Source organism: Lathamus discolor, chromosome 24 (genome assembly GCF_037157495.1).
Source record: "Lathamus discolor isolate bLatDis1 chromosome 24, bLatDis1.hap1, whole genome shotgun sequence".
Taxonomy (NCBI): Eukaryota; Metazoa; Chordata; class Aves; order Psittaciformes; family Psittacidae; genus Lathamus; species Lathamus discolor.
Genome location: NC_088907.1, coordinates 944,964 through 1,152,109, shown reverse-complemented (window position 1 = coordinate 1,152,109; position 207,146 = coordinate 944,964). Strand labels below are relative to the sequence as shown.

General features: G+C 57.3%; 18 protein-coding genes across 43 annotated transcripts in view; 7 read left to right on the top strand and 11 right to left on the bottom strand.

The window, feature by feature from the left end:
* Nucleotides 1-2,270: 2,270 nt before the first annotated feature.
* SEMA6C (semaphorin 6C) lies at nucleotides 2,271-11,041 on the bottom strand. The gene is made up of 18 exons (XM_065660422.1): nucleotides 10,973-11,041; nucleotides 10,403-10,535; nucleotides 10,200-10,314; nucleotides 8,725-8,782; nucleotides 8,588-8,644; nucleotides 8,190-8,291; nucleotides 8,007-8,097; nucleotides 7,803-7,925; nucleotides 6,863-6,951; nucleotides 6,567-6,784; nucleotides 5,635-5,766; nucleotides 5,389-5,544; nucleotides 4,808-5,014; nucleotides 3,835-3,972; nucleotides 3,686-3,763; nucleotides 3,506-3,564; nucleotides 3,380-3,421; nucleotides 2,271-3,212 (listed from the first exon to the last, which is right to left on the bottom strand). The coding sequence occupies exons 2-18, from the start codon at nucleotides 10,521-10,523 to the stop codon at nucleotides 2,536-2,538; spliced, it is 2,463 nt and encodes an 820-aa protein (XP_065516494.1). The 5' UTR covers nucleotides 10,524-10,535; nucleotides 10,973-11,041; the 3' UTR covers nucleotides 2,271-2,535.
* A 1,328-nt stretch (nucleotides 11,042-12,369) lies between these two features.
* Nucleotides 12,370-13,254, bottom strand: LYSMD1 (LysM domain containing 1). The gene is made up of 3 exons (XM_065659826.1): nucleotides 13,156-13,254; nucleotides 12,627-12,889; nucleotides 12,370-12,514 (listed from the first exon to the last, which is right to left on the bottom strand). Exons 1-3 carry the CDS (start codon nucleotides 13,252-13,254, stop codon nucleotides 12,370-12,372), a joined length of 507 nt encoding a protein of 168 aa, XP_065515898.1.
* Nucleotides 13,150-16,695, top strand: SCNM1 (sodium channel modifier 1). 2 transcript variants are annotated; one of them, XM_065660413.1, is made up of 8 exons: nucleotides 13,150-13,812; nucleotides 14,028-14,198; nucleotides 14,281-14,369; nucleotides 14,456-14,538; nucleotides 14,618-14,712; nucleotides 15,530-15,663; nucleotides 15,754-15,883; nucleotides 15,952-16,695. In XM_065660413.1, exons 1-8 carry the CDS (start codon nucleotides 13,253-13,255, stop codon nucleotides 16,049-16,051), a joined length of 1,362 nt encoding a protein of 453 aa, XP_065516485.1. In that variant the 5' UTR covers nucleotides 13,150-13,252; the 3' UTR covers nucleotides 16,052-16,695. The 2 variants fall into 2 exon arrangements, with proteins under 2 accessions (XP_065516485.1, XP_065516486.1); XM_065660414.1 differs by having other exon boundaries at nucleotides 13,689-13,812; nucleotides 14,128-14,198.
* Nucleotides 16,696-17,020: 325 nt separating this feature from the next.
* Nucleotides 17,021-21,270, bottom strand: TMOD4 (tropomodulin 4). Of its 4 annotated transcripts, none has more exons than XM_065660408.1 (9): nucleotides 20,746-21,270; nucleotides 20,000-20,141; nucleotides 19,766-19,922; nucleotides 19,246-19,368; nucleotides 18,463-18,552; nucleotides 18,207-18,337; nucleotides 17,785-17,892; nucleotides 17,437-17,580; nucleotides 17,021-17,347 (listed from the first exon to the last, which is right to left on the bottom strand). In XM_065660408.1, the coding sequence occupies exons 2-9, from the start codon at nucleotides 20,120-20,122 to the stop codon at nucleotides 17,084-17,086; spliced, it is 1,140 nt and encodes a 379-aa protein (XP_065516480.1). In that variant the 5' UTR covers nucleotides 20,123-20,141; nucleotides 20,746-21,270; the 3' UTR covers nucleotides 17,021-17,083. The 4 variants fall into 4 exon arrangements, with proteins under 4 accessions (XP_065516480.1, XP_065516478.1, XP_065516477.1 ...); XM_065660406.1 differs by lacking the exon at nucleotides 20,746-21,270 and having other exon boundaries at nucleotides 17,021-17,106; nucleotides 17,203-17,347; nucleotides 20,000-20,457; XM_065660405.1 differs by lacking the exon at nucleotides 20,746-21,270 and having other exon boundaries at nucleotides 20,000-20,464.
* Nucleotides 21,271-21,466: 196 nt separating this feature from the next.
* On the bottom strand, nucleotides 21,467-23,591 carry VPS72 (vacuolar protein sorting 72 homolog). The gene is made up of 6 exons (XM_065660416.1): nucleotides 23,163-23,591; nucleotides 22,901-23,053; nucleotides 22,700-22,811; nucleotides 22,432-22,611; nucleotides 22,208-22,349; nucleotides 21,467-21,993 (listed from the first exon to the last, which is right to left on the bottom strand). Exons 1-6 carry the CDS (start codon nucleotides 23,277-23,279, stop codon nucleotides 21,600-21,602), a joined length of 1,098 nt encoding a protein of 365 aa, XP_065516488.1. The 5' UTR covers nucleotides 23,280-23,591; the 3' UTR covers nucleotides 21,467-21,599.
* Nucleotides 23,592-23,879: 288 nt separating this feature from the next.
* On the top strand, nucleotides 23,880-44,484 carry PIP5K1A (phosphatidylinositol-4-phosphate 5-kinase type 1 alpha). 4 transcript variants are annotated; one of them, XM_065660385.1, is made up of 16 exons: nucleotides 23,880-23,982; nucleotides 33,388-33,422; nucleotides 33,902-33,991; nucleotides 36,010-36,140; nucleotides 36,526-36,643; nucleotides 36,850-37,002; nucleotides 37,417-37,716; nucleotides 38,272-38,477; nucleotides 38,840-38,923; nucleotides 39,572-39,620; nucleotides 40,026-40,110; nucleotides 40,405-40,542; nucleotides 41,191-41,320; nucleotides 42,236-42,316; nucleotides 43,395-43,479; nucleotides 43,961-44,484. In XM_065660385.1, the coding sequence occupies exons 1-16, from the start codon at nucleotides 23,919-23,921 to the stop codon at nucleotides 43,961-43,963; spliced, it is 1,752 nt and encodes a 583-aa protein (XP_065516457.1). In that variant the 5' UTR covers nucleotides 23,880-23,918; the 3' UTR covers nucleotides 43,964-44,484. The 4 variants fall into 4 exon arrangements, with proteins under 4 accessions (XP_065516457.1, XP_065516459.1, XP_065516458.1 ...); XM_065660386.1 differs by lacking the exon at nucleotides 23,880-23,982 and adding an exon at nucleotides 28,935-29,610; XM_065660388.1 differs by lacking the exon at nucleotides 23,880-23,982 and adding an exon at nucleotides 32,978-33,283.
* Nucleotides 44,485-46,693: 2,209 nt separating this feature from the next.
* Nucleotides 46,694-52,652, top strand: PSMD4 (proteasome 26S subunit ubiquitin receptor, non-ATPase 4). Its single transcript, XM_065660415.1, has 10 exons — nucleotides 46,694-46,803; nucleotides 47,921-48,061; nucleotides 48,543-48,657; nucleotides 49,195-49,281; nucleotides 50,821-50,889; nucleotides 51,078-51,293; nucleotides 51,373-51,481; nucleotides 51,879-52,010; nucleotides 52,244-52,311; nucleotides 52,417-52,652. Exons 1-10 carry the CDS (start codon nucleotides 46,778-46,780, stop codon nucleotides 52,582-52,584), a joined length of 1,131 nt encoding a protein of 376 aa, XP_065516487.1. The 5' UTR covers nucleotides 46,694-46,777; the 3' UTR covers nucleotides 52,585-52,652.
* An 813-nt stretch (nucleotides 52,653-53,465) lies between these two features.
* ZNF687 (zinc finger protein 687) lies at nucleotides 53,466-73,986 on the top strand. 3 transcript variants are annotated; one of them, XM_065660369.1, is made up of 9 exons: nucleotides 53,466-53,603; nucleotides 64,132-66,398; nucleotides 68,262-68,440; nucleotides 69,081-69,257; nucleotides 69,906-70,068; nucleotides 70,325-70,621; nucleotides 70,968-71,080; nucleotides 71,326-71,467; nucleotides 71,928-73,986. In XM_065660369.1, the coding sequence occupies exons 2-9, from the start codon at nucleotides 64,152-64,154 to the stop codon at nucleotides 72,399-72,401; spliced, it is 3,792 nt and encodes a 1,263-aa protein (XP_065516441.1). In that variant the 5' UTR covers nucleotides 53,466-53,603; nucleotides 64,132-64,151; the 3' UTR covers nucleotides 72,402-73,986. The 3 variants fall into 3 exon arrangements, with proteins under 3 accessions (XP_065516441.1, XP_065516443.1, XP_065516444.1); XM_065660371.1 differs by lacking the exon at nucleotides 53,466-53,603 and adding an exon at nucleotides 55,855-56,019; XM_065660372.1 differs by lacking the exon at nucleotides 53,466-53,603 and adding an exon at nucleotides 63,725-63,748.
* An 80-nt stretch (nucleotides 73,987-74,066) lies between these two features.
* On the bottom strand, nucleotides 74,067-95,115 carry PI4KB (phosphatidylinositol 4-kinase beta). Of its 4 annotated transcripts, none has more exons than XM_065660383.1 (12): nucleotides 94,834-95,115; nucleotides 88,385-89,342; nucleotides 83,263-83,307; nucleotides 79,343-79,570; nucleotides 78,773-79,000; nucleotides 78,487-78,596; nucleotides 77,464-77,568; nucleotides 76,846-76,969; nucleotides 76,494-76,759; nucleotides 76,242-76,374; nucleotides 75,874-75,994; nucleotides 74,067-75,614 (listed from the first exon to the last, which is right to left on the bottom strand). In XM_065660383.1, exons 2-12 carry the CDS (start codon nucleotides 89,312-89,314, stop codon nucleotides 75,433-75,435), a joined length of 2,472 nt encoding a protein of 823 aa, XP_065516455.1. In that variant the 5' UTR covers nucleotides 89,315-89,342; nucleotides 94,834-95,115; the 3' UTR covers nucleotides 74,067-75,432. The 4 variants fall into 4 exon arrangements, with proteins under 4 accessions (XP_065516455.1, XP_065516453.1, XP_065516456.1 ...); XM_065660381.1 differs by lacking the exon at nucleotides 94,834-95,115 and adding an exon at nucleotides 91,941-92,342; XM_065660384.1 differs by lacking the exon at nucleotides 94,834-95,115 and adding an exon at nucleotides 89,475-89,682.
* Nucleotides 95,116-95,490: 375 nt separating this feature from the next.
* RFX5 (regulatory factor X5) lies at nucleotides 95,491-100,211 on the bottom strand. Of its 5 annotated transcripts, none has more exons than XM_065660389.1 (10): nucleotides 100,092-100,211; nucleotides 99,288-99,418; nucleotides 98,668-98,701; nucleotides 98,189-98,271; nucleotides 97,745-97,870; nucleotides 97,493-97,609; nucleotides 97,036-97,117; nucleotides 96,603-96,804; nucleotides 96,340-96,437; nucleotides 95,491-96,264 (listed from the first exon to the last, which is right to left on the bottom strand). In XM_065660389.1, the coding sequence occupies exons 2-10, from the start codon at nucleotides 99,404-99,406 to the stop codon at nucleotides 95,506-95,508; spliced, it is 1,620 nt and encodes a 539-aa protein (XP_065516461.1). In that variant the 5' UTR covers nucleotides 99,407-99,418; nucleotides 100,092-100,211; the 3' UTR covers nucleotides 95,491-95,505. The 5 variants fall into 5 exon arrangements, with proteins under 5 accessions (XP_065516461.1, XP_065516466.1, XP_065516463.1 ...); XM_065660394.1 differs by having other exon boundaries at nucleotides 99,288-99,421; nucleotides 100,092-100,210; XM_065660391.1 differs by lacking the exon at nucleotides 100,092-100,211 and having other exon boundaries at nucleotides 98,637-98,701; nucleotides 99,227-99,317.
* Nucleotides 100,212-101,723: 1,512 nt separating this feature from the next.
* LOC136004163 (methanethiol oxidase-like) lies at nucleotides 101,724-107,689 on the bottom strand. Its single transcript, XM_065660425.1, has 12 exons — nucleotides 107,616-107,689; nucleotides 106,239-106,292; nucleotides 105,221-105,333; nucleotides 104,774-104,959; nucleotides 104,383-104,503; nucleotides 104,002-104,184; nucleotides 103,395-103,573; nucleotides 102,754-102,832; nucleotides 102,532-102,653; nucleotides 102,334-102,426; nucleotides 102,057-102,175; nucleotides 101,724-101,945 (listed from the first exon to the last, which is right to left on the bottom strand). The coding sequence occupies exons 1-12, from the start codon at nucleotides 107,674-107,676 to the stop codon at nucleotides 101,783-101,785; spliced, it is 1,473 nt and encodes a 490-aa protein (XP_065516497.1). The 5' UTR covers nucleotides 107,677-107,689; the 3' UTR covers nucleotides 101,724-101,782.
* A 2,104-nt stretch (nucleotides 107,690-109,793) lies between these two features.
* Nucleotides 109,794-116,304, bottom strand: LOC136004161 (methanethiol oxidase-like). Its single transcript, XM_065660423.1, has 12 exons — nucleotides 115,674-116,304; nucleotides 114,955-115,008; nucleotides 114,439-114,551; nucleotides 113,182-113,367; nucleotides 112,586-112,706; nucleotides 112,312-112,494; nucleotides 111,816-111,994; nucleotides 111,634-111,712; nucleotides 111,411-111,532; nucleotides 111,222-111,314; nucleotides 110,956-111,074; nucleotides 109,794-110,645 (listed from the first exon to the last, which is right to left on the bottom strand). Exons 1-12 carry the CDS (start codon nucleotides 115,675-115,677, stop codon nucleotides 110,483-110,485), a joined length of 1,416 nt encoding a protein of 471 aa, XP_065516495.1. The 5' UTR covers nucleotides 115,678-116,304; the 3' UTR covers nucleotides 109,794-110,482.
* Nucleotides 116,305-122,125: 5,821 nt separating this feature from the next.
* On the bottom strand, nucleotides 122,126-128,124 carry LOC136004162 (methanethiol oxidase-like). The gene is made up of 12 exons (XM_065660424.1): nucleotides 127,669-128,124; nucleotides 126,950-127,003; nucleotides 126,490-126,602; nucleotides 125,525-125,710; nucleotides 124,929-125,049; nucleotides 124,654-124,836; nucleotides 124,148-124,326; nucleotides 123,966-124,044; nucleotides 123,743-123,864; nucleotides 123,554-123,646; nucleotides 123,288-123,406; nucleotides 122,126-122,977 (listed from the first exon to the last, which is right to left on the bottom strand). The coding sequence occupies exons 1-12, from the start codon at nucleotides 127,670-127,672 to the stop codon at nucleotides 122,815-122,817; spliced, it is 1,416 nt and encodes a 471-aa protein (XP_065516496.1). The 5' UTR covers nucleotides 127,673-128,124; the 3' UTR covers nucleotides 122,126-122,814.
* Nucleotides 128,125-134,043: 5,919 nt separating this feature from the next.
* On the bottom strand, nucleotides 134,044-151,356 carry LOC136004153 (methanethiol oxidase-like). 3 transcript variants are annotated; one of them, XM_065660410.1, is made up of 13 exons: nucleotides 151,026-151,356; nucleotides 149,505-149,577; nucleotides 142,151-142,204; nucleotides 141,336-141,448; nucleotides 140,806-140,991; nucleotides 140,045-140,165; nucleotides 138,944-139,126; nucleotides 138,670-138,848; nucleotides 137,445-137,523; nucleotides 136,845-136,966; nucleotides 136,591-136,683; nucleotides 135,469-135,587; nucleotides 134,044-134,823 (listed from the first exon to the last, which is right to left on the bottom strand). In XM_065660410.1, the coding sequence occupies exons 3-13, from the start codon at nucleotides 142,155-142,157 to the stop codon at nucleotides 134,661-134,663; spliced, it is 1,365 nt and encodes a 454-aa protein (XP_065516482.1). In that variant the 5' UTR covers nucleotides 142,158-142,204; nucleotides 149,505-149,577; nucleotides 151,026-151,356; the 3' UTR covers nucleotides 134,044-134,660. The 3 variants fall into 3 exon arrangements, with proteins under 3 accessions (XP_065516482.1, XP_065516481.1, XP_065516484.1); XM_065660409.1 differs by lacking the exons at nucleotides 149,505-149,577; nucleotides 151,026-151,356 and adding an exon at nucleotides 145,593-145,701; XM_065660412.1 differs by lacking the exons at nucleotides 142,151-142,204; nucleotides 149,505-149,577; nucleotides 151,026-151,356 and having other exon boundaries at nucleotides 140,806-141,039; nucleotides 141,336-141,417.
* Nucleotides 151,357-152,323: 967 nt separating this feature from the next.
* POGZ (pogo transposable element derived with ZNF domain) lies at nucleotides 152,324-179,758 on the top strand. Of its 5 annotated transcripts, none has more exons than XM_065660374.1 (18): nucleotides 152,324-152,618; nucleotides 159,989-160,113; nucleotides 166,236-166,411; nucleotides 167,156-167,264; nucleotides 167,439-167,732; nucleotides 168,179-168,382; nucleotides 169,144-169,253; nucleotides 169,580-169,914; nucleotides 170,644-170,798; nucleotides 171,280-171,380; nucleotides 172,281-172,427; nucleotides 173,247-173,378; nucleotides 173,877-174,049; nucleotides 174,569-174,709; nucleotides 175,304-175,363; nucleotides 175,678-175,790; nucleotides 176,527-176,551; nucleotides 176,695-179,758. In XM_065660374.1, the coding sequence occupies exons 2-18, from the start codon at nucleotides 159,990-159,992 to the stop codon at nucleotides 178,241-178,243; spliced, it is 3,948 nt and encodes a 1,315-aa protein (XP_065516446.1). In that variant the 5' UTR covers nucleotides 152,324-152,618; nucleotide 159,989; the 3' UTR covers nucleotides 178,244-179,758. The 5 variants fall into 5 exon arrangements, with proteins under 5 accessions (XP_065516446.1, XP_065516445.1, XP_065516448.1 ...); XM_065660373.1 differs by having other exon boundaries at nucleotides 173,244-173,378; XM_065660376.1 differs by having other exon boundaries at nucleotides 152,325-152,618; nucleotides 167,439-167,618; nucleotides 168,284-168,382; nucleotides 173,244-173,378.
* A 548-nt stretch (nucleotides 179,759-180,306) lies between these two features.
* On the bottom strand, nucleotides 180,307-182,154 carry PSMB4 (proteasome 20S subunit beta 4). The gene is made up of 7 exons (XM_065660417.1): nucleotides 182,000-182,154; nucleotides 181,692-181,898; nucleotides 181,238-181,384; nucleotides 181,060-181,141; nucleotides 180,859-180,975; nucleotides 180,688-180,776; nucleotides 180,307-180,444 (listed from the first exon to the last, which is right to left on the bottom strand). The coding sequence occupies exons 1-7, from the start codon at nucleotides 182,128-182,130 to the stop codon at nucleotides 180,432-180,434; spliced, it is 786 nt and encodes a 261-aa protein (XP_065516489.1). The 5' UTR covers nucleotides 182,131-182,154; the 3' UTR covers nucleotides 180,307-180,431.
* CGN (cingulin) lies at nucleotides 181,999-196,246 on the top strand. Of its 2 annotated transcripts, none has more exons than XM_065660378.1 (21): nucleotides 181,999-182,621; nucleotides 187,343-188,391; nucleotides 188,572-188,672; nucleotides 188,881-188,950; nucleotides 189,164-189,259; nucleotides 189,522-189,658; nucleotides 189,898-190,039; nucleotides 190,123-190,335; nucleotides 190,560-190,708; nucleotides 190,980-191,121; nucleotides 191,198-191,398; nucleotides 191,622-191,828; nucleotides 191,911-192,168; nucleotides 192,659-192,829; nucleotides 192,932-193,093; nucleotides 193,597-193,686; nucleotides 194,757-194,840; nucleotides 195,084-195,202; nucleotides 195,283-195,391; nucleotides 195,502-195,665; nucleotides 195,741-196,246. In XM_065660378.1, exons 2-21 carry the CDS (start codon nucleotides 187,366-187,368, stop codon nucleotides 195,880-195,882), a joined length of 3,783 nt encoding a protein of 1,260 aa, XP_065516450.1. In that variant the 5' UTR covers nucleotides 181,999-182,621; nucleotides 187,343-187,365; the 3' UTR covers nucleotides 195,883-196,246. The 2 variants fall into 2 exon arrangements, with proteins under 2 accessions (XP_065516450.1, XP_065516451.1); XM_065660379.1 differs by lacking the exon at nucleotides 181,999-182,621 and adding an exon at nucleotides 186,137-187,093.
* A 1,482-nt stretch (nucleotides 196,247-197,728) lies between these two features.
* The window catches only part of TUFT1 (tuftelin 1), a 12,566-nt gene continuing 3,148 nt past the window's right edge, over nucleotides 197,729-207,146 (top strand). The window contains exons 1-8 of one of the 3 annotated variants that reach the window (XM_065660184.1): nucleotides 197,729-197,814; nucleotides 201,763-201,840; nucleotides 202,061-202,165; nucleotides 202,365-202,451; nucleotides 204,230-204,310; nucleotides 204,632-204,700; nucleotides 205,300-205,416; nucleotides 206,583-206,711. In XM_065660184.1, the coding sequence (XP_065516256.1) occupies nucleotides 197,755-197,814; nucleotides 201,763-201,840; nucleotides 202,061-202,165; nucleotides 202,365-202,451; nucleotides 204,230-204,310; nucleotides 204,632-204,700; nucleotides 205,300-205,416; nucleotides 206,583-206,711 (726 nt within the window). In that variant the 5' untranslated portion in view covers nucleotides 197,729-197,754. Of the gene's footprint in view, nucleotides 197,815-200,233; nucleotides 200,977-201,762; nucleotides 201,841-202,060; nucleotides 202,166-202,364; nucleotides 202,452-204,229; nucleotides 204,311-204,631; nucleotides 204,701-205,299; nucleotides 205,417-206,582; nucleotides 206,712-207,146 lie in introns of those variants that run through there. The other 2 variants (XM_065660182.1, XM_065660183.1) reach the window with 2 other exon arrangements.

Sequence of the window (207,146 nt, the reverse complement as noted above, 5' to 3'; positions counted from 1 at the left end):
GTCCCTTGAGCTGAGAACCAGCCTTGCCCTTCAGAGGAGGAGAGAAAAACCCAACCCAACCCCAACAGAAAACCCCAGTGGCATTTCCAGTAACAGGATTTGGTTTATAGAGGTGGGACGCATAAAGCTGGCAGTGTTCTTACTGCTTCTCCTTGCTGGGGGGAATCCCACGTTTGGTTCGTGTTTAGCACTGGTCGCATGCGGGTTCTGGACAAAGATGAGGAGAATCTGTTCTCCACCCAGCACTGAGAAAGAATTTAAACCTGGCTGTGTCCTCTGCTCCTCCACAGAAAGGATTTGGAGCTTTTTAAGCCAAGCCCAGCAGTTTTGGGGTTAGGTGCATGGTCAGCCAGGGCTGCTGTGAGCGGGTAAACAGCCTCCCACCAGAGTGCGGGCCACATTCTGCTGTGTCAGGGGTTTTCTGGCCCACGCCTCCTCCATCCTTGCACTGCGAGCACAGGGTTTGAGGAGGTTAAAGGCTAAAACCTCCCTTGGCTCTCAAAGGCAGCTCTTACTGAGGCAAAGCAGCCCAGCTGCCCTCTGCCCACACATCCAGCCCTGCCTCCTCTCCGCTGCAAGCCTGGCATCACATCCCCTGCTCGCTCGCATGCTTCTGCGGGTGGGAGAATCCCAGCGCGTGTCCCGGGGATGGTGATGCAGGAGTCGTGCTCTTCAGATGAATGCACGTTGGTTCTCCTTGGTGGAGGAGGTGGCGTGGCGCTGGTTGGACCAGTTTGGGTTTGATTGGACATGTATGGAATCACAGAGTGGTTTGGGTTGGGAGGGACCTTAAAGCTCCTCCAGCTCCAGCCCCTGCCACGGACAGGGACCCCTTCCACTGGAGCAGCTTGCTCCAAGCCCCTGTGTCCAACCTGGCCTTGAGCACTGCCAGGGATGGGGCAGCCACAGCTTCTCTGGGCACCCTGTGCCAGCGCCTCGGCACCCTCACAGGGAATAGCTTCTGCCTAAGAGCTCATCTCAGTCTCCTCTCGGGCAGTTTCAAGCCATTCTCCTTGGCCTGGCCCTACAGGTCCTTGGCCAAAGTCCCTCTCCAGGTTTGTCAGGCCCTTTAGATATTGGAAGGTCTCCCCTGAGCATTTCCCTCTTGTTCACATTCACCAGCTCTAAACCGTTCCCATTACCCTAAATGAGAAGCAAGGTGTTGTAAACGTGATGGGGACGAGCAGGGGAGGTCATGGAAGCAGGAACTGAAGGACCACGAAGGGCAGTGACAAACCCTGGGTGTTCAGCTGAGTGTGGCACGGGTCCCTGGAGCTTTCCCCATCCCAGCTCCCACCCATCCCAGTGCCCACAGGGCCCTTTTGGTGCCAAATCGGATTATTTCTTTAATCCTGCCTTGATCAGCTTGGCTCCCCCGTGCCAGGCGCGGTGCTGGGGCTTTAGCACAGCAGAAAGCGCTGCTTCACAGCAGCCCCCAACAGCACTGTGGCGAGGAGCCCCCACGCTGGGAGCCCCTTTCCTACTGAGGGAAAGTGTTTGGAAATGCAGAGATTTCAACATTTATACTATTTTGGGGGGTTTTCTACTGTGTTTCATAATAAAAGAAAGAGGTGATCCTGCCCCTCTGCTCTGCTCTGGTGAGACCTCACCTGCAGCACTGTGTGCAGTTCTGGTGTCCTCAACATAGAAAGGACATGGAACTGCTGGAACAAGTCCAGAGGAGGGCATGAGGATGATCAGGGGCTGGAGCACCTCCCGTATGAAGACAGGCTGAGGAAGTTGGGGCTGTTCAGCCTGGAGAAGAGAAGGCTGCGTGGGGACCTCAGAGCAGCTTCCAGTACCTGAAGGGGGCCTATAGGGATGCTGGGGAGGGACTCTTCATCAGGGACTGCAGTGACAGGACAAGGGGTAACGGGTTCAAACTGAAACAGGGGAGGTTTAGATTGGATCTAAGGAGGAAATTCTTTCCTGTGAGGGTGCTGAGGCACTGGAATCGGTTGCCCATCCCTGGCAGTGTTCAAGGCCAGATTGGATGAAGCCTTGGGTGGGATGGTTTAGTGTGAGGTGTCCCTGCCCATGGCAGGGGGTTGGAACTGGATGATTCCAAGCTCCTTTCCAACCCAACCCATTCTATGATTCTAAACCAGCACCACCTCAGTGAGCAGCTTCCCTTTACCCCTGGTGTCAGCCCCTTCGCGTGCCATCACTGCACCAGCACCAGCCTGGACCCCCAGTGCGGGCCCAGGGGCCTGGTGGCACCTTCCCCCCCCCCCATCCCATCCCATCCCAGAGCCAGGCGGGCACCAGCATGGGAGCGACGCGGCTTTAATGAGCATGAATGAATGAGCAGCGCAGGGCCGGGCCCCGCTCCTACACAGTAGGATGCGCCAAGCTCTGGCATGGAGGGGGGGGGTGCACGGTAGCGGCTCCCCCCCCCCCCCATCCAAAGCAGCAAATAAATTAGAAAGGACCAAACCCCCCAAAACCAGGCAAGGAAAAGCCCCTGGGGTGCGGAGCTGGGGACGGGGTCAGCGCAGGGCGCACACGGGGACCCCTCCTCACCCTGGGGCGGGGTCAGGGCCACCCGGGGGCTGCCGGCGCCTGCAGGGGCTTGGGCAGCAGCGGGGGCTTCGTGGAGCAGGAGCGCTCCAGGGCTCGGGGCCGGGCCCCGCCGGGCCCCCCCAGCGAGTGCATGCGGGTGAGGCCCCGGGGCAGGCCGGGGGCCCCGAGCGGCGGCCCCGCCTCCAGCGAGTGCCGCTGCGCCAGGGCCCGGCGCGGCGGGGGGGGGCTGTCGGGGGGCACATCCAGGCGCTGCGGGCCGGGCCCGGCGGCTCGGGGCTGGACCCGGTTGAAGGAGCCGGGGCCGGGGCCGGGGCCGGGGCCGGGGCCGGGGCCGGGGGGGGGCAGCGGCCGCGGCTCCCCCAGCGCGCGCGTGCGCGGGGGCCCGGGCCCCGCGGGCTCCAGGCACCCGTGGGGGCCGCGCCGCGGCTCCGGTGCCCGCTCCGGGGGGGCCTCGGGGGGCGCCTGCAGCGAGGCCTCGGCGCGGGGCGGCTCCGGCGGGGGCCCGAGCACGGGGTAGAGGCGCGGGGCGGGCGGCGGGGCCGGCTCCGGGGGGGCCTTGGGCGCAGCGGGGCGGCGGCAGGAGGCCGAGAGCAGCCCCGCGGCCAGGGCGCCCAGCGCGAAGGCGCCCAGCACGGAGCCCACCAGCACCGGCACCGGCACCGCGGCGCCCGGGCCCGGGCCCCGAACCCCTGCGGGAGCAGCCGTCAGGGCGCGGGGCACGCACGGGGCCCGGCCCCCCCCCCAGCCCCGCTCCCGGTGGTCCCGCCCCCCTCAGGCTCCGCCCCTGCTCCGTGGGGCCCCTCCCACCCCGGTCCCTCCCATTCCGTGCCGGGGGGGGGGGGGGGCTCTCACTGACCGTGGGCTCTGTCCCCGCCGCCGTCCCCCGCAGCCGCGGGCTCTGTGGGAGCAGCCCGGGGTCAGCCCAGGACACCCCCCCCCACCCCGGTGCCCCCCGCACCGCGCCCGCGGGGCCCCCTCTCACCCCCGGCCTCACCCGCGCAGCTCCCGGGGGCTCCGTCCGTGCCCGGCGCGGGGCCGATCCTGGGTCACGGGGGACAGGGACGGGTCAGGGCCGGGGCGGCCTCAGCGCCCCCGAAGGGAAGGGAAGGGAAGGGAAGGGAAGGGAAGGGAAGGGACCCCCGGGGAAAGGGGGGGCACTCACGGGAGGTGCTCGGGGACCGGGACGCAGCCGGCGGGAGGCAGCCACACGCAGTAGGGGTCCCGGGCGGCCAAGCAGCTCCTGTGCGGGGGGACCCAGGTGCTGGAGCCGCCCGCGCCTGCCCCGTGTCCCCCCCGTGGGCCCCGGCTCACCTGCGGCAGGCCCCGTGCTGGGCGCAGCGGCCCAGGGGCAGGCGCACCAAGCACCCCGCGAAGGCCACGAAGAGCTCCTGGCCCGGCCCGTGCAGCTCCAGCCCCAGCACCCGGCTGGCACCGCGCGGGCCCCGGCACCTGCAGCCCCACGGCACCCAGCGTGACTGCCCCATAGCACCCAGTGTGACTGCACCCATAGCCCCATAGCCCCCATCATGACTGCACCCGTAGCACCCATCGTGACTGCCCCATAGCCCCATAGCCCCCATCATGACTGCACCCATAGCACCCATCGTGACTGCCCCATAGCCCCATAGCACCCATCGTGACTGCACCCATAGCGCCCATCGTGACTGCCCCATAGCCCCATAGCACCCATCGTGACTGCACCCATAGCGCCCATCGTGGCTGCCCCATAGCCCCATAGCCCCCATCATGACTGCACCCTTAGCACCCATCGTGACTGCCCCATAGCACCCAGCGTGACTGCCCCATAGCCCCATAGCCCCCATCATGACTGCACCCATAGCACCCATCATGACTGCCCCATAGCACCCATCGTGACTGCACCCATAGCACCCATCGTGACTGCACCCATAGCACCCATCGTGACTGTACCCATAGCACCCATCGTGACTGCACCCATAGCACCCATCGTGACTGGACACATGGCACCCATCATGACTGCACCCATAGCGCAATGGCACCCATAGCCCCATGACACCCATCGTGACTGCACCCACAGCCCTGTAGCACCCATTGTGACTGCCCCGTGGCACCCATCGTGACTGCACTCAGTGCCCCATGGCACCTACATGACCCCGCAGCACCTGTACAGCACCCGCACCCCTGCTGCACCCATCAACACTGTCCGCCTCTTAGCACCTACGATGCCCATGAGCCCTGCAGCACCACCAGTACCCCCAGCCCCATGGTACCTAAGACCCCCCCGCACCCATTGCCCGGCCCTCACCGCCCGGGGTCATAGAGGCTGATGTCCTCCAGCAGCAGCGCCTCCGAGCCGGTGTCCCCGTCACCGTCACCGGGCGCTGGGGTGCCCGCGGGGGGCTGCTGCGTCCCCATCAGCACCTTCAGCACCCGCCCGTCCTCCGCACCCAGGAAGAGCACGGTCTGGTTCCTCCACGGCCCCGCGCCCGTGTCCGCCGCCAGCCGCGTCAGCCTGCGCAGCACCCGTGCAGCTGCGCACCCCTCGCACCGGGACGCTCCTGCATCATCTGCACCCCTCGCACAGGGATGCTCCTGCATCACCCGCACCCCTCACACAAGGACGCTCCTGCATCACCCGCACCCCTCTCACAGGGATGCTCCTGCATCACCCGCACCCCTCACACAAGGACGCTCCTGCATCACCCGCACCCCTCACACAAGGACGCTCCTGCATCCTCTGCACCCCTCACACAAGGACGCTCCTGCATCACCCGCACCCCTCGCACCAGGATGCTCCCGCAGCTCCCGCAGCTCCCGCACCGCTCGCACAGGGACGCTCCCGCAGCTCCCGCACCCAAACCAGCGCCCCCGGCCCCCATCGCGCACCTGGTGCCGGTGCGGGTGAACAGGGGCCGCCCCCCCGCGGGTGCCACGGCCCCGTGCAGCAGGGGATGCTCCTTGGCGAAGGACAAGGTCTCATCCGGGAAGTCCGCGGAGGTGCTGATGCCCGCGGCCGGTCCCATCCCCGCGCAGCAGCCGGGCCTGCGGCACAGCGGGGGCACCGTGGGGCAGGCGCCGCCGCAGCAGCGGAGGGGGGGGGGGCCGGGAGGTCCGGAGCGGGGCTGGGGGTACCTGGGCTGGGGCACCCGCTCCTCGGGCACCGGGGTCCAGGCGCCGGCAGCGCCGCGGGGCTCAGCGAAGGGGCCCTCAAACGCCCGCTCCACGTCCGCCAGGTAGAAGGCGCAGACGGCGGAGCCGGGGATGCTGCAGCGGGGCCGGGGGGGGCTGGGGTTGCCCAGGGACCCTCCACGTCCCTGTTGGTCCCTTCCTGCTGTTCCCCGAGGTCTTTGTCCCTGGGTCCTGCCCCACTGGGGCTCCGGCCCAGTGGCCCCATCTCCCATGGGCGCACCCCGAGTCACCATCGCCCTCATGTCTCTATGTCCCCCCATGCCCGCTCCCCATCTCCCCTTGGCTAACCCCATGTCCTCCACAAGACCACGTCCCTGTGTCCCCATCCCCTTCCTCCCATCTGCATATCCCCATCCCCATGTTCCCATCCCCGTGTCCCCATCCCCTTGCCCCCATCCCCATCCCCATATCCCCATTCCCATGTCCCCATCCCCATATCCCCATCCCCATAGCCCCAGTCCCATAGCCCCATCCCCATGTCCCATCCCCATGTCCCATCCCCATCCCCATATCCCCATCCCCGTGTCCCCATCCCCATATCGCCAGCCCCATGTCCCCATCCCCATGTCCCCATCCCCATATCCCCATTCCCATATCCCCAGCCCCATGTCCCCATCCCCATGTCCCCATCCCCATATCCCCATTCCCATATCCCCATCCCCATATCCCCATTCCCATGTCCCCCTCCCCATAGCCCCATCCCGATGTCCCCATCCCCATATCCCCATCCCCGTGTCCCCATCCCCATATCCCCATCCCCGTGTCCCCATCCCCATATCCCCATCCCCATATCCCCATCCCCGTGTCCCCATCCCCATGTCCCCATCCCCATGTCCCCATCCCCTTGCCCCCATCCCATAACCCCCTCCCCGTGCCTGTTGGGTTGGGTGCCGAAGAGGGCAAGGACCGCGGCTCGGCCGTGCAGGGCCCGGGGTGGGGTCACGGCCTCCAGGACATCGAAGGCGAAGACGGAGTCCCCGGGGAGGGCGCAGAGCAGCCGCACCTTGAGGAACGAGGTCCAGCGCCGCTCCAGCACCCGCGCCGAGCCCCCGCCGTCGTTGCGGCAGACGCGCGCCACCCGCGCCACCAGCACCTGCACCAGCACCACCGGGCGTCAGCCCCGGCACCGCGCCCCGAGCCCGCACCGCGGCCCCGCTGCCCCCGTGCCCACCTTGCCCATGGCGCGGAGCTCCACCGACACCTCCCGGAAGAAGAAGTAGACGAAGGGGCCGTAGGGCAGCACCTGGACAAAGTGGGGCTCTGGGGGGGGGGGGTGGGAGGGACGTCAGCCCCCATCACCTCCCATCCTTGGCCCGCGTAGAACCATGGAATGGGTTGGGTTGGAAAGGAGCTTGGGATCATCCAGTTCCAACCCCCCTGCCATGGGCAGGGACACCTCACACTGAACCATGGCACCCAAGGCTTCATCCAACCTGGCCTTGAACACTGCCAGGGATGGAGCACTCACAACCTCCCTGGGCAACCCATTCCAGTGCCTCAGCACCCTCACAGGAAAGAATTTCCTCCTTAGATCCAACCTAAACTTCCCCTGTTTCAGTTTGAACCCGTTACCCCTTGTCCTGTCACTGCAGTCCCTGATGAAGAGTCCCCCCCCAGCATCCCTATAGGCCCCCTTCAGGTACTGGAAGCTGCTCTGAGGTCCCCACGCAGCCTTCTCTTCTCCAGGCTGAACAGCCCCAACTTCCTCAGCCTGTCTTCATACGGGAGGTGCTCCAGCCCCTGATCATCCTCGTGGCCTCCTCTGGACTTGTTCCAGCAGTTCCATGCCCTTTCTATGTTGAGGACACCAGAACTGCACACAGTGCTGCAGGTGAGGTCCCACCAGAGCAGAGCAGAGGGGCAGGATCAGCTCCATGCCTGCTGCTCACGGTGCTTTGATGCAGCCCCGGGTACGGTTGGTTTCTGGGCTGCGAGCGCACACTGCAGCCGGCTCATGTTCGGTTCCTCATGGACCGGCACCCCCAAGCCCTCCTCAGGGCTGCTCTGAATCCCTGTGCTCACCCCCTCCCCTTCACCCCCATTCCCCCACATCCCCGCTGTGCCCCCATCACCCCCTGCCCCTCAACCTCCCCCCGGACCCCTCCGGGTACCCTGCAGCCAGCGGGAGCTGTACTTGAGGGTGCGCAGGGGCGGGCGGCCGGGGCTGAGGCTGCGGTAAATGACGGCATCGCTCGCCTGGAAGTCGGCCACGGTGGCAGAGTAGAGGCTGCCGTCTGCAAGGGGAGACCCCGGCATCACCCCCGGGCCCCCCCCCGGGGCAGCCCCGGGCCCCCCAACCCGAGTCCAGCACCCACCAACAAAGAGGGCGACGATGCTCTGCTGGGCGTCAAAGGGGCACCGGGCCTGGCCACTCACGTCCTCCCCCTCCTGCTCCAGGCTGCTCACCTGGGGGGGGGGCGGGGCACGGCGGTCACAGCCCCCCCCCCCATCACCCCCAGAGCTGAGACCCCCCCAGCTCATGACCCCCGGACCCCCACCTGGTAGGTGCGGCAGAGGGGGCTGAAGGCGTTGGTGCCGCAGGCCAGGAGGGTGCGGGCGTCGCGGGGCACCAGCACCCTGATGTAGTTGTGGCACTCATCCTGCGCAGGGGCCGCGGCGTCACCACCTTCCCCCGCCCTGGCCCCATCCCTCGTGTCCCCCATATTCTGCACCCCCACAGCACGCGCCCTTGCGCGCCTTTACCCCATGCCCCTGTACCACGTACCCCATTGCACCGCCATACCCTGTACCCCCATCCCATGCACTACCGCACCCCCACATGCTGTACCCCCACCATGTGCACCCCATGAACCCCCATCTCTGTACCCCTGTACCTCCACACCCCCCTGCTTCTGCCCCCCCTCCACCTGTACCCCCGAACCCCAACCCCCCGTACCTGCAGCCGGCCCCGCATGGCGCAGTTGGCCCTGTCCCGCGTCTCCCAGGTCAGGTGCTGCGGGGCCAGATTTGGGGGTGGGCTCGGGGACCCCAATTCCCCTGCACCCCGGGGGGGGGGGTCCCCAGCCCCCTTACCCGCTCAGGGTACAGCGTCCCCTTGTCCTGCCCCAGGTCGAAGGCGTAGATGTGGTCCCTGGGGGGGGAGGCGTGAGCGTGCGAGGGGCACGGGGGCTTGTGCCATGCACAAGGTGGGGACGGGAATGGAACGGGGCCATGGGAAGGGACGGGGGGCACAAGCACGCACGAGTGTGCAGGAGCACGCGGCGGCAGCACAAGTGTGCCCGGGGGGGCGAGCTCGCAGAAGTGGGGCAAGCGCTTGCAGGGGGGCCCAGGCGGCCAAGCACACCCGGTTTGCACGGTCCCCAGCAGCAGAACCAGGCCTGAACGAGCACACGCGGCACAGGCGTGCGCAAACGTGTGGAAGTGTGCAGGAGCCGGGGCAAGCACACACAGGCATGGGCGAGCACGCACAGAACATGAGCGTGTACAAAGCGTGTGCTCGCACAAGGATGTACAAGCGCACACAGGCACGGATGAGCACACAAAAGGATGTACGAGCACACACATGCACAAGCATGTGTAAGTATGCATCAGCTGGTGCAAGCACACACAAGCACAGATGAGCACACACAAGCATGCACAAGCACACACAAAAGGATGCCCAAGGATGCCCAAGCACACACAAGGGTGCCAAAGCACGCACGAGGATGCCCAAGCACACACAAGGATGCACAAGGGTGCCCGAGCACACACGAGGGTTCACAAGCACACACAGGTACAGACAAGGATGCCCAAGGATGCCCAAGCACACACGAGGGTACCCAAGCACACACAAGGATGCCCAAGCACACACAAGCACACACAAGGGTACACAAGCACACACAAGGATGCCCAAGGATGCCCAAGCACACACAAGGGTGCCCAAGCACACACAAGGATGCCCAAGCACACACAAGCACACACGAGGGTGCCCAAGCACACACAAGGATGCCCAAGCACACACAAGGGTGCCCAAGCACACACAGGGATGCCCAAGGATGCACAAGCACACACGAGGGTACCCAAGCACACACAGGGATGTCCAAGGATGCCCAAGCACACACAAGGATGCCCAAGCACACACAGGGATGCCCAAGCACACACAAGGGTTCAGAAGCACACACAGGGATGCCCAAGGATGCCCAAGCACACACGAGGGTGCCCAAGCACACACAAGGATGCCCAAGCACACACGAGGGGTGCCCAAGCACACACGAGGGTGCCCAAGCACACACAAGGATGCCCAAGCACACACGAGGGTGCCCAAGCACACACAAGGATGCCCAAGCACACACGAGGGGTGCCCAAGCACACACAAGGATGCCCAAGCACACACAAGGGTTCACAAGCACACACAAGGATGCCCAAGGATGCACAAGCACACACGAGGGTGCCCAAGCACACACGAGGGTGCCCAAGCGCGCACCAGCCGCGGACGAGCCCAGAGACGGGAGCGGAGCGCGCACCCGCCCGGCCGGCACAAGCGGCCCCGAGCGTGCGGCCGCGCTCACCGGGCAGCCACGAAGAGGGTTCCGTTGAGCCGCAGCATGCGCTGGAAGTCGAGGCCGAGCTGCGCTGTGACGTTGTCCCCCCGGAGGCCCCCGAACCGGGGGTAGGCGGCGGTGGCTGCGGGGCAGAGGGGTTCGTGACCCCCCCCCCCCCCAACCCCCCCCCCCCCCGGCCCCGGTACCCTCACCCCGCCCCCGCCGCTCACCTGCGAGCCCCACGGTGCTGCGGGCAACCAGGTCCTGCGGGAAGGGCTGCGCCGCGCCCCGGGGGGGGCCGGGGGTGAGGAGGAGGAGGAGGAGGAGGGAGGGCAGCGGGAGCGCCGGCATCGCCGCGCAGGGCTGAGGGGGGCTGATCTCAGCGGGGGAAACTGAGGCACGGGGGGGGGGGGCACAGGGCAGCGCTGGGGAGGGAGGGATGCGGGGATCCCCCAGCGCGGGGGTGGGATCTCCGGTGCCTGCTCCCAGCGCCCTCCCCGCGGTGGTCCCAGTGCCCCCGTTTCAGTGCCCCCGTATCCCCATCCTGGTGCCCCCTCCCAGTGCTCCCAGTGCCCCCGTTTCAGTGCCTCTGTGCCCCCGTCCCAGCGCTCCCAGTGCCCCAAGCACCCCCCGCACCCCCGCGTCCCGCACAGCGCCCCAAGCACCCCCCGAAACACCCCACGCACCCCCCACATGACCCCAACACCCGCAGGACCCCCCCCTTCCACACCCCAATACCCCCCCCCCCCCCCCCCCCGCGACACGAGCCCCTCCCGCCCCGACCCCTCCGCGCTCGGTACCGGCTCCGCGCCCCGAGCGGTCCCGAGCGGAGCCGAGCAGCCCCGAGCGGCTCCGCCCCGGAACGGGCCGGGACGGGACCGGGGACCGGGGCCGGGGCCGGGGGCGGGACCGGGGACCTCCGTGGGCCGCTTGTCCCGGCCCCCTGCCAGCGGAGGCCACCCTATAGATAGGCGTTAATCCCCGTTAATGACATGATCCTCATTAGCGGCTGAGCGCGGCTTGCACACGCGTGTGCGTGCACATGTGATGCACATCCATGCACATGTGATGCACACCCATGCGTACCCATGAACATGCAATGCACATCCATGCACATGTGCAGAGACCCTTGCACCAGAGCTTGCAGTGGGGCTGTCACCTCCGTGACCCCCCCCTCCCCGAGTGGGGAACCTGTCCCCTCTCCCGCACCAGCCCGTGGCTCTTTGCACACCCGTGTGCACTTGGCCCAGTGGGGACTGGGAGCTACTGGGAGCTACTGGGAACACTGAGCTCCCCCATGGGGCACTGACCCTTCTGTCCTCAACTGCCACCGGCATCCCCCACGGGGGACAGAGGGACCCTGGGGACATCCGGGGGGGTTTAGGTGGCCCTGGGGACACCCCTGAGGCTCCAGTGGGTCCCTGGGGGGGGGGCCAGGGCTGCGGGCCCAGGGTGACACCTGGTGGCACTGCGCGGTGTGGCACCCAGGTCCCGCGGGTGCCCTGGGGGGGGGGATAATGCCCCGAGTGGGTGCCACAGCCCCGGGGGCATGACCGGGGCCCCAGATCGTTTCCCTGGGGGGTGCCAGCACCCTCAGGGGGTGACCAAATCCCCTGCAAGGTGCCCTTGTCCTCAGGGTGGTGCCCATGTCCCCAATGGGGTAACCACAGTCCCAAGGGGACAACCGTGTCCCCATCCCTCTGGCAGGGGGGGCAATCATGTCCCGAGGGGGGTGACCACGTCCCCAGGGGGTTGTGGTGGTGTCCCCGGGTGTGAGGAACAGGCAGAGCCAGGTAACAGTGCTCCAGTTTATTTCCAGGCTCTGGGGCGGGAGGTGCCTGTCCCCCTCCCCATGTGGGTCCAGGCACTGGCACCGGGGTCCCCCCCCGGCGAGCAAAGACGTACAAATAAATACGACCAAAAGGAAAGTGTCCGCTGGTAAATCTTGTCCAGTAGCTCCCAGTAGCTCCGGGTGCCATCCCCCAGTACTCCCGCAAGGAGGCTGGCTCTGCCATTAGGCGCTGGGTGTCCCTGCAGCAGGAAAGGTCCCTTGAAAGAGAGAAGGAAAGGACACCACGTCCCAGCCCTCCCCACGTCCCTGGGTCCCCACCCCTATGTGCAGCAGGGGCTGGGTGCCGGGGTGTCCCGGGATCCCCGTCACCGTCATCACGACGTCACAGCCTCGGCGGCCCCAGCATCACAACGTGAAGATCTCATCCTCTGCATCGCGGAGCGCAGCGGCCCGGGGGGTCCTGGTGAGGGGCCGGGGGCCGAGGCGGGGGCCCCGGGGGGCGGTTGGGGCCCTGGCATCCAGGCTCCGAGCGCCTTCAACCTGCGCTGCGCTGCAGGGGTGCAGGGGGTGGCACTGAGGGGGTGGCCCCCTGCCCACCCCCTGCGGGCAAAACCCCTCCTACAAGACCCCGGTTACCCCGCACGGGGGTCGGGGGGGCTCACCCGGTGCTGCCGCTGCGGAGCCGCTGCGCTGCCACCGCCTTGGAGCGCCCGATCTCGGCATCGAGCTGGTGCAGGAAATCGGTGGCCGAGAGGTCGTGGCGGGACACGGCGGGGGCGGCCGGGGCAGCCCCCGAAGGGGCGGGCGCGGCCTTGTCCTCGGGGCTGGGGCCCCTGGGCTGCCCCGGCACGGGGATGAGCAGGGTGGGCTTGAGGAAGATGGTGTCCGAGGTGTAGAGGCGGTTGGCGCGCTTGATCTGCTCCATCTGCCGGGGCGGGATGGGGACAGGAACGGGGACAGGGTAAGGGTGGGGACGGGAGCGAGGATGAGGATGGGATGGGGACAAGAACAAGGATGGGATGGGGACAAGGACGAGGATGGGATGGGGACAGAGGTAAGGGCAGGATGGGGACGGGGGTGACGATGGGATGGGGACGGGGGTAAGGGCAGGAAGGGGACAAGGACGGGGGGAGGCGGGGATGGCCCCGTGGGGACAAGGCCCCCTCTGCCCCCCTTGCCCCCGGCGCTCACCGTCACCCCGTAGCGCAGCGCCAGCCCCGGCAGCGTGTCCCCGGGCTGCAGGCGGTGCTCCCGGGCGGAGGCTCCCGGGGCCCCGCTCCCCGCCGCCATGTCCGGACGGCGAGGCGAGGGGGGCTCATGGAACAGCCCCGGCCCGGGCCGGGTCGTGCCCAGGGCCCGGCGCTGCTGCGGCCGCCGCTCACGGGGGCAGGCCCGGACCCGCCGCTGCCACCGGGAGCCCCCGGGGGAGGCGGAGACGCCATGGCCCGGCCCAGCCGCTCTCGCGGAGGCCTCTGGGAGTCGTAGTTCGGGGCGAAGCGGGGGACTCCGGCGCGCCGCGGGCAGGGGCGCCGCTGCCCTCACCCCCTCCCCGGGGCCCTCCCGCACCCCCGGCCCTGAGCCTCGCCGGTCCCTGGCCCCGGCGGGGGGGGGGGGCTGTAACCCCAGACCCCCGCGGGGGAGGCACGGCGGAACTACAACTCCCATCATGCCTCGGGGCCGAGGCCGCCCGTCCCACGCTCTCATTGGTGGCCGCGCCCGCGCGGAGCCCGCCGGGAGGAGACCCCCGGAAGCGGGGCGAGGGGAGCGCGGTTCCCATAGCAACCCGCGGCCGCCGCCATGTCCTTCAAGCGGGATGGGGACGACCCGGCGCAGCTCGGGGTGCTGCAGGTGAGGCCCGGGCACCCCCGGGGCCCCCAACCCCTTCCGTAGCCCCCCTCCGGCCCCAGCCCTTCCTCTGCCCCCCCGCTGCTCCCTCAGCCCCGGCCCGGCCTTGCCCTCCCGGCGCAGGCCGCAGAAGCCGCTCCCCGGCATTGCCCCGTCCCCGTCCCCGTCCCCAAGCTCCCCGCTGCCGACCCCCGGTTCTCCCCTTCCGCCCCCTTCAGAGCGGGGTGCGGGGGCCCGAGGGGCTCCCTGCGGGCCGGGCCGGGCCGGGGCAGAGTCCCTGCCGCAGCAGCTCAGCCCGTGCCCCGCGGCCGCCCGCAGAAGAGGCGCGTTGCGGAGCTCTTGGCCAGCTGCATCCCCGAGGAGGAGGCGCTGCTGCTGCGGAGCGGGAGGTGAGTGCCCCCCCCCCATCATAACCCCCCCCCGGTGCTGTGTGGTGCTGATGGCAGCCCCCCCCCCCCTTCCCCGGCACAGGTACGCCTGCACCGTGTGCGCCCACCGCCCCGTCTTCGACACGCTCGACGTGCTGAGCGTCCACAGGGCTGGCAAGAAGCACAGGAGCAGTAAGTGGGGGCCTGCGGTGGGGGGGTGGGGAGGGGCTGAGCAAACACATCTCCCCCCGCACCCCCTCCTCTTTGCTCTCTTTCAGGCCTGCAGCGCTTCTATGGCAGGAAGTGCTCGGTCCAGGACACGGCGCAGAAGCTGCAGCCCAAGGAAGAGGTGCAGGCAGAGGTTGGTGGGGGTGACTCTTATATAGACCCCCCCCCCCACCCAAGCCAGCCCCTTCCTGAGCTCTGCCTCCTCTCCCCAGGGCTCCCCGGCCCCTCTTCTGGCACGGACGAGGAGGATTGCCCAGAGTGCTCTGCTGAAAGCAGCTCCCTACAGCAGCTGCTGCCGGAGGACGGGGTGAGCTTTCACTGCTGGAGATGGAGAAGAGATTCAGAGCAGCCCTGAGGAGGGCTTGGGGGTGCCGGTCCATGAGAAACTGAACATGGGCCGGCTGCAGTGTGCGCTCGCAGCCCAGAAACCAACCGTACCCTGGGCTGCATCAAAGCACCGTGAGCAGCAGGCATGGAGCTGATCCTGCCCCTCTGCTCTGCTCTGGTGAGACCTCACCTGCAGCACTGTGTGCAGTTCTGGTGTCCTCAACATAGAAAGGACATGGAACTGCTGGAACAAGTCCAGAGGAGGCCACGAGGATGATCAGGGGCTGGAGCACCTCCTGTATGAAGACAGGCTGAGGAAGTTGGGGCTGTTCAGTCCGGGGAAGAGAAGCTGCGTGGAGACCTCACAGCAGCCTTCCACTACCTGAAGGGGGCCTATAGGGATGCTGGGGAGGGACTCTTCATCAGGGACTGCAGTGACAGGACAAGGGGTAACGGGTTCAAACTTAAACAGGGGTAGTTCAGATTGGATATAAGGAGGAAATTCTTTCCTGTGAGGGTGCTGAGGCACTGGAATGGGTTGCCCAGGGAGGTTGTGAGTGCTCCATCCCTGGCAGTGTTCAAGGCCAGGTTGCACAGAGCCTTGGGTGCCATGGTTCAGTGTGAGGTGTCCCTGCCCATGGCAGGGGGGTTGGAACTGGATGATCCCAAGCTCCATTCCAGCCCTGACTATTCCATGGTTCTATGGGGGAAAGCTCTGAGCTTCCTGTGAGGGGACTGTGGCCTCGCTGCTGTTGGGCGCTTGTGGGACAAGGCCCTGACTCCTTCTCCCATCACAGGGTGGAGGGAAGCAGCTCACGAGCTTGGACGGGGCCGAGTGCTGCTCCGGTGCTGCCTGAGCCATCACAGAAGGAGGGAGAAGCTGTCACCAGCACTGCAGCTCTGCTGCTGGGGCATCGTGGTGGGCAAGCAGGTAAGAGCCAGGCAGCAGCTCTGGGGCTGCACAGGCAGGGGCATGGCCCCGGGCTCTGTGGCTCCCCACAGCCCCTCTCTGCCCTCCCAGACCCCACGGAGGTGACGCCAGCCCGGCCGCAGCCAAGCCGCAAAAGCAAAGCTTCATCAGGCCTGGGGCAGCCCAGAGCCCTCAGCCCCGAGAGGCGCCAGGCCCTGGAGCAGTACCTGAGGCTGCGGAGGTGGGTCCCGGCCCCCCGGCCCTGCGCTCCTGGCAGCGAGGAGCTGCTCTCACTGTGTCCATCCCCAGCGCCGGCTGGATCCGGGACCGCTCGGGCAAGTGGGTGAAGGATGAGAACGCTGAATTCGACTCTGACGAGGAGGAGCCACCCCTGCTGCTGCCGGTGTGAGCCCCCCCCGCTGCCCCAGCGCTCCCCACGGGCAGGGCCCCCCCACGCTGTCCCCAGCTGGGGAGCACGGAGGGGGCTGAGCCTCTGGGGCAGGTCCTGGCAGTCCAAGGGCTTTGCGGTCACTTGAGCTCAACCTGGTGCCCTTTCCGGGTGTCCGCACCCTGGCCAGAGCCCTGCAGGCGCCACCAGCCCAGCAGTGGGCTTTGGCCTGGCCCTGCCCCATCCCCTCCCGGCCCTGGCACAAGTCCCGCTCATTTTCTCACACATTGGCAGCTGCCTGCGGGTCGTGGCCTTTCGGGGCGGCAGCGCTGGGTTCACCCCGTCCCCAGCCCCAGCAGCTGTCCCGGTGCTTCGGGAAGTGCCAGCGCACGCTGCCCTCCCCCTTTCCTGCTCGGGTTTGGGTCTCTGCTGGGCCTCCCGCATCAGGGTGCACCTATGGGACCGTCCTGCACGGGGCTGTGCCCGGAGCTGGCGTCCACGTCCCTGGGGCAGCAGGCACCACCCACCCAAGGGTCCCTGTGGGGATGGGCCCTGTTCCTGGGGGGTTTCCCTGCCAGCGCTACCCAGGGTGATGTTAGCTCCAGGCACCGGGATTTACCCGCTCGCTCAGCTCCTGGCTATAAATAGGTGGTGGAACCTATAAATAGGCCCTGTGTTTTGTGTCCCCCCACCCCCAGCACCTCACCAGGCCGTGGGTGCTCGGCTCTGTGCCAGGGGGGTACCTCTTGCCCGCCCAGGGAGTTGCCCTGATCCCTGCACCCCTCCTGGCCTCAGTCCTCCAGGTATGAGTGCCCTGACCTGAAGGGATCCAGGATCCCCTGTGGATTAACAGCCAGAGGCTAACAAGGGCCTCGAGCCCTGCAAAAGAGGGGGTGCCCCTGCTGCCCCCCGGCTGCATTGCCCTCCCTCAGCCCATCCCAGCCCTACGCACAAATCCTGCCCTGGGATGCATCCGAGTGGATCCCAAGGCCGTGTGTCTCCATCCTCTTTATTTACAGCAGGCAGCAGGAGCTGAAGCCCATTCCTGCCGCCTTAGGTTTTCTTCTGCTTGCGCCCTGGGGGCAGAGGAAAGAAGGAGGGGTCAGGACCATGCTCCCCCCATCCCTGCCCCACTGCCGTTGCTGCCCCGGGGGCAGGCAGGGGACACTCACGGAGCTCATTGTTGTTGGTGATGGCGATGGCAGCACGGGCACGGGGACCTTGCTGGGTGAAGTGGTAGCCAAAGCGCACGACGGAGGGGCACTGCTCCAGCATGGTGGCCATCTCCATCTCCACTGTGTCACCCAGCCGCTGGCACTGTGGGGCCAGAGTGACGCCAGGCACACCGAGACGCTGGGGACACCCCCGTCCCCTCCCTAGGCCACCCCATGGGTGCCTGTTCCTACCTGGTTGTCCACCTTGAGCTCACTAAGGGTGGTGTTGTGGTACATGGCCTTGATGATGCTCATCATGCCAGCACTGGTGATGAAGTTGGATTCGATGTTGAGGCTCTGGAGGGTCTTGTTCTCCATCAGCATCTCAGCCACGGCCTGTGTGTCACCTCAGGGTGTCACCTCGGGGTGGCACCCACGGCTGGCACCCCCCATCTGGCATGTCCTGGGCCACCGATGCCCCAGGTGACGGTGGAAAAGCCGCCGTTACCTGGCCTCGTTGGTGCCCAGGATGGAAACCAGGGCAGGGGACCGCATCCCCTCCCTGTCTGGGGCCATGGGGGACGCGGGGCTGGGACTCACGCTGGCCACGGGGTCGTTGCTGCGGGTGGCTACGAGGCTGAGCTTCTTGACATGGGTGTTGGTTTTCATGGCCTCACAGATGGCTTTCAGCGTGGCGATAGGAATGTCCTGCAGCGAGGGGGTGTGGGTGTCCCCGAGGGGATGGGGACATCCCCAAGGATGCAGGATGTCACCGAGGGGATGTCAGTGGTATTGAGGGGGTATTGATGTCTCTGAGGGTACAGGGGCATCCCCAGGAAGGTGCTGGATGTCACCCAAGGGATGTAAGTGGCACAGAGGGGATGTGGGATGTCACCAAAGGGACATGGATGCCCCTGGATGAGGACCGGTGCCCTGGGATAGGGACCAGCCCCATGAGGACACCCCAAGCCCAGGACTAGCGCACTGGGGACAGCTCGGGGACGCTGCCCCACGTCCCTCACCTTGATGTTGTTGAGGTTGACATCCTCCAGCGCCCCGTCGTTGGCCTGGATCTGCCGCAGCGTCTCCTCCACGTTGGTGGGATTCGGGGGCTCGTCTGGCACTGGCTTGTACGTGTCAGGCTTCACCACGCCTGGGGCACGCGTGTGCGCATGGGGTCAGCGCAGGGGATCCCGGAGGGGTTCTGGTCCCCGCATGCCCCCCTGAGCAGCCCCATGGACCCTCTGCCCCCCGTCCCCATGTCCCCAGCGCACTCACTGTTGATGCCCTCCGTGTTGGAGATGGTCCCGCTGCAGATCGCGTCGTAGTACTGCTTGTTGCTCATCAGCGTGTACATGCCCAGGATGGCTGCGGGGCCGGGGGGGTGTCAGTGGGTGCCTCAGAGCCCCTGTCCCCTTGCGGGTGGCCACAGCCCCCCCTCAGTGTGCCTGCAGGGGCCCGGGGGCCCGGCTGTGACACGGGGCCAGGGCACCGCTGCTCACGGGGCAGTGTGCAAGGCTGCCTTGGGCCCTGCTGGGGGGGACAGTGCCCCTGGCTGAGGGTGAGGTGCAAGGGGCAGCCTCGTGTGAGGCTGCAGGGTGATGAGGCAGCCCCATGCAAGGTTATGGTGTCATGCAGCAGCCCCATGCAAGGTTATGGTGCCATGCAGCGGCCCCATGCAAGGTTATGGTGCCATGCAGCGGCCCCATGCAAGGCAATGGTGCGATGGGGCGGCCCCATGCAAGGCAATGGTGCGATGGGGCAGCCCCATGCAAGGCAATGGTGTGATGGGGCAGCCCCATGCAAGGCAATGGTGTGATGGGGCAGCCCCATGCAAGGCAATGGTGCCATGCGGCAGCCCCATGCAAGGCAATGGTGCAATGGGGCAGCCCCATGCAAGGCAGTGGTGCCACGCAGCAGCCCCATGCAAGGCAATGGTGTGATGGGGCAGCCCCATGCAAGGCAATGGTGCCATGCAGCAGCCCCATGCAAGGCAATGGTGCAATGGGGCAGCCCCATGCAAGGCAATGGTGCCACGCAGCAGCCCCGTTCAAGACCCACCGGCGATGTCGCACATCTCGGCCTCGGTGGCGTTGGCCAGGGCCTCCTCCAGCTCGGGCTCCAGCGTGATCTGCTCCTCCCGCGGGATCTCCCGCGTTGGGTTCTTGGGCACAAAGGGCTTCCCTGCGTGCGGGCACGCGTCACTCCCTGCCCAGCCTCGCAGTGGCCGGGACAACGCTCGCAGGGCCCGGGGACGGGGCTGGCAGGGCCATGGCAGCACAGGGCCCCTGCCGGTGGGTGCCCGGCCCAGGGCTGATGCTCCGTGGGGTTCGGGTGCCTGCACCGGAGGGGTGACGTTGCCGGGGTGTCACTGCCAGGGGTGGCTGTGCTGGGTGGGGGGCATTGCAAGGGGTGGCCATAGTGGGGGGGTGACATTGCCTGTGCCCGGGGCTGGCGGGGGCCCAGCTCGCCCAAGACACCCGAGCTGCTGGCGAGGACGGTTGTGCCAAGCTAAATATACCCAGTGCTGCGGGGCCCTGTCCCCCCCATCCCCGCCAGGGTCCCCACCGTGTCCCTGCACCTTTCTTCTCGCCGGTGAAGGGCACCAGGTCCTGGCGCTCGCCAGCCTCCAGCGCCTGCTTCTCGAGGTGCTGCAGCAGAGCCTCCCGGTCCAGGGGCCCCGTTGGGCTCTTCTGCGTCTGGTCCCGCTGCCGCAGCCCCGCCGGCAGCAGCACGTTCTGGGGACGCAGCGTGTCAGCCCCGGGGGGGTCCCCGCAGCCGGGTGGCACCCACCCTGCTCAGCCCCGGGACGCACCTCGGGGTCCATCTCCATCAGCTCCGTGTCCAGCTGCGCCAGCTCCTCGGCCGACAGCTCCTGCAGGATCTTGTCCTCATCGATGTCCCGGTACTTCTCCAGCTCCTGCCGGTAGGACGTCATGGCGGGGGCTGTGGGCGGCCTGCGGGGGGGACACGGCAGGGGCCTGGGTTCCTGGTGCGAGGCTCCTGGCGTGGTGCTGGGGATGCCCTGCGCTGCCAGGGGACCCCACAGATCACAGCATCCCCTTCCATGCCACAGCCTGCAGGGAGCCTTCATGCCATGGGGTGGTATTGGCTTCCCATTGCTGGGGGGGGTCCAGGGTGGTGGCTTGGGGAGCTCATGGGGAAACCGAGTCACAGCTCCAAGGTGCTTCCCAAGACCAGGACCCGGCGTTCCCCCCCCCAGCCTCCAGCACTGCATGGGGGGGGTCGATCAGCAGCCCCGGTGCCCCCTGCCCCTCCCCTCCAGTGCCCCTTTGCCCCCGGGGGGGGGGGGCAGCAGGGGCACACACTGAGGACACGAATCCCCTCCAGCCCCGGGGGCAGGTTTCCCAAAAGGAGCCTCATTGGGATTCCCCACCCGACACCGGGGACACGAACACGCACCCGGTGCCCCGGGGAGGGACCGCACGGGGATCCCTTGCAGCAGGGATCCCCAGCAGCCCATGGGACCCCCGAGGCGCTGGCACTGGGGGGGTGATGACCCTGACCCCCCCCCCCCCCAAAGGAGCCCAGTGCCTTTACCTGGAGTCTGGTGGGGCGGCAGCGCCTGCCTGGGTGCGAGCCCCTGTGCTGAGTGCAGGGCTCCGGCCGCGCAGGGCATGAGATCAGCGTTTTCTTGGGCCGGCGGCAGCGGGAGGGGCGGATCACGTATCCCCAGAGCCCCGGGCGCTATCGAGCCCTGCCAGCCCCGCGGCTCCACCCCGGAGCCCCGCCGCCACCGGGGCGGGGGTGCCCTGGGCACGGTGACCGGGAACACCATGCATGGGGCCCCGCAGGCCCCTGGAGACCCCCGAGCCCCCTGGCCTCACCCGGGGCATTTTCTACCTCTTCACCCCAAGAGCATGGGGGTGACTTGGCCCTTGCACACCCCCAGGCCCCTGAATCACAGCCCCACCGTCACTGGGGCTTCCCATGGCAGTGCTGCACTGGAACACGCTGCTTGTTTATTGTAGGGTCTCTCCGAAAACAAGCGGTTGTAGGCACCCCGTGTTTCTTGTAGGGTCTCTCAGGTAACAAGGGGTTGAGCGCACCCCGTGTTTATTGTAGGGTCTCTCAGGTAACAAGGGGCTGAGCGCACCCCGTGTTTCTTGTAGGGCCTCTCAGGTAACAAGGGGCTGAGTGCACCCCGTGTTTATTGTAGGGTCTCTCAGGTAACAAGGGGCTGAGCGCACCCCGTGTTTACTGTAGGGTCTCCTGGTGTTGCAGATGCTGCGAGTGAAATGGAAACGAGTCCCCACCTTCGTTGGATGCGGCTTACTTGGATTTATTTCTTTTCCATATCAAAAAAGGGAGGAAGGAGATAAATAGAGCACGGAGCCACTGCCCATGGAGGTGAGGACGAGGAGAGGCCTCGAGGCGCAGCCCCCGCGGAGCGCTCAGGCCATGGGGACGCTCTGCTTGATGACGATCTTCTGCCGGGTGGGCCGGGCGCTGGGGTCCGGGCCGGGGGCAGCCGCGGCCCCCAGGGCGGCGGAGGCAGCGGCGCTGGGCAGCCCGTGCGCCGTGATGTACTTCTTGTAGGCCTCCCGGATGATTTTGAAGGCACGGATGTTGGAGTAGGGGATGTCGGTGATGGGGTCCCGGTACACGGCCGGTTTGTGGGTCACGGGGCAGATCTCCCGCACCGGCAGCCGCGGCGCCTTCGCCTTGGGGAAGAACCGCTCGAAGGTTTCGTCGTCGCTGAAGGAGATGAAGGTGCGGGAGCACTTCCCGGCGGAAGCGGGAGCCGGGGCTGGCGCTGCTTCCGTCTGCTGGGGGTCTTGGTCCAGCCTGGGGAAAGCCACAGGGAGAGCCCTGGGATGAGGGGAAGCCAAGAGCAGGCAGAGCCACCAAATGCACCCAAGTCCCCCCCAGGACTGTGGCTGTGGGGAGGTTCCAAGGCACTGCCCAGGACCTGCTTATCCCTCAGCACACCGGAGAGTTGGGAGCCAGGGCAGAAGGAGCCGCGCTGGGTGAAGACCCCATCCGGGTGAGCCCAACTCACCCCTCCACGTCCACGTTCTCCTCCTTGCCCGGCTCTGGGACCAGGGGCATGGTGACGGACCAGTACCGGATAACGGGCCCCACGCACTTCCGCTTCTTCTGAACCTGCTTCTTCTTGTCAGCCTCCAGGCGCTCGTAGTTCTCTGTGCAAGCGGCGACCGAGAGAAGGGCAGGCTCAGCCCCCGGCCCCTCTCCCCGCAGCAGCGCCGGGGCCGCGCGGCTCACCCAGCGAGCGGAGGTTGATCTCCTCCGTGATCTTGGCCTCCTCCAGCAGCTCCTCCTGCGTCAGCGGCCGCTCGTAGTTGGGGCCTCCCTTCTTGCGCTTGGACTGGACCTGCCGCTCCTGGATGCGCAGGAACGTTTGGCGCGTGTGCTCCGTCGTCGACTGCCGCATGTGCTTCCGGCCTGCGGCACCGCACCGGGGCTCGCCGATGGCCGCACCGGGGACCCCCCCCCGTCACCCCCGGTTCCAGCCCACCCTGCGCGCACTCACTGTCTCCCAGCTCCTCCTGCAGCTCCAAGGGCACGGACTTCACCTCTCGGGGCTTCTGGGAGCTGCCGCTGGGGACGTCGAGCTTCTTGGGGCGAAGGCTCTTGAGGGGCTCCTGTGGGGCGGAGCAGAGGACGTGAGGAGGGGGAACCCCCCGCGATGGCTGCGGCTTGGGGCTCCCTTAAGCCCCGGAGCCCCCCGCACCCGGTAGGCCTTGGTGACGACGCGGCGGCGGCGCTTGGGCTCGCTCTCATCCTGGTCGCTCGTGGGCTCCTCGCCCTCGTCGATGTCGAAGTCGGAGTCCACCTCGTCATCGCTGTCGGACTGGTCCCCCCGGTACTCGTCGTCCCCGGACTCCTGCGGGGACAGAGCGGCCGCGTCACGGCCCCATCGCCGCGGGGCTCGGGCAGCGCCTCCAATGGTCCCCGTCCCCCCCCCCCCCCTCCGGGGGTCTCCCCCCGCGCACCTCGGTGAAGCCGCCGTACGTGGTCTGGTAGAACTCGTCCTCCTCCTCGGCCTCCAGCAGCCCCGATAACCGGTTACCGGCCGTGCGCCGCGGGGCGCGGCCCTCCGCCAGGCTCATCGCGCCGCCGCCGCGATCGGCGCTCCCCTGCGCGCCCTGCACGGCCCGGCGGGATGGAGCGAGCGCCGAGCGGCCGATGGCGGAGGGCGCCCCCCTGCGGGCCGGAGGCTCCTGTGAGGGGTGGGGGGAGAACAACCGGCGGCGGGGCCGCACCGGCACCGGCGTGACGTCACGGGGCTCTGACGTCACGGGATCCCCCGCACCCGCCGGTGCTGCCACGTGGAGCCCCCGGGGGGCGAAGGGGGGGGAGATGACGTCACCACGTGACGCAGCGACACCCCCGCCGTGCCCACGTGCACCCCGCGCTTTGTTTGGGTCGCGCTGGGCCCGCGGCAGCCGGCGGCGCTGTGCGCATGCGCGCTGAGCGCTCCCTCGTCCACGCCCCCCGCGGTCGCGCTCTCAGGGGCGAATCCAAGTGTTGGCGGTGGGGGGGGGGAGGTGTGTGTTTGTGTCAGCAAACAGGGAGCGCGCATGCGCTTCTCAGGCCGGTGCCGCGCGTTCCCCCCTCCCCATCCGCGGCCGGATGGTGCGGTCCGGGCGCTGCGGGGCGGGGCCTGGCGAGGGTGGGCGGGGCCTGGCGGGGAGGGGCGCGGGCGCCGCGCGCGGGCCGGCGGTGGCGGCGGCGGGGAGCGCTCCAAGATGGCGGCGGCGGCGGCGGGGCCCGAGTCGGGCGGCAGCAGCGGCAGCAGCGGCGGCCTGGGCGGTACGGGCCGGGGCCGGGGGTGTGCGGGGGGGCCGCGGGCAGCGCCGTGGGGAGGCCTCCGCGGGGGAGCGGTGAGGCCGAGCTGCGGCGGGCGGGGGGCGGTGAGCGCTGGAGGGGCCGGAGCCGAGCCCCGGGCGGGCCCCGCGGTTGAGCTGTCCCCGGGGCTGAGCCCGCTGGGCACACGCGGAGCTGCGGGGGGCTCCCCGCGGGGGCCGAGGCCGCTGCGGGGTGCGGGTGGGACTGCGTTCGAGGGGCGGGGGGCAGCCGGGGCCCGCTCCCGTGTCCTTAGGGCCCGAGGCAGGGCGCCCGCTCCGGGGGTGGCAGCGGGGCCTGCGCCCGGCCTCGGCCGCGGGGGCACGGAGGGATGGGGGCGGCCGAGCGGCCTCCTTTAGGCGTCTGCCGGGGGAGGAGCCGTGCCCCGTGCCCGGGCAGAGCCGTTCGGTGAGGGTGCGAGGCGAGGTCGTGGCGATGCGAACCGCTCCGGGGGGTCCGCGCTGAGGATGGGGCTGAGGCCGGGAAGGGCCAAGGGAAGGGCCTTGGAGCGCACGGGGCCGGGGCCGGGCGCTGCGCTCCCCCCTGCAGGGCGATGGTGGCGGGGGGTGGATCAAAGGGGGCACTTCCGGGCCTTAAACCCGCGGCTGCCCCCTCGCAGCTCTTCCGAGCGTTCCGGGGGGCTCCGGAGCCGTTTTCCCTTTTCCGGCCGGCCCCAGAGCGGTTTCCTCCCGCTGCTTTGTGGCCGGGACCCAAACCGACGCTGTCAGAGCCTCGGCGTTCGCATTTGGCCAAACCCAGGTATTCCTGAGCTGGAAGGAGGAAAGCCCGGCCTTTCACTGCCGTGCAGCGCACGGAGGCTGCCCCGGCACAGCAGGGAGAGGAGAAACCGGGGGGATGAAGGCTGCGTCCTTCGGGCTGGAGCTGCTTTACCTTTGCTTACGTGTGCGGGAGGCCGGACCTGTTGGTCCGACACAGCCGGTTTGAAGAGGAGCGTTGGCTTCATCGGCTGCAGAGCCCAGGGCTGTGTCCAGGGGCAAGACCCCCGGGGCTTTTCCTCCTGCTTTGGGCCTTCCTTAAGGATCTGCCCCCGTGTTCCCTCTCCTGTGAGCTGAGGAGGAGGAGGTGGCTTCAAAGGGCTTGAAGGGCTTCAAGAGCCGTGCTTAAGAGCAAGCATGCGACAGGAGGGATCCTGGAGGGGCCCCGGTGCCGGAGCGGCAGCTCTGCGGGTCAGGAGGAGCCTGCTTGGTGTTTGGGATGTGAGGTTTTGCTTTGTTCTATAGGAAACTGAATCGCTTGAGGTGACAGGGCAAGGGGTAACGGGTTCAGACTGGGACAGGGGAGGTTTAGGTTGGATCTAAGGAGGAAATTCTTTACTGTGAGGGTGCTGAGGCACTGGAATCGGTTGCCCAGGGAGGTTGTGAGTGCTCCATCCCTGGCGGTGTTCAAGGCCAGGTTGGACAGAGCCTTGGGTGCCGTGGTTTAGTGTGAGGTGTCCCTGCCCATGGCAGGGGGGTTGGATCTGGATGATCCCAAGCTCATTTCCAACCCAAACTATTCCGTGATTCTACCTCGAGTCCTGCCATGGCTTTTTGGAGCGCTGTCGCCCTCTGATCCAGGGTGCAGCTTGCCCCAGGAGGCTGGCACTGGTGCCTCCAGCCTGGATGAAGGGAATGTGGATGCTCTGCCTGCTTCCATGTGTATTTAATGCCTTGGGGAGGCAACCAGCGAGGTTTTAGTTTGCTGCTTTTGCTTGGAAGCAGCCATGTGCCAAAACCTGCAAGTACGGGATTTCAGTCCTTTGGTGCTTTGGGTGCTGCAGCTGCTTTATCCTGATGGGGCTGAGGGGGTTGGGAGTTCCTTGTCATTGTCACCCCATTGTTATCACCCCATCACCCCCGTTGTCGTTGTCACCCCATCACCCCGTTGTCCTTGTCACCCCATCACTCCCGTTGTCACCTCCCCGGGGTCCACAGACCAAAGAATTGCCCTCAGAATGCATCAGTCACTTCTGGGCACAGGAAAATCATCCCGGGAGTGAGGTGAGAGCAGGCCCTGAGCTGCTGAGCCCCCACTGCTGGTGCACATCACCCGGAAAGGCTCGACCGTGAGCTTTGAACCATCCCAATGGCTCTTCCTCCCCAGCCACCGGTGTCCCAGGTCAGCGTCCTCCCCTGGCTCCTGGCTCAGGCTCTCACTGTCCCTTGTGGTGCCTTGGGAGCTGGGCTGAGCTCTCCATCACTTTGGAGCACGATGCTCACCCCGGCGCGGGGCAAAGCTCCTTTGCTTTCAGATGGAGACGAAAGGTTCCTGTGGAAGGGCAGGGGCAGGAGCCAGCTCCTGTGAACAGCTGCCGGGTGCCTCGAGCGAGCACCGGGAGGTTTTGGGGAGGCACCAGTGACCTGCAGAGCCGTTTCCTGCCTTACAGCCGAGTTTCCCTTTGGGAAGTACAAGCTGCTCCTCCCTCCCCCTGCCTCTGCCTTGTGTTGTTGCAAGGGGCTGCTCCGGGGTTTATTCCAAGCCCTGCAGGGTGGGGAAGCTGCTTCCCTCTGCTCCCGTTTGAGCTTCCTGCTCCAGGACCACGTCCTCGTCTTCCCCCAGCAGCGGTGTTGTGCTGAGGTTTGCCCTTTGATTACTGAGTAACGGCAGTGATTAAATGTGTCCTCTCACCGTATCCCTGTGGATTCTGCCTTGTTTAAAAAGCAGAGCATTCCCAAGGCAGGAAGGTGTCTTACATCTGACCTGAATCTCACTCCTCTGGGAAGGGAGTGTTGGTCTTCCCCCTGGCAAAGGAGCTGCAGCGGGCGGGATGCTGATCCTGCTGTCCCTGTTGCCAGCTTCCGCTGCGGTGGGTTTTGGGCTCATCCGGCAGAGGGGCTGCTGCCACCCCAGGGCTTGGGGCTGTGTGCAGGCTGGGGAAGGACTGCTTGGAGCAGTTAGCGTTGGGGTTTGCGTACCCGGAGCAGCTCCCGACAGCTCTAAAGCTGCACTCTCCATTCATTGGAAAGGTGTTGCTGTCTGGGTCTGCTGAAACTTTAACTCATCCAAGTGCTTTGGTGCAATCAGGAGCGAGGCAGAGATGTGGAATCCATCGTCTCCAGCCAATGGGAGGGCTCATTTCCAAACGGCACAAGGTTGTGCAGCGCTCGTGTGCCAGGAGATGCTGCTGTGGGGACGGAGGGTTCAGCCTTCGGCAGGTTCAGGGGCAGGAGCTGCCATCAGCTATTCCAGAAGGTGCTCTTGTCCAGAAATGCCTTCAGCAGGATTTAGTCTGCCCCCTCTTCTGCTGGAAAATCTGGGATAAGCTGGTTCCTCCTCCCCCTAAGATAGTTTTGCCGTGAACCACATGGAAAAGCAATAACAGGGATACTTGTGGCCAGCATCCTGCCTGCCTCGGCCGTGCCTCATTCCCAGCCTCTGCCCTGGGGCTGGAGGTGCTTGTGCTGCTCCTGCTCCCTGATGTCGTTCCTTTTCCCTGTGGGTTTGCACTTGTGGGGTGCTCTCACTCTCCCCAGCAGCTCCATAACGAGGACCAGAGCGTTCCTGTGGCTGCTCTGTCTCGAGCTGGTGTTGCTGGGCTCTAGGCACAGGGTCCCTGCTGCTCCCCGGAGAGGGATGGTGGGGCTGGAGTCAGGAGCGGATGCTGCAGACCTCTTGCTCCGTGGCCTTTTGTGTGCAGGTTCCACCCTTTGGTCCTGCCATCTGCTCTCCATCCCTGGTGCTGAAGGCATCCTGCGCCTCAGGCTCATTTAATTCCCTCCGAGGGGGTTTCCCTGCCTTTAACGGGGTTTATTTTCAGTAGCGGCTGTAGCTCGGGAGTCAGATGTGCTCGTGTGTCTGTGCGCGTCCAGACACGGGCGCTGCTGGTGCTCTTGTGACTGCCGTTCCTCGGTCAGGGCCTGCTGTGCTGTGAAGGAGAACGTTCCTTTCGCCAGCCCTGGTGAGTTGCGTTGGGGTAGGAGGAAAGTGCTCAAGGACCGTGAAGCGTTCCCTGGGATTGCTGGGATAAGCCCCAAACAGTGGGGCCGTGGTTTCAGGGGGGCAGTGCATGACCTGTGCTCACCAACCTTGGCCATGGAGGGGAAACCCAAACCCCTCCGGGGGTCATTCTCAGCTCTGTGGAAGGCAAAGCTGCTTGGTTTGGTTTTTAACTGGATTTGGGGGTCGTGCCTGGCTGCAGACCTCTCCTGGGGACACAGGGAATGCTGCTGACCTTGTGCACGGAAACCTGCTCCTCGCTGCAGGCTGCCTTCGTCGCGTGCCTGGGGGTGCTGCCCTCCTCCCGCAGCGCTTGGCACTTTGCTGGTGAGGAGAGATTGAGGAAGGGTTTCCTCTTGCTGCAGGGAGGCCAGAAGTGTCCCGATAACGTGACAGAGATTGGGTCTCCCCTGGCCCTTTGCCCAGCGTGCCACCCGCTGCCTGGCACCAGCACCGCAGCAGCAGCCGCTGAGCGCCCCATCCTGCGCCTCCATCGCCAGGCTCCTGAACCCGAGCGCAGGGCAGCGGGAGGGAGATGTGCTGATGCGGGGCAGTGGATTCAGTGGTGTGGGCATCAGCTGCAGGCCTCTAACGGCCCCGGACTGGAACCTGCACCGGGCAAGGGCTCTTCGTCTGCCAGCCGAGCCCACAGGCTCTCTTAGGGCAGCTTTGAGGCCGTTGGTTCAATGTCCTTAACATAATGTACTGGAACAGATCTATCGATGCAGGGAATTTCACCATTGTTCCTCACTGCTTGGCCTTCCAGCCAGGATCAAGTGTTTGTGAGTGCTTTATCTTGCTCTGGAGGGCCGTGTTCTGGGCTGGCAGGGGCAGGCTGCCTCATCTCGTGGGCTCTCGTCCATCTCCAGCTGCTGCGATGAACAGCATCGGCTTCGACTTTGCACAGGCCACGCTTCCGCAGTTTTCCATAAGGAAAGCCAATTCAATGTTTAGGCCTTCATCTTCCAGCGCCCTGGAAGAGGGTTTTGCTGTGCGCGATGAAGGTGCCCTGCTCAGAAGTGTTTTGCTTGCAAAGTCTGGGCCTTTGTTTCCTTAACTTGTGGAAACAGGATTTGTGTCAATGTTTCTTCAGCTTCCTTGGGGGAAACCTCTCCTGTTTCCTCAAGCAGCTGAACTCTCCGTCCACCACGACACCTCTGTAACCTTCTTGTTTCTCCTTGTGTAGATCTCAGCTTTCTGTGCTGCTCAGTGAAGTCCTTTCGAAGAGGTAGATGTATTGCATCTGTGTGCTTCCGAAAAGCATGCCATGTTCCTCCTCGCCAGTAACCAGACTGCAGTTTTACTGCCTTAGCTTTTGAGGATTGACAACACTTGGTGTGTTTCGGGGTTGTTTCCCACTAAATAAGCTGCTGCCCTGCTCAACAAAAGCTGCTGTTCCATTGAAGTGTGTTGTGTAAGCGCTCTCCTGACCTCTAAACGGCTCTGCACAGCCCTGTGTGCCCCAGCAGGATTGTTCCAGACGGGCTTTTCTGCTTTGCTTTCTGCCTGGTTTGCACTTTGAAGGGAAGAAACCTCGCTGCTATTCCCATTCGGAGCCATGGCCTTGGATTAGGGAAGGCAACTGATGCCAGCTGGCACCTGCGAGGGGGGAGTTTGTGTGGCCAGCGAGGTGGATGCGTCCATGGAGGCTCCAGCCAGGTAGAGTTTGGTGGGTCTAAGGCACGGGCTCGCACTGACTCCTGTGTGCTTGGGAGTGCTCTCACCAACGGGGCCACCACCTGCGGGCAGAATGCAGGTGGGGAAGCAGAATATCCCCGGCTTTGAGCATGAAGGGGACCTGCTGGGGAAAGCCTTGCTCTGGCCGCTTGTTCCCTTTGGTGGGCAGCGGGGCCGGGAGGCAGGGCAGGGCGTGCTGGTGCTGGGGTGACGTGGCCTGGGGCTCAGCCTGCCCCGCTCCAGCTGCGCAGTTGAGCTTCGTGGTGTGGTTGGGGCTGTGAACGTTTTCACTTTGTATTTTGGTCCAAACCGTGAGGAGCAGCTGAAATCCGAGCACCTCTGCTTAGGAGCAGAGGGAAGTGGGTATTGTGCTGCCCCTGCCGAATCAGCATCCTCCTTTGCTATGGGATGGGTGAGGAGCTCACCCAAATGCCTTGTTCCACGCTCCTGCCGGGAAATCCTTGTCCAAACCATCTGACCAGGTGCCATTGCCACAACTTCTTAGCTTGTTTTCCAGGCTCTGCGGTCATGCTTGGTAAGCCTATACTGTCTGCTGCTGGCTCAAAATAATCCCGAGAGTCAAGGGCAGCAGCAAGCAGGAGCTATTTATTCAGGTTGATTCAGCTTCCAGTAAACAGCTCTGAGGAATGCCCCAAAACTGCCCGTAGGGATTGCTCCCAGAATTGCATCCCAGGCAGCAAGCTTCTGGGATGGCACGAGTTCAGTGTTGGACAGGGCTGAGGGGTTTCTGTTGGCCAGAATGGGCTGTTCAGGGGTGTCGGGCCGTTTTGTCAGTTGTCAGTCAGGATGGGAATTGTGTCCCATGAATTCTTCCATTTGGAAGAGGCATTTAAATGGATCCCAAAATAGCTTCGACATGATTTCATGTTGTTACGTGTGCGCCATCGGTTTTAACACCTTCGCTTCCCCACGCAGCGCGTGCGTGGGGCCGCACCACACAAAGCTGCCGTTCCGGAGCGAGCAGAAGAGCTGGAGGTAACTGTAATGATTCCAGATGGAAAGCTCTGAGGTTTGTTCTCTCTGACCTCAGCTGTTGGCGATGGGGAGGACTTGGTTTTGCAGGACGGGAGGATGCTCTCCGGAGCCCTGCACTGGGAGCTGAGCAGATCCCATCAGCCGCAGGCCACCCCCCCCCGTGCACTGGGGCGTGAAGAAGCGTTTGTAGCGTGGTCAAACAGGAATTGCCCATTTCCCAATGGGCAGCAAACGGCTTTGGAAAGCAGCGGGAGGGAGGGGAGCTTCCTGCTGCGGAAACCGGGTGTGCTGGGGCCGCTCCAGTGCTCTGACACAGCCGGGCTCTGGGCGCAGGCTGCGCTTTCCCTCCTTGACTCACCCTTCCTTGTCCCCAGCCTCACCCGAGGGAGCTTGTTGACACTGCCCAGAGCCCCACGTGAAGGGGTGCACCAGGACACTGCGGGTTTGGGGTGATGAGGAACGGGAAGGTGAAGCTGATGCTCTGGTTTCTGCTGAGAGCATAGAATCATAGAACAGTTAGGGCTGGAAAGGACCTCAAGATCATCCAGGTCCAACCCCCCTGCCGTAGGCAGGGACACCTCACACTAAACCATCCCACCCAAGGCTTCATCCAACCTGGCCTTGAACACTGCCAGGGACGGAGCACTCACAACCTCCCTGGGCAACCCATTCCAGTGCCTCAGCACCCTCACAGGAAAGAATTTCCTCCTTATATCCAACCTAAACTTCCCCTGTTTCAGTTTGAACCCGCTACCCCTTGTCCTGTCACTGCAGTCCCTGATGAAGAGTCCCTCCCCAGCATCCCTATAGGCCCCCTTCAGGTACTGGAAGCTGCTCTGAGGTCTCCACGCAGCCTTCTCTTCTCCAGGCTGAACAGCCCCAACTTCCTCAGCCTAAATACTTGCATCTTCCTCAGGCCTCGCTTTGGGATGCTCTTCCCACCAAGCTGCTTGCGTGTTCTTGCTTTTAATGCGTGTGGCGTGTGATTAAGGCAACAGAGACGGTTTGCTGCTGGCTCCTCTGGCAAGAGAGCTTTGGTTGAATCCTAGTGCGATATGTTTTTGCACGGATGATTAAATATCAGCATAGTGAATCTCCAAGGCTACGAGGCTGGTAGTGCTGCTTCAGGACTGCGTAAGTCATGGGGCTTCATAGAGGTTTCTGTTTTCATAATGACACATAATTGCTTAAAACAAAGGCATAATTGCTATTGTACACGTCTGTTGTGATGCCGGAGATGTTTCCTCCATCCCTGTGTCCAGATGGATCAGAAGCCTTGTGTCACGGTGATGGAGTCCAGTTTTAGTGGTTTCATCATAGCACATTAAGTGACAGAAGCCTCCTTTTAGCTGGAGATGCTCCCAAACCCAGGCCAGTGTCCAGGGGTGTCAGAGATGAAGGGGGGCAGCCCTGAGCATGCCGAGGAGGAAGAGAGCTGCCTGTGGGCGACTTCCAATGCGAAGATCAGTTTGTCCGGAGGAACTTTCCTGTCTTTAACGGAGCCGGGGGCTGGAAGGTGCCCGGAGCAGCCGCCCGGGGCCGGCTTTGTTCAGCACAAGGTGTTTGTCGCAGGTTTCCTTCCTGCGTGCATTGAAATGAGGGCTGGGTACGGGAAGGCCGCCGGGGCCGGGGTTGCTGTCGGGTTCCTCCGGTCCTTTGGCTGAACCGCGATGACTGGTGATGAAATCACAGCGTGAGTCTTCCATTGCCAGGCAGCGAAAGGGGCTCCTGTGCTGAGGGAGCAAGGGGTGGGCCCAGAACCGCTCCAGGGTTCTGTGTTGTCATGCTCAAGCCGGTAAAACCATCGGTGGAGGCGGGGGGAAGCAGCCCTTTGCCTGCTCTGTGTGAGGGATGAGTGCTTGCTTTGGCTGCAGGCGGGGTTGTGGCTGGGGCTGGCGGGGGGGCTCTCCTGTTAAAAGCAGCATCAGTTGCTGTGGCTGAAACAGAGCTGAAAATCAACTGAAAAACCTCATGTGCTCTTGTGGGCTGGAGGCAGAAAGCACAGGACTGGTCCATGGGAGTGCTGGTGGGGCAGGGTCCTAGAACCATAGAATAGGGTTGGAACGGAGCTTGGGATCATCCAGATCCAACCCCGCTGCCATGGGCAGGGACACCTCACACTAAACCATCCCACCCAAGGCTTCATCCAACCTGGCCTTGAACACTGCCAGGGATGGAGCACTCACAACCTCCCTGGGCAACCCATTCCAGTGCCTCAGCACCCTCACAGGAAAGAATTTCCTCCTTAGATCCAACCTAAACTTCCCCTGTTTCAGTTTGAACCCGTTACCCCTTGTCCTGTCACTACAAGGTCCCTGCATGGCAGCTCTTGGCCTCCCTGGGCTCAGTGTGCCTGGTGCCTGCATTTGTGGTGCAGACACACTGCAGAGGGCAGGGTCTGTACCGAAAACCCCTGGTAGGAATCAAGGCCTAAGAGACAGAACCTGGTCCATCACCTCCCAGTGCTGCTTAATGGATGGCAGTCACCCTGCAAAGCCACCCAAGCCCACTGAAGGCAGGGAAGTTGCTGGTACCCCTCTGAAGGCACCAACCCACAAGTGAGCTTGGCGGCAGGCAGTCGACAGAGCAGCGTTTCCTTGGGGCTCTCTGCTGTAAGAGGAGAAGCTGGGAAGAAGTGAGCCGTGATTCAGTGCTGTTTGTGAGTCAGTGCTTTTTGGATGCAAAGCAGGCCTTGCGAGAGGCCTTTTTGTGCTGCATAATCATGATGAACCCCTTCTAATTGTGCCTTTATTCTTTTCGCAGGATCATCTACTTTCAAGAAGTCCCTCACCCCTGAGGTAAGGCTCTGACCAAGACGCTTTGTTCCCTAACTGAGGCAATGTAATCCTGGAGCCGCCTGCTATTTTCCCAACCCCATTCCAGTTAGGAGCAAGCCAGGCTCCAAGCTGTGAGTACTGCAGGTGCTCACTGGAGAAATCAGAGCATTTCTCCTTCCCAGGGGAATCTCTGCTTAAAACCCCAGCTTCTCCTGGGACCGAGCAGTTCTTGTGCCACCAAAACGCCGCAGGGATCTGCTGTGAGCAGGACCTTTTGACTGAGAAACAAACCCTTCCACGGGCGTGCACGGGGGGGTTTCTCTCTGATGAGATGGCCAGCCTCAAGCACATAGGATTCACTCAGTCCTTTGAAGGCGACTCAGTGCTGTTGTGGTCCTGGAGGCCAGCTCCTGTCATGTCCTTGGGTCTGAGCAGGGGACACTTCACAGGCTCCGTCTGGGTTTTACATCCTTGGTTCTTACCTCTTCCTCCATTCCTAGATGCCAGGTGCTTCTGGGCAGCCAGGCTCACAGACCATAAAGAAAGGGCATAGAGGAGTGGACTCCACGGGCGAGACTACCTATAAAAAGGTGAGTTACCTCTTGCACTCATTTACCTGCTGTTCTCAGCAGGGTGTCCCATGAGGTTCGTGTTGGATGGTGGCTGACGTCTGGGACAGTCACTGAAGACAATCCCAGAGGAAAGCAGCCAGAAGAGTGGAGCTGCCCTGCTCAGCTTCCCTTCTGCAGCCTCCTAAAGAGGGGATTGCTTTTAAACTCTACCCATCAGCAACACTTCCGAGGCCTCTTCTGGCTTTGGGGTGCTTTCTGTGCTCTGTGGGCACAAGGGTTTCTATAGATCTTGCGGTATTGCTGGAATTTGCTTTACAAAGGGGAGATTGAGCATTTCTAAAGAGCCTCTTAACATGTGTGGATTGGGGATGCTGCTTCCTGTCTGGGGGACTTCAGTGCATTGTGGAAGCAAAGCTTCTGGCCTGAAATCTTGAATCCGGATGTGTCTCCATGTGTCCATTGGGAGTCAGTGGAAGGAGCTGGAATAGTGCTTCTTATCCTGCCCTTTCTCCATCCCTGCCTTCGCCAGGGCTGGTAAGTTGTTTGTTAAAATACCTTGCCCTGTGAAGGTGACGGTGAACACGCTGTTGTGTGGCTAATAGAAAAGGGAGAGGAGAATACCTGTGCCTTGGCAACCTGACCCTGTGGCTCTGTGTTCCCAAACAAGGCAGCATTGCTGAGCCGCGTTCTTTCTCAACAGTGAGGCTGTCGTGGGAGTTCTAAGCAGGGCAAGGTGAGCTCAGACCTGTTTTCAAGCAACTTGAGCCTTTAGAGGGTAGGGAATGAAAGCGGAATCAAGTTCTTCCTCCTGCCCCATCTAATACTGAAGTAAACACCGGGTACAGCTGAAGTAGAAGAGGACATTAGCAACAAGGTGGAGTTACTGCCGCTTCTTGTTGCTTTCTCTGCAGGGAGCTGGGAGCAGGGCTCTTGCTGCTGTGCTAACAAAGCCAGTGAAGTGGGACAGATGTTCCCGTTTGTTTTACAAGGTTGCATGGAGGATGTGTCTGGGGAAAGCACTTGGGATGTTTGTCCCCTGGATACTGCAGTGGTCTCTGTTGCCAGATACTTTGATGTCTCGCATCTGGCAGGGCGCTGGCCTTTGTTTAGCTTGAGGAAACAAACAGTAACGAGTTGGCTCCTGCACCCTGGATCTCGCTGTGGGTCTCATTGCTTTATGTACAAGCCAAGTGAAACGTCCGTGAGCTGCAGTGCACAAATCCGGGCTGCACCTGCTCTGCAGAGCTCCTATCTCCCTGCTTCAGGACCTGCCAGGCCATATAACACCAGGGTGTTGAGCACATCCCTGGGCTGCTGTGCTGCTGGTCAGAGCCTGGAGCACGAACTGGGCTGGAGCACGTCTCAGTGCTCTGAGATGAGATCATGTGCTTCGCAGGCAGAAGAGGACTCGATGCGAGTAGCTGTTGCAGGAACACAGTCCTGCATTGTTCTTGGGCAGTTTGGGTTCATGGCTTTGCTCCTTATTTAAGAATGACAATGAACTCCTCAGGGTTAAAGAGCCCCGACCCAGCAAGGGAGGCAGAGGCAAGAATGTGGCAGCACCAAACAGAAGCGTGCCTTGTGTGCTGGCTGTGCCTGCCCTGTCCTGTAGAAGACCTGAGTCTGTGCCCAAGCTGGGGAAGAGCAAGCTTCCAAGTGTATAGTTCCAGGATCAAGGTGGCAAAAAGTGGCAGAAGATAATCTGTCCCTGGAGGTCTTCCCCCTCTGACTGCAGGACACGTAGGTGGGGGCTATGAAATTCAGTCCTTTTTAGGGTGTTAAGGTTTCAGTTCAAGTCCTTTATGGCTCGACCACCCAGAGCACAGGGATCAAGCAGGATGCTGTCAGGGATGTAGGGGTGTGATGCCAAAGTGATGTTAGTCAATGAGAGAGAAATGACAGAAGCTGGAAGCAGTAGGTGTAAAATACCCCAGCTATAGCACTGGTTTAGAATGGGGGCTCTCTTTTGGCTCCTTTCCTTCCCATTTCCAGTTCGCTGCTCCACATTGTCTAACTCCTTCTCTCTGCCCATCCAGACAACATCATCTGCCTTGAAGGGTGCCATTCAGCTGGGCATTACACACACCGTTGGAAGCTTGAGCACCAAACCCGAAAGAGATGTTCTCATGCAAGATTTCTACGTAGTAGAAAGTATTTTCTTCCCCAGGTTGGTGCTTGCTCTCTTCTCTTTTCAGTGCTCTGGGAGTGAATAGCAGCTTTAGTTCCTAACCCTGCTTGCACACAAGGAAGCCCCACCAAACCAGGGCAGTTGAGCGCAGGAGTGAGCACAGGACTCCTGTTTACAGACCAAGGCTGGCCCCTGCTTGGTTTTGTCTGAAGAGCCCTGGTTCTTCCCTCTATGTGTCCATCACTGATGCTGTGAACCAAGGCAGGCTTGCTGCTGGGTTTGCCTACGTGTGTCCCTTCCGGGTGGGTGCTTTCCAGCCCTTGAGTGTGTTCGAAGCAGCTCCCCTGGAGGTGTTTGCATTGAGGATGCTTCCTTAAGCAGTGTTCCAAATGGCAATGCTTGTGTGTGCTTCTCCCCTGCCCAGTGAAGGGAGTAACCTGACCCCAGCTCACCATTACAACGACTTCCGATTCAAAACCTACGCTCCAGTGGCCTTCCGCTATTTCCGGGAGTTGTTTGGGATCCGACCGGATGACTACCTGGTAAGCTGGTGCTCACAGCAGGCTCCTGTTTGTGGCATGCTGTGTGATGGGTGTCCTCTTCCCCCTGCCTGAGTGGGGAAGTGCTGTGAGGCCCCATGGCAGGCTCTGTGAGCACAGCAGTGGATGCTGTTTGTGCCCCTGGTAACGTTTGAAAGGAAGAGCCTTCACGCCGGTGTTCCCTGTGCGTCTCCCCTTGTCCTCCTCAGTACTCGCTCTGCAGTGAGCCACTCATTGAACTTTCGAACTCCGGGGCCAGTGGATCCCTCTTCTACGTGTCCAGCGACGATGAGTTCATCATCAAAACGGTTCAGCACAAAGAGGCTGAGTTCTTGCAGAAGCTGCTGCCTGGCTACTACATGGTGAGTCACTTGGGTGAGGCTGTCCCTGCAGGCTAGGGAAGGGTCCTTCAGGTGCACCAGTGTGACACATCCACCTGCCTACCGCCTGGTAGATGCTTTATGTGTGCCCCGGCTGAGTGGCAGCTTCTCACTCAGCTGGCTGAGGCTAAGCACAATGTCTTCCTTTGCTCAAGCCTCCCCAGCTTAGCTTCTGTGTGAGTAAGCAGCAAACTCCTTCCTGCAATTTGTCTGTGACCCATTCAGCTTTGCAGAGAGGTTGTTAACAAGGGGAGGCATCACCCATGTGTGCCCTGTGTTCACCTGCCCTTGGTGGCAGTGGCTTTGAACCACTGCCAGCTCCGTTGCCATCTAGAAGCACGGGAATTCTGCAGAACCAGGATGGCTTTGAGGGTATTTCTCTCTTGGGTCTTTCAGAATTTGAACCAGAACCCAAGGACGCTGCTGCCAAAGTTTTACGGCCTCTACTGTGTCCAGGCTGGGGGCAAGAACATTCGCATTGTTGTGATGAACAACCTGCTGCCACGCTCTGTCAAAATGCACCTGAAGTACGACCTCAAGGGCTCCACCTACAAGCGCCGAGCATCCCAGAAGGAGAGGGAGAAAGTCTTCCCGACGTACAAGGACTTGGATTTTATGCAGGACATCCCTGACGGCCTCTTCTTAGACTCCGACATGTATAATGCTCTGTGCAAAACGTTGCAAAGAGACTGTTTGGTAAGTGAAGGGTGAGGGGTGGTGTGGAGAGTCCTTTCGCATGAAAGGAGGTGGCAGCTCCACCCTTGGAGCCTCTGCCTGTTCACTTGGAGAAGCCGTGTTGTGTAGGGGTCATGGCATGGACCCGAAGCAGAACCTGGGCTCTGGTTTTGTTCAATACCCAACCTGAATTAGACCCAGCACTGCCTCTAGAGGTAGAGGAAGCATCTTCTGCCGAGGTTGAGCTCTGGAGCAGGGCAGGCTCTGGGCAGCAGGATGCTTGACAGAGCCCGGTCTCAAGTTGGGCAGCTGCACAGAAGCTGCTGTTCTCCCCTGGTCTGAGTCCCTGTCTGCACAGGACCACGACCCATGGCTTTCCCCTAACTCCCTTTGGCGACTGTGGATGCATTAACGTAGATGGATTAGATGTAGGTGGATTAGAGCGGAGATGGACTGGATTAAAAGGCATCACTTCAGGGCTCTAAACAAAACTGCTGACTATGCTTCTGAAACTGTCTGCTCTGACAGTGTCACTGCTTGTGCTGCTGACTGAGCTTGTGCTGCCTTCCTGCCCAGGTCCTGCAGAGCTTTAAAATCATGGATTACAGTTTGCTTGTTGCAATCCATAACATCGACCTGGCACAGAGGGAGCACGCCATGGCAGATGGGACGTTGCAGGCTGACATGCGGCGACCCGCTGCCCAGAAGGCCCTTTACTCCACGGCCATGGAATCCATCCAGGGAGAGGCCCGGCGAGGTGGCACCATAGAAACAGATGACCAGTAAGTCTGGGTTGGGACTGCTCTTCCCAGTGAAACCCAAGCTTGGCTAATGGAGGCGTAATTTAGGTGCAGACTGGGCTGTACGGGATTGCTGTCACGCTGGGCAGAGAGGTCTTGGTACCAGATGTGCCTTTGATTTCCCTTCCTTAATGTATAAAAGATTTTGTTTGTGCCTTCCAGGTTGTATTAAAGACTTGGGATTAACCTTCAATAACAATTGTCACAGAGGGGAAAGGGGGTCAGTTCTCAGGAGATGCAGCAGCTTAACTAGGGAAGCATTTTGCTCTGACTGCTAGGGTGCATGAGGGAGGCAGTGGGCTTGAAAACTCCCTGCTTCATGTATGTGCCCTGTCTTCTTCTAGGATGGGAGGAATTCCAGCCCGCAACGCCAAGGGGGAGAGGCTCCTCCTGTACATCGGCATCATTGACGTGTTGCAGTCCTACAGGTAAGAAGCCTTAAGAGCAGCTGTATCACCTGGTGAAGACCATTTCACAGCACAGGTTGCCCCTGCTTGGTTGTCACAATTGGCTTCCAAGAAGTGGTTAAGACACAGACTTTTTTACTGCTTTCTATTTTCCTGACATTGGGCATTTTAGGATCAGTTTCTGGGTCTTGTTTACTGGATTTGCTTCAAGCTCCTGGCATAGATTTCCTCTTGGGAAGTTGGTTTTGTGTGCGTGGTGGTTGGACACAGGTGCTGTGCAGGAAGTGGCACGTTACAAAACAAGTGGTGGCTTAAAATGGCCATGACCACTTCTTGCTATAAAATGAAAGCTAGCTGTAAGGTTTACCTTTTCCTCTGTTTATATCAAAATGCAGTGTGCAGGGATTACATGTATAAAGCCTCTGCTAAATGTCACTGCAAGTCAATTGTCCTTGATAATTATGCCTGTGAAACTCTGCCTCTGGGAGACTGAACTGTGCAGTCAGCCCTGGTATGTGTGGAACAGTCTTGGAAGCATGGGACAATGAAGAGGATCCCAAGCCAAAGCAGTCAGGGTTTGCAGTGTGTCAGGAGCCAGGGTCAGTACTGAGCGAGCACAAAATGACGCAGAGAGTGGGGACTTAGTGCAAAAATCCTTTCCTTTGTCAGACTTGTCAAGAAGCTGGAGCACTCCTGGAAGGCCCTCGTGCACGATGGGGTGAGTGGAAAACCAGCCCTTTGAACTTGCTTAGCAGTCATGCCAGTGTCGTCGTTAAACCGTGCCTGCTGTCCGTGCTCCTTCTGGGCATAAGATCCTGAGTTCCCAAGGGCGGTGGGTGTGTTTGCCCTCTTTCTATGTAAGGTTATGTTCTAGGTGCTGCCACAAGTGTTGCTTTTGTTGATGCTGGTCATCTACTGACTCATTAACAAGTATTAATTGCTTTGGAGTCAATGCCCGCTGCTTGTAGCTACTGCGCTTCTCACAGCTGGTAGTGAGAGCGCCTGAGAACCCCTGACTGGTCCCAGTCCAGCACAGTGGTGTGTTTCAAGGCTGACAGCCTGAGGTGCTCATCTTAACCTTAGTCACTCATTAAATCAGGTTCTTTGCCTCTTGGCCTTCCAGGACACTGTATCCGTGCACAGACCCAGCTTCTATGCCGAGAGGTTCCAGCGGTTCATGTGCAACACAGCGTTCAAGAAAATACCCTGTAAGTACCCGGGCACAGCTGAACTCTTGGCCATTGCCATGGTCTCTGGCTTCTCCCTGCTCCGCAGCTGTAGTGTGGGAAGGTGGATGCCAGCTGTAGGAATTCTGTTGTGCTGTGTGGCGTCTTCCTGGCTCCCGGATTGTTCTTGCCTCAAAGATGTGACCTTACAGGAGCTGTTTTCATCCCTCAGCTTGTTCCTTTGGGGCACAGCTCTGGTGCCAGGCTCTCACTGGAAAGTCTTTTCCTCCTTCCTGAAGCTGTTTGAAAAGGGCTCTCCTGGCTTTTGTCTTTAAGTAAAGCCATCCCCGTCTAAGAAGAGCCGGTCTGGCGCAGCCGTTCCGCGGCGGAGCTGTCAAGGAGCAGTGCCTTCCCTGTCACACATGTCCTGCGAGACAAAAGCACAAGTGACGACAGAGGCGGATGTGGAGCAAGGTTGGTGCCTGGGTTAAAAACCTGGAGAGCTCTTTTCCAGCTTGGATTTGTCTGCTGGAAGCTGTGTGAGACACTTCCATGTTGGGCTGTGCTCTTGCTGGGGGGGGGATTGTGGGTGTAGGAAACCAAATGGCCTTTGGCAGCCTGACACTATAAGAAAGGCCCTGGAGGAGCAGCCAGCCCTGCTGTTTCCAGGTGTTCTGTTGCAGCAAACGCAGGGCAGGATGATAACCCTTATCAGGATGATAACCCTTATCAGGATGATAACCCTTATCAGGATGAGACGATATTGCAGAGGGTGGAATTGTTAGCTCATGTGTCCTCATGGAATCTTTCATGGCAAGCATCAAGTTGCCCCTTGCTCCCGCTGGGAAAGGGGCAGAGGTGGTGTGGCAGTCCTGTGTGCCTCCTCTCTTCCCAACAGTTTCTGCCCATGGGGTTTGTGCCGGGGGAGAAGCGGGGTTAAGCAGTTGTGTGGAGGCTTGGACTTGGAACAGCGAACTGCCTGCAGGGCTGGTTCTGCAGTGCCTGGGTGCCTCAGGCGTACTGGGTGCGATGCAGCACAGACCCCAAGCTCTGCGTAGTGTGGGAGCTTGTGCCGTACGATCCTGCTTGCGCTGGTGATGGAACAGTCTGTGTTCAACTCAGGTTCCCACCTTGGTCGCCCAGATCTCCTGCCCAGGACCCTGCCAGTGGATGAAGCCAACAGCGATTCCATCGCGACGACCCTGTCCACATCCTCCTTGGGCAGTGGAGGCCTCAACTCGCCCGCAAACAGGTGAGGCTCTTGTGGCTCGGGCCCGTGGCAGGCTGGTGGCTCCTGCAAGGCAGATCCAAGCCATGGGAGGACTTTGTGCTGCTCTGTGGATGTTCCTGGGGTTTGGCATGCTCGTGGAAATACCCACTGGAGAGCTCTTTGTCTTGTGGAGCAAGTTCAGTGCTGTCGGTTCAAGCACGTGCAAGGGGGAAGCATCGTGTGTCTGTTACAGGTGATGTGATCTTGCATCTTCTGCTTTTGAGCTGTGTGAGGGTCTCAGTGGCTCTTAGTTCCTTGTGTGTTCTGTATTTAATGGCTTTATTCCGGAGTCGAGGTAATTGTGTTAATGCAAGTGAGTTGGTGAAAGTGTCACGGCTAAAATGTACGTGAAGAGCATTGACGTGGTGATGGGTGATGCTGCCGTTGGCCTTCCTGCTGCTCTCTGCAGAGAGTTGGGCTTTCCTGCAACTTGTGGTTGGCATTGAGCCCTACAATCCCTTGGGAAAGGAGGCTGCAGGATGTGTGCAGCGTGGTTCTATGTGTCTCAGAAGCTGCAGTGCATGGAGAGCCCTGTGGGAGCCGGGGCTGCTGTTGAATGTTTGATCTCTTGCTGGAGTGGTAAGGACGAGGAGGAGCTGTGGTCAGAGGATGATCCCTTTCATACAAGTTAACTTTTCTTCCTGGAAGCAATCAGAAAGAGTCTTCCCCAGTCCTGAGCTGGTGCCTGCACCGTGGCACAGCTGGAAGTGCCTGCTCTCCTCTGAGCTGCAGGAGAATAAGATGCAATTGTAATCAAGACCTCTTACTCCCTGTGTAAAACATGGAAACTTCTTGGTAGGGATCCGAAACCAGAGCTGCTCCTTTCCAGTAGGTCAGCATGCCTGAGATGCTCCTTTGAACGTAACTGCGGGTCTCTCTCCTTCAATCCCTGCGTAGGTCAGTGGGCGTGCAAGTGCATAAAGCTGACAGCTCAGCAAAGGATTTGACTAGGACAGCTCCTGGCATCTTCCTGTCTAGGTGAGGGGAGGAACCAGACTTTGCCTGCGACCTTCTCCTGTCCAGAGGCTGTCCTCAGTGAGGCTTTACACTGGGGTTTGGCCTCGTGCTTGCTGCTGGCCAGTGGTTCCAGAGGCTCTGTGCAGTCGGTGCTGTAACGCAGCGTGTCCCTGTGTCAGGGCTCAGCCCTCCTTAGTGCATCTCTCTGTGTGGTGAAACCTCTCAGGATGGTGCCCTCCCCACTCTGCCCGGTGCTGAGCCCCCTTCTTGGGCAAAGCACAGCTTCTGGTGGGTGAGATCAAACCCGCTGCGCTTCTGTAACCTTGGTCGGTCCGTAAAGCTCCGCCAGCCCTGAGGAAGGGTGAAAGCAGCTTGTGGGTTGTTGATGGAGAGCAGCGTGCCTGCACTGGGATCTCACAGGTTGGGCACGGGTTCTTTGCTTGCCTTTTTTCTCTCTCCAGAATTGGCTGCTCTGGTGGGGTCTTCACCACCCTTGGAGGAGGTGACCTCTTAAATCTCTGTAGCCCTGTACAAAGGGGAGTGATCTCCCCAAAATCTCCAGCTTCTGCCCTTCTGAGGGTGCACGCAGGGGGAAGGCAGGATGTGGCTCGCTCCAGTGCATCAGGTGCTCAGTGTACCCGTGTTGCATATCCTTTTGTGAAGCTGCAGCTTGAATTCAGAGCATAAGAGGTTTGCCAGGGGCACTTTCAAACACAGGTTCCTCTGTCTGGAAAGGCTGAGACTTGCTGAGCTCCGTGCTTTGTCCTTCCTTTGTCCCTGGCCTGTTTTCACCCAGGACCATTCCTGTGTTGATGAGGTGCTCGAAGACTTCTCTAAAGAGGTGCTCGTGCTTTGCTGGACAAAAGATCCTTGTTCCTAACAGCTGAAGTCAGGCCAGGAGGGCTGATCTATGTGGTGTTCTGGGTGCCTGCCCTAGCAGGGATCGTGTTGCCTTGTGTTAAACCTGCCTTACAAGTGCCTTTGTGCTGTGCTGGGACATCTCCTTGGCTGGGTACAGGAGAGCAGGCCAGGGAACGTGACTGACTGAGAGCTCGCTTTGAACAAGTGCTTTACAGGTCTCTCCCTTCTGTTTCCCCAGTGGCTCCCCAGGGCCTTCCATACCCGAGCCCTCTGCAGAGCTGAGAGAGCAGCTCGAAGACCTGCAGGAGACTGAGATAAGCTTTGTGAGTACTTCCCTGTCTAGGAGGAAAAGAAGCAGCCTGGGAGGTGGATGGAGAACTGGGGGAGGTGACGTGGGCCCGGGTTGTGCTGGGCAGATGGACACAGAGCGGGATGTGCCAGTTGACCAGAGCGGGAGCTCTTCATCCCTCTCTGGATTGTGACCAGTGCCAGGCACAAGTTCGTGTTAATCTGCTGCCCCAACTGCCTTAGGTAAGCAAGAGGCAAAGCAGAGACATTGCTCTTTCCTGAGGGCTCAGAGTGGGTCTGGTGACAGATAAAAGGAGTGAAGCTGCTCATCTTGCTGTCCCTGCAGCACAGACCTTCCTGTTGTAATGTAGGAGGGGGGCTGGTTTAAACCTGAACTCAACATCCCCCTCTCCTCTGCCTCTGCTGGGGTGGAGAAGGTTGAGGGGAAGATGAAGCAGGAGACCTCAGAGGAAGGCTGAGCCCTCCCTGGCATCTCCCCCTCTTTTCTCTTCACAGTGAAGCAACACGGGATTGCTGCGATGGAAGCAGATGGTTCTGTTCTCTGCGTGGTCCGTGGAGTCTGACAAAGAATTCAGCCCCTGTTGCTGATTTATGTTTTCCTTCTTTTTCCTAAGTAATCTTACCTGGACAGAAACCCAAAGGCTGAAGGTTGGGCCACACTTAGCGGGATAGCATTAACAAAGAACCGAGCCAGCGCAGCTGAGCCTCGGACACCTGAAGGTCTCCTTAGAGCAGAGCCCACCGCTGCATCCCTGCTGTCCTCCTTTCTATGGAGCCTGGGGAGAGCCAGGGCGGCTGCCAGGAGGAGGAGGAGGAGGAGGAACCGCTCTGCCGAAGGGACCTGACGTTCAGGAGGCGGCCGCTTCCGCTGCGGCCCCCCAGAGCCGGCGAGGACAGGAGACTCTGGAGTGCCTGGGGTGGGAAGCGGGCATTGGAGCCTCGTTGGGGCCGTTTGCCCTGGAGCAACACGGTTTGATTTTGTACTTGAGACACGTTTTTAATTTAAATGTTTCTCTGAATTCGGTCACTGCCCTCCTTCCTGCTCCCGCAATGTGGTCTTGCTATTTTTATTGGGGTTTTTTTACTAAATAGGGTTTTTTTCACCAGAAAGCACCCGCTGTGATTGAGGCAGAAAGGGGCAGCAGACGCTTCACTGCCTGTGGACGAGCTCCTCTCTGCCGGCTGCTGTCCCCTCCTCTGCAGCCTTGCATCGCCCCAGGACAGCGCCGCGTCGCTCACGGGCCTTTGAATGTACGAAGCTTTTTGGGAGGTTTTGGATTCCTTTGTGCCCTGGTTTTTAAACGAGGCCCCTTTGGCCCTCCCCTGCCCGCAGCGGGGGGAGCTGCAGCGAAGGGAGAGCTCTGCGAGGGGCAGACTTTTATAGGAGTATTTCTTAAGCAACCGGACCAAACCCAACCTGCTGCGTTCCCTTCCCCTGCCCTCGGCCCCTCATGCGGATCCCAGCCTGGTTTTTACGGCTTGGCTCCCTTTTGGTACCTTGCCTGTGCTGTAGCTGGGGTGCTCCTGGCAGCTTGGGGCAGAGATTGCAGCTCCGGTGGCACAGCCTCGTGTGCTTCCCCACAAGTGATGAGCGTGCAGAGTCTGGTTTCTTCTTAAGTGAAAGGCTGGAAGAAGGGGGGGATTGTGCCGGGATGCTCGGCGCGGATGTGGGACTGAGCTTTAGTGTCACAGAATGCTTTTCTAAGAGGGCTGAAGTGACTCTTCCCCGCGTTCCTGATGGCTCGGGATCCGCAGGGGGGGTTCTGTACGTTAAAGAAGTCATTTCAAGCTTACCCTTATGGTAGCGCAAGGGGTTTCTCTATGAGCTCACAGCGATGGCTATGGAAGCACGGAATGTAGTGCTGTGCACAGGGAGGGTTTAGGTGATGGTCCAGAGCCCAGGTCTCTTCCCACCTTCCACCGGAGCCTCTCAGCGCGGAGGGGACACAAGCTGGTATTTTCTTTAGGAAGCGTTTTCATTCTTTGCTGTTTTCCTTGCTTGTCCCTGGGTGTCCGGATGCCCAGGGCTGGAATTGCCGGTGCCTGCGCGCCCGGATCCGCAGGGTGCTGGGATGCCGAGGCCGGGCGCTGGCCCTAAACCGGGTCTCAAGGGCTCTTTGAACCTTTCGATGCCAATTGAACGTCAGGACGAGAGCCGGGAGCGGGAGGAAGCTCAGCTGGGGGCTGCCTGTGCCTGGATCTTCCCTTCTCCCTCCTGGGAGCTCCGGTCCCCCGTTACGGCCCAGGTAACTGTCTATATTAGACGCTTGTTTCTTATCTTCCCTCCTAACCCCTTTCTGTTTGTTTTTAACCAGGTGGGAAGGAAGAACCCCAAATCTCAGCTGTTTTTCATGATGGAATATTTATGAAGTTGTATTTAAGTGTTTGTTTTCCTTTCCCTGGGGATCGTTATTCCTATAGCGGGGGGGTGGGGGGGGGTGTGTTTCTATATTGACCTCTGCTTTGTAATGGGTTTCCAGAACTGCTTTTTCTTCTTTGTGCGTGTTTCCAAGAGCTGGGGCTTGGGGGTTGTGGCTCTTTAACTGCCCCCCCCCCGCCCCCCCCCCCCCCCCAGTGCAAGGAGGGGGCTTTGCTTCTCCAGCCCCACCACTGTGGGGGTGGGGAGCCTCTGGATCAGGGCAAGGTGATGGATCAGGGATGGACATGGATGGATCATGGTCGGACATGGATGAAGCATGGATGGATATGGATGGATCATGGTCGGACATGGACGGATCATGGTCAGACATGGATGGATCATGGTCGGACATGGTTGGACATGGATGGACATGGATGGATCATGGTCGGACATGGATGGATCATGGTCAGACATGGATGTATATGGATGGATCATGGTCGGACATGGATGAAGCATGGATGGACATGGATGGATGGGGATGGATCATGGTCCTTCGTCACCGCTGGGACCGCAGCAGGGCCCGGCCTGGCCCCAGGAGCAGCCCGCGCCGTGCGTGACCGTGGTTGTCCTTTCGGCTCTGTAGCGCTTGTGGCCTCGTCCGACCCGCGCAATACAAACCCGTGCTGCTGCGCCCGCTGGTCCTGCGCCTCTGGGCGGGGGGGACGGGCCGGGCCGGGCCCCGGTGCGGTGTCCGGTGGGGGTGGACGGGGCGGGCCCTACCGCGGCTCGGTCGTCACTGCCTTTCCGGGACTACAACTCCCAGCATGCCCCTCTCCTCCCTTGGACCACTCACCTCGCAAGACGGGAAGCGGGGATTGGCCAGTAGCGTGGAGCCAATCGGCGGGCGCCTTGTTGGTTCGGCTCCGTGCCGGTGCCGAGGAGCGGGCGGCAGGATGGTTCTGGAGAGCACCATGGTCTGGTGAGCGCGGACCCCCCCGGCCCCCCCCCGGCCCCCCCCGGCCCCGGCTGCCCCCGGGGCCCGACACCGCCCGCCCCGAGCCCCCGCGGCCGGCCCGGGCCCCGGCGCCTTTCCCTGAGTCATCCCGGGCCGCGGCGGGGCCTGGCCGGGCCTGGGGGAGGCAGGGCCGGGGATGGGGGGGGGCAGCGGGGCCCTTGTGGGGAGAGCTCCGGGGGGGGGGGGGGGGGGGCTGTGGGGCGCCGCTGGCCACAAACTCGGGGCACTTCCCAGGGAGCAGCCCCAGGGCCTCTCCCGGCCCCTCCGCAGCGGGCGCCGCCGAGCGAAGCGGCCCCCGGCCCTGTTGTGGGTGCTCGGGCTCGGTGTGGGGGGAGATGGGGCTTCGGGTGGCCTCAGCCGGGTCCTTGTGCCCTCCTCTGCCTCCTCCCTCCCTGCCCTGCGGGGGGGACGGCGCTCACGGGTTGGGGTTGGGGCTCTTTTGTTGCAGGAGAAACCTTTCCCTTGGCGTTAAACCCGAGGAGCTCAGCGGGAGCTCCACGGGGAGCCCTTAACCTGGGCGTAAAACGAGCTCCCAAACCCGCACCGCCTTCCCGGGTCGCTTTCCCCAAGGCTCCATAGGAGGAAGGCTCTCCCTGCCCGCCCAGGGCTGCGTTTGGTGTCGGATGGAGCGCTGGGGAGGGCTCGTGGTGCGGCTGCTGCCCGTGGGCGCTGAGGGGCACTGCTGCTGTGCTGGCCCCGGCCCCCGCCTCGGGAGGCCTGGAAACCGGGGCTTGTGGCTGCGGCCCTTGGAGGGGGGCACGGGGAAAGCTGCGTTTTGTGCCGCTGGAGGCCCCGCGGCAGCGACGAGCACGGAGCTTTGTGCTGCGCATGGGAGGTGCTGAGGGAGCGGGGCTCTGAGGTGGGGTCTGCCCGCAGGCCCCTCTGCCTTCAGCAGGGAATGGGGGCTGCCAGCGCCAGGCGTTCGCCCGGCGAGGCAGAGCGCTGGGGGTGCGGGGAGCATTCACCTCTGCCCTGGGACACGTCCGTGGCCGCCTGCGTGGCCCCAGCCCCGTGGGTCCCAAAGCCCACCCTCGGGGGCTGCACCTCAGCTGAGCCCCCCCCCCGCCCCGTTCTGTTGCAGCGTTGACAACAGCGAGTACATGAGGAACGGGGACTTCCTCCCGACCCGCCTGCAGGCCCAGCAGGACGCTGTCAACATCGTGTGCCACTCGAAGACCCGCAGCAACCCCGAGAACAACGTGGGGCTCATCACGTTAGCCAAGTATGCGGCTGGGGGCCGCCCGGTGCTGAGGAGCGCACCCGTGAGAGGGCGCAGGGACGAGGAACTGGGGGCAGCAACGGCACAGTCCGAACCCAAACCAGTTCTTCTGGGAGGACTGGGAGGAGAAAAGCTGGTTCCTGACCGGGCTCTTGCTTGTTGGTCTCGCTCCTGCGATGCCAGGATGCGTTATGGAGGCTTTTCTCTCTCAGGAGCTCTCTGCCAGCCCTGTCCCCTTGTGGCCCTAAGGGTGGTTCAGTAAGGGCTGAGCTGCGACTGCAGCTCACAGATGGCCCCAGGAGGGTGATTCCTCTGTTCTTTGTGGAACTCCAGGGCCTCTGAGCTCCCTCTTAGCCAGAATCCATTAAAATGGGCTGGGGCAGGGGCCGGGATGTGCAGGGAGGGCTCTGCCCCTGTGGCAAATAGAAGGTTTCACAAAGAGACTTCCAATGAGGTGGCTGAAGGAAATGTGTTTGCGATGCAGTAACTGTGAGGTGTTGACCACGCTCACGCCAGACACGGGACGGATCCTTTCAAAGCTCCACACGGTGCAGCCCAAAGGGAAGATCACCTTTTGCACAGGGATCAGAGTCGCTCATGTAAGTGGTTTCCCAGGGGTGAGGCTGCTCCTTCCTTCGTGATTGCTTTTGCCTCACTGTGTCTCTTACGTTCCCTGTCCTGTGCATGGCTCAGCGGCAGAAATCTTGTTCTCTCCCTGCTCTGCTGAGCAAATCAGTTTGGTTTTTGCCTGACTTTCCCTGCCTGCAGATGAAACCTGGAGGAAACCCAGTCTAAAAGCGCACAGGTTTTATAGCCTGGTCCTGGGCTGCTTTGCAGGAACCAGAAATGCAGCTGAGCTGCAGAGCCCTTCCCACCCCAGGCCGTGGCCACCTCTTTACCCTGTTTTCTTGCTCTGTCTCCCTGCCAACAAACTGCTCCCACCCGAACCGTGACTTCCAGAGCAGGGAGGCCCTTGGGCCCTGCTGCTTGATGGCACTTGGGACCTTCCTGCTGTAATGTCTCTCATGGCATTCAGCTGAAGCCTTCCTGCGCAGCAGGAGAAGGATCAGGGTGACAGTGGTCACCTCTTTACCTGCAGCTTGCTCCTCGGGTACAATAGAGCTTCTGTCTTGCAGCTGGCTTTGAAGCATCGCCAAGGCAAGAACCACAAGATGCGAATCATTGCCTTTGTGGGGAGCCCTGTGGAAGATAACGAGAAAGATGTGAGTAATGGGCAAAGGAGAGCGTGTGGGGGATGCTCTGCACTCCACCTGCAACCACACATTTGCTTGCCCTGTACTGGGGTAAGGCTTTATACCCCAGAGCAGAGCAGCTCTCAGCTGGGAGCAGAGGGAGGGCCGGATCCCTGGGCACAGCCAGGCCTGAGCCAAGGACAGAGATCCATAGCTCCCAGAGGGAGCTGGCGCCGTGACCTGCACCTCCTGGCTTGTGGCTGTCACATAAAGCACTCTGGGCTTTTTGCCTGGGGAGCTGGGGGAGGAAATCCATGTTCCTGTGCAGAAACATTGCCCTCAGCCTTGGGAAGATGCTGTTGTGTTGGCATTTGAATTAACTCAGCTGAAGTTAATGCAGAGGTTCTGGGTCTCTTGGAGAGAACAGGTCAGGAATGGGAGGAGATGCTGCCCATCCCAGGCTCCTGCTGTTCCCATTGATGGGGATAGTTCCTAGCTTGGGCAGGAACAGGTCCCTCTTGCTGCCTCGCAGGACCTTGGGCACTGTGTCCCTGGAGAGATAAAATACCTCAAACGCTTTCCTGCTGGGAGGCCTTGAAACTGGGAAGCTGATTTTGAGCTTTGGGCCTGCGGGACTGAATTCCTGAGTGCTGTCGTCTGGTTTCTGATGAGCTGAACGTGCCTGTCCTGGGTTCAGCAGCAGCAGCAGTCATTTTTCTCCTTCTTAGCAACTGGTGCAGTGCTGTGGTTCTGACTTTCAGCCTGGGAGCAGCGCTGATGACACCGATGGTTTTAGTTGGTTGGAGTAACCATTACTTAGCAACAAGCACTTTGTGAGCCTCATGCTCTGCCAGGGAGCAGGGGAAGCCGGGAGGAAGCAGAGACAGGACACCTGACCCAAACTGACCAAAGAGGTATTCCATACCACAGCACGTCATGCCCAGTACAGAAACTGGGGGCAGTTACCCGGCAGGGTGAGGTCGCTGCTCGGGTCAGGCTGGGTATCGTTCGGCGGATGGTGAGCGGTTGTATTCTCTTCCCTTGTTATTTCCCTTTTCATTATCATTATTGGTGGCAGCAGCAGTGGTTTGTGTTACACCTTAGTTACCGGACTGTTCTTATCTCAACCCATGGGAGGTGCAGTCTTCCCATTCTCATCCCCATCCCTCTGGGAGAGCGGGGAGCGAGCGAGCGGCTGCGTGGCTCTGAGTTACTGCCTGGGTTTCAACCACAACGCCCCACGTTGGGCTCTGAGGACTTCCTGAGCCTCGGCTGCCAGGATCTCGTTTTACAGATCCTCTGTATCCCCGACTCCAAAAGCGGAGGGGTCAACCTCGGGTCAGGTGTCTCTGCTTCCTCTTGGCTCCCTCCTCCCTGGCAGAGCGTGAGACTCAGAGAGTCCTTGGTCAGACCAAGCATCACTGAGCAGCAGCTAAAACCATTGGTGCTACCAGCGCTGTTCCTAGGCTGAAAGTCAAAACTGCAGCGCTGCACCAGCTACTGCTGAGCCCGGGGCAGTGCCTAAGAGCCAAATTCCAAGCTGATGCCGGGGGTGTCTTCTCACTGCAGCTGGTGAAGCTGGCGAAGCGTCTGAAGAAAGAGAAGGTCAACGTGGACATCATCAATTTTGGAGAAGAGGTGAGACTTGTGCCACATTTCTGGCATAAGATCAAGGTGGGATGTGAATCCTTCCCGACCAAGAGCCCTTATTCAGGCACCAGAGGATGGGAAGAGCTCTCTGAGTCTCCGTCTCTTCAGCAGTTGCCCCAGTGGAGAGTGACATCTCCAGGCAAAGCTCTAACCCCAGCCTTCCTCTTCGACCCTAGGAAGCCAACACAGACAAGCTGACTGCCTTCATCAACACCTTAAATGGCAAGGATGGCACCGGCTCCCACCTGGTGACGGTGCCACCAGGGCCCAGCCTGGCTGATGCCCTCATCAGCTCCCCCATCCTGGCCGGGGAGGGCGGTGCCATGCTGGGTCTCGGCGCCAGTGATTTCGAGTTTGGGGTGGACCCCAGTGCAGACCCGGAGCTGGCGCTGGTGAGTGATGGGGCTGTGGAGGGCGGCTGTGGGCTGCGCTTGCTCTGCCTGGCTCAGCTCCTTGGCCCTGTCTCTGCAGGCTCTGCGTGTCTCCATGGAGGAGCAGAGGCAGCGGCAAGAGGAGGAGGCCAGGAGGGCTGCAGCTGCCTCTGCGGCTGAGGCTGGGATAGCAGCCACTGCTGGGGATGGTAAGGAGTTGGGCAGGGAATACACAGGCAGGTTGTTCCCTGGGGCAATAAGGCTGCCTGACCGTGGGATGCAGCTCTGCTCCTGGCAGGGCCCTTCTGTGCAGTGTGGCAGCACCCAGAGCTGCTGGGGTGCGAGGCAGGAGCTGGGTTATGCCCCTGGCACCTCGGAGGGAGGCAGTTTACCTGCAGCGAGCTGAGGAGCCACCTCTGTCTCTGCTGGAACGCCCAACCGCCCCGTTCCTGTCCTGGGTATCCTGGGTATTATGAGCAGCGGCTCTGCTCCAGTCCCCTTCCCCAGTGATGCCACGTGTGTGAGTGGGAACAGGGCTTGTGTGGGGCGTTGGAGCCACGGGAGCAGCCCCATTGCTGCTTCCTGAGCAGGGGTTTGGCTGTGCAGATTCGGACGATGCTTTGCTGAAGATGACGATAACTCAGCAGGAGTTTGGCCGGGCCGGGCTGCCCGACCTCAGCAGCATGACGGAGGAGGAGCAGATTGCTTACGCCATGCAGATGTCTCTGCAGGGAGCAGGTGAGTGCCTGGAGCCCATTCCCAAAGGAAAAGCCCAGGGGCAGGTCCTGTGCCTCCAGGAACGGAGCCACTGGCTCCTCTGCCCAACCTGCCCCGAAGTGATGCTGGGGCCCCAAACCTGGGCAGGGTCCAGACCTCCCTGAACACTTGGGGGTGGGTGTTGGGGTCGCTGTGCAGCGGGCAGGCTGTGGATGTGTGAATCCTCTGCCTCCACTGCCCCTCTCCTCTGGCAGAGTTTGCCCAGGCGGAGGCAGCAGAAGTGGACAGCAGCACAGCCATGGACACCTCCGAACCCGCTAAGGTGCGCTTCAGTCCTGGCCGTGGATCCCATCCTATCCCCGTCCCTCTGGGAGGAGGAGGAGGAGTCCCCGGCCTGTCCCCATCTCTCTCCTCCCTGTGCCCGCAGGAGGAGGATGACTACGACGTGATGCAGGACCCCGAGTTCCTGCAGAGCGTGCTGGAGAACCTGCCGGGCGTGGACCCCAACAACGAGGCCATCCGCAACGCCATGGGCTCGCTGGCCTCGCAGGCCTCCAAGGAGAGCAAGGACAAGAAGGAGGACGAGAAGAAGTGAGGGGCCGGGGGGGTCGTGCCCGGCCGGGGGGGCTCTGCTATCGAGGGGCAATAAAGGCTTCTATGGGCGGTGCTGTCCCGGCCTTGGTGGGGGGGGCGCGTCCCAAACACGTGCTCTGGGGAGCCCCGCCCTCTGCGCCCCCTCCGCCTGGATGTTTATAAGGGCACTGTGGGGGCGGGGCTTGGCGGTTGATGGGCAGCAGAGGTAGCCAATCGCTGAGCGTGTGCGGGGTTGGGGGCCAATGAGGCGGGGAGGACCGCACCGGGGGCGTGGCTTTGTGGGATCAGCCAATGGGGAGGGGAGGGCGTGCGTGAGTGGCGGGGCTCGTCATCAAAGGGGTTGAGCCTTGCGCAGCTCCTCCCCCCCACACCCCGAGTGTCAGCAAATGGGAGGAGGCGGTTGAGCCGTCGGGGAGTGCTTGTGACCAATGGGGATGGCGGAGGGGCGGGCCCTGCCCTTGAGCGGCAGCTCTCTCGTCCAATAGGAAAGCAACAGCTGGGACACGCCCTGGCAGACGTTCCTTGTGGCCAATAGCTGCTTGGAGCGCAGCCCCAGCTGGCCAATGAGGAGCAGGAGGGGGCTGGCTGCATTGATGAACAAATCCTGCAGCCAGTGAGCGGCGAGGGTGTCACGTGAGCGAGCCAGCCCTACCCACCAATAGGAAGCGGGATGGGCGAGGGCCGCGCTTTGAATGGCAGCCCCGCTGTCCAATGAGCGCTGCCCGCGGGGGGGGGGCGGGCTCCAGCCGCGGAGTTCCCTCCCGCTCCTCCAACGGCGAGTGCGAGCAGCCGCGACGCCCCCCCGGGAGCGACAGCGGCGGCGTCCAATCGGGATGCGCGCTGCGGCGAGCGGCGGCCGGCTCCGCCAATGGCGTGGCGCGGCGAGGGGCGGGAGCGAGGCTGGCGAGCGGCCGGCGGCGGAGGGCGGGGGGCGCGGGCCAAGCAGGAAGTGGCTGAGGAGAAGCGGGCGCCGCGGAGGGGCCTGCGCCGGGTCCGGCCGCCCCCCGCCCGCAGCTGCAGGTACCGGCCCCGGGGGCGCCTCCGGGGCTCGCTTCGGCCGCGGGGGGGGAGCGGGGAGGGCGGCTCCGGGGAGCCCCGCTCGGGTGGGCCCGGTCCGCCATGGCGGGGGGTGACGGCCCCGCTGCCCTCCCCGGGCGGGGTCCCGGCCGGTCCCGTTCCCCTGCGGACCCCCCCCCCCCGTGGCTGTCGGGGGGAGCGGAGCAGCGGAGCCGTTCCCGTTGGGAGCACCGGAGGGGGGGGGGGCGGTCCCTGCGGCCGAGCGCATCCCTGCGCCCAGGCCGGGGGGGGTCGTGGTGGGGGCAGGATGAGGCCTCCGCAGCCTGGGGCCGTGCCGGTGCCCGGAGGCCCTGCGGGGCCTGGTCCCAGCTCCGGGCTTTGGGGCTGTTGTTGCTCTCCGCTGCGCTCCTTCCTCCCCGCTGCGCCGCGGGAGGCTGAGCGGGGGTCCCGGGGTGGGGGCTCGCAGGGGTCCCCCCCGTTGTTCTTCCCTTGCGAGCGCGGTTGTGCCGTGTTTCGGGGCCCCGGTACCCAGGGGGGGGCGGTTCCTGCTCCTCCGGTCTCTGAGGGGGGGATGTTGCGCTGTGGGTGAGCAGCTTTGTGCTGTGTTGGAGGCTCTCTGGGTCCTTTAGGGACCGCTGGCCCGAGGAGGGGTTTGAGAACGGGGCGCGCAGGTCGCTCACCGCACCCCGGCGTCCTGGGAAGAGCGGTGCGGTGGCTCCCAAGTGGTTTAGGGAGGAGGGGATCTCCCCATTGCCCTGGGTCTGCTGGAGGAGGAGAATACGGGAGGTGCGGAGAGGACCCTGGTGCAGCCTGGGTTGGTGTCAGGTCCTGGAGCTGCTCTCTGCCTCTTCAGCCGTGGCTGGGAGGGATCAGGAAGCTCTTTAGCAGGGCCTGGTGTGGTTCCAGGTAAAGGAGAAAGGCACCGGCCTGGACCGGGATTGGGTCCGCCCTGAATTCCTGCAGGGAAGCAACTGGGAATTAATAGGGAAAACTTCACGGTAGGTTCTGGCTGTCGCTTCCCGAGGGGTCCGATGAGGTCTGGGGGCTCTCCTGGGGAGGAGGAGGAGGAGGGCGAGGGCTGGGAGTGCACCCGCAGAGCCCCTGCTCCTTGCCCCTGTAAAGTTCCTTAATCCCTTGCTGCTGGGGTCTGCGTCTCATCGGGTACCGGGCAGCCCTCGCGGGCTGTGATTGCCTTCTGCAGTCAGCTCAATGCGAAGGGAGGGGGAAGGCTGCCAGCCTCCGTGCTCGGGTTTTGAGCTGTGTGTTCGGGATTGAGCCTTGTTTGTGCAGCAGCTGCCTCAAAGGATGTATTTTTAGTGCCCGAGGAGGAAAAAAACTGCGTCACCCACATGTGGCTGTGCTGGGATTAGCAGGGGAGGGAGGCCTGGCCGAGGTGCTTCCCAAAGCCTTGCCGAGCCCGAGTTTTCCCTGAGCAGGAGCAAGAGGATGGGTGAGCTGGTGTGAACCCTGTTCGGGCCAGGGGCCACCCGGTTCCCCATAGGCACCGCTGTGAAGCAGTGGGAGCTGCAGAAATGCAAGGCTCCAGCTGCTGGAGAGGTGGTGCCAGTGTGGAGGTGGCTCAGGGTCGTCTCCATAGCACCCGAAGCTCTCCTCATCCCGCAGGACTCGTGTTTGTCTCTGGTTTTCTGGGTTTATTCTCCTGGCTCCACTTAGTTTGTACCATCAAGGGCCTAAGCATGCATGTGGGTGCTCGGAACAGAGCACACGGCGAGCGAGCAGGCGCAGCCGTGGCACGGGGAGCTCTGTTCCCTCCCTTTGGCATCTCACTGGCAGATCCGTGCTTTATTCCTCTGGGATAAGCGAAGTGTCCCAGCTGAGGTCAGAAACTTGACACTGGAAAACCCGGTGTAATGCGGTAGCACAAAACACTGGGATGGGGAGAACTGGGAACTGCTCCTAACGATGTGGAAATGATCCTGGGTGAGGCTGGACACGCGGGGAGATCCTGGTCGTTCTGCCATGGAATGTGTGCCTAGGACACCGAGTCCTTGCCCATGTGTGGATCCTGGTCGTACTGATAGATCTGGGGACAACAAGCTCCCCACCTTGACCCTGAGGCTGCTCTGTGCTGATCATGGCTCCAGAAATGCTGCCAGTGCTGAAAACCTCCGTTTTTCAGGCCGGCCAAATTGTTGGGATTTCTGGATCTCGTCCACCACTTGTTTGTTTTGGTATCTCCAGAAGGGAGCAGATGGGAGAGACTTAATTCCATGGGATGCATAGGAATGAGCACGCTGTCCCTGCGCAGCAGCTGAGCTCGCGCCGGGCTCCGCGCTGGGGCTGGGGAAGAGCTGAGTTCCCTGCTCCGTTCCCTGCTGAAGCATCCTTCGTGCCTGGATTCGGTGCCATGCGTGAGGTGGCTGCTCGCATCCTGGCAGGGGGAAGCTGCTGCGTGGTGGTGAGAGACCGTCTCCTCCTTCCCTCCTTCACAGCTCTTTTCGGATGCCGCTCTTGGCTTTTAAGGATTCGGTTGCTGTCACAAAGCCCACTGAGAGATAAGAAATGAGCTGGAGCAGTTTCAGTGGGGGATGCTCACCAGCTCTGGGTCTGACACCAGCCCTGGCTGTTTATTGCACTGTAGATGTTATTCTTTCCTGCTTCTCTTTCCCCGTGATGCCTCAGAGGGAGGTACGGGCTGGTTTGATTCGTGTGAGCCAAGCAGCAGGGAGGAATCCCCACGAAGTCCCCTTAGTCAGACAGAGCGAGTGTGCAGAGCAGAGAGAGCACGTTTGTGCATTACTTCAGTGACAGCAATCACAAATCTGGCCTAAAAAACCTCTTTGCAGCCAGCATCTTCAGACTGCAGGTGGCCAGGAGGTGTTTCCTTCCCTGCACTAAGCCAGGCCCATCTCACCCGGCTCTGCGTGTGAGGAGCTCCAGCCTCTGCCCAGAGCATGTGGAGATGCTTGAAAGGAGCTAACCCCAAGGGATGCTGGCACCTATCCTACAGCAAGTAACTCAGCCTCCATACTCCTTGGAGCTGGAGGCAGTGGCAGACACAGCTGTGGGGTCGGTTGGGGGGTGTGAAATAGGAAGGAGGCAGCGTTTCAACAGGGGAGCCAGGGCTGCTGGGCACATGGATCCCTGTCCCTCAGCCTGTGTTGGCTGGGGGGGAACACAGGCGCCTTGTTCACAGTGGTTGGGCTGAGGCTCCTGAGCCCTTTTGCACAGATGCAGCTCAGATCAGTTATGTCTAGAAATAGATGCTGCCTGACCGAAACAACGCAAAGAAGCCCCCGTTGGTGCAGCCGCTGGCCTTGGCTGTTGGCCTGGGGTAGGATTTTGCTGCTCTTTGCTTCCCCTCCCATGGGTTTTATCCCAAGGTCTCTGTGTGGGCCGGGCCAGGACAAGCACAAGGGCGGCCTTGGCTCCAGGTCTGGGGCTCATTGTGTTCAGGATCATTTCACTGCGCAGGCAGAGTGTGTGCTTTGCCTCTCACAGCATCCCCAGCCCCCTGCCCGCTTGCTCTCCCTTAGGAAATGGAGCCAGGAAGGGGTTTCAGGTGATGTCCTGGGTGCTGGGGCTGCTCTGCAGCACTCAGCAGTGAGCATGGATGTGCTTATTCCCAAACAAGGCTGGGAAGGGTCTGCCCGTGCCCTTCGGGAAGGGGTCCCGCTGATGCTGCGCTCCTGGGGGGCACAGGCATTGCAGAACCGCAGGCTATGGCATGGCCGGGGCCCTGCAGAAAACCTCGGCCCCAGCCTGACCTGCGGCTTGCTCAGCTCTGCGGCTCCAGGGCAAGGCCGGGGGCTCGCGGGGAGGAAGCCACAGCGGGGAGGAAGGAGGCCCCTGCCTGGACCCGGCGCTGGGCTGGAAGTGTGACCTGTTTAGATGGTAATGCAGAGGGACGGCTGAGGGCAGCACAATGGAGCACAAAACATGCGCATAATGGCTGGAGGTTTAATCCCCTGCCGCCGCCTGGAGCAGGGAAAACAATGCTGAGGGTTTCAAATGGCCCATCCAGGCCCTGGCGAGGCTGTTATTTGTCAGCCCAGTACCCCCAGAGAGCCCTTTCCTGTGATGGAAGAGAAGTAAAAGAGAAAGGGAGAAGGAAGGACAGAGAGAGCCCTTTCCAAGGCATGGCAGCAGCAGGGCCCAGGCCCCACCTGGGGCCATGCAGTGGAGTTTTCCTGGTCAGTTTTGGGGAGTTTGCCTCCCCCAGAAGCAGTGGGAAATGAATCATTAAACTCTCGGAGCACCTTAACGTGACCGTTCTCTCCCCATCTGCCAGGGAGCCGATGGCCAGGCTGGGTGGGAGCGCTGAGCATCCACCGTGCCACCTCCTCACGTGCTGCGGGGAACCCCACTGAAACCACCCAGGAAACCATCCTGATCCAAGAGGGACAGAGCAACTTAGCCCTGAGCTCGGGGAAGGTGGAGGAGCAGGCTGTGAGGAGAGTGTCTCTGAGCAGAGCCAGCGCGAGGGAGTGTTTTATTCCAGCTGGAGCTGGATTTGTGTGGCTGGAGGTACTGGAGAGCTCAGAAGTGAGCAGCCAGCACGTGGGCTGTGGGCATTGGCTGTCCAAGCAGAGCCTGTGCCCTGCTGCTTCCCTCAGAACCAATACTGCTGGGCCATTCTTTCCCATCTCCATAACAGCTGCTGGGGATGTGTATCCAGGCACGCTGGGATACACGCCACCCCTTTTGTCCCCTTGGCCTTGAGATGGGCCATGCCAGGAGGCACGGCCATGAGCTGCTCTGTACAGACCGGCCTTGCTGAGGCAGGTAATCAGCTCATCGCCCACAGCAGCTCTTATTGTGGGTATCCAAACGTGTCCACATCCAATAAATGACAGGCAAAAAATAGCCTGAAGCGCTGGAGCAGCCTCTGCCAGCATCACGTCATTGTTGTCTCTCCTCTTTCCCTTAAATCCTGCAGCCACGGCAGCGTTGGGCTCCAGGCTTTGTGGCTGGAAGTGCACAGGGGTGCTGGGAAAGCCACTTTGGGTGTCCCAAAGCACCCCCTTACCCCCCCAGTGTGCGCAGTCCCTGGCTCAAGGACGTGGCTGTGCCTTGAAAGCAGATGAACCCTTCCCTGCAGCACGGGGGGAGAGGAGCCTCAGAGGGGAGGCTGCCACACGCTGAGCACCAGGGTGTTGCTTGGGGCAGACTTTGTCCCCGGAGGTGCCCAGGGCCTGGATGTTGGCCCAGCTGCGTTTTGCACTTTGCTGTGCTCAAGCCCCCAGCTTCGGTTCCCCTTGGAGCGTGTGCTAAAAATGTTCCCTGTGGGGCGATGCTGCCCTTGTTTGGGCTGGAGCAGGAGGTGCGAGCTCTCTTGGAAAGCCTGGAGCAAGCGTCCCTGCCCTAAATCACCAGAGCTGGGAGAAAACACTGCTGCTGGCTAGCAATAACCCTGGGAAACAGCTGGAGGAGGCAGGAAATGAGGCTGAAGTCTGCTCCTGAGCAAGGAATGGGTTTGCACCTCTCCCGATCCCACTGATGCAGGTGACATGGATGGGCCTGGAGCACCCGCTCCTGCTCTGCTGCTCGCACTCTTGGGTGCCTTCGGTTGCCTCTGGGTTTCTGAGCTGGGGATGAGCGGTCTTTAGACCTCCTGTGGGTCTCTGTTGTGTGGGCTCTGAGCCCAGTGCCTCGCAGAGGGGTTTTCCTTAGGTCTGAGTGGACATCGGGCTGCAGGCAGCAGCTTCCCTGCTGGAAAAAGGGAGCCTGAGCTCCCAGAGCCAGGAAGCTCAGGGCTGCAGTGGGTATTTCCCTGGGAGCAGGAGGAGCCTGGGGGATTTGGCATGGAGACGATGGCTTATGAAACTCCCCAGACGCTGCCTTGCTTTGTCCTGAGCTTATCCCCTCCGTGCCTGATTCTAACCAAGCTGTTGAAGCTTCAGTGGCCCTCCTAAGGTGCAGTCAGTGCAGGCCTCTGGATGCTTCTGGTTTGACCTTTCCTTCTTTGTGAGACCTTGAAGAACCCTAAAACTGAAGACTCTGCACCTTTTGCCTTAGTCCATGGGCTGGAATGGTGGTCTGCACTCCCCCATCAGATGATACTTCCTCTCCTTAACCTCTCTCCTGCGTGGTTATCGATGCATTACAAAGGTCCACAGCGTCCTTGGGGCGAAGGAGTGGTGAAGCAGAGGTTTTCTTGCTCCCTTTTCCCCTGACAGGGCTCAGGGGACCTCAGAGGCTGCAGCTTCAGCAAACACGAACCCTTCTCTGCGCCAGAGCTCCCTGAAAGGGCTGGGAAGAGCCTCTCCGGGAATAGCGAGGCCTTTGCTTGGGTTTCGAGCAGAGGGGAGGATGCAAACGCTGCAGTCCCGTGTCACGCACCCTCTCCTGCCCGTGTCCAGAGGGTCTGGGTGCCGGTGCTGGCATCGGGTGTCCAGCCTCAGGCTGTGCCCTGCGGGTCGCATCCCTGCCTGCAGAGCTGCCGCAGCACCGCTGTGCCCGCAGCCGCTGTGGGAGCACCGGGGTGGCTGTGGGGTTCCTGCGTTAGTTCCTCTCTCGATCCCTGCTCCAAGCCTCCCCTCCCAGCGCCGCGGTCCCTGCTGAGCCCTGACCCCGTGCTGTCGTGCTGGGAGCTGGTTCTTGTTTAACCAGCCTGCCTTTCTATCATTTCCCCCCTCTCCTACACGTGAAACCCGAGACCATTCCCTGTCCCTTCCCCCTCTTTTTTCCCCCTCTTTTCCTCCCTCTCCCCTCCATCCAGAAGCTCCTTCCCATCAGGTCAGGACCGGGCCCAGGTCCCTGGCACTGGGACAAGCTGCCTCCCCGGGACGGCGCTTGCAAACCCTGCTGATAAAGGCTCCCCAGATAAGCAGATTCTCAAGAGATGAGGAGGCAGAAGAGAGGAATCGCATGTTCTGGCAGGGGTTCGGTGCTGCGGTTTGGAATGGGCTGTGTGGGTTTGGACTACAGGAGGGAGCAAGTGGATGGGAGTGCGAGCAGGGCCGTGTCACTGGGGCGAGGGGAAGGGGACTTTGTGCATCGCTTTAGCTGTAGCCGCTGCATGGGAAGGGTGGAAGAGCGGGGGACAAGTGCAGGGATGGGCACGATCAGTGGCTGCCGCTGCGGAAACCCCATCCTGGCTGTGGACATGGCGGTGCTGGGGCCTGGCATGGGCTCTGCTGCCCACGATGCTTGTTGCCTGCTTGCTTCGTCCCAGAAAGCAGGAGGTAATACTTCCTCCCTGATGAGGAGGAGAAGAGGGGTTGTGGGGGATCTGATTCCGTGTCCGTGGATCCTCAGATTTTAATTTTGGATCCATGGACATGGAATTAAATGAAGATTTTTAATGTGCAAGAGGTGTTCTTAATGCTAACCTGCGTTCCCATCCTGACCTCGTCCAGAGCTGGGTTCGGTCTCTTCCATCTTTTGTATTAGCAAAACTAACCCTGATTAGGTGACAGATCGAGTCCTGATGCGATGGGAGAGGGTCCTGGGCTGGGTGCGGGGCATTCACATCACCCCGTGCCTCCGTTTCCTCCCAGGGACCAGGGGCTAAACCCCAGCTTTGTCCAAAGCGTGAGCTGGTACCAGCTCCCGGATCTCACTCAAGAGGGAAATGCTGTTGGAGATGGAGAGAAGTCCTCTTGCGGGTTCAGCATTCGATTGACAGCAGCGCATCCTGTGTCTTCCGAGCCAGCAATCCTGTGCAGTTCCCCAGTAGCTTGCTGTCAGATTAATAATATCTCTTAAAATCCTGAAATCTCTGGAATCGTGGGTGCTTTTTGGCCTTCCCTCAGTCTGGATGCTAAAATGTCACTGTTCTGTGCCCTTGGAACATGGCTTTCACGAGCTCTGCCTGGCTGCTGGCAGGAAATGCTCCTTTTTGGAGCATCCCTGCGTGTGGTGCAGCAAGACGCTGGAATTAACCCATCCAAACAAACCCCACGCGTTCTGAAGTGGTTTTCTCCTGCAAAGCCACTGCTGCTTGTCCCGACTTAGGCAAAACTCGTCCCAGCTGCGTTTCTGCTCCCAAAACGAGGGGAAGCTGTGCGTTCATCTCACACAATCTCTTGCCCATGGTATCCAGGCAGCAGCTCCGCAGCCTCTGTGCTCTGCTCCCATTGCACATCCGTAGGCAAGTCCCCGGCCCCTGGAGAGAGGGGAAGGGCACAGATGAGCACTGTGAGAGTGGGGCTACCGGGGGCTTTTCCTTCCTCCTCTCCACCTGCCATGGAGCATTCGGAGAGCCAGAGGAGGCCCTGACATGGAGAAAAGCTGTGCCAGGTGCTACGAGCTTGTTGCTGGGGGAATCGGCCCCGTCCTCCCCCCTGCAGGGCCTGCACCAGGGAGCAGATTGTGACCCGGTGCTGCTTCGGCTCGTCGCAAGCAGTTGTTCCCTCCGGGGCTGCCTCTGCACAAAAGGAGCTTTTTAACAGGGGATCAGCTCCAGAACCGCTCCGGGAGGAGACGAGAGGCCGGGGGAGCTGCTCCTCATCGCCCCCCCTTCTGCAGGTACCCCTGGCAGGGCCTTGTTTGCGCCCAGGGCTCTTCGGTGCTGAGGGCGGCCGCTGGCTCGAGTCCTGCGCGCAGCGCTGGGACAGGCTTTGTCACCGCGTTCCCTCGGTGCCTCCGGAGCTAATCCGGGCCGTCACGTGGAGCTGGAGCGGGGCCGATCCTGCTGGCTGCGGGCACAGCGGGCAGGGCACGGCCACAGGACCCCTGCACGCATGAGTGCGGGAGGTGAAACCCCAACCCACCCAAAGCCACCCAAAGCCACCGTCGCTGTGCTGCAGAGCCAGGCTTTGGGAGGTGGCTCTGGTGCAGCGCTGCGGGCGGGCGGCACGGCCCTGCCAGCCTCAGGAAGGGAAACAGGAAAAGCACCTTTTAAATATAGCAACTGCTTGCAATGGGCCTTGTGTCCGTCCCCGCGTTTGGCCTCTTCTGCCCGAGCGGAGCGGTCCCCTCCTGGCCCCAGTGGCTGCTCCCACTGAGGACCCAGGCCTGGCCAGTGGAATCTCTGCTTCCTCCCGCTTGTTTCTCCAAAGCTGGTGGGGTTTTATTGCCTTTGTGGTGCTGGGGAGGGCAGCAGCCCCAGCCCTGCCTCTTCTCCTGCTCTTCTGAAGGGCAGAAACCTGAACCCGGGGGGGCTCAGAGCTCGGCCTTTGCTTGTGTCCCGGTGCTTTGGTTTGATGTCAAGTCCCGCCTGCCTTCGCAGGTGAGAGCTGCTTGCCCCATCTTGCCTTTTCCGTGCCATCTTCCTCTTCGGCTTCAGTGGCGGCTCCGGCCCCGGGGCTGCCCGCAGGGTGCGGTGCTGGGCAGACCCTTGGGCAGGAGCGATGTGGGTACAGAGTCACCCCCGTGCATTTCCAATGTCAGGGTCGCTGTGGGGCAGCTCTGCTCAGTGCCCCACAGACCCCACGCTGCACCCAGGGAGATCCCCTTGGGGTGACCTACGGCGAGGGTTAAAACTAAAGCTAGACCAAGCCTCCTTCCTGAGCCGGCGAAAAGCAGCAGGGTCTGTACAGCCCTTGGGCACGTAAGGGGCTTTGCAGGGTACAAAATGAGCCCAAACCACCTGCGAGAGCAGTGCCGAGGCTGGCTCCGAACTGTTTGGCCTCCACGCTGCTTTGTCACCAGGTACTTGTGTTGCAGGTGTGCAAGGATGGAGCCTTGGGTGCCGCGGTTTGGTGGGAGGTGTCCCTGCCCATGGCAGGGGGTTGGAGCTGGATGATTTTAAGGTCCTTTCCAACCCAAACCATTCCATGATTCCTAAGCCTGGTTGTGGCTGTGCAGGGTACAGGCAGGCTTCCTATGCACGGAGAACGGGTCTGCTCCCCTGGACAGCCGTGTCCAGCTGCCCCCAGGGCCTCCCCTGTCCTCCTGCCTCCTTTCCCTGGTTATCCTTGCAAAGCAGAGTCTTTCTGCTGTCTAAGCCACATGCCCTGCCCGCAGCTTAATCCTGGGATTTCTTACCCAGCCTGCAGCAACAGGAGGAACATTATTCCCTTTGTCTGTGCCGCAGCCATGTTCTCAAACCTGTTGCTATGTCTCTCAGCCTCCCCTCTTCCTCCATCCTTTGCTCCGCAGCCCACGTGTTTGAGGGCTCTTATCTGAGTCTCCTTGTTACTGTCTGGACCTTTCCTTGCGAGCGGGGGTGGCCTTGGAATGGCCTTGCTGCTGCTGCTGCTGCTGCTGCTGCGGCGGAGAAGGACGGTTCCTGCGTCATGGTGGGTGCCTGGCTGTAAGGAAGAGTTTGCTCTGTGCAGCTCTCCTGAGCTCTCTCCCGCTGGCGCTTTGCTGCAGGCTGCTCCTGCTGTGCCGCACTGCTCCTTGCCGGGCTGCATGCCGTGGTCCTGGACGTCTCTTGCAGGGTGCTTGGGATCCTTGGAACTTTCTGCCATCCTGGCGGGGAATCAAAGCATTGCACAGAAGCAAAGTGAGAAAGGCCAAGAAGCGATGAATTTGCCTGAGGGGCTCGAGGCTGGGTTCGGGGGGAAGGCAGCAAAGGGGTTTTGTGCTTAGCGTGGGGCTCGAGAGCAGCAAGTTCCCATCCGTGCCTCTGCTGGCTTCGGGTCACGGTGCTAACGCTCCTCTCCTTGTCCTGTTGCAGACTCTGCTCTATTCCTCACCATGGGTGACATGAAAACTCCGGATTTCGATGACCTGCTGGCAGCTTTTGATATCCCTGACATTGACACCAACGAGGCCATCCATTCTGGCCATGAGGAAGCTGATGCTCACATCAAGCAAGTCCCTGGAGAGCCGGGACCCCCTGACCACGTCCTGCCCCACACAGACATCACCGCTGTCAGCGTGATCGTGAAGAACACGGTCTGCCCCGAGCAGCTCGATGCCCTGGACGGGCGCAGCAAAGACGGGCACGTCATCGGCTCCCGCTTGCTGCAGAATGGCTTTGGGGCCACCGAGATGCCCAGGTCCCCCACCTCCAGGTCTGTGGAAGCTGTAGCCTCCTCCAACGGGGAGTGTTGGGTGAAGGAAAAAGGCCCCAAGCCCCTGGATATCTTCTCCCATTTTAGCCCCGATCCCAACGAAGACAACGCTGCCAACCTGATCGACAGACCCCGGGAGTGCAAGGCGAAAGAGAAATCCCTTGCTGTGCCCTCCCTCTCCCCATCTCCCACCCTGTCCCTGGACTGCAAAGAGCCTATGGGAGAGGGCACGGAGAACCTGCCCCCGGCTTTCCCGCAGTCCTTTGAAACCGGCCAGGCCGGGGGTGCCAGCGGGTCCCCTGCTGCCATCTCCTGCATCAAGAAGGAGGAGTCTGACTCGGAGGAGGTGGGCCGCGAAGCCAGCCCAAAGGGTTTGGCTGCAGCCTTGGGGGACAGCCCCTTGGAGCACCTGAAATCAGTCACCGTGCGCTACTCCACGGATGATTCTCCCATCACGTCCTGGCCTGGATCTGACCCAAACCTGGACAGCAGCACCAGCAACCTTGCTGAAGTGAAGCACTCGCCCGCCAGCCCCCGGGAGCCGTTCTTCAAGCCTTCCTCGCCGGTGGTGCAAAGCCCCAGGCTCCCCCCGTCTCCAAAGCACCTGGACAGCATTGCCCTCAAGGAAGAGCACGAAGGTCTGGACAAGTCCATGGGAAGTCCACAGAGCATGTCCAGTGCTGAGGAAGAGGAGGAGGAAGAAGACAACAACAATGATTCCCCCTCCTCCAACTCCTCCCGGCCCCTGAAGGTGCGGATTAAAACCATCAAAACATCTTGTGGCAGCATCACCCGCACTGTGACCAGGGTCTCCTCAGATTCCGAGCCCGGCTCCACCAAGGGGCCACCTGAGCACAGCTCACAAGAGACCTCTCTGGAGGGTGCCAGCTTCTCAGCGTCGGCAGACAAAGAGGAAGGGATCGTGCTGGAGGTGTCCAAGGACAAAATGGAGCTCTCCAGCCCCTTGAAAAGCACGGAGGGGCCCAAAATCGTCAGTGTTCAGCTTGGCAACGGCACCAAGCTCAAAGGGACCGTCCTGCCTGTCTCCACCATCCAGAACGCCAGCAGCGCCATGCTGATCGCTGCCAGCGTGGCTCAGCAGAAATCCATGGTGCTGCCAGCAAAGACGGGTAAGGCTGTGGCCAAGAACATCATCAACCTGGTGCCGCAGACCCTGCCCAAAGCCGACACCAGGACCAACGTCAGCACCGTGACGCAGACCAGCACCATCACCACCACGGCCAACCAGAAAGTCAACGGCACCACAGTGGTGATGGTGCAGCCGCAGAAGCCTTCCCCTACCATTGCAGGCACGGTCATTTCCAGGAGCCAGTCCAGCCTCGTGGAAGCCTTTAACAAGATCCTCAACAGCAAAAACCTCTTGCCAACGTACAAACCCAACCTGAACCCTCCGGCCGACGCCAGCCTCGCGCTGCCTCCCTTCGGGTACCGCTGCCTGGAGTGCGGGGACGCCTTCGCCCTGGAGAAGAGCTTGGCTCGGCACTACGACCGGCGCAGCATGCGCATCGAGGTCACCTGCAACCACTGCACCAAGCGCCTCGTCTTCTTCAACAAGTGCAGTTTGCTGCTGCACGCCCGCGAGCACAAGGACAAGGGCCTGGTGATGCAGTGCTCCCATCTGGTTATGAGGCCCATCGCTTTGGATCAAATGATCGGGCAGCCGGACATCACCCCTCTGGTCTCAGTGACCTCATTCCCTGCTAGCAAAGTGACTGGTGTGGCTCAGGATGCCTTGGCCACCTCCAACGGGGCTCAGGACCTCCCCATCCTGCCTCTGAGCAACAGCTCAGAGCAAACCAACTACAGCTGCTTCAGGTGCCTGGAGTGCAAAGAGCAATGCAAAGACAAAGCCGGGCTGGCCGCGCATTTCCAGCAGGCAGTGACCACGGGGACAAGCAGCAGCACGGTACGTAGGTGGAAGAGCGGTGAGACCCACAGCAACCCATCCCCGGGGATGTGGGGCAGAAGTGCAGGACTCCAGATGCGATGCAGGCAGCCCCTGCCTGTGCACGCCTGATTCCTCTCCATGTAAAACTCATGCAGGAAGGAAAACCCGTGAGCACGTGCCCAGGAGGCACTGGGTGGAGGGAAGGGAGGCTGACAATAAAGCTGCCCTGTGGCTACAGGAGCTGGGGTGCGCAGGGAGGGATGAGCAGCACCCTGAGTGCTGGTGTCCTGCGGTCTGGCCCCCAGTGCAGGACAGAGCCGTCCCCACAGAGCCATGTTAGAGCAGCGGGTGCTGCTTCCTCTTTCGATGGCTTGAAGCACAAATGGAGGCTGCAGAAAGCAGGAAGGGGTGTGCTGGGGTTTTTTCCCCCCTAGTTCAGAGTGAACCTTGAGATCCTGGGTGCTTCCTGCTGCTGCCAGCACATCCTGGTTTGTTGGGGCAGGCAGCATCCAGCAAATACACGGGATTAATACTGCCAAGGGGTGACCTTTAAAAGGCAAGGAGGGAAAACAGGTCCAGAGAGGAGCCCCGTCCTCCCTGTGTCTTCACCTCTCCCTTTGTCCAGAGAGGCTCAGCCCCCTTGGCTTGCTTTGCACAGAAGGAATTTGCTCCTGGTTCCCTGGTAACCCTGTTCAGGTTGCTGCTGTAGCCATGGCTCCGTTCAAATGCTGTTCAAGGGCCCTGCTCCAGGGGAGGGCTGCTTTCTGTTTGAAGGTCATCAGGAGCCCTGAGATTCACGTGCTTATGTGATTGTCCCAAGGATCTTTCCTTTAACAGGGGAGGATTTCTTCCTCCCATTCCCTTTCCTAGCCTTAGAGTGGATGGAGCATTCGGGGGAGCACTTGAGCTTGGAAAGTCAATGTGAAGCTGCTGACAAGGCAAAACCTGTTCCCAGCCTTCCCTGAGCCAGAGCAGCTTTGTCCCCGTACCCAGCAGATGGATTCCTCCCTGCACCACCACCGACTAAAACCAGCGTTCATTTCCTTTTCCAACAAACCAAAAGGCCCAGAGGCTTCCTCAGCACGGGGAGGGATGGGGTGGCTGAAGCCATAAATCTCCATAATCCTCACCTGCCACCTTTCATTCCCTCTCCTCTCCTGATGTCCCCCCCGTTCCTGCTCCGTCTCCCAGCCTGTCTGTACCTGCTGTTACCTGGCTGGGTTCTTGTTCCCTCTTGTTGCTTTGCTGCCACATTCACCTTTGGGTCTCTCTTGGCCCTGCTCTGGCCTTGTACCAGCCGCGAGGGGAGCCCAAGGCGAGCCTGCCGTGCGTGGCTGGGGCTGCTCCTCCTTCCTCGGCCCACCTCTGCGCTGGTCACCGCGTCTCAGGGCAGCTCCTATTGGAAGCTCATTTCCTCAAGGCCTTGCCAGCTTCTCCCGTTGACATCCCCGGGGCTGTATCCTGGTGCAGGCTTCAGAGCAGTTTCAGGCTGGTTTTGGCAGCTGGTTTGAATGCAGCCCAGCTCCCTCCGGTGAAACTCCCTTGCGGATTCCCTGCCTAACCCTTGGCGCATGCTGTATCTGGGACCCATCTGTGATGAAAAGGGTTGTGAAACACCCTCAGCAAGTACCCAGCGAGCAAAGTATCTCCTAAAACGCAGGAGCAAAGCATTAGGAATACTGTTAGGAATAGCAGGAATAGCAGGAAAGCAAAGTATCTCCTAAAATGTGCCCTGCAGAGTCCCAGCACCTCTCACCCGCGGCAGCGCACGGCTTGGGGCTGCTTTGGGTGTTGCAGGTTGTTACCCCCACCACCCGCAGGGAAGCCCCTTTGGTACCCATGGGTTTGTGACCCTCTGGATGCTCTTCCCCCCCTCCCCAGGTTTGCACCACGTGTCCCATGATCATGTCCAACCGCTGCAGCTTCAACGCCCATCAGCGCATCCACAAGAACCGCCCGCCCCACGTCTGCCCCGAGTGCGGGGGGAACTTCCTGCTGGCCAACTTCGAGGCGCACCTCAAGGACGCCTGCCTGCACTTCTCCCGCAGAGTGGGCTACAGGTAGGGCCGCGGCCATGGGAGCAGCCCCGGGGCTCCAGGGGTTTCCATGTTGCGGACGGGGAGCATCCGCTTCCCTTTTCCGCACTGGTGCTGGGTGCAAGGCTGAGCGTGCCCAGGGAGGTTGGGAGTGCTCCATCCCTGGCGGTGCTCAAGGCCAGGTTGGACAGAGCCTTGGGTGCCGTGGTTCAGTGTGAGGTGTCCCTGCCCATGGCAGGGAGGTTGGAACTGGATGATCCCAAGCTCCTTTCCAACCCAAACCATTCCATGGTTCTATGATTCTGAACCTTTTCCTTTACCCCTTCTCTATCTCTCACCCCTTTAACACAGGGGGAACCTCCCTCTTCTTGGGAGCTCCTGGCCGCTGTTTCACCTCATGGCTGGCAGCATCACATCCCCACAGTCTCTCCCTGCCCCTTGTGATGAGCTGCCTGAGCCCTGGGTCCACCAGCACTGGTTGCTCCTAACTGGAATTTTCCCAGAGCCCAGAACTGGTTTGGATCCTGCCGTCCTTTGGGGCAGGGCCTCATCCTGAGTCCTAGGCTTGGACAGGGAGCAGGCGCGGGCCCTGGGGCTCCCGTGTCTCTTTGCTCTTGGCCCTTGGTGTGTGCCCAGCTCTCAGCGCGGCTCCTCCTCTCTGCAGGTGCCCCAGCTGCGCCGTGGTCTTCGGTGGGGTCAACTCCATCAAGTCCCACATCCAGACCTCCCACTGCGAGGTGTTCCACAAGTGCCCCATCTGCCCCATGGCGTTCAAGTCAGCCCCCAGCGCCCACGCGCACGTCTACACGCAGCACCCTGGCTTCGGCAACCAGCAATCCAAGTGAGTGTTCCCAAGTTCCCCTTAGGGTGCTGAGGCACTGGAATGGGTTGCCCAGGGAGGGTGTGAGTGCTCCATCCCTGGCAGTGTTCAAGGCCAGGTTGGATGAAGCCTTGGGTGGGATGGTTTAGTGTGAGGTGTCCCTGCCCATGGCAGGGGGGTTGGAACTGGATGATCTTGAGGTCCTTTCCAACCCGAACTATTCTATGATTCTATGATTCTATAAGTGAGCTCCTCACAAGCCATAGGATGAGGGGAGGGTTAGGTTGGGTATTAGGACAAATGCCTTCAGCAAAAGGGCTGTCAAGCACTGGAACGGGGCTCCCAGGGAAGCGCCTGAGTCCCGCTCCCTGGAAGCATTTAAAGGATGGGTGGATGTGGCACTTAGAGACATGGTTTTAGCGGCATTGCTGGGTTCATGGTTGGATTCCATGTTTTCTAACCTGAAGGATTCTATGGTTACAAGAAGTGGGAGCATCGTGGGTGGATGGGTGGGACATTGGGGAAGAGCTCAGCACCAGGATGAGGGAGCTGCATCTGTCTCCCTTTCACTTTCCCACCCCTTGGTGTGGGTCAGGCTGCTCCCGGCGCTGCTTTCAACCCTCTTGCTGCGAGCCTGGGCTGTGCCAGCAGTGCTTTTTCCCCCAACAGAATGATCTACAAGTGTGCGATGTGCGACACGGTTTTCACCCACAAGCCCCTGCTCTCCTCCCACTTCGACCAGCATCTCCTTAACCAGCGGGTCAGCGTCTTCAAGTGCCCGGACTGCCCGCTGCTCTTCGCCCAGAAGCGCACCATGCTGGAGCACCTTAAGGTAATGCACAGCCCCCTGGTGCTGTTACATGGAGCTCTCCTTCTCCAGGGGCGGCTGGGGCTGGGTTAGCACTCCCAGCACATCAGTGATGCAGCAGGGCCCTGACATCGGGTTCCTTTGTCCCCCCCAAGCCTGAGATGAGCCCGTCTGTGCAGGCTGGGGCCTGGCTGTGGGCTCGTGCTCCTTCTCAGCCCACTGCAGTGCTGGGGGGAGGAAATCCCAGCCCCAAACGGCTGCCGAGCCCTTTGCTTTCCAGAACACTCACCAGCCGCAGAAGCCCAAGGAAGACGTGGCAAAGAAGGCGGCCATCCTGCTGACGCCGAAGCAGGAGCCTCTTGAAACCCCCGTGTCCAAGATCTCGGAGTCGTCGTCGTCCTCCACGGAGGAGGACGAGCCCCCCAGCTCCCCGGAGCTGCGCAAGACCAAGCGGAGCCGCTTCCAGCGCAAGACGGTCAACAAGTCCAAAGGCAGCGGGTGGACGTGCGGCGTCTGCCACTCCTGGTTCCCGGAGCGCGATGAGTACGTCTCCCACATGAAGAAGGACCACGGCAAGGTGAGGAGACAGCCTGGGCTCTGCTCCCGGCTTTGCTGAGCCCTTGGGCATGTGGGCAGGGGATGCTGATAGCGCAGAGCGGCGCGGCAGGGCCCCAGGGCTCCGTGCTGGGCTGGGAGCCTGTTCGGTCACAGTCTGCCCGTTCCCCCAGTCCGCGCTCAGTCAGGGCTGAGGTTTGGGGAGCAGCTGAAGGCAAAACCCAGGTACTTGTTACCCAGATGTGCAGCGCTGGGGCGGGCAAGGAACAGGAACGGGAGGCAGCACCAAGCTCCCACATCCGGCTGCTCCAGTGGGAGCGCTGCTGCGGGCCCCGCGCTGGACCCGCCTGCCTCTTTGTTTCTTGCAGTCGGTGAAGAAGTTCCCGTGCCACCTCTGCGAGCGCTCGTTCTGCTCCGCTCCCAGCCTCCGGAGACACGTGCGAGTGAACCACGAAGGGATCAAGCGCGTCTACCCCTGCCGGTACCCGCGCGGCCCGAGAGGAGGGGGCTGGTTTAAGAGGGGTGGATTTGGTGCTCCCCGCTCAAGCTGGGCTGGGGGAGCATAAAGCTACGGGTGAATGAAGCCTGATGGGGGTTGAGTGAGCGCCTGGCTTAGTGCTGGGGGTCCGGATGCCAGAGCCAGGCCTTGGCGGCTGCCTGGGGCTTGGCTCCTCGCTGCAGAGCATCGCTTCATCGCTTCATCGCCTCCTTGCTCTGGCCCTGCAGGTACTGCACAGAGGGCAAAAGGACCTTCAGCAGCCGGCTCATCCTGGAGAAGCACATCCAGGTGCGACACGGGATCAAGGTGACCGACCAGGCAAAGAGCCAGGAGGTTGTTATCGCCCGGATCGGGACCGGCACCATGCAGGTACGAGGTCCCTGTGCTCTCGTGGGGTCCTTGCAGAGGGCTGGGGCCTTGTGAAGGTTTTGGGCAGGGGGGAGGCATCTCTGAGCCCTGGTCCTGGTTTGCGCCTCCCTCCGCGTGTCCGGCGGTGCCTGGGGCTGGCAGCTCCCTCCCGCAGCGGGGCCCAGCGCCTGTCTGGGCCCAGCGGAGCTCCTGCCTGTCCCTGCCAGCGCGGCAGGGGCTGAGCTCGCCCGGCCCAGCCACCCGCAGGCACGGCCCGGCTGCCTCGGAGCTCGCTCAGCAGCTGCCCCAGGCTGCTGGGGGAGCCCCTCGGTAACGGGCAGGGGCACCGCTCCTGTGGGGGCCGGGACCCCTTTGGCCTTTACCCAAGCAAATACCCATCGGAAGTCCCCGGGCAGGTCGGGTTGGGGCAGGAGCCGCTCGAATCGGGCCCCGTTAAAGCTTCCGTGACCCCTTCCCACAGGCGTCCGGTCGGAAGCGGAAGCTGTCCTCGGATGAAGGCGATTCCTGCAGCGAGGAGCCCGACAGCACCACCCCTCCCTCCAAAACCTCCAAGGGCGACCGCAAGGCCCCGTTGCGGTGCCGCAAGTGCGGGTACCTGGCCAGCAGCTCCGCCGACTTCCAGGAGCACATCCCCCAGCACCGGACTGACGAGAGCTCCCAGCAGTGCCGCGAGTGCGGGCTCTGCTTCACCTCCCAGGTCTCCCTCAACCGCCACCGCTTCATCACCCACAAGAAGAAGAAGGGAGCGGGCGAGCTGGAGGAGCCGGGGCCCCGGAGCCCGCTGGAAGGAGGAGCCCCGCACGCGGGCGATGGGAAGCTCTCGTGCAAGGTGTGCGGCCGCTGCTTCGACAGCCAGCTCAACCTCAAGACCCATTTCCGCACCCACGGCATGGCCTTCATCCGGGCCAGGCAGAACGCGAGCCCGGAGAACTAGGGCCCAGGCAGCGGCAAGGAGACGTGTACATAAGGAGCCCAGGGCGCTGTGGGGCCGGGGCCTGCCTGGGCTCTCCCTCCCTGCTCCGGGGCAGCGTTTCAGCGTGGGGCTGGATGGAAGAGCCGCGAAGAGAAGAGCTTGGCTTGCACAACGGGGCCCGGCTCGGCTGCGCCCCCCCGGGCTGTGGGCAGGAGCCAGGGGAAGGCAGGGATTTACCGGGCAGGAGATGGGCGGCAGAGCCTGGGTGCGCGGCACCTTCCTTCCACGGGGCTGGGGAGGGACAAGGCCGCCTCCAGCCCTGTTTGCACACCTGGGCGCTGTGCTCGACGCTGTGGGGCTCTCTTCAGCCCTCCCGCCTGGGTTGTGCCGCCACGGAAGCGGAGCCTGGTTCAGGTCCACGCAGGACGCGGGGACCAGGCCTCTCCATCGCAGGACAGAGGCGGCTGCGCCGCGAGCGTGGCACGGCCAAATCCACCTTTCCTTTCGGTTCCGTTTGGGTTTTGGTTGCTCGGGGTCGGTTTCTTTTCTCTTTCCCTTCTGAATGTTGCTTATTCCCCACTTTGCTGGAGCCGGGCAGTGGGGAGCAGCCGCCTCCGGCCCCTCCTTGGCTCCGTTCACCTGCCACGAGCGCGAGGTTCCTCTTCACCATCCCTTGCACTGACTGCAGCCGCTCATCGCTTCGTGCCGCACGACAGCCCCGGCCTGCACCGCCCCTGCGGCACCACGAAACCAGAAGCCAAGAGAAGGGGGCTGTGGGCAGGATGAGCCCCACGGCAGCGCCATCCCCCAGCACCAGCGCCGGAGCTCCCCACGCCGTGAGCAGGATCGGTGCCGGCCGCTGCGCAGGGAACGGCGCTGCCAAACCCCATCTCAGACTGAGACAGCGGGGCCTGGGGGGGGGCTTCTGCAGGGGTGCTCCTGCACCCCCCCCCCGCAGCCTCACCCCCTCCTTTGCACTGGGAACAGTGGCACCGGGGATGGGGGGGCCCATCCCACATGGGGCTTCCCCCCCCCAATAGAAACTACTGGCAAAGACCCTTCCTCCGTGTTCTCTTCGTGCAGCGCCTGTGCTTGGGGTGTTCGTGTGAGTAATGGGTTCAGTCCCTTCCCTTCGGGCCCCTCTCCTTGTGCGTGCCCCCCCTGAGCTGTAGCACACTAAACCCCCCCCCCCCCGGTGTGATTTGGGGTTTGCGTTGGTTTCAGTCCCTGGGGGGAGGGAACACGGTTGGGGGGGGGGGGTCTTGCTTTTTCTTTCTTTTCCTCTATGTTTGATGCGCAGGGGGTGCCCCCCCCCCCCCCCAGGTTCAGGTTGATTCAGTTCATGGCACATGGGGGTGGGGGGGAGGAAATAACCCTAAAATCAGCTCCCACAGCCCCCGGGCCAGGTCCCGCCCCCCCGTGTGTGTCCCCCCCCCAAATGTTTCGTGTGGGGCTGTGGCCATGTAAATGCTGTGTAATAATAGAGAAGACCCTAAAGTTTCTATGAGTTTTAGAGGCAGGAAATGAAACAAATCGCTTTGTAACCCTGGTTTTTCAAGCACTTCAGTGCCTTTGGAGCGACTTCTGTTTTGGGGGGGGGGCGGGAGGGGGGGGGCTCGGGGTGGGGCTGTACACTTCTTTGTAGGGCTGTGATTCCGCTACATTAAAGCTACGGGCACTGCGAGAGGCTCTCAGGTATCCTTTATTCTTGTAGTAATAACGCATTAAACTCTTAGTGGTTTAACCCCTGCTGTGCCCTGTCTCTTGCTTACACAGCCCCCCGGGGGGGGGGCGCTGCTGTGCCCTCCCCACAGCACATTCATATTGGTCCTGCCCCAAAACGGGGGTGCCCCCCCCCCCCCACAATGTCCTCCCTGGAAGTGGAGGGAGGGGGGGAACCCCCAAGCGAGGTCGATGATTGCCTTGGGGCCATGGGTTTATGGTGTCCTTGACATGGATGTGCCCCCCCCTTCCATGTCCAGACCCTGATGATTCCCCCCCACCACCACCACCGCCCCCCCAAGGGGGTCCTGGCCGCGTTGGGTTTTAATGCTAAAGAACGTGACAAATGATGAGGGCGAACCGCAGAGCCCGAGGGACCAAGGGCAGCCGGGGGGGGGTCAGAATGTGACCTGCAGGAGGGGCTGAGCCTGATGCAGAGGGACAGGGGGGTCACTGCTCTTAAAGCACAGAAAGGGGCTGGAGCAGGAGTGGGGGGTCCAGGTTCAGCCCCCCCCCCCCCCCCCAGGGCTCCAGCACTGACCCTGCCCCATCAAACCCAACCCAAGGGGATGGAGGGGGGGGGGGGTCCGGCTGCAGCCCCCCCAGCCCCTGCCTGATCCCAGGGCACGGAGCAGCCGGGGCGGGTTTGGGGCTGGGGGAAGCGGCGCAGTCCCAGGCTCCTGGGACAGAGTCAGAGCAAAGAGAGCTGGAAAGGAGCAGGAGGCGGCCCCCTCGCCCCATGGGGCTCCAGGGCAGGGGGAGGCTCAGCCCCCCTTGAAGGGTGGCAGCAGGAAGTGGGGGGAAAGGAGAAACAAAGAAAGGGGGCTCGGGGTGGGGGGGGAACACTGAGGCCAAGGCAGGGAACATGCAGGGAAGGGGCCGCCGGGCTTCACCTTCAAGTGGTACCAGCAGAAGGGCTCAAGTCAAAGTCAGAGCAGACCCCGCAGGGTGGGGGTCAGGCCAAGCCCTGCCCCAGGGCCTAAACATTGCACGAGGCTGTGGGGAGGCCCCAGGCCAGCAGCGGGTGCTAATACTGACGGCAGGAGCAGCGCAGGGGCTGGGGCTACCCCACGGCCCCAGCCCCGCTGCTGGCTGGCACCCGCAAGCAGCCCCGGCTCCCGCATGATCCGGTTCCGCTTGGATGTGGGGGTTTTTCCTGCTTGGTTTTTATCCTTGTTTCATTTCCTTGAAAGCAGCCCCAGGAAGATGCTGGGACCCGGCCTCCGTTTTACCGTCGAGGACCCAAACCTCTTCCCCTAGGGGCAAAAACTCAGGCCTGGGCTGGACGCGGTGGCACGGAACCGTTCCGGGAGAGGGAGGCCCGCGGCCATCACATGATGCCATTGGTGAGGTACTGGAAGCCGTCGTAGAGCTTGGTGGTGATGGAGCGCATGCTGCCGTCCACCATCTGCTCAATGAGCAGCTGCAGCTGCTCCTCCGTCATGTTCATGTGGAACCGCTCCTTCAGGTTGCGGATGGTGGAGGAGCCGTGGAAACAGGGGAGCTGCGACCCTGCAGGGAAGGGGACAAGGTTGAACCAGGGGGGAGTGCGGGGGGGGAACCCCTGCTGCTGGCTCCAAGGCTGGTTTGGGGCACAGGGGCCCCCCGGCAGCCCCCAGCCCCTGGCTGTTGCAGGCTGCCCTGGGCCACAACAGTGCTCAAGCACCAGCACAGGCAGGCTGCACTCCCTGCCTGCGCCGTGGCACGGCACAGGTACCCCCGCACCCCGTGTGTAGCCCAGGCCCACACGTGGGGCTCTGGTTCCCTTTACCTTGCTGCATGATCTCCACAATCTGCACAACTTTGTCCATGTGCTTCCGGGCCGCGATGAGACCCTGCAGCATCAGCATCTTGTAGTAATTGAACATGTCCCCGTCCAGCCCCCCCATCACCTGGAAGGGAAAGGATGCGTGGATGGGAGGCAGCGGATGGGGAGACTTTAGGATAAGGGCATGCCCCAAGCAGACGGAGGCCATCGGGAAGGGACGCAATGGGAACCCACAAAGCAAACGGAGCTCCTCCAGCTTCCAGCTGGGCACAGGAGCTGCCCGGCTGAGGCTGCGGAGCTGGCCAAGGACCACTGCGGGTGCCAAGGGGTCGGCTGTGGCACTGTGGGACCGCCCCCCCCCGCTCACTTACATCCACAAATTCCGTGGTGAGCTTGAAGGCAGATGTCTCGAAGCCAAGATTCCTGGGGGAGCTGGAAAGGATGAACCCGAAATCGATGTGGATTATGTGTCCGTCTGCATCCAGCAGGATGTTACCGTTGTGCCTGTGTGGGAGACGGAAAACTCCGCTCAGCTCCACAGGCGCGAGCCCGGATCCGCCTGCGGAGCCAAGGACAGGCTGACGGATCCCAGCAGGAGACCCAAGGACAGCGCCGGGCCCCACCTGTCCTTGACCTGCAGGAGGTAGCACACGAGGCAGTAACCGGCACAGCTCTGCACGAAGTTCCTCTGGGCCGTCAGGAAGGATTCCGTGTTGTAACTGCCGTGTTCCTGCAGGAAATAATCGAGCAGCGAGAGCAGGGACTGCTTCTTGATCTGGTGGATGGAGACGGCGTTGACGACGGGCTCAATCATGCCGCTGTCGGCAGAGATGACGAGGATTTTGTATGGCTTGATCCAGAGCGGGACCCGCTCCTGCTCCCAGATGGACTGCGGGAAAGAGAGAGGAATTCCCTCAGGGCCTTGGGAGCGCCGCGCGGCCGCAGCCCCCACGGGGGGCTCCTCTCCCAGCTCACCTGCAGCTGCTTGAGGACCTGGAAGGCGAGCAGCTCCTGCCGCAGGTCATCCCCGCACTTGACGATGACGGAGAGCAGGCGCCAGGAAGGCAGGTGGCCATAGGGGGACCCTTCCCGGATCCTCCTGCAAGGAATGGGCAAGGATGTGAGTGCAGGCAAAGGGAGGGTGGGCAGCGAGCAGCCCGGGGGCCTCCCGCAGCGGCAGCAGAACGGGCTCCAGGACTGCAGGAACTGCACCCCGAGGCCTCGCCAAACCACAGAGCAAATCCCACCCGAGCCCCAGAGCACCCCCGAGGGCTCTCCCCGGATCCCCCAGCCCCTCAAGGAGGGGGGCAAGGCTCACCCCACACTGACAGAGCCCAGAGGGTTCTCCCCTTTGCTCAAGGAGAAACAGTGGGAGAATGCCTGGAAATACCTGCTCAGGCTCCTCAGAGCCTAACCCAGGAGCAGCAAATCTGCTGTTTGCTGCCTGCCTCCTCTGCTGCTCACTGCCCTGAGCCCGAAACCCCCCTGGGGACGAGCAGGGCCTCAAGTCGAGGCCACGGTGGAAAACCAGGGAGTGGCTGCCCCACGTTCCGGGGCTGCGCAGCCCCGGCAGCGCCCAGCTTCAGCCCCTACCTCACTTTCTCCTGCCAGGGCTCCTTCAGGGCGACGGCGGACGGGTCCTCAGGGTCCCTCCTGAAGGAGGTGGGGGTATGAGCCAGCTGCTCCGAGAGCCGCCGCCTGCGAGACAGAGCTGGTGAGCAGCGAAACGCGTGGCCGAGGGAGAAAGCAGCATCACCAAACCCACCCAGAGAAGCATGGAAGAGTCAGGGCTGGAACGGAGCTTGGGATCATCCAGTTCCAACCCCCCTGCCATGGGTAGGGACACCTCACACTAAACCACGGCACCCAAGGCTCTGTGCAACCTGGCCTTGAACACCACCAGGGATGGAGCACTCACAACCTCCCTGGGCAACCCATTCCAGTGCCTCAGCACCCTCACAGGAAAGAATTTCCTCCTTAGATCCAACCTACACTTCCCCTGTTTCAGTTTGAACCCGTTACCCCTTGTCCTGTCACTACAGTCCCTGATGAAGAGTCCCTCCCCAGCATCCCTATAGGCCCCCTTCAGCCACTGGAAGCTGCTCTGAGGTCTCCACGCAGCCTTCTCTTCTCCAGGCTGAACAGCCCCAACTTCCTCAGCCTGTCTTCATACGGGAGGTGCTCCAGCCCCTGATCATCCTCGTGGCCTCCTCTGGACTTGTTCCAACAGCTCCATGCCCTTTCTATGTTGAGGACACCAGAACTGCACACAGTGCTGCAGGTGAGGTCTCACCAGAGCAGAGCAGAGCAGAAACCACCCAGAGCCGGAAGAGGTCCAAAGCTCATGGGCTCACCCCAAACCCTGAGCCAGGGCCACATCCAGAACTTCAGTGGCAGGGAAGAGGCCGGGGGCTGAACAAGGGGGGGCTGCACCAGCCCAGAGCCCCTCTTTGGTGCCCCTGCTTCGGGCTGTTATAAACCTCCCCCGTGCAGAGCCTGCACAGCCCCGCCTGGGCCCGTGCCGATGCTTTTCCTCTGTGGCCGTAGCAGAGGAATTTCAGACACCTGAACTCATCACCCGCCCCAGTGGGGCCAGTGCCTGGGCTGCTCTCTTACCTGATGTCTCCAGCCGCGATGAACACGGGCTCCCTGCTCTCCTGGCTGGTGATGCTGTCCACAGAGAACTGGGAGATGTTGTCGCAGCTGTTGGTGTGGATCTCCGGCAGCTGGGAAGGGAAAGGTGCAAGAGGTGGGACACGGGGCTACTGAAAACGGGTCCCATTCCAGGCCGGAGCAGGGCTGCTGCCGCAAGGGCACTCCCATCCCTCCACGCTGCCAGATCCCAGCTGCGTTTCACAGCACCAGCAAGGGACGAGCCCTGCCTGGTCCCCCCCAGCCTCACCTCCACCTGCAGCTCCACAATGTCATCCACAGACCAGGCCTCGTCGTCGTTGTCGTAGTTGGGGACGGTGGTGAAGCTGCTGGTCCTCTGCTCGTGCGTGATGCCGCACTCGGGCAGGTTCTCGGCCGAGCGGGTGCTCCGGATGCGGTTCTCAGGGATGCGGGCGGGCACATTCGCGGTGTCGAAATTGTCACATTCAAGTACTTCAACGTAGATTAAATAGGGAGCCTAAAGGATGCAAACGCAAGGGCACGGTCACCGCAAGCGGCAGGCAGCTGCAGGAGGCAGCAGAACCCTCTCTGCTCTTGCAGCCTGGGTGCTGCTTTCTCCTTTGCGGGGCAAAGCCAAGCTTCTCAGTGCACATGGAGCAGTGCCCGGGGCTGCTGCAGGGACGTTCCAGAGGACAAACACCCTGAGGGGCACTTCTCCCCCATCCCAGCTCTCTGCCCCATTGCTCCCAGCCCTGGGAGCGATACCACAGCCCCTGGCACCCTGAGCACACGCACGCAAAGGCAAACAGAGGCGGTGCCGAGGTCAACCCCCTGCCTCCCAAGGCAAACCCTCCGGTACCTTGTCCTTGGAGTTGAGGACGACGGCTTGGGTGTGGGGCACCCGCACCACGTGGTGGTCGAAGCCGGCTGTTGGGAGCCAGGCGCGGGCCGGCAGCTTGTGGTTGAGCAGCGACAGCTCCGAGATGAGCCGCTGCGTCTTCTGCTCTTTGGTGGGCAGCGTGGCCAATCGCTTCCCGATGGCGATCAGGGACTTGATGAATTCCCTCTCGGGCGCGAGTCGGACGGGCTAAAGAAGGGTTAGGGGAGGAGGAGGAGCGGGGAGAACGTTATAAAGGGCTGGCAGGATGCTGCAGCTCCGCTGTCAGGCTCTGCACTCTGAAAGCACCGGGATAAGCTCCTGATAAAGAGGCTCTTCCTGTCTCACCCTCTTCCCTGCTCCCGGATGATGCGCATCAGCATCATCCGCAAGCAGAGCACGCCAGGATCAAAGCGCTTTTTCCCTCCTGTTGTGCAGAATCCTCCTCCCTGAGACCGGAGCTGGAATCTCAGCCCCATCAGAGGCCCCGGAGCCAGGGCCGCAGCCAGCAGAGGGAGCGCATCCTGGCCCCGCGCTGGGTTTTGCTGCATCCTCATCCCAAAGCCTCCGCCACGGCTCAATCCAACCGTTTGGCAAAGATCAAACTTGGCCCCAGGAGCCTCCCCGCGCCCCGAGCCGAGCTCTGCCCACCTTGTTCAAGCTTTCAAATCAGACCAACGAACGATTGCAGCTGATTTTGCCCTTTAAGATGCAGAATGAAACTTGCAAAGTGCTCACTGTACAATCATGCCAGGAATGCACATGCAGAAAGCTACGGAGCGTGAGTAAAGGAAGCAAAGGAAAACGCCGGTGAGCCAGGAACGGCTGCACAGCAAAATAAAGGGATGGTAACAGAGATCAGTCTGGTGGTTCCCTTTGGGAAAGGGCAGGTGTAAAAGCCTTTGTATCTGTAGTCCACATCAAAAAGCCTTCCACACTGACTCGGGGGGAAGCGCTGGCCTCTCCTCCCCAGGGCTCTGCTCTCCTCAGGCCCTGCTCAGAGGTGGCCCTGGCACAGGAGGGAGCATTTGCTCAGTATCTGAGCCACTGAGATCGGTTTCACCTACCAGGCCAAACATCCCAAACCCTGCCCCAGCTGAGGTTCCATCCCCTGATGGGCTGAATCCATCCCAGCCAGGCCCCGCTCTGCCTCGGCTCCTGCCACCCATCCAATGCTTCTGGACCTCCAGAACCATTTCCCTTCATTGCAAGTTCTGCAGAAGCAGAGCAAGATTCAAGAGATGCTCTGCTCCTTCCAATGCTCCTTCCCATTGAACCCTGCCGGCTGCGATGTCCCTGCTCCTATCAGAGCCTCCTGCTCTTGGGTCAATGCAGGTCTCCAGGCTTGGCACGTAGGTGATCCTGTCCCCAGAACGGCCCCGCGCTCCCTCACCTTCTCTGTGCATCACTTGTTTCTGTAAAGGAACTGAATGGGAGAGTCACTGGGGGGGATGTGGGGCTGTGCCCAGGCAGGAAGGTGCCCATGTGCAGGAGCAGATGATGGTGCAGGCCTCCATCAACGAGTGCACTGCAAGCACAGGCAGTTTGCAAACCCCCTCCTCTCCAGGGATCCTGAAGCATCTCCTGAAGCCCCTTCTCCCCATTGCGCAGTGACGGGAGCGGAGCCTCCCCAACCCCAGGCTCCGTGACCCATTCTGCAGCTCTGACGTTCAAGCTCCAGTCGAAAACCTCCAGGTCGTGGCTCCTCCTGCCAGAAACACGGCCAGGAAATGTCCTCTCCTTCCCATCCTGCTCCCAGGGCCTCCCACCGAGCGCTGCTCCGCTCCTCGGTGTTATCAGTGGACTCTGCACGGGAAGTTTTGCATCCGGTTCCAGGGAAGCAGCTTTGGAAAACGGCCTCAGCTGAACCAGGGCTGTCCCTGGAAACCCGCTCCCAAACTGCTGCAGAAAGCCCATGATGCTGAAGCCGGGCTGCACGGAGCTGCTTTTGCCCTGGCTCACGAACACCACAGGCCTGAAGCCAAGCAGAGAGAGGACAGGAGATGCTCTCCCCTCATCCAACCACCTGAAGGATCCTGCTGCTGCTTTGAGCCAACAGCCACCGTGCCAAGGGTTGCTCTGAGCATCTCAACAACCAAAGGGGTTAATGGGACGCTTTCCAGCCTCGGCTGCCAAAGTGGTTTCTGCTGTTCTACCTACCTTCACCCTGCTGTCCCAACCTCTTCTCCACTCAAACCACCACCATGAGTCATTTCAGAGCTTCATAAAGCAAAATCCTGGCCACCCCCCATTTCTGCTGCCTATGGTCATTCACACCTGGTCCAAGCTGGAAACTACTCAGCAGTGCAGAGCTGCTTTGGCTTAGCTGCCTGCCACGAGGATTTCAGCATCAGCGCTGACAACCAATACCTGGCATGGTTTAATACATGCTGCTCCTGTTCAGCTCAGTGCAGGGGGCTGCAGCAGGTTTCCAAACTGGGCAGAAATGCTTGCAAAGAGCCCCATCTGCCATGGAAAACCAACCTGGGGCTGCAAAGCCTGGAAGAGAAGGTGTCCTGGAGCAGGGGACAGGACCAAGCTCTCACAACCACCCAGCCCTGGGTGACTTGAGATGGGTGGCAATGGTCAAGGTGGCAACACCATCGCTGCAGCTGGAGAGCTTTGAGGACACTTCTGCAATGCCCTGGGACGGAAGAGCCTGCAAATGCTCTAGCAACACCGAGCCCCAGAATGGCCCTGAAGGAAGAGATGCTTGGCTTGGAGGAGCAGGAAGGGCTAAAAATAAAGCAACTTACCCGAAGTTGCATGGCAAAGTGGGCCTGAGAGCCTGGTGTCCTCCCTCCCACCCAAGCACCGACACCCACAGCTGCCCGAGCATCCTACCACCCCTTGCACCCCTGAAAAACAGGCAACTTATCAAAACCTGAATGGAGTCTACACTGGCATGAATATCGGGATAAAAGCCTTGTGGCCGGTGTATGTACATGACCACAGCATCAACACTCCTGCCCACATGTAAAAGGTGCCTCTAAAGGCACAGAAGGACGCAACAGGAGTTGGGTACGTGTCAACTAACTCTTTACATAGGCTACAAAGGATGGAGCTCACCATCAAACCCTGTCCTGGAGGATGGGCACTATGCAAGGCACCTCTGCCCGGGTACGTGGTTTTGATCATGGACTACATATTCAACGTGTGAAAGCCCACTGGGAATCCCAGACACAGAGCACACACCCATCGTAGGGCAAAGACACAGATGAGGAAGATGCTATTGATTGCACAAAAAAATTAACAATAATAATTAAAAAAAAAGGCTCATTCGGAAAGAAAACCCTCTCGGGTCTGATTGAGAGACTCAAGTTTAACACACAGAAAGGGGGGGAAAAGATGATTCGTGGAAAAAAGCAAATTAAATCCCATCCGGCAGAGAACTTTTTAAGTGAAATTCAAGGAAACAGCATTTCCTCTTTCATCTGTGGACGCTGCCATGCAAAGGCCACTGCCTGCTCACACTGAAATCAGCAGCATTAACCAAACCCCTCCCTGCCTCTGCCCATCGTTGGCAGCGTGAGTTTCTCTATGTCTTTTTTTTTTTGGGGGGGGGAACAGCACCCAGAGCACCCCCAGCCCCTCGGTGGGGGGGGTTTGCTTTATTTTAGCCAAACCAGTGCAAGCAAATTCCCGCTGCTGTTTCACTGCACAAGCAGCAAACGCTGAGCCGAAGCCAGCCCCACGCACGAGCAGCGCCGGCACGGCGGCAGTGGGGGGACACTGGCTTTGCCCCTGCCTGGGGAGTTGGGGGGGGGGGGGCGGCGCTGGGCTCAATGCTGCTCATGGTGCAGGGCCGGCTGCTGGGCTTCGGTGTTTTGGTGGCAGAGAGGAAATGCTGCTGCGGCGGGGAAGGCAGGCAGCCCGGGCACAGCACGGAACGGGCCACTTACGGGGCAGTCTGACTTATCGAGACTTTCCGTACTCGAGGAGAGCTCCTGGGAAACGGAGGGAAGGGGGGGGGGCAGTTTTGGGGGTGGTGTTTGTTTAAAAGGAGAGAGAGGAAGAGCAAGAGGGGGAGAAAAAGCAATAGTTTAACTCCATATTCATAATGGTCACTTCCCATTTCATTTGCTTCCCTCCCCACCGCCCCCCCCACCCCGATCATGATTTTGCTGCCTTTTACTCTTGGATAGGAAGCAGCACCTAAAGTGGCAAAGGATGCTTCCGGAGTAACGGGATCTAAACCAGAGCCTCCTCGGGCTGAGGCCACTTGTGGTGGTACCAAACAGGGAGCAGGGCTCACTGGCAGATCCCTCAATGTCCATAACCCCCCCCCCCGCCCCAGAGTTTCCCATTTACACCATAGAATTGTCAGGGTTGGAAAGGACCTTAGGATCATCAAGTTCCAACCCCCATCCTTTCAAATACTCTTCTACCCCAGAAGTGAAACTAAGGCTTCAGCTCTGCCTTTCCTGGCTCAAACCAGCTGCAGAGATGGGAGCTGGCAGGGTGGGCAGGAATGCCTATGCTGATACCTGCCCTGAGACCAGCCTCTCTCATCAACAAAGCCACTTTATTTCCCCCCCCCACCCCAGACTCCAATTTAGCCTCTTATTTCAGCAGATAAAATGAACACCATGGAAACCATCCTAAAAATTAACCCCCCAACAATGAAACTCTCTTCAAGCCGATGGGCCATTTCGCATGGGCCGAGGGGTTATTTTATGAAGTGTCATCCCTGTGCAGCCAAACCCTTCGTGCCACGAGCCACCGACCACGTTTCCCTGCAGCCACTGAGAGCCACCCTGGCAGGGATTTCTGCAGCAGCCAGGCTGCTGTTATCCCTGCAAGGAAACAAGTTCTACTGGGGAAAAGCACCTTTGCCAGCATTGCTGATGGTGCAGTTCCAGAGGTAAAAGGCCAATGCTCCTCCACACCCCAACTGGCAAAGGCAGGGCAGGGCCGTGGGCTAGAAAGACCAGAGTCAGGCACATCGGGCACCCTTGACTGAAAAGCAGCTTTCAAAGGCAGGGGCTGCCTGCAAGCACACAAACTCCGGAGAGTGAGTCCATGATGAAGTGCAGGCAGGTCCGGATCTGCACGTCCACCCTTGGCGCTGCTCCCCAGATAACGCTGATGGTGCTGGTAGAACCAAAGACCACCCCGTCGACAGCACGAGAGCTGTGCTCTTCCTCCACCACCCCTCTCATGTGATGGCACTGGAGGAGCTGCTGTTCCCAGCGCCAGCCTGCGTTCAGAGCTCATTAGTCAATTAGCAGCTTTCTAATTAAAGTGGGTTTTTTACTTGACCAGTAAAACCAGTTCAGGCAAACGCTTGTGCTTGCACGGAGACGCGAGGCTGCCCGGCTCCCTCCACCATCAGCCCTGCTCTGAGCCGGCACCGGCTTTAGGCTCGCAGCTCAAACAAGCTGCTCCCATTCAAAACACTGCTTTCAATCCAGCTGGTGACACAACTAAAGAGCTGGTTTTCCCCTTCCTGCTCTGCGTATTTGGAACCTTCACCTTGGCTCCCAAAGAGATCCAAGAGATGAACCGCTCCTCTCCAGGCAGGCAGCGTGCTTTATTCTTCCTACCTCCAAGGCTTCAGGAGTTAAACCAGTGGTGGGAGGCAGAGCAGGGTACGGGGAACGTCCTCCCTGTTTCACCCAGGGGCAAAGTTTCAGCTATAAAGTTGACGCATCTGCCCCACTATGAGCATTTCTCCAACTCCAGGCCTTGCCACCACATCCCAGATTCCTCAGCATCACCGGCGCTGCCACGCTGGCAGGGACAGCGCGGTCAGATCCTGAAGCTCGCAGGGGAGAGAAAAGTGCTGAGCATCAGCAACTGCTGCACACCCCAGCCTGCAGACAGGGCAACCGGGGAGTGACACAGCTCACACCCAGCTTTAACTCAGAGTCGTGGGGTTTCACCTTTGCCAAGTGTTTCCCAAAAGCCACAGCAGCAGCACATCCCAGCCATGTTCAGCACCAAAAACACCAATTCAGCCAAGCCCTGGATGGACTGGGGGTGCGGGGGGAGGCAGAGCCAGGCAGGGCTCATCCATCCTAGAGAGGCATGGAACCAGGCAGTGGTTAAGGTGCTGCTACCACTGCTCAGCGAGGAGGAAGCCAAGAGGAGGCAAAGGCATTTGCATGCTGCAAAGGCCGCACAACCTGTTTGTGCACCAAATCCCCCGCGGGGGACGCCGCGGCGAGGCCTTGCTGCACCTTTACAGCAAATCCTGTGGGCTTTAGAGAGGAGGCATCATTAAAAACCAAGCACCCAAAGCCAGCGAGGCTTCACTGCTGCACAGCGAGGCAAAATGAAGGCGATTGGATGGCAAGGTGGCTTTCCCTGCTCCAAGTCCTGCTCCATCTCACTCCAACGGGTATCCCTAGGTCAGGTCAAGCTGTTTCTGGTAGCTTGGCCCTGCCATGACTGTTGCACTGCAGTTTAAGCTGTTGCTCTGCTCTGGGTGAGGTTTTCTTTCCACGCTGCTGCCTGCAGCCCTGCCAAAATCCCTGGGGAGCTGGAAACCACATCCCACCCATGGCCAGCTTCTGCCCAACAAGGTCTCATCTGCCACCAAACCCAACACCACCATGTTTCTGCCCACGCGACCAACTGAACGGGCCCTGGGAGGACCAGCTCATACTGAAGACAGCAAGGGACCAATCTTAAAGGTTTAGCACTTAAACAGGCAAGAAAGTATGATTCGAGAGCACTAACGTGTCCCCAGTGCACAGCACAGCTCTGGGGCAGCAACGTGTGTGGGGCATCAGCAGCACGGCCTCAGCCCGTCCCTGTTCTGGCATCCCGCACAGCCGAGGGCACCTGAGCACATCTCAGACCATCTCCTACAATGACACACTTGACAGCGCTGCCCCGCTCTCCAGCACGAGCATCACCTTACAGCAAGTCCCTCCTCTCCAGGTCTCCGGTTGCTCATGAGATTTTATCCCTGCGAAGGCTCTCGTTTGAGAAAGTCTGGGCACAAGCTAAGGGCTGCTCCCAGCACGGCACAATTCACGCATCTGTGGGTTTCCTGCACTGAGCGGTTTGGAGATTAAAGTCTCTTAAACCAGATTAAAAAAGTGAACTCCAGAATTCGCTGGAACCGATGACTGACCTTCCCAAAAGGATTTCCAAAAGGAGGCATTGACATCCAGCCCTTCCAACAGTCCAGCTCCAGGAAGCCGGTATTCAGAGGCCAGGAAAGTTCTTGCAGCACCTTGAGCATCCCTGTTGCTGAGCCACATGTAAAGCAGCTTGCCCAGCCTCTGGATCAAAACCCACTGCAGACATTGCCAAGAGAAACCGTTTTTCATCCATCATTTATGTGAAGCTCTGGTTTCCGTCATTCAAGCGGCTGCAGCCGGTGCGAGCAGAGCCCTTGGTGCTCTCCCTCTGCCACCGAGCAGGCAGAGACACGGAAGATTCATTTACATCAGCAAACGCCACAGCCCGGCTCGTAGCAGGGAGCAGGACAGGGTGGGTTTAACTCGAAACCAGCCTGTCCAAATGCCGCCTCACGCCTCCCAAACCTCCCTTGAATCCTTACCCAAAGGAGCCTTCTCCACGCCTGGCAGCCAGGCAGATCATGTGGCCCCTTCTAACAACCTACAAGCCAGCGTGGAGCCAAAGGAAAGGGGGAATCTCAGGCAAGGCAGGAAAGCCAAGAAACACTCCACTGTTACGCAAAGGGTCATGAGATCCCAAATGTCCAGATGGGGAAGTTGGCTTTGAAGGGCTCGTCCACGCAAGGCACAGGGATGAGCCAGCAAAGGAGCTGTGTGGAGCCCGGCTGAGCTCCGGCGGGGCATGAGCCTTTAGTGCTGTGCTTTCAGGAGCCACCCCTGCTGCAGAGGGGAACGAGCTCCCCAGGGAGCAGCTCAGCTTGCTGAGCTCTGGAGGAGCCGCTGCTCTCCTCTGATTTGGGCAGCACCAGCTCCCCGCCTCCGTCCCGCTCAGCACCGCTATCGCAGCCCTGCATTTCTCACCATCCCAGCCTAAACCCCATCGAAACAAAGCAGTACAACAAATAAAGCTCCATTTCCAGCTCTTTCCCTCCAACCTTTGTGTCCCCACCCCCAAGGATGCTGCTCATCCTTCTGCTCCCTCAGCCAGTGCCAGCAGATGTGCAAAATGATCTGCACCTTCTTTGGGACAAATCCTGCTTCAGCAAAGCCGCTCCCCCCGTCTCGCAGCGTGCTCTGACGCCAGAGCATCTTTGTGCTGAGGACTCTTCAATGCTTCCAAATGAACCCGGAAAGCCCAGGGGAGCTGTTTGGGTTTGGGAGACACGAACACGCATGTTCACCTATTTAACTGCCATTTGTTTGGCATTAAACTGTGTTAGCACCCAGGCCCTGAAATGGGAAGTGTCCCCTCCACACAGCCCAGCCCCTCCAGCAGGGAAAGTCTGGCTTTCCACAGCCTTGGAGCTACAAGAAGGTGACAGAAACCCAAAGCAGAGCTCGGCACAGGGCAGGAGCCACAGACAAACCCCAAGGCTGCAGCTCTTGGCCCCACAGCCAGCAGGGTTGGCTCATGTTGACCAGGGCACCGGGACAGCGGCGCTGATGGGTTTATCTGCTCTCCCCCTGCTCCCGGCTGCCCTTTCTAGCTGCAAACAAACTCCATCATTGCTAAATCTGAACAAGTCGGCACAAGGAGGAAATCAGATTGCCAGCAGCAATCAGATGGCTGCAGATTGTGAAACAGACACCAGCCGAGTTGCCCAAATCGTGGGGGAATTCAGCTGTGTTAAGAAGCGACTCAGTCCCTCACCCAGCTTTCTGCCTTACCTTGAAGCCACCTAATGCCACCCTTTCCTCTCAGACAAAAAACCATCCCCCTCTGGAATCCCACCACCCTCAGGTGCATCCCATTGGTGCGTGTCCGTTGGCTTAGGGACACAGGAGTCAGAATTTCAACCATGTGCAGCAAGTAGGACAAACCCACTCCACGGTAAAGGATGAGCTATGAGATGAGAACCAACCACATGGGCACAGCTCTGAGGGCATTCCTTCCCAGGGCAGGCTGAGCCTTGGAGAGCCCCAGCATTACCTCTTCCTCGCTCTCGACTTTGGGATTGCTGGCTGTGCGCTTCAGATTGCTGCTCAGGCTGATGGTAACGGTAGCGTCCGACTTGGACCTCTGGTGAGTCCTTTTGGAAGGAGACAGCCCCGTATCGGGCGCTGGGCTCAGCGACGGCAGCTCCCTCTTTTTGTAAGCTGGCTTCAACTCGTCCGAGAGGATGAGCTTCCGCAGCTTGGTCCCACGGGAGTGTCGCTGAGTGGAGATGTGCATGTCTGAGGAGTAGGCGCCCAGCAGCAGGGCACACTGCAGGGAGAAGTTGATGCTCTGCCGGCAGCGGTGCACGATGTAGGGCTTGATGGCATCGCCCACATCCTCGTCCATGTGAATGTACATATTCAGCAGCTGCGGCAGGTAGAAGTCCACGTCTTCGTTCCTAAAGCAGAACAATCTATTCCCAATGTAAGCCTGCACACCAGGTTCCTTTGAATTGTACAAGTATGAAATGGCCATGGAGATATCAAAGAGTTTGGATTCAAAGAGCCGGAGGAGCCAGGACTGCTTGGCAGAGTTATTCTTCTGCCGCTTCCGGGCAGTTTTCACCGTGTTGGCCGTGGTCTCATCCTCCTCCTGGATCTTAGAGGCCGTGCCAGGCGGATCATCCAAGCACCTGATTTCACAGCCCTCCCCGATGTCTCCATTGACCAAGTCCATCGCGGTCCGCGGGGTGCTCTCTGTCCCCCTGCCTCCGGCTGGCTTTGCTGAGCTGTCGGAGGAGATGCCATGCATCAACTTCACCTTCTCCAGGACCTCTTCACAGGCTTTCTTTGCCACCTCAGGGTCGATGACCGCCAGCTCCCCAACACCTTCTGTGATGACGCTGAGAGACGTCCCGCCATTCCCTTGGGGCGCTGGGTCCAGGGCTGTCCTTCGGGCTGGGTCTACAACAGGGTCTCCCATAGCAGTGGTGGGTCTGCACGCTTCAAAGCTGAAAAGGAAACAAAGAGGACAAAAAAAAAGAGTCAGGGACACAATCTGCTTCCAGCCCGAAGGTGGGAGAACAGGAATCCATGCTGGGATACACCTCAAGGGAAACCAAGAGCTGAGGTTTGGTGCAAACCTGTTCCAAAAGCCTTTCTCTAGAGAGGAAAGGTGCCCCAGGAGAACACAGGCAACGCCGAGCTGCTCCCACTGGCTTTTAAAGGTCTTTTTGGAGCCCCTTCCACTGAGGCTTGAAAGAGATCTGTGAGCATCTATCAGCCATTACAATGAATTTCCCCGTTACCATGACGATAAAAAAATTGAGCAAGCCAAAAAGAGAAAGAGAGGGAAAATAAGAGAAAAAAAAACCCAAACCAAGAACACCCCCCACCCCCCCCCCGCCTGCTTTATGCTCTGCACCCCAAAGGCATTTTGTCATGCTTGGGATCAGCAGGACACAGGCCGGGTGGAGCTGGTGGCTGCTTTTTGCCACACAAGATGAAGTTTATGCCCTCTTCTCAGCTTTTGCTCATTCAAGCTCCCTTCAGACAGAGGCCGACAGCAAAACCCCCGCCGGTGCTGGGCACGAGGCAAGCAGAGCCAGAGCAAGAACCAAGTTGGGCGCAACAAGGTCCCTGTTTTCAGGGTCCAGACGCTCCTGCCCAGGTTACGAGTGCTCACCAAGGGATCAGCACTTCACTGCATTTAGAAAGCAGACAAACGAGGGGCTGCCGCACTTCCTGGCTTCCCATCCCGATGAAAAGAGCAGTGGTGCATTCCTGTGGGTAACCAGCAAGAATAAAGGCGGCCAGCGCCAAGTGAAACCGTCCTCTAAAAATAAAATAAGGCACTCTATTCAACGTAACATCATTACTGCAGCTCTGACTGCTTCCCTTCATTGCTCACACACTACAACAAGACAGCTCGTGATCAGCAGAAGGGCACAATGCCTTTTCCAAATGCTAAGTACTGCGAGCACATCGCCAGTTCCCTCCTGCCTTTCACATCCAGCACGGGGGGAAAGGACTGTCTTTGGAAAAGAAGTCCACGGAACCATTTTCTGCCTGCCTGCTCGCCCCCCCGGCACCCCCCAGCTCCTGCTCTGCCCGCAGAGGGGCCTGCACCGAGATATTTCCCTGTTAATGTAATGACCTGGTTTTACCTGTTTGTTTTAGAAGCGATTGCAGCTCCCAACGTGGGAGAAAGGGGCAAGGAGCCCAATGGGGTTTCTTTCTACATCTCCCAAGCGAGTACAAATGAGGTTGGTGCGTCCAGATGTGAGCACCACTTCCCAGAGACCGGTTTCCTCCTCTTGTTTTCAAAGCTCTTAAGCTCTAACCATGAAGTATAAAAAAGCCTGACCAAAGTTCAGGAGTCTGAACCGATATGAATAGCATCTTTCACCCCGTCTGCATGGCAGCAATACACAGTTTTCCTCTGTGCTTGCCATTCCCTTCGGTACAAATCCTGCGTGCTTCAAATATTTGTGGTCATTAGATCCTAAAGACCCTGCGAGCTGAAGGAAGTTGTTTTTCCTCCTCCATGGGCCCGGCCTTTCCCCACAAAAGCCCAGACCATCTGATTTCTAAACCCGCAGCACACCGATGAGGAGGGGGATCTGAAGAGGCACAGAGCGGAGCCGGCTGCGAGGAGGAGTGGCACAGAGCTTTGCTCATGCCAGCACCCCGGGGGTCCTTCAAACATTCGCATCAAGACAAGTGGGATGACAAGCTGAGGAGAGACAAAAGAGATCAGCAATGGCACCCAAGGGAGTCCCAGACACGGCCACGTAGCCACGCGCTGCTGCACCCCAGGCGGGTCAGTCAGTCACCAGCAAAGGGCCTTCCAAGCATCAACCAGTTTATCCTCTGCAGGGAAATGCCTTTGACATCCTCCTTGCTGGGCTGTAGAGGGAGGAAAAGTGCCGAGGACCTGCTGAACCCTCCCTCCTGTAAACACACACGTGAGGCCTGGAGCTGTATGGGCAGTTCTGGACGTGAAACCCCCTCCACATCCTCAGGAGAGGCTGGATCCAACCTGCCCCACTCACACAAGGTATCCCCGTGACGCCACGAGCACGGAACTCCCCAGTCCTTTGGCCACCTTCACCAGAAGGGCTCCCTGCGCCAGCTCTGCACCGGGGAGGAGCCGGACTCGCAGCCACTGAGCGGGTTAAACTTGGATTAAGGAACTGCACAAGATAAACCCAGCGCCGGGGAGGAGCCGGACTCGCAGCCACTGAGCGGGTTAAACTTGGATTAAGGAACTGCACAAGATAAACCCAGCGCCGGGGCCGCGGGGTTACCTCTGCGGCACACGCAGGCACGGCCCTCAGTGCTGTGCCTGTTACAAACCAATGCACCGCTGCTTTTGTAAGTCGTGTTATTTGGCTCCTCAGCCCCCCCCCACCCCAGCACTCACACAGCTGCCTTCTCCAGTGACATCCTGGCAATGGGGCTTGCTCAGAGCCCACCAGGGACACGTCTCCACTCCCAGTGCTCCCTAAGATCCCGGGGAGGGAATGCTCTCCCTGCATCCCGCACCTCTCCGCAGCGTTTGGTGTTCACACCCCGATTTGTTAAGCACACCACAACGTGCTATTTACCTCTTGAGGCCCAGCATAACTCCCCTATTCCAAGCGGCTGGTCCCAGCAGGGATGAAAACCCCATCAGCTGCACACAATGAAGCAATCCAGGCTGGAAAACAGGCTGAGCTGAATCCGTGTGGTTCATCCTCCACCCACAGCCATAACGGGCCAAGTTTCTCTCTGGTGAACAGCCCTCAAGTTGGTGATTAAATAGGAAATAAAGGGAAGCCCCTGGTAGCACGGAAACTACCCATGAAGCAGCTGCACGGCGGAGCAGTGACTTGAGAGGACAATTCCTTCAGGAAGGGACAAAAGCAGAGGGAGATCTCTGGGAACAGAGCTGTGGCTTTACAGGAAAAAAGCAAAGTCTTGCTCCTGCCTGACTTGAATAAGAAATATTAGGCCTGGCAAAGAACCAGGAGGACAGGATGAAGCTTCTCCAAGACATCTGGACTCTATTATGCTGCATTACTTTTTGTTTTGCTCAGCACTGACGGCCTTCAGCATCTTGCTGGGCCTTCGGGAAGGCCGCAGGAGTTGGGATGGGGGCAGAAAACATCAGGGCAGTGCTGGAGGAGGATGCACTGTCAGGGCCCCTTGCTAGGGTACAGGGAGAGCCCCTGCTTCTCACAGTGCCCTCCTGGACCCGCTGCAAACAGAACCACTCCATGCATCTTAGGAGGTGACAACCTAGAGGTTGGGGAAACTGGGGCCCAAAGGGAGAGTTCACAGGGGGGACGCGGGCAGCAGGCTGGGAGCACTGCCCGAGCGAGGACAGATCACTCTGCCCGGGGGATGCTGCCCCAGGAAGTCCACAATGCCCTTCCAGGAGCGACTGAGCACCGACACGGATGGGTTCCCTCCCGTTTCTCACACTTGGCTGGAGCAGATTCACAGCGCAAGGGTCTCACTCCACTTCACAAAAGAATAAATGCCACATTCCAGGCATCCCCCCGAGGACAAACTCTGCCCGTACACAAGGGCACTGCTGGGAGATGCTTCTCCATGGAGCAGCACTGCTCCTATTTGAAGGCTGCACATCATGGAGCAAAGAGCAGAGGGAAAACAGAAAGGGTGAATTTGCAGAGAAACAGGCAAGAGGATGGGAGGGCTGGGGCCCCGGGAGCACCCTGCTCCATCCCAGCCTTGCCAGGATGCTCCTGCTGGAAGGACTCCGCCACATCCCGCCCCACTCCCACCGGGCCCAGCTTCAAGGCAAGTTGTGTTCGGCCAAGCCCGTGTCCCATCAGTGACGCTGGGGCTCAGGCAGGCAGAAACATGACTCACCCCGAAATCTGCAGTAAAAGAAAAGCCACGCTGCAAGAAACACAGCAGGAGAAGGACAAACGCAACGTGTTCCAGAACATCTCCCAGCGCTGCCTCTGGCTCCGTAAGGGAGAGGCTTCCCCACTTCCCTACTCCAAATCTTCATAGGGAAACCCTGGGGAATCTTCCCAAGAGCCTCCCCCATGGAGAAATGGACCCCACTGCAGAGGGGACCAGAGCACAGCCAGAGCCCCGCTTCCCTCATTCCCGTCCCCTCTGCAAGTGATCCAGCCCCACGGGAAGGGCTTAAATCCAGTGATTTATTCCTAAATTAACTTGCCCTTTGATAAGAAACAACTGTGGGAGCAGTAAAATCTTTCTCACCTCTGAGAAGTGCCCCGGCTCCTTGGAAAAGGCTTCTCTCCCTGCAAAAGGCTCTGATTCCACAAGGAAGCTCTTTGCAAAGCCACTGCACACATTCCACAGCTTCAGCTCATCAGACACATTACTCACACGGCCACATCCAACCTTTTGTCCTCGTCTCTCGCACCTCTCCACCCTGAGGAGCGTTAATTGGAGCCTCTGAGCAAGTGAGGACTAACCCTTCCATCCCAGCAACCTATTTCTGAGCACACCGAACCCTTAAGCAAGCTGTGCTGGCACAGCCACCATGGGAAGTTCCCTCCTCCCAGTGATCACAAGGTGCTTGGAGCCTGATCATTCCCACACTCGTTCCTATATGTAAATTCACTATTTCAAGTTGCTGTTCTTACCCACAGTCATGTCTGAGTCTTTCCCTAAAGCGTGACTTGAAATAAGCTGTCTCGATGTGACAGAAAATGGGAGGAGAAAAGGCAGGAGCCCACGTCCCCAGCTCGCACTCCACGAGCAGCTCTTCTGCCACTGATCCCAGCCTGGATGCGCGGTGACAAATCGCCCGTGATTTAAGGAGCACACAGCCACGGCCCAGGCTGCAAGCCCGTTCAGATTGCCAAGCAAGCCGGAGAGCATTATCTCCGCTGAGCAGAGGCTGAACCCCAGCGCTGGCTCTGCAGGAGCAGCTCCCTCGGCATCCACACACGTCGGGGGCAGCCCCTGGCTCGCACAGAGAGCAATGAAACCCCCAAGGGGAGGTCGAAACTTCAGAGGCGCTGAGGAGCCCCTGCTCCTGCTGGGGCTGGAAACCGCCGTTTCCACCCAGTTCCTTCCCCACGCTGCACCCCCAAAGCTTCCCCCCGGCTTAAAGAGAAGCAGGGGACAGCAACGGGAGCGACCGAACGCCCCCGCGGCTCCTCCGGCCTGGAGTTACCACCGACCTGAAGCAGGAGTTTCGAGGGGGGGCACAAAGCACCGAGGGGCTCCTGCCCCGTGCAAAGCGGAGCCGCTGCTCAGCGCCCACCCCCCGAGCACGTTACGCAAGATCCCGATCCCGAGGAGGTGCTCTCGGCAGACACAAAGCGAGGGGCACCAGATGGCTCCGGGCTGGGGGGGGGAAGTGGTGGCAAAGCCTCGCCAGCAGCGACGGCCCCCCCCGCACCGGCAAAGCCTCTGAACGCGGGGGGGGGGGGGGCCCGCACCGGAGGCCGGCCCAGGGAAGGCTGGCGGAGGTAATGGGCCCGCGGGGCCCGGGCTCGGCGGCGGTACCTGCTGCAATCGCATCGCGCACGGCCACGTCTCCGCTCTGGGACGCCGACAGCGGGGGCAGCGCGGGCGGCTCATCCTGGGCAGCAGCTCCGCGGCGACGATCGGGAGCACGGAGGGAAGAGGGAACCGCTTCTGCCCGGCCCGCGGAGCCGCGGCCGCCGGTACCGGCGAGACCGGGGGGTGGGGGGGGGGGGGGGCGGCAGGGGCCCGGCCAGCCCCGCGCGGCTCCAGCGGCCCGGCCCAGTGAGGGGCGCGGGCCTGCGCCGGCGACCGACGGCCCCGAGCGGCCGCAGCCCGGCTCGAGCAGGCCCCTCCCTGCCGCCGGCCCGCGGGTGCCGCTGAGGCCTGGGCCGGGGGCACGGGGAGGAGCCGCGGGGGGGGGGGGGGGGGGCAGGCCCGGAGCGCGCCCGGTGCCGGTGCTCGCCCCGCGGGTCCGGGAGCGGCGGGGGAAGGCGCAGGCCCGGGCTGCCCGCGACGCCGCCTGACGGGGCTGAGGGGCCGGGCGGGCCCGGCCGCGCGAGCGCCCCCTGGCGGCTCGGCGGCACCCGCGCGGGGGCGTGGCGCGTGGCGTCGGGGCGGTTCGAGCCGCGGGGTTGCCCAAAACCGCCGCTTTTAACGTTAAAAGCCCCGGCCGCAGAGAGCACGAAGGCGCGGTCGGACAGAGCTCGGCTTTTAATGGCGGCTGCAGGGCGCGGGCACGGCGCCGGGGTGCGCGCACAGCCCCGGGGAGCCCCCGCGGGCCGCGGCCGAGAGCGCGGACGGGGCGGGCGCGGGAGGGGTCCCCGCCGCGGGGTCCCCCGGGCTCCGCTGCGCCTCCGGTGCCCGCTCGCGGCCCTCGGCGGCCCCGGCCTCCGTCCTGGCGGCCTGGGCGGGCGCGGAGCCCCCGGCCCCGCGGTCCGCGCCTCCCCGGGGCTCCGCCGCCTCCTCCGGCCTCTTCCGCGGCCGCCCGGGGCGCCGCTTCTGCGGGACGGCGTCGCCGGGCGGCTCCGGGCGCCTCTTGGTGGCCCTGGGGGGCGGCGGGTCCCTGGGGCCGCCCCCCGCGCTGCGCGGCTTGGCGGGGCTCTCGGCCGCGGGGGCGCCGACGCCGGGCAGGAGGACGCTGAGCACCGGCACCGCCGCCTGCGGGCTCCGCAGCCCCGGCGGCAGCGACGGGGAGGCCGCGCCCACGGGCAGCGGCAGCGCCACCTTGACCGTGCCCCCCCCCAGCGGCGCCGCCGTGAGCTTGGGCGCCAGGACGGGAGGCGAGGAGCGGACGGCGCCGGCCCCGGGAGCCACGGGGCGCTCCCCCGAGGGGATGCGGGGCAGCAGCAGGGGCAGGCGGGCGACCAAGGCGTTCACCTGCGGGCTGGGGGCCGCCTTGGGGGGCTCCGGGGGCTTCTTCTTGTCCGGCCGGGGCGGGCCGGGAGCCCTGGGGCCGCTCTCCTTCTTGACCTGCGGGCAGAGGAGCTGCTGGGGGGGAGCCGGTCGGGCAGGGACCCGGGGGGCCCGGCCCCGAGGGGGTCCCACCTGCGCCTGGCTCCTGTCACCGCTCTCGGAGGCGTCCACGCTGCTCTTCCTGGCTGCCGACGGGGGCCGGCTCTCCCGGGGGATCTTCTCCGTGCTCTCTGTGCGTGCACAGGAGGGGATGGATGTGGGACGTGGCCCCGGGCCCCTCAGCCACACCACGGGCGGCTGGAAGGGGACACCCAGCTCCCAAACCCTCTGCGCCCCGATGGGGTCAGAGTGAGCCCAACGCGGGGTGAGCGGGCCCAGGACTCCACTGCACGCACCTGAGACCACCATGGCCATGACCAGGTCGGCGTGGGCCGAGCGGGAGCTGATGATGTGCTGCTGGATGAGGAACTGGGCCACCTCCACGATGTTGTTGAAGGAGCGCTTGAGGATCTTCTCGGCCCAGTGGCAGGTCAGGGCGCAGGCCGCCTCCATCACCTCGATGTTGTAGGACTGCACCAGATCCGTCAGCTCCGACTGCTGCGGGAGGGACAAGCCATGAGCCCCGGCAGCACAGGACAGGATGCTCGGATGCGAACACCCCTACAGCTCACAAGCCCGTAGGTCCTTGGGAGTTCCCTTTTGGAAGGCTCACGGGACAGACATCCCTGCACCCCTCCGTTTCAGTGGGCTCTAAGAGGCAAGGAGCTTTGTTACCCCACCAAAAGCAGGCTGGCAACACTCAAGCCACGGAGGCAGCAGATGACTTACGGTCTCTGTCACTTTGAGGTCCAGGCTGGGCAGGGGTGGCAGGCTGACCACCGTCTTCCTCCGGATCCCGCTGTAGCAGTACGTTTGGCAGCGTTAAGGTCTTTTGCCATCACACGAACGTGGCCGCAACAGGCGATGGTCACAGCTCGAGAGGTTACGGCTGCGGGGCTCACGACGGGCTTGTGCCGGAGGCGCGAGAGCAGCCGGCCCCAGGCTCTGATGACCCCTCCGTGGTGTGCTCCCTGCCCACCATCACCTCCCCGCAGGCTGCCCCCAGTGCAAGGGGCAAGGATGGGGGCAACCCCATCAGCCGACCGAGCTGAACCTTCAAGAGATGAAACCGCAGGCACCAGCCCCTCTTCGGAAGCCCCCCCCCCTCCTACACAGACCTTTATCCGGGGACAAGGTGGAGAAGTGGCCGGTGCCACCAGCCCAAGGCCGGCACACGCAAGGATATTTGGACTGCCCCCGGCCCCCCAGCCGCCGGGCTTTGATGTTTGGGAAGATCTCCCGGATGGTCTTGCCGAAGTTGGCGGCGCTCAGCGGGCGGCAGCACAGGTTGTCGCAGTACCGCCTGCGCCGGAGAGCCGCGGGTTAACGCCACGGCCCCTCTGCGTGCGCCCGCGGACCCCAGGGTTCAAACAACCCCAGGCACTCGCTGCCCTCCAAAGCGACCTCCCCGCCGGGCTTCCCCTGCCCCTGCGCTCACTTGTAGGCATCGTAGACGTCCTGCTTGGGCAGGCAGGTGTCCGTGTGCTCCTCCAGGTGATTCCGGATCCAGGTGCACGCGTGCATGTACTCGGCTGTGCCCAGCGAGCTCAGGTCCAGGCTGCTGCTGCTCCCATGGGAGCCCAGCACAAGCCATTAACACAGAAGCAGGACACGAGGCAGCCTCCCCCCATCCCTTGTGATCTCCATCTCCCTTGTGAGTGCTCCATCCCTGGCAGTGTTCAAGGCCAGGTTGGACAGAGCCTTGGGTGCCGTGGTTTAGTGTGAGGTGTCCCTGCCCATGGCAGGGGGGCTGGAACTGGATGAGCTTAAGGTCACTTCCAACGCAAACCATTCCATGATTCTATCTCTATCCCCCACCATCATCCCGACAGCCCCTGCTCTCCTGGCCACGGCCACGGCTCCACCTCGCCCCAGCACCCACCTCTTCTCCCCCAGGCTCGGTCCCGTCGGCAGCTGGAGGTAGAGATAGAGCTTGTCATTGTCTGAGAACTTCTGCACATCTTGCTACAGGCGAAGGATCCGCAGGGAGAACGGGCCAGAGACAAGGAAAGGTTAAGGATGCAAAGCAAGGAACAAGGATAACAGCAGTGCCTGATGGGGCATTGAAACCAGAGCACCTCTGTCAGCATGAGCACGGCTGCATGCGAGGGACCGGGGCAACCAAAGTCACAGGCACTGCCCCTCCAAGGGAACTGGAAGGGGTTTTTCCACGCAGGGCTGGGGCATGGGTGCCACCCCCCAGGCAGGGTGATGAGGGGCTCTCGGGGCTAATCCCGGCAGCCAGATCCTGACCCGATGGGAAACGGGCTCCGGCAAACCCCAGGGTTCAGGTTAGGAGCAGAGCGCGGTGGAGGCGCATCATCCCTCACCCTCAGCGCGATGTGCCACGGAGGCACTCACCAGGATGGAGTCCACTTTGTTCTGCACGGCTTTGCTGTGCGGGACAGAGACAAAAGGGGTTAGGGCAGGGCAGGAACACCCGGCAGCACCCAGGCACTCCTCAACCCACTGCAGCCACTGCGTAGGGTTCCCAAGGCTGGTTCCACCACGCCCAGGCCCTTCCGGGCCGCACACCAGTCACTGGGGACACTGGAGCACCAGGAGTCAAAGCTGCCTGCACCCACGGGTCAGCACAGCCCCATGCTCTGGGCTTCCCTGTGCACCCGCAACCCCACTCTAGAGCTTTGTGCTCTACCCTAACCCCAGGGAGGGCAGAGCGGGCATAAACCCACATCCCATGGGGTCACAGCAGAGGCCAGTCTGTGCTACTGTGGACTCTGAACTGATTCTGCACCCAAAGAGGCAGCGCAGCACCGGGCTGTGCTCTGTGTTCAGCACTTAGCGCGGGACCAAGCAGCGGTCCATGCCCCTCTACAGTGCCAATGCTCCAAGGCACCACCGCGCTCATCCCTTTGGTACCCGGGGCTGCCAATTAATCAACCTTATTAAATGAACCCACATTTGGTAACACTGAGATTGCCGGGAAGAGCTGCGCAGGGAAAAGCAAGCGCTGCCCTTACGAGATGGTGCTCTTCAGCTCCTGCAGCAGGGTGCTTGACTCCGTTGTGCTGCCCTGGGAGCTGCTGGGTGACAAACTTCCCTTTCTGGCAGCTCGGGCGCCCAGCTCCTCGTCAGCCATGACATGAGGGTCCTGCTGGGAAGTGAAAACCAGACATCAACTGACAACAACGGGAAGAAAATCCCTACGGAGTTACTGAGCCCGCAGTGGGCTGAACCGCAGCTGCCTGCCCTGGGCTAGGCTCGGGTGCAGGGCAGAGCGGGGCAGCCGTGGAGCTCAGCGCAGCCGCATCCATCCTGCCATGGACATGCCCAGGCTCTGCCGGCTGAGCTCCATCACCCAACCACCAGCCACCAACGGACACGGAAACGGCCCCGGGGCGGGGGGGGGCCATAGGGGTGCCTCCAGCAGCAGAGGCTGTGACCGGCTCTGGGTACCCTGCTCCCGGCAGGGGACAGGGATGCTGGGGGACACCGGAGACCAGCCCCGTCGCAGCACACGCGGCTGGGGGGGACCAGCAGGGCAGGGTCCTCGCTGGCCTGGAGTGCCCCAGGCTGGGCAGTGCGGGGGGGAACCTTCCAGTCCTACGGGTGCGAGTCCTGCGGGCAGCAGGACGGGGGCGCTGGGGGCAGCGGGAGGAGAGGACCCCGCGGACCTGGGGACAAGGGGCCCGACGGACGCGGAGATGCCCGGGACAGGGCAGGTCCCTGCGGGAAGGGGAAGCGGCTCCGCGGCAGCGCAGCGCCGGGGAGGGGGGGGGGGGGGGGCCGGGGCCATCCCCGCCCCCCCCGCACCCCGCACCCACCTGCGGGCCGCCCGCTGCTGCCGCTCCGCGCTCCGAGCCGCTGCCCGGCGCGCAACAGGAACCCGAAGTGCAGCGCCCCGACGGGACGCGCCCGCGGGCCCCCGCCGGCTGCTTTTTTCTGATTGGCTGCGGCACCGCCGACCTGCCCGGATACTGCGGTCTCCTTTAATGCGATTGGCCGCGCTGGCTTTGCTACCCGGATACAGGCGGTGTCGGGCTCCTGAGTGACGGCGAGCGAAGTGAAGTCTGCCTGGTAACAGAGTTCTGATTGGTGGGTGGGAGGAGCGTGAACGAGCCTCTGTGCGTGCAGCGGCTGTGCGTGCGTGCGTGCGGCGTGCACCCGTGCAGCGTGCGTGCGTGCGTGCGTGCGGTATGGGCACGTGTGGCGTGCAGCGTGCGCGCATGTAGCGTGCAGTATAGACACGTGTAGCGTGCAGTATGTGCACATGTAGCGTGCGGTGTGCACACATGTAGCGTGCAGTATAGACACGTGTAGCGTGCAGTATGTACACATGTAGCGTGCAGTGTGCACACATGTGGTGTGCAGTATAGACACGTGTAGCGTGCAGTATGTACACATGTAGCGTGCAGTATGTACACATGTAGCATGTAGTGTGCACACATAGCGTGCAGTATGCGCACATGTAGCGTGCAGACATGTGAACATGCAGTGTGCAGTATACACACATGCAGCATGCAGGATGCACACATGTAGCATGCAGTATGTACACATGTAGCATGCAGTGTGCACACATGTAGCGTGCAGCATACACACATGTAGCATGCAATATGCACACATGTAGCATGCAGTATGTACACATGTAGCATGCAGTGTGCACATATGTAGCATGCAGTGTGCACACATGTAGTGTGCAGCATACACACGTAGCATGCAGTATACACACGTGTAGCATGCAGTATGTACACATGTAGCATGCAGTATACACATATGTAGGATGCAGTGTGCACACGTAGCGTGCAGTATAGACACATGTAGCATGCAGTCTGCACAGATGTAGCATGCAGTATACACACATGTAGCATGCAGTACACAGATGTAGCATGCACTATGTACACATGTAGCATGCAGTATGTACATGCAGCAACAGTACACACGTAGCATGCAGTATGTACACATCTGGCATGCAGTGCACACATGTATCATGCAGTATGCACACATGTATCATGCTGTATGTACACATGTAGCATGCAGTGTGCATATGTAGCATGCAGTGTGCACAGCAATCATGCCTTTGCAACGTGCATGTGTGCACAAAGTGTCTGTGCACTGCATGTATTTGCCCAGTGTGTGCAGTGCGTGTCTGTGCAGCGCGTGTCTGTGCAGCACATGCAGTGTATGTGAGTGTGCACGGCATGTGTGTGCATGCAGCATGGGCACGTATGCAGTATGTGTGTACATGCAGCATAGGCACGTACACAGTATGCGTGTGCATGCAGCATGGGCACGTATGCAGGATGTGTGCGCATGCAGCATGAGTATGTACGCGGTATGTGTGTGCATGGAGCATAGGCACGGATGCAGGGGGTGTGTGCACTGTGTGCAGGTGCCACGTTCTGGTTCCAGCTCGCACCAGACTCGAGGCACAACGGTGCGGCCAGAGCTTGCTTTATTTCAGGTACATCCAGGCAGGAGCCCCCGGAGCTCCGGGTGTCCGGATGCGCAGCGGTGCCTAAACCCAGATATCGGAGGTGCAGTCCCCGCCCGGGTACCGGACCTCGTGCGCCAGGCAGGGCCCGTCCGGCTCCTTCCCAAAATCCACCAGGAAGCTCCGGTTGACCGTGAGGCCGCCGTGCTCTGTGTCCACGTCCAGCTGCAGCATCACGGAGCCGTCCCTGCACAGGGCGAGAGCAGGAGCCTGCGGGGAGCTGCGCGGGGGGACCTGCCCCTGTGTCGTCCCCCCCCATAGCTCCGACAATCACCCGCGTTCATCGGGGTTTTCTTACTCAATGAGGTCGGGGTAGAACTGCCTGTCCCAGGCGCTGTACAGCGACGTGGTGACGTACAGCCTCTGCCCGTCCAAGCTGAGCTGGATCATCTGCGGTCCCCCCTGCACCCTCTTCCCCTGGGAGCAGACAGATGAGCTGCTGGATGGTGCAGGACAAGGGGATGCTCCTGCCTCCCCCAGGCTGCCACGTCCATCCCATGGGATGCACAGGGACCTGCTCCCCAGCCTCGCCATCGCTGCCCAGGCTGGGAGTGTGGGGACCTGGCCAAGCTCACCTGGATGACAAACGGGTCTGGCTGGCTCTGCAGCTCTTCATCCCTGCACACGGTCACGGGTCCGCCCTTGGTGATGCTGCCACCCAAAAAGACCTGCGAGAGAGCCAAGGTCTGGGTGGCCAAGGCAGCGAGGAGGGACTGATCCCAACTGTCCCCAACAGGCAGAGGGATGTGACCAGGAGCCTGCAGCTGCCTCACCTGCCCCACCAGCCTGGGCTTGCGGGTGTCGGAGATGTCGTACTGGCGGATGTCCCCGTGCAGCCAGTTGCTGAAATACAGGAACCTGTCGTCCAGCGAGATGAGGATGTCGGTGATGAAGCCTTGGGGAGGGTACAACGGAGCTGCACAAGCAGGCGGCAGCACCGGCAGCGCCCTGGGGAGCCGGGGAGCACTGCAGCCCCCAGCCCGGGATGCACTGACCTGGCATGTCCGGGAGGAGCCATCCCTCCACCTTTTTGCTGGGGACTTGGATCACCTTCTCGGCCGCCCAGTCTCCTTGCTGCGGGAGGTGTGGGACAGAGCACGGCCCCGGGGGGCTCAGCGTGCGTGGCAGAGGCAGGATAAGACCCGACCCTGGGGTGGATTTTGCCTGCGTGTGTCCGCAACCTCTACTCTCTAGGGCTGTAGAGCTCCTTTGGAGCCACCTCTGGCTCTGCAGAGCCATGGGTTCTGCAGCATCAGGAGGGGCTTTGAGGGGCCAACACCTTGTCTAATTGCACAATGAGACTGGCTGGTTTGGTGAAAGGGAATCCTCTCTGTTCACCCAGCTCGTCGTTACGCACCACAACAGGCACCAAGAACAATATTGCTTGGGCTGTCATAAATCCACAACAAAGGTAGAAATGAATCTCCTTTCAATTAAGCCATCTCACTCAATACAAGTCCTCTGGTGAGACTGCCCTGGGCCAGCCCCTGGTCTGGGTGCACGGGGAGGCAGTGTGTGCCTCAGTGGGGACTGGAGCTGGGGGAGAGGATGACGGGGAATGCAGGAGGTGAGATGCTGCAGCTCTGCAGCTCCATCTGCCCTGTTCCTCTAACCCTGTGGTGTCCCCAGAGAGCACCTTGGTCTTGTAGAAGCGGTGGATGGCGCTGCTGATGGTGCAGCCCACGTAGCCCTCGGCAGCATCGGGGTTGTGCAGGAAGCGGATCTCCAGGGGTGCCGCATCCTCACCCACGTCGATGGCCTGGATGTAGGTGCGAGTGGTCCAGTCCCACACATTGAGGTGGCGTCCGTAGCGCCCTGGGAGGGGGGCACAGGGGATGCTGCCGGGTCAGCGCCTCGAGCAGATCTGCTGCAGGTTCAGGTGAGTCTCAGCCCCTTCAGCTCCCCGCAGAGATGACCCCGGTCTTTGCACTGGTTGCTTTGGACATTGGCAAAAGCCAGGTGCTAGGACAGGGCTGGGAAGGGCAGGGAGCTTCTGGGGGTGAGCTGGCCTGAGATGCAGCTTCATCTTTCATCCCTACAGCTGAATTCCAACCCCATGTACAGCTCAACAGCGGCATTTATGGACTGCCTTGGGTTCAGCTTCTGGTGCTTGCATCTAAAGGGTGTTCACAGCAGCAGGGTTGGGTCTGCCTGTTGCCTTCCAACTGGCAGCAGAACAGGGCTGAAATCTGGCCTTCTTGCAGCACCTCTGTCCCGGGGATTTTAAACAACTGTTTCCTCACCTTTCTTCAGATCAGTTGGGTCAAATCCATATCCCAGGCATTTTGGGATTCCCCATTCAGTGCTGATCAGGACGTTGTGGCGCGGCTGGTACCAGAAATCATAACCCATTGAGGGGATCTTGTCCCCTTTCTCCCAGTTCCCCTTGATCTCAAAGGTCTCTCCATCCAGCAGAATAAAGCCACCTGATGTGAAACCAAAAGCCCATGGGCAGTGAGGAAATCATCCGGATTAGCAGTTTCCACCTTATAAAACGAGTAACAACAGACACATCAACCCGCCGCAGAACGGGCTGGGGGACCTGGGTGAAGCCTCCAGGACAGCTTCTGGATGCGGGGATGGTTCCTCCTTGTCCAGACCCTCTCCCTGGGGGCCTGAGGTACCTTTCCCGCTGCCGGCCGGGTCTCCCAGGGCGCTGATCATGATCTCACCACTGCCCAGGCAGTGGGAGGTGTGCGGGTAGCCCAGGCTGCACTTCCAGAACACGTCCTCTGGGTTGACAACCTGCGGGAGTTCACAGGCACCATCCAGTCCTCGGCCTGGGCTGCCCCAGGCCTGCCCTGGTCCCCTCCTGCATGAGGCTGGATGGAGAACTCAGTGTTTGCAAACCAGCAGCAGAACAAACACCTTCCACGGCCTTCCCATTCTGTCATCCGGACATAGGGGTCTTGCAAAGCTCTTGGGGGTACCCCGGAAGCCTCTTTGCCAAGCTGCCCCCACCATCCCAGGCCTTTCACCTTGAACGTGAATACCTTTAAGGTGCATTGAAGGTACCTTGAAAAGCCTGGGAGCTCGCGGGTCGGTTCCCACATCCACCACGTAGATGCGGGAGGAGATGAAGCTGGGCAGGATCAAGCGGTTGCGCTTCTTGCTGGCATCCCCGAAGCAGCTGCTGCAGGTGTTCCAGCCCGAGTGGTGCAGCTCGTCCCCCACGTTGGGCATGGGCAGGCGGTGAATCACCTGCAAAGCCCCAGCCCCGCTTGCTGCTCCTCTGCCGAGTGCCGGCTCAGAGGCAGAGCCCACCTCAGCATCCCCAGGGGAGCGATGGTGCTCGAGGGAGCCTGAGGATGGGGTCTGGAGCGGGTCTTTTGTGAGCACAGGAAGGTTCAGGGTCTTGGGGAGCACAGGGCAGGCATCAGCATCAGTACTGAGCCAGCAGCTTTGGGGAGAGGAAGGACAAGCTCTGAGCTGCTTCCCAGGCTGACATAAAGCGTTTGGTACCTGACAGTAGTGCGGAGATTGGGGGTTGATGTCCACAGTGGCCAGAAAGTCGGGTTTCTTCCTCCCTGTGTTCCTGTAGATGCAGGGCACATACACAAGCTCCTCCCGGGGACCTTTCAGGACAGAATCGTTGCAGAAACCACCTCTGGCAGAATCCAAACCTTGCAGGAGCCTCTGGTCAGCCTGGATCGGTTGGGTGTGCTTCTGGGCCACCCCAGAGGCACGAGGCTGAGTCAAAGGCAGAACCCCCCCAGGCCCCTGCGCCATCCCATAATGAAAATCCCTGCCCAGCCCTGCCAACGCGTGTGGCTGTTTGACAGGCTCCTCTCTTCACTGTTGTTTTCTTGGTTCAAAGACAAGTCATGGAGAGGAATCACAGATCAGGAGCAAGCTCCAGAGCCCTGTAGGGTTTCTCAGAGGTGTTTGCTAAGCCCTAGAGAATAGGATTAAGGGAGGGATGGCCAGAGATGATGCATTCAGCAGTCTCTTCCCATCAGAGCACCCGTGTTTTGGCAACGCAGCATTACTCAGGCAAAGTGTCCGGACACGTAAGGAAGCAGCCCATGAGGCTGGTTTTTATACAAGGTTTTGTCACGTTGTGTGATCCCAGCCATCAGGCCAAGTGCAAGGGATGAGGATGCTCACCTCTCCCTTCCCAGGCTGAACTCCAGTGGCCGTGTTTGGTGGTGTCGTGGGGCTCTATCAATACAATTGCCTCTGAGAAACTGAAAAACCCCACTTGGTTCTGCCCAGGGAAGCCGCAGGAGATTCTGCTGCAGGCTATGACCCAGCCCAAGCCAGCCCAAAGCCTAACGAGGTTTGTTCTGACACCAAGCTGTCATTATGCAATTGATGTTTGGCCTCAGAACAGACCCGAAACAAAACCATCGCTTCCCTACGCTTGCTGGGAGCCTCCTCAGAGAATGGAGTTAATTGATAACGCCCTCTTGGAAGCGTTGTGTTAATGCTCACTACATCACCACAGCTCTTCCCTGCCTGCCCAGGCTTTCAGACTTGCCTTTCATGGCATCCAGAGGCGAGGCGAAGCCAGGACCACACGCTCCACACTTTTCTGCATTGGGAAGAGCAGAAACAAAGAGCAATGAGATGACAGCGGGTTCTTGAACCCCCTTTTCCCAAAGGAGCCACTCGCTGCAGTGCCTGCGCTCGATCCCACTCCGGGGCAATGGCCAAGGTGAGCCCGTGTGCATCTGAATGAGCCTAGAAAGGTCTGGGGCTCTGGGCAGCCAAACCTGGCAGGGACAGATCCCTAGCGCAGAGGGCACAAGGCTCAGAGCAGCGTCCCTCTGCTTTGCCTCCCATCGCGTTCCTGGGGCGCAGGAAAGCTCAGGACGGGCAGGGGCAATGCCAGGCAGATGCCGAGAGAAGGGAGGCAGCACCCGGGAGAGGAGCCCAGCAGAGCGGGGTGAGCAGGGGGATGAGCCCCAGGCTCTGCTCTGCGGCTCCTCCTGACCCTCTCTTGGGTCGCTGCGCTTCGCCGTGCCCTGGCCTGCAGGCATTCATGCGAAGCTTCCACATAGAAAGCGTTGTTTCCACCCAGCGTGGTCAGAGCTCATGGCATCGCTCTCCTCGCCAGCTCCTGGCATCAGAGGATTATAGAATCATAGAATAGCTGGGGTTGGAAAGGACCTTAAGTTCCAGCCCTCATCATCCTGGGAATCCCTGTGATGCTGCCGTGGGTCTCCAGGCGCCAGCCTCACTCTCCAGAGCACCTTAAAACTGCTGAGAGAGGTTTTTCTCAATGCTGTTGAAGGAAGCTGTTAGGAAACAGCCACCACCACCAGCAGGACCCTTCTCCCCATCTACAGTGGCAAGCCTGAGGAGAGGGAGGAAAACCCCTGGCTAAATTGTACAACTCAGCTTTGCTGCGTCAGCTTCTTGCTTGGTTCTGTTCTTATGCATCACCCGTGTCCCTGCTGCCCAGGGAAATGCTCCTGCCTGAAGCAGTGAGAAACCACCCCTCCAGCTTGCTTCTCCCTTCTCCTTACGTTACTCCTGCAAAAGCAGCCCCATCAAAGCCAGACTTTACACTGGGGACTCCCTGCCATGGTAAATCTGGCTGTAGCAAGCAGAGCCCGTCCAAATTGCAGCTGAATAAACGAGGGAGTAGTTTGAAGGCTTTTAATCACCAGCCTACCTAAACGTTCCCTGGCACTTTTAGTAGCTTGGGAAAAGAAACCCTTTCCTGCCCAGAGAAAACGCCACATTCACCCCCTTGTTCCTTTCACTTCCTGGGTGTCAGAGTAATGAAACCACAAGACCCGGTTCCAAATGAGTTTAGGAGGACTCCAGAGCAGAGCCCACAGCCAAAAGGCAGCAGCAGTTCCAAGCCTTCTCTTGAGAGGAAGCTGCAGTCGATGGAGAGATCTCTTACCTGTTCTGGAGGCTGGGTTGGATCCCACCTGAGCAGCAGCAGGAGACGATCCTGCCTGCATCCTGCCTGCTCGGAGCACGTCAAGAGAGAAGATGCAGCTCCGTGGGGGTTCAAATATATAGGGAGCAGGATGGGGAGAAGGAGGCTTTGGGGAAAGGATGCCAAGGGGAGGATCCGCACACCCTGGGGTGTGGGAGGTACCAGGGCAGCTTTAGCGTCTTAAAGCACTGCAAACGTGCAGGGAAGCTGCTTCAGTGCTGCCAGAACCTCCTCCCCTCCCACAGGGGTAGGGGACGGAGCTGTTTCTGCACTGCACAGTGCACACACATTCCTGCACGCTGGAAAACCAAGGGCTTTTAGCCACGGAGGGAAAGCAGGCTGCTCCTCTGCTCTGAGTCCCTGCTGGCAGCAGGGTCTCACGTTTCCCTGTGGGGCTGACAGGGTGCCCCTGATGAGGGATGGGCAAGCAGCGCACTTCCAACCACAGCAGTAATGTTCTGAGGTTGCAGATGTTAATCGCACCTGAAAATGAAAAATGAGGACTGGGTTTCTTCTAATTGCAGGCTCTGTGTTTACTGTGGGCTGTTAATTTGCTGCTGTGAGGAGGGCAGAAGCCAGGTAACAGTTTTCCCCATGACACATCTGACTTAGTCAGGGCCTGCTACTGCTTCTGGCTGCAAAGCTGCGTGTCAGCTGCCTTGCCTTGTAAGGGCTGAGCAGTCGATGCTCGGCATCCACAGGCACATCCTTGCTGGCAGGTTGCTCCAGCACTTGCCCCAGATGCAGGCTCTGAAACCAGCAAGGTCAGGCACTGCCATCAGTGTCCCTGGACACTGCCAGCACAGAGACTGATGGCCTTGGCTCTCCCACCCTCACCTGCCTGGGCTCGAATGCTTGGATGTGGTGTAGGAGAACACTGCAGGAGACAGCATCATCCTCCATGGAAACGCCTCTAGTGCAGTTCAGCAAGGGGGAAGCTACTTCCCTTAGGGAGAAGGGTGATGCCAGCACCCTCTGTCCCAATGGAGCTGCTGTTGGCAACTGCAAAGCACCTGATGGGTGCTGGCACCAGGGAGAAGTTTCTTCCAAGTAACCACTAGAAGGAACAGGAGGAGCATCCGGCGTCAGCCACCCCAGTGCTCTGCCCCACTGCGCCGTGTTCCACACCCCACAGGATAACCTGTGCACAAGGGTGAGGAAAGGCCCACACTTCCTGAAATGTGGAAATCAGGACCCAAAGACCTGGGAACAGCCCTCGGAGGGGATGAAAGGGTTTGCTCGTACCAGCAGCAATATTTCCACATCCATCCAGCTTGGGCAGAGCGTGGCCTGATGATGGAACGAGGAGCTGGGTCACCTCTGTTGCATTGCCTGTTGGTGTTCATGGTGCAGACCAGAGCCCAGGCTGAGTCCTCGTCTTGCTGTGCAACCTGAAAGAAAGAGATAGTGCCCAGTGGTGTGAGGGGCAGCAGGCTCTGATCACCACCAGAAACACGGCCATGCCCTAAGGGTGTTCTTCCCTGCACTAATGTGGATGGTGCCTGCTCCCATCACAAGGAGGGGTTTCCAGAGTGGATTCAGCTCATTTGTTTCCAGCCATCTGGACCACACGCTGGCATAAGGATGTCTTACTGCCAGACTCTCCTTCCAGCCAACAGAGAGGAGGAGGAGTCACCTCCACTGGGATACGTGCTTTACAGGGTCTCTCAACAGCAAGGACATCCCCTGAGGAGGCCCTCAAACAAGGCAGGTCTGGAGCATCAGAATGGGGTGTCCTGAAACTTGGGCCCTCATTAAATGTCATTCTCTCCAGCCAGTGAGAAGAGCCCCCCCCCAGGGGGAACTGTCCTCCAGAAGAGAATGTTTCTCTCCTGGGACCATTAAGGGTGCACAAGAGAGCTGCAGCAGTCTGGCCATGGGAAGTGTGAAGCAAGAGAGGACCTTTTGCTCCAAGGTAATTATGTGAAAGGCTAGAATTGATGAGGATTCACATGATATCCACTGGCTTTTTTGCATTCCAGGAGGACAGCAGGCACTTCTGACCAGCAACACTTCATGCCAACAGAATCTCTAAAACCACTACATCATCAATACATCATCATTATCAGTACATCATCATCAACCACTGCTGAAAACAACATAGAAACGTTTCAAAGAAATAAGACCAAGAAGATGCAGGTGATGCAAAGAACAGTTTTATTTGTGTTTAAAGCAGAACATGAGGGCAAACCAGTGTCAGGAAACAGGCACCTCTTTCAGACTGAAGCACTTGGTGCTCCTCCAGCTGTGACACAAGGACCCGAGCACGTGCAAGGAGCCAGGAGGGCTCTCGTGCAGGGGAAGGCTGTCCAGGAAGGACCTGGCTGAAGAACACGAGCTCAGATGAACTGGGCACTTCACTTGCTTTTTGCCTCAGTTATCGAGGGTGAGCAAGCTCTGAAACAGAACTGAGAGCTCAGCACCTTGCCACCGGCCCCAGTACACAGAGCAGTAGCCAACAGGCTGGGACACCAAGGCAGGGCCCAAGAGGCCTGTAGCAATGAAGCAGGGCACGGTGGAGATGTGGCATCTGCCCAAAGGCACCGTGTGTACTGCACATCCCTGTGTGTGAGCAGCTCCCTGGGCTCTGCTCTGGGACTCAGGCCCAGGGCTCGCTTTGCACAGAGAACACCACTGAGAACGTGCCATGTCTCTGCTCACTGGTCTGCCTGAACCAAAGCCCCGCAACAGGGCAGAGCTTGCACAGCTCGCTTTAGCAGAAATCTAGACTCCAGCAACGAATGGGGACCCCAACCCAGTTACCCTATGCTCTTTCTTAATGGCTGCACTACGGAGGAGAGGGAAGAAGGGAGTCTTTCCTGCGGCACCTAGGCCACGATCTCAGAGGTGGAATCTCCACTAGGGAAGTGGATGTCTTTGGCAAGGCAGGGCCCATTGGGTTCCTTTCCAAAATCCACCAGGAAGTTCTTGTTCACGCACAGGCCTCCCTTCTCAGTGTCCACATCAATCTGCAGCATGACAGAGCCTTCCCTGCGAGTGGACAAGAGCGCAGCCATCACACACAGGCAAACCCCAACCAGGCTGAAACGTTTGTGCTCTCCCCAGCTAAAGCCTGCCTCTGAAGCTCCACACAGGCAGCGGCTGCTCTGTGCCCAGCCAGAGATGTTTGGGAGTCAATTGCATGGGGAAGTCAACAGGAGGAAGCTCTGGGATGATGCGAGGAAATCTGTGCCCCTGCAATCATCCATGTAGCCCTATAGCCCCCTACATGAGGAACCTTCCCCGTTCCTAACACGGAGACCGTGCAGAAAAGACCCCTGGCTTCCCCATCATTTCTTACTTGACCAGGTTCGGGTAGAACTGCTTGTCCCATGTGCTGTAGAAGGAGTTGGTGACGTACAGCCTCTTGCCATCCAAGCTGAGCTGCAGCCTACTCGGGCCGCCGTACACTCTCTTGCACTGAAGGAACAACACACAGCAGGGATGTTACTGCTCCTTGCTCTGCCCCGCCAAGCACAGGCAGGGGCAGAAACCCTGGACAGAGAATTAGCCAAGCAGAGCACGAGCGCAAAGGACACCCCAGGACAAAGAGGGTGCAGAACTTACCTTGACCACCAAGGGCTCAGGCTGGCACTTCAGCTCCTCATCTCTGCACACAGTCACGGGTCCACCTCTGAGGATGCTGCCTCCCACAAACACCTGTGAGGCAGGAGGAGATGTGTTGTCTGGTCATCTACCCACCACCAGACTCTGCTAAGGAAGACACTAGTGCAAGCCCTTCTGCCTCTGCCTTACCTGTCCCACCAGCCTGGGCTTGCAGTTCCTGGACAGCTCGTATTGGCGGATGTCTCCATGCAGCCAGTTGCTGAGATACAGGTACTTGTCATCCCTCGAGATCACCAGGTCGACTGTGAAGGCTGGGGCACAGAAACAAAGAGTTCCAGAGAAGGCAGCATCAACAGAATCATGCCCTGCATTGAGCCCCAGCTCTCATCTCACCACTTGAGGGGACACAAACCTGGCATCTTGCACATAATCCATCCTGACACCTCCTTAGGTGGAATCCGGATCACCTCCTCCACTGCCCAGTTGTCTCTCTGCACAAGAGACACAGGCATCATCAGTGCTCCTGTTGCCCACACACAGCAAAGCTGCCTGCGGAAGGCTCCCACTGCACGCAGCTACTACACGAGCACTTGCCTCGCACTTGTAGAAGCGGTAGACGATGCCGCTCAGGGCGCAGCTGACGTATCCCTCAGCAGCATCGGGGTTGTGCAGGAATTTAACACTCAGGGGCAGAGAGTCCTCCCCCAGGTCAAAGCACTGCGTGAGGGTGCGGCAGGACAAGTCCCACACGTTCAGGCGGCGTCCGTAGACCCCTGAGGAAAAGGAAAACAGAGTCAGAAGAGGGGGGTTCTGACGGGCACGAGCCCCTTCCCAGGATGCTCACAGACACCGACAGCCATGGCAGCAGGAAGCCAGGAGCAGCAGGGAAGCTGCTGTGAGGCAGGAGCAGTGAGAGCAGAAAGGGACCAGCTTGACTTAAGGGCATATCCTATTCCAGTGCCTGTCAATGGGCTGTGTGGACTGAAACCTGCCTGTGCCCCTCTCCAGCTCTGGCAGCTTCTCTGATGGCATCGACACCCTCCCACCCCCTAGGGCCACTGGCTCAGCACTTGCACCCCTATTCCCTCACCTTTCTTCAAGTCGTCGGGATTAAAGCCATATCCCGCACGTTTGAGCGCGAATCCAGCAGTGCTGATCAGCACATTGTGGCGTGGCTGGAACCAGAATTCGTATCCGCTCGGGGGGGATGCGCACTCGTTTTCCCAGTTCCCCTTCAGCTCAAAGTTCTGTCCATCCAGCAAGACAAATCCACCTGGCACACAGAAAGGGGATGCATGGAAAAAATCCCGTACTCCGCTTCCAAACCTGCCAGTGGCTCAGGGAGCTACTCCGGGGCAAAGTACCTTTGGCGTTGCCAGCTGGATCTCCCACGTTAGCAATCAGAATGTCACCGTTGGGCAGGCTGCGAGGCACGTTGAGGTACCCCTTGTTGCACTTCCAGAAGACATCCACTGGCTCAATCGTCTGCGAAGAGTTCACACACGCACACAAACACTCCTCAGCCTCCCAGGGCTCAGCTCAACGCACAAGCCCTGGCAGAGCCTTTGGCCACCAGAGGGATCTCTTCTGGAGTCCCTTCCTTCCAGCACCTCAACACTTGCTCAGGCTTGCTCCTCCTTGCAGAGGAGCAGAGAAGGCTCTGAGCTCCCCTCTACACAGACAAGAATGCAGCAGCACCTATCTCAGTGTAACAGCTTGTCTGTCTGTGCTGTGACTTCCAGTTAGTAGACTCTCTCTGAAGGTAACAGGCACAGAAAGGAACGTAAGGATGATGGGAGCCTCCCTGGCTCTGGAAAGCACAGAGCTGAGAGGGAAATGTGACCCAGCTCTTTACAATCAGGGTGGAAGAGAAGATGAGGAGAGAACCCTTCTTCCTTGTGTATTATTCAAGCAGCACCAGTTCCCAACTCCTTCCCAGATACTTGTCCCTTTGGCATACCTTACACAGCCTGGGAGCCCGGCACTGGGAACCCACATCCACCACGTAGATGCGGGAGGAAATGAAAGAGGGAAGAATCAGCTTGGTCCTTTGCGTGCTGGCATTGTCAAAGCAGGTGCAGCCACTGCTCCAACCCGAGGAGTGCAGCTCGTCTTTGAGGTTGGGCATGGGCAGGCGGTGGATCACCTAGGCAGTCAAGGCAGAGTTAGGGTAGCGCAGGGAGCAGGGACAAACGGGCACCCTAATGCTGCACATACTTGTGTCTTGGGAGCCTCCACCTGACTGGAGCTGGCACTGCCTCTAGAGACTCCGGGAGGACAAGAGTGCTCCTTGCACTGGGCACTGCTCTTTGTTAGGGAACTGTGGGCAGCTGAGGAATGGCAGATTCTTACAATTCCTCAGCCCGTGCAACTACAACTCAGGAAATCATGTTTAGGAAGAAATGATGATTATCATCTTGATGGAAGTGGTGCATTGCTCTGCAAAGCCCTCCTTAGGAGGGAACTGAGAATGTGGTAAAAACTTTCAGAAGGCTACATTGGCTTTAAAGTACCTAAGCTCTTGTAGTAATGGGCTCTCAGGTCATATATACACCCTTGAAGTAGATAGCCTGACTTTGCAGCCTTCAGACACAGGTGATTGCCCACTCCCTGTGTGTGATGAGAGCAGGCAGGGTGGTACAGCACACAACAGAACATCTATCATGGCAGCACCACAGAAACATACTGAACTCTGCAGAAGGATACCCTCAACCATCTGGGTCACTGGAGACCATTTTAATCTCACTGGCAGCACCAAATGCTCTGGAAGTGAGTTGGGAAGTGAGTCAGAACCGATTTGTCCCCAGGACACAGAGATGGAGATGATTCAACTAGAGCCAGGCATAAAGGGAGAGTTGAAAGAGAGCAGAAAGGTGGGATTCTCAGTGAACAGCATCCTTGTCCTGCACATAACACCGTGGAGAAGCAAGAAATAGATCTGTCATGACAAAACTCACACAGGAGTTCCCAGAGGGGTTTTGCAAGACGTAACCAGGATGTAGTGGAAAAGAGTGAAGCCAGAGCAGTTGAGACAGAAAAATGCAGGGAGATAAGAAGCTGCAAGGCATAATCAAATTGCTGGAAGGAAGGAGTGGCTGCCAAGCACCCTGATGTTACCCAACAAAAAAGAGCGAATGTCCTGAAACCGGAGGCCCTACAGAAGCACAAAGCCAGCAGTTGGTCACCAGTCCAATAAAACCACAGTCAAGACAGGTACCTGGCCGTAATATGGAGATCTGGGGTTGAGATCCACGGTGGCAAGGAAGTCAGGCTGGTCGATGCACGTTTCCCTGTAGGTACAGGTCACGTAGGCAACCTCCTCCCTAGGAGCTGGGGACAGAGAAAGCTTGTCTAAATTTGTCATGAACCAGCCACAAAGGCAAAGAAAAGCTTCCACAGCCTCTCAGACAGACTGAACTTATATTCCTGGATGCTGCAACCTCTCAACTCACAGTTGAACTAGAAGATCCCTTCCAGCTGCAACGATCTCTTCTGTTCTACCCCTCCTTGCTCACTGACAACTGTCCAAGCCTGGCTCCTTTACTGACCTTATCACTTTACTGACCTATTCTCTTACCTCTGGATAAGAGAACAACAAATGTGGATCCCACAAAGCCAAAGGTTTCTCCCACTGGCAGAAGGGACAGGCCATACCCAGCACCCAGCGGTGGTCTCCACCAGCACAGAGTTCCTTCCCAGACCACCCATTCCCAGCACGCTCGGGAGGACTTGCCTTTCACAGTCTCCGGGCAGGTGGGGTACTCGTAGCACTGAGCTCTGCATCTGTCTGGTTTGAGAAGAAGAGAAGAACAACATGAGAAATGTCCATCCCAAAAGGTGCCGATTCAGAGGCCTCTGTCCCACCTGAGGGACCTTCTCCCACCCCAGCTGTCAATGGGGACCACTGTGACCAGCAGCTACTGTCGTTATGGCACTGACAGAGCACAGATCCAGGACAGGAATCCTCCCCTAAAGTGCCAGCAGGGCTGTCACGGATCAAACCACAACTCAGTTCCCTTCTGACCCATCTGAGCCCCATCCTGATCCCTTCCCTGTCAGCACTGAAGGAGCAAGATCCTCCACCAAGCACCATGCCAGGACTGGAAACCGACACTGGTTTCTTGTCTCGATGATGATGCCCCAATAGAAGGGGAGGCTCCCTCAGCATGGATGCTGCAGCCACATGCAAGAAGCTTTCCAAGGCCAACAGAAGCCCCCAGCAGCAGAGGGGGAGAGAGACAAAAGGAATCTTTGGTACCAGTGGGACAAAACGCCCAAGCTGAGTCCCACCTTTCTCCTTTCTGCAGCGCCCAGAGGAACAAACCTACCAGTAACCAGGTGGGACCCACTTCCAAGATGGGGTGCCTGGAGCCTCCAGACAGGGGTTGGAGACAGAGGCAAGAAGGAACAAGGCTTGGAGCTGCTGAGGGGAGGCTGCAGAGCATCTCTTACCCATGCTGAAGGTGATGGTTCTGGTTCACTCCTCAAGAGCAGAGGTGCTGGAGCTGGAGGTGCAGCTTGCTGTCTGCCTCGCTGGAGTGGGTTGTGCTGTGCCCAGGCTGCTTCGAGGGGGCCTTATATACAAGGCAAAGGGGTGGGGGGAGAAAGCAACCTGCCAAGGGAGGAGCATCACTCCTAAGCGTTTGGGAGGTGCCAGACCAGCATTGTGGCTTGTTTCCGCCTTGCCAACCACCAATCTTGGGGTAAAATCTGCTGCCCCATGCAGGTCTCTTCCTTAAACACAACCTCGTGTATCTGATCCTGGGGATCTGGTGATTTTCAGTTGACTTCTCCAGTCTTGGGGGCCTCCAGATCCCCAGGAGAAACAAGGTAATTAAGGCCACCCCCCATACCCAGCTTTCCACCATCCAAATGTGCAATGGCTGCAAATTCCAGGCAAGGGATGAGGAGCCCTCAGATCATCAGCCCCACCAGCAGCCTCCTGCAGATTACAAGCTTGGAGCACACCGAGCTCACCAAAGGCACTCTGAGATCTGGACCCTGACAGGAGGCATGCTCCTCTTGAGGGCTGAAGGCACCATGGGCTCCCTGGGCTCAGCTCAGCAAGCCTGGCTCAGAGGGGCTTCTACCCCGAAAGAAGCTTTTCTGAGCTCTAAGGACTGCAAACCGGGGTGCAGCACAGGCTCAGCAGAGGGAGGGGGCTCCTACACACTGAGATCAGGTGAGGAGCTGCTGACATCTCCCACACAGCTGGAAAACATCACGCTAGGAACGGGTGCCTCAGGAAACACAATCTGTGCAGCACCTACGAGGGCAAGACCTGCTGCTGCCTCTCAGGGTGGCATCTCCATATGGGAAAGTCAGCCCACCTCCAGCAAATGGAATCTCTAGGATCTGGGGCAACACAGCCAAGTAGAACAAACAGTGCCTGAGGAGTTCTCTCCTCACCGCTCTGGTCAGTGGGCACCCTAAGCACCACTGCAGGCAGTAACACTGCCAAATGGCACCAGTGCAGTTGAGTTGCAGACACTGGACTCAGCTGTCAGAGAACACCCAGGGGAAGAGCAGAGATCTCTGGTAAAGGGCCTGAGGTGGTGGGGAGAAAAGCTTTGGAAGAAGGGGCCTCTCCTGACATCCCCATGAGCCTCGTGACCACCAGCTGCCAAACTAAAGCAGGAAGAAAACGCCAAGCACCATAGATCATGAACAAGTGTCACATCTTGCGGCAGAACTCCTCAATCAGTGGGCACATTACATGGGGTAAGTAATTGCTCCAATGCTGGAATGCAGAATCATCTGACAGCATCATTAAGGAAGCCCTTGGGAGATCTCTATCATAAGAGGTCAGTTTAGCCCATCTCACTTGGCTGTAATTATATGGCTTCCAGAGCAGCACTTTAAACATGGGATGGGTGGCCACAGGAGCAGCCCAACGCTTGCCTGTTCAGTCGGTGAAGAACATCAAAGTGCTGCATTGCAAGAACCTAGGATTCATTTAGCAGAAAGCCAGCTCAACAATTTCAGTGTGAGGGGCAAAGGCAGAGAGAAGAAGGACTGTGACTTACCACAGCTGGACACTTCATGCCCTCCGTCGATGTAGGGTTATTACTGACAGGCTGCATCTTGGTACATCAAGGTTCACTATAAGGCAAGGAGAAGATGTTAAAATAATATCATGGATGAAAGAAGAAAGCCTGCAAAGCAATGGCTCCAAGTTCTGTGTTACTGACTGTGGAAGAAGTCTGGATCCTGGGCAAGGGTAACGCCATGGAAAGAAGTTCTGTCCTCGTATTAAATCAGACATGTAATGGAGACACTTTTGCACGGCTCTTCTACTGCTTTAGAGCAGCCTGTTTAACTGGGCAAAGTCTCCAGCTAGGACTTGGAAGACCCCAACAGAGAAACCTTCCCTGGATGTCAGAAAGACCAGCAAATGTAGAGAAGGAACTGCAAAGGATGCCAGAAGAAAGAGACATCAAAGAGCTACTCTGCATCAAGCCAAATGGGATTAAGGCACTGGGCTCCACTCTGGCCTTGGGTGTAAATGTAATACAAGGTTCAATGCACACAGAACTGGAGACTCAATGCAAGACCACTGCATAGCCACACTGAACAAAACATAGACTGCTAGGCCAAGGCAGCAACACCAGAGGGCTAAACACCTTCCCACCTTCATGGCTGTATGTTCAACACTTCAGGGACGTGAGGCCTGCAGCACACTGAAGGTGAAGGACACAGCAAAGCCTCACAGGGCTGTGCACTGCGCTCAGAGCCTCGCAGGGTATCACAACATTTAGATTTGCCCTGGATTTAGAACGGACACAGCCCTTTCCCAGTAAAACCCCTACTGCAGAGAGACGTGGAGGCAGCTGAGAAGAGGCTTCCTGCAGAGCACAGCACAGAGGCTCCGTGCTGCTTCCCAGGGACAGCTTCCAGCCTGAGCCTGCCTCCAGCAGCACTCCTGTCAATGCTCTGCTTCACACACTGACACCCACACGGGTCACAGCCTTCCACGTGGGTTTGGGGATATACCTGCATGAGTGGAAGCAAAGAATCTGCCCCTATCACCAGTTCTCAGGGACAAACCCTTGCATGTGTCCCAAGGGCAGCAAGCTTGTCTTGGGCACACAAAAGAGGTGCCAGTGTTGGGAACCAACCACCCTTCTGATCATCACCAGGCAGATCTCAAGACCTTACACCTCAACGATCAGAAGGAAGTCCAGGAGCAGCTCCATAGATGGAACTAACTGTCCTCCTGAGGCCAACTCAAAACAGCCTTTCCCTCTTCCCTGCACAGAGCTCACCACTGCTCTCCCATGCTGCTCTGAGTCCATAAGAGGCAATTTCACATGCTCAGCTGATGCCTCCTGTCCATGCTCCTGCTGTCACGATGTGCATGGCTCACTGCACCATCTTCTTGCACCTGCGCACCCGGTAATTAAAAACTCCATTAGCCTTCCACTCATTAGCTAAGTTTGCTGGTCATCCTTGTTGGCTTTCCTTGGTGACGTCTTTGGCATCCCTCACAAAACCAAGCTGTGGGGTGTAGAGTTTTCTAATTAAAACTGATAGTAGGAAGGATAAGAGCAGGCTCAGCAGCACCAGCAAGCGATGGTTAGCGGAGAACACAATCCCTGTGGTCTGCTCTGCGCCCAAGGAAAGCTCCCCATGATGAGCAGAGATGGGAGGCCATGACATGGAAAAGCAGTTGGGGCTTCTCAGGACAGCCCGCACTGAGCCAGCAGCTCCTCCCCTCCTCTCGCCCATTTCTGCCAGCCCCGATAGGGAAGGGCATGCTATAATTTTGATAATGGGCACCACAGGGTGATGTAAGGCAGTGAAGACTGGCACAGCACACTCAGTGTGGCAGGAAGAGTCCTTGCTACACCAGGGACACCATGTCTGCACTAAACACCCAAGCAAGAAGGACAGGGTGCTCAACACCTTGGTACAAGCTTGGTACAAGCCTGCAGGATGGGGGCACATCTCAGACCAAAGGCAAAGGCTGGCCCAAGTGCCTGACTTTGCAAAGCTCAGATCCACCACCCCGGATCTCTCCATCTCCTCACTGAGCAGGGACAAACCAAATGTCACAGGGCTGCACACACAGAGCCCTTCAGCTCAGCACTTCAAGAAGCATCTCCATGTACAGGCTGCAAGGTTTGCTGCAGGGGACATCAGCGTTGCACAACTCCACTTCTTGCTCCTCCAGGCACCTCCCTGCCTCTTCTCCGCTACAGTTTGAGCAGCCCCTTCCCCTCCAAGGGAGCATTTGCTGTTGGAGCAGAAGTCATGAACCATAGAATCATAGAATGGTTTGGGTTGGAAAGGACCTTAAGATCTAGTTCCATTTAGTTCCAACCCCCTGCCATGGGCAGGGCTACCTCACACTAAACCATGGCACCCAAGGCTTTGTCCAACCTGGCCTTGAACACTGCCAGGGATGGAGCATTCCCAGCTTCCCTGGGCAACCCATTCCAGCACCTCAGCACCCTCACAGTAAAGAACTTCCTCCTCATATCCAATCTGAACTACCCCTGTTTAAGTTTTAACCCATTACCCCTTGTCCTGTCACTACAGTCCCTAATGAAGAGTCCCTCCCCAGCATTCTCTTAGGCCCCCTTCAGACACTGGAAGGCTGCTATGAGGTCTCCACGCAGCCTTCTCTTCTCCAGGCTGAACAGCCCCAACTCTCTCAGCCTGTCTTCATACAGGAGGTGCTGCTGTCTGGAAGGGAAAATTAAAGGTTCCTCTGAAAAGAGGACACAGGCAGAATGGAGCACGCAATGGCTGCAGTGTCCAAATGGTTTTCCAGGACATCAGTTTCGAGTCCTGTAGCTGAAGCCTCATCTTGACTTGGTGCGCTAACAAGCAGTTGCAGGGCAAGGGGCACAAAGGCCTGGCCAGAAGCAGGGTGGCAGCGGGATCAGCCCTCCCCACGCCAGCCCACAGCTACGGCCGGGCAGAGCCCTGCGGAGCCCACATCCTCAGGTTGTGATTTCAGACACCGTGTCATGAGCACTGACTCCAGGCGGCCGCTGAAGGGCTCTGCCACCCGCAGCCACAGGACATGGACCTGAGTCACTGCTCGGGCAGGTGCTTTTCTGCCGCATCAGCTCCTTCACCCAGCTCCTCCCACAACCGCAGGATCGCTCCATCTGACACCAGAGGAGTGGCAGCACCACGCAGCCGGGGAGGACGGATGAGCAGGACCTGCTGCTTCTCCTGCTCCGGCACACAGCCATTGGCACCCTCCCTTGAGAGTCCCTGCGAGCACTGCAGAGCAGACTCCCAGCTTGCCACAAGTGACTTTGATCCACTGAAGGAGCTGGTGATCAAACCAGGATTATGGGTGCTGAGCAGTTCAGATCAACATTCCAGGTTCCTCTCCAAAGAATCACACTTGCCTTTGAGTTTCTGGTCAGTCCGTATTCATCCTACTAGGGACATGAAGGCAGAATATGGACCAGTGGTTGGTTCATCCATAGTAAAACTACCTAATCTATATTCTTTTCTACCCTGCAGTATCTGTTACTCCTAGGCAAAATACTTTAAGAAACAGCCAGAAAGTTCCATACACATCCTCTGGCAACATCCCTTAAAGAAAACAAAGGTCACATTCACACTCAGATTCAGCCCAGCTTCTATACACTGCCGTGAGCAAATGCCACAAAAGCACAGCAAAAAGCATCCAGGAGGGCTTTGACATCTCAATCTCTTATCTGCAGCAGGGATTGTGGGGAGGAGATCAAACATGTGGGTCTTGTGCTGCTAAGGCTTGAACATAATTTGGGATTATTTCTTGCCTCTGCTGCTATCTGGAAGGGTAAATTAAAGGTTCATCTGAAAAGAAGACACAAGCAGAATGGAGCACGCAATGGCTGCAGTGTCCAAATGGTTTTCCAGGACATCAGTTTCCAGTCCTGTAGCTGAAGCCTCATCTTGACTTGGTGCGCTAACAAGCAGTGCAGCCTAACGATGCCCTCTGCCACTCATGAAACCCCATCTTCCTTCTGAGCTGTGCCCCAGCAAAGCACTTTTGGGGAGCCCATGAGAAGCATGAAGGAAGTAAATGGACTTGTATTCTTTCAAGGTAAATAAAGCTAAAACTTAAGACAGATCTTCTTTATGTCCTCATTTTCGCAGCCTCCAAACTAATGATGGTTTTCGCTGCCAGTTGCACCCTTGTGAAGATGCTCAAGGCCTTGATGGGAGTAATGGGAGGATGTGTGGATGTGCAGCTGGGTTTTGGAGGCAAGAGCTTGCTGTGCTGCGTGGCAAACAGGCTGACACAGCGGGATGGGGTGGGACATCCTGTGCAGCACATGATGAGCAGGAGGATGATCCATAACTCCAGTAAGCACACCTTGCTTTTGTGAAAGAGAACAGTCTACTGAGATGGTCAGGGGACTAAGGTCGTTCTGCCAACATCATATGAAGTGTATGCAGAGAACTTTGGGTGAAACCCCAAACTTTGCCTCAGCTGTGGTAAGTAAATGCGAAGGGATCAAGTTGAAAGCAATATTGTCACCAATGGCAAGCCAGCCACTTAACAAACACAAGGGATTTCACTAAGTGTCTAACAGATGTGTTCCTTCAATCCCCCCCAGTACCTTAAAGTAAGCCCTGCTAAACCCAAACAGTGAGTTTGGGTGATGACAACACTACACTGCTTTGACAAAGCATGTTTGGTTCGGGCCGAAAAACCCAAACGGTGACAAGTTTCCCTAGGAACATGTGCCTGCAAGAATGCAGACCAAAAAAGAACAAGTAAAGACAATTTGTACCAGAAAACTCCAGGAAGACAAACAGGGACTTGTACAATCCGTGCCCTGACATAGGGATGTTCAAATCCCTGATCTTATCGTTAACCACTGCTGGCATTTGATTTCCTCTAAAATAAAAATGAAATGCTTCAAGGAAATAAAACCAAGAAGATGTAGGTGATGCAAAGAACAGTTTTATTTGTGTTTAAAGCAGAACATGAGGGCAAACCAGTGTCAGGAAACAGGCACCTCTTTCAGACTGAAGCACTTGGTGCTCCTCCAGCTGTGACACAAGGACCCGAGCACGTGCAAGGAGCCAGGAGGGCTCTCGTGCAGGGGAAGGCTGTCCAGGAAGGACCTGGCTGAAGAACACGAGCTCAGATGAACTGGGCACTTCACTTGCTTTTTGCCTCAGTTATCGAGGGTGAGCAAGCTCTGAAACAGAACTGAGAGCTCAGCACCTTGCCACCGGCCCCAGTACACAGAGCAGTAGCCAACAGGCTGGGACACCAAGGCAGGGCCCAAGAGGCCTGTAGCAATGAAGCAGGGCACGGTGGAGATGTGGCATCTGCCCAAAGGCACCGTGTGTACTGCACATCCCTGTGTGTGAGCAGCTCCCTGGGCTCTGCTCTGGGACTCAGGCCCAGGGCTCGCTTTGCACAGAGAACACCACTGAGAACGTGCCATGTCTCTGCTCACTGGTCTGCCTGAACCAAAGCCCCGCAACAGGGCAGAGCTTGCACAGCTCGCTTTAGCAGAAATCTAGACTCCAGCAACGAATGGGGACCCCAACCCAGTTACCCTATGCTCTTTCTTAATGGCTGCACTACGGAGGAGAGGGAAGAAGGGAGTCTTTCCTGCGGCACCTAGGCCACGATCTCAGAGGTGGAATCTCCACTAGGGAAGTGGATGTCTTTGGCAAGGCAGGGCCCATTGGGTTCCTTTCCAAAATCCACCAGGAAGTTCTTGTTCACGCACAGGCCTCCCTTCTCAGTGTCCACATCAATCTGCAGCATGACAGAGCCTTCCCTGCGAGTGGACAAGAGCGCAGCCATCACACACAGGCAAACCCCAACCAGGCTGAAACGTTTGTGCTCTCCCCAGCTAAAGCCTGCCTCTGAAGCTCCACACAGGCAGCGGCTGCTCTGTGCCCAGCCAGAGACGTTTGCCAGTCAATTGCATAGGGAAGTCAACAGGAGGAAGCTGTGGGATGATGCGAGGAAATCTGTGCCCCTGCAATCATCCATGTAGCCCTATAGCCCCCTACATGAGGAACCTTCCCCGTTCCTAACACGGAGGCCGTGCAGAAAAGACCCCTGGCTTCCCCATCATTTCTTACTTGACCAGGTTCGGGTAGAACTGCTTGTCCCATGTGCTGTAGAAGGAGTTGGTGACGTACAGCCTCTTGCCATCCAAGCTGAGCTGCAGCCTACTCGGGCCGCCGTACACTCTCTTGCACTGAAGGAACAACACACAGCAGGGATGTTACTGCTCCTTGCTCTGCCCAGCCAAGCACAGGCAGGGGCAGAAACCCTGGACAGAGAATTAGCCAAGCAGAGCACAAGCTCAGAGGACACCCCAGGACAAAGAGGGTGCAGAACTCACCTTGACCACCAAGGGCTCAGGCTGGCACTTCAGCTCCTCGTCTCTGCACACAGCAACTGGTCCACCTCTGAGGATGCTGCCTCCCACAAACACCTGTGAGGCAGGAGGAGATGTGTTGTCTGGTCATCTACCCACCACCAGACTCTGCTAAGGAAGACACTAGTGCAAGCCCTTCTGCCTCTGCCTTACCTGTCCCACCAGCCTGGGCTTGCAGTTCCTGGAAAGCTCGTATTGGCGGATGTCTCCATGCAGCCAGTTGCTGAGATACAGGTACTTGTCATCCCTCGAGATCACCAGGTCGACTGTGAAGGCTGGGGCACAGAAACAAAGAGTTCCAGAGAAGGCAGCATCAACAGAATCATGCCCTGCATTGAGCCCCAGCTCTCATCTCACCACTTGAGGGGACACAAACCTGGCATTTTGCACATAATCCATCCTGCCACCTCCTTAGGTGGAATCCGGATCACCTCCTCCACTGCCCAGTTGTCTCTCTGCACAAGAGACACAGGCATCATCAGTGCTCCTGTTGCCCACACACAGCAAAGCTGCCTGCGGAAGGCTCCCACTGCACGCAGCTACTACACGAGCACTTGCCTCGCACTTGTAGAAGCGGTAGACGATGCCGCTCAGGGCGCAGCTGACGTATCCCTCAGCAGCATCGGGGTTGTGCAGGAATTTAACACTCAGGGGCAGAGAGTCCTCCCCCAGGTCAAAGCACTGCGTGAGGGTGCGGCAGGACAAGTCCCACACGTTCAGGCGGCGTCCGTAGACCCCTGAGGAAAAGGAAAACAGAGTCAGAAGAGGGGGGTTCCGACGGGCACGAGCCCCTTCCCAGGATGCTCACAGACACCGACAGCCATGGCAGTAGGAAGCCAGGAGCAGCAGGGAAGCTGCTGTGAGGCAGGAGCAGTGAGAGCAGAAAGGGACCAGCTTGACTTAGAAGGCAGGTGCTGCACATCCTCTGCCAGCGCCTGTCAATGGGCTGTGTGGACTGAAACCTGCCTGTGCCCCTCTCCAGCTCTGGCAGCTTCTCTGATGGCATCGACACCCTCCCACCCCCTAGGGCCACTGGCTCAGCACTTGCACCCCTATTCCCTCACCTTTCTTCAAGTCGTCGGGATTAAAGCCATATCCCGCACGTTTGAGCGCGAATCCAGCAGTGCTGATCAGCACATTGTGGCGTGGCTGGAACCAGAATTCGTATCCGCTCGGGGGGGATGCGCACTCGTTTTCCCAGTTCCCCTTCAGCTCAAAGTTCTGTCCATCCAGCAAGACAAATCCACCTGGCACACAGAAAGGGGATGCATGGAAAAAAATCCCGTACTCCACTTCCAAACCTGCCAGTGGCTCAGGGAGCTACTCCGGGGCAAAGTACCTTTGGCGTTGCCAGCTGGATCTCCCACGTTAGCAATCAGAATGTCGCCGTTGGGCAGGCTGCGAGGCACGTTGAGGTACCCCTTGTTGCACTTCCAGAAGACATCCACTGGCTCAATCGTCTGCGAAGAGTTCACACACACACACAAACACTCCTCAGCCTCCCAGGGCTCAGCTCAATGCACAAGCCCTGGCAGAGCCTTTGGCCACCAGAAGGATCTCTTCTGGAGTCCCTTCCTTCCAACACCTCAACACTTGCTCAGGCTTGCTCCTCCTTGCAGAGGAGCAGAGAAGGCTCTGAGCTCCCCTCTACACAGACAAGAATGCAGCAGCACCTATCCCAGTGTAACAGCTTGTCTGTCTGTGCTGTGACTTCCAGTTAGTAGACTCTCTCTGAAGGTAACAGGCACAAAAAGGAACGTAAGGATGATGGGAGCCTCCCTGGCTCTGGAAAGCACAGAGCTGAGAGGGAAACGTGACCCAGCTCTTTACAATCAGGGTGGAAGAGAAGATGAGGAGAGAACCCTTCTTCCTTGTGTATTATTCGAGAAGCACCAGTTCCCAACTCCTTCCCAGATACTTGTCCCTTTGGCATACCTTACACAGCCTGGGAGCCCGGCACTGGGAACCCACATCCACCACGTAGATGCGGGAGGAAATGAAAGAGGGAAGAATCAGCTTGGTCCTTTGCGTGCTGGCATTGTCAAAGCAGGTGCAGCCACTGCTCCAACCCGAGGAGTGCAGCTCGTCTTTGAGGTTGGGCATGGGCAGGCGGTGGATCACCTAGGCAGTCAAGGCAGAGTTAGGGTAGCGCAGGGAGCAGGGACAAACGGGCACCCTAATGCTGCACATACTTGTGTCTTGGGAGCCTCCACCTGACTGGAGCTGGCACTGCCTCTAGAGACTCCGGGAGGACAAGAGTGCTCCTTGCACTGGGCACTGCTCTTTGTTAGGGAGCTGTGGGCAGCTGAGGAATGGGAGATTCTTACAATTCCTCAGCCCGTGCAACTACAACTCAGGAAATCATGTTTAGGAAGAAATGATGATTATCATCTTGATGGAAGTGGTGCATTGCTCTGCAAAGCCCTCCTTAGGAGGGAACTGAGAATGTGGTAAAAACTTTCAGAAGGCTACATTGGCTTTAAGGTACATTTTTTCTACACTCTTGTAGTAATGGGCTCTCAGGTGATATACACCCCTGAAGTAGATAACCTGACTTTGCAGCCTTCAGGATGAGAGCAGGCAGGGTTGGTACAGCGCACAACTGAACATCTCTGACATGGCAGCACCACAGAATCACGCTGAACTCTGCAGAAGGATACCCTCAACCACCTGGGTCACTAGAGACCATTTTAATCTCACTGGCAGCACCAAATACTTCCCAACTCACTTCCAGAGTGAGTCAGAACCGAATTGTCCCTGGGACACAGAGACAGAGATGATTCAACTAGCGCCAGACATAAAAGGAGAGTGGAAGACAGTAAATGTCATGGATCTAGCCAAAGAGGGAGCAACTGGTCCCTGTTATACCAGTCCAATAAAACCACAGTCAAGACAGGTACCTGGCCGTAATATGGAGATCTGGGGTTGAGATCCACGGTGGCAAGGAAGTCAGGCTGGTCGATGCACGTTTCCCTGTAGGTACAGGTCACGTAGGCAACCTCCTCCCTAGGAGCTGGGGACAGAGAAAGCTTGTGTTAAATATGTCATGAACCAGCCACAAAGGAAAAGAAAAGCTTCCAAGGACTGAACTACTTCTTCTGGATGCTGCAACCTCCCTACTCATAGTTGAACTAGAAGATCCCTTCCAACTGCAACGATTCTATTCTCTTGTGTTCTACTCCTCCTTGCTCACTGACAACTGTCCAAGCCTGGCTCCTTTACTGACCCAGAGAAAGAGAAAAACAAACGTGGTTCCCACTGGAGGAAGGGACCCATCATACCCAGCACCCAGCAGTGGTCTCCACCAGCACAGAGTTCCTTCCCAGACCACCCATTCCCAGCACGCTCGGGAGGACTTGCCTTTCACAGTCTCCGGGCAGGTGGGGTACTCGTAGCACTGAGCTCTGCATCTGTCTGGTTTGAGAACAAGAGAAGAACAACATGAGAAATGTCCATTCCAAAAGGTGCCGATTCAGAAGCCTCTGTCCCACCTGAGGGACCTTCTCCCACCCCAGCTGTCAATGGGGACCACTGTGACCAGCAGCTACTGTCGTTATGGCACTGACAGAGCACAGATCCAGGACAGGAATCCTCCCCTAAAGTGCCAGCAGGGCTGTCACGGATCAAACCACAACTCAGTTCCCTTCTGACCCATCTGAGCCCCCTCCTGATCCCTTCCCTGTCAGCACTGAAGGAGCAAGATCCTCCACCAAGCACCATGCCAGGACTGGAAACCGACACTGGTTTCTTGTCTCCATGATGATGCCCCAATAGAAGGGGAGGCTCCCTCAGCATGGATGCTGCAGCCACATGCAAGAAGCTTTCCAAGGCCAACAGAAGTCCCCAGCAGCAGAGGGGGAGAGAGACAAAAGGAACCTTTGGTACCAGTGGGACAAAACGCCCAAGCTGAGTCCCACCTTTCTCCTTCCTGCAGCGCCCAGAGGAACAAACCTACCAGTAACCAGGTGGGACCCACTTCCAAGATGGGGTGCCTGGAGCCTCCAGACAGGGGCTGGAGACAGAGGCAAGAAGGAACAAGGCTTGGAGCTGCTGAGGGGAGGCTGCAGAGCATCTCTTACCCATGCTGAAGGTGATGGTTCTGGTTCACTCCTCAAGAGCAGAGGTGCTGGAGCTGGAGGTGCAGCTTGCTGTCTGCCTCGCTGGAGTGGGTTGTGCTGTGCCCAGGCTGCTTCGAGGGGGCCTTATATACAAGGCAAAGGGGTGGGGGGAGAAAGCAACCTGCCAAGGGAGGAGCATCACTCCTAAGCGTTTGGGAGGTGCCAGACCAGCATTGTGGCTTGTTTCCGCCTTGCCAACCACCAATCTTGGGGTAAAATCTGCTGCCCCATGCAGGTCTCTTCCTTAAACACAACCTCGTGTATCTGATCCTGGGGATCTGGTGATTTTCAGTTGACTTCTCCAGTCTTGGGGGCCTCCAGATCCCCAGGAGAAACAAGGTAATTAAGGCCACCCCCCATACCCAGCTTCCCACCATCCAAATGTGCAATGGCTGCAAATTCCAGGCAAGGGATGAGGAGCCCTCAGATCATCAGCCCCACCAGCAGCCTCCTGCAGATTACAAGCTTGGAGCACACCAAGCTCACCAAAGGCACTCTGAGATCTGGACCCTGACAGGAGGCATGCTCCTCTTGAGGGCTGAAGGCACCATGGGCTCCCTGGGCTCAGCTCAGCAAGCCTGGCTCAGAGGGGCTTCTACCCCGAAAGAAGCCTTTCTGAGCTCTAAGGACTGCAAACCGGGGTGCAGCACAGGCTCAGCAGAGGGAGGGGGCTCCAACACACTGAGATCAGGTGAGGAGCTGCTGACATCTCCCACACAGCTGGAAAACATCACGCTAGGAACGGGTGCCTCAGGAAACACAATCTGTGCAGCACCTACGAGGGCAAGACCTGCTGCTGCCTCTCAGGGTGGCATCTCCATATGGGAAAGTCAGCCCACCTCCAGCAAATGGAATCTCTAGGATCTGGGGCAACACAGCCAAGTAGAACAAACAGTGCCTGAGCAGTTCTCTCCTCACCGCTCTGGTCAGTGGGCACCCTAAGCACCACTACAGCCACAGGCACTAACACTGCCAAGTGCCTGCTACCAGTTTCACACACAGGACTCAACTGTCAGAGAACACCCAGGGGAAGAGCAGAGATCTCTGGTAAAGGGCCTGAGGTGGTGGGGAGAAAAGCTTTGGAAGAAGGGGCCTCTCCTGACATCCCCACGAGCCTCGCGACCACCAGCTGCCAAACTAAAGCAGGAAGAAAACGCCAAGCACCATAGATCATGAACAAGTGTCACATCTTGCGGCAGAACTCCTCAATCAGTGGGCACATTACATGGGGTAAGTAATTGCTCCAATGCTGGAATGCAGAATCATCTGACAGCATCATTAAGGAAGCCCTTGGGAGATCTCTATCACAGGAGCGAGCCTGTCTCACTGGGATGTAATTAATGGATCTCTGGTTCCAGAGCAGCACTTTAACATGTGGCAGCACACAGGGAGAAGCCTGGACCTGGCTCCAGTGCCCACCTGTATGCAGTTTCCTGACTAAGCAGTGCATTACTCAGGTACATGGGCCAGTTTTCCAAGTGCTCTGTTTCAGGCAGTGAAAGAGAGCAAGATGTCTTGGTTTTTTATGCAGGCTTGTCCTCCCTCCTTCCACAGAGAGGGGAAATTTCAGTTTCCAGAATGGCAGGATACATTGGCCCTAACATGTGTTCCGGGCACCGTGGACCAGAGGATGCTCACTGAAGGGCATGCAGGCCTGAAAGGAGGAAGCAGCTGCAGCTTTGGTCCAGCAGTGACAACTACAAATCCAGCTCAGACCAGCAGCTGAGACAGGCCAAAGGCAAAACAGAACACAGCACGCAGGAGTATAATCTGAGCAGGAGACTCATCAGGAATCCTGTGGAAATGAGGCCCTGGCTGTCATCTCTATAATGGGATGGAATGGGATGGAATGGAACGGAATGAAAGGAGCAGCTCCATAGATGGAGCTAACTGTCCTCCTGAGGCCAACTCAAAACAGCCTTTCCCTCTTCCCTGCACAGAGCTCACCACTGCTCTCCCATGCTGCTCTGAGTCCATAAGAGGCAATTTCACATGCTCAGCTGATGCCTCCTGTCCATGCTCCTGCTGTCACGATGTGCATGGCTCACTGCACCATCTTCTTGCACCTGCGCACCCGGTAATTAAAAACTCCATTAGCCTTCCACTCATTAGCTAAGTTTGCTGGTCATCCTTGTTGGCTTTCCTTGGTGACGTCTTTGGCATCCCTCACAAAACCAAGCTGTGGGGTGCAGAGTTTTCTAATTAAAACTGATAGTAGGAAGGATAAGAGCAGGCTCAGCAGCACCAGCAAGCGATGGTTAGCAGAGAACACAATCCCTGTGGTCTGCTCTGCGCCCAAGGAAAGCTCCCCATGATGAGCAGAGATGGGAGGCCATGACATGGAAAAGCAGTTGGGGCTTCGCAGGACAGCCCGCACTGAGCCAGCAGCTCCTCCCCTCCTCTCGCCCATTTCTGCCAGCCCCGATAGGGAAGGGCATGCTATAATTTTGATAATGGGCACCACAGGGTGATGTAAGGCAGTGAAGACTGGCACAGCACACTCAGTGTGGCAGGAAGAGTCCTTGCTACACCAGGGACACCATGTCTGCACAAAACACCCAAGCAAGAAGGACAGGGTGCTCAACACCTTGGTACAAGCTTGGTACAAGCCTGTTTAAGTTTTAACCCATTACCCCTTGTCCTATCACTACAGTCCCTAATGAAGAGTCCCTCCCCAGCATCCCTATAGGCTCTCTTCAGATACTGGAAAGCTGCTTTGAGGTCTCCACGCAGCCTTCTCTTCTCCAGGCTGAACAGCCCCAACTTCCTCAGCCTGTCTTCATACAGGAGGTGCTCCAGTCCCTGATCATCCTCGTGGCCTCCTCTGGACTTGTTCCAACAATTCCATGTCCTTTCTATGTTGAAGACACCAGAACTGCACACAATGCTCCAGGTGAGGTCTCACAAGAGCAGAGCAGAGGGGCAGGATCAGCTCCATGACTGCTGCTCACGGTGCTTTGATGCAGCCCAGGGTATGGTTGGCTTTCTGGGCTGCGAGCGCACACTGCAGCCAGCCCGTGTTCAGTTTCTCATCGACCAGCACCCCCAAGTCCTCCTCAGGGCTGCTCTGAATCTCTTCTCTGCCCAACCTGTAGCTGTGCCTGGGATTGCTCCGACCCAGGTGCAGGACCTTGCACTTGTCATGGTTGAACTTCATAAGGTTGGCATCAGTCCACCTCACAAGCGTGCTAAGGTCCCTCTGGATGGCATCCCTTCCCTGCGGCATATCAACCGAACCACACAGCTTGGTGCCATCAGCAAACTTGCTGAGGGCACACTCAATCCCATTGTCCATGTCAGCAACAAAGATGTTAAACAAGACTGGTCCCAACACCAATCCCTGAGGGACACCACTCGTTACTGGTGTCCAACTGAACACTGAGCCGTTGACCACAACTCTTTGTGTGTGGCCATCCAGCCAGCTCTTTATCCACCAAGTGGTCCATCCATCAAATTGACGTCTCTCCAATTTAGAGAGAAGGATGTCATGGGGGCCATCCTTGGCATATAACGGGCAGCACAAGGTGATGTAATGCAGTGAAGACTGGCAAAGCACACTCAGTGTGGCAGGAAGAGTCCTTGCTACACCAGGGACACCACGTTTGTGCTAAACACCCAAGCAAGAACGACAGAGTGCTCAACACCTTGGTACAAGCTTGGTACAAGCCTGCAGGATGGGGGCACATCTCAGACCAAAGGCAAAAGCTTGCCCAAGTGCCTGACTTTGCAAAGCTCAGATCCACCACCCCGGATCTCTCCATCTCCTCACTGAGCAGGGACAAACCAAACGTCACAGGGCTGCACACACAGAGCCCTTCAGCTCAGCACTTCAAGAAGCATCTCCATGTACAGGCTGCAAGGTTTGCTGCAGGGGACATCAGCGTTGCACAACTCCACTTCTTGCTCCTCCAGGCACCTCCCTGCCTCTTCTCCGCTACAGTTTGAGCAGCCCCTTCCCCTCCAAGGGAGCATTTGCTGTTGGAGCAGGAGTCGCAGGGCAAGGGGCACAAAGGCCTGGCCAGAAGCAGGGTGGCAGCGGGATCAGCCCTCCCCATGCCAGCCCACAGCTACAGCCAGGCAGAGCCCTGCGGAACCCACATCCTCAGGTTGTGATTTCAGACACCGTGTCATGAGCACTGACTCCAGGCGGCCGCTGAAGGGCTCTGCCACCCGCAGCCACAGGACATGGACCTGAGTCACTGCTCGGGCAGGTGCTTTTCTGCCGCATCAGCTCCTTCACCCAGCTCCTCCCACAACCGCAGGATCGCTCCATCTGACACCAGAGGAGTGGCAGCACCACGCAGCCGGGGAGGACGGATGAGCAGGACCTGCTGCTTCTCCTGCTCCGGCACACAGCCATTGGCACCCTCCCTTGAGAGTCCCTGCGAGCACTGCAGAGCAGACTCCCAGCTTGCCACAAGTGACTTTGATCCACTGAAGGAGCTGGTGATCAAACCAGGATTATGGGTGCTGAGCAGTTCAGATCAACATTCCAGGTTCCTCTCCAAAGACTCATTTACACTTCTCTCTATACACCAAAGAAGGCACTCTTGGACTCAAAGGTAGGAGCTCAGGCTTCACCAGAGGATGAAAGACCTCAAGGTAGCAGACCAAAAAATAGTGGGTTTAATGGTGACCCTCATCATGACTGCTCTTGCTTCACTTAAGCAGAAACTTCTCCACTCTCTAATTTCCCAGCTACGGTCAGTTGTTCTCATTCTAGTAAGGTTCACAACACCTTCCCCCCAAAATTGACCCAAAATGTAGGTATTTGGTTGATGTCTGAAATTCTGAGGTCTCTTCCAACAGCCTCTAACTGTGGTACTGACCATGACTGTTCCCCCTCAGAATCTTCCTTATGGCCAACAAAGGTGCTGTCGACACAGTCAGGTGGGTCCATGGCAAAAGCTAACCTTGAACTGAAGCAGATCCAGACAGGCATACATACATAGATACATACAGCACTTCATTAGAACACACTCAGATTCAGGGGCATTTCCAACTGGGATTTCAGGATGGGACCCAGACTGGCATGCTCACTGAAGCTGGAATGAGAGTCTTCAGCCACCATGCGATATACTGATGGAGTGAGAAGAGGCCTGAGGGCCACCCTCACCAGCAAGTTTGTGATTTGTGGAAAATCATGACCTAAAATTGCAAGTAGAGTGAGAGAAACTCCTAGATGTAGCTCCGTGCTGCGCAAAGCCAGGCTGCAGTCTGCCCTCACGTGTCCATGTGGAGGATGCACCTTTTCTAGTGGAAAATGCTCAGTACAGGAAATAGGTGAGAAAAAACCCACATGTTCCAATAGTACTGACTGGTAGCAAATGATTGCCTAACAAATCAATGACTTTCCTGGACAACGTGAGATTGCTGAGACACTGAGCACTCACTATACCCACTCAGTGTGGACTGTTAGTAGCATTTACATAGGTTAGCAGCGTATACTCCATTCTTGGAACCAGTCCCTTTGTAAGGAAAACAATGCAAGCAAGATGCTTTAAACATTACCTATTTCCAACAAGAAGCTGCTGAAAATGGGTTTTCCCATCCGATGCAGGTGGCTACACCACCAGGTCAGTTGGAAAGCTTTCTGGCTTCACAAGCTCTTACCAGAGCTGCTTGTTGCAGGTTTCAAAGACACCCAGTGGCAGCAGCCCAGCTGCCCTATGCGAAAAACACAAAACTGGACCCTCCAGCCTGGTTCCAAATATGTCAAGCAAGACAGTAAGTAGCTATGTACAGAACGGAGTCTTGATAACAAAACAGGATCTGTCAGCTAGATGAGGGTTTTGCTGTGGAAGCACAGGAGAAGTCAGAACAAACTCAAGCAAAAGGCTCCAGCACAAGTGCCATCAACGTGAAGCTCCTGCAACATCAGTGCTGTGATTCCAGTGTTACAACTGGCAGTGCTAAAGCTCAGCAGGGAACAGCAGAGCCTGGCAATGGACACAGATGGGAAAGCAACAGATCCAGAGGCAGCAAAGAGAATCAGACCCAGGAAACAGCTTAGGGAAGATGCATCAGGAACTGGCAGGAGGAGACAGGCTGGACTTGTGGGCATCTGTCTGCTCAAGAAGCTGCAGACATGGGTCAGGCACTGCTGGTGGCACCGCTTGGCTCCAGCACAGTGTGCACAAAGGGGTTGTGCAGATCCCTCCTCTCTCAGAAGATGGAAGAGAATCTTTGTTTGCAATAACGGCAACAAAGGAGGCTTCAGTGAAAATAAATTCCTCACCAAAGAGTTTGCAGATGAATGAGATTGTTACTTCCTGAAATGACCTTACTTTTGGAAATAACCAAATGCTGAAGAGAAAAAAGATGTGCAGCTCCATCTGCCTTGAAGAATGGTTTTATTGTTGTTTTTTATCATACCAGTGCACAGATGTTAAAATATAACCCAAGTCCAGAAGCAGCTGACTTCAGATTAGATAGATATGTATGATTTTTATGCTGTGTCTGCTGTAAAGCATTGACTACTGTATGAGCACATTAAGCTTTGCAGGGACAGAACACTCTTGCTCAGAGACAAGCCCATGGAATGTATCCTTCTTATGGAGCTATTTAGGAGCAGCTTCTTCACCAACAAACAGTGGCAAGGCAAATTAGCATCAAACAAGGCAAATAGTCCTTGAAACCGACAGTCAATAGTGATTACACAGGACCTTGTGAAAGGGGAAGGAGTAGAGAAAATGAGCTGTAGATCATGTTTCAGAGAGATTCACTTGGCTGCCTCAGAATGAGAAGAAAGTGGAGCTTCTGTGGCTCACCCTAATGGAAGTCTAAATATAGACAGTGGATAAAGTTCCAGTTAACCCTATTCACCTTTATAAAAGGGAAGTGGAGAGGAAAGAGGAAAGAGAAGGAGAAAGAGGGGAAAAAACCCAAACACAACCCCCCCCAAAAAAACCAGCAACAACAGCAAATCCTCTGAAACCAGCTCCAGACAACTATTACATCCAGATATCAGAGGTACAGTCTCCACCAGGGTAACGCATCTCATGAGCCAGGGCAGGCCCATCAGGTTCCTTCCCAAAATCCACTAGGAAGTTTTTATTCACTTGCAATCCACCTTTTTCATTATCCACATCAATCTGCAGCATAACAGAGCCTTCCCTGAAAAAGGGACAAGAAAACAGGTATTGGGAAAAGGTTTCCTTTTTGTTGCTCTTCCACATTTGGGCAAGATTTGTTTAATAGAAACCAGAAAGAATCCCTGATACAAAATGGGACTTTTGAGATCACTTAGCCGATCTCAAAAGTAAGTTACACCACCTCAGTGAAACTGCAGCCTCAAATTAGCAATGAATGATTGCAAATAAATAGCTGTTGTTACTTATGAAGGAATAGGCAACTGCACTATGCCCTCCTGTGGCCATCTGGCACATTATCTTCTCTTTAGTTCAGAAGAACAGAAAGCTGTGCTAATACGCTCAAAGGCAGTTTGGAAGCACTACGGATTCCAGGGGGCTAGGTCAGGTTCACTGGTTTCTTCCCATTCTCATCTACTTCCAAATAGATCCTGATTTCAACAAACTGTGTGTGCACACCCCAACTTTTGTGTGCCTGTTGAGAAGGGGTGGATTCTGGTGAGTAGGTAACACATCTAGATTGGTAGGCTGTGGATAAAGTTACTAGGTTCAGTCTCCCTGGGTAGGAACTCTGCTCTGTGCACCAGCTGGTATGTGCATGGCACTATTTGAGGAAGAAATCTTGCACATGGGCTTGTGCAGTCATCCCTGTTTACCAAAGTTCTCTTACTTGACAAGATCTGGGTAGAACTGCTTGTCCCATCCACTGTAGAGAGAGTTGGTGACATATAATCTCTTCCCATCCAAACTCAGCTGAAGCATTTGAGGTCCACCTTGCACCCTCTTCCCCTAAAATCATAATAGAGAACAAGGTGCGTAAGACAAGGCTGCCACGGACATTGAACAAGAGAAATGCAACTGCAAGGAGAAACAAAAGACCACAGCAGTTCTGCTCCTGGTAGAACCATCCAGAGCTCTGAAATCCTCCACACAGCAGCACCAAGCTCTCTACTTTAGAGAGAGAACAGCTTTTATTGGGAGTCTTCCTCCTTATTAACAGGGAGCCTTGAAGCCATTTCAGAAGAATTCCACTTCATTCACAGGACTAGTAATGTAAGAAAGTAAGGGCTGAAGGGTTCAGGTCACTGTACTTGGGTGGAAGTGTCAAAACTTAAGCAAGGGGTGAGTGGCATAACACAGCTGCAAATGTGAACACGTCTCTGCTGCAGCCAGGGCACGATCTGCACTAGGAAGAAAAGGAGTATGTGGATCTTCCTAAAACTACCTTCAGTGGCCAACAGATCTTAGTCATGGCCATGTTCAGTTCTTGCATATCCTGAGACTTTCCACAGGTAGCTGCCTTGACAGTAATAACATTAATGCACACTGACAATGACCAGAAACAATTAACACTCTTTCATTTTCTATCATGATGCCAGGTGCCATCAAACTCTTTACACACACACAGACACACACTCCCCAACACTGCAGAATGAGCTGGGTTAGTGCTTCACACATATTGGAGGATTCCCAACAGCAGTGATGTCAATGTGATAAATGCACACTGCATTAGCTTTAAATTAGCCAGCTAACAACAGCAGGGAAGATGCAATTACACAGGCTTCAGACGAGTCAAACAGCTTGTCCAACTCCACCAGGGACCCAGAACACTTACCAGAATTCACTAGCTCCAGCCCCTGCTGAGATGTGGTACCTGCCCAGGCTGAAAGCCAAGCCACAAACTAGCTCAGATACAGCTCTGTATGTCCTATGTTTGACTGTGATGTAGGGATATGTTAAAACGGATCACAATTAACAGAGCACTGAAAACATGCATATGAGGAAAACTTACTTTGATCACAAATGGCTCTGGCTGACACTGCAACTCCTTGTCTTCCACTACAGTTACAGGCCCACCTTTTGTGATGCTGCCTCCCAGAAACACCTGTAACCAAGGGAATGGATGAGAACAGGCATCTGCTATCATAAGAACACAAAAGACAATTCTCAAGCAAAAGCAAATTGTCATTTTCTCCTTTTGAAAAAGACAGAAACAAGCAGACTGGACTGTCCTTGTACGTGGCAGCTCTGCTGCTGCTGCCTCACCTGCCCCACCAGCTTGGGCTTGCGGGTGTTGGAGATGTCATACTGGCGGATGTCTCCGTGCAGCCAGTTGCTGAAATACAGGAACCTGTCGTCCAGCGAGATGAGGATGTCAGTAATAAGACCTTCAAGAAAATGTTCAGTAGCAAAGTCAGGAAATGGACAGGTCCAGCAACAAACAAGACCATGAGTCTATTATCTTTCCAAATTCTAGTCACAGTGTCCTCAGAAAAATCAGTCAAGACACGGTTTGAACAAACACAATCATCCTTGGACACCCGGTGCCTACTCAGAGGAGTTTCAGGCTCTACAGCATTCCCAGGACCACTCCTGTGAGCTCATGCTGAAAGAACCAAAACTCCAAGTGTTTTTCTGCCCTCAAGTACTGAGTGCTGTGGGAGCAGACGGGTCTGATGATCTACTTGACGGCTTGTAAGCAAGGCTAATTTGGTGACTCCAGAAGTGTTACACAAAGAACCCAAACAGAAATCCAGTATTTTGCAAGGAAGTGTTTGCTATTTAAGGATGAGATTTTGCAGAAAGCTCCACTGAACCAGGAAACTGAAGAGGGCAACACCACATCTTGTCTGCAAACACACTCACCAGGCATGTCAGGGAGAAGCCATCCCTGCACCTTCTTGCTGGGGACTTCAATCACCTTCTCTGCTGCCCAGTCTCCTTTCTGCAGAAAGCTCAGGAGAGAACACAGCATTATTAGTGCCTTGATGTTAGCCAAGAGAGCTCAGCTATGCAGGACAGAGGGAGGAGAACCGAACAGCGCTGTTCATTTAACAGGTCCTCTACACAGGTGGTAGGCACTCCGCAAGTGTTACCAAGGGATGAGGATGGTAACTATTACCACCAGTCAGAATGTTACCCTTATACTATGCAACAACATCTCAAACAGATTGCTGTAACAGTAGCAGAACTAAAGACCCCTAATCTCCTGTAGCTTGGTGTCCCACCCCGCTCCAGGTCACCCGCTACTCCCCTGCCCATAAACCCACCACCTTCTCTCCCTTCTTCACCTTCCAAACACTGGTTGAGCAGCAGGCAGCACGCACTGGCACTGGTGACAAGTTTCACAGGTTCCGATTAGTTCTCCAACTGATGCACATTTGTTGAGCAGCTTGCAGGCCAGAAAGCAAGCTGCTGAGCTAATGCTGTAGCCCTTTCCTCAGTGCAGGTGTTCATCAGACTGTTTTCAAGCGATCACTAATGTTCTTATCAGCCAGACTTCCCCTCCTTGAGACTTTCATAGGTCATTCATGGTGATTAAATTGATCAAGAACTTATTGTGACGAGTGTTGGAGGTGGGGCTGACAGACCAGCACCATGATCTCTTCAGCTTTGCTGCCTTTCAGGATCAGGCTGCTGAAGATTTGCATTCTGGACAGAGCAGAGGTACTCGGAACGCAACTGCTAAAGGTGAGGGACTACCGAGTAGCTTCAGAAAGCTACAGCATTGGCTTCTAGGCACACTGTCATGAGGTTTGCTCTCTGACACAATCATAGAATCATGCAATCGTTTGGGTTGGAAGGGACCTTAAAGCTCCTCCAGTTCCAACCCCCTGCCATGTGCAGGGACACCTTCCACCAGAGGAGGCTGCTCCAAGCCCCATCCAACCTAGCCTTGAACATTGCCAGGGACAGGGCAGCCACAGCTCCTCTGGGCACCCTGTGCCAGTGTGTCACTGCTATAGCTTGGCTAGAATTAGACTGGAATTGAGAGCCAAAATATTTTTAATCCAAATTCTACTATTTCCTAAGTGACTGGAAGCTTTCTGAAACAACAGCCTCTGTGTTTGCCATGGCTTGCATTGCTTACCTCTGTCTTGTAGAACCGATGCACTGCAGCACTCAGAGCACATCCCACAAACCCTTCTGCAGCATCTGGATTGTGGAGGAATCGGATCTCCAAAGGTATGGAGCCCTTCCCCAAGTCAATTGTCTGAATGTAGGTGTGAGTGCTCCAGTCCCACACGTTAATGTGGCCACCATAATGCCCTAATGGATCAGGTCAGACCAGAAAAAGCACAGAATATATTATTTTATCAAAGAATCATTTTTACTTTTGAGAGTTTAAACAAATGTCCCCTCACCTTTCTCTATATCAGCTGGGTTAAACCCATCTGCCAAGGCTTTTGGGGCTCCCCATTCAGTGCTCATCAGGACATTGTGTCGTGGCTGGTACCAGAAGTCGTAACCCAGGGGAGGCACTTTCTCCCCATTCTCCCAATTTCCTTTCATTTCAAAGGTCTCTCCATCCAGCAATATAAAGCTACCTGATGGAAACACCAAATACATTTGTCTGAAGACATTCACACAAGTTCACAGCTTTAAAGATACTCTTTTTTTTTTAAGCTTCAGTTTGCTCTGTTTCTGCTCATAATAACAATAATAAATCTGCCAGCCCTTCTAGAGTTCATTTCAATTAAGGAATAACTTAGAGAAGATCCTGGAGGAGTCACCTCTGGTTTTCTTTGCTTGTCATCAGTATCCTTGAATTACATAAACAATATGCATCTATTCAAGGACACGTTTGACCACAATCGAGAAGAGAAAAACCCTGTGAAAAGGAGCAGGGTTCCACCACTTAACCCCCTGAGGTATATTTTTTCTAACAGCTAATATTTCTCTTAGATGTCAGGCGGTTTATACCTGCATAGGTACCAGAATTTATATGCGAGAATCCCTCAAAAGTTTTAAACAAGGAATGCAACCTATAATGGCCTGAAAGGCTTAATTTTCATTAGACAGAGACAAAGAGGATTTAGGTTAGCAACAGCATCTCTCATACCTAAGCCACAATACTGAGCTGATGCAGATTGTTTTCCAAAGCAATTCTTCCCTGCTCCGTGCTGAAGTGACCGAAGTGAAATGTTAATGGGTTTCCTGCTCATACTATAACCACTAGAGTTGGTCTTCTTTAGTAATATATGCAAAAGCCTGGGGCATGGAAGCTGAACTCATCAACAGTCCCACTGATATTCCTCTACAGCAGGTCTGAAGTGCAGAGCAGTGACCATTCTTACCTGGGGTGTGATGTTTTTATTCCAGCATTAACCATTCCAGGAGCTCTTTGTTGATGTGCACAAGAGAACTGTAAGCACTGAAAAATGCTAACCTTGCAGCTTGTGCTTTGAGAGCATGATACTTCTATACCATGAGCACTTTCCTAGAGTAATAAAGAGGACTAATACCTTTTCCATTGCCAGAAGGGTCTCCCAAACAGCTGATTAAGATGTCACCACTGCCCAGACAGTGAGAGGTGTGAGGATTACCCACATTACCCTTCTGGTATAACTCCACTGGCTCAACAACCTAAAGTGAGTATACACATAGTCACAGTCATCTTCATGGAGCTCACTTACACACCACCAGTTCAACCCTAGGAGTCCAAGTTTCACAAAGGAAGGGAATGGGGAAGTCTTTGAGGCATGTCAGAGGCTCAGTTAGAAACAAAATTCACTGAACAGGGAAAGACCTTAGGGGGAGTTATCCACTGCATTAACACTTACAGGCTGGCAAGGTTCTACAGAACTTGAAAGACTATGAATGGGAGTATTTGAGGCAGGTGGGGTGGGACAAAGACCACTCAGAAGTTTCCTTTCATTCCACATTACAATCTGGACTGAAGTTTCCCTGGCCAAGTAGAGATGCTGATAATGTACGTATGTATATCTCAGCTAATGCTCTCTGCCTTACAGTCAGTGAAAACAAACGCTCCTGAGACACAATTCCTTTACCCTAAACCAGTTTCTAAACTAGGTTAGACAAATGTGACTCCAGCAGTGCCTATTTTTTTTTCACTGACTGTAAAGAGAATCTAACCAGTTAGACATGGAAAAGTGTAAGTCTATATCCCAACCTCTATCTGTGCCAGTATCTGGATCTATAAAATCACTGTCTCTTGGTCAAAACGTAAGAAACAAAACCCCAGCTTGAAGTCATGTAAATATACCTTATGGATTCTAGGAGCTCGCATGTCTGTTCCCACATCCACCACGTAAATTCGAGAAGAGATCAAACTTGGTAGAACCAGACGGTTCCTTCTCTTTGTGGCATCCCCAAAGCAGCTGCTACAGGCGTTCCACCCTGAATGATGAAGCTCATCATTCAGATTGGGCATGGGCAGGCGATGGATCACCTGCAAAGTCAGAGACAGGCTTCACACTCAGTTTCACAGAGTTTTCCCCTAGGCAAAAAAAAAAAAAAAAAAAGAGCCTTTATGTCAAGGCATAAATTAATAAAGAGCAGAAGGAAACTGCTATTTGTTAGTCAGGAAACAGATTTTAGCCTGAGATATGCAGAGTTGAAGCTGTAAAGTAGGAGAAGAAAGCTGGACATCAGGATTGCACAGCATTTGTGAAATGCTGTACGCCATTAAGTTAATTCAAATCTTTAAAAGACTTTATGTAATTAAGGAGACATGCAATAACAATATGGCAAAAAATACAACAGAAGCACCAGAGCCATTCTACACACAGGCACCTGACAGTAGTGTGGAGATTTGGGATCAACATCCACAGTGGCCAGGTAGTCAGGCTTCTCTATCCCAGTGTTCCTGTAGATACAAGGCAGGTACACAATCTCCTCCCGGGGACCTGTCAAGGCAGAAGTCTTGTTCTTTCAACACATTAAAGAAAAAGCTGTGGTTAAGTGTAAGAGCATCTTCTCTGGATTTAAACTCTGTCTGTAAACTGTGTTTCTTCCCAGGAAGCTCAACCTCAGTATTTCCATTTTATGGAGAAACACCAGTAGTATGTAGTTTGAGCAGCTAAGAATTGCCAAGAGCAAGTACTTATTCACCTGTGAGGCCTTTCCTTCCCTCACCCTCCTCACATAATAGGCTTTGGGGGTGCAATTACTTTCCTGGAGAAGGACAGTGCTGGAAAGCAGCTCCTACCCTGTGGGGCTGTGTGGAGCCTCTCCCTCCCCCAGCTGTAGCTGATGTCTCCCAGCTGCCAGTGCCCAGAGCTCACTCTACCCATTCTAAAAGCCTACTTATTACAACCTATAAAACTGAGGCTTTTAAAGTCTATCAAAGGACTGGGGGTGAAGTTCTGACACTATTACAATCTACAGCAAAATGCCTCAAGGGCTTTAGTGAGGGTCAGGATTTATCCAGACACTGCTGGACAGAACAGAACGTAACTTTAGCGCAGCTACAGGTGGATGAGCAGCTAAACTGTGTCACACACAATTCCCAACACTCCTTCCTCCTATTTTCCCCTTCTGTTCTAAAGAGTAGTTAGTTGTTATGAGAGAGTCTGAAGGCAGTCTGGGTTTAGAAAAGATGTGCTTACCTTTCATGGCATCCAGAGGAGTTGCGTATCCTGGGCCACATGCTCCACATTTTGCTGATTGGAGGAAAAAAAAGAAGCTCTTCTAATTACCGAATTGTTTAAAAGCATCTCTTTTTAAAAGAGGACTTTAGCTTTGCATTGAGAGATGGACAAATGTTAGATCCAGTTTTTAGACTGCCAAACACCTGACTTCAGTCAGGGCTGAGGTTACACAATGTGACACACCATGCTCAAGAACGATGGGAAAGTTAGGCCTTCATTTCCAGGAGTTCAGCCTCACAATTTGAAAGCACATTCATATATGACAAGGGTCTGGGATTTAAGAAAATTGTGTTAAATGTTTTACAGAGAGCTGCTGAATCACTGCCAGATGAGCAAGGAGACAGATCTGAACGGCCCATTTTATTATCACTGGAAAGGCTCCAGTCCTGCTCTGCACAGAAATGCCAAAGAAGTGGATAGTTTTGAGGATTTACAAGCTGGGTAAGAAGTGATACTGCAGGTGACCAGAAAGGACAGGGGGAGGGGAATCATCAACCATTCCACCTTCTGGTACAAACTCAGCTCCCCACCTTTGCTCTCATGCCACTCTTATGTCTGCTCTGTACCAGTCTGGATCCTAATCAACACATAAGTTATGTTAAACCAGTCTTCAGTACAGTAGAGGTTCCTACTGCAACACAGTCACAGCACACACATACTCAGGATTGCATCAATAAGTTGTTGGCTAGAATTAAGAAAATACTACCCTGAAATACTGCTTTAAGGGGCAGTTACAACATGCTGCAAGTTTATAGGCTCAAGGGATGCACAGAAACCTCTACTTTTCTTGAGCCAGGGAGCCACAGGGCTACTGGACACCGTGCAGGAAGCTTCTGCTCCATTCCTAACTGGAACCAAGATATAGTCAGTGTTCCAAACAGAACACGTAGCAGTGCTGTGCAGCAGGACACCAGTGTATTTTTTCAATGTGACATGAAGTGAAATACATGTTGACAGAGAGCAAACCATAATACAGTCGCCTCCCTCTGTACCTCCAGTGTCTGTAATACAAAGCAGCAAACTAGGTAACTATTTACCATTATCCAATACTCAAAAAGAGATCGATAGCATCAGAATACCAAAGATCTCAGATTCCAAATGCAGAAGCAGTGACAGCTCCAGTGCCCGTTTCGTTAGGGAGCCTTCCTCTGAAGGCAAAATGCTTCAAGCAATCCACTCACTGCACATGGAGCCTCATAACCTCACAGACAGGGTCTTCTCAGAAAGAGCAATTCAGTACTTTAGGCTACATTTCACCTGCTTTGTGAAGCAGTTTTATCTGGAAACACAAAATAGAAAGTTTGCTTTGTTTGGTTTACGTCTAAGCCATAATTGAAACCTTCTTTCCATTTTCTCAATCACCTGCATTAGCAGGAGCTCAGTTTGCATCAGACCACAGCTCCGCAAGCATTGCAAATGCAGTTTTCTGCAGATCCCTTTGAGAAACAGATTATTTGTGCCAAATTGTTTTCCAGAGAAAACACACAGCAAGACACTGAATGTTTTAACTTCCTGCTTCTTGTAGACATTTGTTTCTCCTTTCCCTCTGATCTCGCTCAAACCCTCTTTTATTCTGAACCATTGTACCTAACTGCCTGAAGATATGTGTGGATGAAGCAAACCTTACCCTGTTACTCCATGCCAAGCTCATTTGCGAACACAAAATCAGGGTTTTGACATGGAACTGTGATTGTAGCACCTTGTAGCAACATGTTAGCTATAACATTTACATCGCTACGTTCATAATCCATGGTTAAACACGGTAGCATTACTTGCTATGTTCTAGATCCACCCTCGTGGCTGACCCAGTATCCTGGACACCAGGCAGCGGGGGGTGCATCACACACGTGGTTTGGGGACTCCAGCACCAAGACCCTTTTCCTGCTTTCCAGGCAAATCCTCGCGGGGGTAGCTTCTCACCCCCAAGTCCACCTTCCTTGCCTTTCTAAAGCAAAGAATATTTCTCTCTTGCCAACAGCTCTCGTGTGAGTTTAGCAGGAAGGACACACACATTTAACCGTAACTGCTCGGGGGTCCCTTTTTCCTTTTTCCATAAATGAAGTTCCAACAAGCCCCATTCCTCCAAACTCCTGTGCAGTTACTGTATTCGCACACCAAGAGCTGCTAAAAACATGTCTGTTCCTTTTGTTCCCATTGTGGGCGCCTGATAGAGCCCAATTTCACAAAGGGGTTTAGGAGAAAGGTGGCAATAAAGTAGCCACCTCTTTGGAGAACTTAGAGTTGGGTGGAATCAGTCTGGGCCAAACTAAGCTGTTTGGAGAGGCTGAGCAAACACGAAGCTCTCCAAAGTCACAGTGCATGGCTGCGCCCAGCACTGACACACTGGCAGAGGGGGGCAGGCAAACGTGGTTTATGATGGTGCTGAAAGAACACAAACTGGGAGGAGTCAGTGTACAGCTATCCTATGGAGACGGCAAGACACAGGCCTTACAGAGCAACAGGGACAAAAGCCACACGTCCTTGCTGGAATCCAAGTAAATCATGCGAGCAGACTTTAATGATCTGTTAATTATTTGAAGAGCAGCCCAAGATTTGGACTTCTACAGTGCCAAGGGCACTCCAAACCGCATGACTGAGCCACCACCTGCTGCTGCTGGAAGCTTTAAGGTGCGTTATTGACCTGACTCTTTATCCACTGCCCAGAGACTCCTTACACCCTGCGGCAGGCAGTGCACAGGTAACAGAGTGAAACTTGCAGTGTGTTAGAAAGCAAAGCAAAGCAAAACTCCTTTACTGTGTAGTGGAAGTACTGACAGAAGCACAGAAAGACAAACAGGCACCCTAGGCAGTTAAACCACACTGGACACTTCTGCTGAGTCAGACTCACTGTTTGTATCCCTGCAATAAGGGCTTTTTTTCACTAAGGTCTACAAACCTACCCTGGCTTGTGAAACCCCCCTTGCGTGTTACACAATCATACACTCACATGCAAAAAAGCTTCCAGGTATTTTAGCCCTTCCCTCTATTTCCTGTCCATGTATCCAGCAATGGAAGTCCACAAAAATGACAAGGTCTATCACAAAAATAGGAGCAAAACGTTAAATTCTGGCTCCTGGTTCCCTGGCACCTTTCCTAAGCGTCATTCCTGTTCACAATCAACCAGAGCAGCAAGTCCAAATCTTATTTCAGCCTCTAAATACAGAGGTACTAAAAGAGACATTTAATGAGAGCATAAAAGGCATTTACTGAGAGCACTAAAGCTACTTACTTAAAACCACAGGGGCTTTTAATAGCTTAAAAGGCGTGAAGCTTTTACCAGGCAGAGGGAATGTGGAACCTCAGCCCCAGAGCTCTCCTGAACAGTTTCCTCTGGCCCCTGGTTACAAGCTGCACAGCGCAGAGCTGCAGCCACAGCACCAGATCCCAGCTGGATCCTTACCCATGTCGGAGGGGCCGCTCAGGGCTGTTGGGTGAAGCAGAGCTGCCTGGACTGGAGTTGTGCGCAGTGAAGCTGCTGGGAGAGGGGCAGATGTGCAAGAGGGAAGGGGCGGGCAGGACTGGGGAGAGCTACTGCCAAGGGGAGGATCCAGAGCAGCCGGAGCAGGCACGGAACTCAGCTTCTACTTCCTGGGAAAGTGTGGAGGAACCTGGCACAGCTCCACCGGAGCGGCCCTTCCCAATGCTCCTCTCACGTTCCAGCACTTCACGTGGGTGTTTTGTACCCAAGGAGAGCAAAGGAGGAAACACTTTGTGTTGAAAACCTCTTGCTTTGGGGCAGGGTTTCAAGTTCTGGAGTCAAGGCATGCCCGGCGTAAGGACAGCTCTCAGCTGGGACGGGTCTGGCAGGCAGCGTGTTTTTAGCATTTCATGGCCCTTAAATAAGGCAGCTACAAGAAGACAACTTGTCTGCTCAATACTTCACAAAACTACCTCTTAAAGAAGATCCTTTCATGACTGGCAGCAGCCCCAAGTACTGGAAAATCTGGATTTCACTCTATTCCATCTGGAATTCTAAGCTATCCCCCGTGAGAATTAGTGTATTATTTCCCATTTATTTTTTAAAGGACAGTGCTTTTTCCCCAGCCAATATCACCTCAGGCATTCCCAAGAGCAGACAAAACATTTTACAACCCTCTCCCACTTCTCTGCCTTTTACATGAGCCACCACGTACAGCAGAAACACTAAATGGTGCTGAAACGCTCCAACTACTGAGGCTGGTCCCTCCGTTAGGCCAAGAGGGTGCCAGGGAGCTCTGACAACCAACCTACAAGTGACCATTCATTCTGATTTATTTAGTGAACTGAGCCTGTTTTTCCTGATCCCGAAGTGGACAAACGCAGTCTGTTAACTCTTGACCTTCGGACTGCTGGCTCAGTGTCTTGTGCAAAACAAATTACTGCTCAAAAATGCTTTTTCTCTCCATTCTGTCCTGTACTCCCCAGCTGCAGCTGGGGATTTGAACTGTCTGATGGGCATTCAAGTTCCACCTCTCTCATCCCATCTAAAGGACGAGCTGCTTCACACAAAGGCATTGTTTTAAAACAGGGATTTCTGTTCTTTTTGTCCCCAAGCCTTAGTGTTCATTGGAGTGTTCATTCTGGTTGAGTCCCATGCCTATCTCTCACTCTTTCTGTCTTTTCCTCCTCAGGTACAGCCTTGTCTGTCCAACAGTTCCTTCCCTTCTTTAACTTCTCATTTCAAAACACTACTTCACTACTCACAAGCTTGATGCAGTGGGTTTTTAAGCTGCTATTAAAAAAATGTTAGTAATGTATTTCATAAATACATTACGTGAGACTCAGGAGACCCCATGAGATGCCAACTGAAGATCCACGTCAAGGAATCAGACCTGTGCTCTTGAAGAACCCCACTGACATCAACAAGACTCCAAGGCTGAACATGGTATCACAAACATCACTTCTACTACAAGACCTATGCCCTGCATCCTAGGCAGAGTAAGTGGGAATTCCATCATCCTCAGCAACGGCCTACTTCTGCTTCCAGCAAAAGCACCAGGAGTTTCAGCTCTTGAGGTCAGCAGGAGGGCAGCCAGGGCAGTCCACACACCCATAAACCTTCTGGGCAAGGGGTGACACTGCCTGAGAGCAGGGGAAGCACGTCCCACCACCAGCATAGACACAGGCGAGCTCCTCAGGCAATAATTTACTTCAGTTTAAATGATCTGAGTCAGCAGAGAACGTATCAGTGCTGAGGATGAAACCCACGTGGTGTTAAACCAGCAGTGCTCTTGGCTTACATCTCATGCCACTGTGGAGGCAGTGGGAGCTACTGCTCACTTCAGGATGTGTCTGTCACAAACACAGAGGAGTGAAAGGCCAAGATGGGTTTGTGCACCTCCACAGCCCTTCTCCAGTTCCCTTTCAGCTCTCATGCCTGGGCTCCCTGTGCTGCAGCTCAGGCTCCTACCAGGCTTCTGGCAAGCACAGGCCTGATCTGTGTATCCTGCATCTAGAAACTACCCCATTAAAGTGGCATCAGGGAGCTCCACAAACACACTCTATCAAAGCACAGTACTTTTATCAACACATCAGCAAGCCTTGAGCCATGGCACAGCTTTCCATGGCTCCCAACTCCCCATCATGCTTGAGCTCACTTCTGGGTTGGTTCCAAGCAGTCTGACTAAGACGGTTTATCTACCCCGTTGTTCACATACCAAAAATTCCCAGCGCCTCACTCCTCTGCTCTGTGGATGTAACCCAACGCGAGTCAGTGCCAGCCCACCTTCATCAGAGCACACAGAGACGCAGACAGACACACACCATCCACCCTCACATCTGGCCCGGGGGAATTGTTTAACAATTTGTTAGAACCTGGGAATAACCTGGTGAGAGCCAGCCTGCAGTTACCAAGAGCACATCATGCCAGCTTGTTTCTATGACAAGACTTTGATCCAAAGGGGAGAAGGAGAATGTATATCTTAGTCATAGTGAGAACTTTGATGTTGTGCCTCACACCTTCCTCCTAACTAAACATACAGCTTAGCCAAAACAACTGCAAGTTTGGTGTAAAGATACATACAAAACTACTGCAAACGCTACCCAACATAGCTGATTCACTGGAAGGATTTGTAGCTCTCTAGAAGTCTACAATGTGTCCACAGCAACAAGTAATTTCACTACTCTGTCATGTGAAATGCGGCATAGGCATATTACATCTACAAACAGCAGCAAAGTGGAGTATCAAGTATTGTGGATTATGGAATTAGGAAAAAATGGAGAAATTTGGAAGTGGAGGGTTGTGGGTTTTTTTTCCCTGAAATAATGCCATTCCAAATAAAATTAGCCTGGAAGCTGGGAATGGCTAATGCATTTCAAACCAACCTTTCAGAACTCCTTTCTGTTTATTTAGCTGGATATTTGTTCCCAACTTCTGCAGCTTCAGACACTGAAAAGCATCAGTGTGGATTTACACCCGCACAGAAGCAGGCCTCCATGCATTAACTGATGTCAGGCTGCCAAAGTGATCAGCTGTAACCCAAGTGCTGCCAGCCTTCCTCCAGCCTCACTGGTATTTGCCAATCACGTCATTGTTCTTTAAGGGTATAGAAACCACTACATCTACATGACAATCCCACTGGCAGCAGAGTCAATGTCAACATGTGGAAGAATAAATGATGCATCTGACAACTTCCAAATTTTATCAAACTCCACAACAGAGGTTTCTGTTAAACCCCACCAGCTGGAAGGAGCAGTTTTCCTTCTGCAGGGGCAATATGCTAAACCTCCGAGTTTACAGAGAGCTCATGGCTTGAAGTTGAAACAAGTACAAAACCCCACACATTTACTATGGTTAAGAATGCGTAAGAAATGTTGTCAGCTTGGAGAGCCCAATCTCTGCTTTGAGGTTGATAATAATGAAATGACAACAACCAGATGTTTAGAGAAACTGTAAAGGGAAACCTCAGCTGGGACTTGACAAGACAAACAAACCAATGATTCAAAAGACAGCTATTTTTATAGCCACAACAGCTTCCTGCAGAGAAATTGCTTGATCCTGGGCCAGCTCCCAGAGTCCTGGAGGCCTCTAATTTTATGGAGACCTCCCTTGAGCAGGTTACCTCTGCAGTGGCAGGTTATTTGCGGGTAATACTGTCATTCTTTCCTATTACAGGTAAGTGAAAACTGGTTATGACTCAACAGCTTTTTAAGGAAAGGAACCCACTCTTTAGCTGCATCTCCACTGCTCCGTTAGGCTTCCTCAAGAATACAGGTTAGAGACCCGTATTAGCCAGGCCATAATGTGCTTTAGTATCCCCTCAAGCTTGGATGCCCTTCACAAAGACATGAGCAGGTTTGATCTGCCTCAGATCAAAAATGAGAGGTAACTCACCAATAGTGACGTGATTTAAACCAGATGCATTCTCCTGTCATTAACTGCATCTGAACTAGGTATCTGTAGAGCACTGAAGAAAGAGAAAAGCACCTGGTGAAGTTTTATGGCTTCTTTTCAAGACAAAAAAAAAAAAAAAAAACAAACTTTGCTTTTTCTCTTAAGTCTCAGAAACGCTGCATTTGCCCTTTTGCATTTGCAGGGAGGGAAGAAATCAAGTTTGGGATTAGCAGGTGGTAATTTTTTTAGGAATATAAAACTTCACGGGTAAACCCTTGCTGCTGTCCACATCTGAATTCCTCTTCCAAACCCGAGTTGTCCCAGACAATGCTGCTGTGGCTGCTCTTTGCCCCTTCACTTAAGGAAAAAAATTACTTTCTATAGCTCCTGCTTTCAGATTATCTTTTTTTTTGGTGGTGCTGGTTTTGAAAAAGCAAGTAAAAATTCCTATCATTGTATTAAGTAATGAAATAATCCTCTATCTAAGGCAGAGGCTGCAGAGTGCAATCAGGAATACAAAGCCTAACAAGGGATAATGATGTTTGTTATTCTTATCAGTGGCATAACCACAGAAGAGAATGCAGCCCTTTGTATTGCACATGTATATGATTTACAGGTGACAGAGTGTTAAGTGAAAGCAGTTCCCTCCAGCATGAGGTGAAGCAGCCTGGAGCAATGTGTAAACCAGGAAGAGTGCCTGGTACCTCCTGAAGACCATCAGAAGAAAATTAATGTGCTTGTTTAATGAAGCAGAGAATAATAAATTACATTCCAGCAACACGTGGAGATCTCAGCAAGGAGCTCCATTTGGGAAGCACCGCTTGGGAAGCACGCTGCTCACCAAATTCATGAGTGTCTTCAAAATAAAGCAACATCTCAACATATGCTGAGGATATCAGTGTTAACAGGGATCTGAAATGCATCCCTATTTTTTGTTACCTATGCTTACTATTGATAAAAAGCATGCTGTCTGTCCTAACCACACAAGCTGCAGCACTCAGGCTGCACTGTGCACAGTTACAGCTCTATGTTCCAGCTTTCCTGAATTACCTGCAATAATAAGTTCATTATTAAAGATACAATCACAGTAATAAGTTCATTATTAAAGATACTGCCCATTTGACTTTATGCTAGGGGAGAATGTTAATGATACGTTGGCTTGACAGTGTAGGAACTCCGATGGCACTGAGCCAGTGATGTACTTAAGCAAATGCATAACTTGAAGCATTTACAGAGCGATGCTGATTGTATTTGGATCACTTTAAATAAAGTCAGATACTGGCTTCAGCACCCACTGAAGCAAAGCCCTCACAGCTCGGTGGGCAGCTCCTGACTTGCCGCCGTCCCGACTTCCAGGAACCTCCACAGCTTTATGGGAATTTAATCCCCAGCCTCCTCCTTGAGGCCATCCCCGAGGGATGAAATTTGTGCCAGCTTCCGAGAGGAGCCTAACAGAAGGGACAAAAATCACAGAGATAAAAGAATAGCTCCATCAAGTGTCTCTGCCACCAGTAAATGTACCTTCTGATTGTTTGGAGCGCCTGAGACACGCTGGAACGCTGCTGTCAAACATGGATGGTGGTTTCAGTCCTACAACCACACCAGCAGTGTGACCGGCCACAAAACATTAGACATAGAATCATAGAATAGTTAGGGTTGGAAAGGACCTCAAGATCATCCAGTTCCAACCCCCGTGCCATGGGCAGGGACACCTCACACTAAACCATGGCACCCAAGGCTTCATCCAACCTGGCCTTGAACACTGCCAGGGATGGAGCACTCACAACCTCCCTGGGCAACCCATTCCAGTGCCTCAGCACCCTAACAGGAAAGAATTTCCTCCTTAGATCCAATCTAAACTTCCCCTGTTTCAGTTTGAACCCATTACCCCTTGTCCTGTCACTACAGTCCCTGACGAAGAGTCCCTCCCCAGCATCCCTACAGGGCCCCTTCAGATACTGGAAGGCTGCTCTGAGGTCCCCACGCAGCCTTCTCTTCTCCAGGCTGAACAGCCCCAACTTCCTCAGCCTGTCTTCATACGGGAGCTGCTCCAGTCCCTGATCATCCTCGTGGCCTCCTCTGGACTTGTTCCAGCAGCTCCATGTCCTTTTTATGTTGAGGACACCAGAACTGCACGCAACACTCAGGCAAAGGCGGCAGGCTTAGTCCCTGACAGCACTGTCAGGCACGGGCACAGCCCTCCAGCCAAGCCATCAGCTCCAGATCACACCCGCAGCGTCGCTATCCCCACCTACACTCACAGCCGGCAGCCGGGACCGCGCGGCGCTATCAGCCCACGGCCCTGGCGAGCCCACGGCACAGGGAACGCCGCCGGCGGTGGCGGCTGCAAGGGCGCAGGGCGGCCGAGGAGAACGCCTGCCGCGGGGCTGGACACCAGCGCTGGGGCCAACCGCCCCCCCGCCTGCCCGCGGCGCGCAGGGCCCACTCCTCTCCCGCGGCCCCGGCGGGGGGCCCCGGCTGCGGGACAGCCCTGACAGGAGGCGGGGGCGCGGCGCCGCTCGGAGCGGACGGCGGCGGAGCCTCGGGCGGCACCCGGGGAGCCCCGGCCCGGCCGCGGCCATGGCCCCGGCCCCGGCCCCGGCCCCGTTGCCCAGCCCCGCTGCCCGGCCCCGGCCGCGGCTGGCGCCGGAGCAAACCCGCTCCGCGCTCCGGCTCCCGACCGACTTCATCAGGGCCAAGGCCGCGGCCTCCCGGTGACGTCACCGCGCTGAGCGCCAATCCCCGCGCCGCCCCGCGGCCCAGAAGGAAATGACGTCACCGTATCCCTCCGCCGGCCAGGTCCCCTTTTTGTGTGTGTGTGTGTGTGTGTGTGTGGCTGCGGCGCGGCACGCGTGTATCCTCCCGCCGGGCGCGCTTTTTTCTTCTCCCCTCGCTGGGGCGCGGGGGGAGGGAGGGAGCCGGGCGCAGCCGCGAGCAGGAGCGGAGCCGTCCGGTCCCGTCACGCTCCGCCCGCCGCGGGTGCCGCGCTCGGGGCCCCGGGCTGATGCCGCCCGCCCCCCGGCGCCGGTCTCGTCTCCCGCAGAGCGGCGGAGCGCGGCGGGGGCGCGCGCGCGCGGCCCGCTGAGAGCGAGCGGCGGCGGCGGCGGCGGGAAGGTGAGGCGGCGCGAGCCGTTATGTGGGGGGGGGGATGGCGGCCGGGGGGGGGGGGGGGTGGTGACCGTTGGAACCGGTTCGAACCGCCCGGGTCTGGGGGAGAAGAAGGGGGAGGATTTGGGGGGGGGGGGGGGGAACGGGACACACACGGCTATGGCCGGGCCGGAGCGCGCCGTACACAAAGCGGCGGCGGCGGGAGGAGGAGGAGGAGGAGGAGGGAGGGCTCGGGGGTGCCGAGGCGGGGGACGGGGAGGAGCCGCGGCGGGTCCCGCTGGGCGGCGGAGCGCACCCGGCCGCCGCTGCCCGCCCGGCCCCTGAGGGGAGGCGGAGGGATCCGCGCACACCCCCTCCGCCGCGGGGGGGGGGGCGGTGAAGCGGTACCGGCAGCTCCCTCCGCTCCCCCCCTTCCAACACGGCGGGGCCGGCGAACGAAACCCCGGCTGCGAGCGGGGCCTTCCCGGGGGGGGGCGGCCGCATCTCCCCGCCGTGCCTCCCCCTCCCCTGTCCCTCGGCTGGTGCTGGGTGGGCGGCCATGTTGGGCACGGGGATTATTTTTCTCTCTCTTTCTTAGCCGCCACAATGCGCCCGGGGTGGGTTTTGCTTTCCCTTCGCACGAGAAATGCCCTTCTCGCCCCTTTCAGAGGGACGTTGGCGGCGGGGGGAGCCTCTGCGGAGGGTGGGAGCTCCCCTCGGCGTGCTTGTTCTCCGCCTTCACAGAGTGGTTCCCCCTCTCCATTACCTTGTGTGAGGCCGAGGCGAGCTGGGCTGGCCAGCCTGCCCCTTCTCCTCAGCGGTGGGCTCTGCCTGCCCCGCTGCCGCCTTCCGTGTCATCCTCTGGTGACAAGTGAGCACCTCGGAGCCGGGCGCCCTGCCCGCAGCCCCAGCAGGGGTAGGGGGGAAAGTGTTCATTTGTTCCCTGGAGCTCGCAGGCCCTCTCCCTGTGCTTCCCTGCATGCCCCATCCCCTTACACTGACAACGAACCCCGGATCGCGCCCTTCCTTTGGCCAGCGCCTTTCCCCTGGTAAGCAGTGAGCCCCAGCACACCATTGCTGGGTCAGGAGTTCAGCTGAGCAGGCTCCTCTGGAGAAGGATTGGGATCCCCGGAAGACTTTGTGCAGAATGCCCCACACCTGGTTCTTTTGGCTGCAGATACTAAAAAAAGCAGATGTTTGGTACCATCAAGATGTTTGCCTGCGCTTTACTGTGATCCTGCTCTTCGGAGTATCTGAGGAGCCCAGGCTGCTGCATCAGGGCATCCTCACTCTCTGGTTCTCCCCTTGGCTGCGGTGTGACATAAAGCATGTGTGGAGATGAAGGAGAGGCATGGATCCTGCTGCCCAGCACCCTCATGGAGAACATGCAACACATGACAGCACATAGAGCTTTACTTTTATTAGCTTGGCAGCAGTTGCAGCTGTCACCAGGACAGATCAAATGGGGCAGGAGTGAGTGGGGGTAGAGGATAGGGGGATATGTTGCTTCTTTTGGGAAGCACTTTGCAGGGATATACACATATTCCCTGCTGTGGTTCTGTGTGGGACTGGCTCATAGCTTCAGGTTGCTGCAGTTGTTAATTTTTACCCTTGAATGTGAAACCGGGCTTGCTGCATGCACATCTTGTTTCCAGTTGTATAATTACTGGCTGTCCTATAGGGCTCTTCACCCCAACGCTTGCTCTCTGTTGCTGCTTTAAGCTCTGTCTGGGTGCACAGTTCTGCAAATGTTACTTGCAGTTGGTCTTGTGTCTGTAGTTCTATATGGTTATGTTTTTATGTGCCCCTAACCCTAACCCTAACCCTAACCCACAGCTGCTTAGATGCTGTCAAAGAACTGCCAGCTGCCTTCATGCGAGCAGACCCACATCCATGTTGACATGAGGAGGGTGCTGAGTGCTCCAGTCTTCTCACAAAAGAGCCAGTGCAGAAACGTAGTTACAGAGACGCTCTTGACCTCTAGAAGCTTCAAGGTAGCCCCCATGCTCACACAATAAAAGCAGTTTGTTCTCATTGCTCTGCAGTTCAAACTCGAAGGTAGATAACAATCGTTATAATTGAGTGTGTAATAATACATTTTAATTAGCCGGCATCACACACTTCAAAGCCTTTAATAAAACATATAGGACTTTAAATGACAGCATTTGAAGTTTTGAAATTACTTAAGAACCAGGAAAGTCAAATCAACCACATCAGTCAACGACAAGTAAATTTACCTTGGCCCAGAGGATGTAGCTGGTGAACTCTGGCACTCAACTTGCACAGGGCCTTTCACCTCCTCTCTTCCTTTGGAGGTGTTGCTTGTGATGAATGGCCATGCAGCCAGTGATGAAAACATCATCCCGTGTGGATTTTCATCACTGAGATTGTATCAGTTCTAGGCAGTCATTAAAAGCCACTGAAGAGCATTATCTTTTCTTGGGGCAGGGATTGCAGCATGTCTTGACAGCAGAAACCTTTACTGTAGGATTCATTTGCACTTAATGTAACCTCATCGGGTTTCTGGGTTCTTCAGAAGTTAGGACATGCTCCTCACTGATAAGTGCACAGTACCAAGAGTAACGAGGCAGCCGTTGTGTGGAGGTTGTGTGTTCACCAGGGAAAGCCAGGATGGAGAGAAGAATTTTAACTTGGACAAGAGAAATTGATTTATGCATTAATTTCTGTCTTCAAGCGTGCATTGAATCATCTCCTCGGGCTTATTTGTAGGTCTCTTACAGACCCTCAGTCTTATATTTTAGATTTCTTCTTCTCTGGACTGTCAGGAGGAGAGGAGGTTGTTTTATAGCAAGTGCTGAACAACATGTAAGAGTCAATTAATGCATATTTTTTGAAAGGATTGGGGTGTTGATAGTGTTGGAACCATCCTGCAGTTAAATCCACAATGGCAAATCTAGACTGGCATAAAAACTGACAAACCACTGGCAAGAAGGACCAACAAAGTCTATGTGCTTGGTGCTCAAACTGTGATAATCTGGGATGTAGTTTGTGCACAGCCCACCTCTGCCTTTTGTTGCTGGGCAGAGCAGCCACATTCCCTTTGCAGTGGAGTGGAGGGATGCAGCCTGCCTGGGGTATGTTTGTGGAGTGAAGGGACACAGCCTGCCTGGGGTGTGTTTGTTCCTTCTCTCTAAGCCCGGTCATCAGCCCACGATAACCTCTCTGGAGCTGTTGCAGCAGTTCCCATGCAGATGCTGGGTGCTCCCCTCTGTTGTGCTGCCAGTGTGGCAGCCTTGCTTGAGGTGAATAAAGCTCCATGTGAGACCTTGCAGGAGTCACCTGTATGCTGGAATTCGGTAGGCACAGACTTTCAGAAGGTGCAAGGCCCATCTGTAAATTCCATGAACTATTTCCTTGGCATTTGTTCGGTCCTTCGTCACTAAGTCAGCTGTGTCTGTGGGTTCCCCATGGGAGTCAGTTGGGACTTTAAAAAAGAACAGAATATTAGCATGGTAATGATTTGTGCTAATACTTGATTGATTCTCACTGCGTATTCACTCGGGGTTTTACATTGTAAATTCACATGAAGATGCAGATTCTCTTTTGAGAATGCCAGTGAGGCTTTCGGTTAGGGTTCCTGAAGGCCTGATGTTACCTGTTAGGGTTAGGATAGCCATTACTTAAAGCAACCTAACAACACTTGTGATGGTGGGAACATAACTGTGTTTGCATCTGGAGTTCTCCTAGCAGGGGAGGGGCCACATGAGCAGCTCAGCTCTAGGCTGGGGAATGTGAGGTGGGAGTTGAGGCTCCTCTCCCCGACCTTCCAGCACTTGATCCAAGCAGGGCTGATGGATTTTCTGCTGTTGCTACAGCAAAGCGTGTGGCTGTATTTGTACCTCTGCAGTTAACATCCTATCAGGGGAGGATGTTGGGAAATTCTGGGATAACAGCCTCTGGCCCTTCTCTTTGTTTTGTCTTCAAACAAAATCCAGCTGTTTGCTTTACCAAGTCACCTGGCTCATGGAGTACACATTCATTTCTGACCTGCTTCTGTGCCCTGAAGACCGATTGTGTTGCAGATGATTTCCCCCAGCAGGAGATGATTTCCCCCAGTAGGAGAAATTGGGCCACCAGTGGGGCCCTGACAAGTGCTGGTTTATTTCTACTTGCTTTTAATTAAAAGGCTGAGAAAGTGAAGTTTGTGTCACAGGAGTAGATACCCACCACATGGATCCTGAAGAGCACTGAACAAGTTACTCATTTGAAGTCCTTTTTAAAGAGGTGTGTGTGTATATACAACATGTGTATGTCATAACTTCATTGCTTTGTGTCACATAATGCCAAGCTGTGAAAGAAACTGTAAATATGTCACACACATCTTTTAGAGATGACTTCAAGGAGCACAGTGAGCTGCTGTGGTCTGCAGCTGGTGTAGAACCTGCTGCCAGGCGTGCCTGAGAGGATGGGGAGCCTGTGGGACACGGTGCTCTGTGCTCACGTCACTACATCAGCAACATGACCGAGTTCGAACTCGCACTGTGGGCGCTGAGCCCTTTGTTTGCCACCTCCTTGGGTGGAGGAGCTGAGCTTCATCTGGTTTACTGGGAGGCTTTTGAAAGTTGAAAGTGCCAACAAGCTTCCAGACCACAACACAGGGGTAGGTCCATTCTACCTGCTCATTCATTTTCTCTTGGGTGAATAATGACAGGCTGTAGGGATTGTATCTGGCACCTTTCTAACGACGTGAAAGTGGCTCACTGATGGGTACATTGGATCTTAATTTCAGCTGAAATTTGGAATCTACAAGGGAGACTTTCTTGTGGTGAGGCATAGGAGACAAAATCTCCTTTTCATGACAGGGTACAAATAAACCATCCTTATTGCTGGATTCTCCCCTGTGATGGTGATCACGTTGAGCAGAGAATGCAATCAGGTGGCCAGCTTTTCATAGGAGAGTTTAATGGCAGTTGGCTTTTCTCCCCTGTATGGCAACATACCACATCAGCTGACAAAAACTGAAGGCTCCGTATCTTGCAGTTGTGCCAGTTGTAATATGTAGGGCTGATGTGTGCTGGCTCTTCCCCTGGAGCTCTTCTCCCATTGCCAGCTAAAGGGGGAGAGAAAACACCTTTCGGTCTGAAAGGCTGATTCCTTGGTTTCTTGGTCTCTTGCAGTGTGTCTGGAACACTTCTGTATTTTTCTTTTGTAATTTTTTTTGGCATCCGTATTTTCAACCAAGCATCTGCCAACAAAGTGCCGAAGAGCTAAATGTAGAGTATTTATCATTGGGATTAATCACTTTATTGAGCAAAGGCTTCTTACATACAAAAATATTCAAGATCAAAGCTTTGAAAAACAAAGCTGTTACATTATAGAAGAGAGGAGACATTTTCTTAGTTCAGTTCATCTGAACAGATGAAATACTATGTGCATAATGTAAGTTAGTGTCAAAAGAAGCTTGTAACTACAGTCTCTTTAGCATTTTGTCTTTGCATCTTTTGAATAATGATGAGGTGTTGAATAATATATTTGTGCAATGTGTGCAGAGGCTTCCTCTGGTTGTGCCCTCCCTGGCCAGCGTGTGCCTGCGTTGGTGAATAGAGCAGGTTATGGATCCTATTTATAGACTGCCCATCACTACAGCATCAGGGCCCTGCTACTGTCTGCAGGCAGTAACATGATTCCAGACAAATAGTTACTGTTGTGAGTGTCACCAGCAAAGAGCAGCTTTGTCCTGGAAGCTTAACGGGATCTTTTTCTAGATGTTTCTGTGAAGGATGAATATTGAAGATGAGGAATTTGTAGCTATTGATCCCTGGTAATGGCTCTCCATTCAAGTTCAGAGTGTGGCTTGTGTGAGATTGACTACGGTCTTGTAATTATTACAGAGTCTATGTTAACAGGCAGAGAAGATAGTATTTCAGGCTTTTTGATTGTTGCTGTTCCCTGCTAAGCAGATCTCTAGCATAAAGCTATACTTCAGAGCTTCAGTTCTGGAAATGGAGTTTCTTGCTATTTGTCATTTCAGGAATTATTTTTTTATTTCTTCTTTGTCTTTTGTGGTTTGTTTGGGGTTGTTTTTTAATGTCTTAAGTTTGAATCTTCTGTTCTTCAATTTGAGCTCTTCACTTCTTGATTCCGTCATGGATGTGGAAAGAAGAGCAAAATCCCTTCTAGGTATCTTGATTCCCATTCACTTACAGTGTAGTTGAGCTTCTGGAATAAGGCGTACTGCTTGAAGACTGGTATTAAGGAGAATGAAAATTCTGCATAAACATTCTTTGTAAGTGAGGTTCAGAAAGAGCCAAACCCTGAAACAAGGCAAAACTGAGTGGGGCATGACGTTCCTCCCAGCAGCTTGGCTCAATGGCGTGAGTTGTCAAAGAGTGGTTAGAATGTGTGTCTATCAATCAGATGTCAGCACAGGACTGAAAATCAGCTTCCTGGAGACCTTTGGTGGTAACTCCACCACCTTCTGAGAAGAGATGTCCTCTAGGACACTTGAGACTTGGTGATTGTGAATGATCTTGGCTTTAATTCTGGCTTGATTGTCTGAATGTTTAATTGAACTCTTAACTTGAAGCACATCCAGATTCACACCTTGTTGAGGTTGATGCAGTCCCAGGACAAAACACTTGACTTTCACTGTTGACATATCCGTGAAAACTTGTGACTGTGCAGCAGTGCTCAGGAGAGCAAACTAGGTGGGAAGATGTGTAAATAGTGAAGCAGAAGGTAACACTAGGAATTAGGATGTTGGGAGGTCATTAACAGTGGTGCACTCCCTGCTTAGGAAACTGCCGTTGTTTCTCCTTCCCTATCTCACAAAGACATGGCCAAAAGACAAGTTTGAAAGAGAGGTGGCAGGAACAAGAGGGAGACAAAACAGGCTGGAGCTGTGTCTTCTCTGAATAAAAATGACAATGGTTATACCCACAAGAGGTGAATGAGGTACTTTGGAGATCAAGAGAACATTTGCTGGAGTTGAAGGACAATGACTATGGATATAAGTGCAGAAAATCCCTTTCCTGTTTATCTTTTTTCCCTTCGAACTAGTTGCTAAGTGCTTGTCATCCTCCCTCTGAGGACAGGAGCCGGGGCTGTGGGCTGTGGTGGAGGGATTGGCTGAGGGGAGCCGAGGGCTGTACACATTTGCACCCACGTTTTTACTCATTGAGGCTTGGGTATTGACTCTCTGTCATGTACTGGCAGTAATCTGGGAATATTCAAAGCCTTGAACAGGACAAAACCCAGGATTCTTACTTCTTTCAGTCACAGTTATTAATTAATTGATTAATTCATTTCCTTTGGAATACTGGGAAGTAAAACATTGTTCCTATTTCTGGTATTAGACTTTTTCTTCTAAGGAATGATTTCTGCTGCCTGACAAACATAGTTTTCCAATGAAAGTTTATCTCCTTTTCCCTTTGCAGGATGGCGGACACAGACCTTTTTATGGAATGTGAGGAGGAGGAGCTGGAGCCATGGCAGAAGATCAGTGATGTGATTGAAGATTCTGTTGTTGAGGATTATAATTCAGTTGAAAAAACTGCTGCGGGTAATTAACTGTTTGAGTCCAGAATTCCTCCTGTTACCAGTGCTCAAGAGTGGCAGTGATGGGTCACATCCTGGCAAGGAAGCAGTCTCATTTGATAACTTAATGCAACACATGTCGGATTCTGTGGTTGCGAGCAGAGCTCTGGAGTGCTGGGCAGAGCTGATGTGGTGCTGCACGAGGCCGGTCCTGTGCATGAGGAAGCAGCTCGATTCTCTGGGGTTTATTGCAGGTGCTGGATGCATGGCCTGTCTGCAAAGGGCTTTGCTATGAAGCTTCAGCAAAGTTACTCCTGTTCTTCAGCCAAAGTTGTAGTTTCTTAAAAGCAGAGAACTGATAATTTAAGTAGGTGATGCTGTTTCTACTATCAAGTGCTTTGATGCATCTCAGCAGTCAGTGGGGACTAACTTTCGATCCTTCAGCAGTTTGGAAATGCCTGAGGGAGTCAGGTATTTGGCTGGAGAATTGCATTTTCTATGACTTAACTTACATAGTCAAGCTAGTGAGATTAAAGCTAGTTTACTATTACTTGTTTAACCCATGATTTGGTAGAATTGGTTTCAATTGGGGTTGTTTTGGTCTCGGGTTGGGGTTGCTTTGCCTATTTCCTGCAGGAACCATGCTGGATTTGCCCTTATGCTGTGCTGCAGCATTTTGTGTTGGGATCTCTTTCTGCTGCAGTGCAAGTCTGTCTGTTTGTAGAATTTCTTAAGCAGTGTTTGATCAGAGACTGCTGAAAAATTCTCAAGATCTCAGAGGTGTGTTGGTCTGTGTTGGAAGAGAAGAGAGAGGGAAATGACCTTTGCAGCCGCAAGAGTGCCTTTCCAAATAGGCACAACTTGGGAGGTGGCAGCTTGGTCAGCTCTGTCAGGGCTCTATGGGTCAGGGTGAGCTTGGTAATATGGGTTCTATTTGTGTTGTCCTGATCTGCTGGGATGGAAATAGACTCCGTATAGTCGGGATGATGCTGTTGGTGGTGCTGTGTGTTCTTGCTCACTGTCATACAGTCGTTCTCCTTCATTGAGTGTTAGACTTTTAAATGCTTTGGGGTGGACGCTGTTAGGTGAAAAAACATGGAAAAATACGCTTGGTTTTTCATAGCTCTGGAGCACTTCAGTTCTTGTGGTGGAGTAGCTTCTCTGGACTGCTGTGGTGCAGCAGGGGATAGCTTGGCACTTCAGGACCACTGCAAAGTGAAGCAGTGTGGCCTTTCTTGAGTACTGGATTCACCGAGTCCCTATCAGCTCCTAGGACATGGCTTTGCCTTGCAGGGGAATCCTTTTGGGCTTGATGCCAGCCAGGATTTTGAGTGGCAAAGTGCCACAGGGACATCTGGCACCTCTTTGGTCCCTGCAGTCTCTGCTGGCCCAGTGACTGAGGGTCACATCCCAGTTTAAGTTGTGATTATGTGGAATGCTCACGAAATGAGCGGTGTCTGGAGCCATCCCAGCTCTCAGCAATCTGGTTTTTACGCTCATGGGTGTTGTCTTGCATTTTGTTTTATATTCATTAAAAAGACAAGTTTGGGTTGAGGAAGACCCATTACATCTGTCTGTTCTCCCAGTGTGAGGTTTTGTTGGGGTTTGGCTTGGTTTTTTTTCTCTCTAGAATGTAATTCAGTTATGAGCAAGTCTGGAAACCTCAAATTTACCCTTTTCTTAAATAACAGCATCCATGTTGGGAAATACCTGACTTTCAGGGCAAACACAGCCTTGAATTTCTCGCGAGGTGCATTGTACACACACCACCAGTTCCCCTCTGAAGGGGCAGAGCACAGGCACGTACCATACTGCCTAGAAATGACCCAAAAGCCAGGAAACAGGATTTCCAAGCTAAAGATGGAAATATCTTTTAGCTTATCTTATTCCGTCTTTCAGCTGGATCCATATTTTTCCCTGCAGATTAGTTTTAAAATGTTTCAAATAGGACATAAAAGGAAAAATTACTGAAAGCTAAATATATTTGAAGTGATGCTCGGCCTAATTTTTTCTTTCCTTAATTTCCTTTGATTGCTTTTAGCTGTACCTGTATCCCACTCAAACCAGTTCTTTATGTTCCACAGATGTGCAGAGCTGGCTGGTATAACATACATGTCTGTCCTTGTATCCAAAAAAGCACTGTTGTTGTTGGCAAGAGATGAGCTGAGTGCCGCATGGCACATCAGCCTGACAGCTTGGCTCCTTGTTAATAATTCCTCCATCAGATAAAAATATAACTTACATTCCTGCCATTCTTTTCACTGTGGGAATCACAAAGTGCTTTTTGTCCTGAAAATATAGAAACTATAGAAGAAAAATACTGTGCTTCTGCTTAGCGTGCAGCAATCACATAACTGTGTGTGGTTGAGCCAGGTTGGGATGGGAAGTGGGAGAACTCTGTCCAGTTTCAATTGCTGCTGCACCAGTGTGACAGGGCACTGCCCTGTGTCCCTCTGCCTTCAACTGTACGTCACATTTAGTACCATTTTTGCTCTTCCACTTGTTGACACAAATGGTGCTTGTTCACACCAAGCTCAGCGTTGTCATCCATGGAGTGGTGTTAGGGCAGAAGCTTCTGTTAGCTCTGCTTTCTGTCCCTCCTGTGTCTTGGAGCAGTGCTGGACCTGCCATCCTGCCTGGAAATGCATTCAGAGAGCACAGGATCCATCACAAGTTGCTTCTAAAAAGGGTGGAAGGCTTCTTAGATACCTCCAAGCTTGTGTCTGCGGGCCCGCATGTCCCTTCCTGGGAATGCCCTGGAGAGCTGACTCTACTTGATGCCCCATTCAGCTGCCATTAAAGCCTGAAATGTTGCTCCTTTCACTCAGCTATTTGTGCTGGCTGCCCAGGGCCATTCATTGGCAAACAAAGTCATCAAGGAATTGCATCCTCCCAGGCAATTTAGTTCTCCCTTCCCAAGGCCTGAGTAGAGCTTTGTTGATGCCCAAGTGTGGAATCCAAAGTCTTGGTGTTGATGTGCTGATGTCCTAACAATTTACCCCTGACTCTGATGTGGATTGTGTCAGTGGTGGGAACCTTGCTGGTGGTGAGCTCCTTAGCAGTGGTGTACTGTGCTCTCTAACTTTGAGGTCCCCGTTGTGGCACCTTGGTTGTTCACATGTGAAGTAACTTCCTGATAGGCCCAGCACTGGCATTCTTCTCTAGGAAGGTCATGCTGTGGTGAAGTGCACATCCCTGTGGGGGTTTCCAGAGGCTTTGTCAGTCCAGCCTCTCCTGTGAACAGCCAGGGTAAATCCGGCAAGGAATGGTTTCTCCTTTACAGGAGAGCATCTCTTCTGTGCTTAGTTGAGAGAGAGAGGATAGAGAAACTCTTCTTCTACGTATCTACGTTTTACCTTCCTAGTAGCACACTGGAAGTCAAGGAGTTCAAGGAGTGTAGGAAGAGGCATAGGACTCGCCAGGATCACTGTGTCCAGGACCACATGGGCTGTTCAGGAGGCTCACTTCATCAGCTGGTATTTAGGTCTAAATCCACCCTGCTCCAAGAAGCCAGTTAGACCATTTCCAGTGGGCTACCTGGGCAATCATGCATGGAGAGGCAGGAGAAGAAGAGAGAAGAATGTAACTTGTTCTTTCCCGGCAGCTGATTTCTGCCACGGTCTCCTCCTTCTCCCATGATGAAGTAGTGAATCTCTGCATGTCTGTCTTGGCCGGTCAGTGCAAGGTGCTACAGGATCTGTGGAAACCTTTACAGACTTCCTTGGAAACAATGTCAGGCAGCACTGCATGCTCCTGCACATGCTGCTGCAGGGTGCTTGTCATTTTCACTTGTGAGAGTCTACTAAAGCTTGGGAAAAGAGAAAAACTGGGCATACAACTGTGTCCATCCTGGCCACACTGAAAAGAACGTGCAGTTCTGGTAAGGAATCAGAGTATTTATGTATGTTTCTGATACTGTCTTTTTCTAGTAATGACAGTGTTTCAGGAGACCTTCTGTGTCCCTGCTGGAGAAGAGAGTCAAAATCATTGGACTGATTTGACCAGATGATCTTTGTCAGCTGGTCTCTGCTTTAAAGTGGAGCCTGAAGTCATCGTTTGTGTTTCAACTAGTCCAAGTCTGCCCAGATTCTCTGTGAATTCCAAAGGAGCACCAGCAGGAGCTGGAAACCACAAATCATCAGAGCTTCAGGATTTCCCATGGAAGTTCCATGGCCAAGACATATACGGACACAGACTTCCAGCTTGGCAAAGCTTTGGGGATGACTGTGTGCTCCTTGTTAGGCAAGTAAGATCCTTGAGACACTGAGGAGATGAAAACCATCTGCGGATGCTTTGGATTTGGGCCTTCACCTGATACTGGGTGGGATGGGAATGTTTCGAGCATGATAGAACTATCCAGAGAGTTTGACTTTTCTTTTTCCTGAGCTGCTTTGATAATCAATCACCTTTTACTGTTTTTCATACCGTGAAGAGATTACCCATTGAATTCTTTGGAAGATTACAAATACCATCTGTTTGTCTTTAATTTTCATTGACTCCTTTCACGTTTTTACTGACCCTCTTCAGACACTGGGCTCAGTAAAGCAGCAAAGGCTGGTAACATATCCTCTTTCCACTTGGGACTGGAGGCAGCATGTACCCAGTTCAGATAACAGTGGCTTTGTGCTCACTGGTTTGAGCCTAAAGAAGACATTGGTCCAAGACAGGCTGCCAGCTTTCTGACACCTCAGCTTTCCCATCCTCTGCCTCCGTTTCCCCTCTCCTCCCCATGCTCTGTGAGTGGGAGCTGGGGTCTGTTTTCCAGCAGCCCCTCGGCTGCCTGAGGTGCTTGAGAAAGTGAGACAAGAAGCAGTGCGGGCCCAGCAGCTGTGTGGCTTGGATCTGAACCTGCTGGTGTCTTCCATCACCCATCACACCATCGCTGTTTCTGCCTGGGATCATCTCCATGCAAACACTTGGATCATACACCCTCAGGACTGCCAGCCAACAGCATTGACACTGCCAGGGCAAAGCATCTCCCATCCAAAGGAGCTGCCTTGGCTGTGGGTCAGAACATTCTGGTGTGCAGCTGCTGGAGATCCACAGCTCCACAGGAAACATTTGCTGTTGGGGTACAGCAAACCCTTGCCTCTACCGTCAGCAGTTTCAGGGATGTTGGAACATTTCGTAGCTCTGAAACAACCTGGATGTCGTGTCAGCCCTTGTCACGTTGTGCTGCAAAGCTACAGTGGGAAGATTCGTGGTGGGGCTTCCTGGGTCCCACCTTCCTCTGCCAATTGGAAGCCCTTTGTCCTCAGGACATGTATTGTAGTAATAGCAGGGTGGACATGGTAGTGCATGGACACAAATACATGAATGAGCTAAATTGGGTGGAGAAGAATGGTAGAGAGGAGGAAATGGAAGCCGCCTTCAATTCTGCTCATTTTCTGAAGTTGAGTTTGAAAAATTTGTGGCCTTGTTAGTCTGTTTTCCCCTCTCCCATGATATTCACAAAAAGTAATGCATTGGATTTTCTGGCAGTAGATCATGAGGAGTGTCTTAGATGTGGCCTCCTGCACTGGCTCTGTCTGAGCTGGAGTTCCTTTTCCCCACAGCAGCTCTCCCAGTGCTGTGCTCAGTGTCACAGCATTGATAACAAGCTGTGTTTTGGCTGGTGCTGAGCAGTGCTCACAGCATCAAGGCCATGTCTCCAAGTTCACTGAAGCCCCCAGCAGGCTCCGGTATCCCCCACGCTCTGTGATTGTTGATGCTGCTCAGAAACTTTCAGTGTTGCTCTACTTTTGGTGCACATCCTGTGCCAGGGGTTGTAGTGGTTCAGTGTAAGTTTTCACAGTGTCTGCCAGCCGGTGAATCCTCACTTCATGGTTAATGAGACTAGAAAACATGCTTCCTTCAGCTGCTGTGCCTGTATTCAAAGGGCATGTAGAAGCCAGAGTAATCAGAGTCTGAGGTTGCTCAAGGCTAAGGGACAGCTTGGAAAATCCCAGCCTGAGAATGAATGTTATAACAATATATGGAAGGGTTGGCTGTTTTCACAAGTTTACTCTTAAAGCATGCTCTGGGTAACTACTCTTAAAGCATGCTCTGGGTAGCTCATTCAAATTCAGAAAACCGAAACTGCCAACTGCATGGCAGGTTTTTTATCTGACAGATGTGGCTTTTGCTCTGTTTCTGTCTCTCTTCCAGCTGGCAATCCTCTTGTTCAGCAGAGTGGACAGCCACTAATCCTTACCCAGAACCCCACCTCAGGTCTGGGCACGATGGTAACTCAGCCAGTGTTACGACCTGTGCAGATCATGCAGAATGCCAATCATGTCACCAATTCTCCAGTGACCAGCCAGCCCATCTTCATAACAACGCAGGTGAGCACCCTTCCAAGCCAGGATGGCTGATAGAGAAGATCTGGTGCACTCAGGCCTGGAAGACTGTTCTCTGTTAAGAAATAATCAGATGCCTGTTTCAGTTCTTTAGTGGATGTTACACTAAAGCTGAAATCTGGTGGGGTTTTGGTTTTTAAATGTATGTAGATTTGGAAGTAGCTGGGTTTGGAACTAGCTTGTGTTCCCAGTTATTCTGCAGCTCAATCTCATTTGAGGAAATTGGCCACGTTCCACAGCTCAGCAGGTCCTGTGGAGCCAGCACAGGGCTGATGGGACTTCATGCTGGCGCTCACTTGTCACCATACCAGTAGGGTCTGGCTCCCTGCTGCAGGTGGGTCTGGCCACTGTGTGAATTTGACCTTGCTGAACACTTGGCTGCTTCGTTTTGTTTGCCTGGAAATGGGCAGGTTAATTGCTTGAACATCCACTGCCTGCTTTGAGCATTTGCTAAGACCTGTGAGAAGATTTCTGTAGGTGTTTAGGGAAGGAGAGGCTGAGAGTGGAGGCTGTGTATCAGAATGTTGTAGATATAAGGAAGGAGGCCCTACTCTTAGGAAGGTGCTGGCCGAGAACAGTATGGCCCCATAGTTCAGTGGTCTCCAGATGATAGTATCGTGGGGCTTGGGCGGGGGGGATTTATTTGGTTATTTGATTTTTAGGGTAGAAAGCTTATATTGGCAGTGCTTCCCATCTGCTCAATATGGTCATGGTACTGTTTGACTGCAGGGATTTCCTGTGAGGAATGTGCGGCCTGTACAGAACACAATGAACCAAGTTGGAATTGTTCTGAATGTACAGCAAGGTCAAACAGTTAGACCCATCACCCTCGTCCCAGGTAAGGACTAAAACAAGCCCAAGCCCCTGGCATGTTCCTTGTTAGAGTACCAAGGGCTTAAAAAAACCCCCCTGGAATTCTGAGAGCTCAGCAGTGTTGAAAATAGGTTGCACTCAGCTATTACTGTGCAATTGGATTACTCCATCTACCTTGTTTGTCCCTTTGTTTTTGAAGCTCCAGGCACCCAGTTTGTTAAACCAGCAGTTGGTGTCCCTCAGGTGTTTTCTCAAATGGCCCAGGTGAGACCAGGTACGACCATGCCGGTCCGACCCACCACCAACACTTTCACTACGGTCATTCCGGCCACGCTTACCATCAGGAGCACTGTCCCACAGTCCCAGGCACAACAGCAAAGTAAGTCCACTCCCAGCACCTCCACAACTCCTACTGCAACGCAGCCAACACCACTTGGACAGTTAACTGTGCAGCAGCCAGGGCAGTCCAGTCAAGCTACTAACCCCAAATTAGGTAAGACCTGCCATGGAGAAGCAAGTGTGACACTGTCTATAATTTGATCTTCAGACATACAGCATAGCAGCTAAAAGACAGAAGTTGAGCCAGAAAGCCTGGGTTCTGTTTTTGCCTCTGTCACTGACTCACACTTCATCTCTCTCACCAACCTGGAGAATGAGGATAATCCTCCCATTGTGTCCAGTTTGGTTTAAGAGCTAGTTAAACTTTAGTTTGTAGACTGTTCTGAGACCATCAATTAGAAGTCCCCCAAAGTGAAAAACACTGTTTGTTCATCACTTGTATATGTGGACAGGATAATTGATGGCTCAGTAATCTTTGGGGCAGACTGAAGGTAGAAGAGCAACAGACAAGGCTACTACTAGATGGGGATGGGATTCACACAGTGGACCAGATCTTACTGATTCCTTATCAGTGTTCTTGCATTATCCCTTCCCTCTCAGTGAGTATTGCAAGCTTTGTGACCGTAAAGAGACCTGGAGTGACTGGTGAGAACAGCAATGAGGTTGCTAAGCTAGTGAATACCCTGAACACCATTCCTTCGTTAGGACAGAGCCCTGGCCCACTGGTGGTTTCCAACAGCAGCCCTGTGCATGGCTCCCAGAGATCCAGTGTTTCTGAGTCGTCGTCATCATCATCCTTAAAAGGTACGATCTGTAGCAGCTCTTGTTGCAGACTGTTTCTGCTGAGAACCCAGAAGCTTACTGTCTGGATGAAACAAGCACTAATGTGTAACTACTGAGGTTTCATAGTGGGGAGAAACCGCTACAAAGCTTTGCTCTTAATTTCTTGGTCTTTACCTGTGTGTTTTTACCCAGTGATTATAGTTTGTTTGTGGATATTTGCTTGCATACATTAGTTTGCACTGGGGATTCTTGGGGTGTGTGCTGCCAACTTGAGAGTGTACACACACGTGAAGTACTCTACGCAAAGAGGAAAAAGGATAAAATCTTTACTTTTCTCCTCCCAAAAAAGCACCTTCTAAGGTGTTTGGGACCCCAGAGGTCGATTGAAGGTATTTCATATCATCTGTGTTCCAAGTTTCTTACTACAGCTGGAGGTGAGGGTGAGGCATTGTAGTCTGATGGAAAACCAAACCAAACAAGTGATCAAAGACGAAGAGGAGATGAGCTGATCATTTTCCTTTGGGTTGTTTTTTTGATTGTTTATTTCTTTTGGTCTTTTAAGTCTAATTTGGAGACACTCCTTATTCTAGCTATCGGGGGCATATTTTGCCATACAGATGGTCAGAAGCTTACATGCTTTTGCCTTTTTCATGCCTCTTCCAGTCTAGTTAGTAGTTAAAAGTACAGCTCTTGAAAGTATTTCAGTATGCTAAAGATTGCCTACATTTAAGGCAAAGTGTAAAAGATTCTGTTGTTCTTGTTTTGTGTTTTTCCTGTTACAGTCAGTTCATCTCCTATTCCCACATTTGATTTGCAAGATGGTGGCAGGAAGGTCTGCCCAAGATGTGATGCTCAGTTTCGAGTCACTGAAGCTTTAAGAGGACATATGTGTGTAAGTACTCATTCAAAAAGGAGCAGTTAGTGGGTAATAGCTTCTGACTGTGGAGTGCAAAGAATAGTTCTTGCACTAGATCAGGACCTGCTGGGAAAAGGAAGACTATGACTAGCAGAAAGTGAGAGGCAGAGGAGGGGCCTTTGGAAGACCTTTCACAGCATCCCTTACAGGCAGTGAGGGACCTTAGGTTTAGGTCCTCTTGGTGCCAGGAGATGCATTTGTAATCTAACCTTTGTCTGTTTAACAGTACATACAGTTCTTCTAGATCCAGTTTAATGTGTATGGGGTTTTGTGGTTGTTTGTTTTGTTTTTTTTCCTCTTAGTACTGCTGCCCTGAAATGGTTGAATTCCTCAAGAAAAGGAAATCTCTAGAATCTGAACCAAATATTCAATCTGCAAAGCCTCCATCGCCAGAAAAAACTACAGCTGTTGCTTCTCCACCCTCTTCTACCCCTATCCCTGCACTGTCCCCACCTGCTAAAGCTCCAGAGCCAAGTGAAAATGTAGTTGACTCATCCCAAAGTAAGCTCATTATGTTAGTAGATGATTTCTACTATGGCAGAGATGGTGGCAAAGTGAACCAGCTACTGAACTTCCCCAAGGTTCCGACCTCCTTCAGGTGTCCACACTGCACCAAGAGGCTAAAGAACAACATAAGGTAAGAGAATGTGCTGTACCACACTGTTCTCAATACCTCTGACCTGCAGAAGTGAAAACAAGTCATAAGCAGTAGTCTGTCAGGCCCTTCAGCTTTCCCATGGTACAGCTTAAGACCAGAACTGAAGCACAAAAGGGAGAGATGTGCCCATCATCACACAGTTCAGCCAGGGCAAAAGCTGTAAGAAAATTGTGTGGTTCAAGTAATTGCATTTAAATTCTTCAGCAGAGAAATCTTACCTGTTTATCACTGGTCTTAGTAGCTGATAGGAAATAATTCTTGAAGAACTGCTCTTGTCATCTTTATTCAGTGCATTTTCAACAGAGGGAGAAAATACCCTTAGGAAATAGTGTATTCTTCAGGTTGAGGTGGCACTGTGGTGGTCTGTTATGATAACTGATTATTTTAAGTTGAAATGTTCTGTTATTATCAGTTGAATGCCAAGCTGGGGTTGGAAGTGCTCAAGAGCGAGTAGTACAGCCCCTGTACTGCAAGATCTGTTCTCTGACTTTCCCTAGAGTTAGGATGTAGGAGGTTGCTGGATAGAAGGAGACTTTGCTCGCTTTTGATGGGAAGAGCAAGAAGGAAATATCTTAATGCTGTTAAAAAACTTTGTGGTATGGTGTAATGCTGTTAAAAAACTTCATGGTACAGTGTTTAAGATGCTTTCAGGGATTCCAGGAGCAGTCTCTATATTTCTGTTCACGTGCTTTCTCTCCACTCCATAAGATTTATGAATCACATGAAGCACCACGTTGAACTGGATCAGCAGAATGGAGAGGTGGATGTCCATACCATCTGTCAGCATTGCTACAGACAGTTCTCCACTCCATTTCAGCTACAGTGTCACTTAGAGAATGTCCACAGTCCCTATGAGTCAACAAGTAAGTTGATTTTGCAGCTGCTGTTTGTTCACGTTGAAGAGGGTTTCTGGCCTCTATTACCTGCAGATCTGTTGAGGAGGGAGTGTGTTCTGCTTTGCTCTTTGGGACATTTGTTTTGTAACCACCAGAAAAATCCATCTAAGCTACATTTCTGCAAACTTCTTGTCAAGAGTATTTTAAAGATTGAGTTCAATAATAATGTCATTGTAGAACTGAATTTTTACCAGTAGATTGACATCTGATTTAAAATCACTTGGAGCTTCCTCATCAGAGCATTTTGTTGAACCCCCCGTTTTGCTGAAGAGATTTTTTTTGCTGCCTTTTGGAAACCTCTCAATATATTTCATTGTCTGCCCAATTCAGAGAGTTCAGAGCTAGGTTTTTTGGGGGTGTTTGGTTTGTTTCAAGGGACAACTGTTACCAAAGAAGCTTGAACTGTCATTGCCCCCCAGCTGTTACCTGCCTTTGCTTTCCTTTGCAGCAAAGTGCAAGATTTGCGAATGGGCATTTGAGAGTGAGCCAATGTTCCTACAGCACATGAAGGACACCCACAAGCCTGGGGAGATGCCCTATGTTTGTCAGGTATTACAAGTGGTTTAGGGGCTGCACTTCAGAAATATGTACTAGAAAATAAGCAGAAATCCAGCACTTCTCAGGAAAGTGTGTGGCTCACAGTGGTCTGAAGCAGACTTGGGCCATGGAACAGTGCTGTGGAGCATTTTTTTCCAGGTGTGGACTTGGAGAAGTCCGGTGGCCATTAGGGCAGCACAAGCAGCTGAATGCTGCCACCAGTTCCAAGCGCTCTGAAGCTGGAGCAGCTGATAGACATTTGAGTCCCAGTGGCATTCAGAGCCTAATTTTTTTCTTCCTCCCAGGGCCTGCAGGCAAATTGCTGTGCCATAAAGAGAAGTTGTCACTGTGGAGCAGATGAGATTATGTTGCTTGTGTGATACCTTTTCTTGACACTCTGTTGCCATGAGATTTGTGCTTGCATCGATTCTGAATGTGTCATCTCTACCCAGTGGTCCTAACACTGTCCCTCCAAAAAGAAAAAACAGAGAAGAAACTTCCAAAATATGTTATGCTAAAACATGATGTGCCAAATTCTGCATTTTGCTTAGACCCTGACAAAGCTGCTCTTTAATATGTTCCAACTGCTTTGACTGACTGTCTCTCCCTTTATTCCTCTTTCTTTTTTTTTTTTTTTTTTCTTGGATCTGGAGCTTGAATTGTCACTACTTTCTTTTTATACAAGTAGTTCAAACCTGTTTTTCCAATCTCCTCTGAATATACACTGCTTGATTTAGTATCTTGCAGTTGGAATAAGCTGGCAGGTTCTGTAGGGCCTGGTTCCTAAACTCCACTGATAATAAGTCACTTTGGGTATCTGGGCATGGCTGTTACAATCTCCATGTTGCAGTGGTAGATGTGAGGTGGGTTGCTCTGTTACTTCACTGCTGACTGGGCCTCTCTGCTGCTTAGGTCTGCCAGTACCGTTCCTCCCTGTACTCTGAGGTGGACAGCCATTTCCGCATGATCCATGAAGACACACGGCACCTGCTCTGTCCCTACTGCCTCAAGGTCTTCAAGAATGGGAATGCTTTCCAGCAGCACTTCATGAGGCACCAGGTACTGCCACAGGTCTGAAGGCTCTGTCTGAGGTGGCTTGATCTCCACAGAGGTTGTGGATAGTGAACACGTGGTTAGTTGAGGATTTCCTTGGAATAAAAACAGAAAGAAAGCAAGCGTTGGTTGAAGGAGGGCTTTTAGTATGTGCTGTATTCGCTCCATAACAAATGCAGTTTGCATGCTGTCATTCCAGACCTTTCATAGGGATTGTGCTGAAGAGAAGAGGCGTTGCTCCTTTGGGAGTAGCACAGATTGTTGTTACTTAGCAGAAAAAAGCATGTTTTGCTGGATGTGACGATAAGCGAAGAGTGGGCTCTGTGTTCATTTGGGGGTTAATTTTTTTTTATCTCTGGGTAATAAGTAACAAATGACTGTCATTTTCATAGCTCAGTGTTCTGAGCCATGTATGTTGGCTGTATTGACAGCATATTTCACGTGGGTGTAGCTGAAGGGTGCTTTCAGAGTACAGAAGAGTAATGCCAAATGCCTGGTTTGATTTGCCCTCTCCCCTGAGAGGCAGAGGTGAGGCAGGTCTAGAAGGAGCACTGCCCGCGCTGCTCTGCTGCCTGCCTTGCTTTGGCTTAAACCAGCTGGGTGAGATGTGGTCCATGGCACTGCCAGGTCTGGTGTCCCTGCAGAGCCTGATGGGTTTAATTCAAAAACTGAAACAAAATGTTTAAACCCAAAGCACTCCGTGGGGCTTGGTGGGGGGGACGATGTTGAGATGCTAAAGACAAACAGGGCTGCCTTTGGTCTGTTGTGTCGTGACTTCTGTTTCTCTACAATGACCTCGTATTTCATTTGCATTTGCTTTAGAAGAAGAGTGTTTATCATTGCAACAAGTGTAGACTCCAGTTCCTATTTGCCAAGGATAAAATTGAACACAAGCTGCAGCACCACAAAACTTTCCGAAAGCCCAAACAATTAGAAGGATTGAAACCTGGAACCAAGGTAAGAAATCCAAGTTAACAGCAGGCCTCTGTCCTCGTTTCCTCAGGAAACGCCCGTAGCATCTGTAGTGGTGTGTATTTATTAAGTCCTGCAAAACTGAGGTTTGCTTCATCTGCATCACTTAAACCACACTCGCTGGGCCAGAAGAACACTTTGTATTCTGCCCGTGCTGTGTGTGCTTAATTCATCAGATAATTCATAGAAACACTAAGTGAGATAGAGAGGAGGTGAAAGTGCCACACCAGAGGTTACACTCTCCTAACTAAGGTATCTGAACTAGTTGTCTGGACGCCCTCTGTAGTCATTAGGGACAAACAGGCACTTGCGGGGCTCAAGTCGTGTGTCCTCTTTTAGGCTACTGCTGCCCTGGGTGGGACGAGCTGTGTCCTGAGAGCACCTGTTTATTCTCTGCTAAGAGCCAAGCAGAGGAGTCTGAATTTGGTTAGATCACTTCTGCCCTTGTGTTTTAGGAGGTATGGGTGTATCTGTTTTCTGCAGGTTACAATCAGGGCATCTAGAGGACAGCCACGGACAGTGCCAATACCGTCAAATGACATGCCGCAGGGCACTGGACAGGAAGCCGCTCCGCTGGCATCTGCTGCCGACCCCCAGCCCATCCTCCTGTACCCGCCTGTCCAGAGGAACGTCCAGAAGAGAGCGGTCAAAAAAATGTCAGCACCTTTTGCTAAATTTACCATTTCCAAAGATTCTTGCAGGGAATGTAGGTAGTTTGTCAATGCCACAGTGACGGGTAGTAAGATCCTGGGCACCGGGCAGCCAGGAGAGTCCAGCTTCCCACAAACCCAGGACTAAGTCGTATTCTGAAAGCACTTAAGGTGAAACTGCAAAACACAGAATGAGCTGAGTACTTTTCTAGAAACAGTGGAATTTCGGCAGCATAAGGGCTTTGTGCCCGCCCTGTGTCCTGCTGCTTTGTCTGAAATACATTTTTTTTGTCATTGTTTTTTGTTTATTAATCCACCCTTACATGGTCTGCTCTGGATTACAGCAAGTGGGAAATGTTCTGCCTGGCACCGAGGCACCCCAGGAGCTAGGGTGCAGGATGAGAGTAGCTTGACTGCAGGCTTCTGACAGTTCACGTGTCATTAAATTCTTCTGTGTCCTGCTTGATTGTTGTAACTCCACGATACCTGTTCAGACACTGATGGAAACACCCCTCTTCTCTTCAGGAGTGTCTTAGGAAGACAGACTTGTCTGGAGTGCAGCTTCGAAATCCCCGACTTCCCGAACCACTTCCCCACCTACGTGCACTGTTCGCTGTGTCGTTACAGCACTTGCTGCTCCAGAGCCTACGCCAACCACATGATCAAGTATGTGACTCCTGAAATCCCTCCTGCCTGGGTCTGTCTGCACTGTGAGAAAGGGAGATAGGGAAATCCCAGTAGGCTGCAGTGGTTTGGAAGACACTGGACACGTGTATCAGCGCAGACATGGGGAGCGGCTCTAAGTGACATGAGGAGAGTGGGCACAAGATTGATTCTGAGCTGTCAGTGTGGAGCTGCTGAGGTGTGCACTGCACGCTGCTGCACACAGCTGCCGCCTTTCAGTGCTCCTCAGACCTCTTGCAAAATTCTCAGATTTAATAAGTTAAATATTTTTTAAAGGGAAAAAAATAACCAAAAAATACACTTCTACAGCCTGTGGCCTATACAAGGCTGTGGATTGACCACACAGTGGGATGGCAGAGCAGTTACTCCAAAATCTGGGCTTTTTAAATGTTCCTGTACAGTTGGGTTTATTTAGACAGGGAGTTTTCATCTCCTTGAATACAAGACTGGCAGACAAAACAGTATTAAAGCCAGGATTGGGTCTGTCTTTGTAAATGTGCTGTATTTTGTATGGGTTTTGGAGCTCTTTAAATACCCAGAATAATTCTGACATTTAATAACCTCTTTGTCTTACAGCAACCACGTTCCTCGGAAGAGTCCGAAATACTTGGCTTTATTTAAAAACTACACTGCCTGGTAATGGAAAACTTCTCATCCTTCTTGAATCACCTGGGAAGCTCATGCACATTCAGTGTCTGATCTCCCAGCTCTGTTATTTCATGATCTGCTTCTGAAGAAGCCCTGTTTATTTTCTGCCACACAAGAGAAGAGGTTGAATTGAGGGCAGTGTGTTGGGATTCCCATTGCCTTCCAGTGGGAGTTAACTTTCGGGGGTGGGGACACTGCCTGTATGCACTGGAGGGTGACTTTTCTCTTTGTTAGTAAGGGGATAGACATATTCTCATATCTGGTACGAAGCTCACTTCTTTTCTTTTTCCATCCCCTTCCAGTGGTGTAAAGCTGTCCTGTTCCTCTTGTCCCTTTGTAACATCTGAGGGTGATGCAATGGCCAAACATCTGGTCTTCAATCCATCCCATGAGTTTAGTAACATTATTTTCCGAGGTAAGAGTTTGAAAGGGAGCAGAAACGATGCAAAACATTGATGTAGGAGGACATAATACATCCGTTGCTAGACCCCAGGTCAGATACACCTTTGTTTGGCATTGCAGTGAGCACTTAGTGAGTCCTGAGTTGTGGTAAAAGATAGTGTTGGGGACCTTCTGAACTGCCTGAATGAGTCTCCATTGTTACGGGCACTGGAGAGTTAAGCTTTGAGTGAGGCTGGCTCTGCCTGGAGCTCAGCTGTGTCCCTGGTAAGGCTGTTCTGAGCTCTTCTGAGGGAGACGCAATGCCCAGGGCTTCAGTGGGTTCTTCTCATCTGAGATATCACTGTACCTCTGTGACACCAGGAGGCCTTAAGCAGCTGCTGATGCTGCTTTTTATATAGAGCCTGTAAGTGGTGTTCAGCCCTTGGCCTAGTGCAGGGGCATCACCTGCAGGGATCTGGCCAAAGCTGAGCCTTCCTCACTTCAGATGGATGTGGAGTTGTGCTGTTTGTGTCTGAGTACTGCTCGGCGTGAGTGCCCGGCTGAGCAGGCCTCCCTTGGCTTGGATGTGGCAGTACTCGGGCACAGGAAGAGGTTGGTTGGGGTTTGAATGGATGATGAGTGTTGGCAGTTTCCACAGGGTAGTGACAGCAGAGGGACACTGCTGTTCCTCTCTGGAAAGCAACTTGTTTATTTGCACTGATTTAGTGTTTGCTGAGGTACAAACGGTTTTGTTTTGTTTTTCCCAACAGGGCCTACTTGGATATCGCATTCCAGGTAAACCTTGCAAACCCCTGTCTGCCGTCATCCGTTCCAGTCGGTGGGGTTGGGGCTGGGGCTGGTTGGTTGGCTGGTTGGTTTTTCCTCAGCAGCTGTATTTTCTGGGTTATAAGAAGGCTCCTGTGTTCTCTCCCTTCAAGGCACATTCAGCTCCAGGACAAAAGCATGAAGAACACTTGTCCTACCTACTCCCCAAGTAAAGCTGCTACTGTGAAAACCAAGTCTGTGTTACCTACGAAAGGTGACCTGGAGCCTGAGCTGGCACCAGCAGCCTACAACAGAGCTCTGCTCTGCCAGGAGGAAGAGTGCTTAAATATTGATGCTCGGGAAGATGAGCAGCCAACAAGGGAGCCTGAGCCCACAGGCAGAAAGGAGCAGCTGTCAGTGAAGAAGCTGAGGGTTGTACTGTTTGCTCTGTGCTGCAACACTGAACAGGCTGCGGAGCACTTCCGGAACCCGCCGCGGCGCATCAAGCGCTGGCTCCGCAGGTTTCAGGCTTTCCAAGAGGAGAACTTGGCGTTGCTGTCAGAAGGCAAATACCTGAGCTTGGAGGCTGAGGAGAAGCTCGCGGAGTGGGTCCTCACACAGAGGGAGCAGCAGCTGCCCGTGAACGAGGAGACTCTCTTCCAGAAAGCCACCAAGATTGGCCGATCCCTCGAGGGTGGCTTCAAGATCTCCTATGAGTGGGCAGTGAGGTTCATGCTGCGGCACAACCTCAGCACGCACACTCGAAGGGCAGTGGCTCACCCGCTCCCCAAGGACGTGGAGGACAACGCCAGCTGCTTCATCGAGTTTGTGCAGCGGCAGATCCACACTCAGGACCTGCCTCTCTCCATGATTGCAGCCATCGATGAGATCTCCCTGTTCCTCGACGTGGAGGTGCTGAGCAGCGATGACCGGAAGGAGAACGCTCTGCAGACGGTGGGAACCGGGGAGCCCTGGTGCGACATCATCCTCACCATCCTCGCCGACGGAAGCGTCCTCCCGACGCTGGTCTTCTACAGGGGTCACGTCCAGCAGCCCGCCAACGTGCCGGAGTCGATCGTGTTGGAAGCCAAGGAGAACGGATACAGCGATGATGAAGTCATGGAGTTGTGGTCGTCCAGAGTGTGGCAGAAGCACACGCAGTGCCAGAACAGCAAGGGCATGCTGGTGCTGGATTGTCACCGAACACACCTCTCCGAGGAAGTACTTTCCTTGCTGAGCGCGTCCAGCACGCTGCCGGCTGTTGTCCCCGCCGGCTGCAGCTCCAAAATCCAACCTCTGGATGTTTGTATAAAAAGAACTGTGAAAAATTTCTTGCATAAAAAGTGGAAAGAGCAAGCCAAGGAGATGGCGGACTCCACGTGCGACTCGGACATTCTTCTGCAGCTGGTTCTGTGCTGGCTGGCAGAGGTGCTGGAGGTCATCAGTGACTCTCCTGAACTGGTGCAGCAGTCCTTCCTGGTGGCCAGCGTGCTGCCGGGGCCGGACGGCACAGCCAACTCCCCCACCCGCAACGCTGACATGCAGGAGGAGCTCATCACCACGCTGGAGGAGCAGCTGAAGCTGAGCGACGAGCCCCAGGCCCAGGCCCAGGCCGAGGAACCTGCAGACCCAGACATCCTCCACCAGCTCTTCGAAGGGGAGAGCGAGACTGAGTCCTTCTATGGCTTTGAAGATGCTGATTTGGATCTGATGGAGATGTGAGCACTGTTCTGCTGAATACCAGAAAGGGGTATTTTTTAAATAAATGTTGGATGAGACCATTACACTTCCCTGTGGATTTGTGGGTTTAGGAAATTCGTAGGCGATCACTCAGATAAATAGCCATTTATGCTGTTCATTTATAAGTTTTGTGCTTTTTTAAAAGAAAAATCACTGTGTTGGTATTTTCTGAAAATATATTGTGGGTGAATATTTTTGCGTTTTCTTTACCTCACTGTATCATAGTTTCTGTTTTTATTGTGCAGAAATGTTTTGAATTATACATTGTCAATGTGACCATTTCTAAAGAAAGGAGAAAAAAAAACAAAAACCTATGTAGCTAATGAACCAGTATCTAAATCTTTTGGGTTGTCTTAACACAGATACTCTTTTTTTTTAACACTTGACCCAGAGGTTGAGGTTTCTGTGGAATATTTAGACCTGAGTTACTTCTCTACTGTGTGAACCTGCTCTAATTGGCCATTGAGATTTGGGTTTGGTTTGGGTTTCCTGCTTTGGTTCTTTTTTGTCTTCGAGAAATTCTTTCGCTTGTGAGTTTGGACGTGGGGTTGAAAGCCAAGAGAAAGCATTGGCATGGTCAATGCCAGCAACGCAGCTTGGGAGCCGATGCTGCCCCCGAGCGCGCTCTGTGGTGACTCCACGCAGCGCGGTGGTTCCCCCCCTGCCTTGCTCCAAAGAATCACTGACAGAGGGTACATGGTGGAAGAGGGGGGTCAAGCCTGTCTTGACCTTCCTGTGCAGTAGATGGGAGTTAAAACCATACGGACCATGAAAGGTTGACCTTTAACTACTCGTAGTTGATAAACCTGCTTTAACCAGTGGCATCAGACACTACGTTCCTTAGAATTAGAAATCCCATTTGATGAAACAAACTGTGACATGCACAAAAAGAAGACGTTTGTTTTTATTTTTCACTGCCAGCTTAAATTTTTCTACAATTTGCATGTTTGAGGGTTTTTTAATTGTATGTATTACGGTATAAACGGAAAGCATTTTGACATACAGAATTCAGAGGCACCTGCACCTTTCTGTTTCCATAGAGGTTTTGTGAACCTTCCCCATGACCCAAGGAAAGCAGGAGGCAGCATGTGCAGACCTGTAAATGGTTCATCTTTAAAATGTACATAAGTGGAACATTTAATAAAACCAGGGAAATGGATTTATAAACATGTGTTTTTCTTATGAAGAACTATTTAACTCTTGTGCTATCGTAATGCTTAATATGAAGTGCATCGCGGATCCTCGGCGCGAGCCGGGTCCCTCCGTGCTCGGCACGAGAGGCGGCGCGGGGTCGCTGAGCATGTCCTGAGGAAAGCCAGCGGTGGGTGGTCGGTCATTCGGTGTGTTTACATGTCATTAACACTCGAGGCAGAGCTCTGTCCCATTTCACTTTGCAGCCCCTGCCTGCCCCGGACTCTGCGGTGGGGGCGATGGCACAACCTGCTCTCCCCATGAGGTTTGGTTTTTAAATAAAAATCTGAGAAATCATTAATAAAATCCTCTCCTGAGTAAGTATTTTTGTTGTTTCTCTCGGGTAGTAGGAGCTGAAGCAGGGACGTTGTCAGAACTGGCATCACTGCCCTGTTCGTGCCGGCACCCACAAGGGACACTGGCCTGGAGCTGCATGGGGACAGCCAAACCCACCTGCAGCAGCGGGCACAGCACGAGCCCTTCTCCTCTCCCTGGGGCAAATCTTAACCCTGACTCGTGCATTTAAACTAAGACCCAGCCAAGCCCAGCGCTAATCCCAGTCCCACGGGGAAATGCTTCAGTGATCCAAGCCTGCCACTCGGAAACGCTCCTGAAGCAGATCCATGGGGACAGTGAGTGCTGCCGGCCGGGGTCACACATGGGCAGAGGACGGTGCCAGAACCCGTCAGGAAACAACAAAAGCCTTTTGCTCTTGTCTGCCCCTCTCTCTCCAGCAGAAATAAGGACTCATGGCTGCCGTTACCCATCACCCATGGAACCAGGAGGCTTTCTGAGGTCAGTAGTTTTGGAGCATCCCCCAACCTGGATCCCCACTGCAGCACAGACACAGAGCCTCATCTTAACAGGTTTATTTCACTTCCAAAACGAGCCAGATCGGAGCTTCAAAAGGAGCAACAGATTTACAGCACATACAAAGGGTGGTAACGTGGACACGGCGGCCTGGGCAGCAATCCGGGGGTCACTCGATGCCACTGCAAGAAAGGGGTTGGTAAGGGCAGGGTGGCACCAGCTGCACCAACACAATCGGCACTTCTGCTTCTCTTGGGCACTGCCAGTCCGTGATGCGGGTTCTGGGGAAGCACGAAGGCAGCAAAGCCTCGGTGCACCCACAAACGCACCCCATTCCCAAGGGACTCTGCTGAAGCAGAGGCATTCCAGGCCCTTATCCCATTCATTTTGTGCCAACTTCAGACCGACGCTCACGGGCACGTTACCTGACCAGGTGAGCTATGTCCCAGTTGGCTTCCAGGGTCAGGGGTCCTTCCACCTGCACCCCTTTCTCCGTTGCAATAGCTACTTCATACTGAGGGCAGAAAACATCGGCAGCTCTCAGGAAAGCCTGAATCCCGTGCCCAAATCCCAGCCCCGTGCGGCCACGCACTCACCCTGTTAAAGGACCGAGCGTCTCTGTAGTACAGAATCTTCATGCAGCGCTCGATCAGGTCGCGGGCCTCCTCCTGCGTGAGGCTGGATTTCTTCTCCAGGACTTCCCTCATCAGTGGCTGTGGGGATAAGGGAATAAAACCCCCACGTGCTCAGCAGCTGCCGCCCAGAGCTGGGCTGAGCCAAGCGAGGGCCAACTCTACCTGAGCCAGGTACGCTCCGTAACCCGTGGCAAGCGTGGGGGCTTCGTAGGCGACGCCGAGCATGTCCACGTACCCCAGGAAGCTGACGGGAGAGAGCTGTGAGCGTGGTGGCTGCGTCCAGGACGGACTCAGCTCCCAGCCAGAGCCCCGGGGAAGGACGCGCAGGAGCATCGCTCACCTCTCGCCGTTGTAGAAGCCTCCGATGACAACGGTGTTCCAGAGCGGATTGATCTTGGACCTCCGGTTGTACATGACTCTTGTCAGCCAGGAATGAATGGCTTTCGGGCTGTAGCTGTGACCGTCTCCCAGCAGCTCCTCATCGATCCTGATCGAGATGGGGATTCCACCCAAGTAAAGCCGGAAACCACCCGGACACAGGAACCCTCCCGCGAGCTCCCCACAGGCTGCTTCCAGCCAGGACCTTACACGGGGTGAACCAGCCAAGGGCCACACGGAATCACCCAAACCGGCCCCCCGCCGCGCTCAGCAGGGAGCTGGAGCGGACACCGGCACCGCGGGGATTCCAGCTCCGTTTCACCCCTGCTCCGCGCACGCATTTAACCCCGTTTCAGCCCGTCGGAAGCCGGCAGGGAAGCGGCCCGCGGCCCGCACCAGTGCCCGGGGGCACTCACACCATCTGGTCGATGACCTGCGCCAGGTACTGGAAGTCGGCGTAGTCGCCCGAGGCTCCCAGCATGGTGGTGTCGTTCACCTTCAGCAGCCGGGAGATGCCGCGGAACCGGGCGAGGGAGCCGTAGGAGCCCATCATGTCGGCGGCGATGATCACCCCCCCGTCGAACTTCGCCCCCAGCACAGAGGTCCCGGTCACCATCGGGCTCCTGGAGACCCAACCGTCAGCGCGACCGCGGGGACCCGGTTCCGGCCCCCCCCCACCCCCGCCCCCCCCAGCCCGCGGAGCCCCCGCCCCCGCTGCGCTCACAGGGTGCGGGTGAGGGGCAGGACGCCCGCGGCGGGGCCGGGCGCGCAGGGGTCGTGCGCTTGCCCCGGGGCCGGGCCCCCGGCCCAGAACGGCGGCGGCGGCGGCGGCATCCGTGCGGTCCCGGCCTCCATCTTGGTGACGGTGCGGCCCGCGCTGCGCACGCGCCGAGGAAGCGCGGCCCCTCCCGGCCGCCGTCGGTTGGGCGGGGTCGCAGCCGTGAGGGAGGGGGCGGGGTCCAGGCGCCATCTTGTGAGTGGCGGAAGTCTCCCGAGCGCGCTGCGGTTCCACACACAACCCCCCCCCAGGGCCTGGCCCCGCTCCCCGCCGCAGGCCCCCGGGTCCCGCCGCCGCTCCCGAAGCACCGGGGCCGCGGGGCCCTCCCGGGGGCGAGCGCGGAGGTTGCGGACGGCGACGGTGCCGCTCCCTCAGCAAGATGGCGGCGCCCTGTTGGCGGCGCCGGGTGACCACGTGACCGCCCTCCTGGGGCGGGGCTGTAGGCGTGTCTCACTCCGCTCCGGGGCGGGGCCTGCCGCGGCGCTGGCCAATGGGCGCGCTCGGGGGCGGGGCCTGGGCGAAGGTAACAGGTTGCGGTGGGCAGCGCCGGGAGCGGCGGCGGCGGGCGGTGAGTGCGGGGTTCGGGGTGCCCGGGTCCTGCCCCACGGGGCAGCGAGGGTCGGGGCTGCCCTGCCCGCGATGTGCCCTGCCCCATGGCAGGGGCTGTCGGGGCTGGACCCCGGGGGCTGCTGTCCTCGGCACTGTCCTGCCCATAAGGGATGGGACTGGAGCTGTGCTCTGCCCTATGGGAGATCCTATAGGGGCAGGGCCTGCGGGGGCTTTCATCTGAGGGTGAGCCTTGCCCTTTAGAAGCTCCTATAGGAGCTGGCACTGTGGGGCCCCTTGTGCTTGGTTTGTGCTCCGTCCTATTGCAGTCCCCATAGGGGTGTCGCCTGCCCTACAGCAGATCCTATAGGGAGCCCCAGGCAGGCGAGGGACCTGGGTTGTCCCTATTCTACCAGCTACCTCCATCAGGGATCTGTTGTCCCCTATAGCCCTGATGGGACCTGCCTTTACCTGCCCCCTATGGAGATTGCCCCTTCCATAAGGGATTTGCATTCCCCTTTGGAAGTTGTGTCTGCAGGTGCCCTTGTCCTTCGAGGAGAGGGCCCGTAGCATCCCTCCATCGGGCCGCCGCCGCCTCCTCCTTAGTGGAGAGAAAACGAACCTCTGCCTTGGCGGAGGGGCAGGAGGGTGAGTGCCTGGAGCGGGGTAAAGCCTCTTGGACCCGGCAGGATCAGGGAAGCAGCGGCAGCGCAGTGGCTGCTGCGGGCCGGGCTCAGCCCCTCCGTAACGTGGCACCTCCTGAAACTTTAATGCCGGGAGCTGCCCTACTTCGCTGCGCTCCCAGGGCTGTATTTTTAGCAGCCTGTTTAAATAAGACAGAAAAATCCAGGGCTTGGGTGTCGTCCCTGCTGCCATCTGACTGACTCCTTGGCTCTCGAGGTCCTGATGCACCAGGGATCGCTGCCCGCTCCCCGTGCTCTGTCCCCTGTTACAGGCTTTTGTTTGGGAGGGTGTTTGCGGCTTGCTCCGGGCTGCCTTTGCTCTCTGACCAGTCGAGCTGGTTTGCAGTCGAGCTGCGCTTCCATCTCCATCCGAGGAGATAAGGTGCCGTTTGCTGCTGGAGCCCCTCGCCCACTGCGTCGTGGCTGTGGTACTTGTAGCGTCTTCCCCTCAAGCATCTTCTGCCTTGGGTGGGAGCTGCAGCATCACCTCTGAGGGGGCCGCCCCTCGGGTGGTGGTTTTGGGGTGCCCGAGGGATAGCGGGATGCTGGAGCTGGGTCTGGAACACACAAGGAGACCGGGATGTGCACAGTGTGGGGTGAAACCAGAGCATCCGAGCCCTGCAGCACAGATCCATGCTATGCCCGTGGGGCTCCTCCCTGCTCCCCGACAGTGTCCCCCTGGGAAATACTTATCCTCGTGAGCCTCTGGGTCAAAAATAATCCTGGTTTCAAACACAATTTGCTTAGAAACCACTAAACCAATGGGGCTGGTGCTGGGGTGGACACGTTACGGTGTGGCTTGTGCCATGTCGGTGGTCATGGAGCACCGCACTAGGTGTGGTGGTGGTTCTGGGTCTGACCCGGGGCGCTGGGTCCCGCAGGAGGGGACGAGGCTTTTTGGTTTCCGAAACCCGGCCCTGGGAGCGGCAGGGAACAGGATTTTCCAGTATCTGGGTTGATGATTAACCCGAGGGCTCTGCCTGCGGCTGGGCTGGGTTGAAGTGCGATGGAATTCGGTTCTTATCAGCTCCGGTGGGAGCCCCAGGGGCCATCCCCTGCAGAGGGACTCTCATCTCCCCCTGGACATCCCTCTTCCAGGCGCCGGCATCGGCACGGTGCTGACATGAGCCGGTCCCTGTTGCATGACACCGGTGCCCTGGTTTCGGGTTCCCCCGGCCCGGACGCGGCTCACGTGCTCGGCCAAGGACTTCTCGGGGTTTCGGGCTCCGGAGTTTGCAAGGGAGCAGGAACAGCCGGTCCGTGCCGGTGATGGGCAGGGTGCAGGTACGGGTGCGCTGCCTGCACCGGAGACCAGCCCCGGACTTTGGCCAGGGCTGAGCAAGCAGCGCTGCGATGGGGCAGAGCTGGGGCGAAACCCAACTGAGCTGCGCCATGAGCCAAAACCAGCGCGGCTGATGGAGGAGCTGGGTCTGACCCGGCGGCTCTTCCCCCGGTTGAGGCGCTGGCAGGGAGCGGAGCCGGGCAGAGCCCCGCTCAGCGTAGGAGCGTTTCCAGCACCGCCTGCTCATTGCAAAACAACTTTCTGGGTTAACGTCGGCGGCACAAAGGGCCCATTGTACCGCGGCCCCGGGCGAGCCGAGCTGGCCGCCGGCCATCGCGGCACTGCCGGCCCGCAGCGTGATGCTGGAGCTGCGTGACCACCACAGGGACCCCTCCCGCGGGTCAGGTCCCTGCCGGCTCTGGTGCTGCCTTGGCTGGGTGCGGGACCCCCGCGGCTCGGTGCTGCTGCCACTGCCAGCCTGACCCAGGGCAGGGGAAGGTGCGTTTGAGCGCGGCCCAGGCCCTGGGGGCAATAACCAGCCTACTCTTAACCCTGATTCTCCATCCTGCCTGCTTCCAGGCTCCTTCCCTGTGGTTTCCAGTGAAACCCCCTTCCGGGGCTGTGTTTCCAGCCTGGGGCTGGGTGTTGCTCTCCCACACAGGAATGTGATCTGGCTTCGGCCCTTTATCTGCAAGCTGGAGCCCTTCCAGAAGGAGGGAGGCATTCCTGGCTGCTGACCAGCCGGGCCTGGCTCACCTGCCTCCTCCCAGCTCCCCAAATGCTGCCAGAGCTCCCCAAAGCCAGGAGCGGAGCCGCACCTCGAGCCGGTGCAAATCCTGCTCTCTGTGGGCCGGGCTGTGCCGGTTGGGTTTGAGCCCAGCGACGTCCCCGGCCGCATCCGGCGCTGTGGTTACTCGCCACCTGCTTCCCGACCGTGCCAGGGCGGGCGCTGGGGCTGAGCCGTGCCCTTTGCCGGTGGTGCCGATGCGATGCTGCGCTGTTGTGGTGCTGTTGTGGTGCCGTGGGGCTGCGCCGCCCTGCCACCCATCCAAAGGTCTTCTCCAGACGGGTGCTGCGCCCAGGGCTCCTGGTTCCCACCCCGATAGCGGCGGGGCTGAGCCCTCTCCCTCCTCACCCGCTGCACTTTGGACACAGCAGCCGTGGAACATTCCGAATCCTGCTGCCGAAGCCGATTCCCTCTGCTCAGTTCCCCGCTGCAGGTTGGTGCTGTCCTGCTCCTCCCAGACCCCCATCCCCACGCTCGGAGGGGACAGCACTGATGGGATTTGCGTCAGGGGCTCTCGCTGCAGGGTCAGGGGGTGTTTAGAGGCTGGTGTCTGTGGCTGATCTCGTTAGCACCGGGCAGGGATAATGAACTCACAGAGCGGGCTCTTATCCTGTCCCCTGCGCTCTCCCCTGGGCTCCGTTGCCTCTGAAGCGAGGAGCTGGTCCCTGCCTGCGCTGCCCTCGCTGCCGGCTCTGGGGAGGGATGCAGGAGACCCCGAGGTGACTCTGGCAAATGGAGGAGCCGCAGGAGCTGCCCCTGCTGAGCTTGGCCGGGGCACGGGAGCAGACGGCGGCGGTGGGGAGCTGGCAGGGCCGGGGAAGCAAATGCCCGTCCTTCCTGTGCTGCACCCGCTGCTGCCCCGGGCCCCGCATCCCCAGTGCCTCTTGTCCCCCAAGCAGGAAGCTGCGTCCCACGGCACTGGGGCTCCGGCTTCTTCCCTGGGGTGGGCACGAGAGATTTGGGCTCATGGCCGATGTGAGAGAGCCCAGGTGTGCCCGGCATCCCGCTGCTCCGTCCTCATTCGAGCTCCATCCCTGCCTGCTTCCTGCTGTGGGCTGGGCAGCTTTTGGGGGCGATGTGTGGAGCTGAGCTGGAAGCCTGGGGCTTTGGGTTTGCTTCGGTGCTTTTTCTCCAAGTGCAGGACGTGTTTAAGCATCTCCCTCCCTGGCTCGGGGTCACTTCGTGTCCCGGGGTCCCTCTAGGACGCCCTCCTGGGCGCAAGCTGGGAGCTCAGTACCTCGTGTTGCTCCCAGTTTATTTACAGCAGAGGAAGGAGCTGCTGCTGCTGCTCCTGGTGCTCGGGGCGATGCTGCAGAGTTTAGGGGCCGATCTGGGGCTTTTCCATCATTTAACCCCTCCCAGGTGCCTATAGAGGAGCTCATCCCCCCGCATCCTCTGCTCCTGCCGGTCTCCTGCTGGTCAGCATCGCCCTGGGAGCTGCCGGGGCCGAGGGGGAGGGTTACATCACGCTGCTCCCAATATGTCACTGCTCATATCTGTCCCCTCCCCACGGGACCGGGTGGCTGCCCCGGCCGCAGGCGCTGGGGTGATGCTGAGGGACGCCCGAGCTCCGGCTGCAGCGAGGCTGCGGCGTTCCGCAGGGGCTGGGAAGCAGCGGGAGCCGAGCCCGGCTGCGGAGCCCGGCTGGGATCACCGCCTGCGATCACCGCCCGCGATCACTGCCTGCGATCACTGCCTGCCCTCCGCATCCCCGGGCTCCTGCGGGCGAGCAGCAGCGCGTGGTGAGGGTCCGGCCGCCGATGCTGCGTGTGTGTGGGGAGGGGGGGGGGGGGGTTTGCTCTCCCTGCCCTCCCCAGCGTCCCCCCGCGAGCGGCTGGCACAGCAAACCTTGTCCCCATCCTGTCCTGGGGACGCTGCAGCGCTGGCACCGGTGTCCTCTGGCACTCGTCCTCATGCGAAAGCGCTGCCAGACACTCGCTGAGCACCGTCTTGGATCCGAGGATAACTCTGTCCCCTCTCTCCCCTCCCAGGACCGCGGTGCTGAGCCCTGGGGATGGAGCGGCCGGCGAGTGCGGCAATGGCAGAGAAGCAGAGCCCGGTGGACTACGGCGTCCAGATCCGCTTCATTAACGACCTGCAGGAGCCCCGGAGACCCCCGAAGGCACGGGCAAAGCCCGGCTCCTACGGGGTGGCCGTGCGGGTGCAGGGCATCGCCGGGCAGCCCTTCGTGGTCCTCAACAGCGGCGAGAAGGGCAGCGACTCCTTCGGGGTGCAGATCAAGAGCGACGGCTCCTACCCGACCCCCGCCGCCGGCCCCTGGCCCTCCGGCTCCATCAGCTCCGACTCGGAGCTGCCAGAGAACCCCTACGGCGGGCGGCAGCCGCGGCACGGCTCCTCCTACAGCACCTCGGACGAGGAGGCGAGCGGCGCCCCGGCCCCCCGGCAGGAGCCCAAACCTCTGCCCGGCAAGCGGCTGCCCCGGGAGGAGCTGCGGAGGACACAGTCGCACGGGGATCTGCTCCTGGCCGCTGCGGATGAGCCCTCCGGTACCGGCGCTCCCCGCAGCAGCGGCACCCGGCAGCACCGGGCTCTGGCCGACGGCAAGAGCAGCAGCTTGTTGAACATCGCACCGGAGCGGAGCAAAGCCTCCGGCTCGAGGGCTGTGGCCAAGGACCCTTCCTCAGACACGGAGGTTGCGGTGGCCGGCGGCAGCAGCGACGTGGACACCAAACCCCTCTCCTCGGTGGATTCGCTCATCAGCAAATTCGACGGGAAGGTGCAGCAGCAGCGAGGGCGCGCAGCCAGGAGGGGCCGGGTCCCCTCGGAGGAGAGGAAGCGCTCGCAGAGCCTGGACGGCCGCATCTCGCACCGCGATGTGCCGGATGCCAGGGAGCTGAGCAGCGCCCAGCGCCGGGCCGGTGGCGCTCGCCCGCAGCCCTCGGCGCCCACCGGCAGCCTGAGGCGCCCGAGCGGAGCCGGGGGGATGGAGGATGCAGGGATGAGGATCCAGCGGGTGAACCGGGGCGCGGAGGAGCCGGCGGCTGAGCGGCTGCAGAGCAAAGCCCAGGCAGAGCTGCAGGTACCGGGGGCCTGGATCCTGCTGGCATCGCAGGGTAGCAACCTCCTTAACCGAGGAGGCACCGGCACCAGGGCGAGCACCAGCATCCTCCGGAGCAGCAGGACTTAGGGGGCTGGGGGGGGGGGGGGGGGGGGGGCTCGTGTCCTGGCCAGAGCTGAGCCTTTTCATCCCTCACGGCAGCTCAAATCCACCCCAGACCTGCTGCGGGACCAGCGAGAGGTCGCCCAGCCCGGCAGCAGCGAGTACCCCAAGGAGCTCATCTACAGCATCTTGAAGGAGGGGTGAGCCCCCAAAGCCCACCCGAGTGCCCCCATTGCTCAGAGCCCCCTTTCCAAAGCCCCAGTGAGCTGCGGCTGGGATGCTGGGGGTGGTTTGGGAGCCGGATGCCGCCGCAGCCAGTTGGTGCTCAGGATTTTGGGGGAGCGCTGGGGATGTCCCCTGCTCCCTCCTCCCTTCCACAACCTCTTCCCCCCACTCTGACACCCACAGGAGCAGTGAGAGCGAGATCTCCCTCAAGAGGAAAACTGCCCGGCTGCTTGAGAAGATGCAGGAGCTGGCGGTGAGCTGGGACCGTCCCTGTGCTGCTCCCTGCTCACAGGGGAGAGCAGTCCCCAAGCCCGCCCGGGGTCTCCCACCCTCCTGGGGCTGCATCTCAATGTGCCGGGGACAGGACCCGGCAGGAGGTGGTTGGGGACCGAGCGGTGGCCCCGAGGGGTTGGAGCACCCCAAACCCACTGAATGAGCCCGGGGGGGGGGGGGGGTGTCTCTCCAGGCACCTGCAAAGGACGAGGCCTGTTCACAGCCCCTGCACAGAGACTTGGCCAGGAAGGTGGAGGAGCTGCAGGAGAAGCTCGACGAGGAAACCAAGGTGAAGCCAGGCAGAACGCTGGGAGGCCTGGGGACACGGGGCTGCAGCTCGCATCCTGGCGGGGGGAGTGCAATGGGTCCCTGCTCCAAGCCCCTTTCACTTGGGCTTTGGTGCCCAGGGGAGACCAAAACTCCTCCTGATCTGATTTAGACCCCACTGGGGTATCTCAGGGTGCTGGGGGAGATGCTGCGGCCGGGGGGGGGGACAGGGAGCGTCGCTGCAGCCCCGGGGGGGGCCATAACCGGTGTCCGCCCTCCTGCAGCTCCGCCAGAAGCTGGAGCTGTCCCGGGAGCCGGCGCGGGGCGGTCCCGCTCGGTCGCAGGAGGCTGAAGGGGAGATCCAGCGCCTGCGGGCGGCCCTGGAGAAGAAAACCCAGGAGCTGCAGAGGAGTTTGCAAGAGTAAGAGCGGCTTCCGCAGCGCCCCAGGGCTGGGGATGCACAGGGCGTGGGGATGCTGGTGGAGGGACGGGAGGTTCGGAGATGTCCCAGGACTGCCACCACTGCTGTCCCCGTCCCCTTTGACACGCTGGGACAAGCTCACGGGTGGGTGCTGCAGCCCCTTTGGGGTACAGAGGGGCCCGGTGTCAAGGGGAGAGCAGTTCCCTGCCGGGCTGTGAAGGGCCTGCGCTGCCCTCCAGGCTAAGCGAGGTGAAAACAGCCAAGGAGCAGGCGGAGGCTGAGCTGGGCGACTGCGAGGAGCGGCTGCTGGCCACGACCCGGGAGCTCGACCGCTTGCGCAAGGGCTCCGGCGCGGCCCCGGCCACCGAAGCGCTGTACAAGGTACTGCGATGGCAGCGCTGGGGCGTGAGCATCCCCTTGTGCCGCTTCGCTGCCCCCCCCAGCCCCGCTGTCACCTTTGCCAGGAGCTGCTGGAGACCAGGGAGGAGCTGGAGGAGGCCCTGAGCTCCAAGCAGCGGCAGGAGGAGCAGCTGCGGCTGCGGGAGCGGGAGCTGACGGCGCTGAAGGGAGCCCTCAAGGAGGAGGTGGCCAGTCACGACAAGGAGCTGGACCGCGTCCGGCAGCAGTACCAGAGCGACATGGACCAGCTGCGGCGCAGCATGGAGGACATCTCACAGGTCCGGCAGCGCCGAGCCACAGGGACAGGGACTTGGTGACTTTGAACGCCCCTTTTAAATGGTCCTGAGCTGGAAATGGGGTTTGTGTCCTGCCCCAAACTCGCCCCGTTGGAGCATCCCTCTGCGCCAGCTCTGGCATCTCATGCCCCCATCTTCTCAGCATCACTGGAGCATCCCATGAGGATGCTGCTCTGGGGGTGAGTGTGCTCAATGCTTCAATCCAGGATCAGGCCAACCTGGAGTCTGAGAGGCAGAAGATCAACACCGTGGTGAGGAACCTGCAGCGGGAGCTGGAGGAGAGCGCGGAGGAGACAGGGCACTGGCGGGACATGTTCCAGAAGAACAAGGACGAGCTCCGCAGCGCCAAGCAGGAGTAAGTGCTGAGGCTGTGGCTGCTGTAAACAGCTTTTGCGGAGGTCCGGCCACTCACCACCATCAGGATCTTTGCTTCAGACCCCATTAAAACGGGTTGGGAGCTGGGACAGGGCTGGTTCTCCTCCTCCTCCCTGGGCATGTGGTGAGAAAGGCGATGTCCAAGCCAGGTGCTGCTCTCCAGGCACGCTGGGACCTGGGAACAGGGGCATGGGACAGGAGGGCACGGGGCTGGGGTTGGGTGGCCATGGCCTCCTCCTGCCCCTCTCCAGGCTGCTGCAGGTGAAGCTGGAGCGGGAGGAGTTTGAGGAGGAGCTGCGGGAGCTGCGGGAGCGCTTGGCGGCCGCCCGGGAGGACGCGGAGCAGGCGCGGAGCAGCGCGGTGGATCCCAGTGCGCTGGAGGCGCTCCGGAAGGTGGGTGCCGAGGGAGGAGGCACCGGGGCCTGCACCCAGCGCCAACGGCCCCGATTGCCCTTCTCCTCTGTGCCAGGAGCTGCGGCAGGCGCGGGAGGCGCAGCGGGAGCTGGCGGCGGAGAAGCAGAGCCAGGAGGAGCTGCTGCGGCAGCGGGAGCAGGAGCTGGCGGTGCTGAAGGGCACCATGCGGGAGGAGGCCACCAGCCGCGATGGGGAGCTCGAGCGGTACCGCAGAGACCTGCGGCAGCTCCAGGAGGAGCGGGATGAGGCCACCAAGGTGAGCGCTGCAGGAAGGGCTTTGTCCTCACTCAGCCATGAGCCAAGGGGTGATCGTGGCTGTGGGATGCTCCTCGCACCTTCCTGTAAGCCACGGCAAACCCGCAGCCCCCAGTGCACGCAGCGGGGGCTCCTTCCAGTGGAAGTGAACCCAAATTGTCCCCTAAGACCCCCTGGCTCAGCACCTGGGCCCTGCTCCACCGCACACCGTGGCTGCATTGCAGGCAAAGGCATCCCTGGAGAGCACGCGGGAGGAGCTGGAGCAGGCAAGGAAGATGGTGGAGTCCACCCTGCGGGAGGTGCAGGAGCAGAACGATGACCTGAGGAGGAAGGTCCTTGGGATGGAGTCGCAGCTGAAGGAGTATGAACGCATGGGCGAGAACTGGGAGGGCTCCCAGACACGGCTCAAGGAGAAGGTCACCAAACTGGAGGTACTGGGGCTGCAGCCATTCCTGAGCTGCCCCGCGCTGTTCCTGTGCACAGGAAGGAGCCTGGCGAGCTCTCTCCTCGCAGGCAGAGCGCAGGCAGATGGAGGATTCACTGGGTGAGGCCTCAGAGCGGGAGCAGGAGCTGCTGATGGCCAAGCGGTCACTGGAGACCCGCCTGGAGGAGGCACAGCGGAGCCTGGCCCGGCTGGCGCAGGAGCACCAGGAGCTGAGCGCATCCTACCAGGACGAGCAGCGGCAGAAGGAGCAGCTCAAGCGCGCCAAGAGCGAGCTGGAGGAGCAGAAGCGTCTGCTCGACCGCACCACGGAGAAGCTGAACAAAGAGGTTGGTGCCTCCGGGGCTGCTCACACCCCCAGGACCCCCGTTCCATGGGGCATCGTGTGCCGCGACACCCGGCCCCTGTGCCGTGGGTCAGGATCTCGGAGGTGCCCCTGCTGGGTTAGGGGAGGGATCTGGGACTTTGGGCATGGATCTGGTTTCCCCATGGAGCCAGATGGGACCAATCCTTGTCAGATGTCCCAGGAGGCTCCGTAACACCACGCTGTCCCCAGGGATCAGCATCCCCTGCTGTCCCAGGGCCCTGTTGTCTCCTACTCATTCCCAAGCAGCTTCTGCAAAAAGCCAGTGCCCGCTGAGAGCCTGGGGTCCTCTGGGCTGCTCTGCAGGGCTTGCACCCCTTACCATGAGCCTGTGGGGCAGAAATGTCCCCCCAGCCCCATGCCCACAGGGATCTTCTCCCACCTCAAGTCCCGTCAGCTCAGGATGGGTGCAGAGGCTGGTCCCCAGCTCCTGAGCTGTCCCCGCTCTGCCGCAGCTGGAGCAGATGACGGCGGAGTCGCAGAGCTCGCTGACTGTGCTCAAGTCACAGCTGGAGGAGTTCAAGGAGAAGTCACGGAAGGAGATCACCGACTCCCAAAAACAAGCCAAGGATCGGGGCGCCGAGGTGGAGAAGATGCAGTTCAACATGGGGCGGCTGCAGGACGAGGTATGGGCGAGGGCTGGTGCCTTGTGAGCCCCCGCACCATCCTCTCCATCCCTCGGGGGGCAGCTTGAGGACACCTCAGATGGGGGCCCCTCTTCCCCCCAGGTTGCCCGGCTGAAGCAGGCGCTGCAGGACAGCCAGGCCGAGCGGGAGAGCGTGGTGCTGGACAAGGAGGTGCTGCTCCAGCGCCTGCACAACCTCGAGCAGGAGATGGAGTCCAAGAGGCGCTCGCAGGACGATCGCTCCCGGCACGTCAAGGCGCTGGAGGTGGGGAGCAGCGCTCAGCGGCTCCCCCCGGCGCTGCAGTGCTCAGCGCTGACAGCAGTGGGCAGAGCTGGCCCACGCATCCCTCGGCCGCTGCAAGGGGCTCATCCGCAGCCGGCAGCGCTCCTGTCGATGTTGATCATGATCGGGCTCTATCCGGTGCTTCCCTGCGGCTCCGCTCACCGCAGGAGGTTGTTTTGCGGGTAGCTCCCGAGCTGCGGGGTGATGGGTGCGCAGGGGTCCGCACAGCATCAAGCTGCCGTGTCTGATGTCCAAGTATCCGCCTTACCCTGTCTAATGTCCGAGTATCCACCTTATCCTGTCTGATGTCCGAGTATCCGCCTTACCCTGCCTCCAGGGCTGTTGGAGCCTCCCGGGCCAGTTGGGCTCTGTTGGACTGGAAGCATTGTCAGAGCAAAGCCCCTTCCTCCAGCATTCCCAGCGCTGGCCTGAGCCTGCAGGGACCCCGAGGCCCCACTGATTCCTCTGCTCCCATCTCCTCGCAGGAAAAGTCCAAGCGCCTGGAGGTGGAGCTGGATGAGGAGCGGAGCACAGTGGAGCTGCTGACAGAGAGGGTCAACCGGAGCAGAGACCAGGTAGGGCAGACGATGCCACCCCGATCCCAGCTGGTGCAGTGGCAGAGCCGCTGGCACAACAGCACCGGACATGAGTGGTCACCAGAGTTAAACCCCCATTAATGAGTCATTAGCAAGGAGCCTGTCCCCGAATACAACCGAGGTGACGGTGTCAGAAAAGCTGGTTCGGGCGTGAGCGGAAATGACAGGAGCTTGGCACAAGGCAGCGATGCCCAGAGCTGGGCGGGAGGCTCGGTGTTTGCGCAGGAAGCTCACGCGGTGCCTTCCTCTTAACCCCCCCGCCTATTGCCCTCGGAGCCAGAGCCGGTGCTGGAGCTCTGAGTGGCTCCCGGAGCCGTGGCACCGGGATTTGCCTGGATCCCAGAACCGGCAGCTCCTGCGCTTCCAGTCTATCCCCCTCCTGTCCCACACTGCCTGGGGCTGGGAGGGGATTCCCACCCCCTACGCTATGGCAAGCTGGTAGATGGGTGGGTTTCCCATTTTTTTTCCCATCTGAAAGAGGGGCACATCCCAGGGGAGTCTTCCTGTGAGTCTTGGATGTGTCTGAAGCACATGAGCTGTGGAGGCAGGGATGTGCATGAAACCGCTGCTGGGGTCATGCTTACAGTGGCTCTTGGGGCCGCTCGAATAACATTCAAGCCAGTTTTCATACGAGCTCCCCTTCCCTTCGCTTTGAAACAACGCACCAAGCTGCGTGTTCCGCCTCGGTCAACCCGGGAGAGGCCCCTGGGGCCGTTCTGGTTTTGCTGCACCAATGGATCCAACCCATTCCTGCCCCCGCAGGGCTGGGAGCGCAGCCGGGTCCCCACATCCCAGTCCAACCAGTTTAAACCCTCCATCAGAACATCCCAGCCCTCGTCCTGGGCCGTTCGCCAGAGCGGTGGTAACTAATTTAGGAAGGAACCAAAATCCTCTCGCTGGGGCTTTTGGTGATGCCGATCGCAGCTGCGTGTGTGGGAATGGGTGCGATGAGTCCGCCCGTGCTCTGCGGCGCTGCTGGCACTGGGGGGGAATTGCGGTGGCCTTGAAGGATGTGGCAGAACCAACCTGTGCCCTGTCCTTGTCCCCAGATGGAGCAGCTGCGGGCAGAGCTGCTGCAGGAGCGCTCCAGCCGGCAGGACCTGGAGTGCGACAAGGTCTCACTGGAGAGGCAGGTACGGCCAAGCCATGGGGGCCATGGGACAGCAGAGGGACCCTGCAGGGATGCAGGGCAGAGCTCCTCCATCCAGCTCCGCTCCTCCCTAGAGCATCTCTGAGAAAGGGGCTGTGATCCCAAGGAGCTTTTCCTGCTGTTTTCCCTGTCCTCCACCTGCCCTGGATACAGCCCACCCCATCCTCCCTGGTCCCATCATTCCCATTCCCTGATGGGGACGGCTCTGGGGGGGTTTCTCCTGCAGAACAAGGAGCTGAAGAGCCGCCTGGCCAGCTCGGAGGGGCTGCAGAAGCCCAGCAGCAACATCTCACATTTGGAGGCCCAGGTGGAGGAGCTGCAGGACAAGCTGCAAGCGGAGGAGAGGTACTGGCCATGGAGACCTCAGCCTCGGGGGGGGTCCTTGCCATCAGTGGGTGCCCTCCCCACCCACTGCCTCCCCGCAGGGAGAAGAGCGTCCTGCTGTCCTCCAACCGCAAGCTGGAGAGGAAGGTGAAGGAGCTGACCATCCAGATCGATGACGAGCGGCAGAACGTCAGCAACCAGAAGGACCAGGTGAGTGGCGGATGGGAGCCCTTGAGTGCCCATCAGCTTCAGGACCCCTTCTTGGGTGCTTGCCCTGCACCAGCCATCCTCATCCCATGGGAATTGCCCTTTCCATGCAGCTGAGCCTGCGGGTGAAGGCCCTGAAGCGTCAAGTAGATGAGGCAGAGGAGGAGATTGAGCGGCTGGAGGGAGCGCGCAAGAAGGTGCAGCGGGAGCTGGAGGAGCAGCATGAGCTCAATGAGCAGCTCCAGAACCGCATCAAGACGCTGGAGAAGGAGGCTTGGTAGGGGCTGTGATGCTGGAGGGGGGTCCCAGCCCTGGCCCCAGGCTGGGGCTCAGCCCTTTTCTCCATCCCCAGGCGCAAAGCCGCCCGCTCGGCCGCTGATTCCTCCCTGCAAGACGACCAGCTCAGCTCGGATGAGGAGTTCGACAGCGCCTACGGGCCCTCCTCCATCGCCTCGCTGCTCAATGAGGCCAACCTCCAGACCAGCTCCTGCTGATGCCACCAGCGCTGCCACAGCCTGGAGCGGAGCCCCAGAGCTGGGCAACAGAGCAGCCAAGGATGCCGCTGCTCCATGCAGAAACTCTTCTAACACCAATGACATGAAGGCAAAGCAGTGGCTGGAGAGTCCCCCCCAGGCACTTTCCTGCCTCTTCATCTTCATACGGGTCTCAGGGTGCATTTGCACTGTGGCTTTTTGTCAGTGGGGAGCTGCTCCCCACAGCCGGGGTGCCCCTCGGTGCCTGGGTCAGGCTGGGAGGGTGCTGAGGGCATCCTGGGTTGTTTTTATATGCAATTGCCCCTTGTTCCCCGCTGCCTTTTCCCTCCCCACCTGGGGTTTTAAATAAACCCGAGTGGTTGAAGGCCTGTGGCTCATCATCCATCAGGACCAAGGGCATGGCGCAGGCTGCGGCACACGGGGCTCTGTGCCACGGGGGCCCTGCCAGGCTCAGGGCACGCAGCTCCTTCCCCGCTCCGCTGGATCTGGCCTAGAGATAAATCCTCGTTATCGCTAATTACAGCGGATGGGAGCCCTGCCAACTGCTAATTAGTGCCATTGCGGTGATTGGCAGGTGGTTACCGCAGTTCCCCTCTGTGACCTCGAGCTGGCTCCATCCTGAGCCAGCGCGGGGCTGGGATGGGGCCAGGGCTCCCGCCCGCCTCATTGCTGCTGCCTGAGTTTCCCCACCTGCATCCTGGTGATGTTTAACCGGGATGGAGCTGGCACGGCCACGTGCGGTGGTGACACCAGGGGCACCCTCGTCCCCTCTCGGGTCCTGTTTCTGCATCACCACCACCCAGGGCTGTGCCCAGCGCTGGGCTCCGCGCCCACGGCGTCCCCGCTGCAGCTAAGCCGGGCCAGCACAACCGGTTCTGCCCTCGGCTCCTCCCGGACACGTGTGTTGGAGCCCAGGTCAACCGCGGTCCCCACCCTGTGCCTCAGTGTCCCCAGGGATGAGGCTGCTGGGCCCTGGCTCCCCCCGGGGCACTGCAGTGGGGAGGGGGCCGTAGGTGCCCAAGGGGAGGTGCCGGCTCCCATGGCTGAGTGTGACCCGCATTGACCGGTCCTGGTTCTGCCCCCGGCCCCAGGGCAGGGACTCCCTCAGCCTGCAGTGCCTCCCGCTGCCCCAGCCCTCCGGACTGGGTGTCTGCACCCCGGAGCTGCCGCGTGGCCCCAGCTCGGCCCCGGTGACCGCACAGGGCTGGGGCTGGCGGTGAACTTGAGGCCGGCTGAGCTCATCACACTGCTATGTGGCAATTAGTGCCCGCAGAGGCGGCCGCCAGCACACCCCGGCTGCCCGCCCTGGCACAGGAACACCGGCCCTGGCACAGGCAAGGGGTCACAGCACCCACTGGGCCTGACCGCTGTGTGTGGCTGGGTGGCAGCACCCCGATACCCCCTGCCGGCACCTCCCTCAAGCAAAGGGGAAGCAAATCCTGGCACAGTTTCGGGCACCGCAGCACAGCCTGGCACAGCTCGGTGCAGCATCCTGCCACCTGGCACTGCCGGGCACGCACCGGCTTGGTTCGGCAGAGCCCGGCTGGGGCTTGGCAGGGCTTGATGTGGCTTTGGGTTGCCTTTGGGATGGCTTTGGCACAGCTTTGGCTTGGCTTTGGGTTGCCTTTGGGATGGTTTTGGCACAGCCTTGGTTGCCTTTGGCCCGGCTCACGGTGCCCGGTCACGGTCAGGGGAAGGTCCCGGAGCAAGGGGGCGTGGCCAAGCAGCCGGGGCGTGGTTAAATAAGAAGGGGCGTAGCTACCTGCGACGGGCGTGGCTTCCGGGGGCGTGTCGCGGTGGGCGTGTCCCCGGGAGGGGCGGGGCCATCCATAAGGCGCGGCGGCGGCGGGTGCGGGCAGTCGCGGCGGGGCCATGAACGGGGTGCGGGGCTGGTGCGCGGTGCTGGATGTGCGGCCCCACGGCGAGAGCCCGGTGAGACGAGACCCGAACCCCCCCTCGGCACCCCCTGCTCCTCCCTTTACCTCCCTCCCGGTCCGCGGGGCCGCCCCTCTCCTGCCGGCACTCCGAGGGGTCCCCCGGGGGGTCCCGGTGCGGTGCAGCGGGGCCGTGCTCCCCCCGCAGCCCTGCTTCGCCGTGCCCGGGTTCACCGTGGAGCCCTGGGGGCCGTCTGCGGGGGCTCTGGGGGGCTCTGCTGCCTGCCCCTTCCCTGAGGGCTCGGGTGGACCCAACTGGGGCGGGTGGCGGAGCGCACTGGGGACACCACAGCATCGCTCTTGGGCTCCCACTGTCCCCTAATGTGCTTATGGGGGGCTCCCGGCCAGCGCCTGTCCCTGGGTAACGTGGGGTTTGGGGTATCGCGCCCCTCGAGCACTTCCTGGGGCCATGGTGCTGGGAGCTGCTGGCTTCAGGTCTGTCCTGGCACTCCCATTCTCGGTTATGGCCGGGCCCCGCGTTCTTCCCTCCGTGATCGTTGGTTCCCCCATTGCTGCGAGGACGGGCCCTGGGTGGGGCTGGCAGCGCCCCAACGCCGGCCCCGCACCGATGCTGCCGTCATGGGTGCATCAAGGGGCCGAAGCCACCTGCGGCCCGTGGGCGGTTCAGGCTTTTGCTCCCGTTTCGGCAACCGGAGGGATCCCCGAAGGCGGCGGCGGCGGTGGCAGAACCGCGCCGGTGCTCGGCTCCTGCCCCGGTGCGGCTCCCGGCTGAGCCCCGCCGGGTGACTCAGCTCTGAGTCTCCTCTGGAGAGCCCTAATTCCCCACAGCTCTCCCGGCCTTATAAGGAGCGATTGCAGAGTTGGGCTCCTTTGGCTAATGGGTTATTACGGTGATAAGCGCCTCTGTAACGCCGGCGAGCTCCAAGCGCCGGAGCTGTTGGCTGCTGATCCTCGGTGATACCCTCTGGGTCAGGTCAGGCCTGTTCCCATTGAGCAGTCGGGACGGATGGATGGATGGATGGGGCACCCATGGTTGCAAAACGCCGGCGTCGGGGTTGTCGTTTGTGGGTCCTCGGACGGCGCTGCTGGGATAGGGTTGGGATTTGAGTGGTTCCCCCTTCCTCAGGAGCGGAGTCGGTGCCTTTCCTGCCGGCTGAGCTTTTCCCAAGTGGGTTTTTCTTGGCCTGGAGGATTCAAAATAGACCAAAAGATCTAAAATCAGCCTTGGTGTTGCTGAGAACCCGCCTGTCCTCAGCCGCGCCAATCCCGCTCGCTCTCATTGCCAGGGGACCCGGCTCTCGCCTGGGTCTCCCTTTTCGCTTGGACCCAAAGGGCAGCCGGGATGTTGGGAAGGCCTCCCGAAGGGCACTGGGTGGGAGCGCAGCCGTCGCCCAGACCTACCCACCGCAGGGAATTCCCGAGGCTGGTAGTAAAAGCCACAACCACGCGCTGCCAGGCGGGAGCAGCTCTCAGGGTGCCAGGCTGGGTGTGAGGCACCATTTTCCATGTGAGGTGGGGTTTTTCCAAGAAGGAGATGAGTGCGAGGCAGATCCCAGCACCGGCCACGGTGCTAACCCCTCCTGCCTTCCCTGGAGCGTAAAGGAGAGGGCCCAGCACCCGCTGCCATCTCTGCTCTGGGGCTGGGAGCTGGAGGTGAGCGTTGGCTGAGCAGGTTTAACACCAGCCAGGAGGGGAAGGAGCAGGATAGGGCTGAATTCAGCCCCTTGGAGCGGGAGGGCTGCGTGTGCTATCCACAGCATCCTTCTAGGCTGCTCTGGCTTTATGGTGGAGGAGCTGCTTCTCCTGGGCCCTAACAAGGAGCTGATTAAGACTTTGTATGTGGGATGGTAAGAACTAAGCCCCAGAACAACCGTGCTGGCGTTGGCGAGCCCAGGGACTTGTCTCCGCCTGGTCCTCACAGCCGGGGCTGCTGCAGACAAACAAGCTGGGCAGGGATGGGTTGGCTCAACCCGGCTGCGGCTTCCGCCTCCTGCACCGGCCTCCTCCACGGCGTTCCCCACACCGAGGGGCTGGTTTCCTCCATGGAGAACCTCGAGCCTCCAGCTCCGGCCTCGCCACCCTCCGCCTCCCCCAGCACGGGAGGATGGAGGCGCCGGAGCCTTTGCATTTGCATGAGAGGTGTTTCCTGGTTGTGTGACCCGAGGTTTGGGGGTGCCGGTGCCGGCCGGGAAGGCACCGGCTGCTCTTTGCTCCCTGCCGCAGCCGGTTGGCAGCGGCTCCATGGCGGGTTTATCCAGGAGCCGGTTTTCTTGGGGTCTGCTGGAACGGAAAAGCACCCGCGTGCCGGCTCCAGGCAGTTTTGGCTGCGGGGATGGCGATGGGCTGGTGCTTGTTCCTTATCGCAGCGGATCTTCCCCGGGCGAGCGATTCCCTGGCAGCCTCCCGCCCTTGCCTGGGCTTGACGGGACGGGGAACATCAGATCCTGACGCTTGTAAACAAAGCTGCGAGTAAGGGCGCGTGAAAGGGCCGAGGAGCTGCCGGCGGCTCTGCCGTGCCAAGGCTCCCGCCCTGCTGCGGCAGCCGTGCGCATGGGGCTGCTCCATGCTCCCACCCCTGGCCTTGTCCTGAGTCCCCTTCGCTTCGGGCACACGGAGGTGCTGAGCGATGCTTTGTGTGCAGCCGCTTTCCCTGCCGTGGAGCCCCCGAGTGTGTCTTGCACCTTCCCAAACCCATGGGTCAGGTTTTCCTGACCAAAGTTTCCAACTTCGTGGGTCTTGCCAAGGAAAACATTCCCTGGAGTGAAGTTTGCACAGAAGTATCTGGTTAAATGATGGCGCTGCTGAGTGCAAGCGGGGCGCAAGCGAGGTTTCTCTTCACAGGGGGGGAGGAAAAAAGGGGTCTGGTGATGCCTTTGGGATCTGGAGGAGGGCTCCTCAATTCCCAGGAGCTGGCGTTTGCGTGAGCAACGTATACAAAATAGTTTGGAAACAAACAGATGGCTTGTTGAGACTTGGATGGCGCGGGGAGCGCTTGGAAGCAGGAGGCACAAATACCTTGATGTTGCTTTTGGAGAGCAGGAGGCTGACGTGGCCGAGGTGTGGCGAGGGGCGGGCGCCCGGCACCTACCCCAGCTCCGCGGTGCTGCTGCTTGAGAGCCCGCTGCGGCACCGAACAGTTCCTGCTTCCCAGACCTGTTTAATAGGGACCATGAGTGACAGCAGCCTGGGCACCAGTGAGGTCTGTATGGGAAGGGGAGTGTGTGGTGCTGTGGGTGCATGGTCCCGGTGTTCAGCTGCGAATGGAGAATGGGCAACATTGTGGGGGGTTCTGGGTGCCCGCGCACTGTTTAGGGCTCTTTGTGTGCTCCATGAGAGCTCGCTGAGCTGTGCACGGGGCTGGACGTGGCTGAAGTGGGAGGAAGGGGAAGGCTTTGGGTGAGCAGTTAAGTGCTGAAGGCAAACTGGGTCCTGGCTGGAGCCTCCATGGATGCCCTGTGGTGTCTTGCTGGGCTGTGCTGTGCCAGGACTATGCCAGCAGGGCACAGGCAGAGCCATAGGGCCCGTGGCTGTCGTGGTAGGGCAGCGGGAAGGATGAATCTGGCACGGTCCCGGTGTATGGGCTGGGAATGGCTGCTTCCACCCTTTGCCATGGCTGGTACCGAGTGCCGTGTGTCAGCCCTGCCGCAGCGGCTGCAGTGACGGATGAGGGCTGTATCTCCTGGCAGAGGACATGCACAAAACCGAGCCTGGCAATCGCTTCTCCAGCCCGTCGGCATTACCTCAGCCTTGGCTGGGCCACAGCTCCTCTGGGCCCTGATGGGTTTGATGAATGCAGTCATCGTGCGCTTGCTGTTACTCATTCCAATCCCGGTGTCACTGTGCAGCTCAAAGCGAGGGGGAAGGCAGCTCGTCCTGCATCCATAGCGATGCCGACCTGGCTCTTGGCTCGTGCTGGCCACAAGCAGACTTTCAAGGGATCCACATTTAAAGCTGAATAAAACATAAAACCTGCTTCTTGTTTTAGGAGAACGTGAAGGTGCTGAGGCTGACTCTGCCCAATGACCTCCCTGGTGATAGGCGCGAGCAGGTCACCAAGCAGAAGGTGGGGCTCACACAGGTTTGAGTTAACCTGGGGAGGGGGGCTTGGTCACTTTGGGCTTTGTGAAGTGGGAAGCTCACCTCCTGGTCTGTTCCATGCTTGGCGCTGGCTCCCGAGGCCGTGCTCGGCGCCGCGTTCCGCTGCGACAGTGCCCGGTGCTCATTTGCCTGGAGCCGGGCGAACCGTTCCAGCCAGTCTCACCTCTCTGTGCTTCTGTCTACAGCCGGTGGGAAAAGCCTTCGCCATGGTGGCCAACAGATCCAGCAACGGTCACTCCCTGGCCTCCGAGTGCATCAAATCCAACGACGGTGACGAGGAGATCATCAAGGTATGGTCCTTGGCAGCCCGGCTGCTTGTTTCATAAGTGGAGCTGGAAAATAGGTTTTGTCTGACTGAAGTTATGTGGGTAAAAGCTCCCTGACGTGCCTGGGGGGATGCAGGAGAGTCCGGAGCCGGGCTTGCTGCTGGTATTCTGGGCTGGCAGCACCAGGACGGTCTGACCCGCTGCCACCGTCTCTCCTGGGCAGGTTTATCTCAAGGCACGGGCTGAGGGCAGCATGAACCACGAGGAGCATGTCAACCAGCTCAAGAGTGAAGTTCGTTACATCCAAGAGGTAGCTCCCACGCGAGGGGTTCTGGTTTGTGCCGCTGCTGCAGCCGTGGGGGTGCTTGCAGTGGGGTCGGGGTTGCTCTGCTTCCCCCAGGGTGTTCCACAGGGATCCCCATTGCCGGCTGCGGCACCCGAGCCCCGGCTGAGCCCCAACCGCGTTGGCAAACTGGCAGCGGAGCTGAACCCTCCTGTTTGTTGACTTGCCTGCACAGGGCAGTAGTCTAATCAAGCGCCATAAATTAATTCAGCCTGACTAATTGCTCTGCTATATGGACTGAATTTGAAGAGAATTGCGCGATGACTTTCCCCCAAGGCTGTCCCCTGCATGCCTGGGTGCGGCACAACCGGAGCCTCTTGTTAAAAGGCAGTTTCTTTGGAATGTCTCATCTCCCAAAGTAAACTGGATGATGAGGCTCTGGGGAGATTAACCCTTTCCTCTGCTCCTGGTGGGGATGTTATTTCTGCAGAGCTGGTTGCAAGGCACGGCAGTGGTTGGGGCATGTTCTGGTCTGGGCAGCTTGGCCTGAAAAACAACCGAAAAAGAGGAAAAGGGGGCAAAAATCATGAGATTTGGGTTTGCTGTTCCAGGGGGGGGGGGACCTGTGCTGTGCTGAGCTCCCCTCGGGAGCAGAGAAGGGCAGATCTGGCAGAGCAGCCTCCACATCTTCCGTGTCATCCTTCCAACTCCTCTGCCAAAACACAGGATTCCCCCCCCTCCCAGGAAGAAAACAGCCTGTTCCCGTTGCCTCCTGCCTGCAACCTGCCCGGTGCAGCCTCCGGGGTGTTGCTCACTTTATCAGACCTGATCTCGAAGCCACCTGGATGCTGCACTGTTTCTGCCTGATCCTTCCCACTCCTGGGGCTTCGGCTTCAGCTCTTCTGATCTGAGCCTTCCCATAGCTCCCAACAGCTCCGATGGAAACGGGCTGGGTTTTGAAAGGGCCTCTTAGCAGTAGTTGAGCAGGACTTAGACTTTGTCTGCCCACAGAGGCTGTTCATGGCCCTATCAGAATAGCTGAAGCAGCGTAACCGTGCAGCACGACTTAATCCTGCATGTGAAATCCAGAGAATAAGCTAAAACCAGTAAGTCGTGGTACCAGTCTGTCTGCATCCTAGAGAAGTGCCCTGCGCTGGGATGTGGTGTAAAAACCCTGGGGATGTCTTGATCCAGCTGGATTCAAGTCCTGGATTGCTGACCTGAGAGTACACATCGTGCTCTCCCCTTGTCCTGCTGCTGGTCCCAGGCAAACTGCTTTGCCCCAGCACCTTGGGCACTTGAACCCAAGGGGTAGGGATGAAGCCGCACTGCTAAAGCTTTCAGAAAGTTGTTCTTTGAACAGTGCTGGGGCAGCGTTTGCTGTAAATCCTGTAAATCATTGCTCTGGCTCGCTTGCTCTGACTAATTCGAGTAGCTGCGAGTCAAGACTGTACTTGTCGGCATCCTGCAGCGCAGCACAGAGGGAGCTGGGGTGCAGCGAGGGGCTTCGCAGCGCTCGAGGGGTGGAATCGATGAGTAAAACATGAAGAATCAGCGGCATTTCCAGGCTGCTGCTTTTGCTTTCCTCTCTTTTATTCTTCTGCCCATGATGGGCAGAATCGGGGCAGCTCCTCGTGAGGATCGTACCTGCCAGGGACATGCTGCTCGCAGGCAGGGCCGTAGGGAGACTGGAGGATGCAGACTGGCACCGGGCACCCTTGCGGCCGTGGTGCCTGCGTTTGGTCTCTGTTAGACTGGGTGGCACTGTCCATGCAGATCAAGCTAAATTGACTTGCCTTTGCCAGGCTAGAAGTTCTTTGAAGAAGCTGCGGGAAGACTTAAGTAGTAAACTTGAGAACAGACAAGGCGATAAACAGCACACACAGGTAACGGGAGCATTTCTTGGGCATTAAATGACTTTGACCTATTAAAGAGATGGCATCTTTGGGTCCAGACCGTGATAGAAGGGGCCTTTAATGATCACGGTGAACGGGAGCCGCGTTGGCAGCGTTCACAGGCAAAACTCAACCCCTTGCACTAGCGCTAGTGAGGAGTCAGTGAGCAGAACGCGTTGGCTGGCACATGCTCTGCTGCATGCTCCTTCGCAGGACCCCCCTTGGTGCCCAGAGCCGGCTCTCTGCATGCAGCTGCGCACGGCGGGCCCAGCCGGCCGTGCATCCCTCTCCATCTGTCCTCTGCTCATGCAGGTGGTGCTGGAAGAGCAGAACGGGAGCTGGCTGTACCCCGAGAGGCTGCAGGCTGACTCCTGGGAGCAGGTATGGAGCTGCAGGCATGGATTTCAGGGCTATGGGAAGAAACGTCGCTTTAGTTTGGTGTTTGTGGGTAACTTTGGAGCTGTGCAGCACAGGATCAGGTGCTCGGGCAGCAAACTCTGGGCTTTTCCAGGGTCAGATCAGCAATGGAGAGCAGCTCTAGCAGGGCAATAATGTGCATAATGGGGTTTGAAACCTCTGCCCACGAGAGGTTTTTAGCAGGAGGGTGATGGGAATCTTGGTGAATGTTCCTCCAGCTCCTTGTCTTTCCCCGCTGCGGCAGGTTCTCTGGGCTGGGCTTTTGGGCTGGGTTGCCGTGGACCTGGTTCACGTTGCGGGGTTTCAGGTTGCCCAAGCACGGATCAGGGTGGCATCCTGCAAACAGGGCTTGGAAGGCAACCAAAGGATACTGTGCGCATTATCTTGAGGGCTGGAAGCTGCCTCGTGTGTGGGAGGTGAGGACAGCGGCGCCTTTCGGCTTTCTTCAAGCTGAGAAGGGATGTTCCGAGCTTTGTCACCACCAGCGCTGCCCACATCAGGGTGGAGGGAGGGCTCCCCGGTACCTCCCGACTTCTCATCCCATCCTGTTGTTGTCTCTGCAGGAGGAGGGCGATTGCTCAGGTGAAGATGTGGAGAAGATGCGGCAGACGGCAAAGAGGCTCTTCACCAAGCTGCAGGAGGCTGAGAAGCGCCACCAGTTGGAAAGGAAAGCTTTCGAGGTGCCTGCACACCGCTCTGCTGTGCTTTACTTGCGTTTGGTGGTTTCCCCCTTTCTGGAAGCGTGAGGAGCTGCACGGACACACGAGTTCCTTGGTTCAAACCCACCCTGGCCAAACCCTAGCAAACGGCCTCCCCTGGGAGGGGGGCTGAACATGCAAGTGCTCCTTTCCCAGTTTAAAAGCAGAGCCTTTTCCACCATAGCCATTGGTGCAGGAGGGGGGCAGTTTGTGGGGAGTGGGCACCAGTGGGGGCCAAGCCTGTGGCTCCAGCCCTTGTGGTCTCTCCTGGGGCTCAGCCTCTTCCCTTATGGGGCTGTTTGCTCTGGAGGAGGCACCAAACCCATCGCGTGGGTCACCTCAGCCCCTGCCTGGTGCTGAGGAAGCTGCTGCATTTGCTTCCCTCCCTCAGCCCTGGTGATTAATGGTCCCCAGCGGTGTGTTTTCTAGTGCCTGCTCATGTCCCGGATGGGCTGGGCCTGGCGCGTCAGTCCAGGGCTCCGAGCGCTGGTGGCAGCGGTGACATCCCAGCTCACATCCTGTCCCGCAGACCAAACTGGTCCTGGCCAGCCTGGGGGGATTCTCGCAGCGGGATGGGGGACAGCATCCGCTGGGAAGTGGGTTTGAGCAGGGACCGCTTCCTTTGCTGCAGGCATGGCTGCCCATGCCCTGAGGGCGTCTGTGCCTGTGTGCAGGAAGTTGTGTGATTCGGTGGCATTTTTGGGACCTTTGCTCAGCTGTGGTGCTGGCTGCAGGCTCTGAGCCTGGATGGAGACCCTGGGATGGGATTTGGCAGTTGTTGATCCTGTCACCACTGCCCAGATGCTCTCTTGTGGCCTGAGCCTGCTCTCCGGCTGTGGGGGGACCCATGGGGACCCCCTCATCCCCTCTCATGGGGCTGCCAAGGCTGGTTCCTTGAGCCTGCAACCACCCCCAGCATGCATGTGGCTGAGGGTGAATCTCCTGTGTCTGAGGAGCCTTTATTGCAACGCTCACTCCTTTGAAGTGCTTTGAAGCTGGGGAGCTTTCTGAAGCTCTCCTCTCTGAGCCATGTCGGGCTCTTTGCTAAGGACACCCGGCTGCCCTCACCAAAACCTGCCTGCCAGGGCTCCGCGGCTCGGGACAGGGCTCCGGTGCCCGGGCTAAAGGTGTCTCTGTGCTGCTTGCAGAGGACGATCTCGCAGTACCAGGAGGAAGCGGAGCAGACGAGCTCTGCCCTGCGGAGAGCGGAGAGGAGCGTGGTGGAGAAGGAGGTGCAGGTGGATGAGCTGCAGAGGCTGCTGGCAGGGATGGAGAAGGTATCGACCCTGGAGCCGTGGTGGGGCTGGTGGGATTAGCGCATGGGTTTGCTCTGCGGTGGGGGAGGAATGGGAAGGGCTGGTGGTGGTGATGAGTTTGGCAGTGCTCAGCCAGACCCCCCCCTGCAGGGTACCCATCGTGCAGAGGCTTCGACTTCCCAGGTTTAACCTGGCAGCGTTGGGCAAAGCCAGTGGCTGGGAACGGCTGGAACGGGCTCTTGCTGATTTAGACTTGCATTTCTTGGGTCTAGAAGATCTGGTCGGTCTGTGCAAACTCTTCCAGGTATCCTGGAGACAAGCGCAGTCTAGACAGCCGCCGGTTCTTCTCATGGGGGCATTAGCACAACCTCCAGCCTCGATTATATTGTTGTGGTTTTATGTGAGCTGTGGTCTGCTCATAATCCTATTCAAGCCATCAATCTAACAGCGCAGTTT

Bases quoted from the DNA above. Each gene is read 5' to 3' on its own strand.
- SEMA6C (XM_065660422.1), bottom strand. From the start codon at position 10,523: ATGCCGGCGCTCCCGCTGCCCTCCCTCCTCCTCCTCCTCCTCCTCACC. The intron at 8,292-8,587 runs GTACGGGGGGTT...GCCCCTGCGCAG, and splicing joins CCATGCGGGGCCGGCTGCAG to GATGAGTGCCACAACTACAT. The intron at 3,422-3,505 runs GTGAGAGGGGGC...CTGCTCCCACAG, and splicing joins CTGCGCGGGTGAGGCCGGGG to AGCCCGCGGCTGCGGGGGAC.
- SCNM1 (XM_065660413.1), top strand. From the start codon at position 13,253: ATGTCCGGACGGCGAGGCGAGGGGGGCTCATGGAACAGCCCCGGCCCG. The intron at 14,539-14,617 runs GTTGGTGGGGGT...TCCTCTCCCCAG, and splicing joins AGGAAGAGGTGCAGGCAGAG to GGCTCCCCGGCCCCTCTTCT. The intron at 15,884-15,951 runs GTGGGTCCCGGC...GTCCATCCCCAG, and splicing joins CAGTACCTGAGGCTGCGGAG to CGCCGGCTGGATCCGGGACC.
- LYSMD1 (XM_065659826.1), bottom strand. From the start codon at position 13,254: ATGGCGGCGGGGAGCGGGGCCCCGGGAGCCTCCGCCCGGGAGCACCGC. The intron at 12,890-13,155 runs GTGAGCGCCGGG...CCGCCCCGGCAG, and splicing joins CGCTGCGCTACGGGGTGACG to ATGGAGCAGATCAAGCGCGC. The intron at 12,515-12,626 runs GTGAGCCCCCCC...GCACCCCTGCAG, and splicing joins CTCCGCAGCGGCAGCACCGG to CGCAGCGCAGGTTGAAGGCG.
- TMOD4 (XM_065660405.1), bottom strand. From the start codon at position 20,422: ATGCAGTGCTGGAGGCTGGGGGGGGGAACGCCGGGTCCTGGTCTTGGG. The intron at 19,369-19,765 runs GTGCAGGGACAC...GCCCGCACGCAG, and splicing joins CTTCACCGGCGAGAAGAAAG to GGAAGCCCTTTGTGCCCAAG. The intron at 17,348-17,436 runs GTAGGAACAGGC...CTGGCCCCACAG, and splicing joins AGCTCAAGGTGGACAACCAG to TGCCAGCGGCTGGGTGACAC.
- VPS72 (XM_065660416.1), bottom strand. From the start codon at position 23,279: ATGAGCCTGGCGGAGGGCCGCGCCCCGCGGCGCACGGCCGGTAACCGG. The intron at 22,612-22,699 runs GTGAGTGCGCGC...GCGGTGCCGCAG, and splicing joins GCAGGAGGAGCTGGGAGACA to GCCGGAAGCACATGCGGCAG. The intron at 21,994-22,207 runs GTGAGTTGGGCT...GGCTTTCCCCAG, and splicing joins GAGAACGTGGACGTGGAGGG to GCTGGACCAAGACCCCCAGC.
- PIP5K1A (XM_065660385.1), top strand. From the start codon at position 23,919: ATGGCGGCGGCGGCGGCGGGGCCCGAGTCGGGCGGCAGCAGCGGCAGC. The intron at 38,478-38,839 runs GTAAGTCTGGGT...GTCTTCTTCTAG, and splicing joins ACCATAGAAACAGATGACCA to GATGGGAGGAATTCCAGCCC. The intron at 38,924-39,571 runs GTAAGAAGCCTT...TTCCTTTGTCAG, and splicing joins GACGTGTTGCAGTCCTACAG to ACTTGTCAAGAAGCTGGAGC.
- PSMD4 (XM_065660415.1), top strand. From the start codon at position 46,778: ATGGTTCTGGAGAGCACCATGGTCTG. The intron at 48,658-49,194 runs GTAAGTGGTTTC...TCTGTCTTGCAG, and splicing joins CAGGGATCAGAGTCGCTCAT to CTGGCTTTGAAGCATCGCCA. The intron at 52,011-52,243 runs GTGAGTGCCTGG...CTCCTCTGGCAG, and splicing joins GATGTCTCTGCAGGGAGCAG to AGTTTGCCCAGGCGGAGGCA.
- ZNF687 (XM_065660369.1), top strand. From the start codon at position 64,152: ATGGGTGACATGAAAACTCCGGATTTCGATGACCTGCTGGCAGCTTTT. The intron at 70,069-70,324 runs GTAATGCACAGC...TTTGCTTTCCAG, and splicing joins CCATGCTGGAGCACCTTAAG to AACACTCACCAGCCGCAGAA. The intron at 71,081-71,325 runs GTACCCGCGCGG...CTGGCCCTGCAG, and splicing joins AAGCGCGTCTACCCCTGCCG to GTACTGCACAGAGGGCAAAA.
- PI4KB (XM_065660381.1), bottom strand. From the start codon at position 92,068: ATGAACCACACGGATTCAGCTCAGCCTGTTTTCCAGCCTGGATTGCTT. The intron at 83,308-88,384 runs GTAATGCTGGGG...TCCGTTTCCCAG, and splicing joins AAGTCGAGAGCGAGGAAGAG to GAGCTCTCCTCGAGTACGGA. The intron at 76,970-77,463 runs GTAGGGGCTGAA...CATTCCTTGCAG, and splicing joins CCCTGGCAGGAGAAAGTGAG to GAGGATCCGGGAAGGGTCCC.
- RFX5 (XM_065660389.1), bottom strand. From the start codon at position 99,406: ATGGCTGACGAGGAGCTGGGCGCCCGAGCTGCCAGAAAGGGAAGTTTG. The intron at 97,610-97,744 runs GTGAGCGCAGGG...TCTCCGGCGCAG, and splicing joins GACGTCTACGATGCCTACAA to GCGGTACTGCGACAACCTGT. The intron at 96,805-97,035 runs GTAAGTCATCTG...TCCCTCCCGCAG, and splicing joins ACCTCAAAGTGACAGAGACC to CAGTCGGAGCTGACGGATCT.
- LOC136004163 (XM_065660425.1), bottom strand. From the start codon at position 107,676: ATGCAGGCAGGATCGTCTCCTGCTGCTGCTCAGGTGGGATCCAACCCA. The intron at 105,334-106,238 runs GCAAGTCTGAAA...CTGTCCTGAAAG, and splicing joins GCCTCTGGATGCCATGAAAG to GTCCCCGGGAGGAGCTTGTG. The intron at 102,176-102,333 runs GTGAGCTTGGCC...GTCTGCTCCCAG, and splicing joins CAGACCCGTTTGTCATCCAG to GGGAAGAGGGTGCAGGGGGG.
- LOC136004161 (XM_065660423.1), bottom strand. The intron at 111,533-111,633 runs GTTTGTGTCCCC...TCTGTGCCCCAG, and splicing joins GATTATGTGCAAGATGCCAG to CCTTCACAGTCGACCTGGTG. The intron at 110,646-110,955 runs GTAAGAAATGAT...GTCCACTCGCAG, and splicing joins TTCTACCCGAACCTGGTCAA to GGAAGGCTCTGTCATGCTGC.
- LOC136004162 (XM_065660424.1), bottom strand. The intron at 125,711-126,489 runs GTACCTGTCTTG...TTGACTGCCTAG, and splicing joins GATCTCCATATTACGGCCAG to GTGATCCACCGCCTGCCCAT. The intron at 124,327-124,653 runs GTGAGGGAATAG...CCTTTTCCTCAG, and splicing joins TCCCGACGACTTGAAGAAAG to GGGTCTACGGACGCCGCCTG.
- LOC136004153 (XM_065660409.1), bottom strand. The intron at 138,849-138,943 runs GTGAGGGGACAT...CTGATCCATTAG, and splicing joins CCCAGCTGATATAGAGAAAG to GGCATTATGGTGGCCACATT. The intron at 136,684-136,844 runs GTGAGGCAGCAG...CCTTGGTTACAG, and splicing joins AGCCCAAGCTGGTGGGGCAG to GTGTTTCTGGGAGGCAGCAT.
- POGZ (XM_065660373.1), top strand. From the start codon at position 159,990: ATGGCGGACACAGACCTTTTTATGGAATGTGAGGAGGAGGAGCTGGAG. The intron at 168,383-169,143 runs GTACGATCTGTA...TTCCTGTTACAG, and splicing joins GTCATCATCATCCTTAAAAG to TCAGTTCATCTCCTATTCCC. The intron at 169,915-170,643 runs GTAAGAGAATGT...CCACTCCATAAG, and splicing joins AGGCTAAAGAACAACATAAG to ATTTATGAATCACATGAAGC.
- PSMB4 (XM_065660417.1), bottom strand. From the start codon at position 182,130: ATGGAGGCCGGGACCGCACGGATGCCGCCGCCGCCGCCGCCGTTCTGG. The intron at 181,899-181,999 runs GTGAGCGCAGCG...TTGGGTCTCCAG, and splicing joins CTGCCCCTCACCCGCACCCT to GAGCCCGATGGTGACCGGGA. The intron at 181,142-181,237 runs GTGAGCGATGCT...CTCTCCCGTCAG, and splicing joins GGCTTCTACAACGGCGAGAG to CTTCCTGGGGTACGTGGACA.
- CGN (XM_065660378.1), top strand. From the start codon at position 187,366: ATGGAGCGGCCGGCGAGTGCGGCAATGGCAGAGAAGCAGAGCCCGGTG. The intron at 192,169-192,658 runs GTTGGTGCCTCC...GCTCTGCCGCAG, and splicing joins CGGAGAAGCTGAACAAAGAG to CTGGAGCAGATGACGGCGGA. The intron at 195,203-195,282 runs GTACTGGCCATG...GCCTCCCCGCAG, and splicing joins AAGCTGCAAGCGGAGGAGAG to GGAGAAGAGCGTCCTGCTGT.